The sequence below is a fragment of the Hippopotamus amphibius genome, chromosome 17 (genome assembly GCF_030028045.1).
Source record: "Hippopotamus amphibius kiboko isolate mHipAmp2 chromosome 17, mHipAmp2.hap2, whole genome shotgun sequence".
Taxonomy (NCBI): domain Eukaryota; kingdom Metazoa; phylum Chordata; class Mammalia; order Artiodactyla; family Hippopotamidae; genus Hippopotamus; species Hippopotamus amphibius.
The window spans coordinates 20,721,129-20,961,641 of NC_080202.1; the positions used below are offsets into that span (position 1 = coordinate 20,721,129).

General features: G+C 40.5%; 5 protein-coding genes and 2 non-coding genes across 10 annotated transcripts; 4 read left to right on the forward strand and 3 right to left on the reverse strand.

Moving 5' to 3' along the window:
- The first annotated feature begins 1,381 nt into the window (after positions 1-1,381).
- Positions 1,382-1,545, forward strand: LOC130841093 (U1 spliceosomal RNA). Its single transcript, XR_009050135.1, has one exon. It is a non-coding gene; the product is annotated as a U1 spliceosomal RNA (small nuclear RNA).
- Positions 1,546-35,083: 33,538 nt separating this feature from the next.
- On the reverse strand, positions 35,084-61,659 carry LOC130840951 (schlafen family member 11-like). Its single transcript, XM_057717016.1, has 5 exons — positions 61,620-61,659; positions 44,650-45,713; positions 43,612-43,740; positions 36,470-37,193; positions 35,084-36,169 (listed from the first exon to the last, which is right to left on the reverse strand). The coding sequence occupies exons 2-5, from the start codon at positions 45,710-45,712 to the stop codon at positions 35,356-35,358; spliced, it is 2,730 nt and encodes a 909-aa protein (XP_057572999.1). The 5' UTR covers position 45,713; positions 61,620-61,659; the 3' UTR covers positions 35,084-35,355.
- Positions 61,660-76,780: 15,121 nt separating this feature from the next.
- SLFN14 (schlafen family member 14) lies at positions 76,781-84,770 on the reverse strand. Its single transcript, XM_057716915.1, has 5 exons — positions 84,733-84,770; positions 82,794-83,866; positions 81,456-81,584; positions 79,824-80,538; positions 76,781-77,813 (listed from the first exon to the last, which is right to left on the reverse strand). The coding sequence occupies exons 1-5, from the start codon at positions 84,768-84,770 to the stop codon at positions 76,979-76,981; spliced, it is 2,790 nt and encodes a 929-aa protein (XP_057572898.1). The 3' UTR covers positions 76,781-76,978.
- Positions 84,771-94,244: 9,474 nt separating this feature from the next.
- Positions 94,245-94,341, forward strand: LOC130841098 (Z30 small nucleolar RNA). Its single transcript, XR_009050140.1, has one exon. It is a non-coding gene; the product is annotated as a Z30 small nucleolar RNA (small nucleolar RNA).
- A 964-nt stretch (positions 94,342-95,305) lies between these two features.
- Positions 95,306-99,199, reverse strand: PEX12 (peroxisomal biogenesis factor 12). The gene is made up of 3 exons (XM_057717282.1): positions 98,580-99,199; positions 97,732-98,285; positions 95,306-96,576 (listed from the first exon to the last, which is right to left on the reverse strand). Exons 1-3 carry the CDS (start codon positions 98,703-98,705, stop codon positions 96,177-96,179), a joined length of 1,080 nt encoding a protein of 359 aa, XP_057573265.1. The 5' UTR covers positions 98,706-99,199; the 3' UTR covers positions 95,306-96,176.
- A 5,312-nt stretch (positions 99,200-104,511) lies between these two features.
- On the forward strand, positions 104,512-223,550 carry AP2B1 (adaptor related protein complex 2 subunit beta 1). Of its 4 annotated transcripts, XM_057714676.1 has the most exons (23): positions 104,691-104,785; positions 105,665-105,773; positions 109,664-109,723; positions 114,468-114,573; positions 117,501-117,636; positions 119,672-119,917; positions 134,036-134,226; positions 136,225-136,446; positions 136,965-137,085; positions 137,218-137,313; positions 148,953-149,068; positions 151,618-151,783; positions 152,958-153,056; positions 159,570-159,829; positions 168,527-168,719; positions 181,306-181,347; positions 182,201-182,347; positions 184,618-184,763; positions 187,816-187,945; positions 209,104-209,188; positions 210,106-210,192; positions 218,354-218,508; positions 223,091-223,550. In XM_057714676.1, the coding sequence occupies exons 3-23, from the start codon at positions 109,687-109,689 to the stop codon at positions 223,163-223,165; spliced, it is 2,856 nt and encodes a 951-aa protein (XP_057570659.1). In that variant the 5' UTR covers positions 104,691-104,785; positions 105,665-105,773; positions 109,664-109,686; the 3' UTR covers positions 223,166-223,550. The 4 variants fall into 4 exon arrangements, with proteins under 4 accessions (XP_057570658.1, XP_057570661.1, XP_057570659.1 ...); XM_057714675.1 differs by lacking the exons at positions 104,691-104,785; positions 105,665-105,773 and adding an exon at positions 104,512-104,642; XM_057714677.1 differs by lacking the exons at positions 104,691-104,785; positions 105,665-105,773 and adding an exon at positions 106,011-106,030.
- A 7,207-nt stretch (positions 223,551-230,757) lies between these two features.
- On the forward strand, positions 230,758-239,474 carry RASL10B (RAS like family 10 member B). The gene is made up of 4 exons (XM_057716085.1): positions 230,758-230,897; positions 233,838-234,197; positions 238,552-238,676; positions 239,135-239,474. Exons 2-4 carry the CDS (start codon positions 233,985-233,987, stop codon positions 239,403-239,405), a joined length of 609 nt encoding a protein of 202 aa, XP_057572068.1. The 5' UTR covers positions 230,758-230,897; positions 233,838-233,984; the 3' UTR covers positions 239,406-239,474.
- The last annotated feature ends 1,039 nt before the right edge of the window (positions 239,475-240,513 follow it).

Genomic DNA, 240,513 nt, shown 5'->3' on the forward strand with positions numbered 1-240,513 from the left:
GTATGTCTTCTTTAGAAAAATTTCTATTCAGATCCTGTGCCTGTTTTAAAATTGGATTTTTTGTTTTGTTTTGTTGTTATTGAGTTGTATGAGGTCTTTATATACTTTGGATATAAACCCCTCATCAGACACATGATTTGCAAACATTTTCTCCCATTTGGTATGTTGCCTTTCAGATTTGTTGATGGTTTCCTTTTCTGTGCAGAAGCTTTTTAATGTGATGTAGTCTCGCTTATTTTTGCTTTTATTGTCTTTGCTTTTGGTGTCAATCCAAAAAAAAAACCATCACCCGGACAGATGTGAAGAAGCTTACCACCGGTTTTCTTCTAGGAGTTTTATGGTTTCAGGTCTAATGTTCAAGTTTTTGATCCATTTTGAGTTAATTTTGTGTATAAGTGTAAGATATAGATCAATGAAACAGGATAGAAAGCCCAGAAATAAACCCATACACTTATGGTAAATTAGTCTATAACAAAAGAGGTAAGAATAACAATGGAGAAAAGACAATCTCTTCAATAAGTGGTGCTGGGAAAACTGGATAGCTACATATAAAAGAATGAAATTAGAACATTCTCTATCACCATTTACAAACATAAATTCAAAATGAATTAAAGACTTAAATGTAAGACTGGAAACCCTAAAACTCCTAGAGGAAAACATAGGCAGAACACTCTTTGACATAAGTCATAGCAATATATTTTTTTGGATCTGTCTCCTGAAGCAAAGGAAATATAAGCAAAAATAAACAAATGGGACCTAGTGAAACTTAAAAGCTTTTTCACAGCAAAGGAAACCATCGACAAAATGAAAAGACAACCTATTTATTGAATAGGAGTAAACATTTACAAATGATATGACTGATAAGGGGTTAGTATCCAAAATACAAGGGTAAGTCAAAAATTATCCGCACTTTGCGTGTAGAATTTATAGAAGTTTTAATATAACCGGAGTGCAGATAATTTTTGACTCATCCTTGTATTAAAATAAAATACCTCGTACAACTTAACATCAAAAAACCAAGCAACCTGCTTTAAAAATGGGCAGAAGACCTGAATAAACATTTTTCCAAAGACATACAGATGGCCAGCAGGCACATGATAAGATGTTCAACATTGTTAATCATCAGAGAAATGCAAAGTAAAACCACAATGAAGATATTACCTCATACCGTCAGAATGGCTACCCACAGAGAACAAACTAGTGGTTTCCAGTGGGGAGATGGAAGGGGGGGAGGGGAAAAATAAGGGTAGGGGATTAAGAGGTACAAACTAATATGTATGAAATAAATAGGCTACAAGGATATATTGTACAGCACCTGGAATATGGCCAATATTTTATAATAAATATAAATGAAGTATAACTCCTAAAAATTGTGAATCACATACTTACATGGCCAGGGAGATACCATGATCACAAAGGTGGTTTTCCCAGAGCGAGGCTTATCCATTGCACTCCGAATGTGCTGACCCCTGTGGTTTCCCCAAATGTGGGAAACTCAACTGCATAATTTGTGGTAGTGGGGGACTGAATTCATGCTCTCCCCTGGTCTTTGTAGGTTTTGAAAAACAGACGTCTGGGACTTCCCCGGTGGTCCAGTGGTTAAGACTCTGTGCTTCCACTGCAGGGGGCACAGGTTCAATCCTTGGTCCGCTAACTAAGATTCCACATGCCATGTGGCACGGCCAAAACGAAAAAAACAAAAAAAAAAAAACAAAAGAAACCCCTGTGAATCACTATGTTGTATACCTGAAAATTATATAATATTGTAAACCAACTGTACTTACATATATAAATAAAATTTTTAAAAATAATTATTGATAGGTTTGTATTTACTACCATTTTATTCATGGTTTCCTGATGTTTTGTAGTTCCTGTTTCTTTTTTCTTCTCTCACTCACTTGCTTTGTGATTTGATGATTTTCTGTAGTAGTAAGTTAGATTCTTATCCCTTTATATTTTGTGTATCTGCTATAGGTTTTTGCTTTGTGGTTACTGTGAAGCATACCTGTAACAAGTTATAATGGTCTATTTTACATTGATAACTTAAGTTTGAACACATTCTAAAGCACTAGATTTTTACCCTCCCCCACCCACATTTTGTTTTTGATGTCACAATTTGCATCTTTTTATCTTGTGTATCCCTTAACAAACTATCATAGTTACAGTTATTTTTTACCACTTTTGTCTTTTAACCTTCATACTAGCTTTAAAAGTGATTAACCACCATCTTTATAGCAGATTATTCTGAATTTTACTATATATTTACTTTTACTGGTGAGATTTATACTTTTTATGTTTTCCTATTACAGATCTTCCTTGACTTATCATGGGTTTATGTGCTAATAAACCCATCATAAGTTGAGAATATTTTACATCAAAACTTCATGTCATACAACTGACCTTCTGAACTTCATAGCTCAGCCTAGCCTACCTTAAATGAGCTCAGAACACTTACATTAGCCTACAGTTGGGCAAACTCATCTAACGCAAAGCTGACTTTTACATTAAAATGTTGAATATCTCATGTAATTTATTGACCACTGAACTGAAAGTGAAAAACAGACTGGTTGTATGGATATTCACCATTAAGGTACACAGCTGAAAGTGCAGTAGGCCTAAAGAATGTTTGAAGCATTGAACTAAAATGAATTGCTGGATGATGTGGAGGCTACAGGGACAGGGTCATCAATTTCTCTCCAGATAAGTCTTGAGAATAGCTGGTAGAGGCATCGGGGCATCTACACTTGCTGATGGTTTAGCAGGCATAGTGTTCTTCAGGAAGATTTCAGGTTTTGACTGTACAATTTGTTTCTTCTTTTCATTATATGTTTCTCTACAGCAAATAAGAGCATCCTGTATCTTCCTGTTAGCTCTTGAGAACCTCTTACAATTGATATACATTTCTTCTAATATCCATATGCCCCTGCTCATGGTAGTAAATGTCTCTGCCACTTTCTTTGCTATGAACTTTCTTGGTGCCTTGTGTATAACTTCTTCATCTGCCTCAACTTCTTTACTTCTTTAAGTTTTAATTGAATTTGTTACAATATCACTTCTGTTTTATGTTTTGGTTTCTTGACTGCAAGGCATGTGGGATCTTAGCTTCCCGAACAGGAATCAAACCCACACCCCCTGCTTTGGGAAGTGGAGTCTTAACCACTGGACTGCCAGGGAAGTCCCCCAACTTCTTTACTTTTTTCCCCTCCAGTTTGATCAGCTCCTCATTGGAAAGCTCTTCAGCCATGGCGCCAACAAGCTCATGAATATCCTCATCATCAACATCCAATTCTAGCTGTTTCTCAAGCACTAGTATCAAGCACTTGTTACTTACTGTTTCATCAACAGCAGAATTTTTTGAGTGTGTTCACATATGTCTTCATGCATTGTTGTGTGACTTCGTTCCATGCTACAGCAATGCTCTGAATAGCACTTAGAATGTGAAAACCTTTCCAAATCTCTCAAGAGAATTTGGCTAGATTCAGTCACTTCAAAAGTGTATGCAGACATTTGGGATAAATAGGATGCTTTGAATGTGGCTACTGCACCTTGGTCCATTGTCTAAGTACCGTCGTGTTCAGTAGCAAATATACAACCTTTACATCATGTCGCTGATACGCTGTGGATGCCTTGGAGCATCATCTAAGATCAGGAGAACCTTGAATGTGTTGCCTACAACATTCTCTTGTGTGCAGAATAAAACAGTTCAAAAACCAGTTTTCATACAATGCTAATGTCATCCAGGCTTTCCTGTTACAGCAGCAATAAATGGGAAGAAAATGCTTTCTCACATTCCTGAATGCTCTAGGAATAGAGCATTAATTGATGCCCAAGTGGTAGATGAAGAACCCGGCAACACTTGAACCTGGCAACATTTCTACCCCAAAGCAGCACTATATAGTCTTTGAATACCCTGAATCTCAGACTTTTGATGAATGTACGAGAATGAGTCAAAAATTATCTGCACTCTGACTGTAGAGTGTGGATAATTTTTGACTCACCCTATTTGTATTCTCTGGCATACGCTTTCAGAACAAGCTAATTTCATTGACATTACATATGTGTTCTGGCAAATATTTCTCATCCACAATTATCCTATGCATTTCTTCCTGAAGTGCTTTGGCACCTTTTGTATCAGCAGCCTGCTGCCCCACCACTGACCTTCACGTTATGAAAATTATGATGCCTTTTGAAACGTTGGCACTACCCACGCTTCACTATAAACATTTGCGTGTATGTAAGATCGTCGGCATGCTCTTCCAGTGTATGGAAAAACTTCTTGCCTTAGCCTAGATCCTCAGTAGGCTAAGTGGTGTGAGCTTCTGTATCTGGTCTTCCACTCTAGTGTTGAGAAATTTTTACATATCATCAATTAGCCCAGCTAATTTCTTCATGAAGACAGTGGATTTAACCAATGCTGACATTTCACTGCATCACTGATTCACTTATCCTTTAAGATGGTCAAGATCATCGATTGCAAGAAGTCCTAACTCACACGTGATGGCCATTACTGGCTTGCCACTTTCATGCAGGGCAGTTATCTTGAGTTTCACCTCAGGAGTAATTGTCTTTCCTTTCTTCTCATCAGAAGCAGGAAGCAACACAGTACACTACAGAGTATCTGTTGTTTACCCTTATGATCGCATGGCTGACTGGGAGCTGTGGCTCACTGCCACTGCCCAGCATCATAAGAGAATATCATATCACATATGACTAGCTCAGGAAAAGATCAAAATTCAAAATACAAAGTATGGTTTCTACTGAATGTGAATCACTTTTGCACCATCATAAAGTCAAAAAATCCTAAGTCGGACCATCTTAAGACAGAGACCATCTGTATTAATTAGCACCCTTTCATTTCAGCTTAAACAAGTCCCTTTCATATTTCTTGTTCCACCAGTCTAGTGGTGATGAACTCCTTTATCTTTTGCTTATCTGGAAAACGCTTTATATCACCTTCAATTCTGAATGTTAAAGTGACTATTCTGCTGAGTTCTTAAGGGTGCCAGCTAAGCAATTAGAAAAGCCATAACTCTTCCAAGTGAATAGTGTAAAAGTAGTCCAAGAAGATCTGGAGAATTTTGTGGGGAGGGGTAATAAATTTTACCTTCTTCATTTCCATTATAAAAACTGTGTCATCAATGATAATCTTTTCTAAGTTATAAAAGTTCTCTGCATACACTGTGGAAATTTCCATTGTTATTATTAAAAATAAAAGTATTGCATTTTTTCCCAACTTAAAAGTGGAAGACTTTTTCATTCCTCTGAAAGTAATCCATATTAATTATTTGGTTGAAAGATCTCAGACTCAAATTGGTCATTCAAAGTTCCGAGTCTCTTCAAGACTATAAAAAGAGCCTTTTTCAAGGCACTCATTGTTTGAGTGGTTATATGAGTGTAGAACTTAGGCTAAATTGCAGATATGCTTGAATCGTGAAGAAGTCTTCCATTGCTTTAAGTCAATGTAGAAGATTCTTCACTCCTATATTTCTTTGTCATGACACACACTTTCTCACTGTAACCACCAATTTTTACCAGTTTCTTCTTTAAAGTTAAGGCAGTTTGTATAGAATAATATTTTAATTCCTTATTCAGTTCCCTGAAGAAAGTGTATAAGACTGGTGGGCGGTCCTGGGCAATTAGAAGTGCATCAGAGATGACTTCCTGGTTCTCTTGCAAGCCCAGATACACAGATCAGCTCTTAGAAAAGATCAATGTACCTTGACAAACAGAGCCCATTTCATTACATATTAACTGTGCAAGTCCTTTGTGTTGTGAGAACAGTTTCTTGTAGAGGATTTCTGGAACATATGTCACCTTTCCTGATGGCACTAGATACGAAAATAATTATAATAAATTTTTAAACACTGAAAACTTCCAATTCCAAGCATGACAAACTTGTACCAGACCAACCCCTCCCACCAAAAACAACTATAAAAGTTGTATAAAATATAAAAAACAGGAATTTAAAGAACTAGAGAGCAACCAATACAAGCAGGACTTTGATAGAGAGGAAGCATAGGAAGTAGTGCCACATTCATCCCAGATTTTTGCCTAAGGATATTTTCCATATCATGTCATGGGTGAATAGAGCCCAAGCAGAAATAATCAGTTTTACTAGGCTGAGGAAAAAGAGGCTGGAATTCAGGGCTGCCAGAGGAACTGGAATTTGAGAGGGAAAATCTCAGGATAAAACTGCAGAGAAGCAGCCAACATCTATACACAGATTACCTTCACTTCACTGGTGAATACAGGGTGAGATGCAGAAAATATCAAGTGGGAGGCTAAAAGAGCTGAACCTGAGTTTCATCAGCCTCATGGTGGTGGGGTGACTTAGACTGGAATTCAAGTCCCTGCAAAGTGGAGGGTCCATGGTAAACACCCCAGACTTTAAGTTGAGATTTAAAAGACTTAAGAAGCATTGTGTACTAATAGTAAGGGCAAAGTTTAAAGATATTATCCCTAAAAAAGCATAAAACAAATGTTCAAAAAAAAAAAAAAAATCAAGGTCATCACTGGTACTCTATCTACCTGCCAAAAGAAAGTATTGAATATAATCCTCTGGAGGAATGTAACATCTTCCAAATCCTCTATAATTTGCCATCTATGGTACAGTAAAAAATTCAGAGACATGATAAAAATCAAGACAAAAACAAAAACCCAAACCAAAACAACAAAAGAAACAAGAACTAATGGATAAGAGAAAAAAAATGGCAAGTGATTCAGATATTGGAGTTATCAAAGAGGGGCTTAAAGACCAAGATGACAGAATAGGAGGCTCTAGACTCTCCCTCCACCTGTGGATGCAACAAACAGCTACATGTGGATCAATGCCCTCTGAGAGAAATCTAGAAACTAGTTGAGAGACTACTGAACATTTGGTGACTGAGAAAATAACCACATTGAAATGGTTAGGAAAAGTTGAGACACAGCCTTGCCATTAACTTCACCCCTACCACAGCACCATACAGTCAGGTGAGAACCCTCAAATTCCAGCTTCTCCCTAAGGAGCAAAGGGTTTGGACCACCCATCTAGTACCCCATCTTTTACGGCTGCTACCCAAGAGACTGGCTTCTAACTTGCCTGTCTCTGAGAGCTGATGGAGCCCAGCATTCACTAGTCTCCTGGGCCCAGAGAACAAGCAGTTTTAAAGGGGTGTGTGAGCACATCCAGTGGCTGTTCCTTCTGGCTCAGTACAGAGCAAGCAGACAATAAAGTCAGTTTCCAGCTTCTCTCTGGAAAAGGGTTAGATTGCACATCTAGTGCCCTAATTTTTCTACCTGCTGTCTGGGAGTCTGACATCTTACTTGCCTGTCTCTGGGAGCTGAGGGGGAAGGCAATCATTAATCCCTTGGGAGTCTGAATGGGAATGTAGATAGTTCCTGCAGCTCTTCCCCTGACCCACTCCAGTTATAAAACCAAGCTTCTGATTCTCCCTAGAAGGAGTTGGAATGCACATCTAGCTCCCAAAACTTGCCGGCTGCTACCAGAGGGACTGACTTCTAACCTACCTTTTTCTGAGAGCTGATGGGGCCTGGCATTCACTAGGTTCCTTGGGGCAACAGGAAGCAAAGCAACTGATTGAAAGAGCACACAGTCTAAAATAGTGTGCAGGTATTTGTCACAGTTCCTCTCCCTAGCTCAAGAGTAAGTGGGTGATAAACTCCATATCTCAACTTCTCCCTAAGGAGAGGAGGAATTGGGACACACATCTAGTGCCTCAACTTTTCTGGCTGCAGCTTGAGGCACTGGCTTCTCTCTTGCCTGAATCAGGGCACTGATGGGACTTGACTTACTCTAGTCTTCTGGGGAATACTAAGAACAAAGACAGCAGCTTAAATGAGCACAAAGTTTTGAGAGGCATCCAGAATCTCTGGCTGAACTGATTATTGAGTTCCTCTCCTACATGAGGTCAGTCTGTGAAAACTGAAAGAAGTGGCTGTTTTATATAATGTGTAGAAATTAACACAGAATCAAGAAAAAAGAAATAGGGGAATATGTTCAAAATTAACAAACAAGATTAATCTCTAGAAACCTTTTCCTAATGAAATGGAGCTATGTGATTTACCCAACAGGTGAATTCAAAATAATGGCTTTAATGATGTTTTCTTAGGTCAGGAAAGCAATATACGAACAAAGGGAGATTTTCAACAGAGAGAGAAAAAACTAAAAAGTACCCAAAAGAAATCATAGAAATGAAGAATACAACAGGTGAACTGAAAAATTCAATAGAGGGGTTCAACAAACTAGATAAAGCAGAAGAAAAGACCAATAAACTGTAAGACAGGTCACTGGAAATCATCCAGTAAAAAGAGAAAAAAAATGAAAAAGTGAAATTAGCCTAAAAAACTGATGGGACACCATCAGGTAAACCACTGTATGTATTATGGAAGTTCCAGAAGAAAAAAGAAAAAGGTGCAGAAACCTTATGCCAAGAAGTAATGGCCAAACCTAAATGTAAGGCCAGACACTATAAAACTCCTAGAGGAAAACATAGGAAGAACACTCTTCGACATAAATCACAGCAAGATCTTTTTTGATCCACCCCCTAGAGTAATGGAAATAAAAATCAAAAATAAATAAGTGGGACCTAATGAAACTTCAGAGCTTCTGCACAGCAAAGGAAACTATAAGCAAGATGAAAAGACAACCCTCAGAATGGGAGAAAATACTTGCAAATGAATCAACAGACAAAGGGTTAATCTCCAAAATATATGAACAGTTCATGCAGCTCAATATCAGAAAAACAACCCAATCAAAAAATGGGCAGAAGACCTAAATAGGCATCTTTCTGAAGAAGACATATGGATGGCCAAGAGGCACATGAAAAGCTGCTCAACAACACTAATTATTAGAGAAATGCAAATCAAAACTACAGTGAGGTATACCTCACACTGGTTAGAATGGGCATCATTAGAAAATCTACAAACAGTAAATGCTGGAGAGGCTGTGGAGAAAAGGGAACGCTCTTGCACTGTTGGTGGGAATGTAAATTGATACAGCCACTATGGAAAACAGTATGGAGGTTTCTTGAAAAACTAAAAATACAGTTACCATATGACCCAGCAATCCCACTACTAGGCATATACCCAGAGAACACCATCATTCAAAAAGACACATGCACTCCCATGTTCATTGCAGCACTATTTACAATAGCCTGGACATGGAAGCAACCTAAATGTCCATCAACAGATGAATGGATAAAAAAGATGTGGTACATATATACAATGGAATATTATTCAGCTGTAAAAAGCAATGAAACTGGGACATTTGTAGAGACATGGATGGACCTAGAGACTGTCATACAGAGTGAAGTGAGTCAGAAAGAGAAAAACAAATATTGTATATTAACCCATATGTGTGGAATATAGAAAAATGGTACAAATCAACCGGTTTGTAGGGCAGAAATAGAGATACAGATGTGGAAAACAAACATATGGCCACCAAGTGGGGAAAGGGGGGGTGGGGGGTTGGGGGGGATGAATTGGCAGATTGGGATTGCCATATATACATTACTAATAAGAAAAAAATTATCAAATTTTACAGTTTGGATATATGTAGTTTATTGTATGTCAATTGTATGTCAATAAAAGTTCTTAAAGAAAAATAAACACACATTCCATGTTCCCCCCGCCCCCCAAAAAGTAATGGCCAAAAACTTTTCAAACCTTGAAATAAACATCCAGATCTAGGAAGTCCAAAAGACACCAAATAAGCTGAATCAAAAGAGACCTACATTAAGACACATTATAATCAAATTGCAAAAGTTAAATGGATAATTTTGAAAGCAAACGCAACTTGTCATATAAAAGGGAGCCCCCAAGACTATCAGTGGCTTTTTCTTCAGAAACCTTGAATGCCAGAAGGATGATATATTCAAAGCTCTGACAGAAGAAAACTTCCAACCAAGAACACATATGCAGCAAACCTGTCCTTCAAAAATGAGGGGGAGATGAAGAGTTTCTAGAACAACAAAACAAAGCTGAGAGAATTCATCACTATTAGACCTACTTTACAAGAAATGCTAAAGGGAGTTCTTCAAGTTGAAAATAAAGGATGTTAAACAGCAATGTGAAAGCATAAAAATTATTGGTAAAGCTAAATGTATAGACAAAAACAGACTACTATGTTATTATAATGGTAGTAAAGTCACTTTTAATTTAGTATAAAAGTTAAATGAGTAAAGTATTAGAAATAACTATAATTAACTTATGTTATTGGATACACAATATAAAGAGATATAAACTGTGACATCAATAGCATATAATGTGGAGGAAGAAGAGGTAAAAGTATAGTTTTTATATGCAAGTGAAATTAAGTTGCTATCAGCTTAAAATAGACTCTTACAGCTATAAGATATTTTGTGTGAGCCCTATGGTAATCACAAAGATAATACTTATGGAGGTTACACACACAAAAAGAGGAAGAAGTCAAGTCTAACAATACAAAAACCAAAACAAACAAAAAACCCTAATGAAACACAACAATGACACCAAAGAAGGAAAAAAGGGACAAAAGAACAAACAGAAAACAGTTAACAAAATGGCAATAATAAATCCTCCCTTACATATAATTACTTTAAATTACAGTGGTTTAATGTTTCCAATTAAAAAACTTAGACTGGTTGTATGATCCACTATAACCTGTCTATAAGTAACTGACTCTAGATTCAGGGACACATATGTTGAAAATGAAGAGATGGAAAATGATACTCCAGACAAATGGTAACTAAAGGAAAGCAAGAATGGCAATACTTATAATAGAAAAACAGAATTAAAGTCTAAAATAGTCTTTAGTGTGACTTCCCTTGCAGTCCAGTGGTTGAGATTTTGGGCTTCCAGTGTAGGGGGTGTGGGTTGGATTCCTGATTGGAGACCTAAGATCCCACATGCCATGTGGCGTGGCCAAAAAAGTAAATAAAAAAACATAAATTTTAAAAATAAAATAAAATAGTCTTTAGAGACGAAGTCAAAACATAACATTAAAGGGGTCAGCTGAACGGTGAGATGTAACAACTGTAAATATAAATGCACCAAACATCACAGCACCTAAGTACACAAAGCAAATATTGAAAAGTCTGAACGGAGAAATTGGCAGCAATAAAATAGTATGAGTCATCACTATTTTCACTCTCAATAATGGTTAAAACATCCAGATAAGAAAACAACAGATTTAAACTAAAGACCAAGTGAACTTAGACGTATACAGAACTTTCCACCCTCCAGCAGACACACATTCTTCTCAAGTGCACAGGGGACATTCTCTGAGATAAATCACATTAGGTCACAAAACAAGCCTTAACAATTTTGGAAGATTGAAATCAAACCAAGTACTGTTCTGACCAAAATAAAAGGAAACTAGAGATCAGTAACAACAATAAAATGAGAATTTCACAAATACTTGGAAACTAAACAACACACTGTTGAACAACCATTAGGTCAAGGAGGAAATCAAAAGGGAATTTTAAAAATATCTCAAGACAAATGAAAATACACTATACCAAAACTTATGGGTTGTAACAAAAGCAGTAGTAGTAGGTAAGTTTATAGTGATAAAGGCCTACATTATAAAATAAGATAACAAACAATATAACCTTAGACCTCAAAGAACTGAAAAACAACAACAAAGTAAGCTCAACATTATCAGACGGAAGGAAGATTAGAGCAGAATCAAATCAAGTAGAGAATAGAAAAATAATAGAAAAAATCAACAAAACTAAGAGTTGGTTTCTTAAAAAGATAAACAAAATTGACAAATGTTAGCCAGAGAAACTAAGAAAAAAAGAGAGAAATCTCAAATAAATAAAACCAGAAATGAAAAAGAAAACATTACAACAAATGCTTTGCATATAAAAAGGACCATGAGGGACTCTTATGAATAATCGTATGTCAAGAAATTGGATAACCTAGAAGAAACAGATAAATTTCTAGAAACATAACTTAGCAACACTGAATCAAAAAGAAATAGAACATCTAATTATACATAGAAAACCCTAAGGATGCTACCAGAAAACTGCTAGCAGTAATCGATGAACTTAGTAAAGTAGCAGGATACAAAATTAATGCACAGAAATCTCTTACATTCCTATACACTAACAACAAAAGAGCAGAAAGAGAAATTAAGGAAACTCTCCCATTTACCATTGCAACAAAAAGAATAAAATACCTAGGTATAAACTTGCCTAAGGAGGAAAAAGACCTGTATGCAGAAAACTATAAGACACTGATGAAAGAAATCAAAGCCGACACAAACAGATGGAGGGACGTACCATGTTCTTGGATTGGAAGAATCAACAAAGTGAAAATGACTGTACTACCCAAAGCAATTTACAGATTCAATGCAATCCCGATCAAATTACCAATGGCATTTTTCACAGAACTAGAGCAAGAAATCTTATGATTTGTATGGAAATGCAAAAGATCTTGAATAACCAAAGCAATCTTGAGAAGGAAAGATGGAGTTGGTGGAATCAGGCTTCCTGACTTCAAACTATACTACAAGGCTACAGTGATCAAGACAGTGTGGTACTGGCACAAAAACAGAAATATAGATCAATGCAACAGAATAGAGAGCCCAGAGATAAACCCACACACATATGGGCAACTTACCTTTGATGAAGGAGGCAAGAATATACAATGGAAAAAAAGACAGCCTCTTCAATAAGTGGTGCTGGGAAAATTGGACAGCAACATGTAAAAGAATGAAATTAGAACACTTCCTAACACCATACACAAAAATAAACTCAAAATGGATTAAAGAGCTAAATGTAAGGCCAGGCACTATAAAACTCCTAGAGGAAAACATAGGCAGAACACTCTATGACATACATCAAATTAAGATCCTTTTTGACCCACCTCCTAGAATCATGGAAATAAAATCAAGAATAAACAAATGGGACCTAATGAAACTTAAAAGCTTTTGCATAGCAAAAAAAAAAACCATAAAGAAGACAAGAAGACAACCCTCAGAATGGGAGAAAATATTTGCCAATGAAGCAATTGACAAAGGATTAACCTCCAAAATATACAAGCAGCTCATTCATCCTGAATACCAAAAAAGAAAATAACCCAATCCCCAAATGGGTGGAAGACCTAAATAGACATTTCTCCAAAGAAGACATACAGATGGCTAATAAACACATGAAAAGATGCTCAACATCACTAATCATCAGAGAAATGCAAGTCAAAGCCACAATGAGGTATCACCTCCCACCGGTCAGAATGGCCATCATCAAAAAATCTAGAAACTATAAATGTTGGAGAGGCTGTGGAGAAAAGGGAACTCTCCTGCACTGTTGGTGGGAATGCAAGTTGGTACAGCCACTATGGAAAACAGCTTGGAGGTTCCTTAGAAAACTAAAAATAGAACTACCATATGATCCAGTAATGCCACTACTGGGCATATACCCAGAGAGAACCATAATCCAAAAGGAAACATGTACCACAATGTTCCTTGCAGCACTATTTACAATAGCCAGGACATAGAAGCAACCTAAATGCCCATCAACAAATGAATGGATAAAGAAGATGTGGCATATATATATATATATATATATATATATATATATATATATATACACAATGGAATATTACTCAGCCATAAAAAGGAATGAAATTTGAGTTATTGGTAGTGAGGTTGATGGACCTTGAGTCTGTCATACAGAGTGAAGTAAGCCAGAAAGAGAAAAACAAATACTGTATGCTAACTCATATATACGGAATCTAAAAAAAAAAAAAAAAAATGGTACTGATGAACCCAGTGACAGAGCAAGAATAAGGATGCAGATGCAGAGAATGGACTGGAGGACACAGGGTTGGGGGGGTGCGGGGGACAAAGGGGAAGCTTGGATGAAGTGAAAGAGTTGCGTAGACATATATACACTACCAACTGTAAAATAGATAGCTAGTGGAAAGTTGCTGTATAACAAAGGGAGATCAACTCAATGAGGGGTGATGCCTTAGAGGGCCAGGATAGGGAGGGTGGGAGGGAGTTATGGGAGGGAGGGGATATGGGGATATATGTATAAATACAGCTGATTCACTATGGTGTATCTCAAAAGCTGGTACAAGAGTGTAAAGCAATTATATTCCAATAAAGAGTTTAAAAAAAAAAGTTTTGCCAGATATAGAATTTTGAGTTGACAGTTCTGTGTTTTGTTTTGTTTTTTTTAACACTTTAAATATATTTTCCCACTTCCTTCTGGCCTCCAGGGTTTCTGCTGAGAAACTGGCCGTTAGTCTTATTGAAGATCCCTTGTTTCATGACGAGTTGCTTCTCTATTGCTGCTTTTAAGATCTACTTTGCCTTTGGCTTTTGACGGTTTGATTACAACATGCCTTGATGTGGATCTCTTTGGGTTTATCCTGCTTGGGAGTTTATTAAGCTTCTTGATCTATAGATTCACATATTTCATCAAATTTAGGAAGTTTTCAGCCATTATTTTTTCAAATAATCTCTCTTCTCCTTCTGGACTCCCATAATATGTATATTGGTCTGTTTGATAGTATCGCACAAGTCCTCAAGGCTTTGTTTGCTTTTCTTCATTCTTTTCTTTCTGCTCTTTGACCTGGATAATTTCAGTTGTTCTATCTTAAAGTTCATAGATGTTTTTCTTATGCCTTCTCAAATCTGCTGTTGAATTCCTCTATGTTTTTTTCAATTCAGTTATTATATTTTTCTGCTCCAGAATTTGTCTTTTTGTAATTTCTATTATTTTTGTTGATATTCTTATTTCGTTCATAAATTGTTTTCCTGGTTTATTTAGTTCTTTGTCCATTTTTTCCTTTAGCTCTTTGAGCATACTTAAAACAGTTGTTGTAAAGCCTTCATCTAGTATGTTTAATATCTGGGTTTCCTCAGGGAAAAGTTCTGACATTTTACTTTCTTATTTTGTATGGGCCATGTTTTCCTGTTTCTTTGTATGCCTTGAAAGTTTTTGTTGAAAATCAGGCATCTGGAAAAATCAGCTATCTCTCCCAGTCTTTGTGGACTATCTCTGTGCCAGAGCAGTCCTTCACTGATTAGCTGAGCATGGTCTGAGCATAGTGAACCAGCCTTGTGTGAAAGCTTAAGATCTTCTCAGGTCTGTTCTGATCATAAGTCCTGCCTGAGCTTTACTCAGTTTCTCCATGTACACAGTTGCTTTTGGATACTTTCATTTCCCCAAAATCTCACCCCAGTTCCTCCTCCAGGCTTTAGTTGATTATTGTATATCTTCAACTGTAATCTTTTGTCCCAGGCATCTGTACGTCTATAATCTCCTTGAAGATTTCACAAGCAGTGCCTGCCACTTTTCCCCACCTGCGGTCTGTATTAGGTGATACAGAGACCAGTCCCTCAGGCAGCCCCTAGACAGGTTAGAACATTACAAATAAAGCCTGTTCTGGCACCTCCATTTCAAGGGAACTAAATGGGAACTGAGTTGCTACCCGCTCAAGACCAAGACCTTGCCATGCCGGGAAGAGGTTGAGGAAAGGGCAAGCAAAAATGTCATGAAATTTTCTACACTTCTGAATGTGACATTTTCTTGATATCCACTTGGTTGCCTCAGACCTTTTACTATTGGTTCATCCAGTTTCTGGTTGTTTTTACGTTTTCATGGGAAGACAAAGGGTGGGAGCTTCCTTATCCACCATTTTGCTGACATCACTCCTTTTATCATTTCTTAATACTGAATTTGACTTGTAATATTTTGTTCATGATTTTGTATTTATGATTATGAATAAGATTGTCACACAATTGTCCTTTCTTATATTATTGTTGACAGATGTTGGTGTCAAGGGTATAGTAGCTTCGTAATATGGGTTGAAGATGTAAGCTGTTTTTCTATGCTTTTAACATTTTACCAACATGATGATTTTCTTTCAGTGGAAGAGTTTTTCAGTCTGACAAACAGATTCGAATCTTGCTTTTCCATGTAATAATATGTTACATATAATCATTCTTGTAAAATAATGATTACTTATTTTTAAAAACCTTATTAACTGATTCATAATTTCATAAATAGTATTAACATACAATTATTTAATTATTCCCCTGTAGCTGGAATTTAAGTTGCTTTTATTCATTTATTTATTTATTTATTTATTTAATTTATTTATTTATTTTTGGCTGTGTTGGGTCTTCGTTTGTATGTGTGGGTTTTCTCTAGTTGCTGTGAGCAGGGGCTACTCTTCGTTGCAGTACATGGGCTTCTCATTGTGGTGGTTTCTCTTGTTGTGAAGCACGGGTTCTAGGTGTGCAGGCTTCAGTAGTTGTGGCTTGCCGGCTCTAGAGCAAAGGCTCAGTAGTTGTGGCGCACAGGCTTAGTTGCTCCACAGCATGTGGGATCTTCCTGGACCAGGGCTCAAACCCTGTGTCCCCTCAACCACTGCACCACCAGGGAAGTCCCTAAGTTGCTTTAAATTGTTCTGTAAACTATACTAGGATCTCAGATCAGTTATACTGAGGCTTTGATAGGCTAATTACATCTCCTAATTTGCATTGAGTCTAAGACTCCGCTGGCAAAGTACTTCAATTCTATACACAAATATGATTTGAACATATGTAAAGACTTTTTAGGATAGGGAATGGAGACCAGACAAGCAGACAGAAAAGAAGCAATTTCTTTTCTGTAGTAGGAATGGAGCCCACAGGGGAAAAATCATGTTAAGTGAAGAAAGAGTCTAGATCTGTGGAAATAAAGGTTGAAGCTAAAACATGAGTTTATACTTGGTCTTAGGTACATAAATAAGTGACAATTATATAACTCTATGTAAGTATATAAAGTATATATAGACACAGAGATGTTTCTAAAAGTTGAATTACTAGATCCAGTGATGAAATATTTAAAGATCTAGATATATATTGTCAAATGTTTTCCTGAAGAATTGTATCAGATTTTTCTCTAGTAACTTTATCTTCGGGAGGATTACAGGGTTCTGCCCTGTACCTTTTGGAGGGAGAAGGCTATGGTTCCAAGTCTACTAGAAGGAAGCAACATTTCCTCAGGGTTGTCCCAAAACTGAGAGCTGAGCCAGAAGGAAGCTCCTTTCTAAGACATGAGGACCTAGTCATTCATTCAAATAGGCTTCCTGGGCCTAGGTCCCTAGAAGAAAGCTTTCAAACATGACCCTGAAGGAAGGAACATTTCCCCCAAGGAGAAACTAACAGAGTAAGTCTCTACTCCTGATAGATAAACAACAATAAAGCCAGGTAAGCAAAGTCATTTAAATGTATAACTTAATAAAAGTCTTAACGTTGCATAAATAACCAACAAGGACCTACCATATAGCACAGGGAATTCTGCTCAATATTTTATAATAACCTAAATGGGAAAAGAATTTGAAAAAGAATAGATACACATATATGTATAAGTAAATCACTTTGCTGTACACCTGAAACTAACACAACATTGTTGATCAACTATACACCAATACAAAGTAAAAATTTTAAAAATAAAATAAAATAATTAAATTAAATTAATAAAAAGAAAAAAGCAGAGGGAGGCATATATGCCTGCCATCCTATGCTTTCTCCATAGTATGATAGCACAACTAGTGTTCTTTAGACCTAGTTTCTTCATATTTCTTAGACATGAGGGCTGCCTCAAACATAGGTCCATGTTTCTGCTGACCTGACAGAAAAGACTCTCTACCCCTATCCCACAGGGCTGCAGGAGAATCAGTTTCACTTATACCCAGGAACACAGTCCCACTCCTACTATCTTCTGGCAATACAAGCTCGGCCAAGAAGTCCCTGTTCCCCATTCTTCTTGTAGCATCTGTATCTAGAATCCTCTCACCTTTCCTCCCAACCTTAACACCCTCTGCATCAGGCCCTACCATTGGTGAACCCTTCTGGGTCACCCACCATATGTACATCTCACCCCCAAAGTGCTTAAGGAGGATGCCTTCCCATACTGCTGGGCAACCTGGAACCCACAGGAGCTGGAGCTGAACCACCTTATTGAGGACCCAGAGCTTGTGGGTTAGCATGAGATCCTGGCCTCGCCAGTCCAACAGTGTGGCTGTGTAGAACTTGCTGTGGTTCAAAACCACCACCTTTCGGCATTCATCTGGAACACAGTCCTTCAAAAATATGCTGAGGTCTGGAGTCTACCAAATCCCTAGAACCTAAAAACCATTGACTTCACCTGGAACCTTGGATCTAGGTTTACAGGTTGGTTGTTTTTGAACTCTTATACTTTTGACTGTGGGGAAATTCTATCTGACCTGGATTGGGGATTTAGCCTGTGTTGTTAGCTATTTTTAATGGGAAAGGGGATGGCATTCACATCTCCTTAGTTATGCCAGAATGCAGGTTGGTGGGAACTGTACAGAAATGTGGGACAGGAGTGATAGGAACTACCTCCTGAGGAATAAAAACCATCGTGCATTCTTTGCCCGCCTCCCTTAGCACTTTGTATTGGGTTGGCCAAAAAGTTCGCTCGGTTTTCCCGTGTCGTATGGAAAAAACCGAACGAACTTTTTGGCCAAACCAATATTTAGCTTAGAAGGATGTGGTTCTTATCCCTACCCCCCACGCCCCCCTTTTAGGTTATAAACTTCGGCAGGGCACTAACAGTGCTTGGTTTCTATTTCTAGATTTAGAAGATAGTTCAACAGTCACATTTACCAACAGAACCTGTTCCCTAACTCCACTTATTTCAAATGCCCAGAAGTGCAGGTCATCTCCAGTGAGTTCTGGAGACCTGCACTTGCCTGACATGTCCCTACAGCACCCTGCCCTTCCTTCCTCCCTAGTCCCTGCGGTGACAAGCCACTGCCAAACCCCAACTTCCTCTCCTCAGGCTCTTTAAGGTATTTCCCAGCCCAAGCAGGGAAAGACGTCCTGCCCTGACCTCAAGCTCCCAAGTCCTTAACAGTCTGTAGGTTTTTGTTAGATGTTGCTACGGAGATGAGAGTCACAGAGCCAAGACTCGGACTGGAGAGAACAGCCAGGGGTCTCCCCAGGAGCGGGACGGGTGGGGTTGTGCTGGCTGCACCCCACCTCATCAGGGAGCCAGCAGACTAGACTTTAGAGGGATAAGAAGCTGAGATTCGAATATTTGGCAATGGAGGGGGACAAACTTACCCGGGCGCGCTGCTGGGGAGCCGCAGGATCCGTACAGGAGCTAGAGCTTGCCAGTTTGCCAGGCGAGCTGGTGAACGCGAATTTGTATGGGGCATCCAGCCAGCGGTGATGTCGCCCCGCCCCCAAAACTTTGCGCGCGAAACTAGGAGACTTTAAACACGTGAGTATCTCAGTGTGGTGTCAGGAGATTTCTCCTTCTGTGTTTGGTTATCCGTATTTTCTATATGGAGAGAGAGAGCGAGAGAGAGAGCCGGGGCGGGGGGTGGGGGTGGGGGGTGGGTTTAATTTTTGGCTGTGCGCAGGGGCATATGGGATATTAGTTCCCCCGACTGGGGATGGAATAGGCGCCCCCTGCAGTCGAAGCTCGGAGTCTTAACCACTGCACCGACAGGCAATTCCCCGAGTATGGTTAGTTTATGCAACTGAGTTTCGGGATAAATTGTGATGCACCTATAGTAACTGGAACAATACTATGTGTATTCTTCTTGAGCCTCCTTTTCTCGTTTTCTAAGGACTTTTCAACGTTTGATATTTTCAGATGTTTAATTTTTTTTATTATTATAATTTTTACTTTTTTTTTTTTTTTTTGGTTGTATGTGCCACAAATATCTGTAGATCAGTTTGGAGACAGTGACATCTTTATGAGATTACAATTTCTGATACATAACATATCCTATACTTAATTACATTTTCTTCATTGTCTCAACTAACAGTGTTGTGTTAGTTTCTGGTGTACAGAAGTTTTATACAGTTTTATACAGTTATGTACAGTTTTCCATAAGGATCATGCACATCTTTTGTGTCAATTATATCTCAGTAAAACTGGAAGAAAAACAAATTCCTGATTTATACCACCTTGGTCATGATGCATTATCATTTTTAGATATTGTTGGATTTGGTTTGCTAAAATTTTATTTAGAATTTTTTTTCATCTAGACATTGAATGATAATGACCTGCAGTTTTTCCTCTCATATTTTACTTATCCAATTGGTTATCAAGATTATGCTAGCCGGACTTCCTAGGTGGCACGGTGGTTAAGAGTCCGACTACCAGTGCAGGGGACAGGGGTTTGATCCCTGCCGCAGGAAAATACCACATGCTGCAGAGCAACTAAGCCTGTGTGCCACAACTATAGAGCCTGCACTCTACAGTTCATGAGCCACAATTATTGAGCCCCTGTGCTGCAACTACTGAAGCCCATGCGTCTAGAGCCCATGCTGCGCAACAGAAGAAGCCACAACAATGAGGAGCCCGTGCACCACAATGAAGAGTAGCCCCTACTTGCTGCGACTAGAGAAAGCCTGTTGCAGCTTTGTGTGCAGCAATGAAGACCCAAAGCAGCCAATAAATAAATAAATAAATAAATTTGTTTTTAAAAAAAGATTATGCTAGCCAATGTTCATAGCAGCACTATTTACAATAGCCAAGATGTGGAAGCAACCTAAGTGTCCATCAACAGATGAACACAGAGAATGGATAAAGAAGATGTGGTATGTATATATAATGAAATATTACTCAGCCATTAAAAGAAAGGATGAAATAATGCCATGTACAGCAATATGGATGGACCTAGAGATTATCATATTAAGTGAAATAAGTCAGAGAGAGAAAGACAGATATCATATGATATCACTTATATATGGAATTTAAGAAAATGATGCAAATGAACTTATTTGCAAAACAGAAACAGGCTCACTCACAGACATAGACAACAGTGTTATGGTTACCAAAGGGGGAAGGGGTGGGAGAGGGATAGGAGTTTGGGATTAATTATACACTACTATATATAAAGCAGATGAACAACAAGGACCTTCTGTATAAGCACAGGGAACTATATTCAATATCTATAATAGAAAAGAATCTGAAAAAGAATATATATATGTAATATAACTGAATCACTTTGCTGTACACCAGAAACTAACACAACATTGTAAACCAACTATACTTCAATTTAAAAAAAAAGAGTAAATCTAGGAAATTGCTAGAAGAAATATGCAAAATAAAAGGATTAAAAGAGTATGCTAGCATCATAAAATTAGTTAGGCAGTGTTTCCCTTTTTTTTCTGTTCTTGTGGAGAGTTTATGTAATATTGAAACTCTCTCTTCCTTAAACTTGATTCTTAGAACTTGCTGTGATAGAATTACTAAGTTTTTCTGAATCTTTCCAATGTGTACATGTCAGTAAACGTTTGTTTGATGTTCTCCTGTTTAAAAAAAGAGAAAAACTTGCCGTGATAATTGAGGGAAAGTTAGTTCATTATTAATAATTCATTATCTATAATTGTTATAGAATTTCTACTTTTATCAGTGAGTTACTTTTAAATGTTTTTTTAAAATTCCCAGGGACTTCCTAGGTGGCACAGTGGTTGAGAATCCACCTGCCAATGCAGGGGACACGGGTTCAATCCCTGCTCTGGGAGGATCCCACGTGCCGCGGAGCAACTAAGCCCATGCGCCACAACTATTGAACTTGTGCTCTAGAGCCCATGAGCCACAACTGTTGAGCCCATGTGCCACAACTACTGAAGCCCATGCGCCTAGAGCCTGTGCTCCACAAACAAGAGAAGCCACCACAATGAAGAGTAGCGTGCCCTGCCCCCCCGCCACTCACTGCGACTAGAGAAAGCCCAAGTGCAGCATCAAAGACCCAACACAGCCAATAAATAAATAAATAAATAAAATAAAATTCCCAAACATATGAAGGTTTTTATAGTTACTATTTAACTACTAAATTCTAGTTTATTTGCATTGTAGAGCCAAAGAGTATAGTTGGTATAATATCCCTCCTTTGAACTCTCTTGAATAATTACTTTTTAATTGGAAAAATGCTAAATATTATGTTTTAAGAAGTAAAAATACCCCACAAGATATTTTTCAATTACAAATGGGAAAAATAGTAAATTTATAGTGGAGAAACTGGCAGACATCACCTTATCCAAGTAATCAAAGTTAACATCATCAGTAATGAGATAAATCACTATCATGGGTCTTCTGATATAACGCACTGAGAAGGACAAAGAACACTTCTATAGTATTCTTGCCAAAAATGCATTACCTGAATTGAGAGACATCCTCCATAGTAACAGGCCTAAACTCTTCAGCAGTGGCAAGGTCATCAAAGGCAAAGACTGGGGAACTATTCCAGATTAAAAGAGATTAAGAAACATGAAAACTAAATGTAATGTGTGTTCCTAGATTGAACCCTAGAGCAGAATTTTTTTTCTTTTGGCATAAAGACATCTATGGGACAATCGCAAAATTCAAATAAGATCTATAGATTAGATAATAGTATCAGTGTTTATTTCCTGATTTTGATTATTATACTGTGAATGTCCTTATTTTTAGGAAATACCCACTAAAGTACTAGTGGGAAAGGAGTATTATGTCTGCAACTTACCCTCAAATGTTTCAGGGAAAAAAATGGCAGTAGAAGGAGGCACAGGGACAAGGAGAGAAACAGCCATCGGGATAATCTGTGGTCAAAGAACTCTGGGCACAGTAATATCTAATATCTAATTTTAAATATTTGCCTCACACTGTATGCAAACCTTTACTACGTTTTGCTAAAATTAGGGCCTGATATTTCCTGTAACTTGGGAAATAAAGGAAGAGACCTTTTTCTTCTTGGAATACAGAGGAGCACAGAGGTGGCAGAGCTTGGAAGAGTTGTCATGTCAATCAAGGAGGAAATCAGCAGAGGTCTTGCCACAGCAGCCCAGAGCAAAAAGTGAGAGGAGAGGACCAGAAGGGACCTGTGGAGCATGGAAGCATTTCTGGCACCCTCAGAAATCTTAATACAGGGAAACTAGATAAAAGACCAAACATTCTGTATTTACACATAATGAGAGCTCAGACAGTATCAGGTGGACAATAAAAATCTCAATGTCACCGATAGCTGGAAGCTTAGGGACATTCAGCTTGCAAATGGATAGCTATTTTCTGCTAAAAAGTAAAAGGAATTGAACAAAACACATTAACCCTCCCTCCCTTCTCCTTGTATTGAATATAAAGGGAAGAAAAAGAGTAAAAACAGGTACTGTGGAATTTTTAGTTATATAGATACTCCAGCATATAAAGGCAACTGCATCCTGGTCTTTAGAACTACATGAAATATGTTGTAAATGTGATTGATGCCATGAACAGCTGAGTAGATCAGAAGTACTTTTGGGGAAAGAGATCATTTCAGCCTCATACATAAGAGAATAAGAGGAGGTTTTAGGAAGGTGGGGTATGGTAGACATGGGGGATACACCACCCTGATCCCCCTTCAAGGGAGGATTCCTGCCCAGATTTGGAGAGGGCAGTCGGCAGACTAGCCTCTAAATGTCAGCTCCTTCAAGGCCTGCCTCAGTTGCAATGAGCTGCATTGCTTGGGGTCACAGACCACTCCCAGACTCACAATCTGAAACTTGACAACTGAAAAAGTGAGTTGTGGACTATATAAAGGCGCAGCCATTCAGCTCAATGCAGGACAACTCTGTTGGGCACAATTCACTGCACAGCATCCTGCCAGTCTGGCTGAGGTTTGTTGAGGGCTGCATCCCAGTTCAACTTCTTTCTCTGCCCAATTCTGCTTCCTTCCATTCTTTTCATAGTGTTGCTCTGTCATAAACATCTTGCACCTGAAACTGCAGCTCAGCATCTGCTTCCAGAGAACTCAACCTGCAACATGATGTGAGAGGATATAGCGGACTCTGTAGACATAAGAAAGATACGTAGTGTGGCAGACATGAGTTGATATATGAACAAAGACATTTCGCTACCTAGGGTAAGTAAGAGGGACAAAGAGAGGACTGCTGTTTAGCATGAAAGGAGATGAGGGAAAGGTCGGCACGTGTTTGGATGTTGGTTCTGATGCTTTTACAGAAACCTCAAATTGACAATGACTTAAAGAAATTAGAAGTTTATTTCTCGTAGAGAAGTAAAAAATGCTGTGTTATTCCTCTGAGAAGTCATCAAGTCAAGACCCCTTCCATTTTGTTGCTCTGCCTCACTTGACATGCTTCACATGTTAATCAGTATAGGCCAGGTCATGGTGCAGGTACAAACCACCCCCACATCTCAGTGGCTTACAACAAACATTTTGTTTCTCACTTATATTGCAGGTCTGTTGGGGAGTCACCTTGGACTCAAACCCAGCCTAAACCCTGATTCGGACTTGACCCATGCAGCTGAGACTTGAACCCAGCCAAAGCCCAAGATCTTCCAACTGAGATCACAAACCTGGTTTCAGGACTTAATGAAGCTCAGGTTCTCGATGTCTTATCACAGAAAGAATTCAGTGAGAGACAAAATGATAGGTAAGAAGTTTATTTAGAGATTTAGACAGAAACACACCCCACAGAGTGTGGGCCATCTCAGAAGGTGAGAAAGGCACCAGGGTATGGGGATTGTCAGTTTTTGTAAGGGTGGGTAATTTCATAGGCTAATGAGTGGGCGGAGTATTCCAGAATTGGGCCACCACCCACTTTTTGATTCTGTTGGTTAGCCTTGGAATTGTCATGGCGCTTGGAAGTTGACATGTCCGCCATCTTGGACCCATTTATATCCTTGGGCTATGTCATTCTTTCAAAGGTTGTGCCTGCCACCTTCCCTCCTGATTCAAAACTACATGGTGGTTTTAGAGTTTTTGCTCAGAGAGGCACACGTCACTTCTACTCACTAATTGGCCAAAGCAAATCACATGGCCAAGTTTGATTTCAGTGGTTCAATAAGTATAATCCTAACCCAAGGAGGGACAGACAATATCTTGAAAAAGAATACATCACAAATATTTGCTCACAAAGATACACTTCTCATCACCTCTTTGGACAACAGACCATTCTGAGATATGCTGCCACCTTCATCTGGGAGATAGCTATCACAGTGTATTTATTGTAGTGCTCCTTATTTTTTTAAATTAATTAATCTATTTATTGGCTTTGTTGGGTCTTCGTTGCTGCACACAGGCTTTGTCTGCTTGCGGCGAGCAGGGACTATTCATTGCAGTGTGCGGGCTCCTCGTTGCTGTAGCTTCTCTTATTGCAGAGCACGGGCTCTAGGCATGTGGGCTTCAGTAGTTGCAGCACTTGGGCTCAATAGTGGCTCACAGGCTCTAAAGCGCAGGCTCAATAGTTGTGGTGCATGGGCTTAGTTGCTCTGCGGCATGTGGGATCTTCCTGGAGCAGGGATTGAACCTGTGTTCCCCGCATTGGCAGGCAGATTCTTAACCACTGCGCCACCTAGGAAATCCCAGTGCTCCTTATTTTAATAGAAAATATCTGTAAGAAATATCACAGTACACTGTGTATTACATAGAAATAAAGATGTCTAGTGTCAAAAAAAAAAAAAAAAGATTCACTTCTCTTCCTTTCATAGTCAGGATATACCTCCCTCCTTAAAGGAAACAACTCCCAAATTCCATCCCAGTGGGATGTCCCAATCTTGTCTTCATATCAGGTCTGGACAGGACTCTTTTTGGAGATTTAAATTATTTACCCTCCCCCGCCCCCAACACAACACATACACACTCCCCAATGTGAAACAGTGCTCGGATAACCTCAGTAAATCCTCCCATTAGACAGGGGAGGAAGGGGAGGCACAGAATAGCCACTCATCCATAAAAATTCTGAAATTCGTCTGGTCGGGCAGACATTGATCTGGACTTCTGACCTGGGGTGGAGAGTGTACTTTGATCAGTTTTACTTTGATCAGTAAGTGGTTCCTTCCCTTGTTCATTTTTCCCCAAGGTTCTTTTTTCACCCTCAGAGAGTTCCTCCTTTTGCATCATCTTCTTCTGCCACATTTAAAGGGGAAACTGGGACTCATTCCCTCCCTGGATGCTGAGCAGCTTCCTTGATATACCACCTGCCCCTAGAATGATGGGGGCCCAAGGGTTTTTTCAAGTCTCAGGGAGTCTTGGTTTTTGGCTTTTTAGTCAGTGACTCTGGCAATTAAACTTTTTTTGTTAGCGTTTGAATCTATTACATTCCAGTTAACTCCATGTGTCAATACGTAGAATTCTTTTTGAGATATACCTTTCTCTTTAGATTTAATTACGTGTACTTTGGACTTAGCAGGCTTCCGCAGGAGACTCATGCATTCAAGCTCTTTTCTCTGAGCCCTTTTGTCCACTGAAATAATTTACTCACTGCCAACTTAATTGATTCAGAGGTTTCACCCATGGGTTTTTAATAGCCACTTCATTAACTGCATCTTTGCCAACAGGCTGAGTTTGAATTTCACTTCTTTGTTGAATCTAAAAAAGCAAATGAACAGACAAAACAGAAACAGACCCATAGATACAGAGAACAAACTGGTGGTTGCCAGAGAGGAGAGAGGAGGGGGGACAGGCAAAATAGGTGAAGGGGATTAAGAGATACAAACTTCCACTTAAAAACTCAGTAAGTTCTGGGGATGCTATGTACAGCATAGGGAATACGGTCAAGAATACTGTAACAACTTTGTGTGGGGATGATGGTAACTAGACTTATTGTAATAATCATTGTGTAATATATAAAAATATCAGATCACTGCGTTGTACACCTGAAACTAATATACTTTGTATGCTAATAACAACAATTAAAATTAAATTGAAATTTAAAAAATATTTTAAAGCATTACACCAGGAAATGGGAAAAAATTCCAGATAGTTTGTGTAGATTTCCTTTCTTTCAAGGAGGGGGATCTTCAATCTCCATCCTTTGAGTGTGGGCTGCACTTACTGCCATGAAGAGAGGGGAAAGTAACTTTACGGTGGAGAAACCAGCAAGCCCTACCTCAGTCAGGTGAGCAAAGTTAACATCATCAGTGACAAGTCACGTTGATAGCCTATGTCCTTGATACAGTGTGATGAGAATGACTCTTAGCCCCTATGGTCTTCCTCTCAAAAACCCGTACCTCCAGTCTCATTATGAGAAAAACATCAGACAAACCCAAATTGAGGGGCTTTGTACAAAATTTCTGACTAATACTCCTCAAAACTGTCAAGGTCACCAGAAGCAAAGTCTAAGAACTGTCACAGACCAAAGAAAGTTAAAGAGACGTGACTCCTGAATGCAATCTGGTGTCTTGGATGAGATCCTGGAAGAACAGAAAAAGGACATTAGGGAAAAGCTAAGAAACCCAAATAAAGTGTAGAGTTTAATTAACAGTAGTGTCCTAAGTTTGGTTCCTTAGTTGTGACAAATGAACCATACATAAGATGCTAACAAAAGGAGGAAGTGAGTGAGGGGTATACGGGAGCTTTCTCTACAGCCTTTGTAACTTTTCTGTAAGTCTAAAACAAAATTTAAATTTAAAAATTAAAAAAATTTTGTTTTATTTTTACAGTGGCTGGGTAGGTTTTCAGATCTTTAGTGAAGGTAAATGGTTAGAGCCAGATTGCTGATAGGCAGGTACCCCAGCAGAACCCAACTAGACAGACTTCCCTGGTGGCACAGTGGTTAAGAATCCACCTGTCAGTGCAGGGGACAAGGGTTCGATCCCTGGTCCAGGAAGATCCCACATGCCACAGAGCAACTAAGCCCACGTGCCGCAACAATGAAGAGTAGCCCCTGCTCTCCGCAACTAGAGAAAGCCTGTGTAGCAACGAAGACCCAACACAGGCAATAAATAAATAAATAAAATTTAAAAAATATTATAGTTTTAAAATATTATTACTAGGGCAATAAATAAATCATTAAGTGACACAACCAGTCAGAATTAGACTTTTTTTGAGAGACATCAGTGGTTTAATGGATGGGGTAGCTTACATGTCTGAAGCAAGATCCTGGATAGATACTCCACTGTAGTGGCAGTCTTCGATCCTGGGGGAGGGGTGGGGGGCTGTGGGTGTGGGAGGAGAGATAGCCAGTTATAGAGGGATTGACATCAGGTGGGCTCATTTTTACCAAGGAAACCAGTAGAGGGGCAAGCCCCTCACTGCCCCTTTGACAAGAACAATTACTAGCTGGGGCCTGGGGCAAGTAATGCAGGAAGGTCATTCATATGAGTGGGGTGTAGGTGAAGCAGGCATTGGTTGGGCAGGGGATGTACGGAGAGCAAGAGAGCAACCATCCTGAGTGGCCTGACCATACACTCCACCCCTCCCTACCCTGTACAACCCTTGCAGTCTTGGTCTACCACTCTTCCCAGTATCCCTGGGGTCAAGTATATAGGGGATGCTGCAACCTGATGCCACAAGTAGAACACAGAGAGGCCACCCCTGGTTTTCACAAACCCAGAGCCACCCCCATGGGGAGGGGAGGGCCCAGTCTTAAAAGAAACATTCTGGTGGCCTAGCCAGGAGTCAGCAGTCACAGTACAGATCTGTCACCCCATGTTGTGTTGAGTGTCTTCAGGGATGGACTCATTAGGTCTTTCCAAACAAAAACCAGTTAATCCTACTAGTTGGACTTGTATGTCCAGAAGACAGCCTAGTCTGTTCCACACAGCATAGCCCAGAGGGCCTCATGGGCAGTCAGTTGTTCACTAACATATGCTGAACAGGGGTCCTTCTGATGTACTGGTATGTGGGACTGGAAGACGATGAGTCTTTCCTCCACCTAGTGACAATAGCGGGCTGATTTTTCATGGAAGTCCAGAGGAGGATGACAACAGTGTCTCACTGTAGACCCAGCAATTAGACTCATTTCACAGTGAGGCCAGTGTTGCTGCTCAGTCGTCGAGTAGATTTCCTCCACGCAGGCTGGGGCCAGATGTGAGACATCTAGCAGGCAAAACACAGAGGAGATCGTGACAGTTAAGCAACATACAAGCAGTAACTGCATCCAGAGATAATACCACACCCTCCTGTGGTTTTTGTCTTGGTCTGCAATACAGTTCAAAAAACTCAAGTTTTCAGTAATACAAGAGCAAGTGCAAAATCATATATACAGTGGCTACCTAGTTTTACCTTGGTTGTCTGAACCACAGCTGCTCCATTTTGACTTTCCAATGCATTTCCTTCCTCAATGGCCAAAGCAGATGTACAACACATGTCTAAAAGGCCACAAAACAGGCCAATCTGGTCTGTAAAATTCAAGTTCAACCATGTATAAGCCTTCTGATTTCCCCCATACCTCAATATGTGCAGATTTTCCATCATTTCCCCTTTTGATTGCAAATCTTTCAACAGAAAGCTTTAATGATCAAAATATCTATCCCTCAATGCTGGGGTGCTGGCTCCTACCCCAGGTTCAGATCCTACCCCTCAATGCTAGTCCTTCTTTATATTTGCCTAGTCATTCACATTGGGAGAAAACTAATCAAATCTTGTGAACAGGCTCAGAGGTATGTTAATGGGAAACACTTTATAGGTCATATATTTTATCACTTATACTCAACTGTAACACAAGCAGTATACATGTGCTTTTAGTAGCAGACTCAAAGCAAGCAGTGTCACACTTCATGAGTAATTATACTCTCTGACAGTTTCACTAGATAATTTTCTTTCCATCCAGAACATCAGAGCAAAAGTATGGCTAACACAATAACTTTCATAAATACAGACCTCAGGACTTCCTAGGTGGTGCAGTGGTTAAGAATCTGCCTGCCAGTGCAGGGCACACGGGTTCGAGCCCTGGTCCAGGAAGATCCCACATGCTGCAGGGCAACTAAGCCCTCGAGCCACAGCTGCTCAGCCCGAGTGCTGCAACTACTAAAGCCTGTGCACTCAGAGCCTGTGCTCGGCAACAAGAGAAGCCACTGCAATGAGGAGCCCGCACACCACAATGAAGTGTAGCCCCCGCTTGTCGCAACTAGAGAAAGCCCGGGTGTGGCAACAAAGACCCAACGCAGCAAATAAATAAATAAATTTTAAAATAAATAAATAAATAAATACAGACCTCAGTTAACAGAACTAGAATTTAACATCCACTGAAACTTAACATTGTTCTCTCTAAAATTGCCCTCTTCTCCAGTAAACACAGCCAATCAAAACTGTTTGCAAAATAAGTCTGGTAAATTGACCACATAGCCTCCTCCAAACTGGCTGAGGGGGAACTCCTCAGAAGTCTCAGACTGAATTCTCAAAAGGCCTCTCAGAGCCAGCAAAGCCATGCCAAAGGCCTGCTGTCAGGTTCTGCCTTGGTGGATTTCTTGGTCCCCCAAATATTGAGATTGCTGCACACGCCAAGAGATAGTCTTTCCCATTCACCTGATAAAACTGCTCAGAACCTAAGAGTCCTTAGTTTCTGGAGAGACCAGGCAGAAAGAAAAGAAAAATGCTTCAGTTTTACTCATGGGGTGTAGTTTGGCAAATTGCTATAAATCATGACCTCAATTTGAGGGGAAGGGCTTCCCTATATCTGTAAAACACACATCAAAACCAGTAACATTCCAGACAAAACCCATAAACAGAACCATATTCACCTGTTCACTCAGTAACCAGTCTTTCTGTTAACTTCTTTTGAAGCCATCAGGTCTTCCACTGGGATTCTTTAAGTTCTTACCCAGTTCAGTAGTATGATCTGATATTTGTCAGAGACCTGTTATGGTCAAAAGGTCCTTCCTATGAATCTTCTTGAAGATGAAGCACTTTTGCAAAAACATCAGAGTACAACAATTGTCTACAAATGACAAAGACTTAACAAGGCACAGTTAAACACCTGATCACAATGTAATCGATAAAGAAACTTGGTTACAAGAATTATGACTGATAATAATCGTAAGCCTTGAAAGCCTTAATCTCCGGCAAAACCCAGGAGGCAAGTAATTGTGCACTTCCTGATTGGAAAACTTAACACTTTAGTCTTCCTCTCCTAAGCAGGCAAAGGTAGATAAACTTAGACTTGCCCAGCAATTAATGTTCCAATATTTTATCCTATTTGAAATAACCCATGGATTCTCTTCTTTTAACTTTATTTTCAAGTTACCAAAATCTAGAGAGACTATTTTAAATAGACATTCCCAAAACGTAATTATTTCTATAGAGTTTACCCAAAAGCTCATTTTTTCTCTTTTACTCTTTTTTTTTAATTAATTTTTCAATTTTTTAATTTTTTTATTGGCTGTGTTGGGTCTTTGTTGCTGCACACGGGCTTTCTCTAGTTGTGGCAAGCGGGGGCTACTCTTTGTTGTGGTGTGTGGGCTTCTCATTCCAATGGCTTCTCTTGTTGCAGAGTATGGGCTCTAGGCTCATGGGCTGCATTAATTGCGGCACACGGGCTCAATAGTTGTGGCTCACAGGCTCCAGAGTACAGGCTCAATAGTTGTGTCGCACAGGCTTATTTGGTGCTTGGCATGTGGTATCTTCCTGGGGCAGAGATCGAACCTGTGTCCCCTGCATTGGCAGGCAGGTTCTTAACCACTGTGCCATCTAGGAAGTCCTCTCCTTTACTCTTAGAGATCACATAAGATTAAAGTCCCAGAGAGCCCAAGTAGATCATTACATCTCAAAGGCACAAGAGAAATACCAGTTCCTTCTAGAAAGCTAGCTTAGCCAATTACAAAAGGCTCACTTTGATACAACTGCAGAGCCATTAAAGGCTGTTATTCTCCAGAGCTCTTGGTGGCCCCCCATTCAGCAAGAACAGCCACCTCCGGATTACCTCTGCAACTTTCGGGGCCGACATGCTGGTGGACAGCCCCTGCAACCTTCCTTTCCGCATCCTGTATTTTCTGACATCTTGGAGCTCATGGGAGTTTCCTCGGTCTCCTGGCTGGCTCCACCAATTATTGGGCTGCACCCGCAGGCCTACAAGACCTGTGCTTGCCCACCTTTAAGACTGAAGAAAGAGCCCAGAGTCAGCAACAGACATCAATAGTTTAAAGGATGTGGGAGCTTACACATTTGAAGCAAGGTCCTGGAGCGACACCCCACTGTGTGTGGTGGGCGGCGGCAGGACATGGTGGCAGTCTTCACTCCAGAATTAGACTTCTAAAGAATTACTTTCACAGACATTGGAACTCAAGTCCAGGGATCTTACAAAATCACTTTATTAGAAACAACAATTACAAGGATAACCATTTGGTGCAGAGTTGCATCTGATTTAATGCAGTCAGAAAGAAAGAACATTTTTTTCCTTATTTTGCTGATATATCTTATTTTGCCAAAGGTAGAAGAGTCTACAGTTTTAAGGCAAGAGGCTGGAATTCCATGAGTAAACACAGATAGCAGAAAGGCAGAAAAATTCACAACTTGTAATATGGGGGGAAATTAGTAGAATAGAATTATTAATAAGTGGAATATTAGTCATGTAATATTTTAAATTTCCATTAGTTATACAAATATTTTATTCTTATTTTTTAGATGAGAAACATCTTTTAAATGTTTTGTATAAACAGAAAAGTAAGCAATTGCATTAGCATTATTAAATGATAACACTGATGTGTTTTAGTTAGAAGACTAGTTCTATGCCTGTATTAGTCTGCTCAGGCTGCGATAACAAAATATCACAGACTTAAACAGCAGAAATTTATTTCACATAGTTCTAGATGCTGGGAGGTCCAAGATCATGGTGTTAGTAGGATTATTTTCATTCTGAAGCCTCTTCACTTGGCTTGGAGGTGGCTGCCATCTCTGTGCTCACATGACCTCGTGTTTGTGTGTGTACAGAAAGAGGGACAGAGAGAGCTTGCGGTGTCTCTTCTCATAAGGACTCTAATCCTATGAGATCAAGGCCCAACCCTTATGATTTCGTTTAACTGTAATTACTTCCTTACAAATCTACAATACAGCCACATTAAAGGTTAAGGCTTCGACCTATGAATTTTCGGGGGTTATAAACATTCAGTCCATAACAGTGGCCCACCAAAATATAAAAGTAAAGGGGAAAATTACAGTTCAAGAGTGTACTTGACTTAAAATTTAAGTTGATATGTTATAGGACAATAAGTAGAGCTGAGTTGAGAAGTTGATCTGTAAAGATCTTTCCTAGTTCTGTTTACTTAATGGCTCATGTGCACCTTTAGAACCAGAGTTTGGTCTCTAATCCTCTCTCTCACTGAAAACAGCTCTTTTCTCTCAGAGGAAACAGCTTTTTTCTTTTCTTTTTTTTTTTTAAGATCTTTTATTGAGATACAGTTAACAGACAATAAACAGCATATATTTAGAGTGTACAATTTGGTGTCCCAATCTCCCAATTCATTCCCCCCCAACCCTCCCCGCTTTCCCCACTTGGTGTCCATATGTTTGTTCTCTACACCTATGTCTCTATTTCTGCCTTGCATTTCCTCTTTCATAGTTGTTAGCATTTGCCTTATGTATTGAGGTGCTCCTATATTGGGTGCATATATATTTGTAATGGTTATCTCCTCTTCTTGGATGGATCCCTTGATCTTTATGTAATGTCCTTTCTTGTCTCTTGTAACATTTTTTATTTTAAAGTCTATTTTTTCTGATATGACTATTGCTACTCCAGCTTTCTTTTGATTTCCATTTGCATGGATTATCTTTCTCCATCCCCTCACTTTCCGTCTGTATGTGTCCCTAGGTCTGAAGTGGGTCTCTTGTAGACAACATATGTATGGGTCTTGCTGTTGTATCCAGCCAGTCTGTGTCTTTTGGTTGGTGCATTTAGTCCATTTACATTCAAGGTAATTATCAATATGTATGTTCCTATTACCATTTTCTTAATTGTTTTGTTTTTGTTTTTGTAGGTCCTTTTCTTCTCTTTTGTTTCCGGCTTAGAGAAGTTCCTTTAGCATTTGTTGTAGGGCTGGTTTGGTGGTGCTGAATTCTCTTAGCTGTTGCTTGTCTGGAAAGCTTTTGATTTCTCTGTCAAATCTGAATGAGATCCTTGCTGGGTAGAGTATTCTTGGTTGTAGGTTCTTCCCTTTCATCACTTGAAATATATCATGCCACTCCCTTCTGGCTTGCAGAGTTTCTGCTGAGAAATCAGCTGTTACCCTTATGGGAGTTCCCTTGTATGTTATTTGTCATTTTTCCCTTGTTGCTTTTAATAACTTTTCTCTGTCTTTCATTTTTGTCAATTTGACTACTATATGTCTTGCTGTGTTTTTCCTTGGGTTTATCCTGCCTGGAACTCTCTGTGCTTCCTGGACTTGGGTAGCTATTTCCTTTCCCATGTTAGGGAAGTTTTCAACTATAATCGCTTCCAAGATTTTCTCGAGTCCTTTCTGTCTCTCTTCTCCTTCTGGGACCCCTATAATGCGAATGTTGGCGCGTTTAACATTGTCCCAGAGGTCTCTTAGGCTGTCTTCAGTTCTTTTCATTCTTTTTTCCTTATTCTCTTCTGCATCAGTGATTTTCACCATCTGTCTTCCAGGTCACTTATTCGCCCTTCTGCCTCAGTTAATCTGCTATTGGTTCCTTCTAGTGTATTTTTCATTTCAGTTATTGTGTTGCATATCTCTGTTTGTTTGCTCTTTAATTCTTCTAGGTCTTTGGTAAACTTTTCGATCTTTGCATCCAGTCTTTTTTCAAAGTCCTGGATCATCTTCACCATCATTATTCTGAATTCTTTTTCTGGAAGAGTGCCTATCTCCTCTTCATTTAGTTGTTTTTCTGGGGTTTTATCCTGTCCCTTCATCTGGTACAAAGTCCTCTGCTTTTTCATTTCTCTTTCTGTGGCTGTGATTTTCAGTTCCACAAGATGAAATACTGCTGATACTGCTTGAAACTGCTGTCTGCCCTCTTGTGGAAGAAGCTATCTACGAAAACAGCTTTCTTTTTGTTTTCTGTTGGCCTGTAATTTCTTGGTAAAGTGACAAATAATGCTTACTATCACAATTAAAGCTTGATTTGGGTTATTTTGAGGAAAAAAATGGAAATTACAATTTTAAAGGATTAAATAATTGTACCAATGCTCTCTGTTCTGTCAAAATTATTAAGACCCACTTGGTCACTGTCTGAAGTATCTTGGGAACCTCCCAAGTCCTGGATCTGTGTAGCAAAGAGAAATGTCAAGAATTCGGGAAATAAGAATTCTGCTTCTGATATGGCCAAGGTAGTTCCTACCAGACCACCCTTCTGCAGATAACTATAAACCCTGGACAAATTAAAACAAAAAAACAAAAAATTTCACTATGGCGGTCCAGACTTAGAAGAAAGAATGGCCACAGGACAAGTATATTGTTTTTATGGCTTTTAACCACAGGGTGGGTCATAGTCTGTGCTGTGTAGAGTAGTTAAAGCTCCTTTAAAAAACCACTATCATTCTGGCTGGAAGAATCTGGGACAGAATTTGGAACAACAGCTGCTGGGAGGAGTTAGGGGAGGAATCCCTGAAAGGAGACAGCCAGAGAGGGGAAGTTCCAAATTCTGTATGTCAGCCCTGCTCAAATCTCTAGCTGAACTATGAAAGGAAAAGACCAAAAACCAAGCAGATTGTCACCTATGGACATTTACATAGCAATTGCTTCATCTCATTTTGGTTTGGAATTTTTCCTGAACCTCACAGTGCCACAGAATGTGGAGCTGTTGATTTGCTCTGGATGCCAGGCAGACAAGGATGTTGTGTAAGATAGCTGGCTCAGCTGTCTTCGGATGGATACCAAAAATGATGTTCCTTTCCAGGCCTGAGAATCTTCGGACACTGTCCAACACAATGCAGTCACCCGACATGTCACTCGCGTCGGTGATGAACTTCCCTGTCATTTTCTTCCTCATTGTTCTCAAGAGCTCCTGCTTGTAATGCTCCACATCCCTTGCGGTGCTGACAAGTACAGCGACATCCTTGGGGGAATAGCCCCTTGCAAAGAGAAGCTTGCAAGTGTCTGCCACATGTGTCACTATTTCATTCAGAGTCAAGTTTTTCTTAATATTTAAGGTTCCCTGAACACCCTGAGCCCATTCAGCTTCAAGAAGCATCTGCAGGGACCCAGGGGGGATGTTAGGTGGAGGATTTTTTCTGACCTCCTGCAATACACGTTGTAAGTATTTGGCTATTTGATCTGCGTTGCGGACCACTCTGGTGAGCTCTTCTCTTGGATACTGGGCTGAGAGAGCGGGGAGGCCGCTGCACTCCATGTGGTTGGTCTGAAAGTAGTCTAGAAAGATCCAGAGAAGTCCTGGGCAATCCTTATCTCTCTGAGTGATGGTTTTCGCCTTGCCATACCACTCCCCATCTTCACTGCGGAAATTCTGAGCTTCATCGATGATGATGTGTTGAATCTCTTTGAAGTCATTTTTCATGAAGGTTTTCCGGGTCACTGCATGGCAGATATTTTTGTCACTGTAAAAATTAAAAAGACACATTCAGGTTTTCTCTGAGTCAGTAAAGGAGGAAAACTACACTATCATACTCCTACGAACACCGTATTGTCACAGATCATTTTACCATCTTACTCTCAAGGAATAAGGTGATTGAGGTTGAGAGGGATGTGGAGTGAATTCTGACTGAACCTCTTTGCTGACAATAAGGTCCCCGGCCGTCCAGTGGTTGGGACTCGGGGCTTTGGCTGCGGTGGCCCTGGGTTCAATCCTCATAAGCCGTGCGGCATGGCCAAAAAAAAAAAAAAATCCAGCTGCTTACCTGATAAAATTCCTCAGAGGCTGGTTCTCACAAATGTAGAGAATTTCATTTGCCTCACAGTGAAACGTATTTCTGATCTTTTCCATGATCTTCATGGCCATGATTGTCTTCCCTGAGCCAGGTAAGCCATGGATAAACAATTCTTTGTTCTTGCGGAGGTTTTTTGAGAAGATCTCATACTGCTTGGCTGTGAGCAGATTTAAAACCTCACAGCCGAGCTGGTCACTCAAGAAGGATCTGAAGCCAAGCAAGACAATCACGAGGGACTGCAGCAAAGCTTCCATTTGCTGAGTGTTTGCGAGGTAATAGGACCTGGGGTAATCAATCAGGGAGCTGGAACCCTCCGAGGACTCTGCATTGCTCTCAGGACTCAGGTGAAGGACCTTGGTCATGACACACAGATTTCCAGCGTAGCCCCCCATGTTCACCAGCTTCTGCTTCAGAGTGAAGGCAGTGCGGGTGCAATAGGACTGCTCATCTGCATCCTGCTCCCTGAGAATGGTGTAGAGAATGGGGGGGCAGTTCCAAGGTATCAGCAAGGCATCACAGATGACTCCTTGCTTCTCTTCCAAGTTCAGGTCCACAGCCCAGCTTCTAGAAAGGATTAAAATCCCCTGGGAAAATGGGTATATTTGCTTATTTATTAATTCCTCCAAACCTTCATTCTGTGAGGACAGCTCCCTCCAGAGGGATTTGGGAGTATATTTCAGACATCCTGGTGACACTAGATATGGAAAGAATTATAAATTTAGTGGCAAAAATCACATTTATTTTTATGATTAATTGTAATTAATCAAAATTACTATACTTATTCTTAATTATAATTAATCTTATTAATTATGATAAATTATATCTTTTTGTATACATTCTTTTGCCAATATTATTATATTATAGTGAAGGAAAAAGAAGCCTTGAAAACTCTGGCACACTTACGGCCTTGGGAAAATTCCTTAACCTCTCTGAGACTCTGTTCCCTCCCATGTAAAACAAAGAAGAATCCAGGTTTACAAAAATAGCACATTTCTTACGGTGAGGAATAAATGAAATAGCATAAAGTATCTGCTCGTTGTAGCTGCTTGAGAAATGTTAGTTCTCTTTCCCTTTTTACCCTTAAAGCACCTGAATCTCAAAATGTCCCTGAACGGTCCCTATTGATGGAGGTAGAAGAAGCCCTCCCAGGAAGAAGGTGCTCATTAAATATCTGTGGAGAAGAGGGAGCTATGAAAACTTTACTAGCAGGGACCTCCGTGTAGCCCTGCACTGGGAGATCCTGAGCTTAGACTCTGAGATAGCTCTCCTGAAGCATCACTCACTCACAGATCTATGTAAGACTGCATCCATCACAAGAGTCTTCCCTTTGTCATGAGGGCGTAAGAAACAGTATTGTGACATGAGAATAAACTTGCACTGTAGGGTTTTAAACTTGAAGAGATTGTTGTCATCCTGTTGTGGTGGTGTCAGATCACATGCCAGAAGCTGGATCTGTAGTGTTAATTTCCAGTGAAATTACCCGTATTTCACTGGTAGTTGTTTATGTTCCCTGTGGTGGTGCTTTCTCACTTGTACCAGGTGTTTGCACGGCTTGATTTTGCCTGCAACCTGGATGATGGTGAGCAGGAGATGGAATCTATTATGAGACACATCCAGATTTTGGAGATGGTAAAAGGCGGGGAGAAACATGCATCTTTGGATGGATGGAGTAGGGTAATATAAGGATATATTTAAAATGGAGCTTTAGAAACCAAAGGAAGTATAAAATAAGAAAACACAACATTGGTTGATTGTACCAGGGAGTTTACACACATCTTTGGTTCTCACAATTCTGCAAGGCAGATATATTTGCTGTTCTCTTTTTCATATGAGTAAATGGGAACTCAAACAGGTCAAGTGCCTTGCCTATGGTCACACCACTGGGAAATGGCAGAGCCCACGTTTGGACACAGTGGTGTCTCAGACACCAGACCCTCTGTTGTCTCTACTCTACTGCACGGCCCTGAAAGCTGCACAGACTACCCCTGCCTGCTAAATGGAGAATGTCACTAAAGCATTTGATGTTCATAGCAAACATGTTTTGCTTTATCGTCAAATAGGTCTTATTTTTCTTTAATTATATAATGGGACATGCTTCCTAAGGAAGTTATGTGAAGACAAGAGTGTCCCTTTAATTTCTTTGATATTCCATTTGGCACTTAACCAGTTATGGGGCCAGACTAGGTGTCAATAAATGTCAACAACTCCATGTGTACCAGAGTAGTTACCACTCTCCATGTGACCTGAGGCCTCTGTGCCTTTTTGTAGGTGTGCCCTGAGACTTGAATGCCCTCCTCTATTTTTGTCACCTGATAAATTCCTCTCATTGCTTCCAGAACTCCCAGGTCTATTCTCTCCTCAGGATTCCCAGAGAACTTTGTATCCTTACTAGGCATACTACGCACAGAACTTTGTATCCATGGACCTAGGGAAATCTTTTTCTGTGTGTGTGTATGTGTTGGTTTCTTTTTTTAATATTTTTTATTGGAGTATAGTTAATTAACAATGTTGTGTTAGGGCAGTTTCTGGTTTCCGTAGTGTAATGGTTATCACATTTGCCTAACAATGTTGTGTTAGTTTCAGGTGTACAGCAAAGTGATTCAGTTATACATATACATGTATCTATTCTTTTTCAAAATCTTTTCCCATTTAGTTTGTTACATAATATTGAGCAGAGTTCCCTGTGCTATACAGTTGGTGATCTAGGGAAATCTTTAGAAACAGAACACTGAAGTGTCCAAACTGATGGTTTTCCAGCTACAGGAAATCAGGTGAGGGCTCCTAACAGTTTAGGACACCAGGATGAAGGTCACTAGGGCCTGGTTGAATCTGATTTACTACTCCAACCCCTGACTTTCTCTAGTACGCATAACTCCAGGTATAGACAAAATTTCTTTTTCAGACAGTCACTGCATTTCTTTCAAAAGGAATATTTACATTGTTTAATCTGAAGCTAAACTACTGGCAATCAATAGTAATAGTTAATGTAATGAAGACATCCCTATTCTTAGTATTTGGAGTCCAATTGCAAAACAAAAAGCAAACTGATTATTTAACATTGTAAGAGCTCAGAATCTAATAATAGCAGACTCTAAAAATGAAATTTGCTTTAAAAAATAGTTTTAATTAGGTACTACATTCCCAAAATCCAAATACCAAAATATTCCTACTCCTATTTTGCTCCATTTCCTCCATTCACAACCCCATCCAACTCTGCTAACACAGACTATTTTTTTTTAGCTTCTCACCTATTCTTCCAAAACTTCTTTGTGCAAATACAAGCAAATATTTCCCCTTTTCTTACACAATAGGTAACAAACTGTTCAGCCCTTACAGCTTTTCACCCAGCAGTATGTGTCTGTGATCTTTCTATATCACTACACACATAACTTCCTTATTTTTTCTTCCACAGTTGTCTAACATGCCATCTTATGGATGTGACATATGTCCCTATTAATGGGTTCTTGGGTGTTTCCCCCAACCTTTTGCTATTACGAGAATATTACAATGAGTAACTGTACATTTTGTATGCATGCAGGTATATATAAAGAATAAAGTCCCAGCAGTGGGATTACTGGGTAAAAGGGTAAATGCATTTGTAATTCTGATAGATATTGCCAGATTGTCTTCCAGTGGAGATGTACTGATATGCACTGCTGCCAGAAAGTTTGTTTCCCCACAGTGTAGCATATAAAAGATAGTCAGATTTTTTCTATTTTTTACAATCCAATAGATAAAAATGATTGCTTGTTTTAATTTGCATATCTCTTATATTGATTAATATTAAGCATCTTTTCAAATGTTTGAAAGCCATTTGAATTTTATTTCCTCTGAATTGTCTTTGTTGATTTTTCTGTTAAGCAGTTCTTTATCCTTACCAAGTTCTGGAAGCTGTTTATGTTGGTATATTAGAGACGCTGGCCCTTTGTTTGTAACATGAGTTGCAGATATTTTTCCTAGTTGGTCAATGGCCCTTTAACTTTGTACTTAGTTGCTTTACTCATGCACAATGCTTATCTTTTAATGTAATCATATATATCAGTTTACTTTCATGGCTTCTGGATTTTGAATCTTGATTTTTCTAATCCTCATGCCAAAAGTATAAAGGCATTTACAAATGTTTTCTTCTAGAACACTTATGGCTTTATTTTTTTTTAAATTCTTGATCGATTTAGCCCTTATGTTGGTATATGTCATAAAGCGTGAATCCATCTTTTTTTTAAGAACTTTTATTGAGATATAATTGACATACAATGAACTGCATATATTTAAAGTGTACAGTTTGATACTTTTTTTCTTATTAGTGATGTATATATGGCAATCTCAATCTCCCAATTCATCCTATCCCACCCCCACATTCCCCCTTTGGTGTTGGTATATGTCATAAAGCGTGAATCCATCTTTTTAAAAATAAATTGCCACCCAGTTATCCCAATATCCCTTTATGGGAACATCCATTCTTCTCCACTTACTTGAGAGGCCAATTCCATCACAAACTAAATTCTGATATGTGTTTGCATCTATTTCCAGACCTTCTATTCTGTACCGTTGGTCTAATTATGCCAATACAACTCTATTTTTATTTGAGGATTTATAGTGATTAAATATCTGGATAGCCCTTCTTTTTGCTCTTCTTTTTCAGGTTTTTATTTCCTGGCTCTTCTTTTTTTTTTTTTTTTAATAAATTTATTTATTTATTTATTTATTTTATTGGCTGTGTTGGGTCTTTTTGGCTGTGCGTGAGCTTTCTTTTTGTTGCGGTGAGTGGGGGCTACTCTTTGTTGTGGTGCACGGGCTCCTCATTGCTGTGGCTTCTTTTGTTGCGGAGCACGGGCTCTAGGTACATAGGCTTCAGTAGTTGCAGCACATGGGCTCAATAGTTGTGGCTCACGGGCTCTAAAGCGCAGGCTCAATAGTTATGGCGCACAGGCTTAGTTGCTCTGCGGCATGTGGGATCTTCCTGGAGCAGGGATCAAACCCGTGTCCCCTGCATTGGCAGGCCGATTCATAACCACTGCGCCACCTAGGAAGCCCATTTCCTGGCTCTTCTTGCTTATTTTTCCACTGGAACTTTAGAATAAACTTGTCTAGATTAAGTTAATCTCTTGTTTTTTTAATTGATATCTCATTAAGTTTATAAAATAACCTAGAGAAAACTGACAGCTCTCTCCCTTTCAAGAACATGACGTGTTTCTATCTTATTCTTTTTCGGTGTCCTTCAGTATTACGTAAAATTTTTTCTTAGCTATTTTAACTTTTGGTTGCTGTTGAAAATTGGGTATTTTCTTTGCTATTGAACATATTAGAATACTGAATTTTGCATGTTAATTTTGACATACACTTCATATAATACTACTAATAAAATTATTTCTATTCAATCTGAATTCTTTTATTGTTTATAGTAGTTTTTCATTAGATTCTCTTGAATATAATCCTATCTTCTTCAATTTTTATCCCTCTGATTTCTTTCTCTTACCTAATTGCACTGGCTAATTAATGTTGCACAAAAGTTGTAGTGCACATGATGATTTTGTTCCCAAATTTAATAGAATGCCTCTAATATCTCCCAATTAACATAATGGTCTTTGGGGGATATTGATAGATGTGGACATATAAGTATAATGTTAAAGAAGTATCTATGGGTTCCTATTTTATTGTCTTTAAAAAATTAAAGTGTATGTTAATGCCTTTCAAATGCTTTTTCAGTATATTAGGAGACAATCATAAAGTTCTTCTGTATAAATATATAGAAATTATGGATTATAGTAGCTCTCAATGATGATACATCCTTTTGTTCCTGGAGTTCTGTCTTTGCATCTTCATTCATAAGTAAGATTAGTCAGAGCTTTCCTTTTTCATGCTATCTCTGTCAAGTTTTGCAATTACTGTTACTCCCATTTAAAAAATAACCTGGAAATTTTCATTCTTTTTCTGTGGCTCTGGAACAATTTAAATAGTGTTGGAAGTGTTTATTCTTTGAATGTTTGGTACAATTCCTGGAAATTTGATTTTTTTATACCAGAATAGTAGGTTATCACTCTATCAGTATAAAGCCCAGTATTTTGTTTTAAGATATAATTTATTCCATGGTAATAAGCTTTACTAAAACAGAGTTTACTGAATTTAGAGAATAATTACCAATGCTTATGTTTACTCTTGGATATAATACTGTTTGTTGTGGACAGTTTTTAAAATATAAATTTGATATGCAAATGAATGCAAAGACCTCAATTAAATAAGGTGAAAAATAAAATCTTAACTGTTATTATCTATTACCTTAATGGTCCTCGATAGACATTTACACATATATAGGATGTTTATGTATCAGATTCTAGTGCCAGATAAGCCATTGATTTACTGCATAGAGTTGATCAAGTGATTTTTCCTCTCCAGAAGTGTAGGAAGAGGACAGAAATGGACTCATAGGTAAAGCCTAACATGTTGGGCGCAAAGGATGAGACCAGAGAACAGGCACTGTCCTTGATTCTGAAACATGATTTTGCTCTGTTACGTGATTGTTTCTCCTAAACCCAAAACATGTTCATGGATGTTGTAATTGCTCTTCATTTTATTTGTTGTATGTTCCATCTTGATATAAATCTTTATTCTTGTTTCATATTCATAACCAGCACTCCTGTGGAAAATTCGGCAGAGGAGGGCAATTTTTTGCTCCTAGTGCAATGTATGCCTCTAGTTCAACTAGATAAAAAGTTTCCAATATGGATGAGTGTCAGAATCCTGTGAGTAGCTTGAAAAAAAGCACGTTATAAGGTGCTACCTTCAGATATTCTAGTTTATGAAGTCTGGAGTGGGGAACCAGATATCTGTACTTTTTAAAATAACCAGAAATATTGATGATCAGTTGTATTTGAGAACTACAAGGCCGAAAGGTCTTTAAGGGCAACAGTGTTCCTGGATTCTATATGTGGTCCTGTCTCAGCTAAGGAGGTCAGTGACGGTTCACTTCAGAACTACTAATCATCAATATGCTTGTACACATAGGTTTTGCAGAGTGTACTTTCAAGACCTTAAATAAAAAACACAACAGTTTAGCTCCCCTTATCCTAACACAGAAACTAGCTGGTGTCAAGTAGGCAAACCATTGTTACTACCTGGAAATAAGAATTGCTGGAGATCCTTCTTATGTTCCAGGCCTTTCTTGGAGTACACTGGTCTGCTAAGAGGAGGCCCGCTAGACAAACTCAGCTGAGATTCAAAGTCCTTGTCCAACCATGTAAAATCTTAACAAAGAAAGGAAATTCATGTTATTCTGACTCGTTAGTTTATCTCTTCACCACTGAAAAAAGACCTTATGAGTGGGTTATTATATGACTGTCTAGGTATGACATAATGGCAAGATAACACCCCATTCACCCTGTGTGGACAGGTGCCTTTATTGCATATGAAAGTTGCCAAATCCATCATAAAAGAGATGTTATTGGGAAGTCTGAGTGTGTTTCCCATTCATTATAAGTCTTCACACTCTGTATCTGGATAGCATTTTGTTTGTATTCCTTTTATGGTATATAGCACATTCTTTCAGTACACTTATCTATATGCATGTATCTGTGGAGTAAATATTCCCACCAAGGACAATTTTAAGCTACCAATGTGGTGTCACTAAATGCAGAGCTGGGAAGACATGCACCGTAACACCATTTTATAGTATTTCCATCATACAGATACAATAGATGTAAATAACCTCACACATAGATAATCTTAAAATGTGGTAAATCATTAGGTTTTGTATTTACTAATCTGTTTTAAATACAATTGATTGAACTGTAAGTTGGTATAACTCAATTCTTAATGATGACTGTTTAGCAACTGGCTTACAACATTCCCCAAAATTTAATAAATGACTCTGGAGCCAGTAAGAGCCAGTTCCAATACACCACTGCAAAGCAATCATCCCCAAACAACTTTCTTTTCATCTGATGTGGGAAATTGCCTATTATAAGATGCTTGATTTGGACTTCTCATCACCCCCCAAAATTTTCTCATCTATGAAAGTAGGATACTTGAAAATTAAAAAAACACAGAGTTTAGTGTGTGTGAGAAGTTCAGAGTCATAGGAAACAGGGAAACCTGTTTAATCTGGAGGTTCCAAAGAGGTAGAAAGGACAGGGAGGGAGTTTTCTCCATCTTACCTGGATCTGTGTCCATCATCATGCCTACCCATTTCTGAGTTGTCAGTTTGCAAATATCCTTGTCCTTCACCATCCAGGAACTGGGAGCTTCTGAGAAAAGTGCACCGCAGAATGGCTTCACTCCGATCACACAAGCATAGCCATATAGCTCTCCCCTGGCTAATACATCCAAGATTTTAACTGTGAAATCTATCTGGCATTGAGATTGGCAAAAGTGGACACAAGGTAATTTGTATATTGTATTTTCTATTTTCTTTTTCAAAGAATCACGGTCAACATTTTCTTTAGGACATCCCAGAACTTTCTTACTCTTATCATGCACTCCAATAAAAAGATAGCCTCCTTCAGTGTTTGCAAATGCAGGAATGTACACTGGAATTATGTTTTTCACATATTCTTGAATGTGTTTTGTAGAGAACTGCTTAAACTCTATGAATTGAGACTCAGGAAAAGGCACAATTTCACCATACTCAAGCCAGTCTTTTTGGAAAATTACGTAAGTAGGATCCGATTCATGGAGGTCTTGACATATAATCTTGGTAATTTTACCAAAAGGTTCTTTCCCTGAGCTTTTTGCATTTATTTTCTTGGTTTTCAGGAAACTGAAGGCCTCTCTTGAATCCATGGGAAACACAGAAGTGCCAGATCTATAATACAACGAAGAACTCAGGCTGCAAATGCGAGGGTTAAAGGAACTGTCTTCGGGGAAAACATCACTGCTCCAAGACTTAACAAAAATGTAACAACACCTCCCTTGTTGCTTAGTCTTGAAGAAAGCCTCAAAATTTGAATACAGAATAAGTTTCCTCAAAGAATCTTCTAAATCCATTCCCATCTCCACCGGATGCTCATCATTGTTTGCCATTTCCAACTGAATCACTCCTCCTCCTGAGTTTAATAAAGCACACGCAGCCTTTATAACTTTCGCCTTCTCTTGCTCTTTCTGAACTTTCTGCAGCTTATGTCTGTTTCTTTCACCAAGAGTTACTTTTCCTACATTGATGACCAAGTCTGGGTAACGTGATTCTACCACCAAAGATGAATTATGTTCCTCCATGTTCATTCTGCAATTGAAACCATTAAAACACATATCTCATGTTGATGCAGAAGTAGATTGCATAGTACAGAAAAATGCATTTATTAATTTTTAAAAAAATATTTACTGAGTTCTTGCTAAGCACTGGGTGCTGGAGATTAAATGGTAAATAAAAAGTAAGCATAGCCCTGGGACTTCCTAGGTGGCGCAGTGGTTAAGAATCCGCCTGCCAATGCAGGGGACACGGATTCAAGCCCTGCTCTGGGAAGATTCCACATGCTGTGGAGCAACTAAGCCCATGTGCCACAGCTATTGAGCCTGTGGTCTAGAGCCCATGAGCCACAACTACTGAGCCCATGTGCCACAACTATTGAAGCCCACGTGCCTAGGGCCCGTGCTCCACAACAAGAGAAGCCACGGCAATGAGGAGCACACACACCACAATGAAGAGTAGCCCCTGCTCGCAGCAAAGAAGACCCAATGCAGCCAATAAATAAAATAAATAAATAAATTTATATAATAAACTCAGAGAAGTTACACAAGAAAAAAAAAAATAAGCATAGCCCTGACTCTCAGAGCTTACAGTCTGGAAGGAAACTTGGTTGAATAAAGTAACTGCAGTATTACAACTGCAGTAATACAATAAGTGATCCATACTCAGAAAGCAGAAACACCAAACGGCAACAATCAACCTATTATGAATAGGGAAGTCTTCCTGGAGGAGAGGGCATTTAAGTTAAGATCTGAATTCACTATGTGAAGGAATCTGAGGTTAGGAGAAGTTATTACATTACAATCAGAGTGAAAAGTATGTAGGAAGGCCTGAAATCAGCAAAGGGAATAGTGTATTGGAGTGGTAGAGAGATGTTCAGTCTGGCCAGACCTTAAGAGTGACAGAGGACCTACACTGTTGGTGGGAATGTAAATTGGTGCAGCCACTATGGAGAACAGTATGGAGGTTCCTCAAAAAAGTAAAAATAGAATTTCCATATGATCCTGCAATCCCACTCCTGGGCATATATCCAGAGAAAACTATAATTCAAAAAGACGTGTACCCCAGTGTTCATTGGAGCACTATTTACAATAGCTGAGATATGAAAACAACCTAAGTGTCCATCAACAGATGAATGGATAAAGAAGATGTGGTACAGGCTGGGACTTCCCTGGCAGTCCAGTGGTTAAGACTCTGCACTCCCAATGCGGGGGCCCGGGTTAGATCCCTGGTCAGGGAACTAGATCCCGCACACCACAACTGAACGCATGCTGCAACTAAAGATCCCACATGCTGCAACTAAGACCCTGCACAGCCAAATAAATAAATAAATAAATATTAAAAAAAAAAAGACAATGTGGTACATATATACAATGAAATACTACTCAGCCATAAAAAAGAATGAAATAATACCATTTGCAGCAACATGAATGGACCTAGAGGTTATCATACTAAGTGAAATAAGTCAGACAGAGGGAAAATACCATGTGATATCACTTATACGTGGAATCTAAAATATTACACAAATGAATTTACCTATGAAACAGAAACCGACTCAGACATAGAGAACACACTTGCAGTTGCCAAGGGGGAGGGGGTGGGGAAGGGATGGATTGGGAGTTTGGGATTAGTAGATGCAAACTACTATATATAGAATGGATGAACAACAAGGTCCTACTGTATAGCACAGGGAACTATATTCAGTATCCTGTGATAAACCGTAATGGAAAAGAATATGAAAAAGAATGTATATACATATGTAAAATATAACCGAATCACTTTGCTGTACAGTGGAAATTAACACAACATTGTAAGTCAACTATACTTCAATAAAATAATTTTTTAAAAAATAAAGTTTACACTGAGGTTAAAAAAAAAAAAAAGAGTGACAGGATGGGAGATAAGTGGTGGGAGGAGACTTGAGAGTTAGAAAAGGGCTGCTGCTTACAACAGTGGAAAGCCAAAGAAGGACATTAAGGAAGGGAGTGACATGGACACAAAGACAATTTAAAAGACACATTACTGATGAATAACAGATCCATGGTTGCCAAGGGTTATGGGGAGGAGAGGGTGTGACTACAAAGGGCTAACACAAAGGAGTTTGTGGGGTGATGAAACTGTTCTGTATCCTGATCGTGGTTGTAATTATATGCATCTATTCATGTAAAACTCAGAGAACTGCTGTGCAGTTAACTTACAAAAAGTTAATTTTACTGCATGATAAATTATTAAGAGCGGGGGGCACATTATTAATTACAGGTGGAGAACTAATTAGAGAGGAGCAAACCAGTAGGGAGAGTTTTGCAGTCATCCGAGTGAGAGATGACGGTAGCTTGGCCCACAGTAGGGGCCATGGGAATGAAGAGATGTGGGGATATCTGAGAGACATTTAGAAAATAAACTTAAGATGGCTCTGTATTGACCAGATAGAGATCAGGAGAAAGGATTAAAATTTAGTAAGTGGGTTTTTGGCTTGGGCAACTGGATGGTTAGTGGTACCATTTATTGGCAAAAGATCAATGATTATTGAAGGTGGGTACATGATAAATGGAGATTCACGCTCCTTTTCTCTCCTTCTCTCTACTTTTGTGCATATTTGAAAAGTTTCCGTAAGTTTTAAAATTGACTTCATCTATTCTAATAAGAAAAACATCAAATTGTACACTTTAAATATATGCAGTTTATTGTAAAAAAAAAATGAAAAAAATAAAATTGACTTCATCTGTTAACTGGGTGGTGGACATATTTGTGTTCATCACATCGCTGTCTATATTTTTCCGTAAGTTTGAAATTATTCATGACATAAAAAAGAAAACTTTTGCCTCCAAAATTTTTTAAAGGGGAGTAGGGCATATGAATTTAGATTGTTAGCAAAAAAGTGATTGAATTTTTGGACTGTGCATTCTTAGGTGGATGGAGTGGAAAATGAAGATGGCCAGGGCAGAGGGTGGATCTGAGAAATGGGGAAAAAGAAGGATCAGTGGATTCTAAGACTTTATGATGTCAAAAAAAACCCCTTGTATTTGGGAGTGATTGAGCAAATAAATAAAACTCAACAGTACCATAGTGAGGAAAGAGACCTTAAGACTCTTAGGGGGGCTTCCCTGATGGCGCAGTGGTTAAGAATCCACCTGCCAATGCAGGGGATACGAGTTTGATCCCTGGTCCCGGGAAGATCCCACATGCCATAGAGCAACTAAGCCCATGTGTCACAACTACTGAGCCTGTGCTCTAGAGCCCATAAGCCACAACTACTGAGCCCATGTGCTGCAATTACTGAAGCCCGCACTCCTAGAGCCTGTGCTCTGCAACAAGAGAAGCCCGAGCACCGCAACTAGAGAAAGCCCCCCGCGCAGCACCGAAGACTCAACACAGCCAATTAAAACAAAAAAAAGAAGACTCTTAGGGTTGTGTTGTGACCTACACAGTCATTTTTCTCTTTTGCTTGATTATATACTGAAGCATGGCATGAAAACATTGCATTTATTAATTTTTTTAGTGAGTGTTCACCATGGGCTCACTAACTGCTGTGAGAGACACAAAGAATCTGACTGCTGGAGATTTATGGTTTAGGGTCCATCAAATTACCATGATATGGCTTAAACAATATGTGGAGAAAAACCCATAGCCCTAGATGCCTATATTGGTAAGAGAGAAAATTTTAAATAGAGTGATTTGCATCAACATTTAAAGAACATAGAAAAAGAACCAGATCACAAAGGAACACAAAATAGCAGGAAAAATAGATGGAAGGGCAGAAGCAAGGTGGAAAATTAAAAAGCGATTATTTGATTAACAACATTGAGAGTTTTGTTTTTGTTTGTTTTGCTTTCTGCTTGTTTGGGTTTTGTTTTTTAGACAAGCCACTAGCATCCTTATTATTTATTTACTTATTTTTTTATTGGAGTATAGTTGATTTACAATGTTGTGTTATTTTCAGGTGTATAGCAAAGCGATTCAGTTATACATATACATATATTCATTCTTTTCCAGATTCTTTTCTCCTATAGGTTATTACAAGAATATTGAGTAGAGTTTCCTGTGCTATACAGTAGGTCCTTGTTGATTATTTTATATATAGTAGTGTGTGTATGTTAATCCCAAGCTCCTAGCATTTTTATTATTTAAAAACAGCTCTGGGGGCTTCCCTGGTGGCACAGTGGTTAAGAATCTGCCTGCCAATGCAGGGGACACGGATTCGAGCCCTGGTCCGGGAAGATCCCACATGCCACAGAGCATGTGCACCACAACTACTAAGCCTGCACTCTAGAGCCTGCGAGCCACAACTACTGAGCCCATGTGCCACAACTACTGAAGCCCACACACCTAGAGTCCGTGCTCCACAACAAAAGAAGCCACTACAATAAGAAGCCCGTGCACTGCAATGAAGAGTAGCCCCCACTCTCCACACGTACAGAAAGCCATGTGCAGCAAGAAGACCCAATGCAGCCAATAAAAAATAAATAAATTTTAAAAAATAAAAAAGAGCTCTGGACAAATAAAAGAGTTGTTGATGCAGGTGTGACGAGGAAACAGGATTCTGAGCTAAATTATTAGAAGGCCAGGTCATTCACAATTGTACTCATTTGTCTGATATGTTCCTTGTTTCAAATTTTATAACTATCTTGTTCTATATTTCCTAAACTTTAAGGTGTCCTTGTCAGATTATTTATGCAAGGTGCTAATTCAGACACCTGGACTTCAAAGGTTTCACGTTTATTCATATGGACACTTGCAACTATTGCATGCTAATTCATTTTGTTGGATAAATATTTTTATATCAGCAACTACTTTCTATATCTAATAAGCCTGCATTATTTTATTTGGCATAGAAAGCTTGGGAATTCCTAATCTTTTCTTCTCCCTTTAAGACCTAAAAGAAAATCAGAAAATGGGAGACTGCTGGAAGATTTCTTTTTAAATAAGCAGAAAAGCAAAATTAGTTTGATTTAAAAATTGAGAACTCAGATCAACCAATAACAGAGTAAAACATCAGGATAGTTAACAAAGAAAATTTTAAAGCACCTGGCTCCATTGGGTTTACTGGAGAACTTTTTTAAACTTCAAAATAATATAATTTCTACATTATTAAATATGCAGTGTTTGACACATGAAAAAATATCGCATGCTACAAAATTCAGTATTCTTGTCATATATTTCATGAACAACATTATGACAAACAATAACTTTCACCTATTTCTCCCTTATCACTTACGATCTTAAAAATATCAGTGTTTGTTTTAGCAAATTGTAAGCATTGAATCAACTGAGTTTTGCAAACTGCTTTTATCATTAACACTTCTATAAACCTTTGGGGTTTTTTTTTTCTTTTTTTTTAAGAGCATAGGTTCAGTAGTTGTGGCACATGGGCTTAGTTAGCTGCCCTGTGGCATGTGGGATCTTCCTGGAGCAGGGATCAAACCCGTGTTCCCTGCATTGGCAGGCGGATTCTCAACCACTGCGCCACCTAGGAAGCCCACCTTTGGGGTTTATAATTGTATGTTTCAAAGGTAATGAAACTTTTCATCAAGTAGATTCATATTAATGAATTGGACATTTCTCAATTGTTAAACATTTGAATTGCTCCCAATTCTTAATAATAAATAATACTGCATGTACTTAGCAAATATTTAGTGGACATCTGTTATTTGCCAAGCACTGTGATAAATGCAGAGTAGACAGTGGTGAGCAAAACAAACGTGGTCCCTGCTCTCAAGGAGCTCACTGTTTAGGGGAGCTTACTGTTTAAAGACGCTCACTGCTAAATAAGTGAGATAAAAATTCAGAATGCGAGGGATGCTTAGAATGGAAACTGTCCTTTTCTGGCAGTCAGAAGGGGGATTGGTTCAGAGAAGGCTTTCTAGAAGAAGTAATATTTTGAACTATGATCTGAAGAATGTAAATGAGGTGAAGAGTTGATTAGGTGAAGAAGGATGGAAAACACTTTCCAGAGAGAAGTAGGAAGGAGTATGTCAGATTCAAAGGACTGACTGACTGTCTGAAGCACTGAGATGGAGGAACAGAGAGGCAGGAAATGAGGCTGGAAAGGTGATCAGAGGTCAGGTTGTGCATTGTTCGTTGGGCCCTTTTAAGGATTTGGACTTTATCCTAAAAGTAATGGGAAGCCATTGGAGGATTTTAAGCAGGAAGGCATAGCATCAGATGTACAATTTTTTTTTTTTTACAAAATTCTTTCTTGCTGCAGCGTGGAGAATGGATCAGAGGAGACTAGAGGAGTTGTGGAAGAGAACTTTGGGGATGCTATTTCAATAGTCCAATGAGAAAAGATGGTGATGTAAACTGTCAGTGACTGTGGAGATAAAGAGAAGTAGACAGAGTTGAGAGATATTTAGAAATAAATTGAAGGATCTGGTATTTGTTGGGAACTCAAGTCCATTACTTGAGCTGTTTAAGTTTATGAGAAACTGCTTCTAGACCTAGAGTAAAACAGCAACAACACAAAACCCTGTATACAGATGTTTATAGCAGCTTTATTCATAATTGCCCATACAGTCAGCATCCTTCAGTAGGTGAATGGATAAATAAACTGTGGTACATCCAGACAACAGTATATTATCTACGGTAAAAAGAAATGAGCCAGGACTTCCCTGGTGGTCCAGTGGTTAAGAATCTGCCTTCCAATGCAGGGGATGTGGGTTCAATCCCTGGTGGGAAACTAAGATCCCACATGTCACGGGGCAGCTAAGCCCACGTGCCACAACTAGAGAGAAGCCTGAGAGCTGCAATGAAGACCCAGCGCAGCCAGAAAAAAAGAAAAGAAAAAGAAATGAGTCATCAAGCCAGGAAAGACAAGAGGAAATTTAAATGCATATTACCAAGTGAAAGAAGACAATGTGAAATGACATACTGTATGATTCTAACTATATGACCTTCTAGAAAAGGCAAAACTGTGAAGACAGTGAAAAGATCAGTGGTGCCAGGGGTTTGGGAAAGGAAAGATGAATAGGTGGAGCACAGAGGATTTTTAAGGCAGTGAAAAAACTCTGTATGATAGTATTATTGTAGATGCATGTCATGTCATTATATAGTTGTGCAAACCATAGAATGTACACCATCAAGAGTGAACCATAAAGTAAAGTATGGACTTTGGATGATTAGGATATTTCAGTGTAGGTTCATCAATTGTAACAAATACACCACTGTGTTGGGGGGGTGTTGATGATGGGAGAGACGATGCTGGTGTGGGGGCCAGGGGTATATGGGAAATCTCTGTACTTTCCTCTCAATTTTGCTGTGAACCTAATGAGACTTCCCTGGAGGTCCAGTGGTTAAGACTCCGAGCTCCCAATGCAGGAGGCACAAGTTCGATCCCTGGTTGGGGAACTAAGATCCTGTGCGCACGGTGCAGCAACAACAACAACAACAACAACAACAAAAAAGTGCTTAAAAAATGTATATTTTAAAAGATAGATAGATATATATTAAATATATATATTTAAAAAGATATATGTATATTTTTAAAGATATATATATATATTTTAAAAGATAGCTAGATGAACCCAGTGGCAGGGCAAGAATAAAGATGCAGATGAAGAGAACAGACTTGAGGGCATGGGGGGAGGGGGCGGGGAAGCTGGGACGAAGTGAGAGAGTAGCATTGGCATATATTCACTACCAAATGTAAAATAGATAGCTAGTGGGAAGCTGCTGCATAACACAGGGAGATCAACTCAATGATTGATGATGACTTAGAGGGCTGGGATAGGGAGGGTGGGAAGGAGTCTGGGGAGGGAAGGGATAGGGGGATGTATGTATAAATACAGCTGATTCACTTTGTTGTACAGCAGAAACTGGCACAACAGTGTAAAGCAATTATAAAGAGCTTAAAAAAATAAAAAGATAGGTGAGCCAAACAGTGAAAGAGAGAAGTAAGAACCATATGTGGAGAGAGAACCAGGATATATGCCAAACTCTGAGTGGCCATAGGTGAAAATCCCTATCAAGATCAAGAATTTTTATGTAAGAAGACCAGATAAGTCAAACCCAGATAAAAACTGGGAAGGATTATGTTTGCACTTTTCCTGTAGGCTGAAATAGCTTACTTAATCGAGCCAGGCACTGTACCCAACACTATACGTTTATAATGTCATTCCCTCCTCACAAATACTATTATATTCATTTTATTTTATTTTTAAAATATTTATTTATTTATTTGGCTGTGCCAGGTCTTAGTTGCAGCATGCAGGATCTATTTTTTTTAGTTGTGGCATGTGGGATCTGCTCCCTGACCAGGGATAGAACCCAGGCCCCCTGCATTGGGAGTGTGGAGTCTTAACCACTGAACCACCAGGGAAGTCTCTATCTTCATTTTATTTAATGAAGAAACTGAGATTGGGGAACATGCTCAGAATCACAGGGGTAATACTTTAGAGTCAGTGATATCTAAGTGATAGATCACTGATACCTAGAGCTCCTAATCAAAACCTAGACTCTTAATAATTACGCAAACTATTTTCTTGAATTATTAGACCTCCCAAGAGTGGGAGGGTCAGAGGACAGGAAGGTTTTCATGACTCTTTGCAGCATAATCTCCCTGGTACTGGCTCTAGCAGTCATTTTATAAAACACATTTGACAACAAAATCCAAGAAAAATATGGGTCAATTTCTAAGAATAAGCAGGCAAAAATTGTATACAAAATGTTGCCAGAAGAACACTTCACTCATTAAAAACATCTTTTAGACCCAGGAAAGAGAGGGATCTTAAACAAGACAGAAAAATTATAAACCATAATGGAAACCGAGCTTACCTAAATGAAAAAATTTTAATTTCTTCTGACAAAAAATGCCATACAATGTTTAAAACATAAAACAAGCATAAATGGAAGGTAAAAGTGTCTCTGTTTACACATGATATAATGATAAACCTAGAAAATCCCAAGGAATCTATTAAACAAAACTCCTACAACTAATAAATGAGTTAGCAGGGTCTCAGCATATAAGATCAACATATTAAAAAGTAATTGTATTTCTATATACGATTGTATTTCTATAAACAATGAACGTGTGGAAAACAAAATTAAAATTATAATATCACAATTATTTTTTTAAAAAAACCCTTAGGCATAACTCTAACAAAACAAGTGTAAGACTATTATTGAAAACTCCAAAATGCTAAAAAGGAAATCAAGGAAGATCTAAATAAATGAAGAGACACAACTGTGTTCATAGATTGAAACACTCAACATAGTGAATATGTCATTTCTCCCCCAATTGATATATATGTTTAACACAATTTCTATCAAAATCTCAGCAAGGTTTTTTTGAACATACAGACAAAATTATTCTAAAGTATTTACAGAAAGGCACAGGAACTAAATTAGTTAACACCATTTTGAAAAAAAAATAAAGTGGAAGGAATCCTTCTAACTGATATTAAGACTTACTATATAGCTATAGTAATCTAGACAGTGTGGATTGGCAGAGGAACGACACATAGATTCATGGAACAAAACAGAGAACCCAAAAATTGCCCCATGCAAGTACTGTAAACTGACTTTTTACAAAGCTGCAAAAACAGTTCAGCAGAGATTGGATAATCTCTTCAACGAATGGTGTTGGAACAATTGGTTATCCATAGGCAAAGAAAGAAAAAAAAGAACCTTGACCCAAACCTCACACCTTACACCTTATATAAAAAAACAGCTCATAATAAATCATAAATTTAAATGTAAAACGATAAAATTCTTATACACAGGGGAAACTCTTCTGGACCTAGGGCTTGATAAATAGCTCTTAGAGGATACCCAAAGCATAATCCATAAAAGAAAAAAAAATCATTAAATTGGACTTCATCAAAAATTTAAAACTTTTGCTCTGCAAAACATCCTGTTAAGGAAATGAAAAGACAAGCTACAGACTGGGAGAATATATTTGCAAATCACATGTATGGCAAATATCCCAAATCCCAAATCTACAGTATATAAAGAACTCTAAAATTCAGCAAACTAGGACTAGAGGGAAACTTCCTCAACTTAATAAAGAAGATTTATTTAAAAATCTATAGCTAACATCATACTTAATGGTGAGAAACTAGATGCTTTCCCACTAAGATCAGGAACAAGGCAAGGATATCCCCTCTCACCACTCTTATTCAACATAGTACTGGAAGTTCTAGTTAATGCATTAAGATAAGAAAAGGAAATGAGGTATATAGATTGGGAAGGGAAAAGTACAGCTGTCTTTGTTCACAGATGACACGATTATCTCTGTAGAAAATTTCAAAGAATGAAAAAACAAACAAACAAAAACCCCTTGGAACTAATTAGCAATTACAGCAAGGTTGCAGAATACAAGATTAGTATATAAAAGTCAATTGCTTTTTTATATACCAGCAATGAACAATTGGAATTTGAAATTTAAAACAGTGTCATTTACATTAGAACAACAACAGTAATAAAAAAAAAGAAATGACATACTTAGGTATAAATCTAACAAGGCATATACAAGTTCTAGGTGAGGAAAATGACAAAACTCTATTGAAAGAAGTCAAAGGAGATCTAAAGAAATAGAAAGATAGTCCACGTGCATGGATAAGAAGATTCAATATCGGCAAGAAATCAGTTCTTCCCAATTTTATCTATAGATTCAATGCAATCCAAATCAAAATCCCAGCAATTATTTTGTGAAGAACAAACTGATTCTAAGGTTTACATGGAAAAGCAAAAGACCCGGAAGAGCAAAAGACCCAGAATAGCCAACATGATATTGAAAGAGAAGAACAAAGGCAGAAGACTGACAAAATTAGCTTCAAGACTTACTATAAAGTTGTAGTGATAAAGACAGGATGATGTCCATGAAATAGATCAGTGGAAAACATAAGAGAGCCCAGAAATAGACTCACACAAATATACTCAACTGATCTTTGACAAAGGGGAAAAGGCAATTCAATGGATAAAGGATAGTCCTTTTAACAAATGGTGCAGAAAAAACTGGACATCTACATGCAGAACTACGAATCTGGATACAGACGTATACCTTTCATAAAAATTAACTCAAATGGATAATAGACCCAAATGTAAAATGCAAACCCATAAAACTTCTAGAAGATAACATGGGAGGCAATCTAGGTGACCTTGGGTTTGGTAATTAGTGACTTTTTAGATACAACTCCAAAAGCATGATCCATAAAAAACAATTGATAAATTGGACTTCATTAAAATTATAAACTTCTGGGCTTCCTAGGTGGCGCAGTGGTTAAGAATTCGCCTGCCAATGCAGGGGACACAGGTTCGATCCCTGCTCCAGGAAGATCCCACATGCCACGGAGCAACTAAGCCTGTGTGCCAAAAAAACAAACAAAAAATTATAAACTTCTGGGGCTTCGTAGGTGGCGCAGTGGTTAAGAATCCGCCTGCCAATGCAGGGGACACAGGTTCAATCCCTGCTCCAGGAAGATCCCACATGCCACGGAGCAACTAAGCCCGTGTGCCACAACTATTGAGCCCACGTGCCGCAACTACTGAAGCCCATGTGCCTAGCCTCCACTTGCCGCAATTAGAGAAAGCCCGTGTGCAGCAGTGAAGACCCAACACAGCCAATAAATAAATAAATAAATAATTAAATTTAAAAAGAATTATAAATTTCTTCTCTGCAAAAGACATTGTTAAGAAAATGATAAGGTAAGCCACAGCTGGAAGAAAGTTTCTTTAAAACATATCTAATAAAGGTTTGATATCCAAATATACAGGAAACACTTAAAACTCAACAATAAAACAACCCAATTTTTTAAATGGGTAAAATATCTGAACAAACACCTCACCAAAGAAGATATACAGGTGGGGGAACTCCCTGGTTGTCCAGTGGTTAGGACTCTGCTTTCACTGCTGTGGGCCCAGGTTCGATCCCTGGTGGGGGAACTAAGATCCTGCAAGTCTTGCTTGCGACCAAAAAAAGAAAAAAGAAAGAAAAAAAAGATACACAGATGGCAAAGGAATATGTGAAAAGATGTCCACATCATATGTCATCAGGGAATTGCAAGTTAAAACAACAGTGAGCTACCACAACATACCTATTAAAATGGCTAAACTCCAAAACACTTAGGACACCAAAATTTGGTGAGGATGTGGAGCAACAGGAACTCTTATTCATTACTGGAGGGAATGAAAAATGGTACAGCCACTTTGGAAGACAGTTTAGTTGCTTCTTGCAAAATTAAACATATTGTTACCATATGACCCAGCAATTTTGTTCCTTGGTATTTACCCAAAAGAGTTAAATACCTATGTCCACAAAAACCTGCACATGGATGTTTACGGTAGCTTTGCTCATAGTTACCCAAATTTGGAAGCAACCGAGATGTTTTTCAACAGATGAACGGATAAACGATGTGGCAAGGATAAGGGGAGTCAGTTTAGCACTGTTTGTAACACTAAATTTTGGAAATAGTGTAACTGTCCATCAATAATGGAATAAGGAAAGAAAATGTGGTAATATTTGCTGAAAGGAATATTGTGAGCCACTTTAGGAGAATAAACTAAAACACACACAATGACATAGATAGAAACAAAATGTAGAGTTAAAAAGCCAAGTTGCAGAAATATACATATAAAATTATACCATTTAAAAAAGCTAAAAATGCACACACAGCAAAGTTAGTGTTATTCCTGGATGTGTGTATGTAAAACAGTGTGTGTCAAAAATAGTATAAAAGATATACAGTAAACTCAGAATGTTGATTGCTTCTGAGAAAAGGAGAAAAAAATGAAATGAGATAAAAGGCAAAGAGAACTTCAAATTTATCTACAATATTTTACTTATTGAATATTTTAAAAAATTGAAGTAACTACGGCAAGATGCCAACCGTTGTCAATTTGCGGTAATGGAGTAACAAAAACTGGTGATAACAAAAGAAGAGTTTTTTAGATTTGTTCTTTGTACTTTATTATTATTGCTATCATTAAACACATACACACACAAACACACACAAATTGGGTTTAGTCCAGAATACAAAATTATACAAGAAAAACTGTTAATTAGTAAAAAAAAAAAAAAAGTCACGGGGACAATTAACACACACCCTAGAGTCCCGCTCTCCTGCGCTCCCCTCTCTCTCTCTCTCACACACACACACAGACACACACACACACCCTGCGCTTACACACTCTTGCCCGGCCCTGCACCTGCGCCTCCTCCCACCAGGGCTTTGGTTTCACCTCTTTCCGCTTCATCATCCCCAGGCGTCTCTTGGGTTTGGGTGTGTGTGGGTGTGGGTGGGTGTGCGCGCACGCGCACGCCCGTGCGCAGGTTTGTAAATGGTAGTCTGAGAAGGGAAGCAGAGCTTCTGCATGTGGGTCCAAGGGGAAGATGGAATGGTGAAGGGTTATGAGCCCCTGGGGACCAAGGAAATTGCAATCCGCAAACATACAAACAGATCTTCTACAGAGGGGACCCACAGCCTCAGACCTGGCTCTATCTGCCCCAGGCATCATGCTATCTTGTATCTCACAGATGAAGTCTCAAACCAGAGAAGTTATGGCCTGCAAAGGATTAGATGACCTCCTCTGACTTATTTCTTTCCCCCAACTCCGTGCTGTAAGTATAGTCTACGGTAGTTTATTCTCATTTAATTTGGGTCTAAAAAATCATCTTACATCTATAGCTGCAGTAATAAAAGCATATCTATGTTGTAAAAAGAGTATGGCAGTTGATTTCTACAAAATACCCAGAATATCTGTAGGTGTTACCTGTGTCTAGTAAAATAAATATCTCTTATTATAGATGATTTTTTTCCTATTATAGAGCAGCAAATATTTCTCAACCATCCACTTGCTGAATTATTTGTAACTACATTCATTTGTGCCCTATCTCCAAAAAGATTAGAAGAAGCAACTTGTTAAAGTTGGGTTAATTACTTTCCAGTGCTTTTAATAAATGTTGGTAAATAAAACAACTGAATGAATTTTTGACACACTTGCAAAAAATAACCTGAAAAATCCAACTAGCTCAGAGCTTCCCAGTCAATATATTTTATTTCCTGAAAATGAAAGTGTATGCATTATGAAAAACAAGAAAACCCTTTACATGGAGATCAACCAGTTGGGTACCTGACAAAGAATCCTGACAGTCACCCTTTACCGCCAAGGCTGTAGCTCGTCCCTGTCCCATCTGAAAGTTTGTTTCCGGATAGTTCGTTGGTCAGTCCACCCTCCACCCCACTACCTCACTATCTGTTTCAGACCTCTGTCAGGTTGTCTGGCTGGAATCTTGCATTCTGCATCCCTGGCCTCAGCTAGAAGGTGAGTTCTATCTAAAGGCCAGTTCTCCTCACTATTTCACTTAAGAAAAATGTCCACCTCGGCCTCTCTTGTCTAAAGTAGATATATCTGAAAGGGTCTCTAGCCATAGGCTGGATTTTTATTTTATGGTTCTGTGGTCTTTCTTTCAGCCCATTTTTTCTGTTGAACAGGCATGGCTCAGGTCTCTCCAGGTAGTCTTTTAGAAGATTCCTCAGGGTCAGGGTGCTGAAGAGTAAACTGAGTCCTGACCTGTTCGGGTGTCTGCATCTTACAAAATCAAGCCCAGGAGAAATGCAGAGTGTTTATTTCCTTAAAAAGGAAGCTAGAATACGGGGAAATGTGTATAAAAACAGATGATTGAACTTGGTGTACCCCCCAAAAAATAAAAAAAATAATAAAAAGGGAAGCTAGAATGTCCCTGCCTTTTTATACTTTTGATTATCTGAAACCAAAGCTAAATGTGCTTCTGTCTTTTAGGTTTCGATTTCTCAGAAAACTAATTAGAAAGCACTTGCATCTTAATGCCTGCCTTTCCAGCCTCAAGGGAAAAAAAAATCTGACTGTTGCCTGTCTATCAATAGAAATTTATCCTTTTAATAAGTAGGTGAAAAGTGAGTTAGTTCTGGCTTGAAACTTTAAACTTCTTGGAGAACAATGCTATGGAAAAACCTTTTTGGATACACATCAAACTATTATTAAGGATTTCACCCTGGGGAGTAGAATTGGAAAGGAAGATGGAGAAAGAGGGAGGAATTATTATTTTGTACAGTATGCCTGTGTTACTGGAGAAATGTTTAATGCAATACGGAAAATAAAGTCCTAGAGCCAGACACAGAGTTAAGCAGTGAATCTCACTAACTTTCTCACTTAATTTTCCTGGTAGCCTCTAAAGCCCAGCAGCTGCAGTTGATGCTGGCTGAAATTGCTACCGGATTTCCTGTTATTGATTTGACTGCTAATACTGTTAGTGTTGTTTTGAGTAAGTTGCTTCTGCTTACTACTTTGCAACTTCTCTCTATAGGCTACACAGATCACAGTCCCCTGGAGCGTTTTTTTTTTTTTTGGTTTCTTTTGGATAGCCATTCTTAGAGATTGCAAAAATTGTTACACTATAGACAACAATCATTTTTGATGTTGAGAAAAGGTGTGCTCTAGAGGGAACTGAGTTTAAGATGTTATGGACCAGGGCTTCCTAGGTGGCGCAGTGGTTAAGAATCCGCCTGCCAATGCAGGGGACACGGGTTTGATCCCTGCTCCAGGAAGGTCCCACATGCCGCGGAGCAACTAAGCCCGTGCGCCACAACTATTGAGCCTGCACTTTAGAGCCCGTGAGCCACAACTACTGAGCCCATGTGCTGCAGTTACTGAAGCCCACTCGCCTAGAGCCCGTGCTCTGCAACAAGAGAAGCCACGGCAATGAGGAGCCCATGCACCACAACAAAGAGTAGCCCCCACTCACTGCAACTAAGGAAAGCCCACACACAGCAAAAAAGACCCAACACAGGCAATAAAATAAAAAAATAAAAAAAAAAAAAGGAATGTCATGAACTGGTGTTTTGTGCCCGTCTCAGTCTGTTAATAACTAGTGTGGTTGAACTGGCCTTTCCGGTTCATATTATGATTGCGAGACACCCTTCAGCAATAATCATCAGAAACGTTTGAAAAAAAGAAAGGGTTATTACTTACAGGATTTGGAAATTACACAGCAGACCTGGGGCCACACAGCGGAGGTTGCAGGTAGAGAGAAAAAGAGGGCACACTGGCCTGGGGTTCCGGTTTCTCTGAAGTGGAGGATGGGGGCTTAGAGTTTGGCTGGGTCCCTATTGGTGAACTTGAAACATTAAGGGCGGGAATTTAACGCGAGGGAAGGGGAAAAAAAAAAAAGCATAAAACAGTGACCCAGGGGGATTTCCCTAGCAGTCCAGTAACTAAGATTCAGCAGTTTCACGGCCAAGGGCTTGGGTTCAATGCCTGATTGGGAAATGAAGATCCCACAAGCTGCCTAGCGTGGCCAAAAAGACAAAACAAACAAAAAAAGTCCAGCAAACCCAAATGGTCAGTTATGAAATCAACCAAAATCTCAAAAACAAAAGAGCCTCATTGCAGGGAGGTGGCTCTCAATGTGTTTATTCAAGATAGCCATCTTTGAAGTGAGTAAGGAAAGAAAATAAAATTCGACTGTCAGGTTCTACATTACAACCGAATAATTAGTTCCCAATCTTCGCTGCTCATCAGAACCTTTCAGCACACTTTTAAAATGTGCAGAGTCTAAATTTTTTTAATAAAAATAATTTTTTTTAAAAAAGAGAAAAACAAAACAAAACAAAAAGGCAGATTCTCCGGCTTCTCTCCGGACATGAGGACACAAACGATGAATCTATATTTTTAAGATTCCCAGGTGATTCTATGGTCAGCCAGGTTCAGAAACAACCAGACTCCCATATTTCCTGTCTTCCAGTGTTACAGTCTCTTGGCTCACTATCATGGTAAATTGTCCTAGAAATTACTAGTATCACAGACTGCCACACAAATCCCGTTTGTACCAAATCTGGTTCTGATATGGCGAGCACTATCACTTCATGACATTGCCTGCATGAGGCAAACAGTGCATGTAATTATCTGATTACAAAAAAGCAATACATCCTGCAAATTACCCCAGAGACACAGCATTTTTTAAAAATATACTTGAGGCACGTCCAGTGAGAAAAACTCAGCAGGGTCCAAGGGATGTCTTTTTTTTTTTAAAATAATTTACAGTTGGATTTATTGCCATTTCTTTACATTTTTCTCTTATCTATCTACAAAGTATTTTGGTTTATATCAGAAATGAAAATCAAAGAAATACATATTATAAATAGTACATTGTTAATAGTGTACATTTTTGTATAATGTTTTTATTTGGAAACAGTTTCAAACTTACAGAAAATTTGCAAGTACAGTGTAAATAACTTTTTCTTGAATTATTTGAAAGTCAGTTGCTAACCTGATCACCCATCATCCCTGAACACATTATTCTACTTAATCACAGTACAGTCATCAAACTCAGGAATTAAACACTGATATATTATTACTATCTAATCTCCGGGGATGTCCTAATAGCCACCGTTCACAGAGGATTTAGTATTATACCAGCGTTTCATAGTATCCCTGTGTTGGAACTCGGAGCGGGTTGCCCTAAGATATGCCACAATGGCATATTGATTATTCTGAATAATTATTCTGGCATATTGATTAAAATTACTCGAGAAACAGCTGGTGGGGGAAAGATTGATATTGAAAAAAAACCACTCTGCCCCCCCCCCCCACCTTTTTCCCCCAGAAAGTAGAAAATAAATCTCCCAAGTGAAAGTATCCTGCCTATACCAGGAGGGTTGAAAGTATCCTTATCACCAGTTAAGGAATTCAAGGCTAAGAAAGCTGAATAAACCAACTGTTTCTTCATGAGTCTGCTACCCCAAGCACAAACCCCTTTGTTAAATCTTCACAGATAATTGTTTCTTTGTCTAAAAATGTTATATGAGCAGCCTGCTTTGGTCCCTTGGGGAGGCATTTCTATCAGACCTCTATGTGTACTAATTAATTTCTTTCTCCTGTTAATTTGTCTTGTGTCAATCTACAGCTAAAAGAACTCAAGAGGGGTAGGGGGGATATTTCCCCCTCCCCAACATCTCTGAGAATTTAGTAGTGGTTTAATGACTACTGTTTGTTTGCCAAGACCAGCTCAGCGACTGGGGGCGAATGATGGGTGCCGCAAGCTTAAAGAAACACAAACACAGATTTAAGAGAAAGATGGGACCAGGGACTCAAGACCTCTAGGATCAAGAGGCCTGCTGATTCATCCCACGTTGCTTTTATTGAGCTCTCGGCATTCAGGAAGCAAGACAGCATAGGGTTCTCACACTCCCAGTTGCATCCCACAATCAATGTTTTCTTTGAAGTAACAAATTTCTTTTTGTACATCTTTTTGCACAAAGGGCCTCACATGATTGGGGGCAGTGGTCTTATTGCAAGAACAGCAGAAGGACATTCAGTGTGTGCGCATGCAGCATTCTAATGTGCACTGAGCCGGCATTCCTAAGTCCGCACCCTTAACTGCTCCGCTGCTCAAGCAGGACGTCCTGCACCCAGTTGCTTGGCGCACATACTTTAATTACTTTTAGCCATATTTTCTGTAACATTTTCAAGGCTTCAGAAAGACTTCTGAATGTTTTCCCACATTTCCCCCTTTTTGTAGGAGAAGATAAGCTGTTCGAGCTACTTCTTTTTTCATCAATCCTTGGAGTGTTTTTCTTGTGCATCTGAGGACTAAACATAAGATAATTAAAAAGCAACAAAAGAATATCAGAATGCCTAGGAGACTGCTACTCATGCTTTCTATCCAGTCCAATGGATGCAATGCTTTTAATCCATCGGCTATATTTTGTAAAGTAGCAGTATGATGTAGAGATTGCAAAGATGCATGTTGCATGCCAGTTATTTTAGCTTGTAATTGTTGGATGTCCAGTGTGAGGTTATCTGCTTTATACCCCAGTAGATGTCCCTTTACTTTATCCCAAGATGTGTCACTGGCATCATATTCTTGTGGCATTATGCAAAACGAGGTAACATTCCAGTCGCATTTCAAATGTATTTGTAACTTTAAAGTTTGCATTTCATCCCCTAAAAGCAATATAGCATTTTCTAAATCTACAAGACAACTGTTTATTTCCTCATCAATGTGGCTTTGACTTCCCCATACTGAACTGGCGTTTTTATGCCATTCTTGCGCAAAAGTAGTTGTCTGTATAGTCTGGTGTAGTGCCATTCCAGCAATAGAAGCTGTAGTAGCTATAGCAATGATGCCCATAATGGCTGCTATAAGCAACCCTATAAATCGTTCAGATCTTTTTAAGATAGTGTTTATTACTGATAACAGGGCATGCATATCTGGAGATATCTCCCAAGGTCTGGTTTGGTTAACAGCAAGCCAGATTCCCAACTGTCTCCTCAGAATTACATAGGAGTGGTTCTGGTTATAAATTGGAGAGTTTAAACATATATATAACTTACAGTTCATACATGTCAAATTTTTCTCCATATCATTAACAATTATAGTGCCAACCATCAATACATAAGGATCTCTTACACATGCTTGAATGTAAAATGTCCAATTAGTGGAAGTATTAAAAGATAAATTATAATTAGTTTTATGAGTATAATTGCCATCCCAGATTCGTAATGTTTTTGAACTTAAGGGAAGTTTCCATATTTCTGTTTGAGCTCTGCCATTCTCTAATTGAGGCCAAGGAGGTACCAATCTGGTATCATGCCATAAGATGGGATAGGGCAAGTGCGTGGCAATATTGTTTTAATTATGTCTAGATACATGCCATCGCAATCTTTTATAGGGATTGCAGGAGGAGTTTTGGTGTGAACAATTAGAGACTGCATACCCCTTAGGGGACCAGTCCCATACTGTCATAGGAACCATTAAGTAGTATCACACCCTCCGTCCCACGCCAAACATCCCAACGAATCCGATCTTGTCTGTCAGCCCGTATCGGTTTTGTTTCACATAAAGGTCTATCAGGGATGGTACAATTTGTAAATTTAGTTTCTTGATATCCAAAGCTCAAACCTGAAAACAAATGTAATTACGCTTTGGTATGGTTTCTATTTTGAGAATTGACAGACAGTCATGCCTGCATTGTCATATTCAGACATCCTTTGTCAGCACCTGTACATATAGGCCATGTTTCAAAACCCATAGAGATATTATATTGGGTTCCTTCTTCGCCTTTGTGTTTAGGCAATCTTTTATCCTCTGGTCCAGGAATCCAAGAGGAATTATTAACATAAACAGGTATAGATCTTTCTCCCCAGTTAACAGGTCTTAGTAATGGGGGATTAGGCACATAAGCCCAATAAGTATAATGCTTTTCATCTGCTGAGACAAGGGACATACTCACTGCCATAGTAATCAGAGCAAACACATCATGGTCAAGTTGCCTGGAGTCACTGGTTGTTTCTGCTCCTGCAGGTGTTTCTCTGCTTCTTGGCACAAATGCTTCACTTGCCCCCATGTTGGGATTTTTGCTCTCCGGGTTTGTGGTAAAGGGCCTGTGATTTTGGTTGACTTTAAAGTCAGACCCTCAAAGCTCATCACCGGAGGTTCCACGTCCCATTCAAGACGGCGTCTCTTTGGAGCGCTCATGATATGGTTTAACTCTCCGAGATGGAATCCATGCAGGTTCCAGACCTGGTCCTGGTGACACACAAGCAAACCCTCTTCCCCATGTAACTAACTTTCCTGGTGACCAAATATTAGTCAATGGGTCTTGCCACCATATCAGCGGCTGTGTATCATTAAAACGAGTTACATTGCTGGATGAGGCCCGAAAATGCCTCTCAGCTGCTATCTGTAGCCTGTGCAGATACATTTAAAAAATTAATAGCGAATAAGGCTTTATTTAAAGTTGTTTGTTGCCCTTGGGTAATTCCCCCTTTTTGTTTTTGGAGCATGTTTTTAAGTAGTTGGTTTGCTCTTTCAACTATGGCCTGCCCTTGGGGGTTGTAAGGAAGTCCTGTAGAATGTGATATGGACCACATATCAAGAAATTGTTGAAATGTCTTACTAAGATAAGCAGGGCCATTATCTGTTTTAATGGCCTGTAGCAACCCCATGACTGCGAAGCATGCATATAAATGCTTCTACACATGCCTTGCAGTTTCACTGGACTGGGCAGTAGCCCATATGAATTGAGAAAACGTATTAATGATTACATGCACATAGGAGAGTTTAACAAAAGATGAGATGTGAGTAACATCCATTTGCCATAAAGAATTAGGATGTAAGCCCCGTGGGTTTACACCAGGTTCAGATTGCTGAGGATTGTTAATAATTTGGCATGATGGACATGTTTTTAATATATCTTCGGCTTGATTCCAGGTAATAGCAAACTTCATTTTTAAACCTTTAGCATTTACGAGTTAATTGGTAGAAATGTTTAGCTTCATCCAGTATGGGTGCAAGTCGATCAGCAGCTCTATTAGCTGTTCCCAGAGGCCCAGGCAAAGTAGTATGGGCCTGAATATGGGTAATATAAAAAGGAGCATTTCTAGAATGAACAACTCGTTGAAGTAATAGAAAAAGATCACAAAGAGGCTATAGAATAGACTGCTTGATAGTAGCTGTTTCTATCATATTAGTGGCTTGAACCACATAGGCAGAATCAGATAAAATATTAATGGCCTGAGATATGTCTTGCAAAACAGATAACCGCATATAATTCTGCTTGCTGAGCTGAAGAGTGAGGGACAGGGATTTGTCGTGTTTTAAATCCCGTATATCCCGCTCGGCCCTTACTAGAGCCATCAGTAGAAATTATAGGAGCATCTGGTATAGGATCAGATTTTACTATTCAAGGTAGAATCCGTTGAGTTCTTTTAAGAAACTGCAGAATGGGGTTTTTCGGGTAGTGATTATCAATTTTCCCAATATAATCAGCAAAGGCAATTTGCCAACTTACATGATTTTGAAAACAGGCCTGCATTTCTTTAGCAGTTAAATTAATAATTATATGTGAAGGGTCAGTTCCAATTAAATGCTTACTTCGAGTTCTTCCCTTCAGAACCAATTGAGTTATTAATTCCAAATAAGGTGACAAGGATTTCACCATAGTATTTGCTAAAAACAACCATTCCACAATTCCTTCATTTTGCATTAATATCCCCATAGGTGAATGAGGAGAAGGTAATATAATTAATTGTAATGGCTGATTAACAGTTACTCTCTGTAATTGAGAAGAATGAATTTTATTTTCTACGAGTTTTAATCCCTTTAAAGCAGCTGACGTTAAAGTCCTTGTTTACCACAATTAAAGCATTTCCCTGAAAATTTGTTACTTATTTTCAGTCTAGCCATAGCTTGTGCCATCATTGTTGCTTTAAAGCTCTCAGTTCCCACTCCCTGACACACTCTAATGTAATCATTTAATGTTCCATTTCCTTTCATAGGTCCAATGGCCTTCTTACAATCTGTATTTGCATTTTCAAAAGCCATTAATTGTAAAATAGTATCAGTGGCCTCAGCATTAGTGATCTGCCGCTTGATAGCCTCCTGTAATCTGGCAATAAATTCAGTATAGGGCTCTCTCGACCCCTGCATGATTTTTTGAAAAGAGACAGGAGCTTGCCCTTTAGCTTCTATTTTTTCCCAGGCTCTTAGGCAACAACGCCTCACCTGTTCTATGGCCTGATCTTCCGTCAGAATCTGATCTTGAACTCTGCCCCAATTTCCACTACCTATCAATTGATCCTAGGAATCTGCCTTGCTTGGTTATGGCTTGCCATAGTTTCAGCATGATCACACCACCAGGTTTTGAATTGTAAATATTCTCCTGGGGCTAGTACTGCATGAGCCAAAGTTGCCCAATCAGCTGGAATCAAACGAGAGCCTTCAGCTACTCCCTGTATGATACCTGTGGTGAATGGAGAATTTACTCCATAATTTTGTACTGCTTGCTCTAATTCTTTCAACAATTTGAAAGGGATCGGCTCATGTGCTGCCTCATAAATTCCATTGGGATTATTAGGATCCACTCCAGGCACCACCCTTTCATGAATAGTTACTGGGAATGCCATTTGCATAGCCTCCAGATCTCCCTCTTGCCTAGCCTGCAAAATGCCCTTCTGTAAGGGTGATAAAATTGAGTGTCCTTTAGACACAGGAAAGGCACGGGCTCCCCCAGGCGGCGTTAAAGAGGGTGCAGGAGGGGGCAGTATAGGAAGTTTGCCCTCTTCCACAAGGGAGGGAGCCCAGGGTCTTAATCCCTCAGCTGTTTGCATTCCCTTTTGTTTTCCAGTTCCCTCCGGCACCGCACATGCCTGTCGGTCCTCTGACGGACCGGCTTCTTCATCAAGGCTATCATCTGAGCCTTCAGGAGTTTGTAGAGGCTCTAGTACTGATTTAATTAGAGACCATGTTGACCAAATGGAAACAGGTATAGGAGTTCCTTTAGAGTGCAGTTTTTTAAGTTCGCTCCCAACCTTTTCCCAAGTACGCAAATCCAGCGTACCCAAAGAAGGAAACCACGTACAATGTTTCTCAATTGTTTGCACAAGTTCTAATAATCGCTCTTCACTTGGTTTTGCTCCACCTGCCCTCAGGAGCTGCCGTAACAGGCATACATACGGTCGATATTGATCTGAACTTTCTGTATTTCCCATATTTTACCCCGAACACAAACTACCCAAGAGATTTACTTACCAGCAGGATTTTTCAGAGGCCTCTTACTCTCCTCTTGGGGCTTCACGGCACTTCCCAATTTTTAATTTTTTTTTAATTTCACTTTTCGTGAGCCTTGGTCATTCAAGCCCCTCGAGCCCCACGTTGGGCGCCACTTGCTGAGACCAGCTCTGCGACTCAGGGCGAATGATGGGTGCCGCGAGCTTAAAGAAACACAAACACAGATTTAAGAGAAAGATGGGACCAGGGACTCAAGACCTCTAGGATCAAGAGGCCTGCTGATTCATCCCACGTTGCTTTTATTGCGCTCTCGGCATTCAGGAAGCAAGATAACATAAGGTTCTCACACTCCCAGTTGCATCCCACAATCAATGTTTTCTTTGAAGTAACAAATTTCTTTTTGTACATCTTTTTGCACAAAGGGCCTCACATGATTGGGGGCAGTGGTCTTATTGCAAGAACAGCAGAAGGACATTCAGTGCGTGTGCAAGCAGCATTCTAATGTGCACTGAGCCGGCATTCCTAAGTCCTCACCCTTAACTGCTCCACTGCTCAAGCAGGACGTCCTGCACCCAGTTGCTTGGCCCACATACTTTAATTACTTTTAGCCATATTTTCTGTAACATTTTCAAGGCTTCAAAAAGACTTCTGAATGTTTTCCCACATTTGTTGACACGGGTTTTGTACCAAGCACGTGGTACACAGCATTTAATCTTTACAACCATCTGAGAGATGGATATAATATCGTTTCCATTTTATGTAAGAAAGAGCAGTTAACCTGCCCAGATCACGTTTGGGTGCCTGAGCCTGTGTTTGAACCTAGTCACGTTTAGCTTTGAAACCCACACAAGTACATGGGTACCTCCTCAAAGCTCAGTCTCATGGAAGTTCTGGTCATTCTGGGTAGCACTGTAAGTACTGGGTGGGTGTTCCTCTGTAATCCACTCACAGTCTCCACCCGTTTCAACATTTAATACGAGGTTTCCTAAGTGATCTCCAAATTCCAGAGTTTTAAGCACTTGCCCTAGAGCTGAGAGGGGCCTAGGAGCTGGAATTTTAACAACCACACCCAGTGATTCTTATCATGAAAATTTGGACAACACTGTTTAGGTATCTTTGAATACACAGAAGTTTGTTTTACAGACCTTCTGAGCTGGGTGAAGGGAACAACCACCAATGCAAGCTTCTCACAGTGACCTGTGTGGGGAAATGAGGGAAGAAGAACGCTTCCATCTTGATCGTGTCACTCTGCTGATTTCCCGAAAATGCCTGCATTCCATCCCACCTCCATGTTTTGTGGAGTTTGGTGAAGAACTTCTGTATCTTTTACTTGCTCATCAGCATCTTCCTTTCTGTAGGCGTAAATTCAGGTGGGTTTGACCAAGAAATCAGCTGGAACATTAGAGGCTCTGCTGCACCAAGAGTCACCCCTCCCTAGGCTGTTATGTGGACAATGTCTCAATGGGAGACTACAGGGTGGGAAGGGGCCTCCAGAACAACCAACCCCAACAGGATGCGAAATGCAATGTACACTGTGATTACAACTTTGCTAAAATATATCTGCCGATGGACTAACGCTGGAAATGAATAAGCAAAAGTGACAGCAACTGTACGATACAGTGGTAGGAATGAGTTTTCTTTTGTCATCCTCTTTTTTTTTTTTTTTGGCCACATCACACGGCTTGTGGGATCTTAGTCTTCAGACCAGGGATCAGACCTGGGCTCTTAGCAGTGAACGCATGGAGTCCTAACCACTGGACTGCCAGGGAATTGCCTGTCATTCTCTACTTTTTAATCTTTCTGTAATGTCATTATATAGACCTCATAATGAAAGGCATATTTTTAAAGTTTCTTACTGTAGAAAACACTCTTCTCCAAACATTTCTGTTATATGTCATTTTTATTATACTGATTTTGTAGAAAAATTTTAGAAGCTGAGAATAACCATGTTGCTTAATATCACAAATATTGAGTATATCCAATCCTAGTTTCCATAGCAAATAAAATAAATTACTGTCAACACGGAGACTCATGCCTTTAACTCTGATGTGCAGGAAAGCACAACAGCATAGAGGCTAAAGTGCACCTTGGGGTCAAGCAGACATGGGTTCAGATCATGGGTTCAGAACTTATTAGGTCTGTGATCTCAGGCAAGGCACACTTTCCTCAACTGTAAAGTAAAGCTAATCAGGGCCAAAATTTATTGAGAGCCTTCCATATGCCAGGCTTTATTTAAATATATTATTTATTTCAACCTTTATCTTTATCTTATTTTATTTCTGTTTTACAAATGAGAAAGCTGTCTTAAAGAGGGAAAGTAACTGCCTGAGGTCGTTCAATCAATTAAGAATAGAGTTGGAATTCAAAGCTCTGGTGGATCTGACCCTAGGAGTCAAGCTCTTAATACCACTTTCATGCTACCTTGCTTGAGGCTGCTATACATAATTCAGAGATTAAGGGGAGGAGAAAAGATAAATGTATTTAAAATATCTTGCACAGTATCTAACACATAGTAAGCACTCACTGTATGTTAGCTATAATCTTAGATATCAGAGGATACAGGGATGGAGCTGTAGAGGCATTTTGATGTATTGGCCATTGACTGATGGGGTTCGTTTGTGACATCTGGCTGTCTTGGAAGGGAGCCTCTGCTTTGCCCACTACACTGCGCCCCTAGACATGCTTCTTCCAAGCTGTATAATTGGGCAAAGAAGACAGCTTCCCCCTGATTAAAGCAGAGGTGAAGATGGACTTTAAATGCAAATTGGTCTGAGATGATTCTGAAGCAGTAAACAATAAAAAGAGGATGTACATAGCAGCTGTGTCCTAATTCCTGGTTCTTCACTTCCATTTTAGGCTGAGAATGAAAGAAGGAACAAAATTGAAAACCGATCCCATTTATTTCAAAATCATGTCGCCTCTGTCAGACTGAAGATATTGAACAAAGAGGCAGCTTGAGAATCCTTCTGCTTGTGGGTGAGGTAGAGTCAAAGGGAAAACACTGTCCCTGGAACTTTTAAATGTCCATTCCATTTGATAAGCAGCAGGATATATATATGCGCGCGCGCGCACACACACACACACACACACACACACACACACACACACACACACACGGGTGAGTCGAAAATTATCCACACTCTGGTTATATTAAAACTTCTGTAAATTCTACAGCCAAAGTGCAGATCATTTTTTGACTCATCCTCGTGTGTGTGTGCGTATGTGTGTGTGTGTGTGTGTGTGTGTGTGTGTGTGTGTATTTTTCCCTCCCCCCACCAAGAGACTTTGAAAGAAGGAGGAAAATGGGGATTTTATGTTAAATCACCAGGAAACTCCTCCAAGTTTGCAGTGGGAGAAGCCAAGACACAGCAGCCTCAGAGGGGATTTGCCAGTTCATCTTAGGATCCTGACCTCAGACAGTCAGGAATATGACCTGAGTCTGATCCTGAGCTTTGCAGAAGAAGAAATTCAGATTTTTCCAGAATGATCAGGAGGCTCTGGGAGAACTGACAGATATTAAGTACAGGAAACAATATAGACTACTCAGTTGTTCTCACTTGCAGTGGCGACCAGTGCTTTCTAGAGCTGAGAGCTTGACAGAGGACCCTGACAGCAAATATGAGTATAAAGTTCTATTGATGGTTAGAGGTATCCTGTCTTTTCTTTTCTCTGGAATAGTAGCCTACATCAGTTTCAAGTGACCAGAGTTTGTTTTATTTATATATAATGTTAGGGTTACATAATTCATGTTCCCATCTGTAATTCTCCAACTTAGATTCTTCCTCTGAGGTTCTGGGTTAGGGTGATGGGCCTTGGTTTTACTCTGCATTCAGACAGCATGCTCTGAGCTACCTGTTTCTGAGACACCAGTGCCTCTTTCGTCATCAAAACCTGATTTCAGCATTTTGTTCTCTTAAGGCAACAAATCTGTGTGTTGTTATATACAGTAATATGAGGTTTTTCTAAGCTATTCCCATCAGAACCGGTATGAATAAGGTGAATCTTTTATTGAGGTCACCTTTTTGATCCAGTCATCTCATCTCAGGATTCATAAATATACCAAGGAAAGAAAAGTTCATATGCCTGGCTTGATTTTATTAGTGTAAAATTGCTAGTCACCCAAATTATTAGGAGGATGATTTTTGAAATTTTGTATAATCTTCTGGGATATTGTATAACCATTAAAAATGATCATTTTGAAGACTACACTATAGCATGGGGAAATGCCTGCATTAGTCAGCTACTGCTGCAAGACAAACAACAAGCTTAGAATCTCAATCATACAATAAGTCTCTATTTCTCACTTCCACATTTACAGGTCAGCTGGATTTTGGCTAATCTAGGCGGGATCAGTGGAACTTGGCTCCAGCCATGAGTTGAGTTCACATCTTTCATTCCTCCATGACTGGAGGGGTGCCCAAGACATCATCTTCACAAGGTGGTAACAGAAGCCCAAGAGAGCAGACCCAATGCTGAAATGGGTAAAACTTCTGTACATATCACAACTACTAACATTTCATTTCAAATAAAGTCATATGGACAAGCCTACTTCAAGAGGGTGGAAAATATACTCTAGCTGTAATGTCGGGAACTACACATGGTGTAGGTATAGGGAGTGATGAAGTATTAGGAAGAATAATACAGTCTACAACAGTGCCTCACAAAAAGGTCACATGGAAAAAACACATGCACAGGGTATAAAATTGATCGTACAACTTGATCTTAACTATGTAAAAATATTTTTTGCAAGTCAACAAAGAATAGAAATAAACTGTTGGTGGGAATGTAAGTTGGTACAGCCACTATGGAAAACAGTTTGGCAGTTCCTTAGAAAACTAAAAATAGAACTACCATATGATCCAGTAATCCCACTACTGGGCATATACCCAGAGAAAACCATAATCCAAAAAGAAACATGTACCATAATGTTCACTGCAACACTATTTACAATAGCCAGGACATGGAAGCAACCTAAATCCCCATCAACAGATGAATGGATAAAGAAGATGTGGCACATATATACAATGGAATATTAGCCCTAAAAAAGAATGAAATGGAGCTATATGTAATGAGGTGGATGGACCTAGAGTCTGTCATACAGAGTGAAGTAAGCCAGAAAGAGAAAAGCAAATACTGTATGCTAACTCATATATACGGAATCTTAAAAAAAAAAATGGTACTGATGAACCCAGTGACAGGGCAAGAATAAGGATGCAGATGCAGAGAATGGACTGGAGGACATGGGGTTGGGGGGGAGGGGGGCGAAGGAGAAGCTGGGACGAAGTGAGAGAGTAGCATGGACATATTTACACTACCAACTGTAAAATAGATAGCTAGTGGGAAGTTGCTGTACAACAAAGGGAGATCAACTCCATGATGGGTGATGCCTTAGAGGGCCAGGACAGGGAGGGTGGGAGGGAGGGGATATGAGGATATATGTATAAATACAGCTGATTCACTTTGGTGTACCTCAAAAGCTGGTACAGGAGTGTGAATCAATTATATTCCAATAAAGAGCTTAAAAAAAAAAGAATAGAAATAAATAAGCAAAAATGAAAAAAAAATTATGCCCAGATAGCAAATCGATAAGAACTTTTTATTTTGCCTTTTTCCATTTCTCAAATTTACATAATAGAATTATATTACCTTTTTATTTATTTTTAAATACATTTATTTTTATTTATTTTATTGGTTGTGTTGGGTCTTTTTTGCTGTGCACGGGCTTTCTTTAGTTGCAGTGAGCGGGGGCTGCTCTTTGTTGTGGTGCGCAGGCTCATCATTGCCGTGGCTTCTCTTGTTGCGGAGCACAGGCTCTGGGCGCGTGGGCTTCAGTAGTTGCAGCACACATGGGCTCAGTAGTTGTGACTCACGGGCTCTAAAGCACAGGCTTAATAGTTGTGCTTAGCTGCCCCACGGCATGTGGGATCTTCCTGGAGCAGGGATCGAATCTGTGTCCCCTGCATTGGCAGGCGGATTCTTAACCACTGCACCACCTAGGAAGCCCACCTCTCTTTTCAAAAGTAAGTGTTAGAAGCTTCTCACAGCAGGCATGTTATTTCACCAAACTGATTGTTTTATCTATTATATGAAGGGTTTGTAGAAAAAATGTAGAGTTCTAAGTACATTCAAATTAGCCATTTATTCTTAGTCCCCACAAGTTCCTAATCTCAAACTCAAATCTAGCAAACTTCCATCAACATGGACCTTTAACTTTTGCCTAAAAACAGTTTAAATTCCTTTATTCTCTTATTCTTCATATGGCAGTGTTGATTGTTCTCCACGCTGACCTCTTTGAAGTCTCCAAAATTAGATATTTATTCCATTGACTAGAAGCATTTTTCTAGTAGATTCTGATTTTCTGAATGCAGCAAGCCCATACAATAAATAACTACTGAGCACCTGCCATGTTCAAGGTGCTGCACTAGTTACTTTCAGGGAAATAAAGATGTGTGTCATCCTTACTCTCAAGTGTCTCACAATCTAAAGGGGAGAGAAATGTGTACACATACATTTGGGGACAGAAAGAACAGACTAGAAGAAAGGTTCATGAGTTCTAACCCTGGTGAACTGGAATCATCTGGGCAACTTTTAATAAATACCATTTGTCCAAGCCCGTGCCCAGAGATGCTGATTTAATTGGCCTGATGTCTGGCCTGATCACTGGTATTTTTTAAAGCGCCGCAGATGGTTACAGTGAGCAGCCCGGGTTGAGAACCACTGGATTAAGCCTTCTACTTTAAGCCTGACCAAACTGTCTGCATAGAACTGACAAAAACTCTCAAATGCAGTTTTTAAAACAATTAATTCTTTTGAAAAAATCAATTATTTTAATAAAAATTATACTACGTATGCAAATAAAGTCAAATGGCACCCAGGCTTACAACTAAAATTTAGCAGTCTCCTATTCTCTCCATCCCCCCAATCCTCCTCCACTCTTGACTCTTTAAATTATTTTTAGAGAATTCACACTTCTCCCATTCTCCACATGTTAACAGGCTGGTATCTTTTGCTTCATCAAAAACTAATTAACTGCTGAAGTTTATTCTCTCCCACCTAAAGGTGCCCTAAAGCCCCCAAGGAAAGGTAAAAAGGAGGAAACATCAGGGAGTTGGAACAACAGGAGCAAAGGAGGAGCTTCTTCTGTTCAATCTAGAAACAGGACAGATGACCACTAGGTTCAGATTGCTGGCTTGGTGGCCTGAGCATTTAGAGAGGCAGCTAAGAGCACTTTTCCAAGCCCTGCCTGCTCTCCCACCTCTTGGAAAGCTGATGGACTTTATCTGAAATTATAGCCAAAAGAATATTTCCATACTTTCTCCTGGATTCATGCCTGGAGAGCACCCTACCCCACCCCCAAAATAAGCCATCAAGGCTGGGATGCATTAGAAATACTGGGAGATGGAGGTATAATAAAGGATGCGTTAGGAGAGTAAATCAGGGTGTGTCCTGGAAAGCCTCAAAAATTAGTTTGGTTTGAAGACTGAAGGGACTCCCTGGGGATACGTCAGCAGGGATGTCACAAAATCAGTTTTGTATTTGAGGAGGACCTCTGTGGTTGACAAGATGGAAGCTGGATTGGACTAGAGAAACCAGAGGCAAGGGACCAATTATAAGTCCCAGGGAGGAGGTGGCATGGGAAAAGGACAGTGACACTGCAAATAGACTGGAAGGCCCAGTCCCAAGAGACATTTCTGTGGCTCCACGCTATGCTGACTGTGCCTCGATTTCTCCACTTGTAACACATGAAAAGGAGTAGCTGCCACCTGCTGGGAGCAGGGACTCTGCTCCTTCTCCCTTCCTGTACTGTTTGAAATAATTTTCAGAAGGTAGCCCTCTTTTCATAAATCAGGTAGAGGTGTTTGATGGCTCTCGAGGCAAAACAGAGCTTATGAGCTTCCTCTGACAGGGCATATTCTGGACTAAGCCCAAACACAATATTCCTCTCCAGGCCTGAAAACTGCTGAATACTGTCTAAAACGATGTGACCATCCAAAACACCAGAGGCCTGGCTGAACACAACCTTTGTGGCTCCGTGGGTCTCAAATAATTCCATCGCTCTTAGCAGTGCAAGCTCATAGCGTCCTCTGTCCTCCCCTCTCCTGCACAGAATTGCTATATCTTTGGGCAGGTAGCCACATTGGAACAGGTTGTGACATCTTTCTGCCACGTATTTCGCAATTTCTTCTGTGGTCAGGTTCGTCTCTGTCTCACACACCCCAGGCAGAGCCTGGGCACACATTGCTTCCTCATAGGCAGCTTCCCTGAACGATGCCAATGTGTCTGGAGACACGTTGGGGTGAGGATTTTCTTTGATCCTTTTCATTTCTTCTTTCATCAGCATCGCTATTTCCAGAGCACAGTGGATCCCGCTGGTGATTGTTTTTCGAGGAAACTGAGCAGATGGAGGGGGAAGGCCATTGGTAGCTGAGTGATGGACTTGGAAAGGGTCCAGAAAAAGCCAGAGAATCCCGTGGTGAAGATTTTCACTTCCAGCACCCCTCACCTTTGGGTGGGTGATGCTCTTGGCCTTCATGTACCAGTCACCATATTTACTGCAGAAATTCTCAGTCTCATCCATCACTATGTGTTTGATCTTTGGGAACTCCCCCTGCATGAAGGTTTTCCGGGTCATAGCTTGGCAGGTGGTTTGCTGGCTGTAAGAATGAAGGAGAGAATAAGCCTTCAGCATATAAACAAAGGAAATACCATGCATTTATTTCTCTCTGGATTGGTATTAGAGACTGGTTTTCATCTGGAGGCTGATTCACTGATTCAGTAGTGTCCTGAATACAACACAAACGCTCTACTTCCAAGTTACCTGACAGACAGAATACATAATTACAGACCCTACTCTTTCAGGTTATCAACTTCAATCTGCATGTGAAACTTTTGAAGTGAACCCAGGTAGGAGATTTTATTATTTCTACTATAGTCCATTTCTGCTGCTTGACAATCCCTGAAGATAAATTCCTTACATGTAAAGAAAGTCTCAAAAGGAATTTACACTTGCTAATACTGTTTCTTTACTTTGTCTGTTTTAGAGCTGGAGAAGCCACCTAGAGGAATATCATAATTTTTGTATGCACAAGAAGTATGGGCTCATACAAGTTCCTTTAAAGAAAATCCTATTTCCCCACTTACTTGTAGTACAAAAGCAGAAGCCTCTTTAGATTTTGGTAAGGAAAACTAATATTAAGAGGCTGCTGAGCTCCATGACACGTCAAGTAGGGTACCAAGTCTGTAAGGCTATGCCTCTATGGAGCTACCATCCTACTTAGCTCAATTTTCCTTTATAGTATGTTTTAGCATATGTGTGTGTGTATACTTTTTTTTTTAGCTCTTTATTGGAGTATCATTGCTTTATACTGCTGTGCCAGTTTCTGCTGTACAACAAAGTGAATCAGCTGTATTTATATACTTTTTTTTTTTAACACAATTGGTTGTTTCTTGCCTCCTCTAATTTGGATTCAAGTCTTATCACCCATCCCTACAGATTTCCTGATTTTGCATATGCAGTCCCTGGGGCTTTACTCCCTGCGTCCCAAATCATAACTATTCACGTTCTTCCCTTCCAGTCTGGACTGTGTAGACTTCTTAAAGAAAAGAATTGGTTCTTAGCCATCTCTGTAACCCCCTCACATTAAGTTCATAGATATTTGTTGAATTTGCCTGTTGACTGGGGATATTTAAAAACTTACCTTTAAAGCATAATAAAGAACATAGCCTTTAACGCAGTTTACGAGATCCTTCATAATCTGGCATCTGCCTCCTTTCCAGCTTCATCATCTGTTGCATACCCACAGTCCCTCACGGCTCCAGGCAGACCTACCATTCTGATTCTCTAATCTCCATGCCTTTGCACTTGCTGTGCCATTTGCCTAAAAAGCCCCCATTTTATTCATGCCTCCTACTGACTCCTTAAGAAGGAAGTCAGGATCTCCTTCACTGGGGAGTATTTGCTGACCAATCTCCAGCATATCTTTAAGCATATCTTTATTATCATACTAATTACACAACACTCCCATTGCCTATTTTTCTCTTTGTCTCTCTTATTGGTCTTTATGGTAAGGTCTTCAATATGTTTTTCTCCTCTTACACTAAATGTACACAGTGCCTAGCATATAAATGGTGCTCAAAAAGATTAGTTGAATAAAGAAGTCAAGCAAATCAAAAATTAAAAGCCTTCATTTGCTGGATTGAATAACAACCAATTTCTTTTACTAAATTGAAAGCTAAAGATCTAACTCAGAAGCAAATGTGTATGTTTTCTAAAATTATTGACTCAGAACAAGTCAAACAAATAAAAATATTTTATAAATGAAATAAATGGTATTTAAATTCAAGTTCCTATTAGGTGTAATGTCTAATTGACTGAAATACCCTTTTATGACTTTAAAGCATTAAATATCAAGCAAAAAGTATATGTGAATCAAGATAGGTTCGTTTCAACCTTTCTTAAATTTAAGGCCATAGATTGTGGGGGAAAAATGTTTCAGTTATACAAATCTAAGGTTATGCATCCGTGACTAATTTATAATGAGATGTTTAAGCCTGAACATTGCAAAGCATCGTTTTTATCTTAAACTAAAGACAAAAATTACTTATGTGATACTGTTGAAAAGACTGACAATATGTTTATTGTGTTTAGTTAGTGAAACTCTTACGTCACAAAATCCTTTAAGGCGTCACTTTCACAAACATAGAGGATCTCTTTGGGCTTGCAGTGGAAAAAGTCCTTAATTTTCTCCATGACCTTTATGGCCAGGGCTGTCTTCCTGGTTCCCGGAAAGCAGTGGAGGAACAATTCTCGTGTCTCCTGAAAGCTCTCTGAAAGCAACTCGCACTGCTCTGCTATGAGCAAATTGAAAAATTCATAGCCCAGCTGGTCACTCAGAAGAGATGGAGAGCAGAGCGAGACCACGATAAGGGCCTGCAACAAATCTTGCATTTCATCCTCATCAGCGAGCCTGTAGGATCGGGGATAATGCGGAGAGATTTCACCAGGTCTACACTGTGTGCTGGGCATGTATATCAGCCTCGGGATAACACACACTTTCCCTGTGTAACCACCGAGAGTTCCCAGTTTCTGCTTTAACTGATGAGCAGTGTTCCAGGCGTACATAAGCCCCCCAGTCCACGTGGGGTCTGTTAAGATTGTATAGAGTACCAGGGGGCTGTTCACTGCTATTAGGAGAGCATCACACAGGACATTCTGCTCCTTCCTTAAGCCAACATCACTAGCCCAGCTTCTGGAAAATATCACAAAGCCCTGAGAATAAGGATATATCTGTGTCTTCATTAATTCCTCCAGTCCTTTATGATCTGAGAAGAGCTTCTTACAGAGGGATTCTGGTTTAAATTGTATCTCTTCCCGTGTCACTGAAAATTCAAGGAATAGAAGTTACTAAAATTTACAAAAGGATATTTAAGTATTCCTACAACATTGTAAGAGATGAGCCTTGCCATGGAATTATGGGTTTCCTTGTCTGCAAAGAAAGCACCTCCTCTTCACAGGCCAGGGCTGGGGAGTCCCTGTTTCTGGCAGGTCTCATTCAGGTGAAGGTAACTGGGGAGGGGTCTTCACAGAACAGCCTTCTAGCACTCTGTCCTCAACTCCAAATGGTCCAGTAGTGCTAGGAGGGTGTTCCTTCCTGTTAAGGGTGTGTGTGTGTGTGTGTGTGTGAGAGAGAGAGAGAGAGAGAGAGAGAGAGAGAGAGAGAGAGAGAGAGAGAACCTGATGCTTTTGGGAAACTAAGAACTTTCCTTCTGGAACAGTGATTCTTAACCTGTGGCAGTTTTGCCCCCTGGGGATATTTGGCAACATCTGGAAATGCTTTGATTTTTCATAGCTGGAGAGGTGCTACTGGCACCTAGTGGCTAGAGGCCAGGTATGCTGCCAAACATCCTACAATTCTCAGGGCAGCCTCCCTCAACAAAGAATTATCTGATCCAAATATCAATAGTGTCAAGATGGAGAAACTCTGCCTTAGCAAGAGTCTGGGTGACCCCCTGGCTCACTTCCTTCTGCCTTGGAGAGCCAGGGGGCAGTTCTCTCAAATTTATTCTCTCAAATTTATTCTCTCATATTTGGAGAACAAAAGCTGTCTGTGACTGGAAGCCTGAAAACGCACAGAAGTGTAGGGTTTGCCATGTATGTTAATCCAGAACCATTGTGTCTGCTAAGCCCTACACTGGACCTTCACTAAGGAGAAAGGCCTGGATGAATTGCTACCAATTTCTCCCAACTTAATTTTAGAAACTAAATAGTCCCCTCAGCTGAAATCAAGAAGGAATACCTGGAAACAAGCGTTGCTGTAGAGCCCCCTTAAATTCCAGGACTTTGATGGGGTATGACGGGCTTCTTAGTGTAGATGAAGCTGGTGAAATCAGGTGAAGGCTGTGGTCTGCGGCCAAACTGGAAGGAGCTAAACAAATCCATGGAGAGTTGTTTCAGATGAAAAAGAAAAAGTAAAGGAACGTTTGTATTGCTATTCCTACTGTTGACATATGATGTGTGTGGCGCCTGAGCTGTTCTCACTCTTTCTATGCCTCAAACAGTTCACATATGCTAGGAAAGGAGGTCTGGGACTCCTGCAAGGTCATGCATCTTCTAAGTCACCTGTGACTTACTTGGGCAAGTCATTTCACCTCTCTCTCCTGCAAGGGTGAGCAGGTGATTCCTGTGGTTCCTTCCAACACGAATATTCTGGTTCCAGGTCACCTCTAAGAAGAAAAGGCTTCTAGAGGTGGTGGGGGGTGGTAGGGGGGGTGTCAGAAAAAGTAAGCACAGTATTTTTTTAATATTGTTATAGTTGTTGAAGTCTCCCCCCAACCCCAAAGTTTATATGGAATGGAAAGTGGTAGGAAGGATCTCTAGTTTTGGGGGGGGGGGGCGGTGGTGTGTGTGTGTGTAAAGTAAACAAATTTAAGATGAGAACGCATAACCCAATAAAATCACTCAAGTCTTGATCTGAGCTTCTCTTATCAAATCTGGAACTTACTGACCATGAAGGCAAACCAATAAACTTCAGCCTGTAAGTCCTTTATGGGTTGATTTGAAATCACCAGGGCTGATGCTCAGCAAAACTGTAAGGAAGTGAAAACGTGAGTCCTCCTCCCCCACCACCATCCCCTCGCCAGCACCTTCTCCACTTGGTGGTGCCCTCAGCCTGGTGGCTCAAGGGATTTGCTCCTAATGTTACTGAAACAATTCAAACTTGTCGACAAGTTTCCCTTGAAAGAATTAGCGGAGAGTCATTCTTAAACAATGGTTCTCTGAAATTTCATTTTTAGAGAGAGACTATTGAAGAATGTTTTCGATTAGGAGTATGAGCCTGCAGATTTTTTTCAGCAGACCTTTACAGTGCCTAAAAAGGACCTTTCACAAATTCATGGCTAATGGCATACTATAACTTTCCCCAAAGAGATGAAAACCCAAGCATTTCTTGACCTCACACGGTTCATATTCTGAGTCTTTGGAACTAAAAATATTAGAAAATAACCCTTTAATAGGAGAAGATTTGTACGCAAAAACAGCTTCCTCGACTCTAAACAAGATATTGACCAAGTACCCAAAAGAAGGCAGAGAGGGGCTCCTCCCTGCTGACCAGACAATGACTTCTCTTCTGCCTTACCTGATTGAATATCCACCATCATGGCTACCCACTGCTCAGCCGTCAGCCTTGTGACAGAATTGTCCCTGATGACCCAGGAATCCGGGGCCTCTGTGAATACTACACAGCAGAAGGGCTCCACGTGTACCACACAGACATAACCATACAGGACATCTTTTTGGTACACATTCAAGATTTTGGTAGTGAAATTGACTTTTGGCTTCTCACAGCAGAAGTGGAACGTGGGCAATTTTTCTACGCAGTTTTCTATTTCTTTTTTTAAGACTTCAGGGTTCACTTTTTCTCTCTTACATCCAAACACTTCTTTGCTCTTATCATCCACCCCGATAATTAGGTATCCCCCATGGGTGTTGGCAAAGGCAGAAACATAATGAGACAGCGTTTCTTTAATCCGAGGGATGATCTTTTTGGTGGTGAACCTCTTAAACTCGACGTGTGTGGACTCACTGAAGTCGAGTTTCTCCTTATACATGAGTTTATCCTTTTTAACAAATTCTGAGGCACACATCCTCATATCCTCCTCTTCCTGAATGTATTTGTCAAGAGTTTTCTGAGAATGCAGCTCCTGCACCTTTGATCTTCCTCTTTGGGCTCTAGACTGCTTCTCTCGCAGGAGCTCCAGGGCACTGCTGGCACTCAAGTTGATGGTGGAAGTTACAGCTCTCTGATATAAATTGGAGCGCAAGCTGCAAATCCTTAGGGGGAGGCTGAAAACATCTGGGCTCCATGACTTCACAAAAATCATAAGATTGTGCCCCCGCTGCATGTAGTCAAGGTATTTCTGTGAACCTGAAGGAAGGAGCTTTTGAAAAGAAGTTTCCAGATCCTGTCCCAGCCCGTGGCATCGGTAACTGTAGTTTTTATCATCAGTCTCTGCTTTGATCACACCCCCTCCAGAATTTAACAGTGCACATGTCGCTTGGATGATTTTAGAATTCTCAGTTCTTTTCAGATAGCTACTGGTCATCTTCTTCCTGTTTTCCTCTCCGAGAGTGACTCTGCCCACTTCCACAGTTATCTCAGGATAGAGCACTTCCGTATCCATCTGAAGATTCTCCATCTCAGCAGCCCTTCTGTGCCCCCAAACAATGACAGAAAGGGGTTCCAATAAATAAATCGGACAGAAATGTTGTTTCCAGGTTAACAAGAAATCCAGAGATTACGACATTTTCTTCAAAGCAAGAAATTACTGGAAATACATGTAACATTGGAATCATCTTCGACGTTACACATTTCTCACAACTTTGCCAAGACCTTTAGCCTTCCCAGCATGAACAGGCATAGATAAAGTGAATGCTTAGTATTTTACCATAATGGGAAAACTAGATGGCTGAACTTTTAGCCGCTTTGATTTAAAATCGGGAAGCACCAACAGGGAGCCCAGATATAAAGGGCACGGGTTGGCACAGGAGCCAAAGCAAAATACACAGAAGTAGTAGCTGCCGTCAGAAGATGGTCCTATGTATAACTCAAAGGGGGAAGAAGAGACGACAAGCGAGAACCAAGGGAGTATAGTTTTGGAGTATATGTGATGTAGAAGATCTGGCTATAAAAACAAACATAAAACTTAGTATTCTTTATGTGTTATTTTATACATTTTGAAAAGCTTTATCCTACGTCTGAAAGAATGCCAATTGATACCAAATCAGCAATCTTTTAAGCCCTTCAGACAGTCTTCTAAACGTGCATTTCTTATACAACGTGATGCAGGAGCAGGAGTTTTCCTTCCGCCCTAATAGTTCTGCCTGTGCTATGAGAACGTCTAAGACTTGGGAATGGAAGTGAGCCTTTGAGACATAGGTGTTAAACAGTGGTCAACCTCCTTTTGCTTCCCAGACCAGAAAACAGCTACCTAAACTGAAGTTAGCACCCTGGAAGCAGACATTTCATAAACGGCCCCCTTAGCTTTTGTTAACTGCAAAATAAAATATTTACTAACCCAAACCAAAATTCTTCCTCAAGAAGAAGGGAACCCATTTTTTTTTTTTCTGTGTGATCTCTGCTAAGCAGAGGCCACGGGGGTGTTATTTATATCCACCAAGAGGGAAAAAAGCAGGCATCCAGCAGGATGGGTCCCCTCCTCTGCCATTAGTTTGCCCTTGGTTGCCTTCTCACTCCCTCCAGGCAAACCAAAATCAACCTGATGAATTGTTTTTTTCATAGCTGAGCATCTCCCGTAAGCAAAGGTAAATGTTTGGCTCAGAGAAATTTCTGATCAGATTCTATTCATAGCATAGAATCACAGAAGTGTTGGAAGGGACTTTAAAGATCTGGTCCAGCCACCTATCTGATTCTTAAATACTCTCTCTGACATTCACAACTCCCAACAAGTTGCATTCCAGCAACTGCTTGAACACCTCCAATGACAAGTAACTCACTATCTCTCAAATTAGTCCCCTTCTATTTTCTGACAGCTCTGTTAGAAATAGCTTCCTTATTTTCAGCTATAATTTGTCTCCCAATAACCTCCACCTGCTGGAACTCACGAAACAAATCTAATTGCTTTTGAACTACCAGAACTATACTCGCATGACTCCCAAGTCTCTTTGATGTTACCTGAATGCAGATAACAACTGTGATAGATACAAAGTTTTCTGAGAGTCTAGCCCCATATGAACATCTGCTTCACACTTCTCCAAATTTCTCACTCATTTTCCTTTACAAGTTTCTCCTGAGCTATGATTTTACGAAGCTCTTCATGCCCTCAGACATAAGCAAATGAATGAGATTAAAAAAAATTTTTTTTACCTGATGTTCTTGCTTTTCCTCTTGTTGTTTCAGTTCCACCTCTGGCTTTGGTCTGAATGTTTGCCTTCTGTCACAGACCCTGTTGCCCTTTGATATCAGCTTGGGAGGAGCAGCAACGCTGCCAGACTCCCCTAGTCTTCATAACATTGACTCCCTGAGGAAGGCAGATAAGGACTCAAGAAAAGTCTATGGCAGGGCAGATTGGCAGGCCAGGCTCTGACCTCTGAGAGGGGGGCCAGAGCGAAAACTTCCCACCTCTAAAGGGCTGAGTGTCATTTCTGTACATCATACAAGTCCTCTACATTTATTTAATTAATTAATTAATTTATTTATTTGAGGTACACCAAGTTCAATCATCTGTATTTATACACATATTCCCGTATTCCCTCCCTCCCTCGACTCCCCCCCCACCCTCCCCGTCCCAGTCCTCTAAGGCATCATCCATCCTCGAGCTGAACTCCCCTGGTTATACAGCAACTTCCCACTGGCTATCTACTTTACAGTTGGTAGTATATATATGTCTATGCTACTCTCTCACTTCGTCTCAGCTTCCCCTTCACCCCCCCACGCCCCCTAACCTCGAGTTCTCCAGTCCATTCTCTGCATCTGCGTCCTTGTTCTTGTCTTGTCACTGAGTTCATCAGTACCATTTTTAGATTCCGTATATGTGAGTTAGCATACAATATTTGTCTTTCTCTTTCTGACTTACTTCACTCTGTATGACAGACTCTAGGTCTATCCACCTCATTACATATAGCTCCATCACATTCCTTTTTATAGCTGAGTAATATTCCATTGTATATATCTGCCACATCTTCTTTATCCATTCATTTGTTGATGAGCATTTCGGTTGCTTCCATGTCCTGGCTATTGTAAATAGTGCTTCAATAAACATTATGGTACATGTTTCTTTGGGATTATGGTTTTCTTTGGGTATATGCCCAGTAGTGGGATGACTGGATCATGTGGTAGTTCTATTTATAGTTTTTGAAGGAACCTCCAAACTGTTTTCCGTAGTGGCTATACCAACTTACATTCCCACAAACAGTTGCAGGAGAGTTCCCTTTCTCCACGCCCTCTCCAACATTTGTTGTTTCCAGATTTTGTGATGATGGCCATTCTGATCGGTGTGAGGTGATACCTCATTGTGGCTTTGACTTGCATTTCTCTGATGATGAGTGATATTGAGCATCTTTTCATGTGTTTGTTGGCCATCTGCCTGTCTTCTTTGGAGAAATGTCTATCTAGGATATTTTGGAGGTTAATCCTTTGTCCGTTGTTTCGTTGGCAACTATTTTTTGCCATTCTGAGGGTTGCCTTCTAGTCTTGTTTATGGTTTCTTCCGCTGTGCAAAAGCTTTTAAGTTTCATGAGGTCCCATTTGTTTATTCTTGATTTTATTTCCATGATTCTAGGAGGTGGGTCCGAAAGGATCTTGCTTTGATGTATGTCATAGAATGTTCTGCCTATGTTACATTTATTTTATTTTATTTTTTATTTATTTATTTTTTAAATTTATTTATTTTATTGGCTGTGTTGGGTCTATTTTGCTGTGCGTGGGCTTTCTTTTTAGTTGCAGTGAGTGGGGGCTACTCTTCATTGCTGTGTGCAGGCTCCTCACTGCAGTGGCAGGCTCCTCTTTTTGTGGAGCACGGGCTCTAGGCACATGGGCTTCAGTAGTTGTAACACATGGGCTCAATAGTTGTGGCTCACGGGCTCTAAAGTGCAGGCTCAATAGTCGTGGCGCACGAGCTCAGTTGCTCCGTGACATGTGGGATCTTCCTGGAGCAGGGATCGAACCTGTGTCCCCTGCATTGGCAGGTGGATTCTCAACCACTGCACCACCTAGGACGCCCATACATTTATTTTAAATTAAGCTGCCTTGTACATATCCACTATGAACAATATTAACCTAGTCTATCACCTTCCAAATCATTTGTTCTATTCTATTTACTTTTATTCTCTTTTCCCCACTCTTCCTCTTTGTTGGACAAAAGACCCAGCCTAGAAAAACATTCTTTGGTGAAGGTTTGGCTATCTCCTTGGGTGACAGGATAACAGATGATTTTTCATCAAATTTCTTTTCCTTTCCTTTTTTTCTTTAACCTTTCTGTATTTTCTAAATGGTCTACAATGAACATCAATTGTTTGTGTAATTTTAAAAACAATTAAATGAGAAAAATAGGTAAGAGACAGTTATCTCATTTGGGGATGCTGGTTAAACTGGATCAAACGAAGAGTGGCCACTAATTATTAATGATGAAGAGGATGGTGATGGTGATGGTGAACCTATAAATGTTAACTTACAAGGAAAAGGGCTCTTTGCAGATGTGATTAAGTAGTGATATTGAGATGAGGGAATTATCCTGGATTGTCCATGTGGGCCCTAAATCCAGTCACAACTGTTCTCATAAGAATGAGATAGACAGACTTCCCTGGCGGTCCAGTGGTTAAGACTTCATCTTCCAATGCAGGGGGTGTGGGTTTGATCCCTGGTCAGGGAGCTAAGATCCCACATGCCTCATGGTCAAAAAAACTGAAAACATAAAACAGAAGCAATATTGTAACAAATTCAATACAGACTTTTTAAAAATGGTCCACATAAAAAAAATCTTTAAAAAAAAAAAGAATGCGGTAGAGGGAGATTTGATACCTACAGAAGAGGGGGAAGCAATGTGACCACAGAGGCAGAGACTGGAGTGATGTGGCCACAAGTGAGGGAATGCCGGCAGGCACAGGAAGCTGGAAGAGGTGCAACATGGACTCTCCCCTGGAGCCTCTGAGGGGAGCACAGCCCCTGCTGACACCTTGATTTCTGCCCACTTGTGTCAGACTTCTGGCTGTGAGAGAATAAAATTTTGTTGTTTTAAACAACCAAGGTTGGGGTAATTTGTTATAGCAGCCATAGGAAGCTAATATACTTCTCTCCCCCTAAGTCAAACCATCAAACAACTCTGTGTCTCTACTTCAATTTGTTTATGATGAAATGACATTCTTAAATAGGTTTCTGAATACCCCCTCAGGGTTTTTTATTAACTGAGGTTACTGTTCCTATGAAGTTCTGTTTGCTGGCTTGGCCCATTGTACCTGTTTGGCTGAAAAGAGTTTCCGGGATAGGAGGCAGAATGGATACAGTGATGAATAATCACCATAGCAACATAATATACTGCAAAGGTCTGCTCTCAGCTTCAACTTTAACCCTTTTTCACTTACGTCATTTCCAAATTCTCACTTTTATTTCATTTAATTTTAAAATTTAGTATTATTATTATTCTTATTTTCTTATTTCTTGGCCACACAGCACGTGGGATCCTAGTTCCCCGACCAGGGATCAAACCCACGCCCCCTGCAGTGGAAGCTCTGAGTCTCAGCCACTGGACCGCCAGGGAAGTCCCCAGTCTCACTTTTAGTTCTACTATCTACCTTAATTCTCAGCTTCACTCTCACACTGAAATCCTTCTGATATTACTTACTTTTAGAAAGATAAAAAGGACCATCATTTACTGGACATGTGCATTTGGGCACAAGGGACCAAGCTGGGAGCATGGCACACGACATGGAAGCTGAGATTACCTGGCCAGTAAGTGGAAGAGCTGGCGTGCAAAGCCAGGTCTGTTTAATACAAATACCCCTATTCCTTCCACTGCCTTTCAAGTCTAGGATTCTGGATTGCTTTGGAGTCTTCAAAATCAGAAACCTACCTAAGTACCTCCTTTTTCCTTCCCAGTCAACAGGAAGGACATTTTGGGAGCAGGAGAACTAGGAACTGAATTGTTTTCTCCTTCTTATTCTTTAATAAACTATTGTGAACCAAATCAGGAGAGGGAAGGATAATGTGAAAGATGAGAAAAAGAGTTTCTCTTCCTTCTTCAGAGTTCCTTAGTTAAGTCCCCTGGTTATGAATAGTAGGTTATCAGAACAGGGAGGAGATCATATTTTGGCTCTGATATCTCAAAGCAAATGTCCATGGTATGAAGCAACTTGAAATCAGTAGCTTGAACAGTGATTTTCTCTAGGTCTTGGGAAAGTGATCTGGCCACGTTGTTGACAGTTGGCTAAGAACTAGAGCCCCCGATTTATTTAAGATGTGTTTATTCACTAAGCATTTCAGTTTATCAGCAGAGATAGTTAATAGCACAGCCTTCATGCTCAGTAGACACAAACTGCCAAATACCAGCCTCCATCTCACTCTCAATTCGTCAAGATGATTCAGCTAGAATAGCAGACTAGATAGCATAGTGACCAAGAGCAACGGTGCTGGTTCTACCACGCCGCCACCTGACTCCAGGTAAGTCTCCTTTCATTCATTCTCTCACTCAATCAGCTGTATTTTTCAGTGCCAAGGGCCTTGAAATCTTAGCTCTAGCACTTTTTAGCTTTGAAAGCTTAGTTAAGATAATCCAAGACTCAGATTCCTTCTTTGTAAATTGGAGATAATAATAGTGCCTTCTCCATACAGTTCTTGTGAGAATGGAGTGCGATGATGTATATAAAAAGCTTAGCATGGTGTCTGGCATGTAACATCAGCTTTTCATTCAGTAATCAATTACTAAGCACCTACTGTATTCTGAACATGGTGCTATGCCCTGGACTCACTGGTCATTTGCACCATTTAGTGACTGCCTTCTTTGGACCAGATCTGCAACTTTGATGATCTCAAATTGTTCTCATGACAACTTGTAAGATACACATTATTTTCACCATCTTATAAATGAAGAAACTGAGTTCAGGGAGGCAAAGCTCAAGATTAAACACCTAGTAAGTAGCAGAGCTGAGATTTGAACTCCTATCTGATTCCAAAACCCATTTACTATCATTCTGCCATGCAGCCCTTACTGTTAGCAAGAATAAGACATATGTCCTGTTCACAATCTAGAGGAGGAAAACATGTATTAAAGAACTCATTGCAATACATCATATGTGATAACACCAGGTGAGAACTTTATGTACTATGCATTGTTTTCATTCAATTCTCATAACAGCTCTATGAGGTAGGTACTGTCATTATTCCCTTTTTACAAACGGGGAAACTGAGGAACAGGGAGTTTATGGTGCTTGCAAATATTATAGTCCATATGCATGACCATTATACTCTAGTGCCATTCTGGAGAGCTAGAAACATGGACAGTGTGCTTGAGGTGTTCTAATGAGTGACAGTGACTATGCTTCTGAAAACAATATAAGATTTCATAAATGAGATGGTATGTGAGCTGAAACCTGCAAGTAAGAATGCACCAAGTAAGAAAGGGTGATGGAGAATGAAGGGGAAAACCAGGCAGAGGAAACAGCACTTGCAAAGGCCTATTCTCTTCACTGTCTAAACTCTATCCTTAAAGTACAATGGCGGTCCTTCATAGGTCTGGCACAGAGGACATTCCATTTTTCTCCATTTATTTCCTCATATCTTTCTCCCCATCTCTGTCCGGAACTCCTCACATTCCTCCTGCTGCCCTTCGTAGGCCACCTCTCCATTTCTTACTAGCTCTCACCTGGACCATTGCAATCACTTGGCAATAGCTTCCCTTTCACTCTGCCTTCTTTCAATCTATTTAAAAACACAGTTGCACATTGGGTTCTAGCTCTGATCACTCATCTCCTCAGAGTCTGAAATCTTCAGATCTCCCACTTTCTCCAGAGTAGTCTACACTACACAGCCAGCAAGCCACCAATCTTTAACAAAGTCTTGCCCTGTCTTTGAAATCTCTTACCCACCCTCTTTCCTTGCCGCTAACACTGGGCCTCAAACTTTGGTGTGAATCAAAATCTCCCTTGGGGTACTCATTAAAAATACACATTCCTGGGCTCCAACTCCAGAGTCAACTTTACTGATTCTGTAAGTCTGGATTGTGGGGGTTTGTCGTTTGGTTTTGATGCTAGGGGACATCTATGCTGTTAAGTTTCCTCCTGGTGTTTCCAACTCACTGAATTTTGGAAAACACTACACCGTTTCAACTTTATCTAAATTTGGTAAGCTCCTCTATGCTTTCTCATTTAATACGGCAATTAAATTATCTTCTCCCAGAATCTCCTAATTCTCAAATCCCACGCATCTCTCAAGACCCAGATCAAATGCCACCTCTCCCAGGAAGGCTTCCGGCTCTCTTTCGCAGTTCTTTGATATTTAGTGGCACTTCTTGCTTATTCAGGAAGCGTCCAAGCCCCTGATAAGCCAATGAGTTTCCCCTGGACGGGGAGAGAGGGACACATTCACCAAGTCCACCCCGACCCCTAGCCCTCAGGCGGGAATTCGGCACAAGCGCCAAACTGTTGGATCACTGTCTGAATCGATAGTTCTTCTTGGAAAGCCAGGGCACACACACTCTCTACAGTCCGCCCCAGATGCCCTCCCCCAGTTGTGAAACAAGGCACCGGCAAAACCACTGCGCATGACAGTCTCCCCGAGGTCGAAGATCAGGCAATTGAAGGGCGGGCGGAGACCACTCAGAGCCTAGCCTTTAACTTTGAGGACGTAGCCCGCCATGCCAAGAAGCGGCTGCAAAGGCGCTTGCCCCCTTGCTCCGCCCCTGACGTTCGCCTCGCCCTCCGATTGGCTGCTCCTCGCACGAGCCCCGCCTCGAGGCTGCGGCCCACGTGGCCCGCTGGCCGCCGCGGGATTGGTTGTTTCGCTGGGGACGCTCGGGGCGCAGGCGGCGTGGCGTTGTGCCGCGGTGCGGGAATCCTCAAGCTGGTGCCTCCGGGACCCAACGGCGGAGGGTGGGCTGCGGTCAGCCCCTGAAGGCGTGTGCGGGCCTCCTGAGAGTCTAAGGCGTAAGAGTTCTGGGAGGTTCGGAAAGCGGGCTGCGGACCCACTGCCTGAGGCTTTGGTTTGAGCCGTGGACCCGGCCTTGTGTTTCCCCGCAAGGAAGGCGTCTCAGTCCTTCCTGAGGTTGGTGAGGTTTGGACGTTACCATCATCATTATTATTAGCAGTAGTAGTATTGTTATTGTTACTATTATTATTGTCATTTTGAGGATCCACTGTGTGTAAGCGTTGGTGGTCCTGCGTAGGGCGCCATGCAGAATGCCATGAGTTAGAAGCTGGGGGGATGGAGGGCTTAGAGATGCTTGAGGGACGTCCTTCACCTACGTGAAATGTTGGAGGTAAGTCGGCTTTATAAACTGTGCTGATGCTTGTATAATCTAGGAGTTTAGGGTTTAGTATTGGGAGGGTCGTTCGCTGACTGAATTAAACACTCGTTTATCGAGCCGCCTTCTGTGTCCCAGGCATCATTCGCAGTGTAATGGATGCAAAGGCCAGTATGAGTAAGTCCTGGTTCTTTAGGAGCTCTGTGTGATGGTGCTGGTGGGACAGTCCGGGAGGTGGGGGACATGAATGGGTGAATAATTGGCGTGTGATGTGTACTGTGGTGGGAAAAAGTGCTGTGGGTGTCAGAGGAGGGGATGACTGAGGGAGTTAGGGACCACTTAACAGAGAAGGTGACATATGAGCAAGGTTTTAGAACTATTATTAGACTTTCTCCAGACGGAAAGGGGTAGGGAAGGTACTCCAGACAGAGGAAAGTGTACTGAGGGAGAGAGCTAGGAAAGTGCGCCCTCTGTGTGTGGCTGGAACACACGTGGAGCTCTGCTCACAAGTTCCATGCTTTTAGACAACGTTATTTAAATTAAGTTCTCTTAGCCTGTTTGCTTTTTGTAACGTGTACTTAACTTCTGCAGAGGTTGATGAAATAAAGGCTCGAGCCTCTAAACAGGCATTTTATTAGTTTCCCTCTCTTTGTGGAATTTAGTTGCTGAGTGGAGAGCACAGTCCATAGCTTTCCGTTTTTAACTATGGAATATCAATCTACTGACATTTATAAATGGCTGAAGGAAGCATGTCGTGCCTCCAGAATTGTTATTTAGATACTGAAAATACTATGCTGAAAGGCTGGAGACGTTGACATTGTTTGTGATCCTAGTACTTTAGCATAGCATATCAGCGATAATAAACCACAAGAAGGTGTCATTTAGAATAAATAAAATGCAGTCAGTTTTCTCATTCAGAAATTGATTATCAAGGTTGTGAATTACCCGGGCTTTGCATTGTTTCCTTTATCTTGCCCATGGCCTGGAGAAGAATGAAATTAAACCTTATATTTAGCTCGTAGTGGAAAAATGGAAATCCAGTGATCAGACCTCAGTTTCTCTTTGCATCTCTGTTGTTCTTTTGCTGTGGACCTTTGTCAAATCATAGCCTCCCTGGGTCTTGGACTCTTTAGAAAACTCTTATATAAAATTTTTATGAGTATACTTTTCATCTTTGTTGGCAGCAGAATTGTAAATCAAATTGTATGTTAAATGAACTGGAGTTTGCTTTATAAAGGATTTTAGTAGGAAATCTTTTCTAAAGATTTTGTTTTAGAACTAGACTATAAATCCCTTCACAGACATCCCTGAGATTTTATCATGCATGGTGTTTGGGCTCACTAAAACAGGAAATGTTTTTGAACTGTAAATGCTTCTCCACTCTACTCTGTATTTCAAAAATGAAAAAAAGCACCCCCAAAACAAAACTTGTTCAAGTTTGCATTTTTGTACAGCAGAGGTGCTTAAGGTGCAGTGGAAGATCACATATTGAAAGCCCATGGTTGCAACTTATCTAGAAAGAAGCCTTTATTTTTCTCATGGGTAAACCTAAGTTTTCTTGGATGTGAAAACAGGATGTTGGGCTGCTCTTAGATAATACAAGGAGGTGGAAAGCAATGATGCAATGATGAGTGAAGTATAGTCTGACCTGGTATTGCCATTGCTTCAGTGTTGGCTTTGACCAGGGTATGACCCCTTAATCTTCTCTCTGAGCTGATTCTGGTTGTGGTTTTTCCACACTGGTGTGTTCTAGCCTATTTGGATACTGGTTTTATTATGTGTAAGAGTGTTTGATATTCTTTTGAATTACTGATACTTTCATGTTTTTCTCCGCAGGTTGAGGTGAAAAATTTGGCTTTGATATCTTCCTGGAAGACCGCATTATTTCAGTCCTGAATCTGGTTCAGTTCTCTTATTGACTTATTACTATATTAAAAATGTTTATCCAGCATTGATTGTAAAATGGAAGTAATTAACATGTATGTGCCCTTTTTGGGGGAGACTAAGGGGAAACAGGTGTTCAGCCTAGAAAAATATTTCTCATTGGATTTCCTATGAAGTCACTTTGTCTTGGGTTTAACTTTGAAACAAATTAAAAAGCTTAAAAATTAAGAAGAAAGTTTGTTTAATTAACTATGATATTTGTTTTGGTAAAACCTTGTGGTTTCACAAGAATTTCTGCAAATATCCATTATACCCTTCTCATGGTACATAGAAGTGTTCATCTTTTAAAATCTATAGGATATTCTGTTTCAAAATTTAGTTCTGTTACCTTTGTGCTATCAGAAAATGTGCTTTGAATTGCTAAAGTGAGTTGTATTGAAAAACACCTGTCTCAGCAGAGGCACTTAATAATCATTTTCATCCTTCCTCTTCTAGTAATGATTTTTTTATTTTTGAAACCTGTATGTTTTCACCAACCTGCCAATCCAGTGGCTTGCATTTTTCTACATAGGCAACTTAAGTGTTTCTGTAGTATTTCTGAAATAAGGTATTTCACACAAGACTGAATTCTTGCTGTTGGAGTATAGGATTTCTCTCCCAAGTACTGGATTAGCAAAAGAAGCAAAATGTTAATACAGAATGCCTCAAAAAATCAAAGGTGGTCCGAATGAAAAATTTACTCTAAATACCTCAACTAATCTTTCAGTTTCCACATAATCATGACATGGAACAGCTCTTTGCCAAAAACATTTATTCTTAAAATTTACTTAAGCGTTTCATAGAAACTTTAGTAACAGCTAGAATCATCATGTCAGTTTAGCAAACTCTTAACAGCAAACAGAAAGAGCTTATTAAAAGATCCTTTCTTTACACAGTCACAGTTAGGTCAGTATTTTACTTCCTCTAAATTAATAGCTTTGATTTCACACTGAACTCTTCAGACTATTCTGTATATACATTCAACCCCTATTTTCCTTTAACCAGTTTCCTCCGGAAGATATGTGTGGTTCACAAAGGGATCTTTAAAAGCTGATAAACTATAGCAGATGTTATTTAACAAATGGGTCACAGAATATGGAAGGAGCTACTGTTTCTCTACAGTGTTTCTAAGTATTTCTGTAAAGAGCAGGTCCATATTTCATACTGTTTGCAAACCAATAAAACCTATTCCTCACAGGCAGATAAATGCTTTCTTTTTCTAAAAAGGCCTGCTTCCCCTTCACTACCCACTTTATAAGGTTTAACTTGGGTTTTTTCCTGAGAGCTTCTGTACCCCTTGTCCTTTAAAGAAGGGGACAGGAAAAGCTTCTGTGCCAAGTATCCTTTTATCCACTTCCTCTATGCTGACCCTCACATCCCCTGCCAATCCTGATTCCCTCACTCTAACCAGCTTGGTCAACTCTAAGTAGGGGTGTCTAGGGAGCAAGCTAAAAGGTTAAGATCAACAAGTATATCTTTTTAAAGAAATCCATGTGGTTGTTTAAAGTTCACACAGTTATTAACTGAGAATGAGATGTATCAAACAATGCTATTCATCATGTGGAAAACCAACCCTGTGGCCTTATATAGTGCAATCATTTTGTTGTGAGATAAGGTGCTAATCCCTTTCAGTTCTCAGGGGAGTAGAGTTTAATCAGATGCTGTACTTCTGTTGGATAACCTGTGATGGGACACGCTTGGTGACTTCTCACATAGTTAAACACACAGCGATAACAAAACACATAGCCAGATGTGGCGAGAACAGTGTCGTTCACCCGGTTTTTACGACATAGTGGGCACACAGTCTTCATTTTGGGTAACAGGGGAGAGTCAGAATTGTAGTCTAGGTGTACAGGTGGTGGTGGAGTAGGCAGGGCAGTCAATGACTTGATGGTTTCTTGGTTTTCAGATGAATACCACCACTCAAGGAACTGCAGGAAGAATACACCCACGGAGAGGCCAGTAGAGAGGGATAAGGCAACGCCCCCCACAGCTTTCTTCAGAGCTGACTTTATCTTCTCGCCAATGCTGTTTGGAGAATAGAACCAGGAAGCAAAAGGAGAAACTGTTTATTTAGGTAGAGTCACAGAATGACTAATATAAATGTAGTTCTTAAACTTTTCATGAGAATCACTGATTCAGCTTGAGGACGGAATAGCTGCTGGCTTGGCATTGTCTCCTTGAGGGTCTAGTCTAAACAGTTCACTCTTTCTGACTTACAGTATTTTAGGAGTATAGGAGCTAAGCTTTGTTTTTAATGACTAGGGTTTTGTTTGCTTTGCGTTTTGAGAAAGAAATTAGTGAGACATTGATTATATAGACCTTTTTAGGGGGCGGAAGATAGTATATCTAGAAAAAGAAACAACTCACTTAAAAAACAACTCGGGGACTTCCCTGGTGGTGCAGTGGTTAAGAATCCATCTGCCAATGCAGGGGACACGGGTTCGAGCCCTGGTCTGGGAAGATCCCACATGCTGTGGAGCAGCTAAGCCCGTGCGCCACAACTACTGAAGCCTGCAAGCCTAGAGCCCATGCTTCGCAACACGAGAAGCCACTGCAGTGAGAAGCCCAGCCACCGCAGTGAGAAGCCCACACACCACAATGAAGAGTAGCCCCCACTCGCCACAACTAGAGAAAGTCCACGTGCAGCATCAAAGACCCAATGCAGCCAGTAAATAAATAAATAAATAAAAATAATTAAAAAAAAAAACCTCAGCAGTATTGAGGAATATAATTGAGCTTATTGGAGAACACAAACACTAACTAGAAGTGGAATAGCACCATGGTTAAGAGCAGTCTTTAGAAATGTACTGATCTGGCTTGAATCTCAGCTTTGCCACCTTCTAGCTGTGTGGCCTTGGCAAGGTACTTAACTGTTACAACTTAGTTTCTTCAACTGTTAAATTGTGCTAATGCATTTATTTCATTGAGTTGTGATGAGGACTGAGATAAAATACATAAACACCTAGCACAGGGCCTGGTAGACAGCAAGTGCGCACAAAAATGTAGCCAGTATGATAAGGAAGGTTACCAGGATGGCAGTCCTTGTTTTATGGACACAAGAATTTTTCAGTGATTTTATGAAATACCTCAAAGTGGACTGAGGGAGGTGAATTTCATAAAATTGGGATAAGATTTTAGGACTTATTAATCATGCGTTTTGGGGAAATGTGAAGGCCTTACCTCCCAGCTGGTTGCAGCATCATGCTGGCTTCAGCTGGATTGTGCTCCAGAGCTTGTATATCCTGAACTGTAAGTCGACCTAGTCGAACTCCAGCCAGTCTCAGCAGTGGGGAGTGATGCTGAGCCTTCCCCAGGATGTATCGAAGCTGCTGTACAAGAAACCAGCCTTCCCAGGCCATGTTAACAAATGGGTAGGCTGCCAGGAAGGCTCTGTAAAATCGTTTCCAGCGGGAAGAAGGGGGATGGATCGAATATTCGTCCTCTTCTCTCAGGCTCGAAACCAGCTTCTCCAGCTTCACTTTCAGATAGGGAAAAAGAACCAGGAACATAACTGACTTCCAAAGCTGCTTCTTTGGGAGACCAGCACTTGCCAATCTCTGAAGCTTGTGTGTGTCTCCCATTACAATCCTCTTCAAGCCATAAAAGTTTTCAGAAAATGAGGCGCTGGTTTTAGACAGATAATGTTGCTGGAGAAGAAGATCTAGCAGGGTAAAGATTTCATCAAACCACCTCCAAAAGAAGCCGTAGTGCGCAGGATTTGATTCTGCAAGAACCTGAAGCAAAATAAATAAATGAAATCCATTCCATTACACAGCTACTATGCCTCGTATTTATATTTCCCTTTTTTCCCCTCTAAATTCTACACTTTTCTTTCGGGGTCTACCTTAACCTCCCTGAAGTGCTAGGTATGCAGTACACATAACAGAGACTCCATAACGGTTCAATTATATGATATGAATTATATGCTAATTAGTTATTTCAAAACGCAGGCTAACAGATAAATTCAAATCATTGGTTTGGCTTTTACCCGGAAGTCCCTAGAACTTTTCGGAGAATTAAATCCTTACCTTGACCACATGCTGAAGCGCAGGTCTCACTGCTGTCATTAAGCCATCCTGTGCTACCACCTCAAAGATGGATGGCTGGTCATCCACCGCAGAAGCAGCTGTGACGTGAGCCCCGTGCTCAGCCATAGTTTCGTGCGTGCACTGGGTTTTACTTTGCCCACAAACTCCCTAGTAAGCATGAACTTCTTGGGGGTGCCCGATGGATGCTCAGTCTCAAAAGTAACGTTTCTGCCGGATACCCCCTCAATTTTACGGGAACCGGGCAAAAGAGACCTCTTCCGGGCGCAGAGGGGAGGGGTCTCAAGGGAAGGAGGTGAAGAACCAAGTGAACGCGGACGTGGGTGGCAGCAGTGTTTGGGAGGGGTAGCCTGATTAACGCTGCAGCTCCCAGGGCAGAGCGTTACTATGGGGAGACAGGTAGACGGAGGAGGGGTGCTGGCCTCTCCAGCGGCAGCCCCGGAGGCGGCCAATCAGGAACTCTCGATCGTGAGGGCTCAAAAGCCAGGCGGCTCTGAGGGATCGAAGGTGCCAGTGCGGGCCGCCCCCACAGCCTGGCTCAGCTGTGGGCTGTGCAATACCCCCGCCCGCGCCCGTCCTTGCGGGCCGACCCCAGGCGAGGAGCGAGGGACCCCTGGCACCGCGTCTGAAAGGAGGTCTCGGCTTTCTGACAGAAGCCGCACCCGGAAATAGAAGCAGCCCGGGCTTGGGAAAGGCTGGCGGAGGAGAGGCGCTCTAGCCCCCAATGCGGCCCCCGCGACCGGAACTGGAGAACTCTATGGTCTCCCCGGGACTTCCGCTTCCGCCCTCCAGCTGAAAGTAAAGGCGGCGCTAGGGGGCTCGGCTGGAGGGGGTTTGTCCGGTGGTGGTTGTTATTTAGTGGGTTTTGCCTAAGCTGTCGTGTTGGAAAGCCACAGCTCTGATCTCTCTCTACAGATTTCTCTCTTTTTGGCAAGATGGGGTCGCCGCACTGACGTCTGGCGCCTGGAGCCAGAGCTCGGCCGGTTGCTGAGGCCTTTGTTCCCTGGGGCGATAGAGATAGGGGCGAGGATCCCAAGGGAATGTGGAGATGGAAGGCTCACTTTGCTTGCGGCCAGGGTGGTGGTTCACTATTTTTGCCGCCTTCAGGAAGGATTTGAAGCGACATAGCCGGAGATAGACGCCTTAGCTTTATGGCCGCCACATATTAAAAAAAAAATGAGAAAGTTTCCTGCTGTTCAGAACTTGGGACGATTGTTTTTCATTGAAGCTGGTAGCTTATTTGTCTTCTAGGTTCGATTACGTTCAAGCATAACTCTAGGCACTTGCTGCACTAAATGAAAGTGGTTCCTACCCTCGTACACGGTAGGATGTGGCACATTAGCGATATGAATACAGGGATGCTGTTGAATTCTAACTAGCGTGGATTGGGGAGGCTTGGCGGAGAAGGTACTTTTCATTATTTGTATACCGAAATTAATGTAATAAACCTGACGGTTTGCAGAGTGCTTTTACAGAGTATGCGGTTGCCTTGAGTTGCTGCTGCAGGTTTACTGAATTTGGATTTCATCTCCTCTCTCTCCAACCCCTTCCCCCAACCCCTGGGCTGAATAGCTAGAAATAGAAGGTATTATTCACTGCCCTAGAATACCTTATGATATAAAGATAGTTAATTGGTTCACATAATGAGAACGCTCAAAAACAAGGTTTGGGTTTAGTTGTTTCAATAGGAGAAATACAATCTTGTGAGTTAACCTTAATTATGGTTCCAAAAAGTGTTTTAGGGAATTCCTTGGTGGTCCAGTGGTTAGGACTCCATGCTTCCACTGTAGGGGGCACGGGTTCGATCCCTGGCAGGGGGAACCAAGATCCCTCATGCAGCGGGGCAAAAGAAAAAAAAAAGTTTTATAGTCACTAGGATACCTGCTGGAGAAAGTCACATTAATGGAAGATTTTACCTTACAGAGTTTTAAGGAATAGAGATAATGTATCTGTATAAAGCACCTAGCTTTAGGTGCTTGGTCAATGGTAGCTATTACAGACAAGCTTTTCTTAAGTGAACAGCAAAAAGACAAAGCTGAAAAATAGCCTCAACTAAGACGAATGGGAAGTTAAACAATTGTTATCAGTTAGGGTTCTTTGGTTACAAGCAATAGAAAACAGGCTAATTTAAATTAAAAATTTATTAGAAAAATATGGAGTAGCTAACTAAGGAAAACCAGCTCTGAAGGAACAGGAATTACACAGTCCTTCTGGATGTTTCAAGCAAAATTTAGCGAAGTCTCATCCAGGCCTAACTGATGCAGTGAAGGAGCTTCAACAAATTTCTCTCTGTTGCTTATGTGCTTATGATTCAGATTTCTATTGCCCAACCTTGGTTCAGATTTCCTCTCCACTCCCTGTTTCACTCTTGGCCAAAAGAGGGCAAGACACCTTAATATTCCTTTGAGAATGTTCCAGAAGTAAACTGATGTTATTACATGAGAAAAAAAGGCAGTCAAAAATAATAATGGCAATTGTTACAGCCAATAAATAATAAACACCTCATTACAAATCCCACCCTCAGGTTTATGGTGTGATAAATAAGACACAAAAGTTGATTGCACTTATGTTAAAAGCTATTAAGAGCCATTAGATAGCTTAATATGGTGAGTTTAGAAGAGACAATAACAGCTGGGAGAAATGAGGCCATCAAAACGAACTTAAACAGAAGGCCTGTATTGGCCTTTGTAAACAAAGGGAAGATCGTTTCTAACCTCACGTTTTTTCTCAGCTTCTCTCTGCCAGTTGCTTTCTAATATAGCTACGTAACCTGGTATCTCCTTTATCTTATATCAGCACCAGATGTCCACTGAGAAAGTGTTGTGGATTAGGTGGACCTCGAAAGATGAGTACATTTGGGGAAAGTCACAGTCATGGTGATAGGGTTTTCCAGGCCAAGGGAGCAGCATGGATTGTATTTGAGGAGAAAGTTGTTTGCTTTTAATATAGAAAGGAAAAGTAGAGACTATGTTGAAAAGTAGATATAGGTGTATTATGGAGGCTCTTAAATGCTAGTTTTAGTACTTTGCCTTTGGACATTCACTCATTTATTCCGTAAATACTGAGTACATCCTGTGTGCCAAGCATTATGCTAGGTGCTGGATAGACAGTAGTAATAAAAGCAGACGTGGTATCTTCCCTCGTGGAATTTACAGTCTAGTTGGGGAAGGAGATAATAAACAAGTAAATAAACTAATAACTATATAATTTATATATAGAATAAGAGGGCTAGGATGGGGGTGGCATAGGGGCTGGGAGTGGCATGGGGCTGGGAGAGAAGAATCTTTTAGACTGGGTAATCAGGGAGTGCCTTTATGAGATTACAATTAAGATGAGACCTAAATTATGAGCCAGTCAGCCCTGTGTGGAGTTGGGGAAAACGAATGTTGGGCAGGAGGAGCAGTAGTTGTGAAGGCCTTAGGCTTGGAAAGAGCTTGGCACATTTCAGGGCTGCAAAAGCTAACGAGAGGTGAAGTGAAAAGGAAATAATGAGTTACTGAAAAAGATAAAATGATGTTAGAGAGGTAGACAGGAGCCAAACCACTCATAGGCCATGGGAAGGAGACTGGATTTTAGTTAAAGTGTAATGGGAAGCCACTGAAGGATTTATACACCAGAGTCAGTGACCAGGTTTATATTTTTAAGATGACCCTGTGATGGTTATGTGGTTACGTTTACTTTGTGAAAATTCATCAAGCCTTACATTTATGGTGTGCACTTTTGGAATGTTCTTTATACTTCAAAAAAACCCACAAAAATCTGGCTGCTGTATGGATAATGATTGGGAGGACAGTTGAGGTTTCTAGAAGTTCAGGCAAGAGGCAATGGTGGCTTGGTCTAATGAGGGGAATAGAAGGGACTGGATGAATTTGAAATACATTTTGAAGGTAGGATTGATAACTTGGAGATGGAATGAATATGGCAGTTAAGAGAGAGAGAAATCAAGAATGATCCCCAGATTTCTGGCTAGTAATTTCTGGCAGAGTAATTTGTTGAAATAATTGCAATCATAGCAAATATTCACATAGTCCATAATATATGCAGGCATAGTTCTAAGTGTTTTACATACACTAATTCATTTCATTTTTGTAATAATAATGATTGGATATTAGTGTTTCTCCCATTTTACAGATGAGAAAACTAAAGAGCAAAGAAAGGGGGAAAACTGGGAGAAGGATATGTTCTGTACAAATTAGGAAATGAGGAGCTGTTGAAAGTTTCTGAACCAGGGAGAAGTATGAATCGATTTTTCTGGTGGCATCTTCTTTACAAAATCCACCTCTGTCTTCTGCAAGTTGTACCTGGAACCAGGTATTTCAAACCCGGCCCCCATACTCCAATGATTTGCTTAATTTGGGTGGGGCATACATATAGTCTTAGCCATCAGTGTGATTAGCAATTTGGTGGTGAAGTTTGGGGACTAGTTCAAGGCTAGAGATAGATATTTTGGAGTCATTTGGGTAGGAAAAACAATTGAACCCATGGTATTGCTAAAGGGACAATGTGAAGAAAATGTCTGAGTACAGAACTTAAAAAAAAAAAAAATGTTGCTACTTTCTCACTCAGATACCATCCTATATTTCTTCTCTTTACAGCCATATTTTCTTACGGAGTTATCTGTTTTCATTTCCGTACCTCCTGTTTATCTTCAAACTTTTGCAGCATAGCTTTTGCCTTCATTATCTCTACTGATGGTCTCAGCAATGACATCAAAGACCTTTGTGTTGTTAAATCCTTGGACACTGTTTGACCCTTCCTCTTTTTCTCTATAGCAACTGTTACTGTTGACCACTCACTCATACATCTATTCATTCAACAAATTTGGGGGAGGAGGGAGCTAGGCCTCAGAGATATAGTATATAGTTCCTGTACTTTCATAGAACTCTAAAAACATCCTAAATCATTATGACCACCTGCTTTTCCTTCTGCTTCTCTACTCATTCCCCTTGGCTTCTGCCTCAGGCTCTCATTCTTCACATTCCTCTTTTTTGGTTAAAGATTTTATTATTATTACTTAGACCACTTTTAGGTGGGAAGTTTTAGTTTTGACGGGAGGGTATAGCAATTTCTAGGTCTTGGTTTCTGAAAGGAACTTATTTTCGTGTAAGCACACCTACTACATGCTGGGCGCCTTACCTACTTCATCCAGTTTAAGCTTCACAAGCTGGAGGGAGTTATATCATTGGCTTTATTTCACAAGTAAGACTAAGATTGAGGAGACGTTAACTAACTTTCCTACTCACATTCAGGGTAGGGATTAGAACTCAAATGGATTCAAACTCAGATCTGAGGCCACATTAACCTCTTTTCCTTCCACCACTCTCCTCTAGTTCCACTGCCCTTGTATGGTCCTGGGCTGGATCACCATTGTCCACATTCCTGAACTGGTCCGGGGAGATTAGCTGGTTTCTGTTTTTGTTTTGTTTTTAAGAAAACAAAAGGGGGGGGGGGGTACTTCCCCAGTGGTCCAGTGGGTAAGGCTACTCTGCGCTCCCAACGCAGGGGTTCGAGTTAGCTCCCTGGTTGGGGAACTAGATCCCACATGCATGCCGGCAACTAAGAAGCCCCCATGTGGACAGCTAAGATCCCGCCTGCTGCAACTAAGACCCAGAGCAGCCAAAATAAATAAATTACAAAAAGAAAAGAAAGAAAACAGAGTATTTCACTATCTCTATGTGTAAGTTTTTAGAGCACTCCTGTGCAAGGAAACAAATCCAAGGAATGTCAGCTTGTTTAATAGACCCCTTCGGATAGCCAGTGAACGTCCTCGGAGGCCGGGACTCAGATCTCTCCCCCACCTGGCAAAATTTTTCCGTGTCCAAGAAGACAGAGATCACAGCCTTTCTGGTTCTCCCGCGCGCCTGGATGACGTCACGCGGCGAGGCTCTCTGACGTCAGAGTTTCCTGTCCACCATCTTTGTCCCTGGCAAAGTGGGTTTTGCGCAGTGGCTTAGACCGGGAGGAGTCGTGACGTGCAGGAAACCATTACAACACCGCTCGGGCCGTGCTCTCTGGCCGCTGCTGCCACCCCCGCCCTTGCCTCCGGTGAGTTCAAGGCGGCTAACTTTGGGGTGTGCCCCTCTTGGATAGGGAAGGGGGATCCCCAGGCTTGGTTGGAGACGGGCGGAGGAGAGGAATCCTAGGAGCGTGACCGTTGAAGATGGAGTGAGCCGTCGGGTGTGACCGTTGTGAGCAAGAGGGTTGGAGAAAGGGACTCCACCGCTGGCGCGGGGCGAGGGAATCCTCGGGGTGGCGTCGCGGAGTTGGGGGGCACTGAGGGAAAGATGTGTGCGAAGTGGGTGCTTAGCAGGGCCGAAGGCCAGGGGTGTGGCCGGTAGAGACGGGAGGCCGAGGGGAGAACCTTCCTTCTTCCCGGTTTGGCGTCGTTCACCGAGACGCTGGGACAAGTCCAGCTACCAAAAGGGAAAAGGGGTTCCCCCAAAGCTCTGCTCATAGATGGGCAAACCTCGGCCGTCTTCCCTAACTTGAGGTTGAGACACCTTCCCCCACCTCGTAATGGAGGAACAGATCCTTGGAATCTTGACCACCTGGGGAAAGAAGAGGAATTCCTGACATTGGAGAAAGGGAAGAGAAATCTCCAGAATTGGCCCGATGTGAGAGAGGGGGAAGCAAATGGGAGTAAATCTTAGCCCGGATTTTTTTCTTTCTGGTCTTAGAAGGAAGGGTCTGGTTTGAGAATGACTGTAGATTAAGACAGAGGTAAAGAAACTGGAACTTCCTGTTATTCCATCTTCTTTGAATCCAAAGAATTGATTCATGCACTTTGTTTTCAGAGGACTGTGCTATTTGGGGGGCAGATTTTTTTTTTTTTTTCTCACTTGGCTGGTTTATATGAAGCAGTGTGCATAAAGTGTGAATGCTTCATTAAACTTTGACTTTTAAAAAATGTTTTTTAAATTCCGAACACTGTTATAATCATTGTGGTTTAAAAGAGAAAGTAAAGAAAATGCAGTAAGTTTAGAAAAGGCAGGATGACAAAGAAAGGGGTCTCAGTGAGGAACAATTTAAATTATTAATCACTTTCCTGGTATACTTCTGTTGCTTAGACTCAGGGTTACACTTACAAAGTAATAATAGAAAGCAGCAGATGAAGGAGATGCAGCTGTACAAGAAGACGTGTAACACATTCCAGTGATGACTAAGCGTGGTGGTAAGGTGAGAACTGTTTGCAGGTATCTTAATAATTTAAACTCCCAAAGAAGCAGAAAGTATAGTGTATTCTGCAGGTAGCCTCACTGAAAGTTGGATGGTAAAATTAATATAAAGCTAACTTTCTGTGACTTAAGAGACTCCAGAAAGTCCAGTTCTTCCATCCTTTTTTTTTTTTTTTTGCTTCTTTAAATACACCCATTTAAAAAAAATATTACATTTTAGGCACAGTTCTGAACCAAGCTGAACAAGGAACGAATTAGGTAGGACATATTTTCCTTTGTTCCTTCTTTTCTCTCCTTCCAGGCGTAAGTTTTCCCCAGTTTATTTCAGTTAAGAATTGGGTGTAAAACTTTTGAACTTTTTTCTTACTGTATAATATTAATAAATTACTTCATAGTCATTTTTAAATGGAAATTATAGGTGTGTATTGTAATGAATTATCTGTTGTAATTATGCAATAAATGATACGTAAAGATGCTGTCTTTGCATTATTGAATTATGTGATCAGCACCTCTCACCCTTGTAATAAAAGATTGCTGGAATGACCTTTCTGCTATATAATTTGGTTAACTCTGTTCACTTTTTCCCTGTGAGCAGCCCAACTTTATGTGCAAAGAGAGGATTTAGTGGTCTTGCTAACTCTAATTTAGCTGCCATTTCCCAGAGAGCCATTTGAAATTAAGAGCCTATTAATTTTTTTCTGGCCTTATTCGCTTTAGGGGCACCAGAAGGAGGGAGGAATAGTTGAGAAGGGACTTTAACAACCTATATTTAATAGAAACTAGGTTATGTTAAATGTAGATGTATAATCCTGTACAGTGAGGCCTTTTCTGAAATTCAGTGACATCACATTCCAGGCTAGAAAAGTTAGTCATTGTGCTTTTGACAGTAGCAGCATTATTTTTTTTAACAGTGTCCTAAAGTCATACCTCAAGTCCTCAGAACAGCCGGTGACTTGTCTAGTTAGATCTGGTAAAAAGGTAGTGCGAGTTCCTGTGATGCCTTTGCTTTGCCCTGGGGCTCTCCTGAGGAATAAATCCCCCCCCCCCCCACCTCCCAGAAGGACCTTGATTTTAGAGGCTCATCAGCAAATACTTGATTTATTCTTTGAAGTCTATCTTGGCTGCTGTTTCTTTGGCTTCTAAAGCAGACAGCAGTTTTCACCATCCTTTGTTTTAGAGAATCTGACTGTATTCATCTCTGGCATATGATTAAAAGTGTCTCATTTAAAAATATAAACATGCAATTTTTTGAGGTGAAATTCATGTAACGTAAAATTAACCATTTTAAAGTGAACGGTTTGGTGGCATTTAGTACATTCCCAGTGTTGTGCAGCCCCACCTTTTCTCATTTGTTTTTGTTTAGACTAGTTTTATTTTTATTTTTTGGAGTTTTTTTTTTTTTTGGCTTAAGACAGGAATTGCTATGATAAAATGTTTCTCTGCCAGTATATGTAAGGGATATTTCATTACTGTTATGTAGGACAGTGTTAGCTAAGAGAGTGGTAAGTTTCTCCTTTCTCTTTAAAAGCAGGGGATCTTAATTTAGGGTTGAAGCTTATATAGTTAATTCTCTCCTCTTCCCTGAGATTTTGTGGGTGGGTACATTATTCTCTAGTTAAGAACATTTAGTCCTCACAATGAATAGGACAGAAATCTATTCCTTGATGATGAAATTTGTTACAGGAGGTGATGGAATGTGTGGGTCACTAATAAAGGTAGGATTTAAGACTAGGTATATAGGTTGTGCTGAAATTTTCTGTGAAGAATTTAGTGTATGTGATTGTGTGTGAGAGCTTTAGAAAACAGAACGATTTGGGGTCAAAGAAACATTGAAAAATTCCAAGCAGCTTTTGTTTTTAAATCTCAAGCAAGTTTTAAAGGTTTGATGATTCCAAAGGATTTAGAGTGGCAGAAAAACATCCTGGATAGACCATAATGGCCTTAAGCTATTGGCCCTACTGTCAGGCTCTAGTACCATAATCATTTCTGTATACTGGTTTTCGTCTTTGTATATGTAAGTTCATAGATGATAACTTCAGATTTGTTCCAGGTCTCTTATGCAAAGGACTCCTTTTTTCAGTTTGTCCACTTCACATTTAGTTTACATTGTGAGTGGATTAAATGATTACAACATTCTTTGAATTTTTGCTAGAAAAGGCATTATGAAAATATTACATAAGGCAAGCCTCTGTTACAGATTCACTTTAAGTTATAACAAAGTGTCAAAACAGAAATTTCTGTATTCTGTAATTATTTGTGTGAGTTCTAGCTCACTTCTTTTAACAAGGTAAATTCAGTGAATTTCTGGTACAACCTAAAGCACTATTGTAAGTAGCTGCTTGGAAAGATAGCAGATGAGTCTAATTTCCCTTAAACTGTCTAAGTAGTACATTTTAGCAAATTTGAGCCAAGCTTTTTTTCCTTAATTACATTGATTTGTTTAGTGCTTAGGTCTTTCTCTCAGGTCCATAATTACCATTGTTTGTGGAGGTGTTATCACTCAAGTTTGCCAAATATATTATCACTCATGTTGTTTTGACCTGAAAGTAATGAGCGGGTGCCAGGGCATGTGCCCTAAATTTGGTGATAAGTATTATTAATGATGGTGGTGAGTAAGAAGATACTAATTTTTGAGTGCAGAGGGAATATTATTAAAAGAAAATTTTAATATATTTAAAGAAGTCAAGTACATTGGACAAAGTCTTAGGGTTTCTTAAATCAGAAAACATTGTCTCGTTATTTGGGGAGAAATGTGATCAGTCCATGCTGTTTTTGTTTTACCAGTGGAGCCTTATGTCAATTGGATTAATTCTGGAAATTGAAACAGAAACGTTAAAGTCAGAGCTGGGATCCATGTTCTTTTAAGTTTTAATACCAGTTCTGATTCTCTTTTGTACTCAGTGTGACTGAACAAATATTTCATTTTTTTGCCTTGTTTTTAACTGTAAACTGATACTATTTATTTTGGGGAATACTCGGGGTAATTGTAGGTTGGAAATACGAAAACCGTAATTAAAAATCTATGTGTAAGTCCCCTCTAGATGTTTGTCATGAAAGAATATTGTCTTACTAATTTAGGCTTTTCTTTTTTTCTTTTTTTTTTCAAAGAGACTCCTTTTATTGATAGTTGCATGTAATGGTGAATAGATTGATATAATTTTTTTCCTCTTTCAGTTTTATTCTGCTTCAGAATATATGTTTTGGAGTGACTCCATCTTGAGGCAGGGAAGTAAATCAGATTTGCCTTAATGGAAAGTAATGGGGAGATCTTTTGAAACAAACTTTTCCTTATCTTAAATATTGGAGTGACTAGGGACTTCCCTGGTGGCTCAGTGATTAAGAATCTGCCAGGGGATGCTGGTTGGATTCCTGGTCTGGGAACTAAGATCCCACATGCCGCAGGGCAGCTAAGCTGGAGCACTCTATAGAGCACCCACACCACAACTAGAGATAAGCCCTTGCGGCTGCAACAAAGAGCCTGTGCGCTGCAGTGAAAGATCCTGCATTCTGCAATTAAGACCTGACGCAGCCAAATAAATAATTAAAAAAAAAATTGGTGTGACTAACTGAAGATGTATTTACAAAAAGATCTAGCTTTAGGTCTTGGAGGCTCTGAGGAGATAATTGTGGATAAAATCAAAAAGCCATGATAAGTTCAGATTATCACTCTATTCCATTAGGCCTTTGGATTTTGCTCCAATTAGCTTTTTGAGGCAAGAACTACATTCTTAATTATCCTCGCATCCCTTTGGATCACCAACGATGGTGGTAAGGATGAAGATATCCATTTTTGAAATCAGAAATTCTTATCTATAAGCATTCTTAAAGTTAGTTGAATGCCTTGCTGGGTGTAAATAACTTGGATAAAGGAATTCTTTGCTCTTCCTGTAGGTGCACATTAAAAATCCACAACCATGACTGACTCCAAGTACTTTACAACCAATAAAAAAGGTAAGTATGAGAACCTGGTCACAGCCTTTTTTTGAAGATTCTTCAAAAGTCATGATGTGAGATTGTTGCAAGTGGAATGCTCCTGACCTCTTCAGATATGCATGTCTTGGACCATCTCATTGGGGATCTTCTACTTATACAGAAAAGTATATTGAGTAAATTATTAAAGGATGGGTTTTAAAGATAGAGCTGTGATGCACATCATTTTGACTTGAAGGTTTTAGAGAAAGAAAGAGATCCAAGATTGATCCATTGAAGATTGATAGATCTGAGGAGGGTAAAATAGGAAGAAGCATATTTATTTTCTTTTTTTTTTTTAAATTGTAGTTGGTTTATAGTGTATTCGTTTCTGGTGTACAGCAAAGTGATTCAGTTGTGTGTGTGTGTATATATATATGTATACATATATATATTCTTTTTTTTTAAGAACTTTTATTGAGATACAGTTAACATTCAATAAACTGCATATATTTAGAGTGTACAATTTGGTATTTTTTTTCTTATTAGTAATGTATATATGGCAGTCCCAATGCATATGTATATTCTTTATTCCTTCCCATTATAGGTTATTAGAAAATATTCAGTAAAGTTCCCTGTGCTATACAGTAGGACCTTGTTGTTTATTTAATATATAGTAGTTTGTATCTGTTAATCCCAAGGTCCTGATTTATCCCTTCCTCTCCTCCCCTTTGGTAACCATAAGTTTGTTTTCTGTGTCTGTGAGGCTGTTTCTGTTTTGTAAGTAAGTCCATTTGTATCATCTTTTAGATTCCACATATAAGTGATACCATGTATTTGTCTTTCTTTCTCTGGCTTAATTTACTTAGTATGGTAATCTCTAGGTCCATCTTTGCTCCTGCAAATGGCAATATTTCATTGTTTTTTATGGTTGAATAATATTCTGTAGTATATATAAACCACATCTTTATCCATTCATCTGTCGATGGACACTTAGGTTGCTTCCATGTCTTGGCTGTTGTAAATAGTGCTGCTGTGAACATTAGGGTACACGTATGTTCTCGAATTAGAATTTTCTCTGGATGTGTGCCCAGGAGTGGGATTGTTGGATCATATGGTAACTCTAGTTTTTTAAAGAACCTCCGTACTGTTTTCGATAGTGGCTGCACCAAATTCTTTTATTTTTTACCTGGAAATAAACATTTTATAACAAGGAGTACTATTAAAACAATATAGAAATAAAAAGTAAAAATCAAAGTTCTCTCCTTCCCTGTTCCTGTTCCTGATGGGAACTCGGTATGTATCCTCAATCTTTTCTATGCATGTGTTAATACATATGATTTTTTAAATTTTTAACAAAAGAAGATTATGCAAAACAGTGCATGGAAACTTGATACTTTCTTATCCTTCCACACATTCATTGTTTTCCATGACCTCTTTTTCATTAAAGACAAAAATGATGTGATGCACTGAGAAGAACATACCATTTCTGAATTATGGCTGCCAAAAGGCATAACCTCAGTGTAATCACAAGGGAACACCCATGACAGCTGAGGGTGTTGTATAAAATGACTGGCCTGTACTTTTTAAAAATGTCATTACCTTGAAAGACAAGGCTGACCAGCTGTTTCAGATTAAAGGTGATAGAGACGTGACAATAAATGTAATGCATGATCCTGAATGGGATCCAGGCCCAAGGAGGATGAGGGTAAAATTGCTATAAAAGACTTTATCAAGATCTTTGACCTGGGAGGGTGGGAGGGAGGTTCAAGAGGGAGGGCATATGGGGATATATGTGTAAATACAACTGATTCACTTTGTTGTACAGCAGAAACTGGCACAACAGTGTAAAGCAATTACACTCCAATAAAGATCAGGGGAAAAAAGATAAAGATCTTTGAATAACGTCCATAGATTAGATATTGATGATATATCAGTGTTAAATTTCTTGATTTTCATCATTGAATTACGGTTATATAACATAATTCCTTGTTCTTAGAAATTATGCACTGACATATTTAGAGCTAAAGAGACATGATACTATTAAATGAATCAGAAAAATGTATAAATATATAAAAAGTATGATAAAGCAAATGTGGCATAACATTAGCACCTGGTGAATTTTGCAACTTTAAGATTAAAATGATTTCAAAAGAAAAAGAAAATGGGAGAGCACACATAGTGGCCTGGAGCACCAGAACATTTTCTAGAAAGCACAAGCATATTTCTGTTGTTTTCTGTTTCATATTTGGAGTTGTTTAAGGGTAAACAAGCTCTTCTATTATAATACAAAAACACCATAGAGAGTTGCTTAATTACATCAGCTACTAGTCCATGGCTCTCAGCCTTGCCTACGCATTGGAATTGCCCAGTGAAGTTAGACAGTAGGTGATGTGCACTTCTGCCCCTGCAGATATCCTGATTTCTTTGGTCTGGGATATGACCTAGATGTGGGGGGTTTTAAAAGCTCCCCAGATTTTCCTAACGTGTAGCCGAGATTGAGAACTGTTGCTAACTGCTAGCAATGCTTGGTAGATTTGATTAAGGGGAAAAGGAGGGGGGGAAAGATAAGAGTTTAATAAAGCTGTAGTATGTATGAGATGCCTTGCCTCAGTGCCCCTGCTTGGCTCCACCCAACTTCTTCCGGTTTTTATCGCTTACACCTTACAAAAGTATTTAGCCCCTTGTCATTTATTTTCAGCTTTTTTTCTGATTCTCTTATCATTCTAAAATGTATTTATTTCTTCTGTTAACATTTTGTGTGCTTTGATGACCGAGATGTTTCTATAATAACACAAAAAGATGTAATTTAAAAACTCACCTGATTCTTCAAACCTTCTCTTATAATGGGTCCTGTTAACCTTTTTATTAATTCAGGGATTTTTGTAAAGGTTTGAGACTTACAGATGAATCACGGCTGGGTAAATACCACATTTTAAAAAATGGATAGACTATGTTCCTTTCACTTCCTGTAACGCCCACCAGAACTGCCACTGGAACATATTCTTTAAATTTATGCTATTGGAGTTGGAATAATTTTCAGTTATATCCTGTTTTGATTCCTCAGCTCCTGCTGCTATTCACAATTCAGATTTTCTGAAACCCTGCTGCTTGTCTTTTACTGTTTCAGGAAGTAAATGATGGGAACCCTAAGAGCTGGATTTGGCAGCAGAGGACTAGGAGAAGAGGAGAATGACTCTTTAAAGGGCCTAGCTTTTCTGGCTATTTTTGCACCTGTCAAATAAAAGGGCATACCTCAAAAGCTGGTACAAGAGTGTAAAGCAATTATATTCCAATGAAGAGCTTAAAAAAAATAAATAAAAGGGCGATTTTTGTAACAATTTGCTTTGTTGGCAGTGGATTTTGATGTAACAAGCTTTTTTAGTGCTCAACTTCTGTGCTTCTTAGCAGTGTCATCCTTCCTATTTAGAGGCTTCAGCAGATCACATAGTTTGCTGCCCCCACTATTTCTGTATTGGTGAACGAGGTTAAAATGAACATCAAGAACAATCGTAAAGGGACTTCCTGGTGGCGCAGTGATTAAGAATCCGCCTGCCGACGCAGGGGACACGGGTTCAAGCCCTGGCCTGGGAAGATCCCACATGCCGCAGAGCAACTAAACCCGTGTGCCACAAGTACTGGAGCCTGTGCTCTGCAACAAGAGAAGCCACCGCAGTGAGAAGCCCGTGCACCGCAGAGAGTAGCACCCGCTGTCGGCAATTAGAGAAAGCTCATGTGCCGCAGCGAAGACCCAGTGCAGCCAATAAATTAATTAATTAATTAATTTTAAAAAACAGCTGTAAAGGGAGAAGAAAATGAGGCAATACTTAGATGGAAAGTTGAAGTGGCAGTAGTCAACTTCTTTTTCATGGTCTTATAGTATATTTTCTTCTTTAAAACCAATTGAGAGTTGTTACCTTCTTTCTTATTTCAGCTCCAGCTTTCTGAAGGAAAGTGAGCCCAGGCCTTAAAGTAGTGGTGCAGTCCTGTCATTTCACAAAGTATGGCCCAAGCAGTCAGTCATTTGAGACTGTACCTTTAGAAGTGACTCTGGTTTGTACCATTCTCGAAACTTCAGAATTATTATTTCTGTTGTTAGATTGATTGAGCAGGATAGGGCCTTAACTCTGATTGTATGTTAGAATCACTTGGGGAAACTTTAAAAAATATGAATGTAGCATTTGTACTCCTTAACGTTCTTATTTATGTGGTCCAGAGTGGAGCCTGAGCACTGGTATTTTTAGGTACTTCCTAGGCAATAGTGTGTAGCCAAGGCTGAGAAACTCTGGGTTAAAGATCAGGAGAAACAGTTCTAAGACCAGCTCTGTCACTTGCTCACTCTGTGAGCTTTGAGCCTCAGTTCTTTGTGGAGTTGAGAGTAGGTGAATGGGGAGTCTCTTCTAGTTTGAAAACATTGATTTGTGAACCTGTTTCCTGCCTACATTTTTTTCCCAAGACTGTGAAATTCTGACGGGAGACCATCCCTCAGATGCCATTCTTTCCCATCGTAGGGAGATGTCAGGAGATTTCTTTTCCTTTTCCCACTTTATGCTTCCTAAGATCTGACTTACACCTTCCCCTCTGGCCATAACCTAAAAATGGCATCCTTATCAATGGGTCAGTTAATATTCTAGGGATTTGAACTGTACTTATCCTATGATTTTTAAATAATCTTATTTCAGTTGTAGCCCTGCCACTGGTCAGCTGTTGTGGTGTTACCTACTACATAGCATGGTACTCTGCTCTAGTTCTGATCCTGGGACCTCACCCGTTTGTTCTTTTCTAGGGGAAATCTTTGAATTAAAGGCTGAGCTCAACAATGAAAAGAAAGAAAAGAGGAAGGAGGCTGTGAAGAAAGTGATTGCTGCTATGACTGTGGGGAAAGACGTTAGGTAAGGGTGATCTCTTCTGCTTTGCTCATTTTAGACTCTTACCTTATGGCTTTTACTGCCTTGTTTATTTTTTTAATATTTATTTATTTGGTTGCGTTGGGTCTTCGTTGCACTAGTGAGCTCCTTAGTTGTGGCATGTGAACTCTTAGTTGCAGCATGCATGTGGGATCTAGTGCCCTGACCAGGGATCAAACCCAGGCCCCCTGCATTCAGAGCGTGGAGTCTTAACCACTGCGCCACCAGGGAAGTTCCTTTTTTCCTTTTATTTAAAGCTATTACAGTCAGAACGTATAAGAATGAGTTTGTCCCACTGAAAACATCAAGAAGTATAAGTGAAACCAGTTTGATTTCACTTGCATACAGATCTAGCATAAAACCTCCTGAGAGCTGACATAGTTACAAATCTGTTGCTGAGGTAGTTTTAGAAGATGATAAAAATATACTGAGAAGCAGAAACCCATGTGCACTTTAATGGGCTCAAGCCAGTGCCCTCAACTTTACAATTCTGCTTTTAGTTGCTGAATTCAAGATGAAAATCAATGGTAACAAAATCCAAATCGTCTTTTTTTTTCTCCCTCTTTTTTTCCGGTAATTTAGTAAGACCATTGGGAAATAAAATAAGGATTGTCTGCAGGCCCCTGAGGATTCCTGAGATCCTTTGCATGAAGTCCATGAAGTCAAAGCTATTCTTGTAATAATACTTAGGTGTTATTGGCGCTTTTCACTGTGTTAACATTTGCACGGCTGGTGCCTTAGTGTGAATTAAGGCAGTGGTGCCAAACTAACAGTAGTCATTGTATTCTTCACCATCATGTGCTTGCAGGGAAAAAGGGCAGTTTGTTAGGACTGTCCTTCGTGAAGCATTAAAAATTTATTTTAGTAAATCTTGAACCTTGAGTTCAGGTCTTTTTACTATTCTGTGTGATGAAATAGGAATTATGCATAAAGTACTTCTATTGCATAGCAAAGTGTGATGGTTGACTTGAAAAAAAGCCCTTGCACAATTGTTTGACTTGGGAACACCATTTCTATATGAAAGAATGATTGACAGACAAAATTATAGTTAATCAGACTTCAATATTTGGGAGAAATTTTATAAAAAATGAACAAAGTGAACCTGTCACTTCACGGGAAAAAATTTGACAGTAGATAAATTTCGACTTTTAAGTAAAAATTAGAATGTTGGAAAACTTGTATCTCCCTTTGTGAGCTTGATAGTTTCCCAGTACTCGCAGATTTTTCTGATGAGATTGGTGGTGAAATTAATGTGTGATTATTTGCTGCTGTATAATGAAATGTGCCACCATGGAGACGATCTGCTTAACTCATTGAACCAGTATTTTCCAAATGACCAGTGCAAACATCACAAAATTGTGCATGGGTAAAAGATCCATTCAAAGTAAATGATAAATGAATGGGTTTTAATGCAACCAAGTGCAGAAAGTTTATCGATATCGTTTCAGATTCCATATTGCACCTAACTTTTAAGAAACTACCATTTGTGGACTAAAAAAGACAAAAGAAAAAGAAAAACAGCCGTTTATCTAGCTTTAATGTATCACAGAAGAACATCCAGTTATATGAAAAAGCTATTAAAATACTCCATTTTCCAATTTATATATGTGTATGAAGATGGATTTTCTTCTTCTTACACTTGAGCTAAAACAAACAGGTTGAATGCAGGAGCAGATGTGAGAATCCAGCTGGTTTTGTTTAAACTAGACATTAAAGAGATTTGCAAAAATTAAAACAATGTTATCTTAACTAAAAAAATAAGTAAAATAGGTAGATTTTTATTTTAAAATATTTATGTTAAAATGAAATGCATTGATTCTCCTTTTATCAGTTGGGTCAAATGCTGCTGATAAGAAATGGAAGAGTGCAAGAATGTCAAGTGAATTCCAGCGTCTAGTGGTGCAATGTAAGGTGTAGTAACTCAAACATCTGAGACGGTCCTAAGGCTAATGATGACCTTCCTAATGTCATCAAGAAACGGGAGCTTTAAATTTAAGTACATTCTGTGTCAGGCACAGTGATAGATGCTTTTACTTAGTGGTTTTTTTGTTTTTTTTTTAGTAGTCCTCATATCTTCTGAACTAGAGGTTATTCTGAATTAGAAGTTATTCCATGTTAGAGATCAATCAGTGTATACTCGGAGAGGCTAAAGAATAATCCCACAGTCGTACAGCTAGTGGTAACGTAGCCAGGATTCTAAGCTAGTTTGAGTCTCAATACCCATTACTGGTCACTGCCTTCATAGGTATGTGTATACAACATGTTTAGAACTATTTCGTTTTCTGAAAATGGTTAAAATTTTGAACAGAGGCCTTAATGAGAACTGTTTTAATAAGGAAACTAACTGAATAAGTTCCCACTGGTCAGGGATGGAAGAGTATGTGCATTAAAAAGCATAACAGCTATAGTGCTTTGAAATTGCAAAGAACCGATGCGAAGAATTACTATTTGTTTTTTTATGTGACATAGTGATTTTTTTTTAATTTGTAAAGATACACTAAAGTATTATATATGAAATGTATGTCTAGGATTTGTTTAGAAATTGTTCAGAGCAACCAAACGGGGTAGGGACTAGCAGAGGGAGAGTGGGTTCAGGTTGTGTATGAAACAAGGTCAGGTATGTATCAATATTTGTTTGCAGCTGGGTGATGGATACATTGGATTCATTAAATTGCTGTCTCAACTTTGAAAGTTTTCCTAGTAAAAAGGTTTTTAAAAATCTATTTTTAGACATCTTCTTGGGACCATCATTATAACTTCTTTAGTAATTCATTTCTGTGGCGATTATTATCACTGGTGGACATTTGTTCTCACATCAGATCACTTTTTAAATTAAGGCTGTTTCTTTGTGTTCTCTCCAACAGCTTGGCACCAGCATCTGTTCACTTTCCCTTTCTCTTTTCTCTTCTTAGCTCCCTCTTTCCAGATGTAGTGAATTGTATGCAGACTGACAACCTGGAACTGAAGAAGCTCGTATATCTCTACTTGATGAACTATGCCAAGAGTCAGCCAGACATGGCTATCATGGCTGTCAACAGCTTTGTGAAGGTAACTTTTTTCCAGGGACTCAAGAGCAGTCTCTTCTACCTCAGAAAGCCTTTTCAGAGATGTCTCTTGATATGGTTAATGTCTGCATTGCAAATAAGCAACTTCTGTTCCAAATGAGGACTTCTAGAGAAGTATGGGCAGTGAGTAGGAATGTTCATGATTTAAGCATTCTGTATGCCAGCGTTTGTCATCCACTTCAGACCATATGGTGAGCCTTCTGTTGGCTGTGCTTGGTGTATCCTTGCCAGATGGGAGAAGAAAGCCAGGTAAAACTTCACTGTTTTGCCTTCCAAGGCTGGCAAAGGTTGGGCATATCATTGTGGTGTCAGTAATCTGAAGCTTTACCTGTTTTATCTTTGTAGAAGTTATGCTTATGGTTCAGAAGTAGTGGAAACTACAGGAGCTACCTTTTAATTTTGTTTATTGAATAGATCTTACAGCAGTTGATTAACTTTTTTGTTATTGTGGACAATTTCAAACATATTCAGGTAGAGGGAATAGTATAATAAACTCCTAAATATCCACCTTGTAGTTTCAGTAGTTACCAACCTATGACCCGTCTTGCTTAACTTATACTCTCCATACATGCTTTCCTGACCCCCCCACCTCCTTTCCTACTGGATACTTTTAAAGCAAATTCCAAACATCTTAGGAACGAAAAATCATTTAATCAACTGACCATTAAAGGAAGTCCTTAATATTATTGGATATCCAGTCAAAATTTTCCTATCGTTAGATTTGATGAACACAATAATGTTTGTTCCTTTTAGGGTTTTGTTTTGTTTTTCTTCTTGTCTTTTTCCTCTGTCTGGAATTTAGTCTGAATTAAAAACAAAAATCAGACAGCATTTCTAAAATTAGTTTCTATTGTTTTGAAAAATAAACATTATGCTTTCTTCCTTCTCATGGAATTTTTGTTCTTTTTCTGTCTTTTGCTACAATGTACAGAATCATCATAACATTTCATTCTTTCTGTCTGGTGATTCATAGATGGATGATATCATTGGAAAGAATTTAGTTTACATTTTTTGGAAGTTAGCGTGTGCATAGGTTTATAATGTTTAAGGAAATTTTAGGACAATTTAAGGAGTGTTCCTTACGGTAAGTGTTCTATTTGTAATGTATATGGAGGCACCTGCTAAGAAAGGAGAATGTCTGTTAATCAGGATTTCAGAGGGCCCTCTGCTGCTTCACTCAAGGAACTTACGTTGGGCCCAAACCACCTTCTGCATTCTCCTTTGCTTTCTTGGCTATAGACCCCAGATATCCAGCCCTCTTTTCTCCCTGCTTGATATTTGTAGAATGGGACACATCTTTCCAATTTCTCATGTTTTTTCCTATACCAGAATACAAGCCCAAAGCCCTTTTCTGTTTTTAGGGCAGTTGGGTGATGGATACATTGGGTTCATTAAACTGCTGTAATGGCCATGGGGATGGTAACACCAGCTATCTAAGCTTCTGCCCAGCTCTGCAATGAATCCTACAGGCATTTCTTCATTGTGCATATAAAACAGTTAAATGAATTCCTAGCCTAGCTTCTTTATTTTTATTTTTATTTTTTTTTAGTTGCAGTGAGTGGGGGCTACTCTTCGTTGTGGTGCGCAGGCTTCTCATTGCCATGGCTTCTCTTGTTGCGGAGCACAGGCTTTAGGCGCATGGGCTTCAGTAGTTGCAGCCCATGGGCTCAACAGTTGTGGCTCACAGGCTCTAAAGCGCAGGCTCAATAGTTGTGGCACACGGGCTTAGCGGCTCCGCGGCATGTGGGATTTTCCTGGAGCAGGGATCGAACCCGTGTCCCCTGCATTGGCAGGCGGATTCTCAACCACTGCGCCACCTAGGAAGCCCTAGCCTAACTCTTAAATAGGCAACTAAGATTTGTACTTAGGAAAGGAATTGTATGGGAGATGTGGGTTCTGGTGTAGAATGTAACTGGAAGCCTACATTCATTAAATATTCTTTTGTGGCTTACGTAAACCAGACTGTTTAGTTTTTTGGTTTATGTACACCTGTAGTTGTCAATGCTTGTTGTTTGTAGGACTGTGAAGATCCCAATCCTCTGATTCGGGCCTTGGCAGTCAGAACCATGGGGTGCATCCGGGTGGACAAGATTACAGAATATCTCTGTGAGCCTCTCCGCAAGTGCTTAAAGGATGAAGATCCCTATGTTCGGAAGACGGCAGCAGTCTGTGTGGCAAAACTCCATGACATCAATGCTCAAATGGTGGAAGATCAGGGATTTCTGGACTCTCTGCGAGATCTCATAGCAGATTCAAATCCAATGGTAATATGTTTCTGTGTTTATAAGAGAGCAGTATTTAAAGTGGGTCCCTTTAAAAAAGCATGTTTAAAATAAATTTTATCTTTGAGACATTGAGCCATAGGTTAACTGTGTGAAGCATGACTTGTTTGTGTCCCACAGATTACCTGTCTCATACCCTACATGTTTCTGAGCTGAAAACCAAGTTCTAAAATACAAGAATTTTTTTTTAATTGAAGTATAGTTGATTTATAATATTGTGTTAGTTTTGGGTGTACAGCAAAGTAATTCTGTTTTATATGTATATTTTTTCAGACTGTTTTCTATTATAGATTATTATAAGATTGAATATTATTCCCTGTTATACAGTAAATCCTGTTGCTTATCTGTTTTATTTTTTAATTTTTTTAGGTTAATGTTTTTAATTTTTTATTGAAAAATTTTTTAAATTGAAGTATAGTTGATTTACAATTTTGTGTTAGTTTCAGGTGTGCAGTGTAGATTCATATACACACATTTTTTTCAGATTCTTTTCCCTTATAGGTTATTATAAAATGTTGTGTATAGTTCCCTGTGCTATACAGTAGGTCCTTGTTTATCTGTTTTATATATAGTAGTGTGTATATGTTAATCCCAACCTCCTAATTTACCCCCCCCGCCCCACAAACCAAGGGAAGCCTTTGGTAACCATGAGTTTGTTATCTATGTCTATGAGTCTGTTCCTGTTTTGTATATAGATTCATTTGTATTAGTTTTTAGATTCCACGTGTATGGGATAATTGTCCTTCTCTGTCTGACTTACTTCACTTAGTATGATAATCTCTAGGTCCATCCATGATACTGCAAATGGCAATATTTCATTCTTTTTTATGGCTGAGTAATATTCCTCTGTGCGTGTCTGTGTGTGTGTATACACACACCACATCTTCTTAAACCGTTCTTCTGTTGATGGGCATTTGCTCAGAAACAAACCAGTTCTTTCCATCATTTTCTTATAGAAATTTTACCTTAAAGTTTTGGGACCTTTCATTTCTCCTATTGACATTTTAAATTTTGCCTCTGTAGTGAAGGAGAGCAAGGCTCAAAGTGGTACATTGGCTCTGCTAGTAACTGAAATTCATTTGAATTAAGTGATTGGTCATTTAGTATCATTACTGAGAAGATGGAGGAATTTAGCCACTCTCTCCTTTTTTTGCCTACTGCACTCTTTACATGGAGGTGAATAACACTGAGCTAATCAGTGGGTAACCTCTGAATATTTCACTGTTGAACTTTTTGAAAGAGAGAGTTGGAATTTGCCATGAAATAGACTTGTCTCACTTGCAAATTACCTGCTTGGATCTCTGCTTTGACACTTCATTTGGTTCATTTTACTCTTTAGGTAGCCTTGGCTTCTGTTTATTATCTTTCAAACTTAGTATCAAGGTCGAAGAATGAAGCAAGCCACATTTTTTAAAAGCTACTGTGGTTCTAACTACCATCAGGAATCTTGTAACCACCTTTCAGGCATAGAAGTGATGTGGGTGTGTATGTGCTTAAACCATGACTTTTTACAGGATATAATCACCACCGTCATTAGAAGATTCAGCTGTACCTTTTTACCTCAAGCAGCCCTGTGTGTCACCTTTTTAAAAATTCCATAAAGAAATAAATTTATAAGGCAGTAGTATCTGTTTTTAGAATGTTTAGATGGTACTAAGTTGTATTTTTGGCATTGCTTTTGATTTATTCACTCTGTTATTTTGAGCAAATGTTCTTGAAGTTTTCTACTTGAGGACAGATGAGAAGATTAAAAGTGTTTGGGCTTTGCTCTCCAAGTTTTGGGCATCCAGGTGAGAGAGGTGTCATATACCCTGTGGAAACTTTTTAAGTATTCAGTGGGGCTGTGAATGTGAAGTGGAGCAAGGTAAAAATGAGTTCTAGCTCATATAGTTCAGGGAGAAAAAGGCACCTCTACATTAATGTAAATTTTTCAAAGTAGTACGTGTAAAATTAAATCAGGAGTAAGGGACTAACTGAGGGTTTAGTAAAGTCTTTTTTGTCTTTTTTTTTTTTTTTTTTTTTTTGGTACCCTCGTAGCACTTAGAGATCTTTATCCAAATCATTTGAGAGGCTGGAACAATTCTGGAACAAGCCTAATTTGTCTGATTTCTTGAGTTTTCATTGTAGTAGAAGGGCTGGCTTTCATCCAGTTCATAGTACTCAAGTAGTGTATGTATGCCATTTATTTATTTATACTTCTCATTATGGGAATTTTCAAACATCTTCAAAATTAGAGTGACTAAATGAATAAATAAAATGAACTGTTACTATCACCAGATTCAATAATTATTAATACATGCCAGTTTGTTTTACCTGTTTTCTAACCCCATCCCCTACCTATATATAGGTAATTTAAAGAGGCCACACATGAATGGGTCTCTATTTGAATTTAATGTATCATACTATTATAGTAAACTATAAGGCTTTTAATAATTCTTACCCTGTTTTTATACAATAAATCAGGAAGTGATTTGGGGAGATTTTCGTAAGTATCTTTGAGAAAACTTTTAGAGAAAATTTAAGGTTATTCGGTAGATTTGTGAGAAACTGTTTCAGGAATGCCTTATGTTTTACTGTATCTTTATTGCAGTATTAGAGATTAAATTGTTGGACCTACTCCCCTCTAAATAGGAAAATTTTCATATTCTTGTCAGACTTCTTAGTAGCAAAACTTTTCCCTAATATTGTTTGACGTCTTGCTGGCAAGGTGCCCAGGATGCAGAATTTAAGGAGGCATTCATTCTCAGGTGCCCACTCTACCTGCACAAGCCTGAGAGTGGGATACATTGATTGCTTCACTCTTTCCTGGCCTTATTGTACATACATTCAAATCATTCTTGTTATTTTAGTGAAGAACTGAAAAGCTTGGACTAAGAGATAACCAACACATATACCCACATGTCTACTTTTTGTTCTTGAACCCATACTCTTCATCTCAACTGTATGTCCTATTTTTTGCCAAAAGTATTATGGCTGTCTTTAGATGATTGACTTCCCTTTATCATTGGGTCAAATGCTGCTGATAAGAAATGGATGAGTGCAAGAATGTCAAGTGAATTCCAGCGTCTGGTGGTGCAATGTAAGGTGTAGTAACTCAAACATCTGAGACGGTCCTAAGGCTAATGATGACCTTCCTAATGTCATCAAGAAACGGGAGCTTTAAATTTAAGTACATTCTGTGTCAGGCACAGTGATAGATGCTTTTACTTAGTGGTTTTTTTGTTTTTTTTTAGTAGTCCTCATATCTTCTGAACTAGAGGTTATTCTGAATTAGAAGTTATTCCATGTTAGAGATCAATCAGTGTATACTCGGAGAGGCTAAAGAATAATCCCACAGTCATACAGCTAGTGGTAATGTAGCCAGGATTCTAACTTAGTTCTGAGTCCTAGTACACAGAACTGGTCACTGCCTTCTTGGGTATGTGTATACAACATGTTTAGAACCGTTTCATTTTCTGAAAATGGTTAAAATTTTGAAAGAGGCCTTAATTATCTGAGAATTGTTTTAATAAGGAAATTCTCTGAATCCTCTTTCTCTGATGACGGGTATGAGTCCTATTTTACTGTTCTTAGGGAATTTTGTTCCACTTTTTTATAAGTTGCTCCACATGGTGGCAGCACTGCAGCAGCAAATATCAGAACCTCTTGCAGAAGGAATTAATGCTTCCAGGGAATCCTACCTTAGTAGTTTTCTTGTAGCTCACTTTAGAAGGGCATCCTAGATGTGAAAGCACCAGAACATCTGGAGAAATGACTTTGAAATTGGAGGGTAAAATGTTGATAAAAATCTGACTACTCTTGGGGCTGTGTTGTCCTCCTGGTAGTACATCTTGCTACCACTAATAGGACTTTATTATATTTTCATTTCCTGTCTTTTATGGGGGAATCTCACACACCTCGTTTTCCTGCAGTTGTTTTACCATTTTATGCTTTAGTTAAAACCGACATTCAGTGAAATACTATTTGAAAGAGAAAAGATAGTTTGAAGTAAAAAAAAAATTCTTACTCTAAGTCCTAGCTTAACCTCCCTGAGTCTGTTTCCTCTTCTGTAGAGTGAAAGGTACCATCTTAGTGAGTCTTTAGGAGTATTAATTGAGCTGTTGCATAAAAAGCATCTATGAAAGTGCCTGGCTCATGGGAATTCATGAGGTGATGGCTGCTTGCTGCTGTGATGATGAAGTAGACATTAGGCAAAGGTTAGCATTATTGCTACGATATTAATTTAAAAGGTTCTCATCCCTTTGATATCTACACAGATTCATATGGTAAAATCTTTCTGAGGGAATTAAAGCTAAACTTATTTTCAGACGCAGATTTGTTAGTCCTTTATTTTGGAAGTAAACATGTATTCAGAACGAGCAAGCACTCTGGCCGAGAGGAAAATAGCTTCCATGATTTCTTCACAAATATCAGAGTTTTGAAAATTCTGTCTCATTAAATTGATATTTGCAAGAAAGATACACTTTTGTATGATAATGACTGTTCTCTAGCTTTTGCCCGTGCATTAGGATTTTCCCTCCTTACTACAGTTTTTCTTTTCTCTCTCAGAGGCGTTTTGAGGTATTGCAGCTTCAGTTAATGTTTATACTAGAATCTGCCACTCCAGAGACTCTCCTGACAGCCCTACCGCATGTGCTTTGCTTTTTGTTTGAGAGCTCAGGTCTCCTAAATCCTTCGGCTCAGGGCCTTAACCCCTTTGATCTTGCCTTCTAAGCCTTCTCAGTTCTACCATCACTCTGGGAACTGCCGCTGGGAATGCCCTTCTTCCATTGCCCTGTTCTCTCTGCCAAATCACAAACTACTGAATTAGTTAAAAGAGCAAACAAACAAAAAACAAACAACCCCCACCCCCAAATCCCCAGAAATGCATTTTCGTTTGTTGAGGGTTTTTGTGCACATGCAGCATGCTCTCAGAACTTGGCCCTGTATGGCCTTTAGCAAAGGTTCTAGTTAAACTGCCAGTTTCTTTTAATTTGAACTTATTCTAGAAAGCCGTTTTATGAAAAATAACATTTTTCTTCTCAGAAAAAGTATATATTTTAACCATGTTCTAGCCAGCACGTAGAAGCCACATGAGATCATGACAGTGGTTCTCAACTGGGGGCAGTTTTGCACCCCAGGGGACATTTGGCATTGTCAGGAAACACTTCTAATTGTTACAGCTGATGGGGAGGTTGCTGATGGCATCTAGTAGGTAGAGTTCAAGGATACTTTAAACATCCTGCAATGCACAGGGAGCCCCCTACAACAAAGAATTATCCATTCCAAAACGTTAGTAGTGCTAAGGTTGTGAAAATTTGTTTTGGAAATAGCATACAGCCTTTAGGGCCAGAGTGGCTGCTGATTGGAGTCCTGGCTTCGCGGCTTACTAGAAACGTGGCCTTGAGCAAGTTATTTAAAATGAGCCTCAGCTTCCTCATCTGTAAAAAATAGAGGTAATAATGCCTGTTTTACTGGATTATTTTGAACATGAAGGAATAATTTATTTAAAAATTTAAATGATGCCTGACATATAGTAAGTGCTTAATAAACAGCAGCTATTGTTTTTTTTTTTTTCTAATAGACATGCTTGTTGATTGATTGATTGATTGATTGGCTGCTTTGGGTCTTTGTTGCTGCACACAGGCTTTCTCTAGCTGTGGTGAGTGGGGGCTGCTTCTCGTTGTGGTACATGGGCTTCTCAGTGTGGTGGCTTCTCTTGTTGCGGAGCATAAGCTCTAGAGCTGCAGGCTCAGTAGTTGTGGCCTACGGGCCCTAGAGCTCGCGGGCTTCAGTAGTTGCAGTGCGTGAGCTCAGTAGTTGTGGCTCATGTGCTCTAGAGCACAGGCTCAGTAGTTGTGGCTCATGGGCTTATTTGCTCCACAGCATAGGGGATCTTCTCAGACCAGGGATCAAACCTGTGTCCCCTGCAGTGGCAGGTGGATTCTTAACCACTGTGCCAACAGGGAAGTCCCACGGCAGCTATTCTTGAAAAACAGATCTAACGTGACGTACTTTCCAATTATTGTAATTTTTATTTCGGCTTTAGAAGGTTGTGTGGTGGTTTGCTGTCAGTCTGAGATGATAAATGTTGAAAAAGTCAAGTCTCTCTAGATCACTTTGTAAATTTGAGAAGGATTTTTGTCAGAATGTGTTTGTTGTCCTTGTGGGTGATGCTGAATTGTCTATTAATGACTTCACTTAATTTAGTACTTTAATTATATGATTTCTGTTATCCCTAAACATATAGTAATAAATAGGAGAGTTATAAAATTAAAATATTATACAGAAGTGAAATTAGAAATACGTAATGCAGTGTCCATAAAGGCGTTCCAGAGCTGATAGAATTTTAGGCATGTGTGAGAGTGTCAGTGTGTGGTAGGCACTGGGTCCTAACAGTGATATAGGAGGTAACATGTTCACTCAGTCTGTCTGAACACCCCAAGTAAGTAATGTTGTATTTGGTACTAAAAGATGAGCTGCTGTTAATTTCTGCAGGGTTGGAGTGTTGAGTGAGTGGAATCATTGGAGGCTGCTCTGTTATAAGGACAACTGCCCATCTCACTGCTTTTAGGTCTTTAAATACAGAGGAAGGAAACAATTTTTGTTTTCCTTTATGATAAGCTTTGTGGAGATATTTTTATGAGTAATTTTTAATCATTATGAGTTTTTATTTTATCACTTATTACTAACTTAGGGTTTTTGTTTTTGTTTTTTAAATCTCATTTTGGGGGCAGGTTTTTAGATTTATAGAAAAGTTGCGAAGACCGTACAGAAAGTTCTCATATACCTATCTTCACACAGTTTTACTTAAAGTTAACATCTTACATAACCATTGCACCTTTGTCAAACTAAGAAATTAGCATTGGTACATTACTATAAACTGAAGTACAGACTTTTTTACCTATTTCAACACAAATGTATTTTGCTATTCCAGGATTCAATCCAGCATACCAAATTGCATTTAATCACTTCCTCTTAAAAGGATTTGACTCACTCTTTATGAAAATATCTCAAAAACAGAAAAGTGCTTTGTAACTGTGAAATGTTCCCCCCCACCCCGCCCGCCCGCCCCCGGGTATTCTAGCATGGAAGTTAAAACTCAGGCTCTGGAACCAACCAGACTTGGGTTTGTATCCTGGTCTGCCATTCTTAGCTTGATGGTCTCCCTAAACATCTCAGTATCATATCCTCGTCTACAAAATGGAGATTATATAAACATCGCTTCTATCATAATAGGATTGTTGTGAAAAATAAAGGACAGAGGGCTTGCAAAGCGCTTAACAGTGAACCTGGTATAGAGTAAGCCCTTAATAATAACAAATGTTTCTTTATTGTAGAGCAATCGTGGTGCTGGTTATTAATGATTTTAGAAGGGTTAATATTTTAATGGCAAATGTATTTTTAAAAGATATTTAATTCTTTTGTATATATTATTTAAAGCCAGACTTTTTTTTTTAAAGAACTTTTATTGAAATACAGTTAACAGACAATAAACTGCATATATTTAGAGTGTACAATTTGGTATCCCAATCTCCCAGTTCATCCCCCCCAACCCTCCCCGCATTCTCCACTTGGTGTCCATATGTTTGTTCTCTACATCTGTGTCTCTATTTCTGCCTTGCAAACCAGTTGATTTGTACCATTTTTCTATATTGTGCATATATGTGTTAATATACGGTATTTGTTTTTCTCTTTCTGACTCATTTCACTCTGTATGACAGTCTCTAGGTCCATCCATGTCTCTACAAATGTCCCAGTTTCATTGCTTTTTACAGCTGAGTAATATTCCGTTGTATGTATGTACCACATCTTTTTTATCCTTTCATCAGTTGATGGACATTTAGGTTGCTTCCATGTCCTGAAAGCCAGACATTATTTTTTAGGGTCATTCTGAGGGAGCTTATCTACAATTGAAGCCAAGTCTATTTACAATATTACTTAATACATCATTGCAGAATTACTTTTAAAAGATATGCCTAAAGCAGTTTTCGTTGCAACTTCCAGAAAACTGGATCTGTTGTACATAGTGATTCAGTAGTGTACCAAAAGATCACAGCTTATTCATTTCTTAGGGTCCCTTTTAAAATGATCTCAAGGCTCTAATTTGGCAGGGGATTACTTACTCTCAAAAGGGAGATAATAAATGGTGTGATAAAAATTTTTTTGTTTTGTTCATGTTGTAGCATGCTTTTGTGTGATTTTAGGGCCTGTGGGCCAAGCAACTCTGATTCTTAGGAGTGCCTTTTGTCCATTTGTCGATATTTATTTGTAGTGTTTTGGCTTTGTGAATATTTGCATTTCATCAGAACACATCTTAAGCCACTTAAGTAAGTAATGAGTTTTATTGAGTCTGATTTTTAAATCTTACTAGTTACCAGATAGTCAGACTTTCTTGCTGTAATGGGATGTGTTGACTCCACTAGGTAGATGTGTTTACTTAGTTTCCTCATTCTGGGGAAGAAGATGAAGGGGAAAAAACGGAACATTACAGAATGTCATATATAATCAGTGTATTATTAGTTGGCAGACTGAACAGTGTCTTGAATTAAAGCATGAGCTCTAAAATTAAGTAGTAGCGTGTAGTCATTATATTCTTAAGGAGTTGATAATGGCTGAAACCTGCTTAGAACAAATGCCCTGTGCTTTAACGTGTTACTTGAGGCAACTCCATAAAGAAGAAAGTGAGATTCTGAACTGTTGCTGATTTTCAGGAGGATAAAAGTGTGCACATCACCTGTATATTTCATTATAATAGTTTTGGCCGGCTCTTCTACTGCTTTCAGTTTCTTCAAGTCTTCAGGGGCAGCAGCCAAAAGGATTGTAAATTGAACAGGAAAATTGAAGTGTTTGTTCAGAGTGTTCGACCTTGAAGGTCATTGCTAGAAATGAAAGTCTTCTAAATATTAATTTAGTTAATAGGAGGAAGTCACTGTACTGGGAAGTGCTATCTTTCTTGAGTTCTGAGGCTATGAAAGTGAGTGAAATTAGAAATCATTCAAAGGGACAAGGAAATCTGTGAGAGATTTCTCCTAAAGGAGCTTCTGTCTGTGATACTCCACTCCCAATGTATATCCAGATTTCCTTCTAGAGTTCTTTTTTTATAGGATCATTTTTATTTTAATCATACCCACTGCTCCAGCTTGCTCCTTAAAAAAAAAAAAAGAAAAGAAAAAAATGAGGTCAGGGACTTCCCTGGTGGCCCAGTGGTTAAGAATCCACTCTTCCATTGCAGGGAGCACGGGTTCAATCCCTGGTCAGGGAAGATCCCGCATGCTGCAGGGTGTGGCCAAAAAAAAACAAACAAAAAAATGAGATCAAACTTATGTCCTCAGAATTGCTGCCTATAAGATAGGGGTAGCTTATAAATCAAATTTTATAGCTGGATAGTAAATCTTGCCTCTTTTAAGTGCTGCTAGGATGTGATTATCTCTGAAATATATAAATTAGGAGAATACATTTTTCTCCTTGTATAAATCTGCCTGGAAATAATGTTTTGATTATATTATCATCCCCAACTCTGATTTTTCTTTCCCTTTCCCCCAGTTGAAGTTCACATTTCTTGGAACTTCTGTAAATGCAGTACTCAGACACCAGAATCAGATACAAGCCTTGAGTTCACATTCAAGCATTTTCCCTTTCTGGCTGTGTTGACTCAGCAAGTCACTGAATTTCTCTATCCCTATTTATAAATTCATTTTTAAAACCTGTTTCCTTATGTGTAATAGGTTGGCTTTGATAGCAACTACCTTAGAGTTGCTGTGAGGGTAAATGGCATTGTAAGTGTTCAATAAAATATACCTATTATTGTCTTTTATCTCTTTGTCCAGCTTTATTTGGTAGAGTGTAAAGTGAGTCGGAATACAAACTGCTTATGTTAAAAAAAATTCAGCAAACTCTAAGGGTCCATAAGGAACTGTCAGATTGAAGGGGAGTCTGTAGTTAGGGCAGAGAAAGATTTGTCTGGTATTGAGTGTGATTTTATTTACACACACACACACACACACACACGTGCATGCATGCTTTTGTATGTATGTATCTATAAAGTATGCATATTATACTAGGTCTACAGGGGGTGAGATGGGGAGGGAGGAATGTTTATTTGCAGTCTCCCAAAGAACAAAATCAGAATTTACCATAATTGGGAGACAAGATGAATTAAAAAACATTTTTTAATGCTATGAGATGTGTTCCTTTGTAGTCTAGATGCCAGCTTTTTGTAAATCAACTAATGTGCTGAGAAAACACTTAAACCCTATTATAAATCCATTTTTAAAGCAAAACTTCCTTTAGAAACCCCTTTCTTTCTTGGGAACTCTGTTTTTTCTGAGGTTATAATTAAAAGGCCATTGTTCTCTTTTTTAAAAGATTTATTATTTATTTATTCATTTATTTATTTATTTATTTATTTATGGCTGCATTGGGTCTTTGTTGCTGCGTGGGGGCTTTCTCTAGTTGCGGCAAGCGGGAGCTACTCTTCGTTGTGCTGCGTGGGCTTCTCATTGCAGTGGCTTCTCTTGTTGCAGAGCATGGGCTCTAGGTGCACAGGCTTCAGTAGTTGTGACTTGTGGGCTCAGTAGTTGTGGCTCACAGGCTCTAGAGTGCAGGCTTAGTAGTTGTGGCACGTGTGGGATCTTCCCGGCCCAGGGAGCGAACCTTGTCTCCTGCATTGGCAGGCAGACTTTTAACCACTGCACCACCAGGGAGGCTGCCCATTGTTCTCTTCATGACTGTGTTTCCTAAAAAAACTGTCACTGGGGACTTCCTAGGTTGCGCAGTGGTTAAGAATCTGCCTGCCAGTGCAGGGGACACGGGTTCGATCCCTGCCCTAGGAAGATCCCACATGCCACGGAGCAACTAAGCCTGTGTGCCACAGCTATTGAGCCTGTGCTCTAGAGCCCGTGAGCTACAACTATTGAGCCCATGTGCCGCAACTACTGAAGCCCATGCACCTAGAGCCCATGCTCTGCAACAAGAGAGGCCACCACAATGAGGAGCCTGCGCACCACAACGAAGAGTAGCCCCTGCTCGCCACAACTAGAGAAAGACTGTGTGCAGCAACGAAGACCCAACACAGCCAATCAAATTAATTAATTAATTAATTAATTAAAAAAACTGTCGTTTTTCTAGGGGGGGAAATGTTATGTGTGTTAGTTTTAGTTCAGATTCAAAGTGATGGTACCGGTAAAAGAGACATAACCTTTGTTTTAATATACTCGTAAACCAGGGCAGTTATGGCAAGGGTCAGATTTTTTCTTTTATGATAATGAATCCAGTATTTTTAAAGTGTATTTTTAAAAACATAATATATGTACTGTGCTCTGTACAAAATTCCAAAGAAACACAGAGTATAAACATTGACAGGTGAGTTGTCCTGTATACCCCAGCTACCCAGCTGCTGTCTTGAAGTCAGCCTTTGCCTGCTTGAGATTCGATGTGACTAGCTCATTTAAGTGTCCATTACAGTGAGAAAAGCATGGCTTACTGACCAGGAGAACTCTAAAAGCAGCTCTTTATGGGCCCACCTCAGTATATTTCTGAAAACTTAGCAGTCTGAATGTGAAGATTAGGAGATGAAAGTGGAAAGGTAGAATAGAAGGAATTTTAGAGGAATAGCAGTAGAGTTTTGTTATTGGGGGTGCATCTCCTCTGGTCAGTCATTGGCTCAGTGACCATTTGGCAGTGATCTTCCCAGTGCAGACTTTTCTAAACATAATCCTATAATCTGATCTCTCTGGATCTTTTAATTAGATTTACTTTTCCCTGTTTCTTTTCTTGTTTTAATGTGATAATAAGTGAAAATTGCCTACTTTACCACCAGAACATATACTTCATTAGCTGCATTATATACTTGGTGTAATTTCCAATTTCCTATGATGGTAGCAGAGGAATTCTAATTGTTCATTCTGTTCAGCATCCTTCTGTTCTCTTTCCTCCCCATTGCTTTTTTTAATTCCCCCAATTCTCACCTTTTCTCTTACATTTCCTGTTAACAGACCTTATATTTAATTTTTTTTAACATTAAAAAAATTTAACTGGCAGAAATGTTAAATTGTGACAGGACATTTGTTTTGGACTAACTGGTAACCAAGACTGGGCATGTGTTGACAGCAAGAGAGGAAAACAGGCATTTGTTCTTCCAGTGTGACATTTTGATCCTTTATCCTGTAGTCCGGTCTATCAAGAGTATTGTATAGGGAAATAGAATATCTTTTCCCTGCATGTAAAGCACTGAGATGATGGAGATTATTATTTTACTCTTCATGCCTTTTAATTTTCACTAAAGCCCATGCTTGATGGTGTGGTTGGCAAACAAAAATTAAGTCAGAAAAGAACCTCATGCATGCTACCATGTGATAGGTGGACTAGATAATCCTTCTCAATTTGTCTTAATAACATCCATAATCATACTTACCAGGTGAACCTTTGATTTTTTTCATCTTGGAGTTTTTTGTCCTGATCACTAAATGATAGCTGAAGGTGATTCCATTTGTGGCATCATCATCTCTTATATAACAATGGATACTGTTATAAATGTATTATTTGACTTAAAAAATCATATTCTCTAGAATTTATCTTTTAGGTAAAATCATACGCTGGGATAATCTGCAGAGTACCCAAGTGATGTAGATATTAAAATCAATAGCTAAACTATAACCATTGTTTCTTCTCTTGCTAGCAAAAGGATAATCATACAACTCTTAGTTTCTCAAGCTTTTAACAGAGACTTTAGTAAGAGCTAAAAATGAGTTGACATTTTTGAGTCTTTCCAATATACTTAATTAATGAAGCTGCTACATATTGCATCTCATTTATGCTTACAGAATATTTATAGTTAACCTTACTGTGTTAATCTTGAGTGACAACTGGGAGCCTCACTGCAAAATGTGGTTTTAACTTCATTTGTATAGAGCTGTAGTGTAGTTTTTTTTCTGTTTTGTTTATTTTGGGGTGTTTTTATAATTTTAAAATTACTTTAAACATTGGTTGTAGACTTCTTAGTTATATAAGAAATGATCTGTAATTTTGATTAAGTGTCCACTTCTTTCTTGCAGCTAGTATGGATTTCTGGGTCTGTAAGTCAGGATACAAGTGTACTTTCTTATTTTTGGTAGCAATTTTTCATTTATCATACTGCCTGAGTTAAGGAAACATTTGAGATACCATATTTCGTTGACTCTAAGATGCATGATTATTTCCTGTATTACCTGGAAAGAAAAATTCTTCCTATTAAACTGACATGCCATTGATTATTAAATATATCCCAACTTCAGAGATGTTAATATGAAAAACTATGCAACTTAGTCTTGATGAATTATGGTAATATTACCGCCTTAAATAACGCTGTGTAGAAAGCACTTATACATATGTCATTGTCATCTGATTTTATCCTCAAACTAAAGCTAATCTGTGAGATGGATTAAATGATCCCCAGTTGTCAGATGAGGAAATTGAATTTCACAGAGATTATGTGCTTTTCCCAACATCATGTTACAGTGAACTAGTGTTTGAAGGTCACATTTTGTTACTCTGAGATTTAAGATATGATTGACTGTATCACCTCCCCACCCCCCAGTACACGCACACACATACACCTGTAAAATTATTTGGCCTAGATTTTTTTTTCCATTACCTAATGTACGTTTCATGTTTAAACTTCAGTGGTATTTTCTGTTTGTTTTTTCTTTTTTGGTTTTTGTTTTTTCCTTTTTTGGCTGCCTGACATTCGGGATCTTAGTTCCCCAGTCAGGGATCAAACCTGTGCACCCTGCAGTGGAGGCGTGGAGTTTTAACCACTGGACCACCAGAGAAGTCCCTAAACTTCACTGCTTTTATAGCTGTTCGTATGTCTTAATTCTATTGATAGTACTATTAAAATTATTAATGTTTTAATAGTAAATAATGAGTGACTCTCTGCTAATATGTGAATTGTTTTAATTCTGTGTTGTCTGACCATGTGGAAGCTATACATGCCATCATTGGTGGTTTAATATACGTTTTGAAAGCAGTTTATCTGTTTCTAGCTGACTAGGTGAAATGTTCAGGAATGGTTATGAAGTGATCCAGAGAAATAGCTGTACTGTTCTTGAAAACTCAAGATCATATCTGCTTCTCTCCCAGGTGGTGGCTAATGCTGTAGCAGCATTATCTGAAATCAGTGAATCTCACCCAAACAGCAACTTACTCGATCTGAATCCACAGAACATTAATAAGCTACTTACAGCCCTGAATGAATGCACCGAATGGGGCCAGATATTCATCCTGGACTGCCTGTCTAATTACAACCCTAAAGATGACCGGGAGGCTCAGAGGTCAGTCTGTTTTTCCGGATAGTACCTAAGAGTCTTGCCTGGTTCATTAAGTTCTAATGAGTCTGTATTAGAACAAGGGTCTGTTATGTTGAGAAAATCAGTGGCTTATGGGATAGATATTGCTCTCCCTGTGGTATTTTCTCACTGTATTTAGGAACATTTTAGGTGGTAGAGTAAGCCATGCAAAAATAGCTCTTCCAAAGAGTGTATTTTTCATTTCTTTTTTTGAACAGTACAGTTATAACCCTGTGAAAAAATCTCTCTCATCCTGGTCTCACATCTCCCATACGGCAGTTCCTAGCCATTTGGCAAACAAAGGTTTTTGAGTATCTCTCACTGTAGTGACAAAATTTTTGTTCCTTTAGATGAGTAGTTAGTGGCTTGATACTAGTTATTGAGCTGCCCTATACCTATAATTTAGTACTAGAGGAACTCTGTTGAAGCCAGCAAAATGTATGATGTCTTCCATTAGGTACAGGAATCACATCAGTCTGAATTTGGAGAAGATTTTGGAAGGCACACCTGGATTGTTCTGCTCAGCCCTCTACCACGTTAGAGTTGCAGATTTTCTTTAACTATCAGATACTGACTTCTAAATTTCATGTACATATACGTACATTTTAGTTTACAGAATTGGAGTTATCAGTTTTTCTTGAGCATTTTGTGTATATAGGCACTACAGGAGGCAAAGTAATCTTTAAGAATTGTTAGCTCTTCATTTTAATTATGATAGATAGGAACCTTCCTTGCCTGACTGAAGCTCGAGCTACTATAAGTGCTCTTAACTTGTCTGGGAAGTTGTTCCCTGTGGATTTAAACAAAGCTCACCTTGATAGTTTCTTTCTATCATTGAAAGTACAAATATCTTCTGGAAAGAACTTCACATATGATTTTATTTTCTCTTGGTCATTGATATCTCACCCTTATTCATTCACTCAGCAAATATTTATTGAGCCCATGCTGTGTGCCAGGCATTGTTTTAGGCTGTGAGGATACAGCAGTGGACAGACAAAAATCATGGCTCTTATGGAACACTTATTCTGAGGGATAGGGCAGAAGTATGTATAGTATGTATATATAATGCAACATGTAATAGGTCAGATAAGTGCTAACAAGAAAGATAAAATAAGGAAGAGATCTAAGAAATGCTGGGTGAACAGGAAAGACCTCCCCAAGAAGGTGGTATTTATATAAAGACCTAAAGGAGGTCAGAGAGTCAGCCAAGTAGATACAGGAGGAAGGGAGAAAAACACAGCTTACTTATCTTGTATGCTTAACTGAGTCAGCTAGCCACTCATGTTGCCTAAGAGCTATCAAAATTAGGTTAATTTCTGAAAAACCCTCAACAGGTAATTAGATATTCTGTATTTTATGAGACATTTAAGTGTAGGTGGCATGGACTAGTAGAAGGGGATGGGGTTGGGAGAATATTGCAGTGGTATTGTATTGTTAAAAACAACTACCCACCCACCCTTTCCGAGATTCCCTTATCCTGAATGCAAGAGGTTGATTGGTTTTCCCTGTCAGCCCATCTCCTTCTGCATCTTACAATGAAACTTCAGCCACAGTTGGTTGATATCTCTCGCTATGAAAGAACTCTCAGAATGCTTAATTTGACTTCCTGTAGGTTGAGGAGAAATGGGCTGTGAGGCAGGGAGCCCTTACATAATGTGGGGAGACAGGACTATAAAACAGGAAGGTAAATGGTGTGAGCTTCAAGTGTTTTGGGTATTGGCTAGTTTCCTTCCAGTTTGAACACCCCTTATTGCTGGTTTCCTAAAGTCTTCTGATTTCCCTGCTCTGCCTGTAGTTTGCTGGGAATGAGGCGCCTGCAGTGTTGGATCCCAAATTTACCTACGCATGGAGTTTTGACTTTTCTAACTGATTCTCTAATTTCTGATACTTGGGCCATTGGAACCTCTGACAGCATTACCTTATAGATGGGGTTGAGTAAAGAAATTATAGTTTAAGATACTAATTTTCGTTTTCTGTCCTCAGCATCTGTGAGCGGGTAACTCCCCGGCTATCTCATGCCAACTCAGCAGTGGTGCTTTCAGCAGTAAAAGTCCTAATGAAATTTCTAGAGTTGTTACCCAAGGACTCTGACTACTACAATATGCTGCTAAAGAAGTTGGCTCCTCCACTTGTCACTTTACTGTCTGGGGAGCCAGAGGTGCAGTACGTTGCCCTGAGGAACATCAACCTAATTGTCCAGAAAAGGTTGGGAAAAAAATGAATTGGTGATTGAAATGTTTGTAATTTTGAATTAAGCTTAATAACATCAATATTAAAGAGGACTGTGTTAAATGTATGGAAGTGAAAATATTGTATGGTAGAGCAACTTGCCCAGGGTCAGGAGGCTAACAATTGATTTTTTTAGAGTGTTCCTACAATGAATGCCTGGTGTGGCTCTACAATTTGGTTTCTTTTCTGAAGGAACTCTTAGTAGTGTGCTAGCTAGTGTCTGCTTAATATGGTTCAGGCCATAGTTTAGATCAGGTTGTTGTTCTTCCAGTGATTCTTCTTGGCAGTATATACTTTGCCCCTTAAAAAGGACAAAAATAGTCCGTCAAATGGATCTGGTTAGAGGGGTGTAGAGAAAGTTTGTGAGTTTTTTTCCCTGGAGTAGAGTGTGTAGATGGAGAGCAGAGAAGTACAGGTTAGGTATTAATGCAGGATCAGAAGCATATATCAATATATGCCTCACCTTCCTTATCTTGTGTTTGTATATACCACAGGCCTGAAATCTTGAAGCAGGAAATCAAAGTTTTCTTTGTGAAGTACAATGATCCCATCTATGTGAAACTAGAGAAATTGGACATCATGATTCGTTTGGCATCCCAAGCCAACATTGCTCAGGTGAGACTTAAAGTAGATTCATGTTAGGATCTAATAAGTTAGATCTTAAGATCTGGCTTTCAGAAAAACCTAGGCCATGAAATTGCTATTGGAGAATCCTTAATGATTGTTCACTTCATGGATTTTTAACAGGTTCTAGCAGAACTGAAGGAATATGCCACGGAGGTGGATGTCGACTTTGTGCGCAAAGCTGTGCGGGCCATTGGGCGGTGTGCCATCAAGGTGGAAGTAAGTGTCCCATGGTAGCTGTGATCACATTATGGGATTCTGAGTATTCTCTTCACCTCCTTCCTTAAAATACATTTTTAAGTTTATCAAAATAATAAAGCACATTGTTAAAATGTTAAAAAATTTTTAATGAAAAACAGCTGTCTTTGGTCCCTCTTTCCTGAGGGAATGATTTTTAACTCTGTTCCTGGTTTTAGTTATTTTGATTACTTCCATATCTCTAATATCCTTATGCTGTTATTTATCAATTTACCAATTGTAGACATTGTCTATTAAGTTTCTGCTGTGAGATAAGCAACTTAGTTCATATGCTCCATCACTCCTACTTCTACCCTTCTGTACCCCATATAGCTGTATCATGAGGTTTTTGTTCCTGAATCTATAAATTGACTATTAATGTACCTTTATTTCTTGTTCTATCAGAGCCTTGCAAAGCTTACTGTGCATTTTATGCCTGTAAATATATAGAGCCTACACAATACAAATGATTGTATTTTCTTTCTTACACAGGTTTTTTTTTTTCTGTAGTTTATAATGGCCTTTTTTAAAAATTTCATTGTGTCTTCATTGCACTTCTATCATCTTCCAGCTTTTCAAGTATAATATCAAATTCATAAAATTTTTCTTTTGTTCTAGACCCTTCTCTCTTCCAGTCCTCTGTCCTTCTATTCCTTGCTCCAGTCTCACTGGTTACTTTCTTGTCTTCTGCACAGCCATCTTTCCATTCCCTCCCTTCATTGCTCTTTCTTGTTATTGGTACTTTTTCATAGCATTCCTTTTTTGTGGTTGGAATAGTTTCTTAAATCTCTGGGGATGTGAATTAGTTTTTGGTTTTGTTTCTGCAGTTTGAATTTAATTGTCTGGAGTATTTTATGGTGATCGTTGCATGTCTATATATGATTTTTTAATTGAGATGTATACCATGCTTATAGTAAATTGCTGTCTGTATTAAGAATGAGATAACAGAGAAGTTGTCAGGACTTCTGTGCACAAAGGCAGGGTTGTAGACTATCAAGTTTTTGCTTTAGGGCAGGAAGTTGATCTTTACTTGGAAGTCCTCTTGAAGAGCTTCTCTGTGGTCTTAGAGGGCAGATTGGTTCTAGCTTGGTTGCAGCCTTCCAGTAGGTATTAAGGGCTACAGCTTACATTGCGCTGCTTCATCAGTCACCAAGCCTCCATTTGTTTTTCCTCATTCAGAAATTTGTTGAAATTAATGATGACTTCTGTTCACAAGGATATTGTGGATTCAGAGCTCCATATTTGTTCTTGCTACTTGACTGTGTGCAATTCTGCTTTGAATAAGATTGGACCATATGATTTCACAAGGATAGTTAATAAAGTAATTTGTACGGTATGATCAGTGCTTCATAGGAACAGAAGGAAACAGCTGCTGTGTCAGAGAAGTGTCTCTGAAAACCAAGTTCCTAATCGGCCTTCCTTGTTTTTATTTACTCAGTGCTGCTTCATATAGTTGCCACTGATAAATCATTTAGTAGACTAGTTGTTATAGCAAGAAGTTAATTAATCCTGGTTTCTACTTCTGGTTCTGTCAGCTCAGTTGCTTCAGATACTTAATATCTGAAGTGTGTTAAGTATATTCTATTGCTCCATTTGAGAAATGGGAAAGTCTGTTTATTGGATTTTAATGTTACATCTTTTTTTACCACCACACTTCACAGACTTAACTTTTTTTTTTCTTTTCTCATTGAGGAGTAGCCACCTACTTATGGTATTAATGTAGACAATTTTGAGAGCTATTTTGGTAGCAGAAGAGTCATTTTGTACCTTCACTGCCAGAATGTCATTGTCTTATTAACCTCTCTGACAATGCTCTGCAAAGAGTCTCATTCCAAAGTTAAAGAGATTTTCTATCCCTGAAATTACTAGAAAGTGTTCTTAAAGCATCTCGATTCCTAGATACTGTTAGTACTGTCTGTTGTGACTAATGGAGAAGTTATCCATCGTCTTCTGGAAGAGATGCACTTCTGGTGGCTCTCACTTCTTCCTTTGATTCAGGGTGTCCTGGTGGGAATACAAGAGTGTGTGAAGAATGAAATTCCTCTGGAAGCTGAAGATCAGCCTTCAAGAATCTTGCCTTTTAGATAGTGTTCTCTTATCTCCAGTTACCTAGATTTGCCTGAGAACTTTTCCTAGAACTGTTTCAGTCATGAATGTTATTAGTTGGAAAGAGTTGCCTAGTCCAGACACAGTTATTAGGGCAGGAGAGGCAGTGCTTCTAGGTAACCTACCCGTGGGAAAAGGGCAAGAACCAGTGAGAGAATTGTTATAGACTTTCTCTGCAGCTTCCAGACTGAGCTGCTGCTTTCCGTCAAGGCATCTCACTCTTTTTTAATGTGTAGTTGGTTTCAAAGATGTGACAAATGAGAAAAAAGGAATTTTAGTTTAGTGCTTAGCTAAGGTAACAGGGCCTGTTGTAAAGTATGGGTGTTGTTAAGAGTTGGAGTTGTTTTTTATCACGACTGTAAGCACATGTGTTTCTATGTTGCTTTAAGTATTGTGAGGTGAAAAAAATGTATAATTTTGTCATATTGAGTTGGTTAGGTTAAAGAGTAAGCACAAGCCATTGAGTCAAGAAACAGCACTGAGAAAGCAATCTCATAGTACTATTTTTTCAGTAACTTTTGCCTGTTTTTTGTTTGCTTGTTTTTTTAATAGATTTTACTCCCAAGCCCCTCCCCCCCACCCTCAGCTTTATTGAGGTATGATTGACAAATTAAAGCTGTATATATTTACAGTGTGTACCTGTTTCTTTAAGGAGGAAATAAACCCTGGCCCTCCTTTTCTTACAAATAAAATGATTTTATTTGTTTGAGAGAGATTTATTTATATTTTTGATTTTGTTTGGGAGAGATTAAATCACTAAGTTAAGGTATTCCTCACTTTCTAGTCTTCTGTTCTTTGGTGTTTACCATTTCAAATTTTTGTAGATCAAGATAAGGTACTGACTTATGTCTTATACAAATGAAAAGCATATGTATTTACTACATAAGATCATAAAATAAGACAAGTTAAAAGTAGAACACTCTGCTTTCTCCTACTCCTGTTCTACCCTCCCAGAGATGATGTAGACATGATTTTAAGTCTTTGTTTATGTAGTCCTCCATAAACAGGTGTGTTTTTTACAAAAATGAGATCATTCTACAAATGCTATTTACTTATGTTTTGTAGTCTGCTTTTTTTACTTATTATACATGGACATTTTCCCATGTTGCTGGTAATATTTTACATCATTTTTAGTGGTTTATAGACATGCTGTGTGATTGCTTCCTTTATGGACCTTAAAGTTGTTTCTGCTCTTTTTCCAAAAAATGGTTATAAGAAGGATCCTTGTAGCTAAATCTTTGATCGCTAGTTGAGGTGAACATTTTTTTCATTATGCTTAGCCATTTGGAATTGCTTTTTCATGTCCTCTGTATCTTTTTTGAATGTGTTATCTTTTCCACATTGATTTTTTTAAAGTCTTTTATAATTAATTAAACGTATTACCCCTTCATTTCGTTAATAGTTATTTTCCCAATTTTTTCCTTTTGATTTCATTTGACTTTTTTTTTTTTATTTTTTACAATAAACTGCATATATTTAGAGTGTACAATTTGGTATCCCAATCTCCAAGTTCATTCCCCCCCAACCCTCCCCGCTTTCCCTACTTGGTGCCCATATCTTTGTTCTCCACATCTGGGTCTCTATCTCTGCCTTGCAAACCAGTTGATTTGTACCATTTTCTATATTCTGCATATATGTGTTAATATACAATATTTGTTTTTCTCTTTCTGACCCACTTCACTCTGTATGTCAGTCTCTAGGTCCATCCATGTCTCTACAAATGTCCCAGTTTCATTGCTTTTTACAGCTGAGTAATATTCCATTGTATGTATGTACCACATCTTTTTTATCCATTCATCTGTTGATGGACATTTAGGTTGCTTCCATGTCCAGGCTATTGTAAATAGTGCTGCAATAAACATTGCAGTACATATGTCTTTAGAATTATGGTGTTCTCTGGGTCTATGCCCAGTAGTAGGATTGCTGGGTCATATGGTAGTTCTATTTTTAGTTTTGCAAGGAACCTCCATACTGTTTTCCATAGTGGCTGTATCAATTTACATTCCCACCAGCAATGCAAGAGCGTTCCTTTTTCTCCACAGCCTCTCCAGCATTTACCGTTTGTAGATTTTCTGATGATGCCCATTCTAACCGGTGTGAGGTGATACCTCATTGTCATTTTGATTTGCATTTCTCTAATAATGAGTGATGTTGAGCAGCTTTTCATGTGCCTCTTGGCCATCCGTATGTCTTCTTTGGAGAAATGGCTATTTAGGTCTTCAGCCCATTTTTTGATTGGGTTGTTTGTTTTTTTGATATTGAGCTTGATAAACTGTTTATGTATTTTTGAGATGAATCCTTTGTCTGTTGATTCGTTTGCAAATATTTTTTCCCATTCTGAGGGTTGTCTTTTCATCTTGCTTATAGTTTCCTTTGCTGTACAGAAGCTTTTAAGTTTCATTAGGTCCCACTTATTTATTTTTGTTTTTATTTCCATTATTCTAGGAGGTGGATCAAAAAAGATCTTGCTGTTATTTACGTCGAAGAGTGTTCTTCCTATGTTTTCCTCTAGGAGTTTTATAGTGTCTGGCCTTACATTTAGGTCTTTTATCCATTTGGAGTTTATTTTTGTGTATGGTGTTAGGAAGTGTTCTAATTTCATTCTTTTACATGTAGCTGTCCAGTTTTCCCAGCACCACTTATTGAAGAGGCTGCCTTTTCTCCATTGTATATCCTTGCCTCTTTTGTCATAGATTAGTTGATCGTAGTTTATCTCTGGGCTTTCTATCCTGTTCCATTGATCTATATTTCTGTTTTTGTGCCAGTACCAGTCTGTCTTGATCACTGTAGCCTTGTAGTATAGCCTGAAGTCAGGAAGCCTGATTCCACCAACTCCATCTTTCCTTCTCAAGATTGCTTTGTCTATTCGGGGTCTTTTGCGTTTCCATACAAATCGTAAAATTTCTTGTTCTAGTTCTGTGAAAAATGCCATTGGTAATTTGATTGGGATTGCATTGAATCTGTAAATTGCTTTCGGTAATATGGTCATTTTCACAGTGTTGATTCTTCCAATCCAAGAACATGGTATGTCCCTCCATCTGTTTGTGTCTTCTTTGATTTCTTTCATGAGTGTCTTATACTTTTCTGAGTACAGGTCTTTTACCTCCTTGGTTAGGTTTATTCCTAGGTATTTTATTCTTTTTGTTGCAATGGTGAATGGGATTGTTTCCTTCATTTCTCTTTCTGATCTTTCATTGTTGGTGTATAGAAATGCAAGAGATTTCTGTGTGTTAATATCCTGCAACTTTACCAAATTCATTGATTAGCTCGAGTAGCTTTCTGGTAGCATCTTTAGGATTTTCTATGTATAATATCATGTCATCTGCAAACAGTGACAGTTTTACTTCTTCTTTTCCAATTTGGATTCCTTTGATTTCTTTTTCTTCTCTGATTGCTATGGCAAGGACTTCCAAAACTATGTTGAATAGTAGTGGCAAGAGTGGACATCCTTGTCTTGTTCCTGATCTTAGAGGGAATGCTTCCAGTTTTTCACCATTGCGAATGATGTTTGCTGTGGGTTTGTCATATATGGCCTTTATTATATTGAGGTAGGTTCCCTCTATGCCCACCTTCTGGAGAGTTTTTATCATAAATGGGTGTTGAATTTTGTCAAAAGCTTTTTCTGCATCTGTTGAGATGATCATGTGGTTTTTATCCTTCAGTTTGTTAATATGGTGTATCACGTGGATTGATTTGCATATATTGAAGAATCCTTGCATTCCAGGGATAAACCCCACTTGATCATGGTGTATGATCCTTTGAATGTGTTATTGGGTTCTGTTGGCTAGTATTTTGTTGAGGATTTTTGCATCTAAATTCATCAGTGATATTGGTTTGTAGTTTTCTGTTTTTGTAGTATTTTTGTCTGGTTTTGGTATCAGGGTGATGGTGGCTTCATAAAATGAGTTTGGGAGTGTTCTTTCCTCTGCAATGTTTTGGAAGAGTTTGAGAAGGATGGGTGTTAGCTCTTCTCTAAATGTTTGATAAAATGCACCTGTGAATCCATCTGGTCCTGGACTTTTGTTTGTTGGGAGATTTTTAATCACAGTTTCAATTTCATTACTTGTGATTGGTCTGTTCATATTTTCTATTTCTTCCTGATTCAGTCTTGGAAGGTTATACCTTTATAAGAGTCTGTCCATTTCATCCAGGTTGTCCATTTTATTGGCATATACTTGCTTCTAGTAATCTTTTATGGTGCTTTTTATTTCTGTGGTGTCTGTTGTCACTTCTGCTGTTTCATTTCTAATTTTATTGATTTGAGTCCTCTCCCTCTTGCTTGATGAGTCTTGCTAGAGGTGTATTGATTTTATTTATCTTCTCAAAGAACCATCTTTTAGTTTTATTGATTTTTGCTATTTTCTTTGTCTCTATTTCATTTATTTCTGCTCTGATCTTTATGATTTCTTTCCGTCTACTAACTTTGGGTTTTGTTTGCTCTTCTTTCTCTGGTTTCTTTAGGTGTAAGGTGAGATTGTTTATTTGGGATTTTTATTGTTTCTTGAGGTAGGATTGTATTGCTATAAACTTCCCTCTTAGAACTGCCTTTGCTGCATCCCATAGGTTTTGGATCGTTGTGTTTTCATTGTCATTTGTCTCTAGGTATTTTTTGATTTCCTCTTTGATTTCTTCAGTGATCTGTTGGTTATTTAGTAGCGTATTGTCTAGCCTCCATGTGTTTGTGTTTTTTACAGTTTTTTTCCTGTAATTGATTTCTAATCTCATAGCGTTGTGGTCAGAAAAGATGCTTGATACGATTTCAATTTTCTTGAATTTACCAAGGCTTGATTTATGACCCAAAATGTGATCTATCGTGGAGAATGTTCCATGTGCACTTGAGAAGAATGTGTAATCTGCTGTTTTTGGATGTAATGTCCTATAGATATCTATTAAACCCAGCTGATTTATTGTATCATTTAAAGCTTGTGTTTCCTTATTGATTTCCTGTCTGGATGATCTGTCCATTGGTGTGAGTGGGGTGTTAAAGTCCCCCACTATGATTGTGTTACTGTTGATTTCCTCTTTCATAGTTGTTAGCATTTGCCTTATGTATTGAGGTGCTGCTATATTGGGTGCATATATATTTATAATTGTTATCTCTTCTTGGATTGATCCCTCGATCTTTATGTAGTGTCCTTTCTTGTCTCTTGTAACATTTTTTATTTTAAAGTCTATTTTATCTGATATGACTATTGCTACTCCAGCTTTCTTTTGATTTCCATTTGCATGAAATATCTTTTTCCATCCCCTCACTTTCAGTCTGTATGTGTCCCTAGGTCTGAAGTGAGTCTCTTGCAGACAGCATGTGTATGGGTCTTGTTTTTGTATCCATTCAGCCAGTCTGTGTCTTCTGGTTGGTGCATTTAGTCCATTTACATTCAAGGTAATTATCGATATGTGTGTTCCTATTATCATTTTCTTCATTGTTTTGTCTTTGTTTCTGTAGGTCCTTTTCTTCTCTTATGTTTCCTGATTAGAGAAGTTCCTTTAGCATTTGTTGTAGGGCTGGTGTGGTGGTGCTGAATTCTCTTAGCTGTTGCTTGTCTGGAAAGCTTTTGATTTCTCTGTCAAATCTGAATGAGATCCTTGCTGGGTAGAGTATTCTTGGTTGTAGGTTCTTCCCTTTCATCACTTGAAATATATCATGCCACTCCCTTCTGGCTTGCAGAGTTTCTGCTGAGAAATCAGCTGTTAACCTGATGGGAGTTCCCTTGTATGTTATTTGTCGTTTTTCCCTTGTTTGCTTTTAATAACTTTTCTCTGTCTTTCATTTTTGTCAGTTTGACTACTGTATGTCTTGGTGTGTTTTTCCTTGGGTTTATCTTGCCTGGGACTCTGTGCTTCCTGGACTTGGGTAGCTATTTCCTTTCCCATGTTAGGGAAGTTTTCAACTATAATCTCTTCCAATATTTTCTCAGGTCCTTTCTCTCTCTCTTCTCCTTCTGGGACCCCTATAATGCGAATGTTGGTGCGTTTGACATTGTCCCAGAGGTCTCTTAGGCTGTGTTCAGTTCTTTTCATTCTTTTTTCTTTATTCTTTTCTGCATCAGTTATTATCACCATTCCGTCTTGCAGGTCACTTATTTGTCCTTGTGCCTCAGTTATTGTGCTGTTGGTTCCTTCTAGTGTATTTTTCCTTTCAGTTATTGTGTTGCATATCTCTGTTTGTTTGTTCTTTAATTCTTCTAGGTCTTTGGTAAACTTTTCTTGCAACTTTGTGATCTTTGCATCCAATCTTTTTTCAAAGTCCTGGATCATCTTCACCATCAGTATTCTGACTTCTTTTTCCGGAAGAGTGCCTGTCTCCTCTTCATTTAGTTGTTCCTCTGGTGTTTTATCTTGTCCCTTCATCTGGTACAAAGTCTTTTGCCTTTTCATTTTCTGTGTCTTTCTGTGGCTGTGATTTTCAGTTCCACAAGATAAAATACTACTGATACTGCTTGATTCTGCTGTCTGCCCTCTTGTGGAGGAAGCTGTCTAGGAGGCTCCTGGGTGCTTCCTGTTGGGAGGGACTGATGGTGGGTTGGGCTGGGTGGGCGGAGCTCAGTCAAACTTTAATCCAATTTGGTGGGTGGAGCTCAGTGACACTTTAATCTGCTTGTCTGCCTATGGGTGGGGCTGTGTTCCCACCCTGTTGGTCATTTGGCCTGAGGCGACCCAACACTGGCGCTTATAGGCTCTTTGGTGGGGCTAATGGTGGACTCTGGAAGGGCTCACGCCAATGAGCACTTCTCAGAACCCCTGCTGCCAGTGCCCCTGTCTCCTTGTTGAGCCACAGCTGCCCCCCACCTCTGCAGGCAACCCTCCAACACCAGCAGGCAGGTCTGGTTCAGTCTCCTATCAGGTCACTGCTCCTTCCCCCTGGGTCCTGGTGAGCACACTTTTTTGTGTGCCCTCCAAGAGTGGAGTCTCCATTTTCCCCAGTCCTGTGGAGGTCCTGCAATCAAATGCTGCTGGCTTTCAAAGTCTGATTCTCTGGGGATTCCTCCTCCCGTTGCTGGACCCCCAGGTTAGGAAGCCTGACATGGGGCTCAGAACCCTCAGGACTTCTGTGGTATAACTGTTCTCCAGCTTGTGAGTCACCCACTCAGCATTTATGGGATTTGATTTTAACACTATTGCGCCCCTCCTACCGTCTCATTGCGGCTTCTCCTTTGTCTCTGGATGTGGGGTGGTTTTTTTTCGTGAGTTCTGGTGTCTTTTTGCCATTGATTGCTCAGCAGTTAGTTGTAATTCTGGTGCTCTTGCAAGAGGGAGTGAGTGCACGTCCTCCTACTCTGCCATCTTGATTCTCATTTGACTTCTTGGTGCATAGAAGTTTGCATTTCCTTATGTAGTGAGTTCTGTCCATTTTCTCTATGACATCTTTAGTGGCACACCTAGAAAATTGTGCTTCACCTCAAAGTTATATAAAATTGACCTTTATTTTCTACTTTAATGGCAATGGTTTGGTTAAAGATAAGAGTGTGTGGATCAAACACCAGAACAGTTCATCCTTTCCTTACTGTTATGAAGTGTTACCTTTATCATATACTGAATTTTGTATGTTGGTATGCCCTTCTGTGTTTCTGGACTTATTTTGTGTATACAGTGATTGGATATTTACTTTTGTTCCTCTGCCAGTACTGCTTTAATGGTGTTTTTAAAATTTAATTGAAAGCAACATGGGTGAGATGACAATTTGCTTGAAAATTGCTATCCTGGACTTAAATTTTTCAAACATTGATGCATCATGGGAGATGGCCTTTTGTTTATCTTTATTATAATAATGAAACTAAGGGCTCAGTAAATGTTAGCTTTCTATCAAGCCCTATGCTAGGCACTTTATTTGTATTATCTAATTTGACAATTTAACCCTTACATGCTTTATAATTTATCATAACTTTTATATTTAAATTTTCCCAACTGTCTTGCTTTTGTAATAACAGCACAGGAATTACTAGTTGAAAATGAATACAATAGAATTAAAAAATGGAAAAACTACATAAGAGAGAACAGAATCATCATATATATGCAATTTTGTTTTCTGTTATATTGCTTGGAATGGTTTAAATTATAGTACCTTTAAAAGACTTTATTACAGAAAATTTTAGGCATACTCTAAAATAAAATTGATTATTGAGCTCTCATGTACCCAGCATCCATCTTGAACAAATATCAACACATTGCTCTTCCCATTTGATCTTCCTCTCCCTCTCCCTTCAAGGGAGTGGGTTACTGTTATATTTTTTTTTATTTCAAATAATATTTATTGATTACTGTTATATTTTAATGCAAATCCCAGATATGATCTTATTAGAGTGGTCCAATGTGTATATCTAATAGATAATGTCCTCTAAAAAAATTACCACGATATCATTACTGTACTCAACAACTAACAATAATTCTTAATCTCATTGAATACCCAGTCCATGTTCAGTTTTCCCTAATTTTCTCTAAATGTCTTTTTACAGATGCCTTGTTCAAATCAAAATCTAAACAAGAGCTACACATTGCATTTGGTTAATGTGTTTAAGTCTTTACTTATTTATTTGAGTGCCATTTATTGAAGGGACTAGATCATTAGGCTTGTAGAATTTTCTAGAGTCTAGATTTGGCTGATTGTATTTTAGTGATGTTGTTTATCTCATTCCTTCATCCTCTTTAGACAGTTAAATCTGGCGGCATGGTAATATTCATGCCCACTGATTTTGGCAAGAATACCTCTTATGCGATGCTGTGTACTTCCTATTGCATCTTATCAGGAGGCATATAATGGAATGACCCATCATAATACATTGTAATATATGATAAATCAGTCCTTGGTTTTTAGGATCTTTCTCCTGGAACCATTCTTCTTTTAAAGACTATGACTTATTGTTTCAGTATGTTAGTTTTGTCACTTGTATTCTTCTATATTCTCTTCATTAATAAAACACTAATAGATTAAATTATATTTTATAGATGCACCATAGGCTGTGGAAAATTGCAGTTTATCTAAGGCCATAGACTTTCAGTTATATAGCCCAAAAGATGGCAGATATTCCTCAGAGTTTTTTGAGTCACAAATAACTTTGAAAATATAATGAAAACTGTGGACCCTCTCCGTGAAAAATATGCTTGTATGCACAAATAAAGTTTGGCAATTTCATTTCAAGAGGTTTAAATATGCCTTCTGTCTGTGCTCATTCATGAACTGCAGATAAAGACCTCCTCCCTTGACTCATTCTTTCATTCTTATTATTTCCTCCTACCTTGACTTGTACTTTCTTCTCATTTCTGTCATCCTGGCTATCCAAGATGATTTTTTTCACTTGAACTGACTGTTTCGTAATGAGTGAAATTCGGGGTGTATCTAGAACTTCTGTATATCTCCATCAGATAACCCAGCCTCTAGTATAGCGTGGTTAAATTAAGTGCCTCATCTTTTAGTCTAGTTTAGCTGATATACCTGAATGTTCTAAAAAAAATTTTTGTATGTTGAGGTTGTGTTATTGGATAGATCATCTGACTTCTCATTATGTTCCTCTTTGCAGCAATCTGCAGAGCGCTGTGTAAGCACATTGCTTGACCTCATCCAAACCAAAGTAAATTATGTGGTCCAAGAGGCGATTGTTGTCATCAGGGATATCTTCCGCAAATATCCCAACAAGTATGTCCAAATACTTCTGCCCCTCTTCCTCAGATCATTTAGGAAATGTTTAAGTAAGGCACTTTGAGGTTGGCTAGCTAAGAATTATTCTTTGTAATGTAAGTGGTAATAGTTGAATACTTTATTAAAAATAAAACATATAGGGGGCGGGGGGTGAAGGGGAAGCTGAGACGAAGCGAGAGAGTAGCACAGACATATATATATTACCAACTGTAAAATAGATAGTCAGTGGGAAGTTGTATAACAAAGGGAGTCCAACTCGAGGATGGAAGATGCCTTAGAGGACTGTGGTGGGGAGGGTGGGGGGGACTCGAGGAGGGGGGGAGTCAAGGAAGGGAGGGAATACGGGGATATGTGTATAAAAATAGATGATTGAACTTGGTGTACCCCCAAAAGAATAATAAATAAATTAAAAAATAAATAAATAAAACATATAAGTTGGTTAGCACAAGGATTAAAATCTGATTTTTCACCCTGCTTTATCACTTTTAGAAGAATTGAAGCTCTGTCTGAATGTGCATCGTCAATTGGCATATATTAAAGCTAACCAGATTCTTTGGTGATGAAATTACTATTAAATAGGATACCCACATAGTCCAGGTTGTCTGGGCATAATCCATTTTACCTTTTACCAGGCATGATTAACAGTTGTGCCCCTTTTCACTCTCAGAAACACCTCAGTTTGAAGAATAAATTATTGTAAAAGCCAGGGAGGCGATAGCTTCACTGTTCACTTTGTATGTTACTTAGTACTTGTAGAAAAGTATAGAACGTGTAATAAATTATCAGGGTTTCAGACCTTTTCTGAAGTATTGTAGCCGCTTCCATTAAGATATGCAAAATCTACATTTTCACTCCACAAAAGATTTTCACATTAAGGCCTCTTAGTTTATGAAACAAAAATACTTTTCTCAGATTTGCTTTTGAAGTCAAGAAGTTAAGGAATCTGTGAGAGTGAAATAAGAACAGGTCTTATAAGCATCCTAAATCTCATTTTACCTTATCATAGAGATATATCGTGCTGAGGTTTCTGATTAGTCTTTAAAGAGAGTATGAAATGAAGTGACTTGCAGTAAGTTAGCTTAGTGATAGACTCAAAATTAGAAGAAATATTTTAACAAGATAATGGTTTATTAAGCATTACATATACTATATATATATTTTAAATTCTAGAAATGGTATTTTTGGAATAAGGATCATATACTTTTACCACTCTCCCAGGAAAGAGGAGGGTTGGGTTTCTAAACTTCTGAAGTTTGGAGGTATATATCTTAATATGCTTGGTAAAGGAAGGGAGGGAATATGGGGATATGTGTATAAAAACAGTTGATTGAACCTGGTGTACCCCCCAAAAAAAAAAAAAAATATGCTTGGTAAAGAAATGTGTCTATTTCTGGTTTGTATTAATGAGGGATTATGATAGTTTAATTTTAAGAAAGTGTTATCAAGAACCTGGTTTAATCAGTGGAAATAGGGCAGACAATTAAGTGTATTATTCAGTTGCCCATATCCCATTTATTATACAATTTCATTCTGATGTTTAAAGCTACATTAGCCAAGGGGCTTCCTAGGTGGCACAGTGGTTAAGAATCCGCCTGCCAATGCAGGGGACGTGGGTTTGATCCTTGCTCTAGGAAGTTTCCACATGCCGTGGAGCAACTAAGCCCATGTGCCACAACTGTTGAGCCTGTGCTCTAGAGTCTGTGAGCCACAACTGTTGAGCCCATGTGCCACAACTACTGAAGCCCACACACCTAGAGCCCATGCTCCGCAACAAGAGAAGCCAACAGCAATGAGGATCCCGCATACCACAACAAAAGAGTAGCCCCCGCTCGCTGCAACTAGAGAAAGCCCATGTGCAGCAACAAAGACCCAACACAGCCAATTAATTAATTAATTAATTAATTAATTAAAAAAAGATTGCAACTACATTTAAGAGGAAAAACTGCATTAGCCAAGGAGATGGATTTAATATGGTAAAGAATGAGAGAGCTATAGACCCATAAAAATAAAAATAAATATTTGAATTGCTCATTTCTTTGGAGAAACAAGTCATTAGTGTGGGTACCTTGGGAGGAAGGAACATAAAGATTTCTATAGAAAGCAGAGATAGGTGGAGTAAGAGACAAAAGTACTGTTTCTAGTCTGGATGCTGTTGTTGTCTGACTCTGTTTTCCTAAAAGTAAAGCAGAATTTCTGTTCCTCTACGACGAAGGTAAAATGAAGTAATAGGAAAATTGTCTAATCTAGTTATAAGAAAGTGTTAGAAATGTAAAGTAGTGGCATTATCTTACACCACAGGTTAGCTTTTCCTTGTGAAAAAGCTTTTTATAAAGGTTTAAGGTCTGGTTATTGAAACATAATTGAAGGAAAATTTAAGACATTTATAATCTTCTGGCTTAAAGCCTGTACATTCTCTTGACTAAAAGCCTTTGTAGTTTGGTGGTTTGGTTTAGGGTACCTTGTCCGTGGTTTTGCTTTTAGCCTTCATTGTTAAATACGCTTTTCAGTTTTGCCCTCAGTAACCATAGTCCATTTTGTTATTTCAGATATGAAAGCATCATTGCCACTCTGTGTGAGAACTTAGACTCACTGGATGAGCCAGATGCTCGAGCAGCTATGATTTGGATTGTGGGAGAATATGCTGAAAGAATTGACAATGCAGATGAGTTACTAGAGAGCTTCCTGGAAGGTTTCCATGATGAAAGCACCCAAGTAAGTTCTCATCTATATCTTAGGTAAGAGATGTTTTGGGAAAGATTTCAGGAAAGGTAAAGTTAGGCAGTTTCATGTGTGCGAATTTATATACATATATAGTATGTTCATTTTTCTCCCAAAAGCGGTGACCTTTTTCAGTTGTGCTAACTTCTGGTGGAACAGGCCTGCCTAACTTAGACCAATGGTTCTCAAACTTTAATGAGCCTTAGAAACACCTAAGCACTGGGCGTTTAAAACACAGGTTGCTGGGCCCCACAGCTAGAGTTTCTGACTCGGTGGTTCTGAGATGGGCCTAAGCATGTTCATTTCTTAACAAGGTCCAGGGTGCTGATGCTACTGCTGCTGCTGGTCCAAAACCACACCTCCACAACTGCTGGCTTAGAGCAGTAGTTATTACTTTTTAATTTTCCATCACCCACAGATGATTACCGATTACTGTTAGTAATGGTTGTGGCTCAGTTGCAGCTGGGGTTTTTGTCTGGGGTGAAGGCTAGCATGTGTGGTTTGAAAAGATTCTTTGTGGATGGTTAGACTCCTTCCCATCTGTCCTCTATCAAAATTGAGAGACCCGACCTTCAAGTCAAAGGCCCAGAGAAGCAGGTAAATTATTAAATCTTTTCCCCCTGGCATTTGTACTCACTGCAAATTGAAGTTCATTTATGTAATCTATCATAGTAATTTTAATAGGCCCTCACAAAGAACATATACAAGGCGGGAGTCTCACAGTTCAGCAGACCACTAGATTGGTTGTGATCTGGCATAGTTCTAGTGTCTTGGCTCTTGCCCCAGTATGATAAATGATTCCCTAATTCTCTGGAAGTTGTAGCTTTTGGTGGAAATAAATAATAAAGAATTTGGTCAGGAACCAGTTTTGTTGCCATCAGTGTGTTAGCATGCACTTTAAGAAATACAGGTGATTTTCTGGGCCAGAAACAAGCAAGCAGTTTTTGATGCCAAAAATGTAATTTGGAGATCGGAGGCTAGTGAATTTTCAGTTGATGAAACCCTTTGACTGCTATCGTTGATATTGGTGGAGTTTTAACCTTTGTCTCTTAATCAAAATCTGAAAGACCTCATAGTGAGTCATATTTGGGGAAACACCACTTTGGAATTGACGGTGTGGAATAATGGGAATGCCTTTCACTTTACCTATTAAAATACGTTTGCTTAGGTGCAGCTCACTCTGCTCACTGCCATAGTGAAGCTGTTCCTCAAGAAACCATCAGAAACTCAGGAGCTGGTACAGCAGGTCTTGAGTTTGGCAACACAGGTAAGAAATCTGAAAAAAGCATGGGGTTAATTTGTCTTGTTTTAAATTCAAGGAAATTGTGAAACTTCTCCCAAGAAGGTTCATTTGGGGAGATTTTAAAGGGAAGGAATGCAGTCTTTAGATTCTGTTAAAAAAATAAACACAATGCCTCTTTTACATATTCTACTGAATTAGAACTGGTTGTATGGCTTTTAAATGAATTGACTGACTCCAGTTTTAATGATAATTCGTGGAAATTAAACTTACATTAGACCCTTTAGTGTTAATGAAGGACATGCCTTTGTGAAAATGACATTGAGTCCCACAGTACTTCCTTCCGGAGGACTTAATTTCAGCTTTCAAATTTAAGTACCCTGTAGAAATGGTAAGTGCTTTGACAAAGATCTCATGTGCTGTTCTACCTTCTATATTGGTTGCCTTTCTCTTTAAGTAATTTTAAAGTGCTAATGCTACATCCTTAATTATTTAATATCTTTGGTCCTCTTAGGGAGGGTTCTGATTTCAGAAATGTGGCAACCAGCTGGATACACAGAAATCAAAGTAATTACTTTTTCTAATGTAGCTAGTATAATGATCATCTATCCATCATGATCCAGTAATGTTCTTAATTGAATTTGAGAACAGGCAGGTTTTAGCAGGCTGTCAAGAGTTAAGATGTGTGTTTACACATGGAATCTGATTCAGATATTCAGTTTACCATTTTTCTCTTTCATCTGTTTGTAGTTGTATATTGTCAAAATTTGAACTCTTTTATAGTACTTTACCTAGTACTGAGTTGTCATCTTTTTTTTTCCCCCCCTCTGGAGAGCTTTGTTTCATATCAAAAAAGCGAGCACAATTGAAGGACTAAATATGGTAAATACTGTAACTAATTAGTGCAGTTGGGGTGTATGCTTAGTACACTTCTTGAATCCCAGTCCCAAACTGAGACCACAGATGGGAACCTTGAGTAGTTGCCAATACATCAAAGTGGTCAAAGCACATAATGTGCTACCTGATAAATGCAAAGTTCTTCTTTCCTCTGACAGTATTTAATTTTAGAAATGCCAGGAATCCACTTTAAGAAAAATAAGTTTGATGGGCAGATGAGGCATTTGAATACTTAATGGAATACTATAAAGCAGACAACATTATTAAATAATTTGTTTATAGAATATGCTATACAACTGAAGAAAATACAGCCAAGGAAACTGCTGGAGTCAAAGGCTACTTTGTGACACTTGATTCAGATACAAATGTTTTATAATCAACTCAAACGTGAAGAAGCCCTGAAGCTAAAAATTAAGAATTGTCTTGCCTGATTATTGTTTCATATAAACACTGCTGAAAATTATCACTTGATTATCTTTTAAGGGAGCAGTTGACCAACAGTTATTGAGTTAAAGGATGTCAGAAAATTCACTTTGCAGAAAATGAAGGTGTCCCACCCCACCTCCTTGTACCTCAGTTTTCTCCATTTCTCCAGCAAATTATGAATGAACTTTTAACATGCTGTTTTCCCAAGTCTCTAAGGCTTCACTTGACCCCATTATGGTTAGTGTGAAGAAGCATCCATATGGCCATGTGGAGTGAGGGGCAGGCTGTGGCTCACCATCTGTCCATGAAAAGTGGACTGGGAGGTTGTCCATCATTGATCAGGCATATCTTGGCACTAAGGGCAGAAATTGGTCATCTTCTGAATCGAAGTAGTTTAGATTGGACACAGGAAGTCATTTTCATGTTAGTGTTTAATAGGTCATCTGCAGGGGGCCATTTTGAATAGAAATTGCCACTTCTTAATCATGTAGTGCTTTATTACAGACTCTGTAGGGTGATTGCCATTAAATTAGCCATGTGTTTGACTTTATCTTAGGGCCTTTAAGTTCATTTCTGTCTTTTGCTACAGGCCCTGGAGCCTCTTTGCTTTGTATGAAAAAAAGAGCTTAATATAAATTAACTAAATTCAAAGAAGTCTGGTGTTTATTCTAGATGGTAATATAGTAAACTTGACTTTAACAAGGCCTGTGTACTAACACTTCAGAAAACCCCCTAAACACAGATAAATACGTATTTATACAGTCTTTTGACTTTCTTAGAAACCTCATTTTCTTCAAGAATCATGGGCTTTCTGTTTATTACAATATCTACTTTGTATCAAAGTTTTAACTCTCCCTTGATGGCTGCATTTCAAAGCATCAGCAATATTCGGCCCTCCAGGAAAGTTACCACAAGAAGTAGAAAATAAGAAGGAAAGAGAAAAGGTAGAGATGGGAGTGCTGGGTGGTAACCTAGAATCACTTAGCGGGTAAGAGACTGTCTCAGCTCACATTGTGTGACAGATGCATGCCTCAGCCAAATTCTGTGTTTATGTATGTGTGGAGTAGTCAAAATCATCCTAACTGCAGAGATTCCACTGAACATTCATCCACATTGGAAAATAGATACATCTTCCCTATTAATAATTTTACATCTTCTAAGTTTATTTGTTAGAGCTTTTTGAAGTGTTTTTTAAACCTTCCCTTTTAAGCATCTTCCTTTGCTTGAAGCAAAGCAATTTCCAAAACCATCAAGGCAGTGGTTATTTAATATTATCTATATTGAGCATTCTAGATTTCCTAGTCTAGACCCTTGATTACCCATTTGTATCTCTGTTAAGATGGAGTCAAAGCAATTTTCTAAAAAGAATTTTGTCCTTTCTCCTTTTCTATTCACCTCTGAATAGATAAGGCTGGACTCATAATCAAGCAGATGTCTTTGGTTGATTCCATTGTATTCACAAGTTCTGAGCCTTGTTTTCATCTCCATTGTCTCTTAAAGCCTCTGTATCTGTATTTAACAGGCAGCATAGGAGAGCTGTATTTTAGGTTCCTGTCAGAGTTCCAGCTCACTCTTAATACAGTATTTGCCTAAGAGGAGTGTTTAGGGAGGATTCCCTATGTTCTTACAGTAGTTGAAATTCACCACTGAATCAAGCCAAATTAGTAGAGAGCTGGGGTTCCTAGACTGCATTGGATTTGACACTTATTAGAATTGTTTTCACTGAGTTACAGTGATAGATCATCCTGTAGTAAGGGTGTTGTCATGAGAAACTATCCTATTTAGATCTGTAATCAGAGTAATTATTTATTCCATTATATGTTTTCTTCTTTATGAGTTCCCATTAAAAAAAAAAGATTCCTCACCAGTTTTGGATTCTCTTCTGTATCAGTGTGTAGTTAACTGCCCCTCTGAATGGCTTATCTGACTACACTTCCTTTTCATATCAGATGTTTGAAACCTTACAATCAAATTTAAGAATCTCCTGTAGGAAATGTGTGGATCATTGCAGCTTGCATTTTTCTGCGTTTGGTTCTAATTTATGTTCTCTAGCCTTAGATGCATTTTTGTAAGCTTTGCTAAATCCTTTTCTAGAACAGGGCAGGGTATAAATAAACCATCAGACATCTTAATTCTAGATTTTCTGTAGTAGACAGTCTTAATAATAACAATCATCTGTATAGTGCTACTGTGTAGTAGGCATTTTCTAGTAAGCATTTTATGTATTAACCCAGTTTCAGTTTAGGGTTAATACTGTTTCTCTTCCTATTTTATAGATGAGGAAACTGAGACATAGAGAGGCTGGCCCAGTTAGTGGAACTAGGACTCAAGCCCAAGTAGCCTGCCTCCACAGTCTTCACCCATATCTGCTCTGTTATGCTGCTTCTCAAGTCTGAAAGTTAAGAATGACTTTTGAGAATACGCATTCCCTGTTTTCCCTGCCTGAAGCACTGTTGTGCATAAGCCAGTACAAATAAGTGAACGTAGTGGCTTTAAGATTATTGTGGATGGTGTGGCTATAAATAATTAACAAACAGTTTCTCTAGACTTGCCTTTTCTGTCCAATTAATGAAATCTGAGGCATTAGCATTAAAGAACAAGCACATTTATATGTCTTTTCCACTGGAATTTTTCTCTGGGGTTTTTTCCTCCAGCTTATGAAATAAGAACCTTATTTAATATTTATGTTACCAGCCATAAATATTTAAGTGGAGGGCAGCATGATCTGCTGAGTTGTGTTAATTTGAATTGGATGGTAGGGTTCTGTTTCTGCTATATCCACTGGTTCAGGACACGACTGAGCAAATTTCTCTGTCATACTACTGTTCTATCTTTATAGCAGACCTAATCCTACTCTTTATCTCTGCTGAGAATTCAGTGAAGTATATGTGAAATCTTTGTACTTCTAATTTTAAATAAAATGGTGGTATAATTAGCAACATTATTAGGGGAAAAGAAAACCAACTTTTGAATCCATGGCTTTATTTCAAAGATTTGTCTTTTTCGCTTTGATATTTTTAGAGAAACTAGTAAAGAATACACATAGAATTGTCCAGACTTTAGTAACTACTCTTTTTAGTACATGGAAGTCTTCACCTTAGTTTTTCTATCTGTGAACTAGAGACCATCATCATCAAAATCACCTGTGCTGCTTGTTAAAAATAAAAATTCCAGGGCCCCACTTCTGACGTAATGAATCAGAAACTCTGTGGTTTGACCCTGGAATCTGCACTTTCAGTGGCTTTCCTGGTGTGTTAAAATGTTGACGCACATTATAGTTCAAGAGTTACCGTTTTAGAGCTTGCCTGGTAAAAGAGGTTTTGGAAACTCTCAGATTTTTTGGAAATAAACTATTTTCTCGAGATCCTCACAAGGGCCTGTCAGACTAGCAGTGTAGTAGATCCGAAACCAAATTTTCTGAGTCACCAAACACATAATGTACCTTAAAATCATAAAAAGGTTCTATTTTTTTGTCATTAGCCTTGACTGGGCCTGATTTATCGTGGCCTCCATGTGAATAGTTGAGGTGGTGAAGGCCAGCTGATGGTAGGCCTAACAGATCAGCCCTCAGGATAACTGAGTATGGACATGGAGATCTTTGCCCATTCTTGACTTGAGTCCTGTAAAATTTGCACTCATTTTCTTATTTCTTATAGGACTAAATTTTTAAGTCAGTGTTTGTTATTCTATCTCCAGAAGTTTCTCTTATTGCTGTGTTTTGAATTTGTGGGGAGACTCGAGCCTTTTTCATAGAAGTATATATTTTGTGAGTCACCGCAGGAATTTGGGGGTGGGGTGCTATTTGGTTAAATATGTACCTGCTTTATGAGAGAAATAATTTGAAGTAAAAAAATTTTATTTTGATCAGTATATTATTAAGCTGTTTTATACAGTTTAATGTTTAACAACTTTACGACTATATAAAGACAAACTAAATTTTTCCAGTTAAGTGATGTGTAGTGTTCATTTTCATTGTATAATAAAAAGCATAATTAGTGTACACATTTTACATGACATGCTTTGGGGGCTGAATATACAAATTGAAATTTAACTTTTAATTTAAGTATCAATAAAAGCTGGGCTGGGGAATGCTTTCTTGATGTGATACTTGGAGAAACTTGTATTCTGCTCTTGTAAAAAATCAGCTTGCTTGTTTTATAACATTCAAGCTTTGTTTCCAAATGAAAATCTAAGTGAGGTTTCAGGCTGCTACTTATAAACACTTCCTCAGGAGCAAATTAGCCCCCCTCCCAACATGCAACAAAACAATCTCATCTAAATTGGATATTATCACTGTTTCCCTTTTTTAACCCTGGTATTTCAAATACTACAAACATTTTGATATAAATATTGCATGTGTATGTACATTTCTATTAGAATAATGCAGCCTGTGAATATGACAAAGATTATCTTGAGGTGAAATTTACCATTTTTATATTGTATTAACTTGTATCTGTTTATGCTTTTTTGTTTTTAACCAGCACTCCATTTTGAGTGCAAAGTAAATAATATATGATTAAGAAAATCTATATAGAACTATCAGGGTCACTTCTGGTGTTGAGCTGAGTGATACGTGCCTTAAATGGCTAAATTATGAACCAGTTCATCTGCTTGTGTAGAAACTCATGGGAAAAACCCTGGCCCAGTTTAAAGAATATATTTTTGTATGTTTGTTTTAAATACAGAAATTGAAATGGCACTGGTTGTTGCCTTTAATAACATGATACCATGGGAACAATTCGTGCATAAATGAATGCCACCCTATAGACAGACTCTGAGAGGTAGACACCAGAATATTTATTGTCACTTTGTAGTGATCACTAAAGTAAATAGTAGGCAGGCGGGAGAAAGGAAACAATCTAAGCGTTCATCAATAGGACCCTAGTAAATAATAATGCCATGCACTTAAAAGCATTATTTTTATGTCCCAAGGCCATTTTAAGCAGTTGATTTTTATTAGGTTAAGTTTTATTTTCCATTTCCCAACTTCATTCTGAATTTGAGTCTTAGAACTAACCCACCTCAGTTTATATTTAAATTCTTTGAAACATTAGAGATTACAGAATTATGACTGTATTAACAATATTGAGTCTAAATATCTTAACAGTCAACTCTGCATAAATCACTATAGCATTGCCTTGATCGTAAATCCAGCAATTTGGGTTTCTATATGGAGAAAGGTTGCATTTAAACCTTCTTCCTTTGCCTTTTCATTAGGATTCTGATAATCCTGACCTTCGAGACCGGGGCTATATTTATTGGCGCCTTCTCTCAACTGATCCTGTCACAGCCAAAGAAGTAGTTCTGTCTGAGAAGCCACTGATCTCTGAGGAGACAGATCTTATTGAACCAACTCTGTTGGATGAGCTCATCTGCCACATTGGTTCTTTGGCCTCAGTGTACCATAAGCCGCCCAATGCTTTTGTGGAAGGAAGTCACGGGATCCATCGTAAACACTTGCCAATACATCATGGGAGGTAAGCAGGTAAACTAGGTTTCAGTGAGCAATGGTTCTCTGTTTAGACAAAGTTCGTCTTCCTCAAGCTTTTATAGCCTGGGAAAGAAGTTGCTATGCATTTGGCAAACCTGCTTTACTGCCCTGGGGCTTCATCTGAATGCTAGCGACCATACACAATGGGTAAAAGGCCCCTGTGTGTTCTAATCTCAGGGTAGGTAAGATTATGCCTTTAGAAAATTGTGGTGAAGATTTTCTAAATGGATAAAGTTTGAAAGTTGCTGAAGTCTCCAAAAAGATAAGGCTAGAAATTTAACCAGAGTTGAAAACTTGATAAAAAGCCTTTACAGGCATACCACAGAAATAGTGCACTTCGGTTCCAGACCACTGCAGTAAAGCGAGTCACGGAGTTTTTTCTTGTCATTTCTCAGTGCATATAAAAGTTATGTCTGCGCTATACTGTAGTCTATTAAATGTGTGATAGTATGTCTAAAAAAAGTCTACATACCTTAATTTAAAAATACGTTATGGCTAAAAGATGAGAATCACCATTTGACAGTGCAGGTTTCCCACAAACTTTGAATTTGTAAAGACTGCAATATCTGAGAAGTGTAATAAAATGAGGCCGGCCATGTATACATTTAGCTATTTTTATCCTTTACTGTAACTTTGGTTCAAGCTTATGGATAAAGTTAGCAGATAGTGCTTCTCTTACGCTGTAAAACTAGCTGTTAATGAAATAATGTTTGCAGGATTGTTTTATAAAAACAGCTTAGTTTCTGTGTAGACATAGTTTTTCAGTTGCCTGTACCTTTTTTACCAAAATAAATTGATCCATATCAATAAGGAAATGCTATCATGAACAGACTGTCAAATAACATGGAAGTCTTGCTTTATAGATACCTTAAAATCTTAATTTGGGAGGAGCAGTACTCTAATAAACCCTTATAATGGTTATCTTGGAATCTTTTCAGAATCTCCTTCCTTCATTAATTATAATAAACCTTAAATCTAAGTAGAATTTGCTCTCTGAGTGGTTAGAGTAACTGCACTTCCACCATTTATGAGTGTCTCATACCATTGTCTAATATATGTTGCTGTTTAAGTGGTACATGAATAGCCAGAGTGTAGGATTTATTACTTTACAAATTAGTGTAGTCAACATTTACAATACTGTAGCTCTATTTTAACAGCCTATGAACACAGATAAACAAAAAGAAAAGGGCAATACCCGAGAAAATGGTTATTAATCTTTCATTAGCCTTTAATTCGAGTTGAATCTTTGGTTTGGGGGCAGTTGCTGTGATTTTCACCCAAAGGAAACTTGTGGTTTTTGAAGATCAGGCATCATTACACAGTGTTTCTCGTCGTAGGCAAGCATACTTAACATTCGCTAGAAATGACCACTTAACTTCTAAGTACATCTCCCAGTCTGTGCTTCAAGGTTTTTTATTTATTTATTTATTTATTTATACATCTTTATTGGAGTATAATTGCTTTACAATGTTGTGTTAGTTTCTGCTGTACAACAAAATGAATCAGCTATATGTATACATGTATCCTCATATCCCCTCCCTTTTTAATTTTTTTTATTTTAAGAATTTTTATTGAGATACAGTTAACAGACAATAAACAGCATACATCTAGAGTGTACAATTTGGTATCCCAATCTCCCAATTCATTCCGCCTCCAACCCTCCCCACTTTCCCCACTTGGTGTCCATATGTTTGTTATCTGCATCTGTGTCCCTATTTCTGCCTTGCATTTCCTCTTTCATAGTTGTTAGCATTTGCCTTATGTATTGAGGTGCTCCTATATTGGGTGCATATATATTTATAATTGTTATCTCCTCTTCTTGGATGGATCTCTTGATCTTTATGTAATGTCCTTTCTTGTCTCTTGTAACATTTTTTATTTTAAAGTCTATTTTATCTGATATGACTATTGCTACTCCAGCTTTCTTTTGATTTCCATTTGCATGGAATATCTTTTTCCATCCCCTCACTTTCCATCTGTATGTGTCCCTAGGTCTGAAGTGGGTCTCTTGTAAAGACAGCATATGTATGGGTCTTGTTGTTGTATCCAGCCAGTCTGTGTCTTTTGGTTGGTGCATTTAGTCCATTTACATTCAAGGTAATTATCGATATGTGTGTTCCTATTACCGTTTTCTTAATTGTTTTGTCTTTGTTTTTGTAGGTCCTTTTCTTCTCTTATGTTTCCAGCTTAGAGAAGTTCCTTTAGCATTTGTTGGAGGGTTGGTGTGGTGGTGCTGAATTCTCTTAGCTGTTGCTTGTCTGGAAAGCTTTTGATTTCTCTGTCAAATCTGAATGAGATCCTTGCTGGGTAGAGTATTCTTAGTTGTAGGTTCTTCCCTTTCATCACTTGAAATATATCATGCCACTCCCTTCTGGCTTGCAGAGTTTCTGCTGAGAAATCAGCTGTTAACCTGATGGGAGTTCCCTTGTATGTTATTTGTCGTTTTTCCCTTGTTTGCTTTTAATAACTTTTCTCTGTCTTTCATTTTTGTCAGTTTGACTACTATATGTCTTGGCATGTTTCTCCTTGGGTTTATCTTGCCTGGAACTCTCTGTGCTTCCTGGACTTGGGTAGCTATTTCCTTTCCCATGTTAGGGAAGTTTTCAACTATAATCTCTTTCAATATTTTCTCAGGTCCTTTCTCTCTCTCTCCTCCTTCTGGGACCCCTATAATGCGAATGTTGGTGCGTTTGACATTGTCCCAGAGGTCTCTTAGGCTGTGTTCAGTTCTTTTCATTCTTTTTTCTTTATTCTTTTCTGCCTCAGTGATTTTCATCATTCTTTCTTCCAGGTCACTTATTCGCCCTTCTGCCTCAGTTAATCTGCTATTGGTTCCTTCTAGTTTTCCTTTCAGTTATTGTGTTGCATATCTCTGTTTGTTTGTTCTTTAATTCTTCTAGGTCTTTGGTAAACTTTTCGATCTTTGCACCCAGTCTGTTTTCAAAGTCCTGGATCATCTTCACCATCATTATTCTGAATTCTTTTTCTGTAAGGGTACCTATCTCCTCTTCATTTAGTTGTTTTTCTGGTGTTTTATCCTGTCCCGTCATCTGGTACAAAGTCCTCTGCTTTTTCATTTTCTCTATCTTTCTGTGGCTGTGGTTTTCACTTCCACAAGATGAAATACTGCTGACACTGCTTGATACTTCTGTCTGCCCTCTTGTGGAGGAAGCTATCTAGGAGGCTTGAGCGAGCTTCCTGATGGGAGGGACTGATGGTGGGCAGGACTGGGTGGGCGGAGCTCAGTAAGACTTTAATCTGCTTGTCTGCCAGTGGGTGGGGCTGTGTACCCACCCTGTTGGATATTTGGCCTGAGGCTACCTAGCACTGGAGCCCACAGGCTCTTTGGTGGGGCTAATGGTGGACTCTGGGAGGGCTCGGGCTAATGGTGGACTCTGGGAGGGCTCACGCCAATGAGCACTTCCCAGAACCCCTGCCACCAGTGCTCCCATCTCCTCGGTGAGCCACAGCTGCCCCCACCTCTGCAGGCAACCCTCCAACACCAGCAGGTAGGTCTGGTTCAGTCTCCTATAGGGTCACTGCTCCTTCCCCCTGGGTCCTGGTGAGCACATTGTTTTGTGTGCGCTCTGAGAGTGGAGTCTCTGCTTCCACCAGTTCTGTGGAGGTCCTGCAGTCAAATCCTGCTGGCTTTCAAAGTCTGATTCTCTGGGGATTCCTCCTCCCGTTGTTGGACTCCCAGGTTGGGAAGCCTGACGTGGGGCTCAGAACCCCCACTTTAGTGGGTGGATTTGTGCAGTATAACTCTTCTCCAGTTTGCGAGTCACCCACTCAGCATTTATGGGATTTGATTTTAACGCAATTGCGCCCCTCCTACCGTCTCATTGCGGCTTCTTTGTCTCTGGCTGTGGGGTGTCTTTTTTGGTGACTTCCAGTGTCTTTCTGTCAATGATTATTCAGCAGTTAGTTGTAATTCCGGTGCTCTGTGCTTCAAGTTTTGATAAATAGATATGGACTTTCTGTTGTTTGCCATTGAAATTACCTTTCTCCTGATAACTTTGACCCTCAAGTGGGACGGGGAAAGTGAAACAAATCAACAAACAAAAACAACTCTTTCTGGAACACAAAGAAAGAACCAATATTTAAACTATGTAAAAAGAAACACAGTCTCTTATGTGAGGTCTTTAACAGATTAATAGCCTTTTTTGTTACCTTCACAATTCCTTATGGGATTCCTTTTTGGATAAATTTTTTGTCCATTTGTGTTTGTTTTGTGTTTTTAAAAGAAACACAAATACAGAAAAATCCCCTTTGAAATAAATATGGGTATGTTGCTGCAAATGGTATGTCCATAAGAGTCCTGACGTCACCTAGCTCTGTTCTGCAGCCTAAGGGTAATAAGTCATGTGCCTCTGATGTGAAATACAGCCACACCATAAAACCTTATTCTGCCTCTTCTAGAAGTTTAAAAGTGCTTACTTCTTTACTTCACAAAGTATTTTAAAACACTCGGGAAAAGGAGAAGTGCTTTTCAGTTGAGTATTGCTTACTATACTTGTCAGCTGCTCTGTGGGAGTGAGATGGTAAATAGTTGTCAAACTGGGAAATATCTCACCTTTTAAAAATACTGCTTTGATGACAGTTTTATGGAGTTATTTCCCATGCCTTCAAAATGGGGGAAACATTTTCATGTTACTTTTCATGTGTCTTCCCTTTAGAAAAAATACATATTAATGATTTATCATGTTCTTACTTTGTAGAAACTATAAGATCATTTACTTCTTTTCATCTAACTCACTTTTATTTTCTCATAATACTCTTCCCTATTAGAGTGAAAGAAAATATGTGCCTATTCTGCCTTCTATTTAGTGGTGCTGGTAAATCCATGTGTTTTGTCGCATTTCCCAAATGATACATGTTGGAGATGCTAGAATTTCATATGCAGAGGATACCGTTTATGGAGATTTCATATATTTCTTGCTAGGTGTATATGAAATTGTGTCCCCTTTTGACTTCCTTATTAATTTTTGGTTTTATTTGTACCCACGCTACCCCCAATCTAGATATGTCTTTTGGCTTCCCTGACACTTTTTCCTCCTAAGTCCTCTTTTTTAGATCATTTTTGTCTCTTTAATCTCTGCAGTTTTATGTTCATTTTCTTCTCTGGTTGTATTACAGGGCTTGTTCTGAACCTTCTCTGTGTATTCCCTTAGGTAGTTTATCTTCTAAACACAGTTACCACTGATATATTACAAGACTTTACAGTTTACACCATGTTTTCATTTGATCCTTCCTAAAATAGAATGCTTTGTTTTGTTATCATCTTTTTGGTGAGGAAGCTTTGTCTCAGAGAAGGTTGTCACTTCCCCAGGATAATGCATGCAACTAGTAATTAGTGGAGCCAATGCTTGGTTTGCCCCATCATCCCTGCAGATTCCTCTTATAAGGAGCATCACTAGTCTTTTGCTTCTTTGTTTTTGTTTTTTCTGAGTTTGATTCTTCATTCTTCTTTGTTCAGGTGTTGTCAGAACCTACCTAGGGTTTTCATGTTTAAAAAAAAAAACATTTGTTTATTAATGGAATTTTTACAGTGTTTTTTTGTTTGTTTTTTAACAATTATACAAATCTTAGAAAATATGCAAGATAGAATAGTATAACAAACATGTATACTCATCACTCAGCTTCAACAGTCATCAGTATTTTTCCAATCTTCCTTCATTTATCACCCCCAGGTATTTTTTGGTTTGGTCTTTTTTTTTTTTTTTTTTTTGAGGGATCTGGAGTATTTTAAATTCCAGACCTTGTATCACTTCACCCTTAAGTACTTTACTTGGTATCTCTAAAAGATAAGGACTTTTAAAAAATTGCAATATATTATCAAGCCCAAATTAGGAATAATTCTTTAATATTCAGTAAAACTGAACTACTTATAGATTTTTTCAGTTGCCATTCTCTATTCCAGTGGTCCCCAACCTTTTTGGCATCAGGGACCGGTTTCATGGAAGACAATTTTTCCGTGGATGGGAGGGTGGGGTGGTTTTAGGCAGTGATGCGAGCAATGGTTCAGATGGTGACTCGAGTGATGTTTGCTCACTCACCTGCTGCTCACCTCCTGCTGTGCGGGGCCAGGTTCCTAACAGGCTGCGGAACAGTATCGGTCTATGGCCTGGGGGTGGGGACCCCTGCTTTATTCTATTTTAAAGTTTCTCTATTCTATTGTAAAGTTTATCTAAGATTGGTTTTACTTTTTGCTTAAGTGTTTGGGATAATTCACAGTGAGGCCATCTGAGCCTGACATTTTTTTTGTGAGATTTTCTAAATTAATATATCATTTATAATAATCTTAGTATTAATGCACTAAGCTTTAGTGTATAGCTCAATAGATTTTTACATGTGTATACACTCCTGTAACCACCACCCTGATCAGATATAGAATATTCCAGCACCCCAGAAGATTCCTCGTGCCATTTTGCTGTTATATCCACCCTCCAGACATAACCACTGTTTTGCTTTCTGTCACTGTAGGTTAGCTTTGCCTCTTCTTAAACATCATGTAAATGGAACCATACAGTGTGTACTCTTCTGTGTCTAGCTTTTTTGTGCAGTGTAATATCTGAGACTAATCTAAGGTTGTATTATCAGTTGTGTGTTCCTGTTTATTGGTACATAGTATCCCATTGCTGCATATACCACCATTTACTTATATCTGCTGTTGAGGTACCTTTGTGTTGTCTCCAGCTTGGGGCTCTTATGAATAAAGCTGCTATGGAATGTTCCTGTATGTCTGTTGGTAGACCTATATACTCATTTCTCTTGTGTATACGCTTAGGAGTGGAATTGCTGGATTATAGAATACATGTATATTTAGCTATGGGAGATACTGCCAGTTTTCCCAAGTGATTGTACCAGTGCACACTCCTTCCAGAAATGTGTGAAAGTTCCAGGCGATCCGTGTCCTTAGCAGCACTTGGTATTGTCAGTCATTTTAATTTTAGCCGTTTTGGTTGATGTGTAGTGGTGTCTCATAGTTTTAATTTGCATTTTCCTGATAAGTAAAGATGCAGGTGCCTCTTCATGTTTATAGACTTCATGCTAGGATATCCTCTTTTGTGTCATGCCTGATCTTTTCCTCATTTTTTAATGAGTTGTCATCATCTTTGTAGGAATTCTTTATGTAATGGTTGAATGATTTGGAGGAATTATATATAATTTGGATACAGGTCTTTTGTCAGATGTCTATATTGCAGACTTTTCCCAGGCTGTGGAGAATACCTTTTCTCACTCTCTCTCTGTCTTTTTTTTTTTTAAGAATGATTTTCTTTTTCCTTTTTTTTTTTTTATTAATTAATTTATTTTATTGGCTGTGTTTTGTCTTTGTTGCTGCACGTGGGCCTTCGTTAGTTGCAGTGAGCGGGGGCTACTCTTTGTTGTGATCTGTGGGCTCCTCATTGTGGTGGCCTCTCTTGTGGAGCACGGGCTCTAGGCACATGGGCTTCACTAGTTGTGGCACATGGGCTTAGTTGTTCCACAGCATGTGGGATCTTCCTGGAGCAGGGATCGAACCCGTTTCCTCTGCATTGGCAGGCAGATTCTTAACCACTGTGCCACCTAGGAAGCCCTCTCACTCTCTCTTAATGGTGTCATTTGAAGATGAGATGTTCTTAATTTTAATGAAGTCTGGTTCATCACTTTTTTCTTTTATGGTTAGTGCTTTTTGTAGAAACTTTTTTCTCCAGGGTCATTGAAATCTTCTTGGTTTTCCCCTTGACAGTTATGTCCGATTTATCCCTAATTTTTGTTTATGTTCTGAGGTGTAGGAGTCAAGGCTCATTTTTGTCCCTTGCAGCTATTCAGTTGACCCAGCACCATCTATTAAGAAGATCATTTTCCCCTGCCTCGTCCTTTTAACATCTCTCGGAACTCACCACTCTTTTTACTTTTGCAGTGTGGTGGCAGTAGATTACTCTTAGCTCGTCTCCATGTCCATTCTCCCAACTTTAGACCAGTTACACACGGTCCATTTCCTCTAAATGTTATTTTTAGTTCTTTGTTCAACAAATAAAAGTGATTCTGCATTGCCTATCATATAAAAATTAACTCTCCAGACCTGTTTTCAGAGTTATATTTCCCTCATCTTCACTTCCCCCAAATCTTGCCAATTAAGTGTCTGCTCCTGCCAGTATAATTTTTTCACCACCACTAAATTCAAATTGGTCATTTCTGTGCCTTTTCACAGACTATCCTTCCCTCTTTGGAAGGTCTCTCCCTGGTAGTTCCTCATAACTATTCTGTTCTTCAAAATCTAGCCATAAAACCATTCTCAGAAGCTTCTGGGATCAGCCCCATGTGTTCTGTTTTGCTTCTCAGCTGTATCCTGTCAGTGTGCAGACACACAGTACTCATTTCTGCTGTTACACAGTGAGTGCGCTTTTCAGTTGTTTTGTGAATGCTGGGTTTTTGTTTGGTTGTTTTTTTGAATGTAAGTTATTTGAGGATAGGAAATATATTTCTTTAAAAAAAAAAACATTCCCCCAGAGTTCTCATTGCAGTGCTCCCGTATAGAGTAAGTGCTCAATTAAAATTGGTTGACTGATGAGGTTATATAGTGTAAGAGTTTTTTTCCACCTCCTGTGTTTTGTATATGACATTCACTTGTTGCCTTGTTACTGTGTCCCAAGTGAAACTGACTTTTGTCTTTTCCCCTCTTTCTGTGTGTGACTTGTAGCACTGATGCGGGTGACAGCCCTGTTGGCACCACCACTGCCACCAACCTGGAACAGCCTCAGGTTATCCCCTCTCAAGGTGACCTTCTGGGGGATCTTTTAAACCTTGACCTTGGTCCCCCAGTCAATGTGCCACAGGTATCCTCCATGCAGATGGGAGCAGTGGACCTCTTGGGAGGAGGACTAGATAGTCTGGTAAGCATCTTTCTTTCTTCTTTCTTTTGGTTATTTTAAATTCTTTTCATTTTTAAATTTTGGGCATTATTTTTAATTCCTGATGTGCTGAAGAACTTTATTTTAGAACTAGACCTTTCCTTAACGAGCAGAACAATGTCCTTTGATAAAGGACAGGATTATTTGTCTCTAGAGAATTAATTGATACTGTTCATCATTGGTATGGGGTATGTCTGCAGGTGTACAGGAGTATTTTGTTGTCCTGCCTCTAAGCAGAACTTTTGATGTTTAACCACCCTAGTAGCCTTTCCAGAGCTTATTATTGCGCCTGCTGCTTAACTCTGGATAGCCCCTGTAATTTCCCCTTTGACCTGAACATCATTTAAATGACCTCATAGTGGTCATCCTATTTTGAGGCTTTCAAACTTTTGCCTTTTTTATATTTTATTGGCTTATGCCTTGTCTAATTCTGAAAGGTTCTGAGGCAGCCATTTGAGCCATTTGTGTTTTTTTTAAAAATGTATCTTTCTTACAGTTGGGAAGTACTTCTTGACTGGTTCTTTTTTCCCCTTTTCCATCCACGCCCCCCACTCCACCGTGTCATACTTCCAATTTAATTAGCTTCCAGGATTCTAATACTAAAAGGCTCCATAGTCCAGAGTATCTGTGAATACGTGCCACCAGTGGAAGCAATTAGTTATTGTTGCTCTACAAGATAAACAAGAAATATTGAGGATGACCTTCCATCTGTGTAGAGAAGGCCAGGAAATAACAGGTCTCATCACACAGCTCCCTGCAAATTAGATACTTAACTATGGTGGAATTAGAGGGGCTTTTTTAGCTGGACACTTGCAAATAAGATGTTTGTCAACCTAATGACTATAAATATGCCTATCAAACTGATTTATTTCCCAACGTCAGAAATTGGAAGCTAATGCCATAGATACAAAAATATATGTTCTCAGAGATTACATAAACAAAACAGCCTTACTTTCTGCTTCATACGCTGGCATTTTCTCTTCTACTTTATGAGCAGTGTTATGTCTGGGATTTATGCCAGCCGGTACAGGTACATTTACTTTTGGCTGACAGAGAGTCTAAGGAGATAGGGTTACGGTCATATCTCTGTGGATGGTGCATTTTACTTATGGAAGTCACTGCTTCCAGAATCTACACTGACCAAGCTCTGGACTGTAGCTAATGATGACACAAATGAGTACTCCTTTTGTCTTTCTTGAAAATATAAGCCTTTGCTTTTCATATTCATATCTCTAGTGAATAGAGTTGACTGAATAGCTTCCTCATGTTATATCCTGCATTGCTGTATAGCCTCCTTTATAGACTCAGGAGACTGACAAATGAATATTGAAATATTCATGGAAACTCTCAGAAATCCCTTATAAACATTGAAATAGCTGTTCCTATTCTGTTGACACATGAACTGCAAGTTAAATGTTACGTCCTCCTCATGGTTCTGCCTAAAGAAGCCTGCTTATTTCCCTAGTGGTTTATGACATAGTGGACTCGTTGAACCTTAAGAAGACAAAGAAATTAAGTTTGAAGGATGGAGGGGAGAAAGAGGCTCTATATTTTGGTATTGCCTGGCCCAGGACTCTGTCCTCTTGTTTCTTAACCCGCTTTAGCGTGGAAGGAAAGAGACATGTTACTTCCGTTTGGCTTTGTATCAGCTCTTGCTGGCCCTTAACGCTGATGAGTTTTCTCCTTATATTTTACACAGCCAATCCAGTCATGTGTTAGGATTCTGGAAAGTTTACATCAGATAGAAAAACGATGAGAACTTTCTTAGATTATAGTAGCTCAAGTCACACATGGCCTTTTTCCCTTTTTTTTTTGCAAAGGATATTCTCTTGGTGGTGGAGAATAAATTATTTTTATAATTGGATTTTTAAATATTATACGACCTTTGCTATGTAGGCCCAGTAATATTCCTATGTAACTCTAAATTTTAGGTTATTTTGACTTAGGGATTTAAAATGATATATTTGGTGTTATAGCCCCAGAAAGTGTTTACATGCAGGTTTCTTCAGCTTATTCAATGATATAAATATGTCCCAGGAATCAAAATGAGGAGTAAAAGCCCTTGTTTTTGCTTTGAATCTGTATGTAGTTAAATATACATTCACTCAAAGAACCTAGATTCATTTTAAGAGAACATCACAAAGGAGGCCTAAATCTGGCTGTGTGGAAGATGAGTTTCTATGGCAGCGGTAGCCTATGCCATTTATAAAATGCTTTTCTTGTTCTTGCGTAAATTATCTAATTTAAAGAGGAAAATAGTTCTCAAAATTTTTACTTAGTCTGTACAGATAGTGCTGTTTCTTGAATGAATCCTTGCCTTACAGCAAGCAGTGCGTCTCAAACTAATGTGTACTTAAATCAACTGGAGGTCTTATACAAGACAGATCCTTGGTCTGGGTGAGACCTAGGAGTCTGCATTTCTAACAAACAGGTCTGTGGACCATATTTTGCATAGTAAAGACGTAGAATATCTGTGATCACTGTGAACCACTTCACTTTGGTGTTGAATGGTTGGTAAACCCAGATGCCTTTTACTGTTGACTTCAGTGGTAAACACCCTCCTGGAAAGAGGGCTCCTACTCTGCCTCAAATTGAGAGGGGGCAAGAAACTCTTGAAATTACTTTGTTAAAGATCTGTCTTTTACTCTCTAGGAAGAAGAATGTTGCTGTGTGTGGTGGAATTTGACCTAGGTCCCCATTTAAAATATGGCCTGGATTAGTTATGTGATTGTCTAGCAAGCAGCACACAGGTTACGTGGGTGTTCATCTCGATGAGGCTGTCAGCAAGGTTTCTGCTGCTTTTATCACTGGTTTCTAGCAGAACCTCACCCATAGAGGTCAGTGGTGTACTGCTAATGAAGCGTGGCAGCTACTAACCTTTTACTTCAAGCTTTGTGGTTCTTAGCTCTAGCAGCATAATTGGTATTTAAATATATACATATATTGTCAGTGTTTGGACCCAACCCTAGAGCAATTAAACAGAATTTTTGGGAGACAGGACCCTCGACATTGGTGTTTTTAAAAAAATATCCAAGTTATTGTAATTTTTCAGCCAAGATTGAGAACATTGAGCCAAATGAAGTTCCAGATGAAGTTACGTAGAGATGTTAAAAAAATTGATCTTTAAGCCAAGACAATGATTTCCACGAAAGAATTATATTCTGGTGAGCTCTGGCACCTCCTTACAGAACAGACCTCTCTGACCTTACCTTCGTTCTGCCCCTCAACCCCCTGACTCCAGGAAGTTTTCCTGTTGTGATTTGATGTTAGGTGATCCAGCCTATCAGAAATTGGCCAAGAGTTGAATTTGACCAATTTAGATTTAGTTGCTCATTCCCAGGGTTATTTTTACCCCTGCTCATGTTCCATAATTGGAGACTGAAAATTGCCTTGTATTTTGGATTATCTACCCATTTTCTGTTCCTCTGTTTTACAACTTGATATTCACTAGAGGATAGTACTATTCTTCCATTTCCATACCCAAGATCCCATTAGATCTTGTTTGCCTCTTTCATCATTGCACTTGTGAAATTTTGAGATTTAGTGAATTGTGACTTTTCTAGAACTGTCATTCAGGAAATACTTATCAGTTTATATATTCATTATTTGTCACAAGCTAGCTGAAGGCTCCAACCTTCTTCTGTCAGTAACGGTGAGTCATATAACAGCTATGATTCTTAAACCAAAGAGAGTTAAGTAGGTGTATTGCTGCGATATTAAAAAAACAAAAACAAACAGCACATATACATGTGCACACCATTCCCAGGTGTTTTTGTTGTTTGGTTTTCTGTTTGCTTTTGGACTAGGCAGGTACTTTTGAAAATCATTGATGTAGGCAGAGCTCTAGATTTTTAAAAATGATGCTTCTTCATCACAGGATTCAAATCAAAATGGATTTCTTACACTCTTTACTTTCCTCTTTAGTTTTTTTTAAAATAAATTTATTTATTTATTTATTTATTTAATTTGTTTATTGGCTGCATTGAGTTTTCGTTGCTGCACATGGGCTTTCTCTAGTTGTGGTGAGCAGGGGAGCTACTCTACATTGTGATGCACGGGCTCCTCATTGCAGTGGCTCTCTTGTTGCAGAGCATGGGCTCTGGGCACGTGGGCTTCAGTAGTTGCGGCATACAGGCTCAGTAGTTGTGGCTCATGGGCTGTAGAGCACAGGCTCAGTAGTTGTGGTGCACAGGCTTAGTTGCTCTGCGTCATGTGGGATCTTCCCAGAGCAGGGCTTGAACCCAGGTCCTCTGCATTGGCGGGTGGATTCTTAACCACTGTGCCACCTCGGAAGTCCGTCTCTTTAGTTTTTGCTTGCCCTTTTAGCATAGTCTCTTTTGCTTAAACATAGATAATTTCCTTCTTCTGTTGTTATAAACTTAACTGTCACCTTGATGTAGAATGAATTCAGGTAATGAAACTTGCATGGTTGATCTATGTGTGGAGCAGAATAATATACTATTTAAATGTTGCTAGGGGTTTTGTTTCTTTGTTTTAGAAGCAGTATAGGTGTCTCTTGATGCCCCTGCTACCAAATCTAAGAAACTGCTCGTTCTGGGTAGTGTGACTTTTCTAACAGTGCACATCCTTCAGTTTTGGTGTAGTGTGGCAGTTGACTCGGCACCCATGTATGTAAATCTTGCATACATGTTATAAAGATACACCATGTGCTAGTGAGTCTGACATCTCTGAGAATCACTAAAGTAATCATTGAATCTCGATTTTTTTGTTACCATTACTTTCAGACTGCCACCAGAGGGCTTGGCTAAATCATGGCCTTCTTTTTTTTTTTTTGGCTCATGGGCTTAGTTGCTGCACAGCATGTGGGATCTTCCTGGAGCAGGGATCAAACCCGTGTCCTCTGCATTGGCAGGCGGTTTCTTAACCACTGCGCCACCTAGGAAGCCCCATGGCCTTCTTTTTATCCAAGGTGGTGTGTGTTATTCTATTTAGAAAATTGTGCTGTTGTGCATCAAGAATGAAAAGGGGGACTTCCTATGTGATGCAGTGGTTAAGAGTTCACCTGTCAATGTAGGGGGCACAAGTTTGATCCCTGCCCTAGGAGGATCCCACATGCCACAGAGCAGCTAAGCCTGTGCGCCACAACTGTTGAGCCTGCACTCTAGAGCCCGTGAGCCACAGCTACTGAAGCCCACATGCCTAGAGCCCGTGCTCCACAAGAGAAGCCACCACAGTGAGGAGCCCACACACCACAATGAAACGAAGCCCCCGCTCGCTGCAACTAGACAAAGCCCGTGTGCAGCAACGAAGACCCAACACAGCCAATAAATAAGTAAATAAATAAACAAATTCATATAAAAAAATAAAAAAAAAAAGAATGGAAAGGAAGCATTATCCAGAGTGCCCTTTCTCTCTGCTGAGGAAGGGTTTCCTGCCAGAGAAATATGCTCAGTGAGCCCAGCTAGAATGCAGTAGAATAGAGGGAGAAACTGCCTTTTCCTGACTCCAGTGTATGCTTTTCAGAACCTCCTATCCTGTTTCTTACAGGTTTTTACTGTTCAGATATTTCAACCCGTGAACTATTGTAGTGATCTTGAGGGTTTTTTAGTCCATGGGAAATCTGCTGTACATAGTAGTTTTGCTTCTTAATATCTCTTCCTGTGAAAAAGATAACGCTGTAAGTTTTAGAGTTGGTAGTCTTGTGGAGAGAGGTTTGTAAATTGCAGCTCAGTTTTGCCTGGTAAAATCTTCAGTGGCTTTTGTAACTACTGTCTTTTTATCAATGCACAGATTTAGTGAAAGTTGGCCTCAGGCAGTTTTGGGAATAATTACCAAATACTGAGTGCCTATTTCTGTGGCAGTCTCTGTGCTAGAACTTTTATCATTTCTAATCCTCAAAATAAGTCTGCAAGGTAATTGGTATTGGGTTCCATTTTATAGAAAACTGAAGGTCGCATAGTAAGTCTTTATACACACTCTCCACTGTCCTGTGATTCCTCCAGTTTTTTTTGTTTTTTTTTTTTTTTTGCTATTGTCATCTTCCAGAATAGAATCCAGTCTCACTTAACTTTGGGGTACCCCTTCTCAGACTGGGGTACACAGTCTCTGGAGTACACAGCACAGCACAGGGTTCATTTGAAGCTGCAGGATAAACCTGGTTCATCATCTTGCAGTGTCAGTCTTACTTGATGGTAAGGAATGTAAACACACTGTATTAAGGCTTAAAATGTAAAATTGCATGAATGTTTAAGATAAAACACAAGTCTGTTTGCCTTAGGCCTCTCCATGCTATACCTCCCACGTGCCCTGCGTGTGGTTTGGGCTAGCTTGTCTCTAGGAGGCACCTGAAAGTTTGAGAAAGATTGTAGAAGCTTAATCATTAATGAGAATAGGGATTGGATAAGTTTATATTTCTATCTCGCAACAAAAGGAGTATGATTACTTTCAGGTAGCGCCACGAAATCGTGTGTTCCCATCTATTTGGTGGTGAGCTGTGATATACAGCAAGTACTTTCAAGGCAAATAAATGATGCACAGAGAGCATTCTTGTGCTGAAAACTGGCCATCAAAACTACCCAGACAATATATTCCCTTTCTAGAAGGAGCTTTGGCCTTGGGATGGGAATGGAGGAGGTGGGGTCATTTTTTCCCCAGTTGGTTCTATTCATATGTGTTGGCAGTGCTGAGGCAGATATGGTGCTCTAGGCCAGTTGGTGAAACAGTTTTGAACGCCTTCTGTCCATTTTATGATGATTTTTGCCAATAAAATGATTCATTTCAAAATTGTCTCCCCAAGAAATAATACTGCCATAGTGCTGCTTATATGGTTGGTGAAAATTCAGTCAATAAATATTTGAGTGCTTATTATATGTCAGGCTCTGTTCTGTGTACTGGGAATATAGTTGTGGCAAGTCCTTACAAACATACGTTCAGGTGAGGAGAGACAGATGAGAAAATGAGTACATAGTCAGGTAGTCATTACTGCAAAGGAAAATGAGGCAGGAGGCAGAGCTTCTCCTGTGGATTTTCACTGACCTTAGAGACCAATAGTGACCATTCTAAGGACTTCTCATCACCTTCTTTTCCCTCTCCCGTCTCAGGAAGTAATCTGTTACATCTCCCTATTTTTCTGTTGATATAAGCCTTTTTTTCCTTCAAACTAAGGCGTCTTCTGATGATTTTGTGTGATTTCAACTCATTTATGCTATTCTGCATCAAGTCTGTTCTCACCATGAGTTTGTCTAATAGCTTTTGCATGGTTACAGATTCGTCTCACCAGTTTGATTAGTTATATTTTACGGTGCTTTTCTAAATAGATTTTATGTTTATTTTTTATTACTTTTGGCTGCACTGGGTCTTCGTTGCTGCGTGCAGGCTTTCTCTAGTTGAGGCGAGCGAGGGTTGCTCTTCATTGCAGTGCAGGGGCTTCTCATTGCAGCGGCTTCTCTTGTTGCAGAGCACGGGCTCTAGGTGCGCGGGCTTCAGTAGTTGCAGCATGTGGGCTCAGTTGTGGCTCATGGGCTCTAGAGCACAGGTGTCAGTAGTTGTGGTGCACGGGCTTAGTTGCTCTGTGGCATGTGGAATCCCCTATGGATTCTTAACCACTGTGCCACTAGGAAAGTCCCTAAATAATAGGTTTTTCAAGATCAAATTAAAATTTGCAGCCCAATAGCTGGAAACCGTAATTTTACCTAAGAGATAGTGTGTGCCTTCTAAAATCTAAAACTAGTATGAAAAACACAGGTTGATGTTTTTGACACCAATAGTATTTTGATATGTTTTGTTTGTGATGGGAATCATCGTGTACTATTTTTATATCATTCTGTTTTGACTCCTAACTAGCAGAGCTATGGGTAAGCTATATGACCTGAAGCATTCCTTAGACTCCCTTCAATTAAATCAGTTCTGGAAAGTGTCAAATAAAAGAGGTGGTAATTCTAGACAGGAGCAAAGAAATGTGTGAGCTTAACATCTACATCTCTAATTAAGAGAATGTCTGCAGATACTCAGTTCCACAGTTTCAGAAGCAGACAGGTATACTTTAGACTGGTCACATGAACCTCAAAGGGGCTAACCCAGATCAGTCATTGTGAACATTTGGGGGGTTCTTTGGTTTTGTTTTGGTTTTGGGTTTTTTGTTTTGTTTTCGGTCTGCTTGGTGGCCATGTCAAGACTTTTCCTTTTCTTAGAGTCAGGCAGACTTGTTCCCTTGCAGAACCTCAGTCTTTAGTTCTTTCTCTGTATTTCTGCTATTGTAGCATGTTGCCATTGGATGAAGGTATTTCCTTTTGGTATGGAGACTCAACTCTCATACTTTTGGCTCAACTTGATTCTGTAGTAGAGCTCATGTAACTATGCTGAAATCCCTTAAGCCCATAAATTAAAATGTCACCATGAAATCACTTTCCATCCAGTTACTGAATGAACAGTGCAACGACACATTATTATGTAGTTTAACATGAAATGAGCCTACTTCAGCACTACTTGGGGCATGGTAAAGCACCCACTCTTTGGCAATAGCCAAGTGTTAGTGTTATTCTTAGTGCCATATAATGTGATTTGGATTGGGGGCTGGAGAGGCTTTACCCCTAGAAGAAATTTTGAACTTGGGTATCAGCTATGGACCTTTACGAAAATTGTGCTCCATTTTCAGCATTTGAAATATTCTTTTCCCGAAATTGGCACCTCTCCTTCATCTTCCTGTATCCTTATTTAGTTGGTCTACAGTTGACATTATTTCCTTCATGAAGAAAATAGCAGCCTCATTAAGGCAACCCTGGGAATAATGGGAAGTGGACAGCTCCAAAAGACACTTAAAACATACACAGTATTTAGACACCTAAGATTGAGATTAAAGCCATGCCTACGCCTCTGGCACTTCTCACTCACCTCTCCCAGTTCACTGAATAACAGATATCACTGAATTTTTACAAGTCCAGTTTGACTGATTTTGTACCCTACCCGATTAGTAAGTATTACCAAACACATGAATCTTATCCAACTCCAGATGGTATCAGCAACTGAACTAGTGGCTAGTGCAGGCCAACATAACAACAACATTGCTGTGTTTTGTTCAGCTTTCTAGCCTTTCCCCCACCCCCCGCCCTCAGCTGATACCTGCATCATCCTGCTTGTCGCTGCAGACAGGAGAGGCCCTCACCGAGGAACTGGCTCCCATCCTTGCTGACATCTCCGTGTTAGTTACTCTTGCCCATCACGGTGCTGTCGCCTGTGTCATATTTTCAGAGAGGAAGATGATAACCTCCCTGAGAAACTTTTCAGTCAAAAGGAAAGATGCTGAATAGTCTGAATAAGCTATAGTTTTGCTAGTTAGAAAACATATTGAAATTGTCCTTTTCTTTTGCTCTCTGGACATAGCACAAATATGTGAACCTTTCTGTTTCTGGCTGCATGTCTCTAATACCCTTTGCATTCTGTCTCTGTAAGATCAAAGTTCTTGATTCTGGGTTGCAGCTGAGTTGTATCTGATAAACTGAACATAAACAAAGGAGTATCAATTACTTTTCAGTTTTCTCTTACATATTTGTGAAGAAAATTGACAGGCAGCATGCCTGGGGGGCAGGGGAGTACGTTTAGATCCTGTCCAGCTAAGGTAATATTCATATAATACTTAAATATAAGAATGAAATCTAAGAAAATAAGGGCTATAAATGGGCTTTATTTCCTTTGGAAATAACACCACTAGTGAGTGCCTTTTCTCAATGCCTTTTATTAAATATAACATATTTGATAATACTGCTATTTCTCTTCCAGTGTTTTTTTTCTTTCTTGCCATCAAGTGCCAACTAGGTCCATAAAGAATTCCATCTCTTTCAAGCTTGGATTGTGAGATAGGCCAGAGGGAGGAGAGTGGCTGGGGGAGGATGTGTAAGCCCATTAGAAAGTCATAAAACCAGAACAAAACCAGCATCAGGACAAATGAGGCATTCTGCATCGTTCCCTTCCTTGGAAAGGGTTTTTCATTTTGCTCAAGTTCTACCTTCCTTTTCAATTCAGGAGTTAGCTCCAAAGTAATTTCTGAACAGGTAAATCTTGTCTGATTCCTGATAATAGTTAATTCTCTGAGGCAGTGGTTTTCAACCTTATCTGTACATTAGAATCACTAGGGCAGCTTTTTAAAATTCTGATGCCCAGGCTACACCCCTGAACAATTAAATCACTCTGGCTGGAATTGAGACTCGGGCATCAGTACTTTTAAAAATCCTCCTCTCCCCACACTTATACACACACAGGTGGTTTATTCCATTGTGTATCAAAGGTTGAAACCCATAGTTAACAGAACACAATTGAAGTAGTTATTAGTACTTGTAGAAAGTTTGAATCTTACTCTAAGAAACCTCCAGGTTTTTGTGATGGAGAAATTGAAAACTAAAGACCTCCCATAATCAGCTTGCCTTTGCAGATTTATTTTCTGTAATTTTTTTCCCACACATATCTACCCTGTGCTCCATTCTAATTAGACTACTCATTCTTCTTTTAAAAAAAAAAAATTTATTTGTTTGTCTGTGCCAGGTCTTAGTTGCTGCACGCGGGATCTTCATTGCAGCATGTGGAATCTTCACTTGTGGCATGCGGGAACCTTTTAGTTGCAGCATGCGAACAAACTCTTAGCTGTAGCATGTGAGATCTAGTTCCCTGACCGGGGATCGAACCCAGGTCCCTTGCATTGGGAGCATGGAGTTTTAGTCACTGGATCATCAGGGAAGTCTCTACTCATTCTTCTTGATCATGCTTTTATTCCTGCTTGTTCAGCCTTTGTTCATGCTATTTGAGAAATCCCCCCCCCCCCATTTTTGCTTTCTATAATTTCACGCTACCATGTTTTTGAAGCTTCTTTTCATTATCCTTCAGCCAGAAGAGGCTCTTCTCTTCAGAACTTTGCTTTTTTGCTTTAGTATATTCTGTATGGTTTTGCATTTATGTTTTATTTTTCCACCAGTTGGCAGTGCCTGGATCTTGTTCATCTGTGTTTTCCCCTCATCACCCGGCATCTTTATATTCCCCATAGTACCTCGTATCCAGCAAATGTTACATAAGTGTGTGTTTGAATAAAAGGAATCTCATGCTTTTCAGATGTCATGCTGTGGATGTGTGCTGTTCTAGAAACAGGGAGAAGGCAGATGTGTAATATCTTTTCTATTTGCTGTCATACTTTTCCAGTTATTCGGATTCTTGGTTGTGATGCCCTTTTTATCTGTATGCCTATGATTTCTCACCCCATGTCCAATCAGTAAATAGTCTTCAGGAATAAGACTTTGGAAACGTTGGCTCTCTGAGGTTTGGAGTGCTTTGTAGTTAGTGCAGAACATGCTCATTCATGCCAGTTATGAATCACCTGCCTGGGAATTTTCTCCTGTCATGGTGGAAACAATGTAGTTGTAAGTCCCATTATTTTTTAGTATATATTATTATTTTTGAGATTTTGACTACCCAGCTTTATATATCTGTCCGTTGAGAAGCTAATAAATCCTCTCTCTGAAATCCTGAAGACCAAGACAATTTTTTTTGACACAACCACAGCATAGCGCTCTGCAAGTTTCTACTTCTAACGACAGACGATAAAGGAAACTGTTTTGTAAAGCAGACAAGACGATTGGTGATTCAGAGAGGAATTTGAGATGCACATTGAGAACTGGGGAGGTAGCAGTGTGGAATTGTAGCACAAAAACGTTTGTTTGCTTTCTCAACAGCACCATTAGTTGTGTGTATATGTGTTTTATGTTTCTTCATGCTAGCTATTTTCAGCTTCAGTTCTTCTTTAATGCTTTTGTCCTGGAATTCAGGGTGAATTATATCAGAGCCCTGAGGGGGAAAAAAGGCAAAACTAAGACCATGTGGAATTATATTCCTGTCACCTAGCTAATTACGTTAATCTAATTCTCCAATAGTTAGCATCTTTTTAAATGATCTACTCCAGATAAATCACAGCATTTCTCCTTAGCTGTATTGACTGTGAGAGAGATTTGAAGAATTGCATGCCTTCCCACTTCCTCCCCAGGTAGGATGTCTTCCTAACCCAGCCATTTGCTTTCTTAGGAAAGTTCTAAACTCTAAAAATCACTCTTGTTCCAGCTATAATTTTCAAAGCTTGAAATTGCAGCTCACTACTGGTTTGGTTCCCACTTTCTCAATGAAACAGCAAGTTTTATAGTTCGAAACACATTTTAGTTTTTCTTTGCTTTTTTCTCCCCCCCTTAAATTTTCTTTTAAAGAAAAAATAAAACATATTCAAAACATTACTACTTGGAGATAGAGCTTCTTGGAATATGTAAACTCTTTAAATCCTGTTTGGGTTTGTGTCTGTGTACCCCAGTGGAAAGATTGGATCTGAAACATCCCCGAGATGTCCCAGCTCCATCTTCTTTCCAAGTTTTCTCAAAACCCCCACACACCATCACTTCCCCTACTTGGTTCCCCTAGGATATATTTCTTTGCAATCTAGAATTTCTTTAGGCTTTGGGAGTCAAGTTGAATAGCATGTATTCCCTGCAACTTGGTAGAGCAATTTACAGATTCTATATGGGCATCTAGCACTTAGCTAAATGAACTCTACCTTTCTCTCCTCTCTCTCCTTTCTCTCTTTCAGCTTGGCAGTGACCTTGGCGGGGGCATTGGAGGAAGTCCGGCAGTAAGTGCCATCGGTTTTTTTTACCATGGGATGAGCTGCCCCCTGTTTGATGCCTTTCCTATGCGCACATTCTCAGACCAGCCACCGCTGCTATCTAGCCCTGTACACCAGAACCTCTGTAGCAGTGTATGAAGAGTAGAAAGTAGCATAGGGTTACTTGGAGTCTTTGGGACCATACACCACATGTGGTGTAGGGGTCTCTTTAGGGATTGGCGCTCTGGTGTCTACAGAGTTCTTTGTCTTCCTGACATTAAAGAGCTAAAGGAAACGGAACCTCCCGTCTTGACGAGAGAATACTCTTATTCTCTTCTGTCATCTAGAAAGAACTTGAGAGTCAGCTGGACTCAAAGTGAGACTCTCCTCTTAAGTTCATTAGGGGGGCTGTGAGTATCCGTCTCCCCTAGGAGAGTTTCCTAGCATATGTTTATGCCTAAATGAGGAAATCAGACTTGCCTGGATCCAAGTGGAAATGGAACTGCTATCTAAGTTGGATGCTTCTCCTTCTTTCTGTAGAAACAGACTCCCCCTTCATTAGGGTACCTATAGGCCTTTTGCACAGAATCATGGAAGCTAAAATTGGAAACAAACAGAAAAAACCTTGGATCACTGTGTTCCTGATCCTACTGATTACTCTCTCTTGATAGAACTTCTGAAGAGTGTGTGTATCTTTTCAGTGATGAAAAATAACCATGATGACTTGAAGGACAAAGAATATATGAATTAAACTCCTAAGACTATTGTAATTATGGTGTGTTCTTATTGATTTATCAATACTGTTAAATAGCAACATTTTAAGGACTATTAATCTGTTCTTCCTGATCTCCCTGCTCCCCTTCCCTTTTATTTCCTGCAGGTGGGACAGTCTTTCATCCCATCATCAGTGCCTGCAACCTTTGCTCCTTCACCTACTCCTGCTGTGGTCAGCAGTGGTCTGAATGACCTATTTGAACTCTCCACGGGAATAGGCATGGCACCTGGTGGATACGTGGCTCCTAAGGCTGTAAGTAAAACAGCACTTTCTTAGTGAATGGGACCTGAATTACTGAGCATCCAACATTTGTCTTACTCTCACTGATAATCAGTCCAAGGTTGGGGCCTTTTTCTAGGGGATTTATGAGGAAGATGAAAGGCATCCTCAAACCTAGCAATAAGAAGCACCATAGCGTCCTTATTAACCATTTTTATAATTAGACTTAAAATTGGAAATACTGAGTATTTAGGTTTTGTTCTCTAGTTTAGAAATATTGCCTAGCTTGTCAACACTGAAGTCAGTCTAGTGTAGATCTGATATACAGTGCAACAGCGGGGGAAAAGACATAGTAGAAAAGTAACATTTTACTTTGCATTCCTTCCACTCTCCTTTTTCCGTTGGTATTGCATATGGATTCTAGAGTGCCATTGCTCAGATTTGGTTTTCATGCATTTTAGTGCACCTTTTTAGGGTTTTGATTTAGGTTAGTGTCATTGGTGTCCTTCTAGTCTCAGCCTCACTTATGTCATGCTCAGACTGAAATTCAAAAGGGGAAGGGGAAAGTCCCTGTAAGTGAAGCATATTTCGGCCCTTGAGAATAGTGAGCTAGGTTTCTTGTAGTCTTGCCTTTTTGAGGGGCAGCATGCCTGTTTGCTTCCTGAATTCTCTGCCTGCTCATCCAGCTCAGTGCAGGAGATCCCTGCCACAGGCGTCTTGTCTTTGTGTACACAACCATTACATGGAGTAACCAAAACTATGATTCAGAACTGAGCCAGGGTGTTTTGGCACAACTTGGTAACTTTGTTATAGGGTTACCACATTGGATATTATCTCCACAGACTTATAATTGATTAAAAGATTACCTAAAGTATTTGTTTACTAACATTAAAATAATACATAGAAATGACATTTAAATAATGCAGAAGTATCAGGTGGAGAATTGTTTCCTGTTGTCCCCACTTCCCCATAAGTAGCCACTATTAACTTTCTTCTGTGTCCTTTCAGAAGAAAAAAAGATCATGTATATATACCTGTGTGTTTGTGTCCTTTAAATACTGTCAGTGGGATATACTCTTTTGCACCTTGTTTTTTCTCTACCACGTTCTTTTGAATGGCTGTATCCACTGTATTGATGTACCGCAACTTATTTAATCCTTCTCCCAGTGATAGACATTCAGGTTATTCATCTAGTCCTACCCCTCCCCTCTTTTTTTGTTACTACGATGTTACCATGAATATTCTTATTTATGTATATCGTGGTATATTTTTGTAAGTATATCCATAGGATAAACTTGGAATGTACTTGATCATTTAAACATTTAAAAATAGACATTACCAACTTACCCTCCAAAAAAGGAGACATCAAATTATATTCTCCAGAGCAGAATGTAATAGTGCCAGATTTCTTATATTCTCCTTCATTATTACTGACTTCTTGAATTTTTGACCCTCTGATGGGTGAAAAATAATATCTTGTACTATTAAATAGGATCATTTTCTTCTTTCTATTTCCTTTTTTTCCTGTAGTGTGGTTGAGTATATTTTCATGTTTACTAGCCACCCGCTGACTAATGGGTATTCTGTCTTTAGTCAGGACAGTTCATGAATTCCTGATTTTTTTTTTTTAATATAAAGTGGTAGAGTCCAGGAGTATCAGAGATTCTGGGGCCAGGGGTGGGTCATGAATGAATTATATAGAGAGAATAGGCATTCGGATTACTTAAACAACATCTGAATACTTACTATTTACCAGAGACTATAACAAGAGTTAAAAATACACATGAGACGTGGTCCTTGCCCTTAACAGATTACTGATAAGGATTTTGGTAACGGTTTTTAAAAGTCTTCAAATATTGTAGACATGCTATTTTCATTAGTAGATTCAGTTTTTTTTCCCCACTTTTAAGCCTTTTACCAAAGCTACTAACCAAAGAAACCCAATGTTATGCTCATTAGAATTTCTCCTTTTACCAGAGTTACCTATAGACTATTTTGGGTTTTGTTTCTGTTTTTTTTGTTTGTTTTTGCCTTTGGCTTTGGGTTTGGTTTTTTTGTTTGTTTTGTTTTGTTTGGTGGTTTTTTTCTCGTTTTTGATTTTGGGGTTCTTAAATAATTGAGAATGATCTCAAAATTCAGCAGATATGACTTCATCCAGAGCCTTTTGCATTTGGCTTGATGTTTATGGTATAAAAATCACCTTAATTGCCTAAGGAAGTGAAATCTTAATTTCATCTTTATTTATTCAGAGAGGGTTGAGATGAATCCTGTGTGGTTTCATTGGGCTTTATATTGTGTTTCAGGTCTGGCTGCCTGCGGTAAAGGCTAAAGGCCTGGAGATTTCGGGAACATTTACTCACCGCCAAGGGCATATCTATATGGAAATGAACTTCACCAATAAAGCTCTGCAGCACATGACAGACTTCGCAATTCAGTTTAACAAGAATAGGTAAGAAATCTGAGTTTCCCAGCTTGATCCTGAGACAGCAGTGTGCTTTGTGTCCGACAAGAGAGTGTTCCATTTAGCAGAGGGTAAAAACTCGTGTTGGCAGATGCTTGATGTAGAGTGAGTGGAGGCTCTTGCACATCTGTTCAGTGGTCAGCTTCAACTGTGGAGGCCCTAGGGAATTTTGCTGGGAAACTCACCCATATGGAATAGGAAAACCATCCTTGCCAGTATAATCATGCCTTTTCTATAATGTTTTGTAAATGAAATCACATAGTATGGAGTCTTTCGCATTTGGTTTCTTTCACTTAGCATAATGCTTTGAGATGTTTCAGGTTCTCTTTTATTGTTGAGTCGTGCTCCATTGATGCTTATACCACGATTTGTTTATACTTTTACCAGTTGTTGGAACTGGGAGTTGTTTGCTGTTTTATCTTTCATGACTAAAACGCCTATGAATATTCATGTACAGGTCTTTGTGTGAATATATGTTTTTATTTTTCCTGGATAAAATACCTAGGATAAATATCTAGCAGTGGTATTGCTGGGTCATGGGGTAAGTGTGAATGTTCCAGCTGTTCCATATTGCTATCAGTGCTAGCCATTCTTACACATGTGTAGTAGTTAGTATCTCATTTTAATTTTCATTTCCCTAATGACTAATGATATTGAACATTTTTTTCGTAATCTTATTGACCATTTGTATATCTTCTTTGGTGAAGGATCTGCTCAGATCGTTCCTTTTTCTTTTTTTTTAAATTGTCTCATTATCAAGTAATAAAGTTTTTTATATTTTCTGGATACAAGTCCTTTGTCAGATATGTCTTGCAAATATGTTCTCCCAGTTTGTGGCTTGCCTTTATTTTCTTAACAGTGTTTTTCAAAGAACAAGTTTTTTATTTAAATAAAGTTTATTTTACAATTTTTTCCTTTGTGTATCTTCTGCTTTTCATGTTGTATTTAACAAATCTTTGCCTGACCCACAGTTACAATTTTTTTTAATGTTTTTTAATAGAAGTGTTAATAGATTTAGCTCCTACCTTTACCTTTAGAATTAATTTTGAGGTAATTTGGGTGGGATAATATGGTGTAAGGTAAGGGTCAGAGTAAACTTTTTTTCTGTAGTAAGTCTTGAAGTCAGATAGTATAAACCCTCCAACTGTGTTCTTTTTCAAAAATTGTTTTGGCAGTTCTAGGTCTTTTGCATGCTGGAATTTTGATTGAGAGTGCAGTGAATATGTAGATCAGTTTGGGGAAGACATCGAACAATATTGAGTCTTCTAATCCATCAGCATAGTATATCTCCCTGTTTATCTAGGTCATCTTTATCTCTGCAGTGTTTTATAATTTTTCATGTACAGATCTTGCACATCTTTTGTCACATTTAAGTGCTTCGTAGTTTTGATGTTATAGTAAGTAGCATATTTTAATTTTTTGTCGTTGCTAGTATATAAAAATACAATTGATTTTTGTGTATTGAACTTATATCTTGCAACTTCATTAAACTTATTAGTTCTAGTAGCCTTTTTAGATTCCTTACTGTTTTCCACATAGATAAATCATGAGAGCAAGATCAAAAGGGCAAAATGGTTTCTTGACCCATAAATGTTAATACCAAAATGAATGATGTGTCTACTCAAAATCATTTCTTTATTACATTTGGGACTCTAAAGTGTAGTTTATCTAGGAAAAGCAAAATGTTTTTTCTGCTAGTCTATAACTCTTGAAATTGATACTATGTATATAAACTCTATAGTTATTTTATAAATATTATAATCCCATCTTCTTTCCTTAGGCTAATTAGAACAAATTCAATATAAATTTATGTCGTTACGTTGTTTACTTGTTATATCTGTGGGGCCTGTTTTCCCTTTCTGCTGCATCTTTTTGAAATTGTATTCTTATGTTTCTCAGACATAAGACATGTCTGTCTTCCCTCATGTATTTTCGTTTTCTTGTTAACTTCAGACTCAGGCTTTTCCCATCTCTTTACTACTCTTATATTATTATTAGGCAGGCTTTTCTGAGAAGTCAAACTGGTGGGTACTCACTGCCTGCCTTAGGCTAAGAAAGCGGCCAGATGTGACTCTACAACTTATCCTTTGGATTGTTGTTTGGAATGTTTAAGCCAATCAACTCTGCTTTACTTAGACTGGCTCTTTCCCAATGATTGTATCCTATGTAAGAAAAAGAAGAAGGAAAGTGAGAGTTACCAGTAAATCGTCCTCTGGATTGATCGGGCAGGTTAACAAGCTAGTGAAATAATGTTATTGTACTTTACAGGGTGGGTATTCTTAAGTTTTGTTTCTCCTAAAGATTATCTAAAGAAAGATGTTTATTAAAAAAGATACATATCAAACCTGTCCCTCTAGTGGCATGATAAACATAAGAAACTTTCAGAATCAGAGCCTTAGCAAACCAGTTCTGTGCTTATAAATGTTTTCTCCTTCCTCAAATCTTTTTAATGGAAAACAAGAAGTTATGTTGTAACCAATGTCACAGCAAATTAGAATTGGGCACTTTAGTGCCTGCTATACCTTCCATTTAGTTTTTTTTTAAATAAATAAATTTATTTATTTATTTATTTATTTATTTATTTATTTATTTTATTGGCTGTGTTGGGTCTTTGTTGCTGCACACTGGCTTTCTCTAGTTGCGGCGAGAGGGGGCTACTCTTCGTTGTGGTGCACAGGCTTCTCATTGCCGTGGCTTCTCTTGTTGTAGAGCATGGGCTCTAGGCATGTGGGCTTCAGTAGTTGTGGCACATGGGCTCAATAGTTGTGGCTCACGGGCTCTGGAGCGCAGGCTCAATAGTTGTGCTGCATGGGCTTAGTTGCTCCAAGGCATGTGGTATCTTCCTGGGGCAGGGATTGAACCCATGTCCCCTGCATAGGCAGGCAGATTCTCAACCACTGCGCCACCTAGGAAGTCCCCCATTTACTTTTATTAAAAATTATATTTCCTTCAAATGGAGTAAAAAGCCATTGAAACCTAAAAATGTGGCTAAGTCGTGCCTCCTGATTAACCTGTGGGATTTCTTCATCCTCTCTCCTAGCTTTGGTGTTATCCCCAGCACTCCTCTGGCCATCCATACACCACTGATGCCAAACCAGAGCATTGATGTCTCCCTGCCTCTCAACACCTTGGGCCCAGTCATGAAGATGGAGCCTCTGAACAATCTGCAGGTTAGACTTTTACTTCACTCAGGGGGTACAGGTTTATATGTTGCCATTTTATTTCATTTATATGTAAAGCAACCCCTCTCTTTCTTATATTAGATTGGTCATCAAATAGGGTTTGAAATAACTGTGGAGAAGACTTATTTTTCATTAAAAACACACACCAAAAAAAGTGATACATTGACACAGAAAGTTATTAATTTTTTTTTTACTCAACAAACATTTGAAGGTGTTATTTACATACTTCTTTTTTTCTTAAGACTTTCGTAGGGAATTTGAATGTCATAAGAATAGATTTCAGTAGAGCTAGTGGAGGTCATCTTTGAACACACAGCCATAAATAGTTAGGTTATCTGGATTTAAATATAAGTGTGTGGTAAGTTGTAGCAGCATCTTAAAGGAGCTCAGAACTTTGTCAGGTCTTTAAGAGCCTCTCCATCTTGAAAATATTGAATTTTTAGAATGCTTAAATACTAGCTTAGAGTTTCATTTTGTTTTTACTACTTTGAATTTCTCTTTGAAATATAAGCCTTCTGGGGTTCAAGCAACATGAAGGCAGAGTAGTAAGCATGTAAGCTGAAGCCATAGCAACCCTGAAGAGATAAAATACAGATACAAGCCCTAGATGCTGAGGGTTTTAATACTCACAAGGACGGAAGAGACCACCTTGGGCTGACCTGATATGGGGAACTGTAACTGATCCCTGCATAACGCTGAGACGCTGGAAGGGCAAGTCCCTCAATGAAAGGGGAACTAGAAAAACACTTCCACAGGGGCAAGTGATGAGAGAGTTCTCTCTGACCAGGGTTCTGGGCCACCTCTTATGAGAAATCCAGGGCCTGAAATTATACTTGTGTAGGTGCAGAATTCTCCAAACCAGTAAATTAATGTAAAATTGGACCAGAACTGGTGAAACCTGGGGTACCTGGCAGAAACAAATGCGAAATGGCCCTTTTGCAACAGTTTTGAACTTTAAGGCCATCGGGACTCCCATCTGAAAAGAAAATCTCTACTGAAAGTGAGCTCACAATTTAACCAAAAAAGAAGACAATAACAACAACAACAACAACAACAACAGCAAAAGAGGAAAAGATGCACTGGCTGACAGTCAGAAGATGCAACAAAGAGGATTGGTATCCCCTTCTGTCAAGAACTTGAAATGATAGAATACTATGAATGAGACTATAAAATATGTTTTAAATGATGAACAAAAAATATCAACCTTCCATTTTCCAGTCAAGACAGGTAGGATCGCATTGCTGCATCTCCTGGAAATACCAGTATGGGATACTAGTACTTATGGTGACACATCAACAATAAAATTACTTAGAGTTAAAACTAACATTCTCCAGTAGTTTAAGTACCAGCGCAGCAAGCATGCTTGCCAGTTGACTAACTACCTTGCTGCCTCAGTAGTTGACTGCTGCTTTCCCGGCGCAGGGTGTAATGATTTAGAGTGACGATGAGTGAGTCACAATATAACTTGGCTCAGTCTAGAGGAACAAAACAAGGATTACTGTGCAGAAGGAATTGGCTGCGTTGCTGTGATGAGACGAATGTGTTAAGGGGCTTTTCCAGCACAGAATCCTAAAGTAACTAACTAACCCAAATTTACATCTGCTCTCTTTTCATTGAAATCTAACCTCCTATTGGCCCACAGAGCCTCAAGCCAAATATTTGAGGACAGTCAGCATGGGTGCGAGAATGCTTTACTTTAGAAGTAGGAAAGGGAATTTGGGTCACAGAAATCAGGGCAAATTTCCTACTCTTAAAACCAAAAGGAAACAGTAAATAAATAAATGTCAGTTTACTTCCCTATTTGCATTTCCATTTCACATTAAGTGAAATGAACATCCCAAATAGGAACCCCTGTAAAAGAAGTTGAATCTTAGTCCAAGCCCCTCCCTCAAAAGTATTGATATGGTATTAGGTCTGGCAAGTTTTCATTTTTATAAACCTGACATTATAGAAAACAAAATTTCCATCTGCAGTCAACTACTGATTCTCTTTGTTTTCCCTGTGGATTCTTTTCTTTCAAGGATGTCATAATTATGGCTGTTTTCTCATTAATTGGCATTGCCCAGTGGAGAAGAGAAGCAAAAACTTGAAAAGAGATGAAGTTTTTTTTCTCCCTATGAGCAGCTCTATTTAATGTCTGCTAGTGGAAGTTGAAACTAATGGCTAGCTTAAGATGGTGGTTGCCACTTTAGATTTCAGCTTCCATTCTGCTCTTGTCCCAGTATGAGCAAAAAGAATCAAATCTTAACTTCAACAGAATTAGACCATAAAGATCCAGATAAAGCCAGATAAAGATTGATTGGCATTTAAACATTATGCAAATATAATGTTTAAATTCAAGAGCTCATGCAGGAGAAATTAGTACTTTTCTAGTACTCCAGACCATAAAATCAGGAAAGAAAAAATGAGGGTTTAGGGAATGAAATTTTGAAAGCAGTGTGAGTTTTAGCTATTTTGACAAATTTGATATCAATATGTAGAACAGATAAATCAAACCTAGCTGCCAGACTAGAATGTAACATTTAGTACAAAAACTTTTCATTAAAAACATCATCAGACTACTTATTGGCTTATAGTCTTTCTTTTTTCTTTCATTCTTTTTTTTTTTTAAAGATCGTGTATGAATGTATTATTTGGCTGCATTGGGTCTTCGTTGCTGTGAGCAGGCTTTCTCTAGTTGTTGCAAGTGGGGACTGCTCTTCGTTGCAGTGCTCAGGCTTCTCGTCGCAGTGGCTTCTCTTGTTGCAGAGCATGGGCTCTAGGCACATGGGCTTCAGTAGTTGTGGCTCATGGGCTTAAGTTGCTTCGCAGCATGTGGAATCTTCCCAGACCAGAGGTGGAACCCATATATCCTGCATTGGCAGGTAGATTCTCAACCGCTGCGCCACCAGGGAAGTCCTGGCTTATAGTCTTTCTGAAACATTATTGAAAGGTTAAAAAGACACAGTTCCCTCTTAAAATGTAAAATAGAGGGCTTCCTAGGTGGCGCAGTGGTTAAGAATCCGCCTGCCAATGCAGAGGTCACGGGTTTGATCCCAGCTCCAGGAAGATCCCACATGCTGCGGAGCAACTAAGCCCATGTGCCAAAAAAAAAAAAAAAATGTAAAATAGATTATACCTTAGATACCCAATAGACATTTGAACCTAGAAAATTTTTTCTACTCTACTAATAATGTTAGTTGTAAAAGCCTTTGTGAATCCAACTTGTAAATATTACACAAAGTAAAGTTTAGCTTGCCCCCATCGGGAGCACCTCTTGAGTTTATATCATATAATTATATTCCATTAAAAAAAGAGATTTATCTCTCTATTTAAATAAAATAAAACCCAGCATCCTTGCTTTTCATTTCATCTGTGTTAGTTGCTTAGAAACATTTTCCCAATATACTCCTTCAGACTTGACCCCTGGCAAGTGACTGCTTCTTCAAGTCAGTGTCTGCAAAAAAGACAATAGAATTATGACATAACATGTGTTCATCCCAGTCTTTGTATAGATGCTATAGAGTTCACACAGCTGCTTGGCCTCCTTTTTCACCAGACTGTAAATTCTTGTGAGAACACAGCATCGTTTTTTGAAGTTTTAATTTTATCAAGATTATAAAAATACAGTTTAGAGTCAACTAGTTCTATAGTTAGCTAAGAAAAACCCAGCCCCCAGCCTTCTCTCCCCACTCACGGCCATCATCTACATGCGTATTTCCAATCCTGTTTTCCTGATAGAGCTATCTTAGAATTTGCTTTAATCAGTGTTCATTGTTTATGTTATTATGATTATATATACTCCCCAGAGCTGAGCTATATAGTGTGATTTTTTTCTCCGTTAAATTTTTTATAAGTAATTAGATGTTTATCCATTAATACCTATCTTTTTGTTTGTTTAATTTTTTTGTGTTAACTAATTCATCCCCAAATTCCAGTGAGATCAGACCCTTCAAAATAGTCTTATTGGTTTCATTTTCTTAAAGTCTCCTTTTGGAGTCTTTTGACTGCATCAGTCTGAACTGATTTTCTTCAGCACCTGAAACTGTCATCCTGAAATTTTCCCTCATCATAGCCCTGGGGATTCATTCCCTTCACCTATCTCATATGTTGGGTCTCCTATTGTATTTTTCTTTCCTTGGTTTACTCCTTTGGTTTTTTGTTTTTTTTAATACAAGTAGAAAAGAGTTTTATTTCAGCCAAACTGAGGACTGTAGCCCAGACTCATTCATTTTGATGAAAAACATCCTCCAGTAGCTTCCTAAGAATAAGTATATAGACTATAAAGTTTTTGAGACTTTACATGTTTTAAAATGTCTTTATCTTCACACTTGCTTGATGGCTTCTTTATATCATTCTAGGTTAGAAATAATTTGCCTCCTAGTCTGAAACCATTCTGATTCTTGATCCTTTTCTGTGCCGTGTTCTTTCTCAATGAAAGCTTGTATGATCCTTTCTTTATCCCCCATGTTCTGAAATTTCACAGTGATGTGCCTTGGTGTTTGTGTCTCTTTTCACTCATTTTACTAGGTACTTATTGGGCTCTTTCAATGTAGAAACTTATATCCTTCTGGGAATTTTTCTTTTTTATAGATCTCTCTTCATTTTCTCAGTTTCTCTTATTGAAAGTCTTGCTATTTGAATGTTGACCTTCTTGGACCAATCTCCCTCTTTTTGTCCTATTTTCCATCTCTTTCTCCTTTTGCTGTACCTTCTAAAAACTTTTTAAGAAAAAAATTTTAACTCTACAAAAGTAAACAAAATAGTGTAATGAGTCCCTGTGTGCCTATCATCTAGGTTCAGTAAGTATCAACTCATAGTTAATCTTTCATCTATACCCCTTGTCCACAGCCCTGCTCCATATTATTTTGAAGCAAATCTTAGACATCTGTATCATTTCATCTGAAATATTTCAATATATATATTTAAAACACATGGTGTCTTTTTAGAAATATAACCACAATAACTATTGTGCGTGTTAAAAAATTAGGGACTTCCGTGGTGGCGCAGTGGTTGAGAATGTGCCTGCCAGTGCAGGGCGACATGGGTTCAGTCCCTGGTCCGGGAAGATCCCACATGCTGAGGAGCAACTAAGCCTGTGTGCCACAAGTACTGAGCCTGAGCTCTAGAGCCCGTGAGCCACAACTGCTGAGCCTGTGTGCCACAATTACTGAAGCTGCGCACCTAGAGCCCAGGTCCACAACAAGAGAAGCTGCTGCAATGAGAAGCCTGCACACCACAATAAAGAGTAGGCCCGCTCACTGCAACCAGAGAAAGCCTGTGTGCAGCAACAAAGACCCAATGCAGCCAATAAATAAATTAAGTTTATTTTTTTTAAAAATTAGGAATTTGTTAACATCAAATATCCAGTCAGTGTTCAAGTTTCTAATTATCTCTGTATCTTAAACTTTTGTTTGTTTTTATTATCGTTGTTTGTTTGAATCAGTAAAGTGTACATATTATGGTGGGTTGATATCTCATAAGGCTCCTTAGCTGCACTGTTCAGTATGATAGCCACTAGCCACATGTGGCTATATAAATTGAAATTAATTAAAATTAAATAAAGTAAAAATTTCATTTCTTAAAAAAAAAAATTTCATTTCTTCAGTTGCATTAGCCACATTTCACATGTTCAGATGGCTGCTGGTTATTAGAGTGGGCAGTGCGGAAGTAGAACATTTCTGTCATTACGCAAAGTTCTGTTGGACAGTGCTGATCTATGCGCTGCCTCTCTTTTTCTTTTATGTTTGGTTTTCAGCAGCTTGACTGTTATGTACCTAGGTGTTTTCATTGTATTTATCTGGCTTCGGGTTCACTGAGCTTGGATCCATAAATTGATAGTTTCTCTCAAATTTGGGAAAGTCTTTTTTCCCATTATTTATTCAAATTTTTTTCTGCCCCAGTATCTCTCTTCCCTCCTTTCAGAACTCAAGTTACACATGTGTAACCAGTCAACATTGTCCCTCAGATCACTAAGGCTGGTTTTTAGTTGTTTTTGTTTTATTCCTTTCTGTTCTTCAGATGGAGTAATTCCTATTGATCTGTCTTCAGGTATGTAGACTGTCTTCTTTCATAGGCTACAACGTTCTGTTAAATCCATTCAGTATAACTTTCATTTCAGATATTGTGTTTTTCGGGATTTCCCTGGCAGTACAATGGTTAAGACTGCTTCCACTGCAGGAGGCATGGGTTCGGTCCCTGGCCAGGAAACTAAGATCCCACATGCTGCACAGCACAGCTAAGAAAAAGCAAAAGAAAAAAAAAATCAGATATTCTACTTTTCAGTTCTAGGGTTTCCATTTGGTTCTTTGCTAAAATTCCCCATCTGTTCAGTGAGGAGTACAACTGAAGGACCCTGTTTCACAGCCTACTCTTCCTTTATTCCACGTCTACCCTTGGGCCTAAGGATATGCTTACTGACCCTCAGAAAAAGTGACCAGTAATGTATCTCAAGCAGGCCCTGGAAACAGTGTTAGGGCTTTTTAGCCAGGAGAGTCTATATGTTCTACCTGGGCATGTCTTTTTGGCCATGTGGATTCTTCTCTACAGGGGTTCCAAGGAGGCCAGAGGAAGATCAGAGTATGGCCCTCTAAACCATGAGGCCCAGGATAGGAGCTCCATTTACCCATCACTGAGGGCAGCTGGAATCCGCTATGTTAGGACTTTCATGTCTTTCTTTTGGGGCTGTCTTAATTCTTCAAAAAATTATCCTTAGGGACTTCCCTGGTGCCGCAGTAGTTAAGACTCTTCGCTCTAAATGCAGGAGGCCCAGCTTCAATCCCTGGTCAGGGGACTAGATCCCACACACATACAGTAACTAAGAGCTCGCGTGCCACAACTAAGGAGCCTGCCTGCTGCAGCTAAAACCCGGTGCAACCAAATAAATAAAGTAAAATATTAAAAATTTAAAAAAAAATTATCCTTGACTCTCCTGTTTAGAATATAAAGACTTTCTCCCAGCCTTCTGGGAGCTAAATTGGGGAAGAGGGCTGGAGAGAGTCAGTATACATGAATTCACTTCCTCCACCACCCCTCAGCCATGCCTAGCATCCCCTTTAAAGTCCCGTCTATCTTATCTTCTCTGAGAGAATCAATCTTTTAGTTTTATTCAGAGGCTGAGGTAGCTTAGAATGGTGGAGGGGGATCTAGGGCTCTAACAGGTGGGGGGGGGGGGATAACAGTTTCTTAATCCTCTTTCTTTTATCATCCCCTTCCCCTATTTCCCCTCCATACAGTTCCAGAGGTGCTACCAGTCCTAAGCCTTTGAGAATTCTGTGGTGTTATTGCTAACACCGTTTGTTTTACAGTTAATAAGATTTTGTTGCTGTTGTATTTTTTTTCTTCCCCATCTTTATGAATTTATACCTTTAAGTTTTTTTCCTTGAATTATGGCAGAATTTCTTTCAGGAGAAAGAAAATTTAAATGTGATTTTCAGTCTACTGTCTTCACCTGAAAGCCTGATGGCACCTTCATAAAAATTTTTCTTTCCTTCCTTCTGTACTGCTTTGTGGTTAGAGGTTAACCTATGGATAAAGAATTGGTCCTTTAGTGTATGTGGTTTTTATTATCTATCTTTGTATCCACTTTGTACCCCACTTAAGTGTTGTTTAATAAGAGAATGGATATTAATTAGGGGAAAGAAATAATGTCTCAGTTTTTTCTTTGAATGCCTCTTCTAAAACAAGGCAATATTCATCAACTCTGTTCATTTAACCTTTGAACAATTAGGGCAGGAGGTGCTGAGGATGCTAGCGCAAAGGAGCACAATCTTACAATCCCATTTTTTCGTATCTTTAAGATCTTTGTCAGTCCAAAGGGGTTTTGGTTTTTGTTTTTTGTTTTGTTTTGTTTTGTTGGGGGTTTTTTGCCAGTGTATGGCACTGAGAAAATTCTATCCCTTGCTACTCCTACATTGCAGTCCCAGCCTCTGAGACTATCAGTTGCAGATGGTGCCTGTCCCTGATATTTCATGTCTTACATATGTCCCTTCACTCTCAGAAAGCCCACAGCTGTAGCTATTGTACCAGAAAAACTGGTAAATGCTTCCAAACGGAAGACCTTTTCAGCAGCTTCCATCAAAGGAAGCAAACCAGCTTGGCATTTACTGACTTTTCTTGACTGTGTGCAAGCCAAACAAGCTCAGTATTAAAGCCTCCTTTGGTCTTCCAGGATCCATAGTTGAGGACTGTGCACTCTGCTTTTATGGTACCACATGCTGCTTGAATAGACATTGAGTCCTTGAAGTGGTGGATCTTAGGAGAACTATAAGAGATTCCCAGGTCACAGATAGATCCAATGCTGAAAATAACCCCTGTAGACAGGACAGAATCTGAAATATTCCATTAGCGATATGTAGGTAATGGTTATGAAAGATCTTGGTTATGAAAGATGATAATATTTTACCACCAAAGAAAAAATTGCTTTTTGTGATTGCTGCTTCAAATTTGATATATTTTTCATGTCACATCAGGACTATAAACGTTTCCTTAATCTCATCTGAGAAATAGAGTATCTTATATACTAGATGTTCCTTTTTCACTAGGTTGGCCTTATTGAGAACCCTTTTATCCTTTTTGTCAAGATTCTGCTAAACAATATCTTTTGTCTTTCTTTAACTAGAACGTAACTACTGGCTTCTGGGACTCTTTTTTAGGAATATGTTTGTTAACAGCAATGGTCCTGCTTGAATAATCACACATAAGCAGTAGATAAGAATTCTGTATTCTGGGGGACTTCCCTGGTGATCCAGCGGTTAAGACTCTACGCTTCCACTGCAGGGGGTGCAGGTTCGATCCCTGGTCAGGGAACTAAGATCCCACATGCCAGGTGGCACGGCCCAAAACACACACACACATACACACACACACACACACACACACACACACACACACACAAAACCATATTCTGATAAGCTGATGTGGTTTAGCAGGTTATAAATCGGGCCTCAGTGGTAAGAGCCAGTTGTTCCTGAAACCCAGAATTCAGTTCTTAAAACACCCAAGCTTGGGAGCTAGTTCCTCATTAAAAAGAGCCTGTGAGATAAGATTACCCATGCTAAGAATCTTGAGCAAATGATAAATTTCACCAAGTAGTTCTACAGGGTAATAGAAGTGGTTTGTGGGTTTTCATCTGTTAAAATCTCAGCCATCTTTATATCATGAAACTAAGGAGTTGCTGGTGAAGAATAGAATTAGTTTTGTGTTTCTGGTTTGATAAATGATTTTAAAATAGATTTAACCGTGTGATCTTTTTGCAGTAGGGGACTTTACATTCTGAATAAAAAGTAGGTACCTATTTCTAGTCGTTATGTTCTCATTATGGCTGATAATCTTTACTCAAAGCCTTAGGGTGCATTATAGGTTAGAATTAAAGGAAACACCCTGGAATTTTCCTAAGCTGGATTGAAGCCCACTTGAGAGCCATGTCTTGCCCTCATTCACATTTACTCTCTTAATACTCATATTTTGCTATGGTATCATGTTCAGTGAGATAAGAAAGAATTTCTTTTATTCACAGTTCTTTAATATAGGGGTTATACATAGGTTTCATGGTATTGAGGTTCATACATTTTGAAAATAAAACTTGAGAAAAGCTTTGAGCTGTGTGAGTGTGCAGACAAAGAATGTAAAATCTCCAGGTTGGAAGGATGACCTTTAATATTGTCTGTTTCAAACCCTATTTCTGATGGAATTTACCTAATATTAGCAGTGAGTCTCAGCATCTACATGAATACTACATGAATACTGATTTACTGCCCTAAAATGGCCCATTCCATCTTCCTAAAACTCTTAGGAAGTTATTTATATTGAACTAAAATTTGTCTTCCTTTAAATTCTATCTGTAGATCCTAATTCTACAGTTTGAGGTTTTATAGAACAAGTTTTTCTCTGAATCAAGATTCACAGGGCCTGAATCAGTCAGGTGGGCTTATAATGAAAATATACTCAGTCTGAATTCATTTTCCTCTTTTATGCCACTTCAGGAAAGCCCAGGTTTATGGAAGGACATATATTTGTGTGTTCTGCAAATAGATGGCAGTTTTATTGTTCTAAAGGAAAAGGAAAAAAAAAAACAGAAGTGGAGACACTGGTAAATGTACTTAGACTCAATTACAGTTTGGAGACAAAGGAAAACATAGTTAATCATTTTTGAATAGTGTGTAAATGAGTGGTGGTCCTTGGTTTAGTGGCAACAATCCTCTCCAGGAGCCATTAAAGGAGTTGGAAGGCAAGTACTCCAAATACAAAAGCACGAAACCTCTCAGTTCCATAGCTCATGCTGTGCTCCTGACAATAGTTTCTGCCCCTTCTGTATATGACCTGATTCCCCAGGAAAACCGCCCAGAGATAGCACCTGTGCACAGTGGCCTACCCATGCGCCCCGTCCTCTTGATAGCCACCTGTGCCTGCCGTTCATCCATGTTGAGGTTAAATAATATAGTGGGCCGTGCACAGGCACACCTGTGAACCTCTGGGTTTCTAGCTTGCTGTGAGCTAATCTGTGTGTTTACCACCTAGAACCTAGATTAGGTTCTAGATCAGTTTTACCTTAGAATTTTAAAATGAATAGTATTCATTCACTCTCATTACTGGAGTCTACTCTTCTATTGAGTTTTCGTTGGGTCTTCAATCCCATGACATACCAGACAGGGGTGTGGAATATCTAGTAACTCTAACTCATAGTTTATTAGTCCTGCCTTCACCATTTTGTGATTCGTACAGTATGTACAGAATGTATTTTAAAGTTGAACATTAATAAGCCCGGCATAGCAAACAGTTCGTGCTGTTGATGTCGTCTGTGTAGTCATAGTATTCTGTGGTGCAGCAGATGCAGCCAAGGGCGTATCAGCCAGTTCTGGCAAGGTGCACAGAGCCGTCATTAAAGGGAAAAGAGACATCATGCCTTTAGGGTGAGAGCCTGCATAGGCTGGGCAGAACCTGTTTAGGGTAAGACGTTGGGTTTGGGGAACTTATCTGTTTGTCAGGCTGAAAGGCCTGTGAAAATATTGCTGGCTCTTTATGGCAACTGAAACTGTATAGAGTAATTCTGTTGTGGGCTTGTTTGGGGCTTGTGATAAATTTGGTTAGCGTTTGGTTACTTTTGATTAGTAACCAGATTAGTCAGTATAGCACAGCAGGTGGGTTCTGTATTGACAGAAAGAGATCAAATGTGCTTTTGCTATAAGTTTGTAATTTGTTTTGCCTAACATGTAAAACTTTAATAATGAGAAAGCTGCCTGAAGCAGGAACAGATACAGTATATCTTAGCATTATTTTCCCTTGACCCTGTGTTCCTTGTGAGACACACAGCTGCCAGTGACCCTCTCCACGTAGGTATGGTCCTTTCAGAGTTGTGACAGTTGCTTAATTCTCGCTATTCCACTGCGCTGTTATGCATGGGTTTACATCACCAGTGTGGAAGAACTTGCATTGGTATTTTTTCTAAGCGGAAAAGCCCAAGTCCTAACAATGGTCTACAAGTCCCTGTGTGATCCAGCCGGGCCTTCCGCCTCCCCCTTACCTCATTGGCTTCACCTGCTTCTCCCCTCACGCCACTGCAGCCACAGCGGCTTCCTCACAGATCCTCAGACAGGTATGCTGCCACCTCATGGCCTTTGAATTGGCCGTTTCCCGTGTCTGGAATGCTCCTCCCAGTTGCCGTGTCTGCATGGCTCATCGCCTCCTTCAGGCCTTTGCTAAAATAGGACCTTTTTGATGAGGCCACCTCACTCTACTTCCAGTATTCTTGATCCCCTTTACCCTCACTCCCCCTCCTCAGCATTTATCCATTTTAAATGCTATTTATTGTACTTATTCATTTTCACCTCCTGCCCCCTGTCACTGGACCGCAAACTCCAAAAGGGCAGCGGTTTTATCTTAGTTTTTTTCCTGCACTGATTTATCTCCCAGTGCCTGGAACAATGTCTGGCACACAATAGGTGCTTAATAAATATTTGTTGTTGAATGAATCTTTTTGCTTTCATTTAAGAAAGTGTTTACAAATAGCAGGTGCATCTAGTTCTTGAAGCAAACTCTGCAAGGCCATTACCTCATCTTAGCAAACAGAGTATCCCTAAACACTCTGCCTGTTGTTTCTTAGAGGCCTTACAGTCTGCCCCCTGCCCCTGTTTTAATACCCTTTACCTGGGTGAGTCTGGTCCTGATCCCAAGTTTAATCTGAGAACTATAGTCACAAATTCATTTTCTCTCAAGTGGGCAGAGCAAACATTAGAAGCTGTTGCTTCCTTTACTCTGCTCATTGATATTTGAAAAGGCAAGATCACAGCATGTTAATGGACCCTATTTCCAAGATTGGCAACAACTAGGAAAATAGAACATGTGACTGTTCTAATGTTTAGGAAACTTTTTCTGTTAGTAACCTATGTGCCACTTCAAAATAAAAACAAATTGTCACCACACAGCTATGAAACCATTATCCTAATTCCGTCGGACTATTTTGTATCGTATTCTCAGAGTAAATTTGGAAGCTCAAGGATGCTTTGTAAGTGTCTTGGAGCCCCAGGGAAAACCAGAATCATTTAGCTGTCTGGCGGAAAATGGAGCTGTGAGTGAGCCCTTTTTCTGTGAGACCAGAAAGAAGCCTGTCTTTTTCTAATTCTGATGGACATGAGGTGATAAGGAGGCAGACTTTAAAAGGAAGGGCAAAGGGGTTTGTATTTTGCTAGTGGATGTTCATTGTATCTCGTTGCTCAGTTCTTTGCTTTCAGAAAACAGTTTTTTCAAATAATACTCACAACAGTCCAACTTTTGCCTTTAAAAGGGAAAAAAAATTGTTTTAATAAATTTATTTATATATTTTTTATTGGCTGCTTTGGGTCTTCATTGCTGCACACAGGCTTTCTGTAGTTGTGGCAAGCAGGGGCTACTCTTCATTTTGGTGCGCAAGCTCCTCATTGCAGTGGCTTCTCTTATTGTGGAGCATGGGCTCTAGGTTCATGGGCTTCAGTAGTTGTGGCACATGGGCTCAATAGTTGCGGCTCACGGGCTTTAGAGCACAGGCTCAATAATTGTGGCACATGGACTTAGTTGTTCCGAGGCATGTGGAATCTTCCTACAGCAGGGATCGAACCCATGTCCCCTGCGTTGGCAGGTGGATTCTTAACCACTGCACCACCTAGGAAGTCCTGAAAAAAATTTTTTTTTGTATTTAAAAAGGTAATCGTCTGGCACTTCCCAATTCCAGATTTTTTTCACACTTGCTATCAGAAGAATTTGCTTTAGTGGGAATGGGTGTGATTGTTTATAAATTCAGAGGTAAGCAGTAAAAAGGTTGGGACTCCTCAACTCGAGGATGGAAGATGCCTTGGAGGACTGGGGCGGGGAGGGTGGGGGGGACTCGAGGCGGGGGAGTCAAGGAAGGGAGGGAATACGGGGATATGTGTATAAAAACAGTTGATTGAACTTGGTGTACCCCCAAAAAAAATAAAAAAAATAAAAAAATAAAGGTTGGGACTCCTAAACTGAAATTCACTCTGGGATGAGGTGTCACAGTGCTGGGACTGAAGGTTGTGCTGGGACTTTAAGGGGTGTGAGTTCAGCCTGACTCTGCAGTTCAGGTGGCTTTAGTGGTGGTTATGGGTGGGCTTCAAAAAGAAGCTTCATGAAAGACTCCCTCCACAGAGGCAGTCTTTCATGAAAATTGTGACTTTTCCACTTTTTTTCCAAATGACTTTGAAGGAGAGGGGGAATTCTTTTTTAAAGCAATGCTTGAGAGTCTAGCTTAAGTTGCAAAAGAATTACAGAATTTAGTTCCAGTAGTTCTAACCCTGCTGTTCTTTGGGGTTCTTCCAGTATACTGCCTTGGAGACCATCATTCTGATTTACTCCTGCCTAAATCAGAGGATTTTAACAGTTTAATCCAAGAGTCTTCTAAACTAATATCTATCTGTACCACTTTACAATCTTCTCTTTGGTGTTCTGGAGATTTAATCTGCCTGCATTCTCATTCATGGTGTTAACTGTGTGGGAGATTTCTGAGGTTGAGCTTAAACAGATCTCATGACAGATTGGGAACTCCAGGAGGAGTCATAATTACAAAAGTTTTAGTATCTTTTGGTTTCTCTTCACCTTTCAAAACAAGGCCTACCAAGAGAGCTTGTCTCTTAGGTTCTCATTGCCAGTTTTCTTCCTCCCTCCCTCCCTCCCTCCCTCCCTCCCTCCCTCCCTCCCTCCCTCCCTCCCTCCCTCTTTCTTTCTTTCTTTCTTTCTTTCTTTCTTTCTTTCTTTCTTTCTTTCTTTCTTTCTTTCTTTCTTTCTTTCTTTCTTTCTTCTGCACTGGGTCTTAGTTGAGGCACACGGTATCTTCATTGCGGCATGTGGGAGTCTTTTAGTTGTGGCATGCGGGCTCGGGCTCCTTAGTTGCAGCATGCAGACTTCTTAGTTGCAGCATGTGGACTCTTACTTGCGGCATGCATTCAGAATCTAGTTCCCAACAAGGAGTCAAACCCAGGCCCCCCTGCATTGGGGGAGTGCAGAGTCTTACCCACTGGACCACCAGGGAAGTCCCCTCATCACTATTCTAAAACCCAGTAATTATGTGTGCCACTAGAAGATTTAAGTTTAAGAGATCATCTGAGGGTCTGTTCACAGCTTTCCTTTCCATTCTGAGAGCCACTTAAACATGGAAATTTCAGATGCTGAAGTGCATGTTGTTCCCCAAGGGGAAATTAGCTTAGGGACATGGAGCTACTTCTTTTTTCAGGAAGAGAGGAACCTGTCAAGTTTTTCCTGTAAGGGGCTCCGCTGTGATTGCCACTGTTTGGGGGCTGCTCAACTGCCATGCAGTCCATCTGATCTATTGGGTGAACTAAGAAAGAAAAGAGAGCGTTCTTGTTTTGATCTTTAGCCTTGGAAGTAAACTAAAGATGGCTCTTCAAGTGAAAATGTAATTAGCATTGGAAGGAAAGTAAATTGACATTTTCTATGGTGGGCCGCATGACTATTTCTGCTACATTTTTAACTATTCAGACATTGTCAAATATTATAGATAGACCTGTTTTGTCAGGATGCCTCTGAGAAGTCTCAGATTATTGGTCACTAGGGTTTGAAATGGAAGACCATGTTTAAACTAAAGTTGGTAGGCATTTTTTGGTATTGACTAGGAATGCAGAACTACAGGTAGGTTTAACTGCAGCAGCTAGCCGAGAGCCTCTTCTGCTTGAGTCTCAGATGACATATCACACAGTTGGAGTCAGTATCATTAAAAACCTGTCACTCAGAGCCGTTCCCCTAGGCTCTGTTGACTAGGTGGTGTGGTGCTTAACACACATCTGAATCATCATTCCTCAGACAACTGGTGATGGTTGGCGTCACTGCCTGGTCCTAGCTTGGACCAGCCTGCAAATAATCTTTCTAAAAGCTAAATGGAGAGGAGGAAAAAAAGAAATTCTTCAGAGACTTGGAAAGGTCACAAGTGACGTCACGGAAGAGTAGATGATATACTCTGAAAGGTGAGCTGTGTACCACTTGCCTTGAATTTTCTTGTGGCAGTGCCTCCTGTGGTGATCTGTGGTGAGAGGTGTGGGGAGAGGCTGCATTTGCCAGAGTTCAGACTGAGTTCATCTCGTACCTTTTTATAGTACTTTTGAGCACACTGGAACAAGGTTAGAATATTAATTCAGCCTGCTCGTCTCCAGCTGTGCCACCATGAAGAGGCTGCAGCTCCTGCAGCAGGCTTCTTATACTGTGGAAAGAAACTAATTGCTGGTTACAGGCTGAAGCTGACAGGCTGCTCTTTCCCCAGCGGCCACTGAAAGTAACTTTTAAAAATTATTATTATTATTAAGCATTTATAGCCTGCTTTTGTGTTTTCCAAATGCCTCATAATCATTTCTGCTTGCTTTTCCTATTGGTGTTCCTGAGAGGCAAATTAATATTGTTACGTCCGCATGTTGCACATGGCAGACCAGAGGAGCAGAGGATTGGGTAGTCTGCTCCTTGGGACCATCTGTGGTCTGCTTTAGGCGTCCTCAGAGCAGAAACTGAGGTGTGCACTCTGTTCCTAAGCTCGCTGAGCCCATCTCCTCACTGCTTGCTCTTAATTTGGTATATGAGTATTATGGCTTTTATACTTTTTTGACTGCAACTTGCGGTGAGAGATACATTCTACATAGTGTATACACACATATAATACATGAAACGGAAACAGTTTCAGGAAACATTACTTACCCTTCATGAGATGCACTATGACACTTTCTAGTTTATTTTTTATGCCAGTTTCATCTCACTAGGTTAATTTTAAGAACCACCAGTTGGTTGTGACCCACGGTTTTTAAAACCGCCATGTTAGGAGATACTTGAGGCTGAAGAATACACATGGTGTGTTCTCCTGGAGCATCAGTTTTATTTAAAGGTAAATGGAAAAACACATTTTTATATTAAAACACATGGATTCATTATGGAATAGCACAGAACTTCAAAGAAATTTTGTTCTTATGATGGGCTACTTCATATTAGGCACCTAATCCTGATCCTTACCCCAACCTCCACCCCAGTATATATGTCCACTCTTTCCTCCTCTGTTAAGGGAAGTACACTGGAAAAAACTTGAGAAGTACTGTCCTTTTGGAAACTTTAGACCAAGTTCATATCTTGTCTAAACCCAAATGGCTGTGAGGAACTTTGAGTAGTGTATGTTACAGTCACTGTTCTTATTGAGCCTTCACTCTGTGCCAATCACTGTTTTAGAAACTGAGAATACAGTAGTGAACAGGAGACAAAAATCCCTTCCCTTATGAAACTTATATTTTACTGGAGGTGGATTAAGTGGCACAGGGACAAGGCAGTGCACCAACAGATAAGTAATGGTATGTCAGATAAGAGCAATGGAGAAAATCAATGCAGAGGTGGGGATAGGGAGTCCTAGAGTTGGAGATGGGTAGTATAATTTTATAAATATGTTGGTCATGGAAGACCTATTGTGAGAAGATAGTATGTGATTAAAGCAAAGACCTGAAGGAGGCCAGAATGAGCCTTGCATATTTCTGGCGGAAGAGAATTCCGGACAGAAGAAACAACACAGGCAAAAAGCTATGAGATAGGAGCATGTCTGGTATGTGCAGGGCACAACGGCAGGCTCCTGTGGCTGATGGGAGAGTCATAGCATATGACAACAGAGAGGTAAGAGGCATCCAACTATAAGCAGTTGTAACTTTGGGAAGTCATTGGAAGTTTGAGCAGGAAAGTATTTATGAGTTGATCTACATTTTAAGATCACTCTGACTGCTGTGTTGAGAATAGACTGGGAAGCTAGGTGTTGAGGGTTGCGGGGAGACAAGTGCAGAAACAGGGACACCATAAAAGGCTTTGCAGTATTTCATTTACTGAGTTTGGAAAGTCAGCAGGAGATTCCATTTACGGATAGGAGGGGAGATTTTGAGATACCTATTAGTTATCAAAGTAGAGATACTCGGTAGACATTTGGATATATATGTGAGAATTGATTTGCCACAGGCAAGCTAGACATTGATGTTAAAGCTCTTAGAAAATATTTCTCCAGCTTGTCTGGATTATGTCTTTCTGTTCTGTACCCGTTGGGCTGGTGCATTTCAAAATAAGAAAATGAACTCCCCTCTCTCCCTCTGAAGCAATCAGTATCATACTCTAAGGTTTACTCAATTCTATTTAAGAGAGCCACCATCTGGATTGAAATTGAACTGGCTTCATACTGTGTTTTCCTTTATTCTTTTTTTGCTGAGACTCCTAAAGAGTTATTGGCATATCCTTGGAGAATCTAGTATTCTTTGGGCTGTGATCTACCACCTGTGTTATTCTTCCTCAACATCTAAATGTTATTTTTAGTTCAGTGAATTTGAAACCAGAAGAGCCCACATATCATCCTATCCCCCATCCTTGCCTCATAAGTATCTATGTGCCTAATGAGCCATGTTACTGGTGAAATTATGTTTTGCACATGAATGATGTAAAGGTTAAAAAAAAAAAAGATTGAGAAACCAGTGTTTCATTCCATTTGCTCAATTTCTTCCCCTTAATTTCATGCAACAAATATTTATTGACTCACTAGTATGCAGGTGAAGGTGAGAGCCCCTGCACTGAGAGAGAGGTCCTTATGTTGTGGGTGAGGCAGAGATAAACAGTTATTTATGCTTATAGAAGTGCCTGGAGTGGGTGCTATAGAGAGGAATTAGAGCCTTCCTGAGAAATCCTTATGAGGCTTGAACTAAATCTTCAGATTAAATAGACATTTTCCAGACAGATAAAGCTTTAGGAGAAGAACATATTAAGCAGAAAGAACAACATCTGACAAGAAACAGCAGAGGCAGTTTCAGTGTTTGAGGAGCAAGAAGTAATTTTGATATGCTCGAAGTTAAGGAAATAGGCTGGAGAGGTAGGCAGAGGCCAGATGCAGGGAACCATATATATTTGAAATAAATGTAGTGCTAGTCAAGAGTAAAGTTTGAGAGCTGCAAAATGCAGATTTTGAAAAGCTAATGTAAAAGAGATGAAACGCTTCCTCCAAGGAGTGATCTGTGCGGTTGATCCTGTAAAGAGATGACATTTTACCAGGGGCACAGTAGCGAGAAGAATCATTAAGCTCACAGTTTGCCAATAAACCTTTTTTTCATTTTCTTTTTTTTTTTAATTTCTTATCTCTTGTTAGCATAGTTTTAATACTACATTTGAGCATGTGTAAGATTTCAGATAAGTGTAATGTGATTATCCTTAATTATGAAAAATTCTGAGTAAAAAGGTAAAGCAGAAGACAGTGAAAGAAGAGGGGACTTTTCTTTGAGAAATATTTGTTAATAGTACTTAACTGTAAGTCAGGCACCATTCTGAGTGCTTTGCAAATCTTAATTCATTATCCTTATAACAACCGCACGCATTTAGTCCCGTTATCTCCATTCTTCAGACAGGAGACTGAGCTGAGTCCTACTGCCGAAACTCACACAGCAAGTCAGTAACAGAGTCAGTATTTGATATCAGGTGGTCTGGTCTGGTTCTCAGGTCCTTGTTCAGAACCACTGTGTCTGCTGCCTCTGATTTGGGTGTCCCAGCTTCTTGGAGAATTATTTTAGAGCAGAGGTCCAGGAATAGTCTTCAGGGTGTCCTAAAACCCTGAAGTTTCTGTGGAAACGTTGCATGTACAATTTTCAGAAAGAAGGTCCCTGACTTTCATCTGTTTGTCCAAAGGGTCCTCAGGGCAGAATGGTTTTAGCACTGCTGACCTAGAAGAGCTTTTCATGTCTTTTCCATTGTTAAAGGGATCCAATTGGGAAAAGGATTCCCTCAGAAGGAGCTATTTATAAGCTTGTGCAGACTTCTTAAGTAACATTGTTCTAAATTAATTACTTGTTTAGGTTGATCTTCCTAGGAGCTTTTTCCCAAATACATGTTCCAGGTCCCAGATTTAGGGTTCATTGTTTTTTTAATACAGGATGGAGTCCTGGATTCTGTTTTGAGAAATCTCTCCAGATGAGTCTAATATAAATCTTTGGTTAAGAACTGCTAATATTGTCTCCCAGAGGATATATGATCCACACTAGCCCACTTGTACCATTTCCAGTTTTCACTTCTCAATGCCCTTTACAGAGCTTGGCACTCCCTCAAGGTCTTCTTGGTGCCCTTATGTGAAATAAGACTTCCCGTTCTCTCACGATGCTGAGTACCAGATGAATTCGAAAATACCTCCTTCCCAGAGGATGGAGGAGGTATAAGCCCACAGCTGGTATAAATCTTTTGAAGTGGTGCTCTAGTACATCTTAAAGAATGTCTAAGGTCCCTCTTTCCTGAGGTTAGTTACTTTGCTTGTATGCACCAGACTCAAGCTTTTTGAGACTCCTGCTGTCTCAGCATTTTGGGCATCAGATTATGTGATATATATATAGGTCAGAAACTCCTGGGGGTTGGTAATTGAAAGGTTAAATGCACAAGTTACAAGGAAAGTAATTTGATGAATTCTTCTGGGAAAGAGAGAAGAAAGATATTAAGTAGACATACCCAAGCCGAATTATGAAGGATGAAATAAAGGTATTGTTTAAGGTGGGGCAGATGAGTTGGTAACAAATGTAAAAGGGCTGGAAGTACTTGGAAAGGGGATATTTTGATCTCATTATGCGGTTGAAGTGTAGACCTTTGCCCCAAGAAGGGGGAGGGAGAATAGTGGTACTAGATAAACACTTTTTACCTGTATTTTCTTAAAGAGAAATGGACGTGGTTACTGATTATAAAACTCACCCAGGGAAGTGGTTTTCTGTGGCACCAAGGGCATGGATAGGAAAGTCACCAGTGGGAGGCAGTTCTTCTCCTACTCTCCCCTCTTGCAGTACATGGCTCTTACAATCGGCCACAGTGGACTCTGCCTGTTTCTGAGTAGAGACACCAAGCAGTGTTGCCCCTGAACACAAGTACTTACTGCAGCTTTTTAAAAAATATAAACAGTGTGCTCTGGATTAAATGGGCCGTGGTAGAATCACAGCCTGCCCAAATCCAGAAGTTTGTATTGTGAGAAGAAAACTCTTCATTTGCTCAAAGACTTTTCCTTCTTAGAGTCATCAGATTTATAAGTGTTTGACCCAACAAGCTTTTCCAGCCATATGACTTAGGAAGAAGTAAGATTTTATAAAAGAAAGCACTTTAAAACTGGTATCTGAAAAAAGGTAAGGGGCAGTATGCCACCAGTTATTGTGGAGAGAAGAAAACCAAGGTTTAGATTCAAATTTACATTTGTTCTTCTGGGTACTGGCAAAGTGATACTGGATGTTACTTAATCTTTCTGAACCTCAGTTCCTCATCTGTAAAATGCAAGGGGAGTAACTTCATTTGGGATAGTAATAATGAGGATTAGAAATACTGTCATTAATAGGCACTTAGTAAGTGGTAGCAGCAGCTGCTGCCAAAACAACTGACTGGATTATTCCAGGTATAGAATTTGTGCCTTGAATTCATCCCTCCCATGGCTCCTCCTGGAGTGAGGCAGAGTTGCAGGCTGTTGATGGTCCTCTGACAGTGGAATGAATAAGGACATGCTTTGCAGTGTATGGGCTAGTGTGTCTTGATTTGGGGTTTCCTGCACTGTCTAAAAGAGGAAAGAAATTGGGTGGTATATTTCTAGACACGTAACTGCTTTTTCCCTCCAACCTGGCTTCCTCTGATGTCCTAATTTTCCCTTGCTACTTTCCTGGCAGGTGGCTGTGAAAAACAATATTGATGTCTTCTACTTCAGCTGCCTCATCCCACTCAATGTGCTTTTTGTAGAAGATGGCAAAATGGGTAAGTACATCCTCCTGTCCTGCCAAATATACCTTTGCCCTTCCTCTGAATGTCAGGCAGAGCATAGGCCCAAAAGTACAAGTTATTTTGAGGTTTAAAAAAAATGGAGGAAGGCTGTTCTAAAGCTCTAATAATTGCTAATTATGTATTCGCCTGAGTCACAGTTGGTCTTGCTTTGCTGTTGGTCTCTAAGTCACGGTGCCCATTATCTGAATAAGTCAGGCACCACAGCATACAGAGTAAGTGGCTTGGTGGCAAGTAGATATGGATTTGAGTCTCGGCTGTTTATCAGCTATGTGACTGTAGCAAGGTGCTTAATTTTTTTGAGTTTCAGTTTCCAAGTTTACAAAGCAAAAATATTTTTTATAATGACTAGAGATAATACATGCAGATGTAACACTTAGCCCTGTCCTGAGTTCTTACTGTCTCAAGATAAGACTTGAATAATTTGTAATAAATTATTAGCACTCCCCATGTAGTTGTTGATATGCCTCTCTTCCCTTACTTAGGAAACCACCATCTAATAAAACTAGCTTATATTGATACATATTAAGTTGTATGGGCACTTCATTGGTTTGATTCTTACAATAGCTCTTTGGGTAGGGTAGGCAGGTGATGAAATTAAGGATCAGAAAGGTCACAAGACTTACCGAAAGTCACCCAAGTAGGAAAACAGTGGAGCCAAAACTAAACCCTAGCTGTAAACTCTTTTCCAGTGTATCTTAGTGCTACTCATGAGGGATTAGTTGACCTGGAGTGCAGCACCTCTGCGTAGGTGGGAGTTGGCTCCAGTCTCGGGCTACTGCTGGCTGTGTTGCTAGAGTCAGCACTCGAGAGGAGAGACAGTGCAAGGGCTCAGACGTCAGAGCGTTAACAGGTTGTGAGCACCCATCCTTTCCCTCTGCTTCCCCATACAGAGCGCCAGGTCTTCCTTGCAACGTGGAAGGATATTCCCAATGAAAATGAACTTCAGTTTCAGATTAAGGAATGTCATTTAAATGCTGGTGAGTGATGACTGTAAATTTCATTTTCATCTTCATGTATTAGATGTTTGAAATTTTTCTCTCTTCTTTACCTATCTCTTTTTACATCTGCCTTATTTCTAGTGAGTATATGGTATTACTTTGCAAACTTCTCTTCAAAAACTTGGGATGTTTTGATGTAGGTACTAGATTACTTACGAGCCAACAGATTTAAGAAAAGAACTAGAACGGATCCACCCACCCAGTTCTCTAGTAGTTGAATATGCAGTGGTCATGTTAGTTGAACATTCTAAGAATCAGGTGATTGAAGTGGCACTTGAAGATATGTACTCTTCCGGAAATTAAAAAGACTATTTGTCCTTTTACATCAGCCTTCAGTAGTAACTCTTTCTGAGATCCTTATTTGGAATCCTGTGTTTGTTATTAAATAAGACTACATCATAGTTGATTGAAGCCTAGTTGGTAGCCTTTTTCTTTCTTGCCTTGTGTCAGCTTTCACATGATGATACTGACCTCTTTAATCACCATTAAAAAGCTCCAGCCCCCTTAGTAGTTTTATTGCTATACTAGAACTCCCAACGGGGAACCCAAGAGAAGAAACAATAGCAGCTGTCAGTGCCTAGGGCTTTGTTTCACTGAAGCGCTCTCAGGAGTGGAAGGAGCCCTGAGCTGTTCAGGGCCTTTGTCCCAGTCTCCCTTTGAGGTTAGTATAAGGCTTTCTGAGTTGGAATGAAAGTGAGCCTTGGTGCTCCGTCAGTGCCGCCCCTTGCTTCATGCACTCGTCATTTCCTGCTTCCAGCACGCTGCCGTCCTCCCACTGTAGCTGGAGCACTGAGTGGGGGAAAGAGCCACTACAGCAGTACAGAAAGAACAAAAAACAACTCACTGTCTTCTCATTTCAACTTGTGCTTTAAAAAAATATTTTGCGGGGAGTGGGGGTGCTCTGTGATGTATTCATCCTCTGTGTTCGGACATATCTTTTCTTATAGGGCTTCTCCTGAGCCCTGGAAAGGTGTTTGAAGAGATAATCTTATGTAATGTCCATTGTCATGACTAGTTTGTTGATTCTCTTCAGGAATACCACATATCTGCCTTCTTTTGAACATACTCTTGGTCCAGGTTTCTCAGCCTGACTGGTTATGTAGTTATTAAACAAAACCAGATTTTTGCTGAGTTTTCACAAAAAAATCATACTTAAATTGAGCTGCTTTTTATGCCATATTCTAGGTAGGTGACGGTATTATCTGTCTCTCTCTCCTCGGCTCACTGGTTAGTTACCACAAACTTCATTTGAGGAGTTAGGAGGTGGGGCAGTTTTCCACTGTGTAAACTGCTTCTCAGGAAGCTTCAGGTGCAGAATCCACAGTGGCTAATGGCGAGGATTATGGTCACCCTTTTGTGGTCAGTCCCAGGACATTCCTTTTATTACGCTCCTGAGGACACTCGCCCCTTAGGAAAGGGTTCTGTGGTCAGCCCAGGCTGGAAGGTGCAGTGGGTGATGCGCCTCTCTTGGGAGTTGCCACTGCACGTGGCCTCCTGCACTGAGGAAAGCAGTTTAACTCAACCTTAACTGAATTTTTTCACTGTGGAATTTAACAAAAAATGCTTATGATTAACGTCATTGGACCCCTTTGTTCCTTGAACATGCATGATCTGGGAAACTCTGCCTATGAAGAGCAGAGGAAGGCCAGAGTAATTGGAAAGCAGATTTGGTTTCAGAGGTCTGGTATGAAAGGGACATGCTTTTACAAAAAAAAAAAAAAAATTTAAGTTTGGATGATCGAGGGTTGTAGTCTGGTATGTCAGAGTAATAGAAGAGATCCCCCTGCTTCCACATTGGGGTTCTGAACCCTTATGGGGCCTTGGTGTACATTTGTGATCTTGCCAAAGAAGAGGTGTCTGGCCTTTCTTCCAAAGAGGCTTTGTCTTCTGATGTAAACTGGAATAGTTTCCCAGAGCAAATTCAGTTTTGATCAGTTCTGCTGTGGCCTCATGCCAGTTCCTCCCTGCCTTGGGTGCTCCAGATACCAGTGAATCAGTTTCCCAGTGCCACACTGCTCCATGGCAGTGCCACACTGGAGTAGAGGGGAAAACAGCCACTTTGCTTTCTCCAGGAGCCCGAGGCCATCATTTCTCACACTAAATCACTGCTAATCTCTTAAAAGACCACTTCCTGCAACTAATCTTTCTCAGTTTTCCTCTGCCTCCACCCCAAGGTCTGGAGTACCCTGGCCTTTACATTTCCTTCCAGTCTGAGGGCTCTATTAACATGAACGTTTTCAGATTTAGTACCTTCTGATTCAACACCCTGGGTCTAGCTGAGAGCTAAAAATACCATCTTTTCCAGCTGATCTGCCCTAATCACAATAGCACCAACCCTTTAAATAGCTTTTCTGTGCCAGAGTAGACATTTGACAGATGGAGCTAACACTCTGAGGGCCACAGGAAATCTCAGGCTTAAAGGACTGACCACCTAGTGTTGAGCTTTTACTTTTGCTCTTCCATTTCTTCTAGAGATGAAAGAAGAAAAGAAACTGTCTTCCTAAGCCTTAATAATTTATCATTTCTTTTTTTTTTTTTTTAAAGTTTGTATTTTTTTTAAATTATTTTTTTGGGGGTACACCAAGTTCAATCGTCTGTTTTTATACACATATCCCTGTATTCCCTCCCTTCCTTGACTCCCCCCCTCGAGTCCCCCCCACCCTCCCCAATAATTTATCATTTCTTAATAGAAAGGTATATATGGTGGGGTGCTTATGGTACCACTAGTTGTGTAAATAGTAGAAAATATTAGATCAGAAAGGCACCAGTGTATGGGTCTCCCTGCTTCCTAGCACTCTGGTCATCTCTGCTGGTGTCAAGCAGTCTGTATGAATCTGTTTTACAGCTTACATTATAGCTGTATTTGGGCTTAGTACATGTCTGGGACCACTATCTTAAGTACACAAGAAGTAGTTACATCTCCAGCCTTCTCCAGAGAGGAATCTTTCTGTCAGGCAGTCTACAAACCTGTTTTTTAAATGAAGTGTTTATTATACTGTGAAAAGCTCAGAGACATGTTGTATCTGTATTCACTAGTTGGGTTCTCCAGTAAGGGACAAGTACTTCTTCTGGCGCAGGGTTTAGGTGAGGGTGAGTTCTGTTTCTTTGTTTTGTTGTGGTTCTCCGCATCCCTTGGAACACTTCAGGAATGCAAATGCTTTGGCAGACAGCACTTAAATATAGTTTGGTTGTTCAAATGGTAAAAAAGTATTCTTTTCAGCAGGCATAGTGGTTTTGAACTTGTTGATGCGTCTGTACCACAGCTGGGTCCCACGTGCAGCTTCCCCCTTCCTGCTCTCTGAGTACCTTCTTCACCCTTACGGCTGCTGGAAGAGGTGTGACCTTAGCTAAAGTAGGAAGATGAAGGAGGGAAGACCATGTTCACACCTTCTAAAATTTTAGGTCTCAAACCCAAAACCAGACTTTTTTTTCAGATCTTTATTAGAGTATAAATGCTTTACACTGTTGTGCCAGTTTCCGCTGTACAACAAATTGAATCAGCTGTATTTTTGCATATATCCCCATATCCACTCCCTCTTGAGCCTCCCTCCCACCCTCCCTCTCACACCTCTAGGTCATCACCAGTCATCAAGTTGACCTCCCTGTGTTGTGCAGCAGCTTCCCACTAGCTATCTGTTTTACATTTGGTAGTGTATATATGTCAGTGCTACTCTCTCATTTTGTCCCAGCTTCCCCCCACCCCCCTTGTCCTCAAGCCTGTTCTCTACATCTGCCTGTTCTCTACATCTGCGTCTTTATTCTTGACCTGCCACTGGGTTCATCACTACCATTTTTTTAGATTCCATGTATACGCCTTAGCATACAGTATTTGTTTTTTCTTTCTGGCTTACTTCACTCTGTATGACAGACTCTAGGTCCATCCACCTCACTACAAATAACTCAATTTCATTCCTTTTTATGGCCAAAGCCAAATTTGAGGTAGGAGACAAATGAACTGAAAGAAATCACATCTTGATGCAAGTGTAACCATAGTTGACCATCTTTTAAAACCCTGTCCTTGGGCTTCCCTGGTGGCACCGTGGTTAAGAACCCACCTGCCAATGCAGGGGACAAGGGTTCGAGCCCTGGTCTGAGAAGATCCCACATGCCGCAGAGTAACTAACCTCGTGCGCCACAACTGCTGAAGCCTGTGTGTCTAGAGCCTGTGCTCCACAATGGAAGCGGCCACTGCAGTGAGAAGCCCACACACAGCAATGAAGAGTAGCCCCTGCTAACCGCAACTAGAGAAAGCTCATGTGCAGCAGCAACGAAGACCCAACACAGTCAATAAGTAAATTAATTAATTAAATAAAAAAAGTGTCCTTTAGGGCAGATCTCAGTGTCTTAACATTGCATTCTTATTCTCAGAGTCTCACAACTATAAGGTTCCATCATGTTTCCCAGGAGTTCAGATATATTTAAAAGAAGAAGAAGAAAGAAAAAAAGACATCTTGTCAAGAAGTCTATCCCAGTCTGGCTCTGGCTGGGAAGCCTCCTTACGTTGGCTGCCATTGCCATGCTTAATATGTTCATTTAGCATAGTCTGATTATCCTGCCATCTACATACCTCTAGCTCAAACCTAATATCTAAGGCTTATAAAAATTGATTTACACATACTTACATTGTAGAACCCTCCTGCCTCCATTCAGTCTTCTGATAGAAATCACGATACAGCCATTCAATAGGAGCAGAGCCAGGTTCCTCACCAGAATGCTTCCAAACACATTGAAGTTATATCCATTCAACTTGCTTATTCTGCCTGGCTGTTTGCCATGTTTTCTAATTCTGGAAGGGATGAGTGTGTATGTGTGTTTGTATGCTTCCATTTCTAAACCTATCATCTCTTGCTTAGGTGGTACAATCATAAGACATCTGTAGGCATCTGGGCCTTGCTATATATATTGTCTGGACATGTGCCTGTGCAACAAGGTGGATCTTCAACAAAAGCTCCTGTTGTGTGTATTTTCTATTTCCCTAGAAATGGGCAAGAGCCATGGAAGTTGGGAATGGCTTTTACAACTTAAAGCAATCCCCCTTGTATTAAAGATAGTCCTGTCAAAAGGTGTTAGCCAAACTCCAGCTGGTAATGTTGCCTAGCAACCCAGTCTAAGCTACAGGAGTCCTTCATTGTGGGAACCAAGGTGACAGCCAGAACTGACTCATCCCCCAGAAGGTGATTAAGAAGTGTATTGAAGCCCCCTCCTCCAGCAGTCTTGTGTATAACCACCTTGAGATATACTTTTTGGCTCTTCAGAGAGAACCAATTCTTGAGTTATAACTACTCTGCTTGGTGTTAGTGAAAAACTTGAAAATAAAAGGATGGAAATTGTCATAACTAAGTGTGGTGCAGTTGTAAATGAATGGGCCTTAGTACCTCTTCCCCTGAGCTCTCACTGGTTTGAGTGTGCAAGAAAGACGTCAGGGCAAGAACTACCTCCAAGGGGAGTTGGGATTGACATATACACACTACTATATATAAAATAGATAACTAATAAGGACCTATCAATACTATATAGCAAAGGGAACTCTACTCAGTACACTGTAATGACCTATGTGAGAAAAGAATCTAAAGAATGGATATATGTTTATGTATAACTGATTTACTTTGGGCTTCCCTGGTGGTGCAGTGGTTAAGAATCCACCTGCCAATGAGGGGGTGCAGGTTTGATCCCTGGTCCAGGAAGATCCCATGTGCCGCGGAGCAGCTAAGCCCGCATACCACAACTACTGAAGCCCGCGCACCTAGAGCCCATGCTCCACAACAAGAGAAGCCACCGCAGTGAGATGCCTGCGCATCGCAACAAAGAGTAGCCCCCCTCTCGCTGCAACTAGAGAAAGCCTGTGCAGCAACGAAGATCCAACACAGCCAAAAATAAATAAATGATAAATAAATAATAAAATAAACTTAAAAAAAATAACTGGTTCACTTTGCTGGACAGCAGAAACTAACACTACATTGTAAATCAACTATACTACAATAAAAATAAAAAATTTAAAAAAACTACCTCCAAAGTTAGACCACTTTTAAATATATGATTTTTAGACTCACAAACATAGAAAACGAAATTATGGTTACCAAAGGGAAGCGGGGGGGAGGGATTAATTAGTATTGGATTAACAGATACATACTGCCATATATAAAATAGATAAAAAGGACATACTGTATAGCACAGGGAACCATGTTTAGTGTCTTGGAATAAGCTACCTTGTTGTTTGTCCATTCTGTATGTAATAGTTTGCATCTGCTAACCCAAACCTCCCACTCCATTCCCTCCCCACCCCCCAGCCCCTTGGCAAATCACAGGTCTGTTCTCTGTGTCTGTGAGTCTGTTTCTGTTTCATAGGTAGATTCATTTGTGTCATATTTTAGATTCCACATATAAATGATGTCATATGATATTTGTCTTTCTGACTTCACTTAGTATGATAATCTCTAGTTCCATTCATGTTGCTGCAAATGGCATTATTTCATTCTTTTCTGTGGTTGAGTAGTAGTCCATTGTTTTATGTACCACATCCTCTTTGTTCATTCATCTGTTGATGGGCATTTAGGTTGTTTCCATGTCTTGACTGTTGTAAACAGTGCTGCTATGAACATGAAAGTGCATGTATCTTTTTGAATTATAGTTTTGTCTGGATATATGCCAGAGTGGGATTGCTGGATCATATGGTAATTCTAGTTTTAGTTTTTCCAGGAACCTACATACTGTTTTCCATAGTGGCTGCACCAACTTACATTCCCACCAACAGTGTAGGAGGGCTCCCTTTTCTCTATACCCTCTCCAGCATTTATTGTTTGTAGACTTTTTAATTATGGCCATTCTGACTGGTGGGAGGTGTACCTCGTAGTTTTGATTTGCATTTTTTTTTTAATAATTAGCAATGTTGAGCATCTTTTCATGTACCTGTTGGTAATCTGTAGTTCTTCTTTGGAGAGATGTCTTAAATAGATGTTTTTTAATGCCTATGGCATTATGTACCTGAGTCAGGGGCTTATTCACAGGTATTGACGGCAGGTATCCATTGTGTCCCAGATACTGTGGGAAGCACAGTGATGAAAAGCTCTAGGATCCCTATGCTCAGAGAGCTTACTGTCTTGGAGAGCAGAAAGACTGTCCATCACAGCAGCCTTTTCCTAGAGAGCACAATAGAATATGCCAGGTTTTTATGTGGAGAGAATTTACTTCCTGAGTAACTGGAATTTTCATCAGAAAGGAACATAATAAACTATCAACAAAGTAGTGTTTATCATCTCTGTTCTTAAAGTTTGTCTTTCTCTGACGCTGCGGTATCTCATGTTAGCAGTCAGAGAACAAGGAAAGAGAAATGACTTTTAATTCTAGAATGTCATGTCTCTGTGATACTGTAGTCACGAGGAAGAGCCCAGACACCAACCTGTTCTTTTCCTGTGTTGGTGACTCTGAAGGCCTCCACTCTGACCAGCAACACCAGCCGGGCTTACAGGGTTACAGGGCCTTGGAGCAATCACTTTTGCACAACTTCAGTCTTTCTCAAAGTCTTTTGTTGAGACAGTTTGTTTCATTGTACTTTGGGGCATGGTATTCCCCACAGACTTAAATCATTTGCCTGCTAAAAAAAAAAAAAATCTTAAACTTCCAGATTAATAAATTTGACTTGCAGACTTTCTGTAACTGGTTGCTTTTCTGATCCTGGCACTTGGGGCCAGAATGGCTCACGGTGAAGTAGTAGCGACTTGGGAGGTCGTGTTGTGGATTGGATTGTTGGTCTTGTCTCCCTGTGGATCTGGGACCAGCGTTCCAGAAATGAATCCCAACATGGGAGTCCTTGTGGCACACCCCTGTGCCTGCTTCTGTCCTTGTCCTCTTCAGTGCATTCTTATATGTGTAAGATGACCACCTTCTTAGACTCAGTGTAATCTCCACAGGTGATGCTTACTCTAATGCTTAGTTGCACCTTATTCTGTTTTGTCTTGGAATGGGATGGACAAGCGCTTCAGGGGCTTCTTCCTTACCCTTTGCTCATGTGGGAGAAGGGCTTTCTGAAATGTGCACATATGCATGTGACAGTGCTTCTTATGGGACTTGAGCACACATAGCTCATAGCACATTTGTTAGATATTTTAACTGAAGGTGTTGGATTTTGAATCTGTGTTTCTAGACACTGTTTCCAGCAAGTTGCAAAACAACAATGTTTATACTATTGCCAAGAGGAATGTGGAAGGGCAGGATATGCTGTACCAGTCCCTGAAGCTCACTAATGGCATTTGGATTTTGGCCGAGCTACGTATCCAGCCAGGAAACCCCAATTACACGGTAAGGCCTTTCTCAGAATGGATGAGATGGGTTCAAGGAGGGAGGTAAGAGCCGTTTCATTTTTTCTTAGCATCCAGGAAAGACCTGGTGGAGGTGCTTTAGACCCCAGGTATCCAAAACAAGCAGTCAGTAAAGAAGTCCCCAGTTGCCTCCTTAGAGGCCCTCTGTCTGCAGTGTCTGCCCCATCCAGCAGGCGTGGTGTTTCTGGCGGCAGGGATGCCTCAGACTCCCCCGGTGTATACAGAGTTGCTCACAAAATTGGCAACTTCATCAGTATTGGTTAATACTTATCTAGCATATCTGTGCATGTGGTACTATAACAAGCTGCTAAGAGGATTGCTTTCGTAGCTCATTTTAAGCTCATTCCTGCTTTTGGATTTAGGGTGTCAGAATCCCATACATATGAGCCTTTTTTAGCAGTGTTGTGTGTCTTAAATGCGTGTTGAAAAGTTGAAGCAAAATGGGACACACCTTTCACTGCCTGTAAGGGGACTTTAGAAATTTAGAAAACTTCCTTCAATACCACACTGGACTAAAGTTGAAATCCTGGCAGTATTTTTAGGGGAGGAGTCAGTTGCTTTGTTCAACAACGGAGCTTTACTACCCGAGGCACCAGGCGTTTGTTTGCTCTTATAAAAGGCAGTCTCCCAAGGGATGCTGCTTGTCCTCTGCATTTTGTAAAGTACAGGGAAAACCCTTAGGCTGGGAAATATCTTTTTCTTCTGTTATGTTTGAGGCTTTTGTAGACTGTTTTGAGCGAGGTGACAGGAAAGTGATAAGAAGAAATGTTTCAGTAATTGAGTAACTCAGATGAAGCTTCATATTCAGTAGATTAAGGGAGCTTTTTAACCATGTAGCCAAGGAGAGTCTGTGTCTCCATTCCTTAATTTTAAGGCAAGACGATTTTCATTAGCATACATCAAGGAAATAGTATCACCCAGAACTGAACATTCTTAGCGTTTCCCCACTAGTTCCCTCCCTTGAAGTAAGCTGGACTAGCGTGTGCGTGTGTGCGCATTACGGAGTCCCATCAGGCTAGATTTCTGTCCAAGCATTTGTGAGCTGAGAAGCTTTGGGCTTCCCCCATAAAGTGTACACTCCTCCCACCCACCTCCTCTGCCACCAGTCCTTTGTCTTTCTTTGTAAGAAACTACCCTGTCATTTTCCCTGAGTTTCCCAAGAAAGGAAAAGCTGTCTGTGCTCTTCCTGGCGGGACAGATTTTTACTGTAAAGTCAAGGTCTTGTAAGATAACTCCATTTACTTCCCTAGAAATTTCCTCAAAGTTTGTATATTTGTGTGCGTGTTTGTTTTGCTTTTATTATCCATGATTTTATTATATACAGTATTCCATCTCAGCTAGGTTAAAGAAGCATGATTACCCCCAGATTGCAGATAAGGAAACCAAGGTTAAGAATGATTAATGACTTGTTTAAGATCACATAAGTGTTGGTAGGTGAGTCAGGCTTAGAATTCAGGTATCTCAACACTTCCTCCCATATTCTTTCTATTCATTATAAGGATAATGAGAATTTTGAGAAGTAATCACATAGTTTGTTTAAAATTTTTAAAACATTTTTATTTTAAAGTAATTTAAGAGTCACAGAAAGTTTTAAAAGTGGTACATGGAGTTTTCACGTATCTTTCACCCAGTTTTCCTCACTGAGAACATCTTAAACCCATAGTACATTTTCAAGCAGGAAATTGATATCGGTAGAATACCATTAACTAAACTACAAACCTTATTCAGATTGCACCAGTTTTTATATCATTACTCTTATTTTATTTTATTTGGTTAAGCAGTGTACAGTACTGTAAAATTTTATCACATGTATAGATTTGTATAATCACCACCACAGTCAAGATACAGAACTGTTCCATCAGCAGGGAAAAAACTCCTTGCTGTCTCTTTATAGTTAGACACTCACCCCAGCCCTCACCCTTGGCAACCACTGGTATGTTTGTTCTCCATTATAATTTTGTCATTTTGAGAGTGTTATATAAACTCAGCTCGTACGGCATGTATCCTTTTGAGACTTTTTCTTTTCACTTAGCATAATACCCTTGACATCTAAGTTGTATGTATTAATAAGTTGGTTTTTTTAAAATGACCGACTAGTAGTACACTACATGATAAATCACTTTCCCCACCCCCTTACTATAAACCCTTACTGTATTTCATTAAGAAGTTATGTTTATCCTGTAAGGAAGAGGCCTCATATCTCTAAGTAGCTCTGTCTCACCTGGAAAGATAACTTGTCCCAGGTGAAGAAGTGTGTGTTCCAGGCTATAAACCAGAAGTGGATGTGTAAGACCTTGGCTTACCTGGGTGGGGGGTGAGTCCGGGTGTGTGGCATTCCTGAGTGGTTGGTGTTAAAGATGTGTCGCTTAGGGCTTCCTAGGTGGTGCAGTGGTTAAGAATCCGCCTGCCAATGCAGAGGTCACGGGTTCGATCCCAGCTCCAGGAAGATCCCACATGCCGCGGAGCAACTAAGCCCGTGTGCCAAAAAAAAAAAAAAAAGATGTGTCACTTAATCAGGCTAGCGGTTCGAGCGTTAAAATGCTGGTAAGGCCTCTTTTCCCTTAGGAGCCATGTAAAATGAGACCCTGAGTCTTAAGGCAGATTTTTTTAGCTTCTTTGCTCCTTATATATGTTTCCCTTTTGTTTTCTTTAGGCATTAGCCAAAAAAAAAAAAAAAAAGTTATTCTAGCTTGTCTTGGATGTACTAGTTGGAAAGCAAGGAATGGGTTTAAGTCTAAACTTAACCCTTTATTAAAGGCTGGGATGTCTGGGGGAGGAAGTGACAGAGCAGTCCAGAAAGAGAGATTCTTCCTTCTCTTCCTTCACCTCCCTCCTCCTGCCTCCAAAGAGTAGCTGAAACTCTCAGGGTCCAGGCCTGGTCAGTCTATGACTTCTGCCAGTGCCAGCCTTGGCAGATTGGGCTTTTCTTGAGGAAGGCAACATTTCCCTATCATTCAGGAACAAAAAAGTAGATCTCCCAACTGGTTGGAAGTTCCAGTATTGCTACAAAGATGTGAAAAAATACAGGACAGTATTTTGGAGGGGAGGAACTACCCCCTCATTAGTCTGGAGTTAACTCCCTTAGGCTGTTCTTACTGTTTTTAGCTTCCTCTCCTCCTCCTTCTCTGAACCCACATACTGTCCCACGAGAATTTTCTACAATATTGACAGTGGAGAGGCTGTGGAGGAGGAGGTACAGATTGCCTCTGTAGGGAGCTTGAAAGCCAGGGAAATGCCTATAGCTGCAACTTTGACCAAAGTGTAGGGAACTGTTTTCTATTCATATTTATATTGTTAAATTAGTTGTACTTTTGTTTTACGTTTATCAGAATTGTCTTCCTGATTAATGTCAAGCAGCAATTTTGGAAATGCGTTAGAGACTGCATATTAAAGCTGTAAATAAATAGAGCCTCTTTCAATGTTGTTTTGTTTGGCCTTGGTTTTGTTTTGTTTTGCATTTTTAAAATGTCACTAAGTTTTCAGGATGTGAGTTTTCTCAAGAAGTCCAGGGTTGACTAATCATCTTCTTGACATTTTTGCAAGAAATAGTCTCACCTTTTGTACTGTTAAATCATCCACAGTCTCTAATAAGAGAATAAAGAGGTAAGATAATCTAAAATCTCAGTGATACGTCGTTAAGGACAACTTTTGTTAATTTACCTTAATAGGCAAGAGCAATGATGTCAGTTATACAAAAAGCAAGTATTAAATTTTCTGGTTCTAAATGCAATTTTCATGCTTCTTCTGTTATGTTATTGTCAACAGTGTTCTGCCTAATCTAGTACCATTCAGGAGGCCAAATCTGGGTTTAAATTTTGTGCTTATTGACCCACAAAGTGAAAAATCTCAGTGTTCAACATTGAAATCTTGTTACTATTTTAATTTTAATTTGGTAATTGTTAGACTAGAAGAAGAGGTGAGGTGGTGGTAGAGAAGTAGCGTGGTATCAGAAGTATCTGATCGGCCTGAGTAAGAGGCAGAAATGAAAGATTACACTGTTGGCATTAACGGCTGTACAGTTATACTCAGTGAATGTCTGTTTGTGTTGGTTCTTGTTTTCCCTCCTTAACAACGTATGCTCTCCTCAGTATAATACAGGAAAGACTAGAACCTTGGAGCGTCTAGCTTATGCTTTTATTTTACTTGATTATACCTCCACCTGAATTGGAGATAACCATCCTTGTCAGACAGGAGCTGGAGCAGACAGCTGAAATGACCACCAAGCTTAGAGTTTTAACCCTTCCCTTTTCACTTGGTAGTAACCCCTATGACTCTCAGCAGAGCAGTGGAGCATCTTCTCCCCGACAGTTTTTCATATGGATTGTGCCCTCACCATGTAGACCCACATAGACTGTGGGTGGAAACACAGCACAGCTTGACATTGGTTAAATTGAAATTCTGAAACCCACAGAACCCATTAACAGGATCTCTTTGGTTACTCAGTGATAGCAGCTCTTCTCTCCTTGTATCTGAAAGAGGTTTCCTTGAACTGAGTACTTGGATGCCTCTCCAGTCCATGCCAGCCTCCATGCTAATCTTCCTTCTCCTCTTCCTCCGAACAGCTGTCGCTGAAGTGTAGAGCTCCTGAGGTCTCCCAGTACATCTATCAGGTCTACGACAGCATTTTGAAAAACTAATAGACTGGTATGGTGCCCTCCGGCCACCCTGTGATCGGTGCAAGCCAAGAACTCTTAACTGGAAGAAATTGTATTGCCGCGTAGAATCTGAACCCAAACACAATGAGGCCACCCACCAAGGTAGTGACTAGTCTAACCTGTGCTAACATTAGGGCACAACCTGTTGGATAGTTTTAGCTTCCTGTGAACATTTGTAACCACTGCTTCAATCACTTCCCACCTCGTGCCACCTGCTGCTATCTGTCCTTACTTGTGGGCTTCTCCATACTGTGCCAGTGGCTGGCATTTTTGAGTGTAGTTTGATATTTTGTAATCAAGAGCTCGTTTCAAAAGCAGAAAAAGACAAAAAATATTAAAGCAAGGGAAAGTGTCACTGAAACGTAAACTGCACTTTATTGTTTTATATTTTTGTACATATGAGAGATTGAGGGAATAGAGTGTAACTGATAGAAAGTGTTAAAACAACAGTACAGTCCTGGAGGAAGAGACACAGTTTCTTGCCCAGCCGGTTAGGGGTTCTTTCATCTGTGGCAGCCTTGTCTCTGGTCACTTTTTTTCTCTCCAAACTCCTTTTCCTTGTGATGCCCTCTGCCCTGTATTATCATCTCCCATGATGCCCTGCAGTTGGGAATGGTGGTCTTCCTTGATTGGTGCTGCAGGTGCAGGAAAACAGAAAATTCAGAACTTAACTACATTGCTTTCCCCTGATCTAATCCATTAATAACACTGATTAAAGAATTTGAGTAGAGATGGGAAACAGGAACCAAAATGCCCTCCCCCCATCTCCTGCTCTAGATTTACTTTAACTCTCAGGTCCAGTTCAGATCTGAAATCTTAGTTTTAGAGTTGAAATAGACTTTAAGTAATAGCTTACCCAGCCTTGTTTTTCTAAAAAGGAGAAAGATAAAAGACGAAAGTATGTTATTACCTGAGGCCTGTTAACTGTTCACTGGCAGAGGGGGGAGGGCTAGGTCTCCTAAATCCCTGTCACTCTTGTTTTCGTTGCAGGACCCTCTCATTAATTTTCTTTCCTCAATGCCTTTCTCTTACCTTTTCTGTGCCTGCTTCTTTATGGCTCTTCCCATACTCCATACCCATTTTGGCACTCCATTCATTGGCATCTGCTAGCAGCAGAGTATCTTTCCAGTGACTTGAAGGTAAATCCTGATGCCGGAATGAAGGAGTGGCTAATATGCTCCTGGAGCTGCAGTTCTTGAGGCCAGTAGGGTGGATGCAGGGATGAAGTGAGCTTCAGGATGCCACCGATTCACTTGCTCCTCACCTCTCTGATCTGCTCTTTACTTATGTTGCTTGGGCTCCGAGGCAACTGAGACCACCTCAGAGGGCCAAGCAATTCTCTTCATCTCGCAAAAGATTGGGAGATGTGAGAACCCCCTGCCCGCTGGATACATTGGGTGTGGTCTGTCAGAGAATGCCTCATGCCCGGAACACCAGTCTGTTTAGCATTGTTCACACTCTTTCGTCTGTGGGCACTTGTGCTGCCCGCACCCAGGATTCAGGGTCCGTGACCAAGACTACTTCTCAGATGCCCCTGTTCAAATCAGAGGCGCTCGGGTCCAAAGGCCTCATGTAGGACTCAGACCTAAGAGTGAGTCCAAGAGGAGGAATCATAGAAAGCAAGAGCCGAAACTACCCCCCAACCCTGTCGCGAGTGAAATGACCCTGATTCATACCAGTTGCAAAGCTTGGGGGATCAGGCCCCCCGAAGCAGTTTCTTAAACCTTGAGAATCTCCAAGAGAAGAATTCCTGGGGTGAGGGTCAGGAACCACATGCTGCACTCACCACCCCGCCAGGCACATGGAGAACAAGAAGCAGCACAGGCTTGCGCGCGGGAGGTGGGTCGGTTGGTCACAGGTGGGGTAGAAAAGCAAGTGGGTAAGTCCCCTTGTTGGGAAATCACTCGTGGAGGCAGTTGGATACAAGCAGTGAAGAAGGTCCGCACGACGAACGCAGTGTTCTCACCACAAAGCACACTGTAGTTGCAGAAGGAAGGGTGTGTGTCAGAGTAAGCAGACAGGACACTTCTGTACCACTCCTGTCCCTCCACCCCGAGACCAGGCTCCTCTCAGCCTCCCCGGTGGTGATGGAAAACGGCTGCTGCTCTCAGCGGACCTGACGGAGCCAATCCGCGAACTCACTCCTTGGAGAGGTAGCCTCCCGGTGTGCCGCTGAGTAGTTAGGCAGGGATTCTGCTCCACAGAAAGGACCTCTCTCCTGAAGAGGCAGAGCCTGTTGCCTCCACCGCAGCATCCTTTTGGGCCCGTTTCAAGCGTGGCTGAACTGGGGAACGGAGTGGAGATTGCCCCGCCTCCCCTCTCGGCCTCAGTGTGTCTGTGTGCCGTCAGCTGGTGTCTCACAGTGGGCGGGGAGGCACACACACACCCAGAACTCTTGCTGGTCAGAGGTTCCCTGAGTGTCTGCCCTCGCCCGAGCCTGCCTTGTGTGTCTGTGTTGTGAACCTTGGGACTCTGAAGAGGAGCGGGGGTGGGGGGTGGGGGGGTGAGTGTCACCCTAAGAATGCTTACCATTCTCTTGTTGTGGGGATCTGTTCCTGGGGAGGGTGGGGGGGCTGGGGAAGCTTGACTTTGTCTTTGTCAATAAACTCTCATTTACACAAAATGAAGTTCACGCTGTGTACTTTGTTCCCAGAACTGACACTCGAGGACAAAACACAGCTGGCCAAGGGAGGGATGGGGCCTTAATAACCATGCTGTTAGAACTTGCCTTTTGGCTGCCCTGGCCCAGGGATTTAGCCAGATGAAATATTAACATTGGCCTGAGGAAGAATCATACGTCTCAGAGGCCCCTCTTAACCAAGCACCCTGTCACCATCACCATAGAGGCATCTCGCTGCAGGCAGGGAGCGCCTGGAGGAGCCAGTCCGTCTTCCCTGGCAGGTCCCCTGCTAAGGACCCCAAGCAAATGGTCCAGGGGCAGGCAGCCAGCCAGGCACAGGGACAGAAGAAGCACAGCAGAGCTTTGCATTGGTGTCCACTTAACCAGGATGCTTCACCAATCAATTTATGAAAAGCCTCTCACATCTGCACTCAGGGCCTGCATGTTCCCAAGTGGAGAGAATCAATGCTGCTTTCGAGCAAGCTTCCCAAGAAGTTCGGATCTAATCACCTGCATTTGTGCTGCTGGGGATACGTGAGCCCGGTGTGGTCAAGCTAGAGGCCCTGCCCTTGGTTCTGATGCGTGAACAGCCTCTGAGGTCGGTCTCAGCCTGGAGTGGGGCAGAGGGGAGAGGCTGAGGGATCCAACGCCCAGATTCCCCGAGCCTCTCTCACCAGTGGAGTGAGTGTCACTCAGGTGCTTTGCACCGTGCTCAGCAGAGTAACTGCTGAACAAACCCGCCTTTGGCAGCTCAGAACTCTTGGTTATCTCCACGTGCTGGGCTGCAGTTAGCCCGAGCTCTAACTGGAATAACCCTTGGGGTGGAGTTGGGGTCAGGGTGGTCCTTGTGGAGGTTCAGAGTCAAAAGATATGAAGAGGGATGAGCCTTACTGAGGTCTAATGGGTTCCCCAGCTAAGAATGTCAGTTTTGGCCAAGAAAATCTTAGGGCAGAAGTTCTCATCTCAGGTACCCGTTGTTATCACCCAAGAGCTTTCGTGAAAGGCTGATGATTCTTGGCCAGTCAGGTGGGGCCTAGGACCATCTGCAGGTCACAAAACTCAGGTGTTTCTAAAAGTGCTGGGTTGAGAATCTGCCAGTGAAAGACTCACCTGTTTGCCTACTGCCTGCCTGTGGTGCTCTTGCGGCAGTTGAAAAATGGTAAAGCACTTTCATGCATGAAATGCCTGCCCATTCGTGAATTGAGAGTGTTAGCCCCTTTTTGAGGTGAGGAGGCAAAGCCACATCTTCTGACTCCCTCTGTTCTTAACTACTACAGCTCTTCTTCATCCCACTCTGTGCCACCAGGCCAATGGCCTGCCTTGCTAAGCCCCTAAGATCGCAGTGTGTTCAGTCTCCAAAAGCAGGGCACACTGGCCCCAGACCTCTACTGGAGGCTGCACTGTCCTCTGCCCGCCTCCCCTCACCTCCCATGGAAATACTGAGATCTCAGGTACATTGTTTCTGAGGCCAGAGAACAGCGGAGGACTCCCAGGTTGGAGCCTTCCTACTCCCACCTCATGCATTGATGCTTTTTCTGGTTTTGCTTGGACCCAGATTTCTTTTCCCTACCACCCCCAGCTCCAAGAGGCAAGAGCCTGTTTATTTTAATACCTGGTGTGGCACTTGGGAAAGATCACACCTCCCCCGTTGTTACCCATTTCTATCTCCTGAGCACTAATCCTAGAATCCCCACCAGCCCCCAGACATGTTATTAGCAACAAGGATGTTTCTTGAAAAGTTTCCGAGTTGGCTCCGAACTTGCCATCTCAGTTTCTCATTTAGCTTTTGCCCTGCCGTTCTTGATACTGCCAACAAGATGAAAGCTAATTAAGGGCTTGGTTAGACCCAGATGGGCTTAATTTCCAGAAGTATCCTTTTGCGACAGAACTGCCCCAACACTGTGGGACTGAGAGAACTCCACTCCCCTTCTCCTACTGGGTAGGTGTTAGAGGAGGATGTTCAAGTCTAGCCTCTGGCTTTCCCTCCCTTGTTTCATTCACTGTCCACTTAACCGTCAAGGCCCCAGGATCTGACCAGACAGCCATTGAAAACCAGTGAGATGCTCAGCTATGATGCAGCAAGGGCAGAGTGACAGGTTAGGGTCCTCATCCTCTCTGTCCCGCTTCGTGTCTGGGCTTCAGATGCTGCAGGTGGACCCATGCATCCCATCCCCTGGAGCCTAAGTGTGCACCTCAGGTGTCCTCGGCTGAGCCAGAGCCACAGACTAAGGACAGAGCCTCTCAGGGTTTTTCCACCAAGGTGATCCTAATCATAGAGAGTGAACAGGCTCCTAGGGGCATGCATCCTTACCCCAAAGTGACTCTCAGCAAATCAAAATGACTTAACCAAATCTTAAATTCAGGCAACTTTTGCATTTTATGTTAATACTATGGGTTTGTTTTTTACATAAAATATAATGCTTTAAATGACCTATCACTGCAAGCCAGTGTGAGGCCCCATAATGAACATGTGGTTTTGTGTTCCCCTACTATAAATAAGTCGAGAATTCTGAGAAGCCTGGCTGCAAAGCGTGTGTGAGCATTGCCTGATTTCTTATTTCTAGTCTCCCTTGGGCTAAATAGAACCAGAATGGAGGGCCATAGCCTGGGGGAGTAGACATAAATTCTGGGATCTTTAGGCAGGGTAAGGTTGAAGGATTTTCAGATACACTGGCGGGGCTGATAGTGCTCTGGACGATTTAATCAAGTTAGGAGTCTCTTGGTTGACCCCCTTGCGATCCCACAGGGCCAGTAAATCTGATGTCTCCAGAACAAAAGTGGCACTCCAGGAGGGGACCGCGCCCGTATCCTCTTCCACCCTGTATTTGCTTCTAGCTGCTGCCCTGGCCCTTCTCCTCAAAGCCCTACCCCAACACCTGGGAGCCATCCTAGCATAAATGGAAACGCTTTCCCAAGGTGGTGTTAACCTCCCCTCTGAATGGCTGTGTCTCTAAAACAGAGAAGAAAAATGAAAGGCCACACAGTGAGACTCCACGCCAGGCACTGCGTTATGGACTCTACACCACAGGCTCATTTATGCCGTGGGGACAGTTGATCACCTCTCCATTTTACAAATAAGGCGTAGAGTTCGGAGCGTTTCAAGTAATTTGCCGTTTGTCACATAGTAAGTTGTAGGGCCAGAATCTAAATCCAGATCTGCTTGATTCTGAAGCCCAGACTCGTAACCATTATGCTGACCCTTGTGTTCTCTGCCTGGACAGGAGAAGGAAGGGGAGCGACTGGGAGGGTGCTCAAAATGCAGAGCCCAAAGAGAGGAGGAAAATGGTTCCGTGAGGAAGCTGGGGTCCAGGAGTCCTAGAAAGAATAGAAAGTCACAGTGCTGGATGCTGGGTCCTGGGGTAAAAGCACTTGGGAGATCTCTCCCAGCTTCTGCCTCCTCGCACCGAAAGAGCAACTCTGACCAGGTTGCTGCCCTGCTTCAAAACACTTCAATGCAGGACTTCCCTGGTGGTGCAGTGGTTAAGATGCTGTGCTCCCAATGCAGGGGGCCCGGGTTCCATCCCTGCTCAGGGAACTAGATCCCACGTGCATGCTGCAACTAAGGAGCCTGCCTGCCGCAACTAAGGAGCCCGTGTGCCACAACTAAGACCCAGTGCAACCAAATAAATAATTTAAAAAACAAGACCAAAAACAAACCCTTCCTTGCTATCCCAGCCTGACGGGGCTAGATCCAAACTCCTTGCCCAGCAATCAAGGCCTTTGTGACTTCAACTCAAACCAACTTCTCAGCCTCCTCTCCCTGGCCCCACCAGGTGCCTGTCTGGGTTCCTGGACTCGCTTTTCAAACCCCTGTAATTGCTCCTCACTTTTCTCATCTGAAGCCCTCCTCTTCCACACCCTCCCACCCTGGCACCCCAAATCTACTTCTTTCAAGGCTCCTTCCTTGAAAGTTGCCTCCTCTGAAGGCTCCACTGACTCCTTTCACTAGTTGGCCTGCTGCTTTTCCCCTGGCCCAGAACCTTGACTTTGCACACAGCACATATCAGCGCTGAGTGTCTGCTTCTGGTCTCCCTGATGAAGTGTGAGCACGAGACCAAGTTCATTAGTGGCTGCCCCGCTAGAGACTCCCAATCTTTATATTCCGCATTTTACACTTCAGTAAGACCAGTCACTCAGCCTCTCTCAGCCTCAGCTATCTCACCTGTAAAACGGAGGAAACTGAATCTACCGCATAGTACTGTGAGGATTAACTTTGAAGACGCAGGCAAAGCTGGGAGCACATAGTACATGCTCATTAAATGTTAGCTACCTATGATGAATGACACCGACCACGACTGTTTTAGCATAAACACACAGGCGATTCTGCCCTAACCCAGGCAAATGCTGGCATCTCCTCGCCTAGAGAGGAGAGGGGAGCAGTCGTTTTAGGGGATGGGGGTCATTCACTGGCCTGGGATTAGCCTGCTCTGCTCTTCTTTCACCGCTGCAGGGAAGGGTAAAAGTGACCACCCTTGGCAGTCCCCCAGCGCGGTGGAGGAGAGGAGTCTAGACGCCGCATCCAGCCCACGGTGCAAGGCACATAGCGGGCGCCGGTCCAGGGACTGAACCGGGAAGGGTCAGAAGAGACCTAGAGGGGGAACCTGGGGTGTGTGGCGGGAGTAGGATATGAAGTGAAGCCAAAGGCTTTAGGGCCTCTCGGGTCCCTTTCTCCCACTCATTCCAGGTTAGGGCTAAAAATACCGCAGGGAGAGTCGGGAGGGGTGAACGTCAGGACTCGGGATTGAAGAAGTGGTCCAGGGCCGCCCGAGTGAATCTGGCAGGCTCAGGGACCCAGCGGAGCGCCAGCCGGGCACGCCCCCCCCCCGCCCCCCGCCCCGCTCCAGCCTCCTCCTCCTTCCAGCTCGAGCCGGCGGCGCGCTCAGGAGGGAGAGCCGCGCCGGAGGTCTCCTACCCCCTCGGCGGCCAGCACCTGCCCCCCCGCGCCCGCCCTGAGCCCGCCCCGACTGCGCAGCCGGGGGCGCCCCCACCTCTCTCCCCCCGGGCCGGGGAGCCGGGGGGCAGCGCCGGAGCCCGGGGGGAGCGCGGCCCCGCCGGCCGGCCGGCCCGGGCTGGGGGCAGCTAGGACGGCCCCGGGTAAGCGGCGGGAGGCTGGGGGAGCGGGCGGACCGGGGCCGGGGGGGCGGGGGGAGGACGGCCGGGGCGACGGGGGCCGGGGGCAAGGAGGGAGGAGGGGGCCGGCGGGCTGGCGGGGAAGCGGCGCGGGGCGGCCACGTGAGAGCTGCTGCTGGGGGAGGGGGGGAGTGCCTGCAAGGTGCTGGAGGCGGAGAGCAGGCTGGGCTCCGGCATCCCCCCCTCCCCACAACTCCTACCAATCAGGTCATAGGGAGCTGAGCATCCTCCGACGCCCCCACCCACTCCCACATGAATGTGATGGGGACAACCAGCGGGCAGACGTGTGACTCGGCCCACGGCCCACGGGACCTGCAAAGCCCCCGCCCTCAATCTGGGGCTGGGACTCAGGTGTCCAAGCCCAGGGGAGGGGAACCAGAAGCAGGCTTTGGCCCCGGTGTATGTCCCCGGGTGCTGTCTGCAGACTCACTGCAGAGCACAGGCCTTGGGGAGGGAGGCTTAGGGGCCTGGGCCCTGCTCCTCCGGACAGCCCTCTTCCACCCCCACCCATCTGGAGATGTTGGATTCATAAACGCTTCGACCCAGGACCCCTGCCTGGGAAGCAGGAGGAGGCACCAGTCACCTCTGAGTCAGGGAGTCAGGGCCAGGGCCACACTTGGGCCTGGTAAGTTCCAGGAGGCTGTCTCCAGCCTAGGAGCCTCTCTTGCACCCGCTCCCTGGCTCTAGCACTGTGCCCCGCTTTTATTTCCCAGCTATTCCCCCAGAAAGGGTTGATTTCAGGGCAGGGAGTGTGTTGTCCAGGAGAATCGCAGGTAGGGTGCATCCTAGATACCTTTAAGTTGCCACACCCAGGGGGAGGCAGGACTCTTACAGCATTCTTTGCCCTCTCTTCCTCCCCTAAGATGCCCCCCTCCCCACCTGCTTGTGCTGGTTATGTAATTAACCCAGCTGAGGCTCTCTGCCAAGCTGACAGTGTCCAGGGATGCCTGAGGGACCCAGGGCCCTGGAGGGTTTTATGGGGAGGAAGGGCTGGTACTTACCCGGGTTGGGAACTCATAGAAGTAGAGAAGCACTTGTTGGGGAAAGGACACTGAATGGGGTGGGAAGGAGATCAGGGTCCTAGTCTTAGTTGACAGCTCAACTGGCTATGTGGTCTTCAGGTCCCTAAATCTATGGGTTTTTTTTTTTTTTAATTTTTGTATTTATCGTCAATAAAATGGGGAGAATTGTGACACACACACACACACACACACACACACACACTAGATGTACGTAGGCAACAGTGCAGCAGTGCATAGTGACCCATCTGGGATGGCTAGGAGGTCCCATTGAGATCTTGGAAAGCCTTCGATGAATGAAGGACCCCTATGCTTAACAATAGCCACTGTTTATTGAGCACCTACTCTATGCAGGCAGCGGGCTTTGTGCAGGCACTGTATGTGCACGACCTCACAACACCCTAAGAAGTTTCTTGCCCAAGATCACACTTTAGGTGAGTGGCAGAGTGGGGACTCCAGCACAGGTGGATCTCACTCCAAATCCCGCCGTCGGTTTTTACTATGCTGTATGTGCACATGCCCAGTGGATTGGGGCCTCTGAACCAGGGCAGACTGAGGGACACTCAGCTGTGAGCTGTGCACATGTGGAAAGAACACGCATCCACAGAGAAAACGTGCCTGTGTGCTGGAAAGCGTGGCCCCGTCAGAACCCAGCAGACCCATCCATCCACCTCAGACCCGTTTATCAGGCACTGGTGTCACCCTCCTGGGAACAGTCCCCAGACAGGAGGTCTCCGGCATGTACCAGCCTCCTTGGTCACCATCCTCAACAGAAAGAGAAGGCACACCTGGCTAAGAGATTTTACTTGTATTATCTCAGAAGTAGGGGCTAATGGCCTAACTTTATACACGTGCAAAACACGGCTCCGATTGCGCAGTGATTTGCCCTCTGACCCCCAGAGAGGAAGCATCAGAGCTGGGCTTTATACCCATGCTCTAAAGTCACTGCAGCTGAGCAAGAGAGGAGCTAATGAATCCATGTCAGGGTTCAGTCCCGTAGCAGCCCTTTCCCGGGCACTTGCTACGTGCCAGGCCCTCTGAGCTCGGGGTTGCCAGAGAACCAGACCCAGCCCTTGGCCTGTGGCCTTCGTCAGTTAGAATCATGAACCTTGGCAGCTGGAAGTACTGCGACATTGTAGAAAGGAGTAGCTGCCTTTCCCAGCTGTGTGCCTGGCTCACCTCTTCCTCCCTCTGAGCCTTCTCTCCAAAGTGGGAATACCTGTCACCTGGGGATACTGTATTGACTAAGGATAACCACGTGGGCATGCTCACCTAGAGTAACTGCTCCACATGTGTCACGCTCCAGAGCTAAAGCCATCATCTCGGCCAGGTGTTCTCAGCAGAGGGTGCTTGGAAAGGTGGGGGGAGCCCATTTGGGGTCATCATGGTCACTAGAGGCTCCTGCTGGCAAGTACCTCCTGGCAGCTGGGGATTAAAATTTCAGCCTGCTCCGTAAGGAATTCTCTCTCCACAAAATGCCAGGACTGCCTCCACTGAGACACACTGGCCTGGTCTCACCCCTGACAACCAGGAGACCGAGACTGCGAGGTGTTGCTGTCTTGTCCTGGGCTCAGTGGGAAAGCTGGGACTTGAAGCCAAGTCTAGTGCTCCTTCCACTCACTCTGCAGCCTGCCCGAGTTTGGGAGTCAGACCGGCCAAAAGTCAGGTCATAATACAACAGAGATGGATTCCCACTGATGGGATGGACGGTAGGACGAATGGAGAAGGAAGGCTGGGGAGGTTCTGGATAGATAGGATAGGGGCTCTGGGAACGGGAAGGCATCCCAAGTGGCAGTGACAGCTCCAGTGAGGTCCCCAAGGTGGAAAAGTGCAGTATATGTCCAAGGAGAAGCCAGCCCACCAAGCCCACCTCTTGTCCCCACAGTCCAGGTGGAGGCCGCAGAGGGCCCAGGGCAGGCAGGGGCAGCGATGATTGGTCCTGACGGTGGCTGAGCCCCCAGGCCCTGGAATATGCAGCCCGGGGGAGCCCCAGGCAGCGGCGAGGACGCGGTGGCGGAGCCGGGCGGGAGGCATGGTCTCCTATCGGGTGGCCGTGCTGGGGGCGCGAGGCGTGGGCAAGAGTGCCATCGTGCGCCAGTTCCTGTACAACGAGTTCAGCGAGGTCTGCGTGCCCACCACCGCCCGCCGTCTCTACCTGCCTGCTGTCGTCATGAACGGCCACGTGCACGACCTCCAGATCCTCGACTTCCCGCCCATCAGCGCCTTCCCTGTCAACACGCTGCAGGTAGGGGGGCAGGAGGCGGGGATGGGGTGGAAGAGAGACTGGACTCCAACGCTCTCTGGGCTCTGGCCCTATTGCTCTCTTTGAGAGCTCCATGCTGCACCACGGGCCACCCTGCTTAGAGCCGTGCCAGGAGTCCATTCATCTGTGCACTGGTTTATTCGGCAAATATTTGATGAATGTCTAATGTGTACCAGGCCCTGTGGTGGGCACCAGGGTCAAATGGTGCTCAAAACAGAGAGCTATTTGCTCTCAAGGAACTCACAGTCTCTTGAGAAGACAAACAGGCACTCGATGAGTGTCATGATTGCAGGGTGCGTGGGGGACTAAGATAGCCCCTAAGGGGCATCTATCCCACCCAGGTGTGTGAGGGTGGGGGTCACAGGAGGTGATGTGTCAACTAGGTAGGATCTGGGCAGGTAAGGGGCAGTGGAGAGAAAGGCATAGAGCCCTGGATGCCTGTTAATATTCTGGGCTCTGCCTGCCATGGCCTCAGACCCACACTGTCTGTAGAAAGGACAGCAGGAGAAAAGGCTGGGACCTGGGAAGGGTGTGTTCTCAGAGACTGGAGACCCCAATCAGGTCTCTTGCCCAAGGGCCTTTTCTCTTAAGTGATGCTCTGTCCCCTGACCTCAGGACTGGCCCATGGGGCAGCCTTTCCTGCAGGGGCTGGATTCAGATGCCCCCAGTGCCCTGGTCTACAGGGTCCAGCCTGCAGGACCAGGTCCTCTTTCCTGCTCTCTGCTCTGGCTTGAGAGAGGGTCGGGTGCAGGGGGAAGCAGAGCCGTAGACACTTTGGCTCACCAAAGAAGCCCCTGACCAGAGGGCAGAGTTTCTCCGGGAAGGCTAGGCACCGTGGAGGCCCAGAAGGCAGGGGCCACGGCTTGGCTGATTGTAATGGTGTAAATACAGCAATCTCTTGGGTGGGGCTGGGGAGGGGCTTGGGCTTTGCACTGTCTCAGCAACTCTGGGCAGAAGGGCCTTGGCCCAACCTCAGAGACACCTGTCTCTCCCATCCCAGTTGCGAGTGGGGGCATCAGCACCAAAGACAAAACCCGGATCCGCACATCACCCCTTGGAAACAGTGAGGTCAGGGCAGTGGGTCCAAGGTCAGGTCTAGTTCTCCTCCAAAGGAGACTAACAGTAGCCTGAGTGGGTGCTCAGATCCCACTCTGGTCCCGTGCATTGAGCTGGGTTTATTTTTTCACATTTTGTTGTGTGTTTATTTTAAATTTTAATTTAATTTCAGTTTTGGAATTGGTAAGATACAATTTAAAAGCCTGAACTTTGTTTAAAAAAAAAAAAAAAGTACACCCAGAGAAATCTCAGTTCCACCCCTGCTCTCTTCACCCCAATTCTTGCCCCATTCTCTATAGCCATTCTCACTGGTTTTTCTATTCACACTTCCAGTGTTTCTTTAAACAACAACAACAAAAAATGTGTTCTTATTCCACTTCCCTTCTGGTATTAAAAAAAAAAAAAACAACCAAAAACAAACTGTTCTGCATCTTGGTTTTTTGTTTGTGTGTGTGTGTGTGTTTGTTTTTGGCTTGACATTATAATCTGAAGGTCTTTCCATGTCAGTATCTAGAAGTCTTCTTCATTCTTTTTTCATGGCTACACTGTGTTCCATTGGAAAGATATACTATGGAGTCCCCTCTTGGACAAGTAGGTTGTTTCCAAACTTTTGCTTCAAAACAATGCCACAGTGAATAGCCTTGTAATCATCATTTTGTACATTGAAAGTATATCTGTGGGATAGATTTCTGCAAATGCCATTGATAGGTCAAAGGATAAATGCAACTGGAGTTTGGAAGGTGCCAGATTCCACCCCCTTCTATAAAGGTGTATATTTTGTGCTCCTGCGAGGGATGTTACAAAAGCACCTGTTTCCCTAAAGCCACCAGTGTATTATCAAAACTTTTGGATTTTTGATAATTTAATAGACGAGATAGGATAATCTCAGTGTACTTTTTATTTACATCTCTGATTGTGAGTGAAATTGAGCATCTTTTCCTGTTTAAGGGCCTTTGCCTTTCTTTTTCTGAAAACTGTTAATGCCTTTGCCCATCTTTCTGTTGAATCATTGGCCTTTTTCTTCCTCATTGACCCTGAGTTTTGGACTCTCCAAGGATGTCCAAGACTTCACCCCTGGAGCATAAGAAAGGGACTTGGAGCAAAGAAATGCTGAGACAGGATCCTGCATGCCCCAAAGATCAAACAGAATTCCATTGGCTACTGTCTGAAAATAATAATACATCCTTCCCCAATGCCAGATGAGATCCAGCCCAGGAGAGCAGCGTTTCTAGGGTCTGAGTCTCAGCTGTTGCTTCTGCAGCCCCTCTCCTCCTATCAGAGAAGGAAGCTGAGGTTAGAGGCCGTGTGCAACCCACCAAAGGAATGAGTAGCAAATGCATGGTTGGCACCCAGGTGGCTGAAGCTCCCTCAGCTCCTGTGTCCTTGGAACTGGACTCAGTTTCCATTGCTCCTTCTCTGTCTTGACACAGCCCCAAGATGGTCTTTTACCATCTGGCATGCTGCATGGAGCTAGCTGGGAGGCAAGCTGAGCTTTCTTGCTCCCTCCCTTCAATCAGGGGTGAAGGGACAACCCAGCCAATCAGGAGGCTTCTTCCTCTCCCTTTTAGGAGCCCCCAGAGAGGAGTGGGTGGGAGGCAGCCTGGAGGCCCCCTCGAGGAGGTAGCATGCTGGGGGAGAGGTGGGGCTGTCACCCTCAAAGGCTGGCAGCTCTTGCCTCTCCCCAGCAGAGAGCTGGAAGGACGTGGGAGCCTCTCTCCCTGTTTCCCCATCCCTCCTACTTCCCGCTGATCTCCACTCCTTGCATGGGATGGGGGAGGAACGGCATACACTCGGGGGGTCCCAAGCTCCCGAAGGTTCTGTGTCCAGTGGAATACAGTCTTTCCTGGCCTGAGAAACCAGTCCGTGGTTTCCTATGATTTTAGATTTGTCTTCAGCATCTCCCCCCTGCACCAAAGTTAAAACTCAGCACAAAGAAAAGATGCCACATCATCTCCCTGGAGAAATCCACTGCAGCAGCTTCTAAGCCTTTGAGTTGGGAAGTGCTTTTCTGGAGTCAGACTTAACTCTCCACCACTGTCGCCAAAGTCTTTCCCCTTTTAATCCTTCTCTGCAGTGTAGAAGCAGCTGTAGTCCTCGTGCCTGGTCCCTACCCCAGTTCAGCTCATAAGCTAGCACAGGAGATGTGCCTGCATCTCCCTCGAGTTTTTTGCTGGGGCTCTAGTTCCTAGAGAAAACCCCAGTTCCCGTTGTCCTGGGAGGCCTCTGCCTCCCCAAACTTCTTGGAGGCCCTTCTTTCCACACACTGGCTGCTTTCTGCTGCCCTTGCAATTCTTCTCTGCTGGCAGGTTAATTAGCTAATTAAGCTTTTAAGGAATCTTCTCTTTAGTGCAGCCAGCCTTGCCAGGGACCTTTTCAACTTGAGCTGCAGCCCCTCCCAGAGAATTTGCTACAGGCATTCAGGAAGTTCCATCTCCCTGGAGCTGCCCTGGGGGCCCTGTTCTACTTTGCCCCCATTAGACATCCAGTCTCAGTCTTTTTCTAATCAGGCCTGCCTTCTTCTCAACCTTGAGGGCAGAGTGAAGCAAACAGAAGGGGCCCATCAGGTAGCAATCTAAGGGTAGCGTTACAGGCAGGAATTTGGTTGATCCCAGCGTGACCAGGTGGGATTCAGGACCATGGAGAGTTCACCAGCCTAGGTCGTGCAATTACAGAACCGGCTAAGACCCTACAGGTGTGAGGCACTAGTGGGGAGGAGGAGGAAGAGGTTTGCACAAATGAGGAAGGCTGGGCTCTGGTCCTCTCAGGAGCTCACAGGAGAAGTGGGGACCTGGGGATGGAAACAGCTCTGACAAAGGTATAATCGGACTCTTCTTAGAACATAGGAGATGAAGGGAAGAGTCTCCTGCTTGCAGGCTTCTTTAGAGGAGAAGGAGGCATCTGGGCTGAGGCCTGAGAAGACAGAGTATTTCAACAGGTCCAACACTAGCTCAGGGCTGGGCTCTTATAGGCACTTCATAAATGTAATCGAACAAAGGACTGGATGGATGGATGGATTGGGGGACAAAAATGGGACAAGGCAGATCTCAGCTCCAGGCGTGCACAGGACAGACGGTGGCCGTGCCCTGTCCTGGCTTGGAGGTGGGGAAGCCACAGCCGAGCTCTTCCATTCTGCCCTGAGTCTGACCTCCTGGGGATGGGTGGGTGTGGAAGGCTTAGGGTGTAGTGGCAGGTGAGACTGTTGTGTATGGCTGGAGGTGGCTGGGCGCAAGGGGAGCCCTCATGGCTGCTCTGACCTTGGTACTGGCTGGGGCTGTTGCAGGAGTGGGCAGACGCCTGCTGCAGGGGACTCCGGAGCGTCCACGCCTACATCCTGGTCTACGACATCTGCTGCTTTGACAGCTTTGAGTACGTCAAGACCATCCGCCAGCAGATCCTAGAGACGAGGTGAGGGGTCGGGACACATTCCTTTGCCACCTCAGTGGATGTCCCAGTGCTGGCCACTTCCTATGAAAAGGGTGCAGTGGGGGGGGGGGGGGGGGGGCAAACAGATCAAGTGCCTCTGGTTCCCACACATACTCAAACACATTCCCAACATTTTGCTGTCCCCGTTTCTGTTAACCCATTTTGGGACCCTTACTATGGGGTGGCTAGTCTAGTGTAGTAGTTAGGAGCAGAAGCTCCAGGAACGAGACTCCCAGGGCCCCTCAGCCTCAGGTTCCTCATCTGTACACTGGGGAGAACATTAATACCCCCCTTTTGGGTCAGTTGTGCCAGTTACAGCGCTGCGCCTGGAACAGACGGATGGTAGTGGTACCCTTGATCAGGCACAGCCTGCCCTTCGCGAAGTCCAGGGGTTGTGACGCGGAGCTGTCGGGTTCTGAGATTCCCACCTCGCCCCGCAGGGTGATCGGCACCTCGGAGACGCCCATCATCATCGTTGGCAACAAGCGGGACCTGCAGCGCGGACGCGTGATCCCGCGCTGGAACGTGTCTCACCTGGTGCGCAAGACCTGGAAGTGCGGCTACGTGGAGTGCTCGGCCAAGTACAACTGGCACATCCTGCTGCTCTTCAGCGAGCTGCTCAAGAGCGTCGGCTGCGCCCGCTGCAAGCACGTGCACGCTGCCCTGCGCTTCCAGGGCGCGCTGCGCCGCAACCGCTGCGCCATCATGTGACGCCGCAGCCCCGGCAGCCCGGGCGGGGAGCGGGGCGGGCCGAGGACTCCGACGGTCGGGCCTGCAGCCACCCCCGCAGCCACGCATCTCCCCGGGAAAGGCAGAAGGCGCGCGGCAGCCGCCGCCTAACTGCCCGGTCCTCCCCGCTCTCCCGCGTCTGTCTTCCCGGCACGGCCGCCTTCAGCGCTGCCGTCAGCGCGGTACCCGGCCCGGCCCCAAAGGGCGCCGCCGCCCCTGGGGATTGGAGGTGAGCGGGTGACACGGAGGGTGGGGGTGGGGAGGTGCTGCCTTGGCCGGCCCCCGCACGTCTGCTCCAGAGAGTGTGTCTGTCATTGCCCCGCGTCTTCTTTTCCCGTGTCTGTCTGTCTGTCTGCCCAAGCGTCTGTTGCTCCTCAGCTGTCTTACCCACCCTCGCCACCTTCAGCTTTGTTCACAGGGCTCTCGTTTCGTCCATCCCCTTGTCGCAGATCCTGGCAGCTTCCTTGTGAGGCCAGCCTTCTGACCATCAGCACCACCGGCACAGGGCAGAGAGATGCGGGTGGCCCAAGGACCACAGTTGGGGTCCGAGGGTTGAGGTCCTAGATCAGTCAGGGGGAGAAGGCAGAGATCTCCCCCTTCCAGGGAGACCTCCCCACCCAACAGCCCCCAGAGACACAACAACCTACCTTCCAGCCTTAACTCGATGGTCCGTCCCTGCCGGGTGCCCCTCACCCCTTCCTGACCCTAAAGCCAGATCACCCCCTGGGTTAAATTTTTTTTTTTTCTTGACAGAGTGTGGAGAGGGAGTGCCCCAAATGATAGATTTATTTCTATGATGCCAGCTTCCAGCCCTCTGTTCCCTTCTGGGTTGAGTGGTCTGCCAGATTGGGGGATGTTGGGGGGGAGTGGCTGGTGGTGGGCAGGGTGTGTGGGGGGCAGTCAGGTTGTGCCAGCAAAGACTCTGTCTCCCCGTCTGACCCCAAGCTGACTGCCCCAGACCCTGCCTGCCTGGAATCTCAGATTACCCTGATTAATCTGGGGAGGGGCAGAACCGGGAAAAGAATTATGGGGACCCCTGCGCTTGGGGGAGATGTGCTGGCATCCCCACCCCTAGATGGAGGCCCTCAGG

Coding starts and splice junctions, on each gene's coding strand:
- LOC130840951 (XM_057717016.1), bottom strand. CDS start 45,712: ATGAACATGGAGGAACATAATTCATCTTTGGTGGTAGAATCACGTTAC. Junction 43,741..44,649: donor GATGATGGACACAGATCCAG/GTAAGATGGAGA, acceptor TTCTTTGTTAAG/ATTTTACATGGTTGGACAAG. Junction 36,170..36,469: donor CCTCTGAGGAATTTTATCAG/GTAAGCAGCTGG, acceptor TAATTTTTACAG/TGACAAAAATATCTGCCATG.
- SLFN14 (XM_057716915.1), bottom strand. CDS start 84,770: ATGGGTTCCCTTCTTCTTGAGGAAGAATTTTGGTTTGG. Junction 80,539..81,455: donor ACAGCAACGCTTGTTTCCAG/GTATTCCTTCTT, acceptor TTGAATTTTCAG/TGACACGGGAAGAGATACAA. Junction 77,814..79,823: donor GCCTTAAAGGATTTTGTGAC/GTAAGAGTTTCA, acceptor TCATTCTTACAG/CCAGCAAACCACCTGCCAAG.
- PEX12 (XM_057717282.1), bottom strand. CDS start 98,705: ATGGCTGAGCACGGGGCTCACGTCACAGCTGCTTCTGCGGTGGATGAC. Junction 98,286..98,579: donor CGCTTCAGCATGTGGTCAAG/GTAAGGATTTAA, acceptor ATTTTGCTTCAG/GTTCTTGCAGAATCAAATCC. Junction 96,577..97,731: donor ATGCTGCAACCAGCTGGGAG/GTAAGGCCTTCA, acceptor TTCTCCAAACAG/CATTGGCGAGAAGATAAAGT.
- AP2B1 (XM_057714675.1), top strand. CDS start 109,687: ATGACTGACTCCAAGTACTTTACAACCAATAAAAAAG. Junction 182,348..184,617: donor GATACGTGGCTCCTAAGGCT/GTAAGTAAAACA, acceptor ATTGTGTTTCAG/GTCTGGCTGCCTGCGGTAAA. Junction 209,189..210,105: donor TGTAGAAGATGGCAAAATGG/GTAAGTACATCC, acceptor TTCCCCATACAG/AGCGCCAGGTCTTCCTTGCA.
- RASL10B (XM_057716085.1), top strand. CDS start 233,985: ATGGTCTCCTATCGGGTGGCCGTGCTGGGGGCGCGAGGCGTGGGCAAG. Junction 234,198..238,551: donor TCCCTGTCAACACGCTGCAG/GTAGGGGGGCAG, acceptor GGGCTGTTGCAG/GAGTGGGCAGACGCCTGCTG. Junction 238,677..239,134: donor CAGCAGATCCTAGAGACGAG/GTGAGGGGTCGG, acceptor CTCGCCCCGCAG/GGTGATCGGCACCTCGGAGA.